Raw genomic sequence first — 233,844 nt, forward strand, 5'->3', positions numbered from 1 at the left:
CACAGATGTTTCTCTGTTAAACAGATATACCGTATACAGAAGTATCGTTAAACTGACAGTCAGAGAAATTCGTTTGCTTAAGGCTATAGATCGGTACCTTAATGAAACGATTCCGTGAATAATAGCAGGAGTGATGACGTATGCATTACGAATTTGCAGATAAAGCAACTACTACATGTTTTTTTTTTCGTAAACTACTACGGGTTTTTGTTTTCGTAAAGGTGACTACAGTGGTCTCAAGCAGTTTTTGAATTCGATACAGTGGGATCAACCGATGATGTAAAACACAGTGAATTCTAAATGGGAGGCCTTTAGGGAATTAATCTTGGAAGCTACTAGGCTTTTCATACCAACTAAGAAATACCGTTGAAGGTTTAAGCCTAAATGGATGTTAGATAATGAGGTTCGTGGCAGAGAAGAAAAATGTGTGGAATGCATATAAATTAGCAGGTGACACAAAAGCCTATGGCATATACAGGGTGTGTCTCAAAATTATTGGTACAAATGTTTAGGGGGGGGTAGGTAACATCTAAAGGAATGTGAATCGCATAGGAACCCATAACCGGAAACGTCACCGTAAGTCGGTAGACGGCGCTGTTCATCAGTTCGTGAGAGAGAAAATTTCTGGTTTACTCATTCAAGCAGTAGTCGCCGCACAAAGAGCATGCATCGATATACGAACTGTGAGCTGGCAGACATGCACCTAGTGTATGGATTAGCAGAGGGCCCACACGGTGTGCGTCCCCATGCGGCACAACATCGCTTCGCAATAAATGTGTGGGCAGGTATGGTCGGTGACTGTTTAGTCAGTCCATACCTGTTACCATCCCGCATGAACCCCGCTAAATATCGGATCTTTCTTGAACAAGTTCTACCAGGGCTACTTGACGATGTTCCAGCAAATGTGAGACGCAACATTTGGTTTCAACATGACGGGGCGCCTGCCCATTATGGAAGGTGTGTTTGTGACCATTTGAACAGGCGTTTTGGGCGTCGATGGATTGGCCGTGGTTGACCCGTTGCCTGGCCCCCACGCTCACCTGATTTTTGGAGCCTTGATTTCTTTCTGTGGGGGCCCCTCAAATCTATCGTGTATGAATCGCCTGTGGAGACGGAAATGGATCTCGTGGCGAGACTCGTCTGCGCTGCTGCTACTGTCAAAGAAACTCCAGGCGTGTTCGACCGTGTCCGCCAATCCATGCTGCGTCGGTGTCACGCATGCATCGCGTCTCATGGTGGAACCTTCGAGCATCTATTGTAACATCATGAAATGCATCCATCTCGTACTCCATTGTTAATATTATGTCAAATAAATGTTTTTTTATTTGACAAATAAAGGTTTTTTTTTTGGCTGACTGATGCTCTGTAAGCTTGCTTTTTTTCATCATATGCCTCATGCTGTGGGATGGACGAAGGAATTACTAATGCTTAGAAAACGGCATTCACCAATTCTCTCTCCTCTTTCTATTCATTACAACAGAACACACCACCCTATAAAAAGTATTCGAATACCATGACATTTGGAAAAACGCAAGTTTTAATGAAAAATTAAGGATTGAGCCATCAATCGAGGAACACTTTCGACTAGTTCCTTGTAGCACGCAGCAGGAATCTGTGTTCGCTCCTTCACTGCAGTAGCTAGTTCATCTGTAGAAGGGGGGGAGCGTATTGTTCATACCCTGATCCTACGTTCCAGTTCATTCCAAATGTGTTCGATCGGATTTAAATTTGTACTGTGGGCCAGCCAGAGTATAAATTAAACTCGTTTTCCTGAAATTGGATTTTTAAAACTATTCGCTGTATGGACCAGTATTGTGCTGCCTAATTCCATAAACTGCCGATTGTAGACGCCAAAATTGCCTAAAATGTCAGTGCTCGGCATTGATGATTTTTGGCAGTACAACCAGCGGTCTGACTGTGAATCCCAATCACGAGAAGTAGAGAATTCACCACGACCCCGCCTCCTCCAAACTTCATTGTAGATGTGACGTAGCCGAGTAGTCAGGAGCTTGAGTGCAGTAGCATTCGATCTTTGAATGGACTGGGGTTCAAGCCCGTGCTAATAAATACGATTACTGTTTGTAATGGTGATTTATTGTAAACTCCGCTGACCTGGTGGTCGTGCCGGAGTATAACCAAGAACATACAATACACTGCGGTAGATATTTTTCGAGAATTCTTTATAACTACAGTCGATCGTTTGATTTGAAAACTGTACAACGCAACCAGACTGTCACTCTCAATATAACTTGTTTCCGTTCTTCCACAATCCAAGTACTGTTGTTATTTGGTTTTTAGGAGCATTAGCAACTAAGGCCATATTGCTCCGGAGATATGCGGTGGTCATTTCCTGACCTTTTCGCATCTTCCGTATTTGGTGGTCACGGGCTCGAATCCCGGTCTGATCAAGAAGCGTGTGCTACGCACGGCTGCTCCTGCCCACCTGGCTACGGAGGCGCCGAATCCAAGTACTACCGTAAATAACGTTTGGCATTGATTGGTATAATGTGAATGCACTTATTGACAATCCAGTGGATATCAGTGGCTCCACAGTAACATATTCCAAGGACGTCCCTCGGCTTTTTTTTTTTTTGTCGTTTTTTTTTAGTCTTATCTGACTGTTTGTGCACACCTACATTGCCCTTCTCCCTCTTTTCACTACAGCGGCCATGATTGAATTTTCGAGGTTCAAACATGTAGCTGTCAGATGCAGTGGCAAATTGCTATTATTACATCTTACGATTAAGTCTCTCAAGCGCCTTGCCATAATTCATTCTGCTTGTGATATCCATGTATTTCTTGCACAAATTTAAATTTGTTCCTGCTTAGCATACACCTCGTTCGCACCGTTCACCGTCACTGTTTCCACCGCTCCTCTATGGATTTTGTCTCCCAGCATATGATCTGTTTCTCCAAGAATGGGGAAAAACTACTCCTCCTCAACAGAATATATAACGGCTTCATAAATCACAAATTGCAAAATATGAATCTTATATTCAGATATATATACAGATGGCTCCAAAACTGACAATCATGTCGGTGCTGCGGTAGTTCTTCCGTCCTCCATAATCTCCAGTCGGTTACCATTAGATTGTGGCATCTTTACTGCTGAACTGCATGCAGTAAAAATTTAAAAAAAATAGCATAGGAATCTATAAAATTGCATCGGTTTACTTATACTGTCATAGTCACTGACTCTCCCGGTGCCATTCTAACTTTACATCAACGAATGAAACAACAACTACTTAATTATATTCAGAACTTTCTGATCTGACTGACGAGGTATGCCAACATGATTAGGGAACCAACAACATTTTGTTGTTGGTTCCCTAATCATGTTGGCATACCTCGCAGTGAGACTGCTGACCATGCAGCCAAATTCAGTGTGCAACCAGTTGATGTTCTTTTAAAATTCCTTTCACTGACTAAAATAATCTTATAATAAGTCGAAGTATAAATCATTTGCAAAATCAAGACGGCAACAGACTCCTTTAGATCAAACCGAATCTTCAGTTTCCGAAGAAGACACAAGGATAAACGTGAGAAAGGTGTATCACAAACCTTACTTTTATCTTCTTTCTGCCTCAGATCCACTTTTTTTGCCGACTGTCATATTCAACTCACAACCAGCATATAACTGACTGTCCTCTCTAGAAATAGTACGACAAACCACATTCTTATCAAGGCATGCAGCCCAATACACTCCTACTTTGAATCGAATTTTAGACCCAGATCTGATATCAATGCAGTTTTCGGCCAAACTCCACTTAGCGGTACACCCTTCAAAATGGCGACGAGAAGCGGGGTAAAGCAGTGATTGATAAGTTGTGACTCTGCCCACTCGTCCCCCTCTTCGTTTCAGGCGGACGTCACGTGACAACGTCATTGCAGAGTAAATTCGTATCGTTTGTAGTCACATTTGCTCGGTGGGTTTGTTGGTTATGTTCGCTTGTTACCTCGTGTCGTCCTGAGTTAAAGAAAAGTGAAACTTGGAAATACTCATAAATTGTTCATATTTTTCCTTTAACATCTTTTTGATTACCGTAAGTGTCCAAAAATTAATATTGTCTTAGCTTGCCACGTGGTTCCTCGTGTCGTCCTGAGTTTGTCGTGTATCCTGTTCTATCCAGCAAGTAAACTGTTTTGTTATTTTTTTGCTGCCGCGAGCTCGCATGCCAGGACTGATGAGGTGAGTTTTCTTTCCCATCTCATTAACCTAGTATTGTGTCAGTTGTTACATTCTTTTAAAAAAGTAAATTCTATTGGCGTATTGTGCATATACAGATATGTTAATTGCACGTGTTAGTTTAGCGCAAAAAAGGTTAGGTTTTTTAGGTTATGTTTTTACGCGACTTCGGTAGGAATTCAAGCAAAAACCGGTCGTTGGAAAAAAAAAAAAAAATATTAAGAGGGGTCGTGTGTTTAATCGACTTTCATTTGTGTTTAGTGTTGTTGTTGTGGTGGTGGTCTTGTTTTCTGGCGCAAGAGCTACTTAGGCCATATTGCGCCTTTTGTGTTTAGTGAAAAAAAAGGTTATGTTTTTACGCGACTTCGGGAGGGATTCAAGCAAAAACCGTCGTTGGAAAAAAAAATGGCCTTACTCCAATATACGGTGCCCCCTTGTAATTGGCTGTCAGAACGGGGGAAAGCAGTGATTGACAGGTTTGTGACCCCGCCTACTCACTGCATCCCCTCTTCGTTTCACGCGGACGTCACGTGCCAGACGTCACTGGAGCGCTAAATGCGAAATTCTTTGCATATTCTTTTTTTCTGAATGCTGTTTCTGCTGCGTACGGTGCTCGGCTGCTACTCGTTGCTGATTTGTTACTAATTGTCTCGTGGCAATTAATCCCGTTCCATCCTGCGGGTAAACTGTTTCTTTGTTTTTTGCTGCTGTGTGCTGCTGTCATTTTCTTGTTTTTTTTTTTTATTTCTTTGTGTTTTTTTTTTTTTTTTTTTGCCTGTTTGGTCCCAATGGAGCGAGTGAGTGCGAGAATGTTGCATGGTTTGGAAAGGGACGGATGTAAGGCTGTGGTTGAATGGTGTATGAGTGTGAATTTGATTGCTTCTGAATATAAGTGTTTTCAATGTGGATGTGCGATGAGATTGGCCGAGCGAAAGGACATTAGGGATGGATTTGAGTGGGTGTGCAGAAAGAAAGGGGTTTGCTGAAAGTAAATTAAGAATGATCGAGGTCCTTCTTCTCACCCATTATTGGGCGGAGAAGGTACCATGTGAATATATGTTTTGAGTGAGATGGGTGTAAGTCAAACCACGGTGAGTGACTGGCGCAGTTTTTGTCGAGAGGTGTGTGTGCAGCTGTGCTTGAGCGAAAGGAGTATGATATGCTGCGAGGGTGTTGTGGTTGAAATTGATTAGAGCAAGTTTGGCAAGAGGAAGTATAATAGAGGAAAAAGAGTAAATGGGCACTGGGTGTTTGGTGGGATTGAACGAGGCACATCACGGTGTTTTTTCAGGGTTGTTGAAAATAGGAGTAAAGAAGTCCCCCTTGACATCATTAAGACTTCCATTTTGCCCGGAACAACTATTGTTTCGGACTGCTGGAAGTCTTATGATTGTCTGGAGGATGAAGGTTTTAAGCACATTGCAGTAAACCACTCGCTTCATTTTACCGACCCTGAAACTGGAGCGAACACCAACAGTATCGACAGAACGTGGAGTGCCATTAAACGGCAACTGCCATCTAGAACAGTGGATGGTCAGTTCGACTCGTACCTCGGAGAATATATGTGGCGGCGTATTCACTCTTGGCAGCGAAAATCGGACGATGGCTTTCCTGCAGGGGGTTCGGGAAGTATATAAGCCTACAGGCCAGGACTGATGAGGTGAGTTTAGTTTGATTTGTATTTCTGTGTTATTTTCACGTATCATTAACCTAGTAATGTGTCCGTTGCGTTCTTTACAAAAAAAAAAAAAATTCTATGTTGCCGTTTTGTTCTTATGCAAAGAACAATTTTATTGTTCGTTGCACGTGTTAATTGACTTTCGTTTCTGTTTAGCAAAAAAAGGTTAGGTTTTTACGCGACTTCGGGAAGGTTTCAAGCAAAAACCAGTCGTTGGACGAAAAAAAAAAAAAAAAAATAGAATGGGAGTTACTTTTTTAATCGACTTTCATTTGTGAATATTGGTCATGTTTTTACGCGACTTCGGGAAGGATTCAAGCAAAAACTAGTCATTGGACGAAAAAAAATACATAACGGGAGATACGTTTTTAATTGTCTTTCGTTTGTGTTTAATGAAAAATGGTTATGTTTTTAGGTTACCTTTTTACGAGACTTCGGCAGTTATTTGCCGAAAATTGGTCGTTTACTGCGTCTCATTATTTTTTTTTTCGTTTCGAAAAAGAAATTAGTGTTATTTTTATGTATAATTATTTCGGTTGCTGCTCCGAAAAAATTGCTGTTAATTTCGTTGTTTTTCAGCTACGCCATACTGTTATGTCGCGTGACATTCGCCACGTGCAGTTGTCGAGCAGAAGAGGGGGAACGCAGTGAGTGGTCGGAGTTACGAACCGTACGTCACTGCTCTCCCCCCTTCTTCTCTACGTGATTTTCAAAGGGGCACCGTGTTCTGGAGTTTTACCAAAAAAATAAGAGGAGTCATGTGTTTAATCGACTTTCATTTGTGTTTAGTGAAAAAAAAAAGTTAGGTTTTTAGGTTATGTTTTTACGCGACTTCGGGATGGATTCAAGCAAAAACCGGTCGTTGGCCGCAGGTGGTATTACTTTTTGTTTCTTGTTTTGAAAAATAAAAAAATATATATATATTGGTGTTTCGTGTTAATTTTTCTTCGTTCTAACTCTGAGATGTTATGTTACGTGACATTGTCTTCCCCGAATAAATTGCATTTCTGTTACTTGCTGCTCTGAAAAAAATTGCCGTTAATTTTGTTGTTTTTCAGCTCCGACATACTGTTATGTCACGTGACATCCGCCACGTGCAGTCGTCAAGAAGAGGAGGAACGCAGTGAGTGAGCTTAGTGTACCGTACGTCACTGCTTTTCCCCCCTCTTCTCGACGCCATTTTGTAAGGGATACCGTTCTCTGTAGTATTATCCAGTTTTCACTTTCCTGACTTTCCCTTTTCAGTACTTTACCGAATTCGATGCTAAATTCTGTATAACGCACATATATGAGTTTTAATGGCACTTGTTATTTTTCCAAATACTTTTAATATGATAATATACATGTTTCTTCAGTACTCCATTTACGTACCGCAATCTGAATTAGGAAAAAAAAAACAAAACATGTTTTATCGTGATCGAATTGGGCTTTCACATACAACACTTGCTAGCAAGTACGTGTGCAGGTAATCCTACCGACCTTATACGTTGTAACACCTGTATTAAAGGGTTGATTGCTTTGAACGAAGTTAAAGCCATAAGTCTTCAGAGTATGGTGTCTATAAAATGCATGGACTATACTATATTCTATGGCTGGGATGAGAGTTGAAATTCATTGACAATCAGGAGATTCCATAAGGGAGGGAAAATCACTCTCTAAAATAGTTGATAAATAATTCCTTTTACGCAACACAGTATCATGAAACTATACTACTGAATATTATCTGGATCAGACTCGTGATGAGAATGTCACGACCGAAGCACCTGTTTTGGTTGTTGTTGTTGATAGGAGCATAAGTATATCGTATGTAAGTCATAATTAGTTAGGCAGCTCTTCAATTCAGAAGAGCTGCCTCAGGCTCAAAAATACCTAGTCTCGGTTTTGATCGGAATAAATTAGTTCTATAGAGGAGTACTCGTGTAATTAAACCAAAGGCAGTTCTTAAAGGGGCTTAGTGGGTTCTCCAAATGTTCCATAAATTTTTTTCGTATTTTATTTAATTTGCTTATGTGTATTATTTTTAAAAGATATTACGACGATTTTACAACTGAGAGAGAGAGAGAAAAAAGAAATGCTTTACCATGACCAAACTGAGCTTTCATATGCAACACTTTCTAGCAAGAAAAGTTTGGTGGCTGAAGAAGGTTCAAAAGCATTGCTGTATGAGAGATATCCCTAAGCAACTCTACAGTTTTCAACGTCAACCCTGAAACCAACGTCACCATACAAAAGGAGGGAAAAAAAGCCGCAGCAATTTTTCTTTATAATAAGGGATTATTCTCAAAAGTTATCTCGAAATTATAATGCTTTCCATCTATAATTTCCATCCAAATTTCAAGAACCAGGTAATATGTCACGAGATGTCACCAGTCGCAGGTAAAACGTATCCACTCGTACTCGGGATCGTCTGTGTAAGCTTTATCAAAAAATGCTGGGATATCTGCTCAAACCGATTGCTGACAATCATGTGGCACGGGACCGAAGACGTATCGTTCTAGAAATATCCTCTTTTAACGAAAAAAGCACGCAAAGCTCAGTTGAAATAGGGCAAAGAACATGCCAGCTGGTTTAGCCATCAATAAGACAGTATTCTTTTCTCAGACGAATGAGACAATCTCCATGGCTCGGATGATGTCTCCCAACAAAGCGTCCAGTTATATCCTTTATTACCTTCAAGATACGGAAAAGTTCCAGTGTAGTCAGATGTTGCGTCGGTGCTTTTCTATTATGATTGAATGAATAAGTAAATGTTGGAAGACCTCACTTTTTGAAATCTTACTACACTGAATGCAGTTTTCATGCCAATAAATTTCAAATTTCTTAACAAATATTTAAAACTGTTTAAAATTATTTTATACTTCTGTTGCCAATAACTACTTCAGCACCCGTTATTTTCATTAAAAAAAAACAGAAACATGAACTCCAAACGTTATAGTTCAACGTTATAATAATACGTTTTAGACGTTTTTAGTCATAATAATAATTCCATATTATTAGTATCCCTACACAGGGCAATTTCTATTCACTTTTAGTGTAACCTGCTAATTATTTTATTCTGTAAACAAAGTGGAGATCAGCAACTCATTAAATGGTCCAACTTAAAGCAAGTGACAATAACTTATACATACAGACATCTATTCGCATGGATATGCTGCTAATTTGGTAACAGAGGGCTCGGATAATCTCCAAAAATTTAACACGGGGCTAGCGCGAGCCCCTTTGGCACTTCTCCTGTGTATATCCATACAACGAACGTTTACTGTGACAAATATAATATACAAATTAAAAGAAAAACACTGTCAATTTTTATTCTATTTTCTTTTACCTGTACGTGTACATTATGAATCGTTTTTATTACAGCGTTCTGGGATCCACTTGAATCAAAGACAAGTCGATCACAGAATCCGGCATACTTCTGGATAAAGTAAAATGACTAATCATAGTACTAATTCTTAACGTTTATAACACGTATTTTAAAATATCTTTTAATACAGTCGACTTTTCAAAAACAGTTGTTATCAAATGCAGTAGCGTAGGAACGGCTTGGCATTGGGACAGGTGCCAAGGGCGCCAGTATCAAAAGGGCGCCACTGAGAGGACATATCAGTTCTGTGCCAAGCTATTTCGACACCCGGGGCTATCTGACGAAATGGCGCCCCTAGATGATGTCGCATCAAGATGAGAGCAGAGGGCGGGGTGAAAATTAATTTTCGCCAAATGGCGTGTTTACAGAGAGCGATTCAAGTCTTTATGTCCATAAATCTGAGTACATACTGCATAGCAGCATTTGCAGCCCAGAACGTAGCTTTGAAGGGACCATTCAGGCGACCGCTTCATCAGCGCATGCACAGCAGTTCGCAATTCATGCATTGTGTCTGCGCTGTAGCACAGTGGTATCTTCACCGTCCTTCTCACACCGGGTGGAAAGGGCCCGGGTTCGAATCCTGTCGATGACGCGAGGAACTTTAATGGGCTTTTTTCATTCCGTGATTGAGTTAGCCGTGACTGAGTTAGGCATAGAGAGCAAGGTTTTTCCCCCAGAAACTGGGAGTTTTGCATCCAGAAAAACAGGCAAATCGACCAGAGAACACACGCAATTTACAGACACAAATACAGGTTTATGTAAGAAATTACGGGTGACCTTAATATAATAATTTGAATCTAAATTCATGCATCGTGTACGTTCTACGATACTGAAAAAGTTAGAAGTTATAAATAATGCGTGTGTAGCGTTTTGTGCTTTAAAAGAGGTTATCGTGAATACTGTATTTATAATTTAAATAAAACAACAAAAGCCCAACAAACCAGAGCCCACTGTCCGAATGTGGAATATGCCTTGATCTGCCCACTAGCTATGGATACATAGAAAGTAGTTAACCAGCTCTACTTCCTAGGGTGTTGAACAGGTAGTTGGATAGGTTTTACGGGTACCACTAAGTTGCAGCACTATTACCTAAATTTCTTGAAGGCCAGCAGTGCGACAATGCTACCCAGTTAAGTCTCTTATATTCGTTATATGAAAAATTTTCTTCGTTCTACGGAGACTATTTTAATTGTAATAACCAAGGGGATTGAAAAAAATAAAAAATCGCTAGAAAGAAGTTCGTTAAACAGAGGTCCCGACTGTACTTATTATTATTTATTATAATTTTACTAATTATCGAAAAAAAGATGCGTAGCCATGAATTTTCCAAGGGCGCCAAAAACCTAGCTACGCCTCTGATCAAATGACATCTTTACAAGGTAGTGCTTTAAATCCTACCGGCGACACGCCGGGCTGTTGTTACTGAGTTTTGAGTTCATCAGCTACCTAGTTCATGTTGAGCCCTATATGTCTGTAAATTGCGTGTGTTCTGTGGTGGATTTACCTGTTTGCAGGGGGAAACCTGAGACTGATCTACTAATCAGTCACGTTGTGATAAAGCCCAAAAAAATTTCTCATGTCATTGACAGGATTCAAACTCAAGCCTTTACCACTAGGTAGTGAGGGGATGACGGTGATAATATCAACTGTGATACCTACGAGGGCGATACCCTGGGTTAGGTAAATATTTTTTAATATTTGTTTAACAGAGAAATGAAATGCATTTTTCTTGTATTCTAGTGCAATTTAAAATATTATAGTGTAAATTCTTAGTAACGAGTACTTAATATTACTGTAAAACAACGGTTTTTTGGTGAAAAATTACAATAGAAAGAAAGGCTGTAGAATAATTTTACCATTCATTCATTTCCTTTTATTGCTTTTTTTCTGTTTCCGCAAACCACAGTAGTGGAAGAAAGAGTTATAAGACATATCATTCTGTGACGTGGCCATTATTTGGTAGTTTTATGTTGCACAGTCATTCTTAATTTCCTGTCTCATTTCGAACTGTAGACACCTTGTATGATACTAACTATTCAGCTGCAAAAGAGAAGACTGATCTAGCTTTGATATCAGTTGATCGATCCAGGTGTTGCAAATTTTGATACAAATAAACAAACCATTAATTAATCAATACCATCGTGATTTCACAAACTTAGTTATGTTGCTCGACATTTACATGCGTCATTCAAAAAGAAATCAATACAGAGAAGAGGAACAGTGCTCCATATTTATAAGCTAAAATTGGACTGTTTTCCTCATAAATAGCAAATGACGATACTAATAATCCAAGGATACCCTCCCTGTGATATCATTCTACAAGGAAATGAGTTATCGTGAATATTTGAAGCCAATACGCATTATTTTCGTACTCTTATTATAGGTCATAATCAATCTAGTGCAGATTTCATTAGGTTATCAGAAATATATTTTAGAACACACGGATAAAATAGAATAGTTAAATCAATTGTATAAACGATTTTGGTCTAAACGGACAATCAGCGTACTGGGGCATTATTGAGACTGATTGATGTATTTAGACCAATCCAGTTATTATTAAAAGTACACTTTTATTTTTATTACCGATGAATGTAGATTATATGAAACACATCTATTCTACACTTACTTTTATCTAAAGTGTTCAGCTTTTCCTACTGTTAAGAGAGCTATGTGGTCAATGCTTATAAAGCCTCTACAGTCAGGTGTTAAACAGAGGCTTTCATCTCAGATAGAGGGAGTTGCGTTTTTACTCCTAAGTTACTCCTAGTATTCGGCCCGCACACACACACACACACACACACACACTTAAACAGACATAATACATAACAAACCAATGAAATGCAGTATCACACGAACTGACGTAGTATAACCGAAGTAGTTAAGTTATGTTATTTGGTTTTTAGGAGCATTAGCAACTAAGGCCATATTGCTCCGGGATATGTGGTGGTCATTCCCTGACCTTTCCGCATCCTCCGTATTTGGTGGTGACGGGCTTGAACCGCGGTCTAATCAAGAAGCATGTGCAACGCACTGCTGCTCCTTCCCACCTGACTACGGAAGCGCCAACCGAAGTAGTGGAAGCGCCAAAGGTTCCCAACCAACCACCCTGTTGTTCTCCCTTCTGCTGTTAATTGTCTCATCGACATCGAGCTGGCCCACACTGCCTATTCCACGAGGGTTGTTGTTTGGTTTTTAGGAGCATTAGCAACTAATGCCATATTGCTCCGGAATATGCGGTGGTCATTCCCTGACCTTTCCGCATCCTCCGTATTTGATGGTGACGGGCTTGAACTCCGGTCTAATCAAGAAGCGTGTGCTACGCACTGCTGCTCCTTCCCACCTGGTTACGGGGGCGCCCTTTCGACGAGGGAATTTCTGACGGAAAAACAAATCCCATAGGTGGAATGTCCTTCCTATTCGTGATTTGCCTTTATCTGACTTCTAGCTTTATTTTCAAATATCAAAAGTTCTCTTATGACGTTCCCACATTAAATCCAAAGGTTTATTATTCACCTACTGTTATCTGTATAACCGTCGTTTGAAGACCATTAACTTGATAATCAGATCCAGAGACAGTAAATGCGCACTCGCAGTCATATTTCTTTAGAAGTCCATGGAATCCCGTCCGTTCTCCATTGCTCATGACCTACTTTGGACACAAGTTAGATCGAACAGGTTTATAGTGATTTCTTGCAATATTACACGCCATGTGATCACTTTGATTTACCTCCAAAAACAAATATACAGTTGTTTTTGGAGGCGAAAGCTTAAATATGTGGATTCGGAAAAAAGTTCTACAGTTGAAAAGCAGAAGAGTTTAACAGAGTCCTATGAGGTATCAATTATTAGCATTAGCATTAGTTGAGGCATATGATGCAAGAAAGCAATCTTAGCAATCATCAGCTATAGAAGCTTTCTTTATATAGCTAAAAAAAAAAAAAAAAAAAAAAAAAAAACTTTCCATTTCACCCATCCGGTCACTCCAAAGTTTTTTCTAGATCAGCCTTAAATTTATTTAAGCTATCAACTTCCACAACAACAAATGGAAGTCTGTTCCAGCAATCAACTACTCGCTGGCTAAAGGCAAACTTCCGCACATCTATTCTACAACTCTTTCCTCAATTTGAATCTCTGCCCCCTCAGGTTCTTAACCTGAGCAAGCGTAAGTATCCTAGCAGCATTGAGCCTGCTCAAACCATTGAAGACCTTATGCACCTCAATCGGATCATCTCGCTGGTGCCTCGTCTCCAAATGCTTCAACTTGCAGAACTTAAGCCTCTCTTGGTAAGAGCACACCTTTGTTCCCCTCACCAATCTTGCTGCTGTTTTCTGCACTCGTTCTAACAACTCTAGATCCTTCCTAAAATGAGGCCTCCAGACCTGTACGCAGTACTCAAGGTGTGGCCTGAACATTGCCTTATACAACGGGATAATCACGCCCTTGTCTCTGCTGGCAAAATTCCTATTTATCATTGACAAAACTCCATGACCTGCTCTGGCAGCCCGTCTGCACTACTCAGAGAATTTCACATCTTCACATTACCCCATTACCCCCAGGTATTTTTCATTCTCCACCTCCCTGTACCACAAAGTTGGTTTCTCATGGGTTACTGCTACCCATATACAGTACTTTGCATTTGTCAATGTTAAACTTTAGTTGCCACTTCTCAGCCCATCTGTCTAACTTTTCTATATGCTGCTTCAGTAGTATACTATCTTTACTGTCATTAACAACCCTTTAACCTTAGTATCATCTGCAAACTTAGACATTAAGCCTGATATACCTTCATCGATAAATACACAAAACAACAATGGTCACAGCACCGAACACTGGGGGACTCCACTAATAACATTAGTCCACGTTGAGCCGTTTCCATTTATTATCATTCTCTGTCACTGAACCATTAAATTAAAATTTCTGTTTATACTCCGGGACGACCAAACGGTCAGGGGAGTTCACAAGAATACAAGAAACAGCACCGTATTCAGCAGTCACGGTCTTGAACCCCGGTCACTCAAGGGACGTGTACTTATGCACCCGCGCGCCTGACTACTAGGCTACGGCGTTCCTTTATCCATTGCAGCAACTTGCCCTTAATGCCATTCCGCTCCAATTTGTACAGCAGTCTTCCATGTGCAACAGTATCAAAAGCTTTCCTGAAATCCAAGTATATGATATCAGTATTATATTTTGCATCCAGTTCCTTTGTGACCACATCATAGTATCCAGTCAAATTGGTCAGACCAGATTTCCCCTTAACAAACCCATGCTGTGTCTAAAATATTACTACAATCTTGTCTAGCTGATCCTGCATCACTTCTCAAACCAGTGACTCCATTATTTTCCCCGGAACAGAAGTTAAACTAACAGGTCTATAATTATTTGCATCACCCTTTGAACCCCCCTTTGTGAATTGGAGATACATTTGCACATCTGCACATCTAGGTCGACCTCCCATGAATCTAAGGATGCCCTCATAATTAGGGCCAAGGGTTTGCTTACTTCCCTCGTTGCCTCCTTCAATGTAACTGGATAGATTCCATCTGCCCCGGGTGCCTTTTTTATATTTAACTTCAACAATTTCTCCTCCACTTTACTCTCCGTTATTACAAAATCATTTAGTTCCCTATTGGAGTTTAGTAAACTTCAGTCCTGGCGTTTCCTTACAGAATTCCTCATGTGTGAATGTAGATGCAAAATATTCATTTATGATGATGAACAGTTGAACCATCGATATCAAGTGGACCAATCTGATTCATCCCCTTCCTTCTAGAGTTTACATAAGCAAAGAATTCTTTGTTTTGTTTTTCTTTGCATCCTTTGCCAAGGAATTTTCGCAATCAGGCTTCGCTTGCCTAACTTTCCGTGTGACTTGATTACAGACTAGCATATATTTTCCATAGGCTTCTGTGTAACTTGATACTTTATATGCATTCAACACATTTTTCTTCTCTGCTCCGAACCTCATTAGTTCATCTGACACCGATTTAGGTCTAAATCTTGAACAGTATTTCTTAGTTCGTATGAAAAGCCTAGTAGCTTCCAAGAATCATTCCTTGAAGGTTTCCCAATTAGAATTGGCTGTGTTAAACATCATCAGTTAATCCCACTGTATAGAATTTAAAAACTATCTGAGACCACTGTAGTCACCTTTACGAAAGCAAAACCCCTTCCCTTTACCCTTGATGGTACTTACATATTTAAGTAAATCCCACCTCAGTACACTGTCACCTAGTGGTTCCTTTATTTGCAAATTTTTAATGCATGAATAATCACTGTTGATAATCAGATCAAGAGTATTACTCCCTCTGGTTGACCCTCGAACATTTTGCTGTACAAAACAATCCTCCAATTAATCCGCAAAAGTCTTGCTAGCGTGCGAGTGACCAATTCACAAGAGCCAATCCGTAATGTAGCTACCCTTTTTCGGGCACGGAGGCAAAGAACATGTTCGTGCCCCTACTTAATTAATGAAAATTGCAAACCAGGAGACAGCCAAAGACGCCGGGCCCCTAAAGGGCCCGGGCCCGAAGGCAATTGCCTTGCCTGCCTACATGGTAGCTACGCCACTGGTGCCAGTCAATACCTGGAAAGTTAAAATCCCCCATTACAAGACATTCTGATTTTTTACAACCATATGAAATCATTTATTTTTCAAAAATGGACAATCAAGGAACTTTTACATAACCTGCCGTAAAATGTTATAATAATCAAAAATGCATCTTATTATTCAGCTGAACAAACCTCCAACATTACCAAAAAGAAAATGGGGAAATAATGGCTTGGTTGTAATAGTAACATAGTGCAAGGAAGCCACAGGCTTTTGCTGCACTAGCTGGAGAGGAGGGGGATGAGTAGATAAGAAAATACAAATTTTCTTATCTACTCATCCCAACTGGAATAGTTGACTAGTATAGTTGACCTTTGAATTTATTCAAATTGTCAGTCTCAACTACCCGTGGATGTAAACTGTTCCAGCTATCAATGACTTGCTGGCTAAAAGAAAACTTCCTGCAATCTAGGATTATTTATGCCATCCAAATTCTGGAATTCTCTATAACAATGAAAATTCTGCCTTTGTTCATTTCACTAACCCCTCTCAGAGCCTTATAAACCTCAATCAAGGCACCTCTGAGGTGCCTGGTTGCCAAGCTCTGTAGCCCACATATACTGAGTCTTTCCTCATATGGTCACCCATTTTCCAATTTTGCCATGCGAATTGCCCATCTCTGGACCCTTTCTAGAAGTTCAATGTCTTTTATCAGATGTGGTCTTAAAATTGCCTTATACAATGGGACTACGACCCCCCATATCTCTAAAGGATAATGTTCGATAAATCATCAATAAGACACTGTGGGCTTTCCTGGCTGTCTCTTTATACTTCTAAGAAAACTTCATATCTATCCGTATTATAACTCCCAGATCCTTTTACGTTGCCACTGATTTTAATTCAACCTCTACAAGTGTATAATTTATTTTGGGGTTGCTATTTCCCAAGTGTAAGACCTTGCATTTTGCTGCATTAAAACAAAGCTTCCACATTTCTGACTATTGCAGCCTGTTTAAGTCCACTGTATTTACTAGTCCACTGTATTTTTCTGCACAATTGTTCGTTCTCCTTATCAGAGTCATTAGGTCTATAACACACTCCTACTCTCATTTTCCCTTTCCCAGTGCTTATGTCACATCAAACTTTATTGCACTGTCCACTCATATCAACTGGATGCACTTCCTTAGATTCTTAACTAACAAGATACCCCCTCACCTCCCTTTCTACCCTGCCTATCCTTTCTGTACACATTGTAATCCCCAATTTCCAATTCTGCACTGCTTATGTCAGTGTGACACCATGTCTCTGATATCTCAACAATATCTGCCTTTGATGTCTTGATCAGCACTTCATATTCATCGAATTTATTTACTATACTTGTAGTATTGGTGTACATGCAAGTATACAGGCACATGTTCGTACTCTTAGTTACCCTAACACAGCCCATGTATTTATTTGTTCCATGATGACTCTAAGCAGGTCTTGAAATCCCTATCAACTTACTCTCCAGGCTGCTGCTCATTACAATAGAAGCAGTGCAAGAATCACTTTCGCATCTACCTATAGCTACTGTTAATTTTTCTGTCTCTGAATTCCCCCAAGCAGTTTTTCGACTCACCCAGCACTGCTTCGATAGCATCAGTAAATATATCTTGCACCCTTTCTATTTAAGTGTATCCCATCCCTGTAGAAGCAGTCTCTCCTGTTAGCAAGTACAGACCAAGCTGAAAAAAAATTCTACCCCATGAGCCTTGCACAATCTTTCCAGGGCTTAATTGATTGCAAAGGCTCTCATCATATACTCCCTTCTATTAGGAAGAGAAATAAGGTTACTGCATATTTAGACGATCCAGTGGTGGAAGCCTGCAGCTACGGTGAGCGAAAGTTGCAGCGCTTTGTACGGGCTAAACGGCAGGTCACTCTGCAACAGGTGACATCTCACTACAATATGGAGAATGCAAGAACAATATCCCAAATGATGATGCGCCGCTCACTCAGACGTATGGGGTTTCACAACAGACACCCTCTACTCACTACTGATTTTATCTGTTCGACACCATTCTTTGTACACCTTGACCACAGTGGGCTGTGAGTAACTGACAAGACATGCCGTTTCCGATATGGAAGCACACAACGCACGAACATCCACAATTATGCCGTTTTGAATCTCCATGATATCTTTACTACATCCCATAAGTGCTACATCATCACTTTGACTTGCACAACCAGGCGCAAATTACGACTACTCTAGCATTCGAAGCTGTTTGGCTTTTCATATGTACGCTATGCAGCATAGTACATTACAGATGGGGTGGTCCCAATTCAGTGATAACTGAGTGTACAGCGAATAGCCACATCGTTAGATACAACTACCTAATAGCAATTAGGTTCCCCCTTGGCCCTCAGAACAGCCTCAATTCGTCATGGCATGGACTTAATGAAGTGTCCCATGGACTTAATAAAGAGATTCTGGTCAGTGTTTATTCAATTGCTCTCCACAGTTGTTCCAAATTGGACCATTGAAATGTCTAATCCAAAGAACTTACAAATGTCTACTCTACTCCATAGGTGCTGAATTAGACAGATCTGGTGACCAGGGAGGTCGCTACTGTAAGCTGAATTCATTCTCATATAATTCTGGAAATAGTGCTATACAATTCTAGCTGTGACATGGCACATTATCTTATCAGAAGAACCAATTCCCAGATGTGCAGCCATGAAGGGATGCGCTGCTCAAAAACAATTGTATGGTACCTGCGGCAACCATACGTTGCTCAACGGGTATCAAGCGCCCCATTGTACTCCACTAAGACATTCTTCACACCATTACACTGCAATCAGCCTGCATTGGTGATATTCGGCAGGATAAATTCGTGGACTACTGTTATTTTTGCCATATTCCTCTCTTCCCATCAGCGTGAAACAGAAGGAATCAAGATTCGTCTGATGTAGACAATTTTTATAATCCATCTCTGTCCAGTACTGGTGTTTCTCAGCCCACTCTAACCATACCTTCTTGTTTTTTGCTGACAGGAGTAGAACCCGGTTCCGTTTTTTGAATGTGATATTCCATTCATGATACGGTACGAGATGTGCATTCTGAAATACCTTTTTGGTTATCACTGTTATACTGGGGTGTTGTTGTTTGATTGACTGTAGTTTTTCTGTTACCTTTCAGAAGTCTTGTTAGCCTTCATTGGCCTGTGACATTAACGAGCTGTTTCTAGCCATACTAACGCTACTGGCTGGATGTTATTTGGTTATCGCACCATAGCAGATGCAGTGTATTTGTCGAGCGGTTCCTTTGGTTTCCTATAAATCCGCGTTAAGTACACTGCGATGCTGCACAACTTTGCAAAATCAGTCGTCGGTGTTGGTAGTGGGGGAGGTTATGTGAGTAGTTTGTTGTTCGACCGGTCACTTAGTTACTGGGGGGCACGATCACTAAAAAGGGATCCTGGCATCCGTACACAGCACGGATGGTAGAAGAGTCGTCTGACGAGGCCGTTCCTCCAGAAGAGCAAGGAGAGGAAGGTCTAAAGAGTGAGGGGAATATAAAGAGTTGGACTGAGAGGGAAGACAAAGAGGGAACAGATAGGGATGATATTCCACAGGCGAGCTGGAGTATTGAAGGCCACTAGTGGATGAGGGCCCCCTAGAGAAGGGTAGACAGTGAAGTACATATAGCAATAAAGAAATTGCATGAGAACAGCAGCCTGTAGAGATCACTGGCATGTGCTCTACTCCAAGAAACAGGAATGTAGAAGGCCAGCTGCAGAAGTCAAGAGGAAGAGGGACTGAGCTGCCTATGTGACTCAAATGTAAACTACCCCATATGGCGTTAGCATTAGACATGGTTGTGGAACCAAAGTCAAAGTAAGATCCCACACCTAGCAGCAGAATTAGCGTGCCATCTTAACATATGTAATTGTAATGTCGCAATACATGTTTAGCTGCGACTGTCCTGTTAGGACCTGCAATTGTTGAGAGGTGGTGGCAACTAGAAGGTATCTTCTTTACTTAAATAGGTTTGTGGTGTAATTGAGGTGAACTTTGAATTTATCTTTGGTAGAAATAAGATCACTGAAAGACATGAGAGATGGGAGATTTGTTGTCTACAAAAAAAAAAAGACCTTCCACTTCATCCCTCCGTTCGTTCGAAATACCTGTCCAGCTGAGCCTTAAATTTATTTAGGCTATCAACTTCCACAACAAGGGATGGAAGTCTGTTCCACCAACGAACCACCCGCTGGCCAAAGGCAAATTTCCGCACATCTATCCGACATCCGTCCTTCTTCAATTTGAATTTATGCCCTCTGAGCTGATTATTCTGAGCAAGATGAAGAATCCCATTGGCATTGAGCATGCTCAAACCATTCAAAGCCTTATACACCTCTATCAGATCACCTCGCCGGTGCCTAGTCTCCAGACTCTGTAATTTGCAAAACTTAAGCCTTTCTTCGTAAGAGCAACCCTTTGTTCCATTCACTAACCTTGTTGCCCTTCTCTGTACTCGTTCCAGCAGCTCTACATTCTTCTTGAAACGAGGCCTCCAGACCTGTATACAGTACTCAAGGTGTGGCCTGACGATTGCCTTATACAAGGGAATAATCACCTCCTTATCCCTGCTAGAAAAATTCCTGTATATCATTGATAAGACACCATGAGCTACTCTTGCAGCCCGTCTGCACTGCTCAGAGAACTTCATATCTGCCTGTACAATAACCCCCAGGTCCTTTTCATTCTCTACCACTGTCGGTGTAGTACCACAGAGTTGATACGTTGCTCTGGGGTTACTGTTTCCCATATGTAATACTTTACATTTGTCAATGTTAAACTTCATTTGCCACCTCTCAGCCCATCTGCTCAACCTTTCCAGATCCTGTTGCAGCAGCATAGCATCAGTAGTGTCCTTACCAACCCTGCCAACTTTTGTATCGTCTGCAAACTTGGACATTAAGCTTGTTATACCATCATCAATATTATTTATAAATACAGAAAACAATAATGGACCCAACACTGAACCCTGAGGGACTCCACTAATAACATTAGTCCATGATGAGCAGTGTCCATTGATTACCACGCTCTGTCTTCTCCCCCTCCACCACCCCTTTATCCATAGCAGCAATTTGCTTCCAATGCCACACTGCTCCAATTTGTGCAGCAGTCTTCCATGTGCAACAGTATCAAAAGCCTTTCAATCTTCTAAGATCCAAGAATATAATATCAAAGTTATTCCCTGCATCCAGTTCTTTTGTGACTGCATCATAGTATCCAATCAAATTGGTCAGGCAAGACTTCCCCTTAACAAAACCGTGCTGTGTCCGAGCTATAACTGAAGTCTTGTCTAGATGATCCTGCAGTGCTTCTTTAACCAGTGCCTCCATTAATTTTCCTGGAACAGAAGTTAAACTCACAGGTCTACTTACGTTTGTCAGCCTTTGATCCTCCTTTGTGAATTGGGATCACATTTGCACATCTCCAGTCTATGGGTACCTCCCTGAGTCCAAGGAAGCTCTCATAATTATGGCTAAGGGTTTGCTTACTTCCTTTGCTGCCTCCTTTAATATAACTGGATAGATCCCATCCATCCCAGGTGCCTTTCTTGTGTTTATCTTCCACAATTTCTCCTCTACTTTATCTAACATGTAATATCCCCCAGGTTCTGGGGGGTATTACATGTTAAATGTTTTACAAAGAGTCTTCAATATCACAAATAGAGGCTTTTCAATTTATGAAAAACTACATATTCCTCAACGGTACCCTTTCGATCTTCTTTTCTATTCATGTTCCCTATTACTTTGGTTGTCCATCAACGTGCAATTTGCGGCCTCAAATTTCTCCATCATATTGTTTACAGCTTTAGTGGAAGATGGATTACAACGGAAGTTATGCACACGTTGAATTTCTGCAGCACAGCATTATCAATGCATCCTTGAATGCACCAATGCATCACTAGCTGAAATCATTGGGGGGGGGGGGCCCTCGGATAACCCATAAAAATTTAAGAATGGGATTGCGCGAGCCCTCCCACTTCTAGCAGAGCCCTGTCTTCGCCTGATCCAACAGATCCACTTCCGTCTGAAAATTAGGCCTCCAGACCCTTATGGAGTACTCAAGATGAGATCTAACCATTGTCTCTCACAACCATCTTGTATATCATTGATGGAACCCCATAGGCTGTCCAAGCAGCCTGTTCTCTACACTACTCAGGGAACTTATCCAGAAGTCAGTTTTCCACTACTTTGAGTGGTCCAACTCAGTTGGTATGTTATCCTGAGATTGCTGCTACCTAAATGTAGTTCAAGACAACTGCTACCTTGCAGTTGTCTTGAACTTCAGTTGCCACTTCGCAGCTCATTTGCCTAATTACTCAGTAGCATATCCTGATTCCTGACACAAGAAACGTAGATATTAAACTTGACATGCCTTCATCAGTATCGTTAATAACAATAAGGAACCCAAACTGAACCCTACGAGAGTGACAGGGATGTACAATTGTTCCAGAGCCTCAGAGCATGAGGCCCTGGAATAATTTTGGTTTTGGGCCTCCCTTTCTTTTGTTGTAGCTATATTATAACCATTTAAGAAACATTTTGGGGCACCTCTCCTGTGTGGGGCCCTGGTGCTTCGCTTCCAGCGAACCCCATTTTCATGGCTTTATCTACTAATAACATTATTCCAAGAAGAGAAATTCCCATTAATAACCGTTCTCCATCTCTCCACCCACACCAGTTGGAAAAGGCATTATTGAATCCATTATTGAATGACGGGAGGATTTTTATAGGCTTTTTTTTTTTTTTTTTCACAACGTAGCTGAAAGCAGTAGTGCTTTTATTTGACAAAAAATACTAATGCTTATCTCAACCGTCCCGTTATTAGCATCAATCCACGTTTATATTATATCTCAGTTGTCGTTTTAGGATTTTAGACATATCAACGACTCAAGACTATATTCTGTCGTATATGTTATGTCTGTAAACTGCACATATATTTTGTAGTCGATTTGCCTGGTTTGTTGGACTAAAAACCTGTTTCTTCCGTAGAATAAGCTGTGCTACCATTACCTGAGCCACTTTTTAAAAAAACACTTTGTGTACCCTGTACGCACGAAAGATGTTTCATTTTATGTGAAAACATCCTTGGCTTGGACGAATTAAAAGGGACTTCCTTGGCTTGGACGAGGTACGAAAAGAATCCGAACACGTTTAACATTTTAAAGCATTTATTTTTTTTTCGACAGTTTCATGAATTTGAGATTGCAATACATGTTCAATAGGTAATTTACTTACTGAGATTTACAATGGGTTTGTGATAGCTAAAATATGATACATACACTTGAGATTGTAAAGAAATAATCATTACCCTAATGCTGGAGTGTTTCATAATAGCTACTACAAAAATACCATAATTATGATGGGCAATCGCATTACACTCTGAAGAAACATGAACACATTAAATGCCAAAAAGTAACGGATATGGGCAGGACTGTGCAGTCGCATTTTGGGGCTCCTCCTTTCTTTTCATTATAACTATTTAAGAAACGTCTATGGGGCTCTCTTCTGTGTTGGAACCAGATGCGCCTGTCCAGTCCCCCCCCCCTTGTTGAATATTTTATTAATAGTATTAGCCATATGGTGCAAGGAAGCCACAGGCTTTTGCTGCACTGGCAAAAAAAAAAAAAAAAAAAAAAAACCCAACCAACCAACTTGATAAGAAAACACAAATTATATGCTTCCCTCCTCACACAGGTAACTATTATCCAGGAAGATACTATTTATCCAGATAGGTCAACTGGATATTTACAGAGGTAATTTATTCAAACTGTCAGCCTGAACTACCTGCGAGGGCTACTTGTTCCAGCTACCAACAACATCACTGGCTAAAAGAAAACTTTCTACAATCTAATCTAAACCTCAAGTCCTGTAATTTGAATTTATGACCCCTAGCTGTGGAATCGTTTAAAACAGTGAGAATTTCACCTTCATTCATTTTACTAATCCCTCTCAGAGCCTTATAAACCTCATTCAGATCACCTCTGAGATGCCTGGATGCCAAGCTCTGTAATCCACATAATCTGGAACAGTCGGCCTTCTGCCGATCTCACCATTCGAGTTACCGCCTTTGGACCTTTTCAAGGAGCTGGATGTCTTATTTCAGATGTCTCCATACTTGAACACAGTATTCCAAATGTGGTCTTATAATTTTCGCAAGGTTGAGCCCTGCAACAACATATTATGTAGTTATGTTTTTTTTTATTAACTTTGTCGTACTGAAATTTATTTCTTTTTTGTGCTCCTAGCAGAAATGATCCAGAACACACACACACACACACAATTTAAAGAGACATAACCCTAAAATCCACTACCTGGACTGAAGTCTAACGTAGATAGTAACTTGTACCAGTATAATTCAGAAGCTATTTTGAGAATATGAAGTGTGGGGGAAAAAGGCTGTGGGTGATATGTCACTTTACATGTTGATACGCTGGTATGTGCAAAACTTAAGAACTAACACTATTTCTAAAGGTTACAACCACAAAATCAAACGAAACAGCCTGTGGCCGCTCAGAAGAAAGCTGGTGCACATTTATGTGAGCCCTCTCATCACGATTCAAAAATTTGAATCGTGATGAGAGGGCTCACAGAAACTGATAAAAGCAACAGTTCAGCAGTTATGTGCAAATTACCGAATGATGAGCACGATTGTTGCAGACGTTCGATTGGTTTCATACAGTACTACAGACAACGAAATGGCTAGTAGACAACATCTGGATGACTTTACTCGAGGTCGAATAATTGGAAAGCTCGAGGAAGGTCGAAGTGCGAGGAGTGTAGCTGCAGAGTTCGGTATCGCCCATAGCATCATCTCACATGCGTGGTCGGCCTTCAGAACGACAGCTACAGCTGTTCGAAGGACCAGTGGTGGCCATCCACAAAAAACAACGCCCAATAATGACCGCTATATACTCCTACAGGCCAAGAGGGGCCAACACCAGAGAGCGGGATCCCTTGCAAATCAGCTGCACAGGACGCAGGATATCGCGGGTTACTGTGGCCAGGCGACTCTACAAAGGTAGACTGTTTGCCCGACGGCCAGTACGCTGTGTCCCTTTAACACCTGCTCATCGGCGCCACCGTCTACAGTGGTGGTGCATCGAACACAAGGACCGGACAGCAGCGCAATGGGGTAAGGTACTCTTTACTGATGAGAGTAGATTAAGTCTCAACAGCGATTCTGGACGTCAGCTAATCTTGGCACAGTAGCACCCCGCAAACTTCACTGAAAGGGATCGAAATGGCGGTAAAGGTGTTCTCGTCTGGGGAGCGTTATTTGGATGGACGCACACAACTCCAGATTCTGGAAGGCGGTACTGTAACCATTGCACGTTACTGTACTGAGGTAATCCTTCCCCATGTGCATCTGTTCCATTGGTCCCGAGTTCGTGTTTATGGATGATAACGCCACACCCCATCTCACTGCAGCTGTTGATATGCCTTTTGAAAGTCAGGATGTTGTTTGTATGGATTGGCCTGCCCGTTCATTCGATCTAAATGCCATCGAACACATATGGGACGGTCTCGGGAGACGCCTAGTGGCACGTCCACACCCATCAGAAAATGTTCACCAGCTGAAGATGGCGCTGACAGAGGAATGGACGATGTTTCCGCAAGAACTTATCAACAACATTGTTCTAAGGATGGACAGGCGGTGCAAAGCCTGCATCGACATTAGGGGTGGCCATATCTCCTACTGAGGACCACCTCTTCCTTTTGTTCGATCTTTGGCAGTAATGCATCTATATCATGGCAGCCAGTGCTATGTTGCCATTTTTGAATAAAGTGCCTCTGTACCGTTTTGTTTCCGTCGTTTCTTTCATAATTTCTGTACCTCACGAGGTTCCTTTGTTATGCTTTTCCCATATCCAGGCCACTCCTATGAGAAGCTACAGGTGAAAACCTGACTGGTCTTTAAGTTTTGCACACCAGTGTATATCAATCGTATTAAAAAAAAAAAGAAAAAAAAAGTGGTTGTAATACAGATGCCAGCCAAGACCGTTTTTACTTTACTTGCAGAATTCTCTTCCCCCGCTCCCCAACCAGCTATCAGTCAAACAAAATTTACAGTTATATCACACGAGTGTATGAGCTTTTGTTCCCATAAACCTAAAATCGAAAAAAAAAAAATAAATAATAAATAAATAAAATAATAGGTTTAAAATAAATAGGTTTAAAAAAGGATAATACTAAATTAAATAATATAATCATAACTCGAGGCCAAAAGACAGTTAGTTTTGGGTGCTCCTATGATTTATTATAACTATGTTATAGCAACTTTAAAAACTACTACTTTCCATTCTGTTCCGGTGAACGCGTGTTTGGCATCCTAGCCCAACCACCTCTCCCTCCTTTACATGGCTTCGACTGGAACTAGTCACCAGTAGCATAACCATGAATTAACCTGCATTTATAAAACTAAAACGATAAAAATAATAGTAATAGATAAAAGATATGCTTTTTTTTAGTTGTTGTTTAAATTTCATGCTCCTCCCTCATTTTTACCTGTTTTTTCTTTCTTTAATGTCTTCCTCCCTCCAAATTGTGCCTCATATGTAGAAAGTGAGTAATTATAACATATGCCTACAGAAAAATTTTGCTATTTGCGCACAGTATTCTCTTCTAATATAAAAATAAATTCTTAACGGTCATGGGTGTAAATTTTAATAAATACATATACAGTATTCTAAAAAATTTAGGGGCAGAAAAAAATTGCGGTTGTACTGTAATACAATTACACTCTCAAGAGGACGCTTTTCATTAATTTGCTTTGTTCTGCTTGACAGCCTCGAGCCGTTAAAGTATAACGTTCAGCAATCAGCCGGAATTTCTGTCATAAGATTACACATTACGAAAATTTTTAATTTTTTTATGCCCCAAAAGAAAGGGGCATAAAAATATTCTCAAACTTTTATTGTGGTTATAAATCGGATATAACTACTTTTCCAGCAATACCTGGTTCGTCGTCCCAACCGTCTCGTTTGACTGGCCTTTCATTTTACTAATTTTATTTATTTATTTTTTTTCCTGCCAGACAATTTTATGTAATAAGAATGCTTTATATCTCTGTAGTTATTTAGGAAGCAATTTTTATATAATATTGCATAAATATGTTAAGTAAACCGTTAATTTTTTCCGGTGCATTTCACATTTTGGGGGATAAAAAATAAAAAGAAAAAGAAATCCTTACCTTAAAACGAAGGTTAAAGGTAACCTGCCGTTATCATTCTTTAATTGTCGATTTACATCTCTCTCTCTTCTGTGCTTTTTATTCCATCTGTTTATTCGAAAACAAAATGCTGGTATTTTGTTTATCGTAAATGCATAATGTACGCAAATTCCACCGGCATGATAAAAGCGTGTTGGGAAATCTGCCAGTTTTGTTCGGCTTTTTAAAACTATCTTAAAATCATACCGAATTAGTAAAATTTCTCACATAAAGAGAGGAATATTTTTTACATCCAGATCACACTTTGTATTGCATTGTTTCACAGGGTATGTCTATAAAAATTACTTTGTATTGCCGAAAACACAGTTGCATGACTCATAATTAATATTGCGGTAACATGTATGAACGATAGAGGGCATGTCATTGCCATCTGAAACGGAAACTCAGGTTTGGTGGGAAGGTAGCTTGATGACGTGCTTTTTATGTTATTTTAGAACCCATTCTAATTAAATTGTTGACTATAAACGTGAAAAAAAAAAAAAAAAAAAAGCTTAGTTCAACGTATTATTATTACATTAATCGTGGCGTGTGCATTGAAGGATGACTAAATCGTGTTTAACTCGAAATTGGACTTGGTTACTCACCAAGCAATGCCATGCATCAGAAATGTGCACCATAGGTTTCTAAATAGCTGACACCTAATGTAAGATTTGGATATTAGACATTTTATGGCTGTATTACTTGCTTAATTGATAGGCAACTACTGTCTAATTGGTAAACGAGTAATATAATGATCTTACTTGCTTATCAGTACATTTACCAAGAGACTAACTAGAGGAATTTGATTGTGGAGCGATGTATAAAATTAATTTTTTTTTTTTTTTATCTCCCTGTGAGATGAACAGTAGCATGATACTCTTCCCGCTCATGGTTTTATTTCGGTATAAACCGTCGTCATATGTGTAACGACGTATTATACAGCATTTGTAAGTAGCAATATTTGGGACATTTAATTGTTTCCCATCATTACTCCTTAAGACTTCATTTGAATTATGAGGCACAATGTCTGAGAAACAGTGTGGCCCTGAGCTTTGAAGGATTGGGAAAAGTATTAAAAGGAATGGGTAAATAAAGTGGTAAAATTTATCTTATCCAATCCTTTTCATTGATTTTCTGAATTTTTCTCAACCCATTATTGTTAAAACGATCATTTAGAAACTATGTTTAAGAGAGTCATAGGTCGTAAAAGAGTCATAGCCAGTGTTGCATGACCTATTTCAATAACCAAGGGGAAAATAATCAGAATTTAAAATTACCCCTCACCTCCCCGGCTTTTCATATAAACTTGCATCATCAAAATATCGTGATATGCAATAGTAAGATATCGTGTGTCACCTTTCTATCCTTGCATGTGGGCAGGTTCCTTAGTTGTTATCCCCTCTTCTTGATATAAATTTAATGAAATTTTTCCTTTTATATAACTTTCGGTTATACTCCAGATTATGGGTACACCTCCATACTTAGGTGAGAAAGAAGGCAGTCCTAGCTGTGGCCAACAACTGGTTTTTTGCTTGAATCTCTCTCGAAGTTGGGTAAAAACGCAACCTTTTTCACTAAACAAAAATGACTACTTGAATACAACGGAGCAATATGGCCTTAGTTGCTAATGCTCCTAAAAACCAAATAACAAACAAAAAAACAAAAAAACTTGAATACAAAGAAAACACCTCAATCACAGAACTTGACTGGACAATCGCTCCATTCTTCGGCTACGCCTGCGACAAGGTGTACCCAAAAAATGAAATATGGCATCACTTTCCAAGATCCTTATTAATTTATATCTTTTTATATAATTTTTATTAATTTCTCACTTTCAGAGAAATCCCAAGTACAGGGCTGTGGCTCCACTAGCTTTTCATTCCTTCCTGTATATATGTCATAATTTTGAAGAATAGTTTGGTGGTTAGAAATCAAAAATAGATTTCTAATTTACTTTATTTATATTATACTTAAGTTATTAATAATTTACTGTTATTAATTTTATAAACTCTTCATTTACTAAGCCTAGAGTTTGCTGGCACTGGCAGTTTTTGTTTATGAATAAATTTATAAACTGTTTGTTCTCTGGCTGACTCTCCTCAACCATTCCAGTTATGCTTGTGTGATACTGCAGTTTGCTTTGGGGAGTGAATTTGTATTTTTTCATTTTATTTTATACCCCCATATTGTTTAGATATTCTATGAATGGTGATACTATCCAAGTATGGTACTACTACCCATTTAATGATTTGAATATTTTTTAATCTTTGTACAGTGGCAGTAATGGTTGAAGGAGGAGGGAGCCAAACAGAAATTGCAGGGAGTGGAAAAGTTGAGCTGATTAACATCTTCCAAAAATCTGCGTGCTGTTTTTCACTTAAATATTGAAAATGTGATACATATTGAATAAATGTCTATTGAATAATCAGTTAACCATTAAAATTAATTGATTAATTAACAGTACCATTTGTAAATTATAAAAAAAAAAAATACACTGCTAGAATTTTTAAAATACATTTATGAAAATATAATAGCATCACTGTTTTCAAGTTATGAAATTTATTGTCAGCATATGAATCATCCTCATTCTAGCTTAAGTAATGAAAGAACTTTCTCTACACTGAAATTATTTAAAATATACTAAAGATTGAATATAATTCAAGAATGTATAAACGGCATTATCTGAGTAGTTTACATAGATGAAATATATATTATCGACATAAATGCACCATAGTTTACCCATAAGTTTAACTACACACATAGTGTTATGGCATCGTTTAGATTTTATCTCATATTGTGGCTACCTTCACAACGAGATACCAGGTATTGCACTACTTCACATAAATAATGCTTCTCTAGTAGAGGAGACTACTGTTATTTATTCTCAGCGGGCACCACCACCCAAACATGTTTCGGAGCGTGTTGGTTCACTCAGTGGGCGGACAAGGTACCCTGGTAATGCAGACATGCCATCATGATTGCGAAGTTAATTCCACGATATGAGAGATGCCAAATGGTGAAGATAATGATAATATTTGAAGACTAAATGCTCAAGGCATAATACCAGGGTACCTGCCTGCCCACTGATGAGTGAGCCAACAAGCTCCGAAAAGCATCTGGTGGGTGGTGGTGCCCACTGAGAATAAATAACAGTAGTCTCCTCTACTAGAGAAGCATTATTTATTTGAAGTAGTGCAATACCTGGTATCTCGTTGTGAAGGTAGCCAAAATATGAGATAAAATCTAAATGATGCTGTTACATCATTAACATTACATATATAGTTAAACTTATGGGTAAACTATGGTGTATTTACACCATAGTTTACTGTTATTAACAACCCTGCCAATCTCTGTATCATCTGCAAACTTTGACATTAAGCTTGATATACCTTCATCAGTATCATTGATAAATATACAAAACAACAATGGGCCCAACACCGAACGCTGAGGGACACTACTAATAACATTAGTCCACGTAGAGCAGTACCCATTGATCACCACTCTGTCTTCTCCCACTCAACCATCCTTTTATCCATTGTACCAACTTGCCCTTAATGCCATACTGCTTCAATTTGTGCAGTAGCCTTCCATGTGCAATAGTATCAAAAGCTTTCCTGAAATCCAAGTACTGTATATGATATCAAAATTATTTTTTGCATCCGATTCCTTTGTGACCACATCATAGTATCCAATCAGATTGGTCAGACAAGACTTCCCCTTGACAAACCCATGCTGTGTCTGAATTATTACTGCTGTCTTGTCTAAATGATCTTGCAATGCTTCTTTAACCAGTGACGCCATTATTTTCCCTGGAACAGATGTCAAACTAACAGGTCTGTAATTACTCGTGTCACCCTTTGATCCTCCCTCTGTAAATTGGAGATACATTTGAACATCTCCAGTCCATGGGGACTTCCCCCAAGTCCAAGGATGTTCTCATAATTATGGCTAAGGGTTTGCTTACTTCCTTTGCTGGCGCCTCCGTAGCCAGGTGGGCAGGAGCAACAGTGCGTAGCACACACTTCTTGATTAGACCGGGGTTCGAGTCCGTGACCACCTAATACGGAGGATGCGGAAAGGTCGAGGAATGACTACCGCATATTTCTGGAGCAATATGGCCTTAGTTGCTAATGCTCCTAAAAAACAAAAAAACCAACAAAACTTCCTTTGCTGCCTCCTTTAATATAACTGGATAGATCCCATCCATCCCAGGTGCCTTTCTTATGTTTAACTTCAACAATTTCTCCTCCACTTTGCTCTGTTATTACAAAATCATTTAACTCCCTGTTAGTTTGATAAATATTTGGCCCTCTCCTTGAATAACTCCATGTGTGAATGCAGATGCAAAATACTCATTCAGTTTATCAGCTACTTGAACAGGATCATCAGTAGTCGAATCATCTGTGTTAAGTGGACCAATCTGATTCATCCCCTTCCTTTTAGAGTTTATATGAGTAAAGAAGTCTTTGCTACTTTTCTTTGCATCCTTTGCCAAAGATTTTTCATAATATGCCTTCACTGCCTAACCTCCTTTGTGACTTGATTACAGACTTATTGTATCTACCATAGGTGCCTCCGTAGCCAGGTGGGAAGGAGCAGTAGTGCGTAGCACACGCTTCTTGATTAGACCGGGGTTCGAGCCCGTCACCACCAAATACGGAGGATGAAAGAAAGGTCAGGGAATGACCACCGCATATCCTGGAGCATTAGCATTAGTAGAGGCATTTGATGCAAGAAAGCAAGCTTATGCAGCATCAGCCAAAAAAAAAAAAAAAACCCCACTTCCACTTCACCCCTCTGTTCGTTCAAAATACCTGTCCAGCTGAGCCTTAAACTTATTTAGGCTATCAACCTCCAAAATGATCCTTCCGCAGGTTCACCTACGGAAACCTTGTTACGACTTTTACTTCCTCTAAATGATCAAGTTTGGTCATCTTTCCAGCACGCCGGCGCAACACGGTGGCCGCTCCGAGCGCCAGTCCGAAGACCTCACTAAATCATTCAATCGGTAGTAGCGACGGGCGGTGTGTACAAAGGGCAGGGACGTAATCAACACGAGCTTATGACTCGTGCTTACTGGGAATTCCTCGTTCAAGGGGAACAATTACAAGCCCCTATCCCCATCACGAAGGAGGTTGATGGGGTTACGCAGTCCTTCCGGACAGCGATGAGCACGCTGATTCCTTCAGTGTAGCGCGCGTGCGGCCCCGGACATCTAAGGGCATCACAGACCTGTTATTGCTCTGTCTCGTGCGGCTAAACGCCGCTTGTCCCTCTAAGAAGACGGACCGACTTCAGTGATCGGTCCCCTATTTAGTAGGCTAGAGTCTCGTTCGTTATCGGAATTAACCAGACAAATCGCTCCACCAACTAAGAACGGCCATGCACCACCACCCACTATAAGCAATATGGCCTTAGTTGCTAATGCTCCTAAAAACCCAAAATAACAACAACACTATCTACCATAGGTTTCTGTGTCGCCTGACAATTTATGTGCATCCCATGCATTTTTCTTCTCTGCTACTAGTCTCATTAACAAAAAGCCTATTAACTTCCAAAATTACTTCCTTGAATGCTTCTCATTTAGAATTTGCTGTTGGTAACATCATCAGTTGGTCTCACTGTATAGAACCTAAAAAATCTCTGAGACCACTGTAGTTGCCTTTTACAAAAGCAAAAACCCTTCCCTTTACCCCTAATGGTAATTACATATTTAAGTAAATACCACATCAGTACACTGTGATCACTGCTACCTAGTGGTTTCTTTATCTGTAAATTCTTAATGCATGAATAATCACTGCTGATAATCAGATCAAGATTGTTATGCCTTGTTGCCTCTCTAACAGAGGCAACAAGGCTGTAGAAAACAATCATCCAATAAATCCACAAAAGCCTTGCTAGTGTGCGAGTGACCAACCCACAATTTCCAGTCTATATCTGGGAAGTTAAAATCCCCCATTATAAGACACTGATTTACTGGCCCACTCTATTCCTCTGTATAATTGTTCATTGTACTCATGAGAGACATTAGGCCTATAACAAACTCCTACCCTCATTTTTGCTTTCCCAGTGCTTATGTCACACCAAACTGACTCAACATTGCACTGTCCATCTATGTCAACTGGATGCACTTCCTTAGATTTTATGTGTTTCTTAACTAATTGCTTAACCCCTTCTCTCTTCCTATCCTTTCTGTACATGTACTCCCAAAATTTCAATTCTGCATCCCTTATATCTGAGCAGAAGATATAAAGGGATTTCACCACGTCTCTGATATCCCAACAATATCCACCTTGGATGTCTTAACCAGCACTTCAAATTCATCAAATTTATTTACTATACTCGTAAAATTGGTGTACATACAAGTATACATGCACTTGTTCTTACTCTTAGTTACTCACAGCCCATGTATTTACTTGTTTCATGACCCTCAGCAACTGTCTTCTGAGCTGCTGCTCATTCCAATAGAAGCAGTGCAAGAATCATTTCCACCTCTGCCTGTAGCTACTGTTAATCTATTAGTCTGTGAAAACCCCCAAGCGAGCAGTTTTCTGACCCAAGTTCCTGGACTGGTGTAATAAAAAGAACACAAAGTTTGAAGGAGCTCAAAAATGGTTTTATTTTTATTCAAAGTAATCACTACCTAATTGAATGCACTTATTGCATTGTTTTAAAAGCTTCTGAAAAGAGTCAGGAAGGTACCCAAAGAGAGTGTTCAGTTTAGACATTGTGTTTTTCTTTGTCCTCAACAACCTGAATCTCTTTCCTTTGATGGCAGTTTTCACCTTGAGAAAGAGGAAGAAGTCTGCTGGTGCTAGATTGGGAGAGTAGAATGGATGGTTGATCTTGATCTGTATAGTGCCACGTTTTGTTATAAATGCCTCAAGTGCAGAATAGGTGGGAGCATTGTCATGCAACAAAAACATCTGGGAAGCACATTTCCCAGATGTTTCATCATCTGGGAAATGTGCTTCAATAGTCTTTGAGGCAACTGTACATTGAATACAGCATTGACTCTTTCCCCCTTCAGGTACAAATTCCTTGTGAATCACACTGTTTGTCAAAAAACATGTCTGCATTGTCTTGATCCTGGACTTTGTAAACAAAACGTTTTTGGTCCTGATGATGGTTTTTAAGCCTACTGCATGCTCTGATGCTTAGTCTCATGGTCATACTCGAAACACCCAACACTCATCTCCAGTGACAGTTCAGTTGAAGAAATTAGAATTGTCTTGGTGAAGTCTTCACATGATGATACTCTTTGTTGCTTCTGCTCCTCTGTGAGGCACAAATTTTGCACAGACTTTCCTTTTCCATAAATCTTCATGCAGAATTTCTGCAACTCTGTCCTCACTTCGAGAGGTTGATGGATGGTTCTCGGGTCATTGTGAAAATTCTTACATCTGTCTTTAAACCACCTATATCATTCAAGTGCACTGTTATGACTTAATGTTTCATCACCAGAAACAGTTTTTAATATTTCATACATTTTTTTTTTTTATAGGTTTTTCCAGTTAAAGCAAAATTTGATATTCATTCATTGCTCATTGTAAAATTGTGACATGGAACATTAACGCTACTAACAAAACTGTTTGTTACTTGTAACCTTTAGCCTACTGGACAATCTCTGTACCACCATCTTTTGGACATAGTTTGAAGTGCAACGTATCTCTTCCCTTTATTTTTAAGCTCCTCAAATAACCTCAGTGACACCATTTCAGATACTTTTATTGCCACACCTTGTATTTGAGACCTGATGGTGACTAGGGTGTCCAAGGGAGCCTAGTCAGGTTAGATAAGGTTAGATAATTGTCTGCTGTCCATTTACCAGAGCCTATGACAGGTCCCTGTCTTGGTTCTGTTGCATTAATTACATTATCTGTTAAAATTCAGCTTATGTGAATGGCTTCTTTAGAACATGGTAAATGCTACATCCATTTTATTGTTTTTAAATAAAAAAAGAAAACCTTAGATCAGTGTTTAGAGTATCACAATGTGAAAATTTTTCTTTTTTTAATTCATTTGAAACTGTACACTTTAGCAGCAGAATATGCTGCAGGGAAAAAACCAATGGCAACTGCATAAGAGATTTTACTATGTACAGTATTCAGTACTAATGAAAATAAACAAAAAACAGTAATATGAAATAAATATATAAAAGTACAGTATAATATAAAAAATATCATGCTATAACAGTACATTAAGAAGAAAGTTTGTTCAGCATATCACAGTTCCATTGTCAAATTGGATTTAAGAATAGAGGAATTGGATTGCTGCTAGAGGTAGAGCACCAACTCAGTTTCTCTACTGATCATGAGGCAGCATGTTTGAGGAAGAAAAGTTTCTGGTATCAGTCTAGCAGTGCCTTATATGTGCCTTTCTCTACTTCATCACATAATACCAACTGGTGTGCAGTTTAGCAATATTTTGTACCAAGCAATGAACAGGCTAGTCAAGACTGATGCCATTGTTGGGAACACCTGCACATCTAAAATTAGACTTAGAGGATGAATGTGAGCTATGAGTGTGAGAGGATGGTCAGAAATACCCAACACATGCCAATCTGGTATAATTGCCACCTCTGCAGGATTGACCCAAAGGCTTTGGGTACCATGTTTGGATTGATATTAGTAAGGTAAAATGATGAAAGGAAGCAATCTTCTTTGGAATCAGCCAAAAAATAATAAAATGGAATATTCATATTATTCTCATTCATGTAAAGTAACCATCAAATTCTGCTTTGAACTTAGCCAAACCACATTGGTAGACAAATTATTTCAGTGTTCAATAACCTGCTGCCCAGTGCTTTTTTGTAAAAAAATAGGTGATGGTACTCATTCTTTACTATCAGGAAAAATTGGAAATTAAAAGGATATGAAAAGTACTCTAAAATGTTTTTTTCCTGATATTGTTACTTTAGTAGTAATGTTTTTAGAATAAGAACAACAAATTAAGTATATTAACACAGTTTATTAAGCATAAATTTATTATTCAAGTATATAAAAAAATGTGAGTAAAATAAGTAAAAAATAATAACATAAGTAAAAATAATTTCATATTAAAGTTTTTGTAGAATATTCCAAATTTTCATTAAGTTCTCATCGGACACCCTGTGCCGACTTCTTTTGTTCCTCTTTGTGCGTTGGTTGCTGAATGACGTTTCCGAAGCAGCCATGAATCGACTTATTTTGGTGGATTGAAGCGGGTTAGCGGTGGGCCTACAGTTTTAAGAAACAGTAGTGATGAAACTGTTTTTGTCATCAACGAAGTGCTGGCAATCGGATTCATTTGTGAAAATCCTCGTTCACATTCACTCGATGAAATTTGTATCGTGCTCAGAGCTTTCATCAAATGCTTCAATTCTTCTGAAACCTTCTTATCAATTAGGTATCTCCGAAATCCCCGAATTGCATTTAACTGTAACCTAATTGACAGTTTTCTAACTTCATTTTCACCAAATGCCAACAATCCACGTCTAGAAGAATTAATACCTTCATTGTCCTTGGTTTCCTTCTCTCGTCATTGGTATTGTCACTAGTTCTTAAATTTGAATTTTTTTTTTTTTTTTGAAACTGTCCAAAATGACGGTGCCTTTTGGATATTCAGGTACTGTGACCATGTAAACAGAGATAGGGAAAGTTTATTGAAAAATGTGGATAACGCACTTCTGCAAAACAACAGATGATTATTTGTAGGGGTAAAAGAAAATCATTTTTCTAATTCTCGAACGGGGTGCTTACAGTTGATTCACAGAGGTGTCCAACCTACTGCCCGCAAGGAAAGTGAACTAAAACAGCATTTTAAATTTTGTTAATTATCAAAAAAAATTTTCTCGTTAAATGTTTTGTTCAGTAAATGCAATTGTGTATTGTACTTAATAAAATTTTTGAATATTTTAAATTTTACTTTACATGCAACAAGATATGGAAAATGTAATGCACTAAAGAAATCTGAATTTCTTTTGAATATGGCCACTGTGTGGGAAAAGGTTGAACACCACTGCAGTAAAGGTGGACCAGAACCCATTGGGAATACCCCTTAAACTGCTCACTCTCCACCAGCGCAGCTTCTCCGTATGTGGGACAGGTGGTCGGATAGGTTTTACCAGGTACCACTAAGTTGTAGAATGGTAATCCCTTTAGTTAATTCGTTCGGCAGCACTAATTGCCTAAATTGCCTGAAGGCTGGAAATGCAAACAGTCCATACCGAGTTAATTCTCTCCCAATCCGTTCGCTATATAAAAATTTTCTTCGCTCAGTGGAAACTATTTAAATGTAACTTCAAGGGAAATTAAAAATAATTTGCTATAAAAGGACTTCGTTAAACAGCTGAGTAATTTAGAATTATAAAAATGGTTATACAGTTTTATATAGTAAATATCTTAACAATCGACAGTAAAAAATGCAAATTTAGTTAAATAATTTTAAGCTTATTTGAATAGTAGGTAAACACGTGAAAAAAATTTACGGAATATTACAAATTTCAGGGTGCCTTGCATCCAAATGTCACACATCACTGTTAATAAAGGTGACGGTACACCGTACCATTGCGTACCATCCCAAAAAGCACTGCTGCTGCCTATAGTTGAACACTATAAGCAGTTGTTCCCCGAGATTTTATAATTTGACATTTCTGGCTCTTGTTTCACATATGAGGGAGAACAAACCTTCCTCATTCATTTTACTCCACACTCAACCGCATAGTGCCTTATAAATTTCAATTTGATTTCCCTTTAGATGTCTAGTTGTCAAACTTTGGAGTCCACACCTAAGCCATTCTGTATATGTGCATCAATTTGCATTTATCACTAATCAAGTTGCCCTTCTTTGAACCCTCTACAGAAGTTCTGTGTCATTTGTTTTAGGTACTGTCTCCAGACCGCAACTGAAATATTGTATTGAAATACAATATTTCAGTTGCGGACTAACCACCATCTTGTATAGAGGGATAATGACATCCTTTTTCCTATTGCAAAGGTCTGATAAGTCATGGACAGGACACCACATGCTTTCTGTGTTGCCTGTTTGCATGGAAAATTTAATGTCAGATTGAATGAACACACAAGTATTTTTCATCTGAACCACTTTTAGCTCCTCTACCCCTAACATATAAGTGATTCCTGAACTAATAATATGTCTAATTCTTCTATAAATTTATTGAATCTACCCACTTTCACAGCACCAGATGGTAGTTTGTTCAACAATTCAGTAACTTGTTGAAAGTAAATTTTAGCATGTTTATCCTGCAGGCATCCTTTTTCAATTTAAGTTTGTCCCTTTGTGTGTGTGTGTGTTGTGTGAGAAAGAGTAAGAGTAAGAATACTATCATTAAGTTTACTCAATCCATTTGAAGCCTTAAACATTTCAAGCAGGTCTTCTCACAAGTGCTATAGTTTCTAAGCACTGCATTTTGCAGGACTTGAAGTTCTTTTGTAGTAAAAGTTCACAGCACCTATTCCAAGAGATCTGTATCTGTCTTAAAATGAGATTTCCAGACCTGTATTCAGTACTCAAGATGCAGCTTAATGATTTCCTCATACAATGGGGTAATCACTTCCTTTAGAAGTACATATTAAACTTTAGTTTACATTTTTCAGAAGATATATGCAACCAATTCTTTTTGAAGCAACATGGCCTGGCCTGAATTGCTAGTCGTCCTTCCCCTTTAAACCATCAGCAAACTTTGATAGCTTGGATACCCTTGTCAGTATCATTTATAAAAATTAGAAATAGGAGGGGTTCCCAACACTGAATCCTGAGGGGGGCTTTCAATTGTTACATTAGTCCACCCTGATGACTGACCAGTTATGACAGCCTTTTGTCTTTTAGCTAGCTTGTAACCAAGCACAGGATCTCACTGGTAATTTCAACTTCCACTTCATATAATAGCCTTTCATGAGGGACAAGGGGATAGCAGAGACATGGTGTCACACAGATATAAAGAATGCAGAACTGGAATTTGGGGAGTACAATGTGTACAGAAAAGATAGACAGGATAGGAAGGGAGGAGGTGTTATGCTGTTAATTAAGAAAAACATACAATCAAAAGAAGTGCATCCAGTTGATATAGATGAACGGTGCACTGTTGAATCAGTTTGGTGTGACATAAGCACTGCGAAAGCAAAAAATAAGAGTAGGAGTGTGTTATAGGCCTAATGACTCAAATGAGTACAATGAACAATTGTACAGAGAAATAGAGTGGGCTAGTAAATCAGAATGTTTTATAATGGGGGATTTTAACTTCCCAGATATAGACTGGAACTTATGGGTTGGTCATTTGCACACTACTAAGACTTTTGTCGATTTATTGGATTGTTTTCTGCAGTAGCATGTTCGAGAGGCAACCAGAGAGGGTAATACTCTTGATCTGGTTATCAGCAGTGATCATTCGTGTATTAAGAATTTGCAGATAAAGGAACCATTAGGTGGCAGTGATCACAGTGTACTGATGTGGATTTACTTAAAGATATAATTACCATCAGGGGTAAAGGAAGGGGATTTTGCTTCCGTAAAGGTAACTACATTGGTCTTGGACAGTTTTTAAATTCTGTACAGTGGGACCAAATGATGTCATTACCAACAGCAAATTCTGAGTGGGAAGCATTCAAGGAATTAATAGTGGAAACTACTAAACGTTTCATACCTATTAAGAAATATTGTTCAAAGTTTAGGCCTAAATGGTTGTCAAATGAACTAATGAGACTCGTGGCAGAGAAGAAAAATGCATGGGATGCATATAAATTATCAGGCGACACAGAAGCCTGTGATATATATATAAGCTAGTCTGTAATCAAGTCACAAAGGTTGATGATCCTGCTCAGATAGCAAACAAACTGAATGAGTAATTTGCATCTATATTCACACATGAGGAGTTATTAAGGTTTGAAAATGCCACAAGGTTATGAAATTGTAACAGGGTGCTTAATGATTTTGTAATAACTGAGAACAAAGTGGAGGAGAAATTGTTGAAGTTAAACATAAGAAAGGCACCTGGGGTGGATGGGATCTATCGTTATATTAAAGGAGGCGGCAAAGGAAGTAAGTAAACCCTTAGCCATAATTATGAGAGCATCCTTGGACTCAGTGAAGGTCCCCACGGACTGGAGATGTGCAAATGTTTCCCAATTCACAGAAGGGGGGGGATCAAAGGGTGACACGAGTAATTACAAACCAGTTAGTTTAACTTCTGTTCCAGGTAAAATAATGGAGTCACTGGTTAATGATGCATTGCAGGATCATCTAGACAAGACTGCAGCAATAATTCAGACACATCATGGGTTTGTTAAGGGAAAGTTTTGTCTGACAAATTTGATAGGATATTATGATGTGGTTACAAAGGAACTGGATGCAAAAAATAATTTTGATAACATATACTTGGATTTCAGGAAAGCTTTTGACACTGTTGTGCATGGAAGACTACTGTACAAATTGGAGCAGAATGGTATTAAGGGTAATTTGCTACAATGGATAAAAGGATGGTTGAGTGGGAGAAGACAGAGGGTGGTAATCAGTGGGTGATGCTCTTCGTGGACTAATGTTATTAGTGGAGTCCCACAGGGTTCAGTGTTGGATCCACTGTTGTTTTGTATATTTATCAATGATATTGATGAAGGTATATCAGGCTTAGTATCGAAGTTTGCAGATTATACAAAGGTTGGCAGGGTTGTTAATGACAGTAATGGCAGTCTGTTACTGCAACAGGATCTAGAAAATTTGGGCAGATGGGCAACTGAAGTTTAACATTGAAAAATGCAAAGTACTGCATATGGGTAGAAGTAACCCCAGAGAAACGTACCAACTGTGTGGTACTACACTTAAGGTGGTAGAAAATGAAAAAGATCTGGGAGTAATTGTGCAGTCAGATATGAAGTTTTCTGAACAGTGCAGACAGGCTGCCACGGCAAGTCATGGGGTGTTGTCAGTGATATACAGGAATTTTGCTATCAGGGAAAAGGAGGTGATTGTCCCTCTGTATAAGGCAATGGTCAGGCCACGCCTTGAGTATTGCGTGCCGATCTGAAGGCCTCATTTTAGGAAGGATGTAGATTTGCTTGAGCGTGTACAAAGAAGGCAACAAGATTGGTGAGGGGAATGAAGGGATCCTCTTACCAGGAGAGGCTTAAGTTCTGCAAATTGCAGCAGCTGGAGACCAGGCACCTGCAAGGTGATCTGGTTGAGGTGTATAAGGCCTTGAATGGGTTGAGCACGCTGAATTCCGATGGAATTCTTCCACTTTTTCAGATTACTAACCTAAGGGGGCATAAATTGAAATTGAGGAAGGACAGATGTAGAATAGATGTGCGGAAATTTGCCTTTAGACAGCTGGTGGTTAATTGCTGGAACAAAATTTCATCTGTTGTTGTGAAAGTTGATAGGTTAAATAAATTTAAGGAGGAACTGGACAAATATTTAGAGGGGATTGTTTTGTAATTTTTTTTTTTTTGGCTGATCCTGCATAAGCTCATACACTTGCTTTCTTGCATCACATGCCACTACTACTACTACTACAATATCAAAAGCTTTACAGAAGTCTAAATATACAGTACACTTTCAGAATAACCGCACTTTGGGGATTCTTTATCTCGAAAGTTTTATTTTTAATGAATTTAATGTAGAAATAATGAGGCTAAATAAGAAATAGAGATTAAGAATGCAATTTTATCAACTGCACATAAAAAAACATAAACATGTTGATGATCCAGTATTATATTCTACCATTAATGCACTCATGCTTACACCCCGTTCTATTTTCTTTATTATATCAAGTTTAGTCTGCATGGGTAGCACAGTGGTATCGTCACCATCCTCCCCAGACTGGTTGGAAAAGGTCTGGGCTCAAATCCTGTCGATGTTGCGAGGAACTTTTATGGGCTTTTTTCACTCCATGGCTGAGTTAGTTGGTTTCAGGCATAGATAGCAAGGTTTTTCCCCAGAAATTGGGAATTTTTGTCCAGCAAAGCAGGCAAATCGACCAGAGAACACACACAATTTACAGACACAGTACACATGGGTATATGAATTAAATTTCTGGGTGACCCTAATGTAATAGTTTGGATTATTGTTATTATTATTATTATTATTGCCATGTGGTGCAAGGTAGGCCGAGGCTTATGCTGCACCAGCCAAAAAAAAAAAAAAAAAATTTTCTGAATTACCCCGAGAGAGAGAGAGAGTCAGAAGTGGAAGGGAATCACCAAGAAAGAGAAGAATGATGATATCCAGCTCAGGGCCCTGGGTGTGCCAATCCCATACTCACCAGATGTGAGCCCTTTATATCAAGTTTGTCAATAAGCTTTAATGTTATTCTTCTTTTCTTCTCTGTATGAGGTTAATTAACTTTAGGAGCCATAGTGAGGGGTTTTTAATTTAAAATAAAATAAATGTAAAACAAGGGTATAATCTGTGATATCAGTACAGAATTCACTTCAAAATGGCGAACATAAACAAATACAGTAATCAGTTGTTGACTTGCTGTTTTCTTTTTTTGGCACTGCAAACCATCTGCACTGTATGTAAACAATTTTAAAACAATTTTTTTTTTGTTATGGAGGGTTGTTTTAAAATTAAATTTTTACACTGAAGAAGATCAGAGAATATAAACACTACCAAATATTGTCTGCATGAAAATGTTTTCTTTAACCAAGACTATGCAATGAAAACAGTTGGGAAATCTAAGATGCACAAATGTTAACGTGTAATTCTTCTCGAGTGTAATTCTAGAAGTTTCTGATCTTGTTTTTCCTTAGATAGTATTTGTTCAAGACAGATGGATGGCCAAAGAGCTTATGAGCATCGTACTCCTGATGTAACTGAGTGGCTAGCACATAATTATGGTAATTCACATGTCTGAGTTAACCGCAGTTCAAATTCATGTGATCACAAAATGTGATTATAATAATATTTTAAAATTTTATCAATTATGTGTTGTAAAATATTCTGGTCTTTGTGCCAAGTATAACGTGAACAGTTATCAGTAGTGATAAATGATGCAAGAAAGCAAGCTTATACAGCATCAGCCAAAAAAAAAACTTCCCACATTATCTGTCCATTCCCTCCAATAGTTTGTTTCGTTCTTCCTTGAATTTATTCGAACTACCTACTTCCACAATAACAGACGGAAGTTTGTTCCAAACAGTCAACTGCTTGCTGGCTGAAGCAAACTTTCACCCATCTGTTCTGCAAACATCTTTCCTAAATTTGAATTTATTCCCTTTGTGTGTTGTCTAAGCAAGAGGAACAAGAGGAAGAATGCCATCAGCATTGAGCTTGCCCAATCCATTCAAAATTATTATTTGTGTAAAGAATGCTTATACTTGTCATAATGTTTAGTATCTCTTGATTATTATAAGTATAGAGTTGATTAGAGAGTTTGATATACTAAAGAAGATGTGAAAAGACATGTAGAGAGCTAAGAATAACAATAAAAAGTTCTTCACAGAACACTACAGGAAGGGACCAAGCCATATTTGTCTGCTGAAAGATTTCTTGGGTAATATCATTTATGACCCTAAACAGATAGCAATAAACTAAATAAAATTTTCATTCATATATGAATTATGTTTTTGCACTTAATAGTTCTGCTGGTCCAGATAATAGCATTTGGGAATTAACAGTTGTCTGATTAATGAAAATGGATTGGAACAGAAGTTTAACTGTGAAGTTTTTGAATGGGCTATCAACTTTCTAACAACCATATTAGATCATGCCTTGGGGCATCCATGTAGTGGTGGTGGACCTGGTGACATCACTAGATTTGCTACCATGGACCAAACTTGTTTAGACCAGTTAGACAGTTGTCTAGAGCCCATTATTTAGTAGTGGTGCCTGTGACAACTCTCAGTCTGTTCTGTTACATCTGCATTTGCCACAGCATTAGCATTAGTAGAGGCATTTGATGCAAGAAAGCAAGCTTATGCAGCATCAGCCAAAAAAAAAAAAAAAAAGTAAAATAAATAAATAAAAAATAACCACTTCCACTTCACCCCTCTGTTCGTTCGAAATACCTGTCCAGCTGAGCCTTAAACTTATTTAGGCTATCAACTTCCACGACAAGGGATGGAAGTCTGCTCCACCTACCAACCACCCGCTTTTAAAATTAATATTTCTAGCATTGTTTTTTGAAAAGTACAGGTTCTCACTGGGGCATATACAGATGTTTTATCTAGGAGCCCATGTGTAGATATTTTTGTCTAGGCCCAGAAATTTATAAGATCACCCCCTAGGTGGAATAGCAATTTCATCATTGTACTACAGTGAAATTATCATGTGTAAATTTGAATTAGACACCAGGAGCTAAAGATAATTATCTGATTATATTAATAGTATTAAGAGGCATAGAAAGACAAATCAACAAACCTTTATCTATTATGATAGCATCACCAGGCTCGGGAAGTTTTCAAAGATCATAGGTGTATTTCTCCAATTTACAAGCGTAATCCTAAAGATGAAATAGGCAATAAAAAAAAAAAAAAAGTGCTTAAAATTACTGTTTCTAGCATTGTTATTTAAAAATTCTCCTCCAGATTTTCACTGTATGAGAGAGATTAAGTTATGTTAACTAGATAGTTCATAAACTAGAATGGCCTCCATAGCCGAGTGGTTAGGAGTGGGAGTGCAGTAGCACTTGCTCTTTGAGTACACCAGGGTTCAAGCCCCTGATTGCTAAATATGGCCAATTTTCCAACCCACACTGGATCGGCAGATTATGGTCCATTTCCCTCAACATGAATCGTTGAGAAGGCTTCCATCCTGAAGTTGATTGATAATGGCTGCAGTTTACCCTTTTTTTTTAAAAAGTAATTTCTGAGCATGAAACTCTTGTGTTGCAACTCATTTTAATTTATATCGAAAGCATACTTTACAGATTAGCTCTATTGTATTTAGTGTACTTGTAAAAAAAATTTTTAGTGTTATGTTAGTTTTTTTCTCTCTTAATAGGTAGTTTATATTTTACAAGATAGGAAGTGACAATTTTCTTCCAGATTTACTGTAAGGAGATTGAGTTAATTAGATCATTAATCATTGTATAATATATTTTTTGACAAATTAGCATTAGCATTAGCATTAGTAGAGGCATATGATGCAAGAAAGCAAGCTTATTCAGCATCAGCCAAAGAAAAAAAAAAAAAAACAACCACTACTCCCATTTCACCCCTCAATTCGTTCGAAATACCTGTCCAGCTGAGCCTTAAATTTGTTTAGGCTATCAACTTCAACAACAAGCGATGGAAGTCTATTCCACAAACCAACTGCCCGCTGGCTAAAGGCGAATTTCCGCACATCTATCCGACATCCGTCCTTCCTCAATTTGAATTTATGCCCTCTCAGGTGATTATTCTGAGCAAGAGGAAGAATTCCATCGGCATTGAGCATGCTCAAGCCATTCAAAGCCTTGTACACCTCTATCAGATCACCTCGGCGATGCCTAGTCTCCAGGCTCTGTAATTTGCAAAACTTAAGCCTTTCTTCGTAAGAGCAACCCTTTGTTCCATTCACTAATCTTGTTGCCCTTCTCTGTACTCGTTCCAGCAGCTCTACATCCTTCTTGAAATGAGGCCTCCAGACCTGTATACAGTACTCAAGGTGTGGCCTGACCAATGCCTTATACAAGGGAATAATCACATCCCTGTCCCTGCTAGAAAAATTCCTGTATATCATTGACAAGACACCATGAGCTACTCTTGCAGCTCGTCTGCACTGCTCAGAGAACTTCATATCTGCCTGCACAATTACCCCCAGGTCCTTTTCATTCTCTACCACTGTCAGCGTAGTACCACAGAGTTGATACGTTGATCTGGGGTTACTGTTTCCCATATGTAGTACTTTACATTTGTCAATGTTAAACTTCATTTGCCACCTCTCAGCCCATCTGCTCAACCTTTCCAGATCCTGTTGCAGCAGCATAGTATCAGTAGTGTCCTTAACAACCCTGCCAACCTTTGTATCGTCTGCAAACTTGGACATTAAGCCTGATACACCATCATCAATATCATTTATAAATACAGAAAACAACAATGGACCCAACACTGAACCCTGAGGAACTCCACTAATAACATTAGTCCACGTTGAGCAGTGTCCATTGATTACCACTCTCTGTCTTCTGCCACTCAACCATCCCTTTATCCATAGCAGCAATTTGCCTCGAATGCCACACTTCTCCAATTTGTGCAGCAGTCTTCCATGCGCAACAGTATCAAAAGCCTTTCTAAGATCCAAATATATAATATCAAAGTTATTCCCTGCATCCAGTTCTTTTGTGACTACATCATAGTATCCAATCAAATTGGTCAGACAAGACCTGCCCTTAACAAACCCATGCTGTGTCTGAGCTATAACTGAATTCTTGTCCAGATGATCCTGCAGTGCTTCTTTAACCAGTGCCTCCATTAATTTTCCTGGAACCGAAGTTAAACTAACAGGTCTATAATTACTTGTGTCAGCCTTTGATCCTCCTTTGTGAATTGGGGTTACATTTGCACATCTCCAGTCCATGGGTACCTCCCCTGAGTCCAAAGAAGCTCTCATAATTATGGCTAGGGGTTTGCTTACTTCCTTTGCTGCCTCCTTTAATATAACTGGATAGATCCCATCCACCCCGGGTGCCTTTTTTATGTTTATCCTCAACAATTTCTCCTCCACTTTCCTCTCAGTTATTAGAAAATCATCTAGCTCACTGCCAATGTTTACTTCACCTACGACATTCCCCTTCCTGAATAACTCCTCATGTGTGAATGTAGATGCAAAATACTCGTTTAGATTGTTAGCCACCTGAGCTGGATCCTCAACTGTTGAACCATCAACATCCAGTGGACCAATCTGATTCATCCCTTTCCTTCTTGAGTTTAAATAGGTAAAGAACTCTTTTCTGTTTTTCTTTGCATCCTTTGCCAAGGATTTCTCATAATCTGCCTTTGCCTGCCTAATCTCCTTTGTGACTTGGTTACAGACCAACTTATATCTATCATAAGCTTCCACGTCACCCATTAATTTGTATGTATCCCATGCATTTTTCTTCTCTGCCATATGTCTCATTAGTTCATCTGACAACCATTTAGGCCTGAACCTTGAACAATATTTCTTGGTTGGTATGTAAAGCCTGGTAGCTTCCAAGATTAGTTCCTTGAATGCTTCCCATTTTGAATTTGCTGTTGGTAACATCATCAGTTGGTCCCACTGTATAGAATTTAAATACTGTCTCAGACCAGCATAGTCTCCTTTACGAAAGCAAAAACCCTTCCCTTTACCTCTGATGGTAGTTACCTCCTTGAGTAAATCCCACTTCAGCACACTGTGATCACTGCCACCCAGTGGTTCAATTATCTGCAGATTCCTAATGCATGAAGAATCACTACTGATAATCTGATCAAGAGTATTACTCCCTCTAGTTGCCTCCCGAACATGCTGGTGTAGAAAACAATCATCCAATAAATCCACAAAAGCCTTGCTAGTGTGTGAGTGACCAACCCACAAATTCCAGTCAATATCTGGGAAATTAAAATCCCCCATTATAAGACTCTCTGATTTACTGGCCCACTCTATTTCCCTGTACAGTATCTTATTATACTCATCAGAGTCATTAGGCCTATAGCACATTCCTACTCTCAATTTTGATTTACCTATGCTTATGTCACACCAAACTGACTCAACACTGCACTGTCCAGCGATGTCAACTGGCTTCACTTCCTTGGATTTTATGTGTTTTTTAACTAATAGCATAACCCCTCCTCCCTTCCTATCCTGTCTATCCTTTCTGTAGACGTTGTACTCCCCAAATTCCATTTCTGCATTCCTTATATCTGTGTGACACCACGTCTCTGATATCCCAACAATATCTGCCTTTGATGTTTTGAGCAATACCTCAAATTCATCAAATTTATTTACCAAACTCCTAGCATTGGTGTACACGCAAGTATACATGCACCTGTTTCTATTCTTAGCTACCCTAACACAACCCATGTGTTTACTTGTACCGCAATGACTTCCAGCAGTCTCTGAAATATCCTGCATCTTGTTTTTCAGGCTTCTGCTCATTCCAATAGAAGCAGTGCAAGAATCTCTTTCACCTCTGCCCGTGGCTACTGTTAATCCATTAGTCTTTGTCTCCCCCCAAGCTAGCAGTTTTCCGACCCACCTAACACTGCCTCGATAGCATCAGCAAATATTCTTGCACCCTTTCTATTTAAGTGTATCCCATCCCTGTAGAAGCAATCTCTCCTGTTAACAAGTACAGTCCAGGCTGAAAAAAATTCTACCCCTTCAGCCTTGCACAATCTTTCCAGGGCCGAATTGATCGACAAGGCTCTCATCATATACTCCCTCCTATCGTGTCTGGGCAGAATTGCAGACACTTTCAAATTCAACCCTACATCACGGCTTTTTTTCAACGGTGACCTGTACTTGTTAAGTAATTCCGCTGGTCTCCTACTCTTAATACACTGATTACTTCTATCATTTGGGTTACTTATCATTTGGTTCAGAAATAACATTGTGAAAAGAAGCTCAATTTACAAATACATAGTATTATGTATTTCACTTTTATTTATTTTTTTGCTCTTTTTTTATATATATATATATATTATTTTAGTTATTATTTTTTGAATGTATCTTTTAGGCCTAAGTATGGTGTTTTCCCATGCATCTACTAGAAAAAATATTTTTCTACAGTAATATGTGCATTTTATGGGAATGATTCAAATATGTGATAAACCTCTCTTAAGATGCAGCAAGTAGATATAGAAACTTCTTACACGCCCTCTTCAAACCAGGAAGATATTAAAAAATTAATTCAGGTAGTCATTACTTTTAGTGATTTTGTACAAAAATAAAGAATTAATAATAAAGTGCTATAAAAACATGTAGATGTCATTATATTGAACTGTTTGCAGTTGTGTAATCATTTTGACCCTCACTTTTTTTTAGCTCTTGCATCAATAAAACCATACTATAACTCACACCACCTTAAAAAAAAAAAAAAAAAAGTCCTCCCTAGTTTTTTCCAATTTAAAATTCAAGAATGCTGTTTAGGGTCAAGATGACTCCTACATGCATATAAGTTTTTCCATAAGTACCATTGGACTAAGAAAAACATTCAGTAATTTGATATTTCTATAATGTATAAAAATTTAATTGATTAGAGAGCAAAATTGTGAGAATTTATTTTGTGATCACAAATTACCTAAATACCATAAATCTTCCCATAATTTTTGTGATAGGAGAAAATTTACCACTTGTTTAATAATTAATGGAATTGCACAAAATTGCTCCAGTAACTTATGGTATTGGAGAAGATAGTGAATTCCTTTGTCAAAATTATGAAAAGAAAATAAAAAGAAAGGATGATAGTAAAGAGCTCTTTTCAGAGCCAAAAAGGTAGCTCTTGTCAGCGACAGCACCGACACTTTCTGCTTCCCAAGTTAATCATAAATTATTGTTTTTTAATTTTTTGGAAAGTGGTGATGTAATATGAAAAAGAAACAAGAACATTTTAACGTATTAAATATTATTTGAAAAAGAAAGAATTTAGAAAAAATTATTTTTGCCATAAAGACATTGACCTGGGCCTTGTTATACACTATCAGTAGCTTTGATGTGGGATGCATTAAAGCAGTGTTTCTCAATCTTTTTACTCTCGTGGCACATTTTCCAAAGAAGAAAAATTTCGCGGCACACCTATGTAGTCATAGAAGAAGAAATTTCTAAATTTTGCGGCACACTAATGTGACGCGGCACACCCTTTGAGAAACACTGCATTAAAGTATCAAAAGAATGAGATAACAAATGGCACATGATAATTGTGGTAAAGCGAGATATAAAGAGGATACTAGAGAATATAGTGGGATGCTGGTCAGCGATGAAGATACTGATGGGACTAGTGACAGTAGTGAGAAGATGCGGGACTACTGACAAGATCAGGTTCTGCTTCCTTACGTGGATTATTATTATCATTAGCCATGCTGTTCAAGGAAGCCTGAAGCTTTTGCTGCACCAGTCAAAAAAAAAAAAAAAAAAATTCTGAGTTACCCTGAGAGAGAGAGAGAGAGAGAGAGAGAGAGAGAGAACAAGAGTCAGAAGTAGAAGGGAATCACCAAGGCAGAGAAGAATGATGATATCCAGCTCAGGACCCTGGGTGTGCCAAGCTGATACTCACCAGATGTGAGCCCCTGGGGTTATGTACTTGTGTATTCAGCTCTGTGATTGGCCCATTTTCAGTATCATTCTGGGGTTAAATGAAGTGAAGTGAAATTTCTAGGAGATAAGTTCAAGACAGTGGAGAGTGAGGAATAAATATTCATTTACTTACTAAGCCGTTAGTTGCTAATTCTCTTAGTCTAGTTGAAACTTATTTAAAAAGTGTAAAAATTATACTAGTAATTGGATCACTTTACAACACATATGATAGGTTCAAATATGGAAGACCATTTTAGGTAGGTAATAATAATAATGAAAAATGCAAAAACCTTAAGAAAATCCTTTTCTTGGGTTTCTGACTTAAAAGCCATTTTAAAAGACAATTTAATAGCCATTTTCATGTTACTTAGAACTAATATACAATGCACAAATAAGAGGCCTTGGTGATGGCAACTCTTGGCATTAATCCCTTTCTTTTCTATCTGCAGAAGAAAGAAAGGGTTTTAATACCAAGAGTTGCTCCAGAAAGAGGGAGAGATTGTCCTAAGTTAGACCATCAGAATCAGTAGAATTCTCACATCTCAGGTAGGTTAAACTGACTAGTTGTATAGAAATTGGGAGGACAAACTAACTTGATTCTACTAAAATCTGTTAGAATCACAGGTTAAAAATTATCCTTAAGTGTAAAGATTACGGGAGAAAATTAAAATATAGAAACAGAGGAAAGAATGGTTCAGCTCTAGTTCTACCATCCTTTCTTTCAATGTCATATATAACTGGCTGAATTTAGTTTTTTATAAACTAAAGAAAATTTTCTGAAGGTAGAAATTGAAATATGACAAGTTATGGAAACTTGTCATAACTTGGTAGCACTGTAAAGGCAGTCTTGGACATATACAGAGTGGTTCAAAAAGAAGTAAGCAGTTTCAGACACTCACGAAATAACAACCATGTGTGGCAGTAAATTCTCAAATACCAAACTACAGATAGCATTAGCAAGGGCACATGATGCAAGAAAGCAAGCTTATATTGCATCAGCCAAAAAAAAAAAAACCCACAGAGACCCTTCTCATTTCACCCATCCACTCACTCCAATTGTTTGTCTAGTTCTGCCTTGAATCTGTTTAAGCTATCAACTTCTATGACAGATGGAACTTTGTTCCAGCAATCACCCACCCGCTGGCTAAAGGCAAACTTCTGCACATCAATCATGTATTTAAATTTAGACAGTATTTAAATTCTATGCAGTAGGACTAACTGATGATGTTACCACCAGCAAACTCAAAATGGGAAGCATTCAAAGAAATTATCTTGGAAGCTACTAGGCTTTACATACCAACTAAGAAATATTGTTCAAGGTTCAGGCCTAAATGGATGTCAGATGAACTAATGAGACATATTTGGCAGAGAAGAAAAATGCATGGGATACATATAAATTAACATGTGACACAGAAGCCTATGATAGATATAAGTTGATCTGTAACCAAGTTACAAAGGAGGTTAGGCAGGCGAAGGCAGATTACGAGAAATCTTTGGCAAGGGATGCAAAGAAAATCAGCAAGGAGTTCTTTACTTATGTAAATTCTAGAAGGAAGGGGATGAATCAGATTGGTCCACTTGATATTGATGGTTCAACTGTTCATGATCCTGCTCAGGTAGCTAACAAACTAAATCAATATTTTGCATCTACATTCACACATGAGGAGTTATTCAGGAAGGGAAATGCCATATATGGAGTAAACACTGGCAGTGAGCTAGATGATCTTGTAATAATTGAGAGTAAAATGGAGGAGAAATTGTTGAAGATAAATACAAGAAAGGCACCTGGGGTGGATGGGATCTATCCAGTTATATTAAAGGAGGCAGCAAAGGAAGTAAGCAATCCATTAGCCATAATTATGAGAGCTTCCTTGGACTCAGGGGAGGTACCCACAGACTGGAGATGTGCAAATGTAACCCCAATTCACAAAGGAGGATCAAAGGCCGACACAAGTAATTATAGACCTGTGAGTTTAACTTCTGTTCCAGGAAAATTAATGGAAGCACTGGTTAAAGAAGCACTGCAGGATCATCTTGACAAGAATTCAGTTACAGCTCAGACACAGCATGATTTTGTTAAGGGAAGGTCTTGCCTGACCAATTTGATTGGATACTATGATATAGTCACAAAAGAATTGGATGCAGGGAATAACTTTGATATTATATATTTGGATCTTAGAAAGGCTTTTGATACTGTTGCACATGGAAGACTGCTGCACAAATTGGAGCAGTGTGGCATTGGTGGCAAATTATTGCTATGGATAAAGGGATGGTTGAGTGGCAGAAGACAGAGAGTGGTAATTAATGGACACTGCTCTTCGTGGACTAATGTTATTAGTGGAGTCCCTCAGGGTTCAGTGTTGGGTCCATTGTTATTTTATGTATTTATAAATAATATTGATGATGGTATATCAAGCTTAATGTCGAAGTTTGCAGACGATACAAAGGTTGGTAGGGTTGTTAAGGACGATACTGATGCTATGCTGCTGCAACAGGATGTGGAAAGGTTGAGCAGATGGGCTGAGAGGTGGCAAATGAAGTTTAACATTGACAAATGTAAAGTACTACATATGGGAAACAGCAATCCCAGAGCTTCCATTAATCCCAACTTTAACCAGTGCTTCCATTAATCCCAATTAATGGAAGCACTGGTTAAAGAAGCACTGCAGGATCATCTTGACTAGAATTCAGTTACAGCTCAGACACAGCATGATTTTGTTAAGGGAAGGTCTTGCCTGACCAATTTGATTGGATACTATGATATAGTCACAAAAGAATTGGATGCAGGGAATAACATTGATATTATATATTTGGATCTTAGAAAGGCTTTTGATACTGTTGCACATGGAAGACTGCTGCACAAATTGGAGCAGTGTGGCATTGGTGGCAAATTATTGCTATGGATAAAGGGATGGTTGAGTGGCAGAAGACAGAGAGTGGTAATTAATGGACACTGCTCATCGTGGACTAATGTTATTAGTGGAGTCCCTCAGGGTTCAGTGTTGGGTCCATTGTTATTTTATGTATTTATAAATAATATTGATGATGGTATATCAAGCTTAATGTCCAAGTTTGCAGACGATACAAAGGTTGGTAGGGTTGTTAAGGACGATACTGATGCTATGCTGCTGCAACAGGATGTGGAAAGGTTGAGCAGATGGGCTGAGAGGTGGCAAATGAAGTTTAACATTGACAAATGTAAAGTATTACATATGGGAAACAGCAATCCCAGAGCAACGTATCAACTCTGTGGTACTACACTGACAGTGGTAGAGAATGAAAAGGACCTGGGGGTAATTGTGCAGGCAGATATAAAGTTCTCTGAGCAGTGCAGACAGGCGGCAAGAGTAGCTCATGGTGTCTTATCAATAATATACAGGAATTTTTCTAGCAGGGATAGGGAGGTGATTATTCCCTTGTATAAGGCAATGGTCAGGCCACACCTTGAGTACTGTATACAGGTTTGGAGGCCTCATTTCAAGAAGGATGTAGAGCTGCTGGAACGAGTACAGAGAAGGGCAACAAGGTTAGTGAACGGAATGAAGGGTTGCTCTTACGAAGAAAGGCTTAAGTTTTGCAAATTACAGTGTCTGGAGACTAGTCACCGACGAGGTGATCTGATAGAGGTGTACAAAGCCTTGAATAGTTTGAGCATGCTCAATGCTGATGGAATACTGCCTCTTGCTCAGAATTATCACCTGAGAGGGCATAAATTCAAATTGAGGAAGGACGGATGTAGGATGGATGTGCGGAGGTTTGCCTTTAGCCGGCGGGTAGTTGGTTGGTGGAACAGACTTCCATCCGTTGTTGTGGAAGTTGATAGCCTAAATAAATTTAAGACTCAGCTGGGCAGGTATTTCGAACGAACGGAGGGGTGAAGTGAAAGGGTTTTTTTTTTTTTTTTTTGGCTGATGCTGCATAAGCTTGCTTTCTTGCATCATATGCCTCTACTAATGCTAATGCATCCTACAACTGTCTCTCCTCAATTTGAATTTATGCCCCCTCAGGCGATTATTCTGAGCAAGAGGAAGAATCTCATCAGCATTGAGCCTGCTCAAACCATTAAAGGTTTATACACCTCAATCAGATCACCTCGCAAGTGCCTTGTCTCCAGACACTGTAATTTGCAAAGCTTAAGCCTTTCTTCATAAGAGCAATCCTTTGTTCCATTCATTAATCTTGTTGCCCTTCTCTGTACTCGTTCCAACAGCTCTACATCCTTCTTAAAATGAGGCCTCCAGACCCATATACAGTACTCAAGGTGTGGCCATCCCATTGCCTTATACAAGGGGATAATCACCTTATCCCTGCTAGAAAAATTCTTGTATATCATTGACAAGACACCATGAGCTACTCTTGCAGACCATCCACACTGCTCAGAAAACTTCATATCTGCCCGCAAAAAATTACCCCCAGGTCCTTTTCACTCTCTACCACTGTCAGTAGTACCACACAGTTGATATGTTATTCTGGGGTTACTGCTTCCCATATGCAGTACTTCACATTTTTCAATGTTAAACTTCAGTTGCCACCTATCAGCCCATCTGCTCAACTTTTCTAGATCCTGTTGCAGCAGCGTACTGTCGTTAACAACCCTGCTGACCTTTGTGTCGTGTGCATACGTGGAGATTAAGCCTGATTATACCCTCATCAATATCATTGATGAATACAGAAAACAACAATGGACCCAACACTGAACCCTGGGGGACTCGACTAATAACATTAGTCCACGAAGAGCAGTGTCCATTGATTACCACTCTCTGTCTTCTGCCACTCAACCATCCCTTTATACATAGTAGTAATTTGTCTCCAATGCCACACTGCTCCAATTTGTGCAGCAGTCTTCCATGTGCAACAGTATCAAAAGCCTTTCTAAGATCCAAATATATGATATCAAAATTATTCTTTGCATCCAGTTCCTTTGTGACTACATCATAGTATCCAATCAAATTGGTCAGACAAGACTTCCCCTTGACAATCCCATGCTGTGTCTGAGCTGTAACTGAAGTCTTTGTTTAGATGATTCTGGAATGCTTCTTTAACCAGTGCCTCCATTAATTTCACTAGAACAGAAGTTAAACTAAAAGGTCTGTAATTACCTGTCTCTCTCCTTGATCCTCCTTTGTGGATTGGGATAACATTTGCACATCTCCAGTCCATGGGTACCTCCCCTGAGTCCAAGGAAGCTCTCATAATTATGGCTAATGGATTGTTTACTTCCTTTGCTGCCTCCTTTAATATAACTGGATAGATCCCATCCACCCCAGGTGCCTTTCTTGTATTTATCTTCAACAATTTCTCCTCCATTTTACTCTCAATTATTACAAGATCATCTAGCTCACTGCCAGTGTTTACTCCATATATGGCATTTCCCTTCCTGAATAACTCCTCATGTGTGAATGTAGATGCAAAATATTGATTTAGTTTGTTAGCTACCTGAGCAGGATCATGAACAGTTGAACCATCAATATCAAGTGGACCAATCTGATTCATCCCCTTCCTTCTAGAATTTACATAAGTAAAGAACTCCTTGCTGTTTTTCTTTGCATCCTTTGCCAAAGATTTCTTGTAACCTGCCTTCGCCTGCCTAACCTCCTTTGTAACTTGGTTACAGATCAACTTATATCTATCATAGGCTTCTGTGTCACATGTTAATTTATATGTATCCCATGCATTTTTCTTCTCTGCCAAATATGTCTCATTAGTTCATCTGACATCCATTTAGGCCTGAACCTTGAACAATATTTCTTAGTTGGTACGAAAAGCCTAGTAGCTTCCAAGATTAATTCTTTGAATGCTTCCCATTTTGAATTTGCTGTTGGTTCCACCGTATAGAATTTAAATACTGTCTCCGACCACTATAGTCACCTTTGCAAAACCAAAAACCCTTCCCTTTACCACTGATGGTAGTTACCTTTGAGGAAAGACAGATGTAGAATAGAAGTGCAGAAATTTGCCTTTAGCCAGTAGGTGTTTAATTGCTGAAACAAACTTCCATCTGTCATTGTGGAAGTTGATAGGTTAAATAAATTTAAGGAGGAACTGGACAATCATTTAGAGGAAATTGTTTTGTAAATTTTTTTTTTTTGGCTGATGCTGCATAAGCTTATACACTTGCTTTCTTGCATCTCATGCCAGTACTACCTCTTTGAGTAAATCCCACTTCAGCACACTGATCACTGCCACCTAGTGGTTCCTTTATCTGCAGTTTCTTAATGCATGAAGAATCACTACTGATAATCAGATCAAGAGTATTACTCCCTCTAGTTGCCTCTCGAACATGCTGCTGTAGAAAACAATCATCCAATAAATCCACAAAAGCCTTGCTAGTGTGTGAGTGACCAACCCACAAATTCGTCAATCTCTGGGAAATTAAAATCCTCATTATAAGACACTGATTTACTGGCTCACTCTATTTCTCTGCACAATTGCTCATTATACTCATCAGATTCATTATTCCTATAACATGTACCTACTCTCATTTTTCCTTTCCCAGTGCTTATGTTACACCAAACAGACTCAACATTGTGTTGTCCACCAACATCAGTTGGATGCATTTCCTTAGATTTTGTTTCTCTTGTCTATCAGCATAACCCATCCTCCCTTCCTGTCCTGTCTATCCTTTCTATACACATTGTACTCCCCAAATTCCAATTCTGCACTGCACTGGTTATGTCTGTGTGACACCAAGTCTCTGATATCCCAACAGTATCTGCCTTTGATGTCTTGACTAGCACTTCAAACTCATCAAATTTATTAACTATACTCCTAGCATTAGTGTGCATGCAAGTATACATGCACCTGTTTTTACTCTTAGTTACCCTAACACAGCCCATGTATTTATTTGTTCCACCATGATTCCCAGCCGTCCTGGAAATCCCCATTGCCTTGCTTTCCAGGCTGCTGCTCAATTGCATTTCAATAGAATGGACAGTGCAAGCAGTGCAAGAATCATTATCACCTCTTCCAGCAGCTACTCTTAATCTATTAGTCCATGTATCCCCCAAGCTTGCAGTTTTCTGACCCACCTAACTCTGTCTCAATAGCATCAGCAAATATTCTTGCACCCTTTCTATTTAAGAGTATCCCATCCCTGTAGAAGCAGTCTCTCCCGTTAACAAGCACAGACCAGGCTGAGAAAAATTCTACCCCTTGAGCCTTTCACAATCTCTATAGGGCCGAATTGATAAATTCTGAATTTTTTAAAATTCTCCACAGAAAATATAATTTGAATCACATCTCATCTGCAGGGGAACATATTAAAATGGCTTCTCGGCACAAAAATATATTTTCCAATTTGCAAAGACAAATTCACAGACCAGCATGGACTGTGATTCATATACACTACAAAAAAGGACCCACCACAAATGTAAGTCAATTTACAATCGATGTAAGTAGTTTTAAAGTGAAGACTACAAGGGACAGAGTCTGGGTCTCCTCCATGACACTGATTCAACAGTGCAAAGTGTATGAGTGGTCTTTCAGCGAAGCTCACAAAAGTCCAGTAGCAGATGTGAGTTGAATATGCTTCAAAAAACATTCTGGCATTCACCAAAAGCATTTACTTTTTAAGTGTATGGGTTTCAGTTAGTGTATGTATTAAAACTGAGTTGCATATACAAGCAGATGTATGGTAATTTTCTTGTAATTTATTGTAAGATTTATTAGTAAATTAATAAGAGGAGTTTACCTCAATATAGTACGTAGAACACTTCCCTATGATACCCTCCAGAAATTAAAATGGAAAAAACGAAAAAATCAACAACTTACCGGTACATTAAAGTAAAATATAAATAATCAATCAATTAATTTACTAATATTATTATCAACGTAGAACATATTGAGTATTACAGCTCTGATTCATACTATGTAAGATTTATTGTAATTTTCCCAAGAAAATGGAAGAGGATGCATGACTTGTTCTCAATGGTGAAGCCACTGTTCACCTGAATTGGAAAATCATCTCTTTCCACCACAACATTTGAGTGTGGGTCACTGAAAATCTTCACAAGGCCATCAGGCATAAATGGAACTCTTCAAAACTAATTGTGTGTTTTCTTTCATTTCACATAAGAAAATTTATTCTTTCTTTTCATGAAAAGATGAGCAATGGGAACATTTACATGAATATGCTGAATAATTGGCTTATGCCTCAACTTCATGAAAATTTTACTGATTTAAACTTTTACCATGATAGCATGCTTCCTCACTTTCCTGTGAACACACAAGAATATATTATAACATATCACAAGAATACACTATAACACACAACTTCAGCAGTGGATGAGACAAGGTATTAAAGAAAGATGATGATAATGAATATGACAGTGTGTGGTGCTCCTGGCTTCTCAGGTCTCCAGAATTAACACCATATGAATTTCTTTTTCCAGAGCTTGCGCTTGCATGTCAGTCAACACAGTGGTGACTCCTAATGCAGAATGTGCTGGTGCTACTAGAGGTAGCTGATGTCAGTGACTCAATTGTCAGAGAATTGAGAAATTGTGCAAAAAGGATAGGTGATAATAGGACCTGAGTATGTCTGCCAGGGACAAAAGTTGAACATGTAGGACATATTTTTTTAGGTTGATATTGTTGTACACATTTGCACTACTGGCATTGAGAGTAGGAGATCTGAGGACTTTCTTAACATGTACAGAGCAATGTTGAGAAAAAGTCATGAGTTAGGGTTAAATTTGAAAGAGTCTACAATTCTGTCCAGACATAAGAAGGCGTACATGATGAAAGCCTTGTCAATCATTTTGGCCCTGGAAAAATTGTGCAAGGCTTATGGGGTAAAATTTTTCTCAGTGTTGTCTGCACTTGTTAACAGGAAGGATGGGATACACACTTAAATAGAAAGAGTGCCAGAATATTTTCCGGTGCTATCAGTTCTCGTTCGCTTCCCTTTTCAGTTCTCCTCTGAGCCACTCCATTCCCAGTACTTTGAGCTCGTTGCTTTTCTGCTCTAGTCTGAGGCATGATTTCCATTTTAATTCAATTTAATTTGAGAATACTAACTAAACTAATAGATACCCAAATGCATAACTTGTGAACAAAGTAGTAATAATACTACTTTGTTTACAAGTTATGCAGTAATAATATGTATTGCACTATCAAGTTTGTTATACATATTACACTATACTGTTATGTTTGTCAAGTTTGAAACAAATCAGAGGTTGTAACTTTTATCCAAAAGTAGCAACCTTATATTTTGCTTTTCTTGAATGTTGCAGGTAATTCTAGTTCTTTCTTGAGAGTGGAGTCTTGGTACTACATGCAATGTGAAAGTTTCATTAAGCAGTTTCTTTCATATAATGTTTACAATTTTATTTTTAATGTATTATTTTTTATCTGTTATTAGCCACTTTATGAAGCAGTTCTAAATGAAAACCCTTTGTTTGTTAAGAAACTACTAGATGATGGATTACCATTCAACTTTATTGATCAGGTAAATTCAGTATTGCTCCTATTATTGCTTGTAATATTTAATATATATTTTGTTTCTTCTTGTAGAATTATTAGTGTCCTTTCTAAACTAGACTCAGTGTGTTATTCATGAAATAAATATAATTAATCATTGTTAATATCTGTAAAGTTTACTCTTAACACATAGGGTAGAAGTGTTGGCTAGTCTTTTGAAATAATTAAGTAGTTATTTTCACTCAAACTGCTTAACGTCTATTAATTTATTAACAGAAAAATGGGGAATTATTCTCATAGCAGTTCTGTTATTGTAAATTTTATAAATTTACAATAAGGATAAAATTTATAAATCTATAAATGTTATTCTTTTAATGTAGTTCTGCTGGCCCCCTTTTGATTTTATTTGACCTCCTTACTAATTTTAAAAACCTTTTTTCCTTCCATTGTTTGAGGCTATATGTATTGTGTTGATAATTTGTTTTAGCCCATTGTGATCCCTTGGGTGTGGAAGTGCTGGAAATGATAGTGTTCTAATGATTGAACCACTGTGCTAAAAGATTAGGTATACTACAATTTTGAAAAGCTCATCATTAAAACTAGCTAAATAGGTAAATTCCTACCTTTGCTCGTTCATCATTCCAATGTGAAAAGTCCCATTTACTATGGATAATGCAGTGATATTGCCATGAAAGATTGTATCCAATGCAGGCAGTATTCATTAGTGGGCAAGCTTGGTTGCGTTGTATGGTGTGGACTGCAGGGGCCATAGCAAGTGCTGGAATTTAAAGGATCTTGAAAGGGATATGGTTGTGTTCCCACAATTCCACACAGTTGTAGGAGAGGTTAACAAGATTTTGCAATTGACAAACGAATGTAACAATTACAATTCTGTGATAGAAATGGGTCACTTCATCAGTTCAGGCCAATAAGACGATAGTAGTAAAGGGAAGAACTCACTACATCATCATACAAGGTGTGGCTATTAAATAACAAGACTGTTAAAATAAAATTAATATAATGAAATATTTCATACCTTACAAGTTATTCCTTTAAAAATAATTGTCTTGGGCTTGCACATTGTGTTCCATACTGTTCTTCCAAGCGCAGAAACATTTTTGGAAGTCATCTTCTGTAAGCCCTTTTAACACCTGGTCATTTTTTTTCTGAATGTCTTCAATGGACTGAAAATGGATTCCCTTAAGTGCACTTTTCAGCTTAGGAAGAACACAAAAATCAGAGGGTGCATGTTTACACACATGGATTTGTTTTTTGGCCAGAAACTGGCAAAAAGAGAGCTGTGTGTTGGAGGATTATTTTGATGGAGCGTCCAACCATCCTTCTGCAGTTCAGGTCTCTTCCTTCAAATTTTTTTCATGCAGCCTTGTCAGAACTTCGGTGTAGATTGATTGACAGTCTGATTCACCAAATCAGAAGTGGGATGTATTCAGCCATAATAATTCCTTTGATTTCAAAGAAAACAAAAAGCATAGTTTTCATTTTTATTTTGATATTTTTGCTTTTTTTTGGTCTGGGGAATTGTTTTGTCTTCCATAGAATTGACTAATCAAGATGAGCTACTGCAACAAAATCTAGGAAAATTGGGTTGATCGGCAGTTGAAGTTTAACATTGACAAATGCAAGATACTGTATATGGGTAGCAGTAATCCCAGAGTAACTTATCAACTGTGTGGTACTACACTTAAGTTAGTGAAAAATGAAAAAGACTTGATGGGGATAGTTGTGCTGTCAGATATGAAATTCTCTGAGCAGTGCAGATGTGATGCCAGGACAGCCCATGTGGTTTTGTCAATGATATACAGAAACTTTGCTAGTAGGGATAAGGAGGCGATTATCCCTTTATACAAGGCCATGATAAGGCTGCATCTTGAGTATTGTATAGAGGTCTGGAGGCCTCACTTTAGGAAGCACGTAGATCTGCTGGAATGGGTGCAGAGAAGGGCAACCAGATTGGTGAAGGGAATAAAGGAGTGCTCTTACCTAGAAAGGCTTCAGTTCTGCAAATTGCAGCATCTGGAGATTAGGCACCTGTGAGTTGATCTGATTGAGGTGTGTAAGACCTTGAATGGATTGAGTAAGCTGAATGTGAATGACATTTTTCCTCTTGCTGAGACTACACACATAAGAGGGCATAAATTTAAGTTGAGGAAGGATGGTTGCAGGATAGATATGTGGAAGTTTGCCTTCAGCCAGCAGGTAGTTGATTGTTTGAACAGGCTTCTATCTGTTGTAGAAGTGGATGGTTTGAATAAATTCAAGGAAGAGCCAGACAAATTCTTGGATGGGTGAAGTGTGTGATTTTATTTATTTATTTTTTTTTGATGCTATATAAGCTTGCTTTTTTGCATCATTTGCCACTACTACTACTACTACCAGTTTCTGGGTCATACTGGAACAGCCAGCTTTCATCACAATTAATTATAGTACTCAGAAAGCTTGGATCTTCATTTTTTTTTTCAGAACATCTTCACAAACTTGGAACCCTCCCTCTTCCTTTGATCTTCATTCAAAATTTTTGCCACCATCTTGATGCACTTTTCTCATGCCTAAATTTTTAGTTAAAATTTGTCTGTTTCTTTGTCTATAATGAGTTCTGATGCAACAATTTTAATGCTTAAACAGTGATCACTTCTGATCAGTGTCCTTCTTAGTCTTTACCAGTCTACATTTTCATCAATTTTCATGGATAATGCTGGACTGCCTGGTTGTTCATCATTTTCCACATTCTGTCTTCCTTCTAAAAAATCTTTTATGCCATTCAAATGCACTTGACATGTTATCTTTCCCATAAAGTTAACATAACTCATAACTTTCAGTTGGTGTTTTTTTAGTTTTGCTAAAAAATTGAGGCAGATTCGTTTTCAATTCTTTTATCTGTTATGTTTCCAGAAAATTGTTCCAAATGTGGTCTCACAATTGCCTTGAACTGCAAAATCACAAGGTAATGAAAATCTGTCTCACTGTAAAGTGAATGAACACGTTGGAATGTGACTTGGCAGACAACTAGGCGAAAGGTTCGTGGTCCACTGCTGTGCCTTTGTTTCACAGGTGTTTGTGGTGTGGTGTAGTGGCTTCGTGCGCAGTCTATTTAATAGTCATACCTCTTACGAGTGCTGTTGGTATCCTGTCCATTTTCAGCAGTGCCGATTCTATGCACAGATGTCTATGTATATTGTTGCAGATCAGATGCATCCCTTAAGGGGCATTTTTGTTTCTTTTGAGGATTGGATTTTCCAACAAGTCATTGTATTGCAATACTGTACCACATATGTAATAGTAATAGCTATATAGTGCAAGGAAGCCACAGGCTTTTGCTGCACTGGCCAAAAAAATAAAAATAGTTAAGAAAATACAAATTATTTGCTTCCCTCCTCACATAGGTTACTATCCAGGCAACCAGTTCCAGCAAGCAATGACTTGCTGGCTAAAAGAAAACTTCCTGCAATCTAGTCTACTCTAGAGATGTTTGATAAATCATTGCACCATGGGCTTTCCTGGCTGCCTGTTTACACTGCTCAGGAAACATCATATCTGTTGGTATTGTAACTTCCAGATCCCTTTCTTCCTGTACTGATTTTAATTCAACGCCACCCAAGTGTATAATTTATAATTTATTTTGGGATTGCTATTCCCCAAGTATAAGACCTTGCATTTTGCTGTATTAAAACATAGCTTTAAGCATTCTTGAAGCCTGTTCAAGTCATCCTGAAGAAGTACTGCTTGGTCCTGATCATTAACGACTCTACCAACCTTTACGTCATCTGCAAATTTTGACATAATGCCTTCTATACCTTCTTCAATGACATTTATGAAAATCAGAAACAACAGTGGTCCAAGAACTGATCCTTGGGGGACCCCACTTCTGGCTTTACACTGAAATGAAGAATATCCATTAATGATAACCCTCTGCCTTCTGCCCTGCAGCCACCCAGCAGTCCATCTTAGAATCTTTCCAGTAATCCCAACATGTTCCAGCTTATACAGTAACCTCTCATGAGGGACAGTCATGAGGCTTGCTAAAATTGAAATATTCTGTTGAAATTGTTCTATACACCTAGTTCATGAGTAACTATGTCAAAATAGCTTATCAGGTTAGTTAAACATAATTTTCCCATAATCACATGAGTCCTTCAGAATGCCATTTCTATCTAAATTCACTGGATTGCACTCTTAATCATTGCCTCTAAGATTTTCCCTACCACTGAAGTCAGACTAATCAGTCTGTAGTTACCAACTTTGATCTTAGAACTGCCTTTATGTATTAGTGATATGTTGGCACTTCTCCAATCCAAAGGAATCTCTCCCAAGTTCAAAGATGTCCTCATAATTAACTTCAGTGGTTCAGTACACTCCCTGGTGGCTTCCCTCAAAATTACTGGATATATGCCATCAACTTCAGGAGCCTTACTTGTGTTTATGCTTGAAAGTTTTTCTAATAAACAGTCATTTATAATTTTGTAATCACTATTTTCATATGGCTCAGCCTCACTGTCGCAGCCTCTTCTCAGCATGAAGGGTCTTTCTTCAGTAAAGACAGATGCAAAATACCTGTTCAGTTCATCTTCAACATCAGCTGGGTTATCTAAGCCTTTCCTACACCCAATGCACAAGAGTCCGATCTAATTTGCTTTCTTCTTTTGTATTTGTATTCACATACATAAAAAATTGTATTCACATACATAAATTCCTTTGCCCCATTCTTTGCTCTCTTAGCCAGTGCTTTCTGATATGCAGCCTTGGTCTTCCTAACCTTATTTGTGTCCCTGTTACAGATCAACTTGTACCTGTTGTAGGATTCAGTACTTTTCATTGCTCTGTAACTATCCCATGCTATCTTTTTCTGCTCCATTTGACTGGCCATCTCCATATTCATTCATTCATTTCAGCATCTGCCTCCTACAATATTTTCTTAATGATATGTTTGTGGCTTCTGTGATTTTCGATGTTAAGGTATTCCATAATTCAAATGTATTTTCCCATACTCTGCAAGCTGCCTAATTAATAGATGCCATATAGCACCTTAAACTGTCAGTCTCCTCTTCTGAAATTAAAACCCTTAACTACTGCAACATCTTCCTTCATCTTCCAACTGACAACTGCATGATGGTTCTGTATTTTAAGTCCTGTGATTTCGTCTGATTTGTGAGTAATGATGAGGTCAAGAATATTCTCACTCTTAATATTTTCTTTTATCATGCTGGTACAAATAATAATTTAGTTTCTTTAAAAAAATTTTACCCCAAGGTGTTTTCCTCCCACTTATTCCAGTGAATCTGGGGAAGATTAATGTCCCTCATAACAAGACACTTACTCTTGTTTGTCCATTCCATTTTCATGTAGAGACTCTCATCATACTCTTGACCTTCCTCTGTTCTGTAGATTACTCCCATTCTCATTATACCTTTGCATCCAACTAACTCATCATTCGAGTGTTGGCATTCGAGGTGAGCGGACGCGCTTCGTCAGGGCTCCTCAGTTAAGTGGATTGGATTACTGTTGATTAGTGCTTTTAAATATTTGATTTATTTAGATATTGTTGGATTATTTTGTTATAGGTTTTCCTGTAACAGTTTGATTTTAATAATATTATAGATATAATTTTTTAAAGTTAATTTTCTTTGATATTTAGCTAATTTTATAATGGTAGTTACGAGATCTGCCTTAAACACATCACAGGGTATCGTGACTCACACAGAAATAGCCAATGGCTATTTACGGGTGAGTCATGATTTAATCCGTTGCGGAACCTGTGGAATGTTTTTCAAGGTCGACCTTGTGACTAATCATAGCTCACCTGGGGATTCTTTTCTTTGTGATCAATGTAAGGAGTGCACCGATCTTAAATTACAATTTGGTGCACTGATGGAACAATTTGAGTCCCTGAAAAAATAGGTGCTTGCCCTTGAGAATAATGCATCTGGGAGCTCGTCAGGGACTCAAGACTCCAGCAATCTACCAAGCGATGCACACCCAATTCGGGTCTCAAAACAGAAAAACCAAGTGCAAACTACTCTGGTTAAAAAGGACATTGTTTTTTTATGAGACTCCATTGCCAAGGAAACGGGGAATATTTTTTTGTAATAAGGAGAGGTGGAGTAGAACCAGAGTATGTCTGCCGGGAGCAACTATTAATGATGTCACCAACAGATTGTCAGATTTTAAGGGGGGTAAAGAGAATATTATTATTCATGTGGGGACTAATGACATTAAACATACATGATCTGACGATTTGTTGGAAAAATACAGGACCATGCTGAGAAAATGCCGCGAGCTAGGCCACAATGTCTATGTGTCTGCAATTCTGCCCAGACACGATAGGAGGGATTATATGTTAAAAGCCTTGTGGATTAACTCAAGACTTGAAGGACTCTGCAAGGCTTTAGGGGGAGGAAATTTCTATCAGCATGGCCCAAACTTGTAGGTAGAAGAAATTTGTTTGGTAGAGACGGGATACACTTAAACAAAGGTGGTGCAAAAGTTTTTGCCAGTATTATTGAGGATACCTTAAAGGTTCAAGGAAACTGCTAGTTAGGGGGGGATGTGGGTAATACTGACACGCGTTTATCTGATAATATTGGTCAAAATAACTCTTGCACATACCTCAAGGGTTCTTATCTGTTATCCCAACTGGACATATTATCTAGATGTTCTGGGGGCAGAAACGTTTCAAGTGAGTGGGTAGCTAATGCCAGGGAAGAGAGCCAAAAAACTTCAAGGGTTGTGTTAGGGTTGTTAAATATACAAGGACAGTAAGTCTTAATTGTTTATATAGTAATGTTAGAAGTGTCGTCAATAAAATGAGCGAATTCGAACTGCTGGTTAAAACAAGTAACGCGGACATAATAGGGCTTACGGAGACATGGTGCCATCCAGAAATTGAGGATGATGAGTTTCAGTATGGCTTGTATAATGTATTTAGGAAGGATAGGGTAGATAGAAGGGGTGATGGGGTAATGCTTCTTATCAGAAGCAGCCTGAGTGCGACGATAGCTTTCTCGGATTCAGACGTTTCACATGCTAGTATAGAATCTGTTGGAAACAAAGGTATAATGCGAGTAGGAGTAATCTACAGACCAGGTGATTGTGAAGATTATGAGGAAAGCCTCTACATGCAAATGGAATGGGCAAGTAAGCATCAATGTCTTATTATGGGTGATTTCAATTTTCCTCTAATTGATTGGAGTAAATGGGAAGGAAACTCGACATTTATTCTACAATATCTAATACCTTCAGTTATCTTTATTCTACATTATTTCACATGGATTAAGAAATCTCTTTCGGTACATGATTTTCTTCCACTGTTTTCATTTATATGGAATTTTGATGTTAACAAAATGATTTATTTGAATGGAATGTTGGAAGAAAATAAATTATTACAGTCCTTTATTCACAAATTCCTTTTAAAGTGGGATGGTCGTTTGATATGATCTGCATATCAAAGCTGCATATGATCGGACTACAAGCTGCATATGATCAGATGGACGGTACTTAAAATTAATGCTTTGCTGTATCTAACATTAAATACCAGTATCCTTGAATAGATTATGATATGAATAATCACTCTCATAAAAATCATGGGTATAATTTTGGTGTTGATCTTTAAATTTTTTTTCTATCTATTGACCTTTAGCTAGCAAAGTTATTGAATTTCATTGTGCAATTTAAAGAAGGTGTACCTTTTGAGGCTGCAATTTATTGATATAGGATGTTTAATTTCTTAATATGAGGGTTTATTAAAAAGTTGTGACAACAAGCTAATAACAGGGAATTGCAACTTATCACAGTTATTTACTGCATTCTTTCAGTACAATCTTTGCCTGCTATAATCCTTTTACATGACTGCAGTAAATGGGAAAGGCCATCTACATAGCAGTTTTTATCAATATGTACAAGAGATTAGCCTTTAGCATGTAAACTGTCCTGTTTGTTTTCAAAATGGGGGCCTAGAGTAGTTTTCATTTAGCGAACAGTTTGAAGTTTTTGTGATATGTTGGGAGTTCAACATAGCGGAGGATCCAGTATTGCTCATTTCCATGATTACACCGGATACTTGAGAAGTGCTACCATGTCTCATTAGTATAAAATTTAATTTTCCCTCAAACCTATATAAATTTATGCCAAATATTTAAGCTTTTTTTTTTTGATAAAAATATGTGATATATCTTTTTTTATTTAAAAATTACAAAAGAGTTGACCTCAGTACTTCTCCATAGGATGACTTCTATACTCTACTCTCCAAGTAAGACCAATTTAAAATGCATAAAAACTTCTTTAAAATTATTTAATGTGTTCATCACTCTTAGTACATGAATGATCCGCCGTGCCGGGATCACAGCCAAAAGCCCCAACCCAACCCCGGACTCATCAAACCCTCCATGAAACCTTGAGTGACTGAAGACATTATATCAAATATATAAAAATAGACACTGATAAAAAAAATATATCATGAAATAAAATTTGCTAAATAAAAACACGACGATGAAAATAATTTACAAAACTTTCCTTCTTTAAGGGGACAAAGCTTTTCGACTTCCGTCGTGTTCACAGGTTGGAATACTAATGCACAATATGTGTGTGTTCGCTACGATATTAATAGGAGATTACTTGTTAATATGCATGCTTGCAAAAGCCCATGAATTTGAAATAATGAAATGAATCTCCAAAGCCCATGAATCTGAAACGGATGCTGTATCTAATCAAGTTACTATGTAATTTCATTTCTAAGCTTTCTGCAATCAGTAATTTTGTATAATTGTTTTGTATGTTTAAAAATTTAGTTTCATTGAACAGGAAAGTCTGATTCTCATTGATGGCATGAAGGGACAATTCTGATGCCGTGGCTTGTAGCACTTTAACCAATGCAGCATGTTGTTTTAGTCTCATGTCCAAAAGACATCTTGTCGATCCTACATAAGAGGAATTACAATCATTGCATGAAATGCTATATACTAGGTCATGAGGTTCTGTGGGAGAAGAGGGAAGGATGGAACAATTTTTCAATATGGAGTGTAATTTTTGTGTTGGTTTTGCTATTATTTTGAATTCTGTATTCCTGAGAAGAATATTAAGTTGCCTGTACCATTGTTCAATATATGGAATTGTAATAAAGTGTTTTTTACTAATTCTGTTATTGTGTTCTGTGCTGTCTACTTTGTCTTTAGCCTCTAGTCGTATACGGTTAATAGTGGTAAGAGGTTATCCCCTGTTTAAAAATCTGCTCATTAGTTCCTCAATTTCTGTATGTAATGTGGTCTGTGTTGTAGTGTATTTTTAAGCATTAATAAACTGATTAAATATAATGGATCACTTGCAGGTAAATGGATGGTAACTGTTATGATGTAAGAACATTCTGGTATTAGTACGTTTAAGGTAGATCTTGAACTGTAAACCATCCCCCAGCCCTTGTGAACGTAAAATTTACAAAACCTATTCATTCATTTTCCAATGTAAATTTTAACCTCATATGTATGTTATTAAAAGTCAGTAAAACATTGTTTGTAGTGTGCTCATCTGTGATGATAAGGATATCATTCAGTTACCTCCCATAAAACGTAATCCTAGGTAGAAATGGTGTCAAGTGTATTTGTTCAATTTTATTTAGATAAATCTCGTCGATTAGGCCACTAAGACTTAGCCCCATTGGCAAACCAAAAATTTGTGTATAGATTTTATCTTGAAAGGAGATGTAATTTGCATGGATTAAAAGTTTAATAAAGTTAAAAATTTCTTTTTTCAGAAAATTGGTCTGATTAATACTAATCAGACCAATTGTAATTCATTGTTTTCTTTGTAAATTGTTTTTTTTGCAAAAAAGGGTTGAATTACAATTTACCCACATGCATACTTCCAAAGAAACAGGTAGTGGTAGAATAATTGGAATTTTGTCTGAGGGATATTCCACATAAAGAATTATTAATACAACAAGTTAACCGAGTAGTAAACAACAAAAAGGATCCACAATTACCCAGGTTAATCAAAAATGAAATCACAGCATTGGTAAAATTACGGGAAAACAAGCGCATTGTAATACAGAGAGCAGAGAAGATTGATACTGTAGTAATGCTAGACAAGACAGACTACACTAATAAATTTAAGAATATTATATTGGATAGCACTACCTATCAAGAAGTTGATACCACGGTATTTGAGAATCTAGTCAAACAATATAATAAATCCCTGACAGAATACAGGAAAATGGATTATATCTCCATGGCACAACTAAAACATCTTAAGGCAAGGACTAATAATGTACTCGTACGGTTTGGGCAAGTAAAACTTCACAAGATGGGTTATCCTACTAGACCTATAGTCTCATATAAAAACTTGGCATTTGCACCTTTCGCCACGCATTTATATTACATAATAAAACATTTTAGACAAATACTGAAATTCAATATAAAAAAATACAACACTTTATTTACTAACTTAAAGGATCATAGAATAGGGGACGGGGATAAACTATTTTCACTGGATGTCGTATCATTATATACTAACATTAACATAGAATAATATTCTATGTTAACATTCTTCTCAGGGATAGCAAAACCAACACAAAAATTACTCTCCATATTGAAAAATTGTTCCATCCTTCCCTTTTCTCCCATAGAAACTCATGACCTAGTATATAGCATTTCATGCGAAGATTGTGATTCCTCTTATGTAGGATCGACAAGATGTCTTTTGGACACGAGACTAAAACAACATGCTGCGTTGGTTAGAGCGTTACGAGCCATGCCGTCAGAATTGTCCCTCCATGCCATCAATGAGAATCACTTTCCTGTTCAGTGAAGCTAAGATTTTAAACGTGCAACACAATTATGCAAAATTACTGATTGCAGAAACCTTAGAAATGAGACTACATAATAACTTGATTAAAGGTGCCCGTTTCTCATTTCAGATTTATGGGCTTTTGCACGCATGCATATTAATGAGTAATCTCCTATTAATATCATAGTGAACACACACATATCGCACATTAGTATTCTGATGTGTGAACATGGCGGAAGTTGAAAAGCTTGGTCCCCTTAAGGAAGGAAATTTTCGTAAATTATTTTCATCATCACGTTTTTATTTAGCAAATTTTATTTTGTGATATATTTTTATTGGTGTCTATTTTTATATATTTGACATAATGTCATCAGTCATTCGAGGTTTCGTGGAGATGGAGAGTTTAATGGGTTTGGGGTTGGGATGGGGCTTTCTGCTGTGATCCCGGTGCGTCGGATCATTCATGTACTAAGAGTGATGAACATATTAAATAATTTTAAAGAAGTTTTTATGCATTTTAAATCAGTCTTATTTGAAGAGTAGATTATAGAAGTCATCCTATGAAGAAGTACTGAGGTAAACTCTTTTGTAATTTTTAAGTGTTAATAAAACATAGGATATATTGAGCCATAGTGGCTCAGGCTCATAGTAATATTTTTTTTATGTATGAGATGTGGTTAGAAAGTTCCAAGAATGGCTTTGAGTAATTAAAGTTTATTTTAACTCTTTCAACATAAGGAAGTCTGTTGAACTTCCTTAAAAAGTGCATTATCACTGAGGAAGTTTCTGATGTTTTATTCTCCCTGCTCTCTTCTCACCTTCCGGTTTGCTTGGCTATCAAAACTTTATTGAAAGGAACTTATTTTGCGTTTTGGGGAAGTCCAGTATGTTGAGAGCACCAAATTGGTATTGTGAACAAGTTTGTTCCAGAAATGTGTCTATCATGGCAGAGAAGAATGGCTTTCTTATACCAAGCTTATAAAGTCATCTCTTGAACTTTCAAACTCCACCATGTACTAATAGAATATAAAATAAAAAATGTTGAATTTCTCACTAATGATTTTTAGTTTGGGGATGGTATTATTTTAATATTTAACTATTTTTAATTTTCAGAATGGACAAAGTCTTTTACATATATTAGCTAATTCTTGGAATAATTCTAATTTCAAAACTAATCGGATATGTTCAAGAGAAAAATCAAGGAAACAAATTGTATATATTTTGCACAATGCAGGATTGGATTTAGAACTCAGAGAAAAGGTTAGTGTCTCTAATATGACTGTCAGTGATCCTAATTATGTAAGAAACAGTATAAAGTGCCATTATACTGCATGGAAATGATTTCTTATAGGAACACAAACTGCATGTTATGTAGAAGTACTGAGGCCGATCTCCCTGTAGGTTGTCTTCAGTACTTCTACAAAAAATGAAAGTTACATTATACACAGCGTAACTTCACAGTACTGCCATCCAGCAGTTAATAGATGCCACAACATTATAGTGTTCAGTGTTATCCTATCATATTTTTCTCTGCTGCAATTCACTGTTCTTTCAAAAATTCACCTGGTAGTTAATAACTTCCTGCATATAGTTCTCTGCTTTATTTCATGATTTTCTTTGTGTAATGTGTGTTATTTCATTTTCTGTGTGCATACAGTGAGGAATTATCATAATATATGATATTTTATCTTCCTGTAAGAATTAATCAGTTTCTTGCAGTAAAATGTCACTTGCACTTAAGGTTAATACATTATTCTGATGCCATTATATGATTCTTTTGGAATATTGAAAATTTGTAAAACTCATTCAATTTTAAAATATCACTTTGCTGAAGATTTAGAATTCTTTTAAAGTATCTTTCTGTCTTTCTCCGTGCATTTTAGAGGAAGAATTAATGGTTACAAGAGCATGGGAAGTAAAATTTAAGAAATGAAAAATGAGTATCTTTAAAGCTAATTTTTCCTGCTATTTTCATTTTTAGTCTCGTTCATATATATATATATATATATATATATATATATATATATTTTTTTTTTTATGAAAACCCCAAACACAAGAGGTATTGGAACCTATAGTACTTAGTACCGTGCATGGGTTGGAGGTTGAGAAGACAAAAGAAGGTATTTGTTGACATTAGACTTGAACTTCTGTAGACTGTAATTTTCAGGAAATTTGTATGAAGGAAGGTTGTTCCAGAAAAATGGCAGTTAAATGTATAAATGAGGAAGATGAAAAGTTGGTTCTGTGGGTTTGAAGTTGGACAGTAAATGGATGTTAGCTGATGGCGGCACGTGTTTGGACTGTTTTAAAAGAGAGAGTGGGAATTATAGAAGCCACTTGTAGAAAAGGCATGCAGCAGAATGTCTATGAGACAATCACATCCTTTATTAATTCCACCTTACATATATATGTAAGGTGGAATTAATAAGTCAGATAAGTGTGAAGATGAAAGAGTAAATTACACAAAATAACAGAAGCTAATTGCAAAAGGATAACAGAAATATAAGATAATGTAGATGTGAAAAAGAAAGAAAGTGAATATCCTATATGTTGTAATGAATTAAGCAAAATTATAGGCTGAGTTGAAAACCCAATTAGAGATGAGGGAGCTGCAAAGTAAAAAATTAAGTCAAAATGATTAAATTAATAAAAGGAATAGTAGCCAGCATCAGATATGGGTGGGTAATTTGGCAATAAGTCGAAAAAAAGGGGAGTAGAGCAAATATGCAATGAAATCTGCTGTTAGCAAAGAGTAAAAATTGATACATTAGCATTAGTAGAGGCATATGATGCTCTGTAAGCAAGCTTACAGAACATCAGCCAGCCAAAAAAAACCCCTTCCCATTTCACCCATCCATTCACTCCAAATGTTTTTCTAGTTCTGCCTTGAACTTATTTAAGTTGTTGACCCCCTCTAAAACAGATGGAAGTTTGTTACAGCTATCAACCACCCGCTGGCTAAAGGCAAATTTCTGCACATCTATTCTACAATTGTCTTTCCTCAATTTGAATTCTTGTCCCTCTAGGTAAGTAATCTGAGCAAGAGGAAGTATCCCATCAGCAGTTTGAGTCTGCTCAAACCATTCAAGTTCTGCAAATTGCAGCTTCTGGAGACTAGGCACCTGTGAGGTGCCTAGTCTCCAGAAGCTGCAATTTGTAGAACTTAAGCCTTTCTTGGTAACACCAACCCTTTGTTCCACTCATCAATCTCATTGCCCTTCTCTGTACTCATTCCAAAAGCTCTACATCTTTCCTAAAATGAGGCCTCCAGACATGTATTCCGTACTCAAGGTGTGGCCTGACCATTGCCTTATACACAGGGACAATCACCCCCTTATCCCTACTAAAAAAATTCCTGTATATCATTGACAAGAGACCATGAGCTACTCTTGCTGCCTGTCTGCACTGCTCAGAAAACTTCATATCTGACAGCACAATTACCCCAGGTCCTTTTCATTCTCCACTACCCTGAGTATAGTACCACCCAGTTGAGCCCATCAGCTCAACTTTTCCAGATCCTGTTACAGTAGCGTACTATCATTACTGTCATTAGCAACCCTGCCAACCTTTATATCATCTGCAAACTTAGACATTAACTCTGATATACCTTCATCAATATCATTGATAAATACAGAAAACAACAAGCCCAACACTGAGCCCTGGGAGACTTCACTAATAACATTAGTCCATGAAGAGCAGTGTCCATTGATTACCACTCTCTGTTTTCTCCCACTCAACCATTCTTTTATCCATTGGAGCAACTTGCCATACTGCTCCAGTTTGTACAGCAGTCTTCCACTTGTCACAGTATCAAAAGCTTTCCTAAAATCCAAGTATATGATATCAAATTTTTTTTTTTTTTTTTTTTTTGCATCCAGATCCTTTGTGACCACATCATAGTATCCATTCAAATTAGTCAGAAAAGACTATCCCTTAACATGCTGTGTCTGAACTGTAATTGTAGTCTTGTCTAGATAATCCTGCACTGCTTTCTTAACCAGTGCCTCCATTCATTTCCCTGGAACAGAAGTTAAACTAGCAGGTCTTTAATTACTCATGTCACTCTTTGATTCCCCCTTTGTGAATTGGATCACACATTTGCACATCTCCAGTGCATGGGGGGCCTCCCTTGAGTTCAAGGAAGCTTTCATATATTGTGACTAAGGATTTGCTAACTTCCTTTGCTGCACAAGCTACTAAACTTTACAACCCGCTTGGTCACTGGTGGAACCGCTCCTGCCTCCACGTGGCGGGGCCGGTAACCTGGGAGAAGAAAGCCACTCTCCCGGGGCGAAAAGGAGCAAACATGGAATTTGACAATTTCCCTCCAATTGAGCCTCGGCGCTCATGTCCTAAATCAAATGATAATGACCATGACACATCACAGTCGAAAAGACTGAGGACTGACACAGAGCAAAAGGAATGTCCATCTTTCCTTATCTTCCACTCCTTGTCAAACAAATGCATGAGTACACTCTCCCCGTTTCTGATACAGAAATGTTTGGAAAATATAGCAGGTTCACCTAAAATGGTGAAAAGACTTAGATCGGGTGATTTACTAATTGAAAGTGTGAGCCGTCAGCAATCAGAGACTCTGCTGAACCTCTCAGCCTTTGGTGGTATTCCCGTGCAAGTTACCCCACATGCGACACTAAATGCCTCCAAAGGGGTCATCACTGAGTGGGATTTGATTTGATTAATGTCACAGAAGACGAATTAGTCCAAGAATTAAAAGAAAAAAAGTCACACATGCTAAGCGCATCATGATCAAAAAAGATGGCCAGCTGGTTCCAATGCGGAACATCATCCTTACGTTTGGCACACCAAATTTACCATCTAGTGTTAAAGCCGGCTATCTCAATTGCCGTATAAGACCCTACATTCCTAATCCCATCAGATGTTATAAGTGCCAAAGGTTTGGACACTCTCAGACCGTCTGTCGAGGGGATGCTGTGTGTCCAAACTGTGGTTCAAAATCCCACGCACAAACGGAATGTGATGCGGAAACACCACATTGTTCAAACTGTCAAGGCCAGTAGTTTCAATCTACCTATCACCAAACAAAGAATATACTTATAATGACCTAGAAGTACTTCTACTACAGATCCCTCCTCCATTTTGTTTATTTGGAGATTTTAATGCACACCACCCGATCTGGGGCTCCCCACATACAGACAGACGAGGTAAAGTTCTGGAGTCGCTGCTTGACAAACACAATCTAACACTGTTGAATACTGGTGCTGATACTTACATCCATTTCTCTACTAGAACAACTACAGCTATAGACTTGACAATCTGCTCTCCAACATTGTATCCACTCATCCGCTGGACAATCCGCTAAACAGTAACCATTTTCCAATAATTTGCGAATTCCAAATAACTAGAATCCCTCAGGTAAATAATTCCTGCTTAAAATGGAAATTTTCCAAGGCCGATTGGAAGTTATTTGCTCTCAGTATCTCATTCAGTGATGAAATTATCAATTTCCAATCCATTGATGATGCCACACAGCAGCACATCACATCTCAGATTCTGAATGCCGCGACCAAGGCCATACCAAAAATGCGTACTGGTTCGTTTAAACATGCCAATATTTGGTGGAGTGAAGCGTGCCAACTTGCAAAAAAAGAGAAAAACAGGGCATGGAACCTGTTTCGTAAACATCCAACTACCGAGAACCTTATAAATTTCAAAAAACTGAAAGCAAAAGCGCGATTCGTAAGGAAAAAGGCAAAAAAAGATTCTTGGATCCAGTTTGCCTCTACTATAACGAAGAACACAAACAGCAGAATAATCTGGAATAAAATAAAACTAAATGGTAGATTTCTCCCAGCATCCTCTCCAATACTGAGATGGAATGGACAAGATTTATCATCTCCAGTTGAAATAGCTAATGCTCTAGCAGAAAACTTTGCCAATATCTCAGATACAGCTGCATATGAACCATCTTTTCAGCAACTTAAAAGAAGGAATGAGCAACGCAAATTAAATTTCAGTACAAGAATAGCGCTCCCATATAATCAACCCTTTACAATGTTGGAGCTGCAGGTTGCTCTAAACAAATCAAGAAATGGGGCATCAGGACCTGATGGTCTTTATTACGTCATGTTACAACACCTAGACAAAAAGGCTCTAAATTCCCTATTGCTTTTTCTGAATCGGGTCTTCTCCGAAAGCTATTATCCTCGCTCATGGTGTCATTCAACAGTGCTAGCTTTTCCCAAACCTGGGAAAGATCAGACGAATCCATGCAACTATAGACCAATATCCCTTACCAGCTGCTTGGGCAAGACATTGGAAAAGATGGTACACGATAGACTTGTATGGTACATAGAATCCCACTCAGTCATCAGTAGTAATCAATACGGCTTTCGCAAAAACCGATCCACATTAGACCTTATGTTGAAAGCTGAGTGTAACATACGGAACGCCTTTATTCGGAAAGAACATCTTGTCATGGTGTGCCTGGATATTGAAAAAGCCTTTGACACCACCTGGCGCTATGGTATTCTGCAAGACCTATATGCTATAGGACTCAGAGGTCGACTCCCAATGATCATAGAGAGTTACCTTAAAAATAGAACTTTTCAAGTGAGTTATCATAATGCTGTTTCGCAAGCTCTTATCCAAAGAGAAGGTGTACCACAGGGATCGGTACTCAGCGCTACCCTCTTTGCTCTTAGGATAAACAATTTAGCGCAGAACATCTTGAGTAACGTAGAAATCTATCTTTATGCTGATGATCTTGCGATATCTTGCCATTCACAGAATATGCGTTCCATTGAACGACATTTGCAGCTTGCAATAAACAAAATAGTGTCATGGACTTCACGTAATGGTTACCGTCTATCAGCAACCAAAACTGCAGCCATTCACTTTTGTAAAAAACGCCAACTACATCCAGAACCTGAATTATCACTGGAAAAACAACCGATACCAATTACCAGCAATATCCGATTCTTGGGCATAACTCTTGACACTAAACTGACATTGCAGAAACACATACTACAAACGCGAACTGTCTGTATGAAAAAGCTGAATATACTTAAAGTCATCTCATCTATGACATGGGGAGCTGATCGCTATACTCTACTCCACCTATACCGGGCCTTAATCAGATCTCGATTAGATTATGGTGCTCCTGTTTATGACTCTGCCCGAAAGACTCTGTTAGCCTGTCTCAACACAATACAACATAGTGCGCTCAGAATTGCTCTTGGGGCGTTCAGGACTTCGCCGGTGCAAAGCTTATATATAGAGGCCAATGAACCTCCACTCCACCTTCGGAGAAAGATGCTGCTCCTCAATTATGCAGTTAAAATATATAGCCTTCCATCTCATCCTATCTGGTCATACCTCTATGATCCACAATGGGTAAACCTTTTCAGAAATAAGCCTCTTGAAAACAAACCTACAGGAATCCGTCTACGAGAACTGATTCAGCAGTGGAATATGCAGTTGGCCAATTTACATCAAGACAGAGAAATTGTACAGTCTCCATGGAAAGTGTGTATACCTTCGTGTGATGACTATTTCCGACGTTGGGGGAAACACTCCCTGAACAATCCAACCATTCAGAAACTACATGCAGCTCACTCTTTGGCAAATGCAGACACTTTGCAAATTTATACTGATGGCTCTAAAAATGACACAGCTGTGGGAGCTGCTGTGGTGCTACCAACATCAACAGTGTCTGTTTCATTATCACAAGAATGCAGCATTTTCACTGCAGAACTCTATGCCATTAAGATGGGTTTGACCTTACTTGCTCATGTTTTCACTCCGAAGACTATTATCTATACAGACTCCTTGAGTGCAGTGACAGCCCTCCAAGGCAATTCTCGCTATCCACATCCACTAATAAATCAAATAAGAACTGAAATATCCGAATTTCATAACAATAGGCAGACTGTCACATTCTGTTGGATTCCAGGGCACACTGGAATACCAGGAAATGAGAGTGCAGATAAAGCAGCAAGAAACCCCACTGATAATAACCACATCCGGATTCCTTACACAGACTACAAATCAATCATACGCCGAATTTGCAATGAAAAATGGCGAGAAATTTGGCATAATCAGGTAAATAACAAGTTACGAAATATAAAACAGAATCCACAGCTATGGAAATCTAGTTTCCGTTCAAACAGACATGAAGAGGTTGTGCTTGCCAGAGCACGTATAGGTCATACCCAACTTACACATTACTATTTATTGCGAGGAAATAATCCACCTCTGTGCTTCCACTGTAATTCAACGCTAACCGTAAAACATATTCTTATAGAGTGCACTCACTATCAGTATGCCAGAAACACATCATTCCGATGCCTATCAAATTTAAATGAACCTCTTCAAATTAGACATATGATTGGAGACAACTCCAATTTACCTGAGTTTTTCCACTATCTAAAACAGATTAATATATTTATGCTCCTATAAACCCTTTTTATTAATCCTTACTGTGTCTCTCGACAAGAACAGGCGCAATATGGCCAAAGTAGCTCTTGCGCCAAAAAAAACCCAACAACAACAACAACTTCCTTTGCTGCTTCCTTTAATATAACTGGATAGATCCCAACCACCCAGGAGCCTTTCTTATGTTCAATTTCAACAATTTCTCCTCCTCTTTGCTCTCAGTTATTACAAAATCATTTAACTTCCTGGCAGAGTTTGATAAACTTCTGGCATTCACCTCCCTGAATAACTCCTCATGTGTGAATGTAGATGCAAAATACTCATTCAGTTTGTCAACTACCTCAGTGGGTGCATCACCAGTTGAACCATCGATGCCAAGTGGACCAATCCGATTCATCCCCTTCCTTCTAGAGTTTACATAAGTAAAGAAATCTTAACTGTTTTTCTTTGTATCATTTGCCAAAGATTTCTTGTAGTCTGCCTTTGCTTGCCTAAAGTCCTTTGTGACTTGATTACAGACTATCTTATATCTACCATAGGCATTTGTGTCTCCTGATAATTTATATGCATCCCATGCATTTTTCTTCTCTGCCACAAGTTTCACTAGGTCGTCCAACATCCATTTAGGCCTAAACCTTGAACAGTATTTCTTAATTGGTATGAAAAGGCTAGTTGCTTCCAAGATTAATTCCTTGAATGATTCCCATTTAGAATTTGCTGTTGGTAACATCATCAGTTGGTCCCACTGTATAGAATTTAAAAAATCCCTGAGACCACTGTAGCTACCTTTTACGAAAGCAAAAACCCTTCCCTTAACTCCTGATGGCAGTGACATCTTTAGGTAAACCCCACCTCAGTACATTGTGTTCACTGCCACCTAGTGGTTCCTTTATCTGCAGATTCTTAATGCAGGAAGAGTCACTGCTGATAATCAGATCAGGAGTATTACTCCTGGTTGCCTCTCGAACATGCTGCTGTAGAAAACAGTCATCCAATAAATCCACAAAAGCCTTTCTAGTGTGTGAGTGACCTACCCACAAGTTCCAGTCCATATCTGGGAAGTTAAAATCCCCATTATAAGACAGTCTGATTTACTGGCCCACTGTTTCTCTGTACAGTTGTTCATTGTACTCGTCAGATTCATCAGGCCTATAACTCACTCCTACTTTGTTTTCCGATAAGCACTGGGAAAATTTTGTTTTCCCAGTGCTTATCTGACATCAAACTGACTCAACACTTCGTTCTCCAGTAATGTCAACAGGATGCACTTCCTTAGATTTTGTTTCTTAACTAACAGCATCATCCCTCCTCCCCCTTCTATCCTTTCTGTACATATTGTACCCCCCAAATTCCAATTCTGCATACCTTATCTGTGTGACACCATGTCTCTGATATCCCAACAACACCAGCCTTTGATGTCTTCACCAGCACCTCAAATTCATGATCAGATATTTCATCAGGGGACTACCCTACAGGGGACTATCAAGGACTGCAGAAATGCAGTCATTGATACATCATGTATCAAGGACTGCATTTCTATACTTGTCTATACCTGATGAAGAGAAGCAAATTTAAGAATAAAACTAAAAGTGGGACAAAACTAAGTGAGGATAGCAGTATAACTTGCAAAAAATATAGAGAAGGTATTCCCAATGCAGTGTATGTTATGTGATAAAATAAATTAAGGTGAATTAAAATAGAAACAAAATTAAAAACTAGGTGCTTACAATGCAGCTAAGATGCAAAAAAAAATTAGAGTAGATTAAATGAGAATAAAATTTAGAAATTTGATTAATGTAAATAGAGGTTTGTTAAAAAGAATTTAGGTAGAATATGTAAGTAGAATCTGCAAGTAGAAATTAGTGCAAGCAAGCCAACCGGGCTAACCGGGTGGGTAAAGTGCCTGCCTGGCAACCCAAAGGTAACGGGTTCGAATCCTGCCTTGGGCTTGGAACGGAGTAAATTTAAAAACTTTGGGAGGTGCGTTATGGCCACAGAAGCTGATGCGCCAACAACTAACAAAAAAAAAAAAAAAAGTTCAAGAAAATGTATAAGACTAGGGAGAGAATTGAGAATAGGGAAGGGATAAAAGTGTAGCTAAATAGAGGTGAAGATAGTGAGAGATTAAGGATAGTAGGAACATTTTTTTTATCACCCTCGTATTGCACTAATAGCTTTACGAACTGGAAAAAAAATAGAAATAGAAAGTATAAAGATAAAAAGTTAAGAAAAAGATATTAAAAGTACTGGGTTAGCTGGGATTTTAAAGCCCGTCCTTTTAGTAAGGAACCTGACTGTGTGAGTGTTAGTAATCAGAAAGAGACTAATACCACATGCTTGTGTTGTAGGAAACTAAAAAATAAGAGCCGAAAAATAAAAAGTCAATAAAAGGCTGAAAACAAAAACCAAAAGTCTTATGAAAAAGTAGATAGGATAGAGTATAAAATCGATACCCGGAACTTTCAAATAATGCATACTAGTAAGAAGAGGTAGGAAATAACCGTGAGAACATATTCGATTGAATTGATGAATGTAGCTAAAGCAGTAACAGATTAGAAACAGTACTTCAGACTCATAATAACTTATAGTAAAAAAACGGACTTGAAAGAAAGCTGTGAAAAGAAATAATTAGTGACCTCTATAGTTGTTTTTGATAAAATATGTGCATAGAAATATACAAGTGGAGTGTTGGCAAGGAGAAAGTATATATACAGCTTAAATTATAATGCAAATAGGTGGCTGGAAGATATATTTGGAATAATTAAGTTCTATAGACAGAAAGTCAAAAGATAAATGGAAAGTAGGAATAGAACAGTCTAAAATGAAAGAAATATATATTTAATATAAGATATTGAAAACAGTAGTGACAAGTCCAGCATATAAAAAAGGAGCATATACAGGGTGTCTCAAAAATATTGGTACAAACGTTTAGGGGAGGTAGGTAACATCTAAAGGAATGTGAATCGAATAGGAACCCATAACTGCCGACCAGGCTAGCCGGATGGATAAAATGCTTGCCTGGCAACCCAAAGGTCACGGGTTCGAATCCCGTCTCGGGCTTGGATCAAAGTACTGCAAAAACCTTGGGAGGTGCATTATGGCCACAGAAGCCGATGCGCCGACAACTACCCAAAAAAAAAAAAAAAAAAACCCCATAACCGGAAACGTCATGGGAAAGTAGTAGCAGAGGCACAAGAAGCAGAAATGACACAAGACAGTAATTAGTGGCAAACATTTATTTGACATAATATTAACAATGGAGTATGAGATGGATGCATTTCATGATGTTACAACAGATGCTCGAAGGTTCCACCATGAGATGCAATGCATGCATGACATCGACGCAGCATGGATTGGTGGACATGGTCGACACAAGACCATGTCTGCCAATCCGACAGAAATGACACAAGACAGTAATTAGTGGCAAACATTTATTTGACATAATATTAACAATGGAGTATGAGATGGATGCATTTCATGATATTACAACAGATGCTCGAAGGTTCCACCATGAGATGCAATGCATGCATGACACCGACGCAGCATGGATTGGCGGACATGGTTGAACACACCTGGAATTTCTTTAACAGTAGCAGCAGCACAGACGAGTCTCGCCACGAGATCCATTTCCATCTCCACAGGCGATTCATACACGATAGATTTTAGGGCCCCCCCCCACAGAAATCAAGGCTCGATAAATCAGGTGAGCGTGGGGGCCAGGTAACGGGTCCACCACGGCCAATCCATCGACGCCCAAAATGCCTGTTCAAATGGTCACGAACACACCTTCCATAATGGGCAGACCCCCGCCCTGTCATGTTGAAACGAAATGTTGCGTCTCACATTTGCTGGAACATCGTCAAGTGACCCTGGTAGAACTTGTTCAAGAAAGATCCGATGTTTAGAGGAGTTCATGCGGGATGGTAACAGGTATGGGCCGACTAAGCAGTCACCGACCATACCTGCCCACACATTTATTGCAAAGCGATGTTGTGCCGTGCGTGTGGGCGTACACCGTGTGGGTTGTTGTGAGCCCACACATGAGCATTGTGCTGATTGAATAGGCCTTCCCGAGTGAAATAAGCCTCATCCGTGAACAAAACATAGGCTGGAAAATTCAAGTCTTGAACTCTCTCTTGGAGAAACCACTGCGCAAAAGCCACACGTGCAGGATGATCTTGGGGGAGTAGTAACTGAACCCTTTGGAGATGAAAGGGGTGTAAGAAATCGTCGTGCCAGACACGCTGTACACTGCAACGATCCACTCCTAAGGCAGAGGCAACAGCACATGTGCTGGTAGTGGGATTATTCTGGACGGCATTCAACACACTTTCTTCCATTCCAGGAGTTCGCGTCGAATGTGGTCTGCCCGCACTACTCCTGTTACCTCTAAATGACCCATAATTGCACAAATTTTGATGCACACGTGCAAACAAATGGTGGTCCAGTACATGTCTGTCTGTCTGGGAAGCGTTCTCCATAAATTTGTTGAGCGGCTCATCCATTTCCCTCTGCTAATCCATACACTAGGTGCATGTTTGCCAGCTCACAGTTCGTATATCGATGCATGCTCATGCGGTGACTACTGCTTGAATTAGTAAACCAGAAATTTTCCCTCTCGCAAATTGATGAACAGTGCCGTGTACCGACTTACGGTGACGTTTCCGGTTATGGGTTCTTATGCGATTCACATTCCTTTAGATGTTACCTACCTCCCCTAAATATTTGTACCAATATTTTTGAGACACCCTGTATAATGAATGTAGGCCAAAATTAATAGACTGGAAACCTAATGGTAGGACCGCTATGCATCAAAGACTATGGAGGCTGTATAAGTAGAGCCTTATTAAAGTATGCAAAATAATTTAAAAATCAAGTTAGAATTGTTCACATATCTCAAAGTGACTAGTTTGGTTTGTAACAGTAATGAGTAACATGAAATCCTTGGATGGAAAGGACAGAAATGATGTAAGGGTTAAATGTAGGTCAAGAATAATTGTCTGTAGTCTAAATGGTAGGGTTATATTGCAATAAGAGCTATGAAGACTGTATGAGGGAGACCTTACTGCAGTTTGCTGTTATCTTGTATGGGATGTGGTTTTGGTGCATTATAGCCCTAGTTGCTGATGTGCCAGTGAAACCCAAACAACCAACCAACAACCAACCTTACTACAGTAAATAAAAATCATATTGAAGATTACAAATAGAATTATTCAACTAATTGGAAGCGAACAGGAACAAAAGATAAATCCAGTAATAATAAATAAATCCAGTGGTGATATAGTGGTGAATAAATCCAAAGATGGCTCAATAATGAAATCCATTGTAAAAGTTGATTGAAGACCAAATGGCAGGGTTATTATGCATCAAAACTTTATAAAATACAAACATATTTTAAAATCCAAGTTAGAATTGTTCACATATATCGAAGTGAAAGTTTTATAAACTTTTGAAGGCTGTATAAGTAAAACCTTATTAAAGTACAGAAGCTTATTTAAAAAAAAAAAAAAATATATATATACAGTGGAACTTTCTATTATGAACTTCCATTTAAAGAATTTCTCTATATTATGAATTTTTTCTCAAAACATTGCACCTTGAAATGAAATTACATGTAAAATTAATATAAGGAAGTGTTAATCTCTATAACGAATTTTAAAAAAAATTAGCAAAATCATTTTTGAAGATTTTCAAGCATTTACTGCTAAACAGCCACTCAAATATGACCTTCTTCCCTCCGAAATTGCTCATTAACATCTGGAATTAATCATCCTTTTAGCGAACACTTGTGGCCATTGATGCCCATAGGAGGGTCTTTGTTTCATTTTTGTTTGTTATAAAACTAAATGGGTTTTCTTAAAAGTGGTCATAAAAGTTGCAATAAATAGGGTAGATATGAAATTGAGGTTGGCTAAGGGGAAAAACGAAATTTGTTGCAGGTAAATCTTTAGCGCACTGTGGTGTCAATACATAGAATGCTTCGGTAGTCGGTTTTTAGTAATGCCTGCTGTTCCTCCATGCTGTTCCTCCAACTGTTGCAATCTTCTTCTCTTACATTAACACTTTCTCCACAAATAACCCTTTTCATAATTCTGTGGTATTTCTTAAATTTATCCAGCCACCCAGTGCTCTGATTAGACCGAGGTTCAAGCCTGTCACCACCAAATACGAGGATGCGGAAAAGGTCAGGGAATGACCACCGCATATTCCCGGAGCAATATGGCCTTAGTTGCTAATGCTCCTAAAAATCAAAATAACAAACAAACAACAACCCAGTGCTCGCATTAAATTCTGTATGTCCAAGGGACTGTGCAAATTTCAGAGCTTGTTGCTTAATTATTGGACCTGATATTGGTATATTCTTTTCACGTATCATTTGCACCCATTTTAGAACAGCTTTATCAACATCTTTGTATATACACAACTTAATTTGCTTCTTGTCTGCTCCTCCTTCAATTGCATTTAAAATTGATTCTCAATTTTTTAAAATTGTAGATTAACTGCTTGCAGGTATGCCATATTTCTCTGCAATATCTTTTTTCTTAAAACCCTGGTCAATATCATGAAGAATCTTTACTTTATCATTAATACTTAAACACTTTCTCTTTGACATTGTTTCCACAACTAAAAATTACTCGACTGCAGCTTTTGCTGATACACACACCGCAAACTTCGCTGCGCTGGCCATATAGTGAATTGTTAGTACCACCTACTCGATGACGTTCGCTTGCCAATTCAACAGTATCACATGACCTTTCCTATCAATCACTTTGAAAAAATACAGTATACGACTTTGTGAATTTCTTTTATTCTGCTTTCATTCATATATACATGAAAGAAAATTTATGGTTAATGTATGCTGTATGTTACTTTTCAGAAAAAAAAAAAAAAATACAAGAGCATATAGCCTATGTGATAACAAATTGTTCTAAAAGAACGAAATTAAAAAAAAAAAAAAAAATTCACGAAAACCCTCTACGGGGAGTCCAGTTAGATGAGAACGGACATATCATATAATGATTGACAGGAAGGTCACATGGTACGGTTGAGGTGAGAAGTGAATGTCACTCAATAGGCATTACTAAAAACCAACTATGGTAGCATTCTATGTATTGTTGCCACAGCACGCTAAAGGTTTACCACAGCGAATTTCGTTTTCCCCTTAGCCAACATCAATTTACAAATCTACCCTATTTATTGTAAAGTTTATGACCACTTTTAAGAAAACCCATTTGGTTTTATAACTGTAACAAAAATGAAACAAGACCCTCCTACGGGCATCAATGGCCACAAGTGTTCACTAAAAGGATGATTAATTCCAGATGCTAATGTGCAATTTCGGAGGGAAGGAGGCCGTATATTTGAGTGTGCTGCTTAGCAGTAAATGCTTGAAAATCTTCAAAAATGCTTTTATTATTTTTTTTAAAAAATTCGTTATAGAGAAACTAACACTTAGCTATATGGAGTTAATTTTACATGTAATTTCGTTTCAAGGTGCAATGTTTTGCAAATAAATTTGTAATATAGAGAAATTCGTTTAATAGAAGTTTGTAATAGAGAAATTCCACTGTATATATTAATATATTTGATAGTATGAACAAGAGCTCTAATGCTGAATACATTCTACGTTGATATCAGTATTTGTATAAGAATAAGAGAAGTTTACCTCAATATGGTACGTAGAACACTTCCGTATGATACCCACCAGAAATTAAAAAGAAAACAATTAAAAAATTAAAAATTGTACATTACAGTAAAAAATAATTAAAAATCAATTTAACGCAATTCAAAAATAAGTAAAAAATTTATTTAACGAAAAAATAGCAAAACGATTTTCCTTCCTGAAGCTGACAACGCTATTCGACCATGTGTTGTGATCACAGGAATTAAAATTACTGAATAAGGGTGAGCCTGAACCTTAAACAGGGATTATTTGTCTTCGTGCATGCATGTAAAAGACCACGAATCGGAGATTAGATATGGCCGGTGAACATTAACAGAATTCTCATGTAATATAATTTCAACGGTTTCTGCAATTGATAGTCTTGTATAATTATGTTGTAAATACGAATAGGAAATCTTATGTAATTTTATGGTCAGGTAAAACCACTTTTCAGTTATCACTTTTCGGTCAGGTAAAATTACATAAGACCGGATTTCCTATTCGGCCTATTGTTTCCTACAGAAACTCAGCATTTTCATCCTTGGCCACACATATATATGGCATTATAAAACCCTTTAGACAGGTGATGCAATTTGGGATTAAGAACTACGATACATTATTTAATAACCTTAAGGACTGTAGATTTGGCGATAATGATAATTTATACTCACTAGATGTTACCTCGTTATATACAAATATAAACATTGAATACACATTAGATATTCTTTGGGATATGTTTAATAACTCGATACCAATTTAATTATAGAAAACTTACTATTAAAGAAATTTTTCAATTAATTAAACTCTTAGTTGAAGCCAACTATATTACCTTCCAAGGCAAAGTATACAAACAAATTTTTGGTTTGCCAATGGGATTAAACCTGAGCTGCTTAATATCAGAGATCTATATCTCAATGATTGAGCATATACAGTTGACGCCTTTTCTACCCCTTATCACATACTATGGGAGGTATTTAGACGATGTTCTAGTTATTACTGATAGTAGCACTATCCAAGACATTTTACATTAATTTAATAATATTCATTCTAGACTCAAATTTACACTTAAAAGGGAGAATACTGATACTAAGTCATTAAATTTTCTAAATTTCAGGCTTACTCGGGACTCAGAAGTCCAATTTCACATCTATCATAAATCTACAAACACTGGTTTGCTTCTGCATTATAACAGCTACCACCTGTTCATCTACAAGAGATAAATTATCTTTAATCAATTTCTCAATGCCTATAAATATTCAACGATGGAATATGCTTTGGGCTCAGAAATACAGATATTAACCAGCAGATTCTTAAACAGGGTTTAACCCCTTGCTACAATAAACCGAATTAGGGTGCAAGCTAAGGATAGGATACAAAAAAACTATACCACCCAACAATAGTAATATCAAAAAATACTTTATTTTTGTCCCATATGTTGAACAGTGGCACAAACAGCTTAACAGATTCTATAAGGATACCGAATTTAAAATTGTGGCCAGGCCAGTACAGAAATTACACACTATACTGAAGAATCACTCAATCGTTTCCTCGTTCGCAACACAAATAAATGACCTGGTATACAACATTTCTTGCGGCAATTGCGACTCATCATATCAAGGTTCTATACAGTTTTCTCTCAATTTTCATGTTAATCAACATGCGGCCTCAGTTCGTGCTTCTCGTTCAGCAGCGTCAGAATTAGCCTTTCATGCCGTTAACAAAAAACATACTTTTTTATTTAACGAGGCCAAAATACTTAGTGTGCAACGTAATTATACAAGACTATTAATTGCAGAAACCGTCGAAATTAAATTACATGAGAATTCTGTTAATGTTCGCCGGCCATATCCAATCTCCGATTTGTGGTCTTTTACGTGCATGCATGAAGACAAATAATAGTAGAGTGGCATGTGATGCAAGAAAGCAAGTGTATGAGCTTATGCAGCATCAGCCAAAAAAAAATCACACCATTCCCTCCAAATGCCTGTCCAGTTCCTCCTTAAATTTATTTAACCTATCAACTTCCGCAACGACAGATGGAAGTTTGTTCCAGCAATTAACCACCCGCTGGCTAAAGGCAAATTTCCGCACTTCTATTCTACATCTGTCTTTTCTTAATTTGAATTTATGCCCCCTTAGGTTCGTAATCTGAACAAGTGGAAGGATCCCATCAGAATTCAGCATGCTCAACCCATTCAAGGCCTTATACACCTCAGTCAGATCACCGTGCAGGTGCCTAGTCTCCAGCCACTGCAATTTGCAGAATTTAAGCCTTTCTTGGTAAGAGGATCCCTTCATTCCCCTATTTAAGGTTCAGGCTCACCCCTATTCTGTAAGTTTCATTCCTGTGATCGCAACATATGGTCAAAAAGCGTTGTCAGCTTCAGGAAGGAAAATTGTTTTATCATTTTTTCATTAAATTAATTTTTTACTTATTTTTGAATTGCGTTAAATTGATTTTTAATTGTGTTCAATTGATTTTTAATTATTTTTTACTATAATGTAAGATTTCCGATTTTTAATATGTATACAGTTAGTCACCGACTTACATAATCCCAAGTTACGTAACCTCAGACTTACGTAAATTTGTTTGGTAAAATCATAAAGATACTTTCTGTATAACTTTTCAAAGTGAAGTTGAATGAAGAAATAATAAGTATAAGTTTTTATTTTCATTATTGTATATAACTATTTATTTTCATTCTTCTGAGGATATGTGGTATTTGTAATTTTGGTATATCAGGAATATAGCAGCAATATTTTATTAGTCATTCCCGAGTTACATAAAAATTGACTTACGTAAGAAGTCCTGGAACATACTCTTACATATGTTGGGGACAGACTGTATGTATACATATGTGTCTATGTCTGTTGTCTTCACCATGTCTGTCCATATTGTTGAGTCTGTTTGGTGTGACATAAACACTGGGAAAGTGAAAATGAGAGTGGGAGTGTATTATAGGCCTAATGACTCTGATGAGTACAAAGAACAGTTGTGCAGAGAAATAAGAGTGGACCAGTAAATCAGAATGTCTTGTAATAAGGGGATTTTAACTTTCCAGATATTGACTGGAACTTGTGGGTTGGTCACTTGCATGCTAGCAAGACTTTTGTGGATTTTGTGTAGGATTATTTTCTACAGCAACATGTTCGAAGGGCAACCAGAGGGAGTAATACTCTTGTTCTGATTATCAGCAGTCATTATTCACGCATTAAGAATTTGCAGATAAAGGAACCACTAGGTGACAGTGATCACAGTATACTGATGTGGGATTTACTTAAAGATATAACTACCATCAAGGGTAAAGGGAAGGGTTTTTGTTTTCACAAAGGTCACTACACTGGCCTCAGACAGTTTTTAAATTCTATACAGTGGGATCATCTGATGATGTTACCAATGGTGAATTCTAAATGGGAATACGGACTTAATCTTAGAGGCTACTAGGCTTTTCATACCAACTAAGAAATACTCTTCAAGGTTTAGGCCTAAATGGATGTCAGATGAATTAATGAGGCTCGTGGCAAAGAAGAAAAATGCATGGGATGCATATAAATTAAGGCGACAAAGAAGCCTATGGCAGATATAAGCTAATCTGTAATCAAGTCATAAAGGAGGTTAGACAGGCAAAGGCAGATTACGAGAAATCTTTGGCAAAGGATGCAAAGAAAAATAGCAAAGAGTTCTTTACTTATTAGTAGTATTAGTATTAGTAACGGCCATATGGTGCAAGAAAGCCTACGGCTTATGCTGCACCAGCCAAAAAAAAAAAAAATCCGAACAAAACAATGATAAAAACAAAAAATAAATAAATAACTAAATAATAATAATTAATAAATAAAAAATAAATAATAAAATAAAAATAAATAAAAAGGAAATTAATAATATCATCCTATGCGCTTCCCTACCCTAAAGTACTATCCAGATGACCTTTGAATTTCCCCAAACTGTCGGCCTCTACCACCCATGAAGGCAACTTATTCCAGTAATTTATAACTCGCTGGCTAAAATAAAACTTCCTGCAGTCCAATCTAAACATTTCCCCCCGTAACTTGAATTTATGTCCCCTAGTTCTAGCATCATTTATAATCTTGAAAATTTTGTCCTCATTCATTTTACTGATGCCTCTCAGAGCCTTAAACACCTCAATCAAATCAAATTATGTAAACTAGAAGGAAGGGGATGAATCAGATTGGTCCACTTAACATAGATGGTTCAACCATTGATGATTCTGCTCAAGTAGCTGATAAACTGAATGAGTATTTTGCATCTACATTCACACACGAGGAGTTATTCAAGAAGGGGAATGGCAGAAAGTTTATCAAACTCTAAAAGGGAGGAGCTAAGTGATTTTGTAATAACTGAGAGCAAAGTGGAGGAGAAATTGTTGAAGTTAAACATAAAAAAGGCACCTGGGGCAGATGGAATCTATCCAGTTATATTGAAGGAGACAGCGAGGGAAATAAGCAAACTCTTAGCCATAATTATGAGAGCATCCTTAGATTCGGGGGAGGTCCCGATGGACTGGAGATGTGCAAATGTATTCCCAATTCACAAAGGGGGTTCAAAGGGTGATGCAAATAATTATAGACCTGTTAGTTTAACTTCTGTTCCTGGGGAAAATAATGGAGTCACTGGTTAAAAAAGTGATGCAGGATCACCTAGACAAGACTGCAGTAATAGTTCAGGCACAGCATGGGTTTGTTAAGGGGGAGTCTTGTCTGACCAATCAAATTGGTCAGACAAGTGTGACTACGATGTGGTCACAGAGGAACTGGATGCAAAAAATAATATTGATATCATATATTCGGATTTCAGGAAAACTTTTGATACTGTTGCACATGAAAGACAGCTGTACAAATTGGAGTGGTATGGCATTAAGGGCAAGTTGCTGCAATGGATAACGGGATGGTTGAGTGGGAGGTGGCAGAGAGGAGCAATAAATGGACACTGCTCTACATGAACTAATGTTACTAGTAGAGTCCCCCCATGGTTTGGTGCTGGACCCATTGTAGTTTTGTGTATTTATCAGTGATATTGATGGAGGTATATCAGGCTTAATGTCTAAGTTTGCAGATGATACAAATGACCCTGTCTTTACTTTACATTAACAACCCTGCCAACAAACGTTGGCAGGGTTGTTAATGACAGTAAAGACAGTATGCTACTGCAACAGGATCTAGAAAAGTTACGCAGATGGGCTGAGAAGTAGCAACTGAAGTTTAACCTTGAGAAATGCAAAGTACTGCATATGGATAGCAGTAATCCAAGAGGAACATAGCAACTATGAGTACTACACTCAGGGAGGTGGAGAATGAAAGGGACCTGGGGGTAATTGTGCAGTCAGATATGAAGTTCTCTGAGCAGTGCAGATGGGCTGCCAGAGAGGTCATCGAGTTTTGTCAATGATATATAGGAATTTTGCTAGCAGAGACAAGGAGGTGATTATCCCTTTGTATAAGACAATGGGCAGGCCACACCTTTAGTACTGTGTACAGGTCTGGAGGTCTCATTTAAGAATGATGTAGAGTTGCTAGAACGAGTAGAAAGAAGGGTGAGAGGAACAAAGGGGTGCACTTACAAAGAAAGGCTTAAGTTCTGCAAGTTGCAGCATCTGGAGACTAGGCACTTGTGAGATGGTCTAATTGAGGTGTATAAGGCCTTGAATGGTTTGAGCAGGCTCAGTGCTGACTGGATACTTCCACATGCTCAGATTAAGAACCTGAGGGGGCATAGATTCAAATTGAGGAAAGATAGTTATAGAATAGATGTGCAGAAGTTTGCCTTTAGCCAGCGGGTAGTTGATTGCTGGAACTGACTTCCATCTGTTGTTGTGCAAGTTGATAGCTTAAATAAATTTAAGACTGAACTAGACAAACATTTGGAGTGACCAGATGGGTGAAATGGGAAGGGGTTTTTTTGACTGATGCTGTATAAGCTTGCTTTCTTGCATTATATACCTCAAGTAATGCAAATAATAACTTGACTCCCATTTGATGGATTTTCATGAAATTTACACAGAAAATGAAAGCTACATTTAAAAATAATTTTTTTCTTCTTCTTCTTCTTCTTGATATATTTTTTTAAAGTCTCACTTTGTATGTAAAAAAGAAATTCATAGATTAAATTAAGTTTTAATGCAGTATTGTTAGCTTTAGACAACCTCTGCATACTTCATGTGTAATGGGATGCATACAAGTCTTACACAATATTCTTCACGTGTTGTGCAAGACTTGGCAACATGATGTCGCTTGTGAAGAGATGCATATATATCAAGAGAAAAGAGACTTTAAAAAAAGTATATGTGAGACGAGTAATAAATATTATGCAGTTTTAATTAAACCGAATGGCTAAGTTTAAAGAGTGTGGATGGCTTAATAAAACTATAATGTTTTATTAAGTGTTATGTAAAGTTTTAATCTTAGTAATTCATTGATAAGGAGATAATTTTATTTACTTTTCATTTCTATGAACTACAGTAAAAGAAAAAATTCAATGAAGAAAAAAAAATTAATGCACTTGAAATGTTACACACTGTACATTAACCTACTTGGTATTTTTACTTGTAATTATTTTGTCACTTTATACATGAAAATTTTTTTATACATGTAAGGGCAGTTTTGAATTCAGGGCAGTTAAAGCAAATGAATATAAAAAAGGCAGTTTTGAATTCAGGGCAGTTAAAGCAAATGAATATAAAAAAGGCAGTTTTGAATTCAGGGCAGTTAAAGCAAATGAATAGAAAAAAGGCAGTTTTGAATTCAGGGATAGGGGCAGTTCATTTTTAAAAATTGTTGTCTTGACAGCAGTGTACACACATATTAAAAAAAAAAATATATATATATATATTTTTTATAAATTTGAACAATTCACATAATAATAAAAAAAAAATTTTCTACCAGTTATGAGTTTTGGCGATATTGTAAAGTAATATGATACGAGTAGTTGAAATCGTAAGTACTTAAACTTAATAAAAATGTATCAAAGAATTATGAATTTTTCACATTTCATTTGATGCTAAAGCTAAGTTAAAACATTGGACCAACTTATATTATTAGTCACCTTACATGTTCTGATTCATGTTGTTTTTGGCTGATTCCCATGCAGGAAAATTCATTTGAGGCTCTGTGCAGCATCATATGGGGATGAAGTAACTAGGTTTTTCCTAAGAAAAGATATTTGCTTAGAAATTTGCTTCACTGTATAACGATATTTTATAAGAATTTTAGAATTGCAGTCTTTAAAAGCATTAAATAAATCGAATGTTATGGATTTACAGATTGAATATGAGTCACTTGACTACATAAATAAACAAGTTAAGTAATGTACACAGGATGTTTCATTTTTCTTAACTTAATTGAGTTTTTTCCCCCTTTTTTGTGATTAATAGAAGTGAAAAGTAAATATAGTTATCTTTTTTCAATTAATTACTAAGATTATAACTTTATGGAACACATAACAGAACTCTATAGTTTTAAATTCTCTAAACTTAGCTCCTTGGTTTAATTACAACCGTATAATATTTCTCTTTTCTCATATACTTTTTTTAAGTCTCTTCTTTCTCTCTTCACATGTGACACCACATTCTCCATAAGTCTTACATAATGATATATGTGAACCATGCACAGATTTTCTAAAGCTAATAATACTCCATTAAAATCATGCTATATCTACAAATTTATTTTTTCCATACAAACTGTATGGAAAAAAGATATAATGATTGCTGGATTTCTGTTTTTCCAATATTAATGAAATTTGGGATGACTTAACAAATCTTTCTAAAATAACTAAATATAAAATATCATGAAAATTTGTCTGCTGGAAATTAAGTTGTTATATGCGGATGGATTGATGTGTGGTGAAGACAATAGGTGCCTTTGAATATATATATATGTGTTACTTTTGCTTTTCTAGGCAATATTTGTTTAGACATGCTAGTGCTGCCTCATGTTTGCCATTATTTCTTTCTTAATTTTACTTTTAATTTGATTTATATTATGTTCCAGTTGATGGTTATGCTAAAGCTGCTTCTTATGTTTGCTGCTCTTTTCTTTCTTTATTTTTTTTGTCCCTTTTTATTTTTCTACAAGGTTGGTGTGAGCTGATTTGCTTCACACTGCTCATGCTGCCATTTATTTTCTGTTTACTTTGTTTTTTTATTTTAGACTTCACTTCACTCTCCTGTCAGGAGTTTGGATTTGGTGCTGTGTAAGTGCTTAAGCTTTCTTATCTTTATTTCTTTACTGCATGCAGGCCACCTTTCTGCAGGTCTATTGTATCAGCAAGCTGACATTAGCTTGTCAGTTACCATGCATTACATAGATTTGTATAATGTTTGAAATGCAGTAATTCTATATCCAACTTTGTCTTGTGCACTTCTGATAATAAGAGACTCAATGGTTGTCTGTTCTCTGTTTTTGGTTGTTTAATTTATTTGTTTTTTGTGGATAGTTTTTGTCATTGTGTTATTTCACATTATTTGGCCTCAGCTTTATCAAGCAGGCAACAGTCTAAACTTATTCTTTATTGGCTTTTAAATTTATGTATATTTGTCTTTTATTTAAATTATTCAAAAATTTTTGTATGTATTCTTTCCACATTATTCTTTTTTCTCAATTTTTTTCCCTTTCCTCTTTCCCCTTTTTTTTTCCAATTAGTTTTGGTTGTATTTGCTTTTTGAATCTCTTTTCCTTCTTACTGTCTTAACTTTAATTTCACACACACACACACACACACACACACACACACATGAACATGCCTAATAATAGATACTAATAATAATAAAGAAACTGCACAATGGTCACATTGTGTCAGTGGCACTCATTTTAACTTGCCACAGTTTTGATTCACTTTTTGTAATATGTTTTTATGTTTTTGTAATATACTCTGTATTTTGCCTTCACATAGAATGACTGCACTGCATTACAGCAAGCTGTTGCAAGTCGAGACATCTCACTGTGTGATGTTCTTCTTCAGTGTGGTGCTGATATGCATGCTGTAGATAAGGTAATAACTAGTGATAATTCATTTTATTTCTTAAATTTAACATTTAGTAGCTGGGGTTCTGAAATCAGTTGCTTGTAAATACAGTGAAATAAAATGTTTACTCTATTTATGCACATATTATTGGACACTTTAGCATGTTGGCATGCATGCTGAAAATAGGATGTCGTAAAAAAATTTGAATACATACATATTCAAAATTATGTAAATGTAATGCATGAAATAACAAGTATCCTACTTTTCAGCTAAATTAATATGAATCTTATAGCTCTATTTCCTAGATAAATGACAAAAAGACTGTTATCCAAGGTTCTGCTTAAGTCAAAAGCTTAATGCTAAGCTCTTTATGTTGATCTCTGGAGAGAAAAGAATGTTCCTTGCAATCGTACTTAATACAGTAATGCACTCTTAAAACCTGTTTTTTTTTTTTTTACTTCATTGATATGCCCTGCAATCCAATATATACCCTCCTTATATTTCTATATATACACACACACATACAGACATATATAATTTAAATATCATATAATAAAAGAACAATACGTCTGAACAAAAAAACTCCTGATATCAACGTTTGCTCAGATCGTGTCAGTGAAATTATTCTTGCAGGAATGGAATCCTTTATCCCACACTCCACTTTAAAATCTCATCCTCTATCTAAACCTTGGTTTTCCAATAAATGTGCTAAGGCTGTTCAAGAGAAGAATGTTGCATATCGTAATTGGCTTGTTTCTAATTCTTCAGTTTCATTTTCTGCCTACTCCAAAGCTCACAACAATTGTAAAGCAGTTATTAATCAGTCCAAACTAGAGTTTGAACAGGCTAAGAGTACAAAACTTGCTTCTTGCCCTAATGGTAGCCGAGCATTCTGGTCTCTTGCCGAAGCTATTGGCCGCAACTTTTGCCCATCTCTGCTCCCACCTCTGTCCAAACTGGATGGTTCTGTTATCACTTCGGCCAAGGATAAAGCTGACCTGCTAGCATCCCATTTTTCTTCCAACTCATGTATTAATGATCTTGGTAAAACACCTCCCACCATTCCCAACACGCTCCATTCAATGCCTCGTGTGGTCTTCCATCAAAAGGATGTCAGAAGGATTATTGACAAATCTTGATGCTAAGAAAGCTCCAGGTTCCGATGGTATTTCTCCACTTGTTCTCAAAACCTGTGCTCCTGAACTTACTCCTATTCTCTGCCACCTTTTTTCACTTTCTTATTCCAAAGGTGATTTTCCTTCTGCTTGGAAATTTGCTCATATCCAGCCAGTTCCTAAAAAGGGTGACAAATCCCTCCCATCCAATTATCATCCTATTGCAATTACTTCTACTCTTTCTAAAGTAATAGAGAAATCAATCAACCGCCAACTCTTAAACTACCTAGAAACCGTCTGATCAACGATCGCCAGTATGGATTCCGTCAGTGTCGATCCACTGGTGATATTCTGGCTTATGTTACCCATTTATGGACTAATTCAATGGAACGGTTCGGTGAAACGCAAGTAGTTGCTCTTGACATCTCATAGGATTTCGATCGTGTTTGGCATAAAGGTCTTCTAAACAAGCTTCCATCTTATGGTTTGCCAACTGTTTTTAGTAATTGGTTATCCAGTTTTCTCTCTGATTGCTCACTGAGGGTGATGGTAGGATGGCTCTCTGTCTTCTAACTTCTCCACTAATGCCGGTGTCCCCCAAGGTTCAGTTCTTTCCGCCACTCTTTTCCTCTTGTATATTAATGACCTTCTTCCATTGACTGGAAATCCTATCCATAGTTTTGCCGATGATAGCACATTGCATTCCACTTTCCATTTTGAGAAACCTTGTCCTGCTCAATCAGCTTCAACTTCTCGAAAATCTGCTACCAATTCCTTAAATGCCGATCTTCAGGTAATTCTCCAGTGGGGCAAAGACAACTTAGTTGATTTCAACCCTTTTAAAACTCAGTCTTGTCTTATATCTCGCAAAAAGGATTCTTCTGCTCCTATGCTTATCTTTAGTGACACTCCAATTTCTAGGCAAAATGATATATCTCTTTTGGGGATTACCCTGACTTCTACTCTCTCTTGGCACAAGTACATTACAAATATTGCTTCCTCTGCATCTAAAAAACTTGGTTTTCTCTTTTGCTCTCGGCATTACTTTTCTTCCAAACAGCTGCTCACTCTGTATAAATCGCAAATCCGCCCTGCCATGGAATATTGTTCCCACATCTGGAATGGTGCCCCTAAAACCTCTCTTAGGCTTCTTGATTCCATTCAGAAGAGGGCAGTTAGGTTAATTAATGATTCATCTCTAACAGAGTCTCTCCACTCGCTTTCTCATAGACGTACTGTTTCTGCTGCATGCCTTTTCTACAGATACTTCCATGGGCACTGTTCTTCTGAATTGGCTTCTATAATTCCCGCTCTCTCTTTCAAAACAGTCCGAACACGTGCAGCCACCAGCCAACATCCATTTACTGTCCAACTTCAAACTCACAGAACCAACTTTTCATCTTCCTCATTTATTCATTCAACTGCTTTTTTCTGTAACAGCCTTCCTTTGTACGTATTTCCTGAAAATTACAATCTACAGAAGTTCAAGTCCAATGCCAACAAATATCTTCTTTCGTCTTCTCAACCTCCAACCCAAGCATGGTACTAAGTACTATAGGTGGTTCACATAAATAAAAAAATAAATGGAAAGAAAAAAATCAGTATAGCATACATCAATGGATGCAAAGCAATACACAATGTATATTGTGAAAAAACAAAGCACAATTTTTGTCTGTGATGTTAGGATCCGGAGAGGTGCAAATTGAAGTTCTGATCACTTTTTTGGTGAAAGCTACGTTGTCGTTCTCATGGATGTGCCAAAAAAAGGAAGGAGAAAAGGAAGAAAGGCTTTTAGAGGAATGAACAATTTGTCACCGAAAGATTCAATGTGGACTCACTAAAAGATGAGAGCACTATGGGCTTGTATCAATGAAGATTAGACCAAGAATTAGATGAAACCTGTGGGAAGAGTGTAAAAGATATATATTAATACCCAAAGAAAAAACAGTGAAGAAAATTGCTGGAGAGGCAATAGGAAAATTTCAAAAGATGAAGCAAAATGATTGGTTGAACATGGAAACAAAGGAATTAATAAAGGAGAAAAAGGAAGCATGCCAAAGATGGCTGAGCTCAAAAAGTAAAGTTCATCGAAAATTATATAAAGAAAAAAATAAGGAAGTGAAAGCGGAAGTCATCAAGGCAAAGAACGAGTCCTGGGATAGAGCATGTGCCAAGGTGAACAGAAAACGAGGATGTACAAGTTCTGCAGAAGTGTGGAGAGTATTGAAGAGTTTAAGGAAACCTCATAAGCAAAATGCTAGACTGGAAATGATAGATCTGGAGCAATGGGTCAATTATTATGAACAGCTATTGAATGAAGGAAGAGAGGAATTTAGAGAAGCAGAGACAGTTTTCATGGAAAAAGGATTGAACATCCAAATTAAGGAAGTGGAACTGGAAATAAAAATGGCAAAAAATAGAAAAGCACCAGGCCCTGGTGGAATTAACATGTAGCTGCTTAAATATGGAGGTCGAAAAGTTATAAATTTACTAACTCGATTGTTCCACAAATTATGCAATGACAAAGAAATACCAGATGAGATGACAATTGGTACATTACATAAATTTTCAAGAAAGGTGACAGAAGAAGATGCTCCAACTATAGAGGAATTTGCATTATGAGCTCTATTGCTAAACTATTTGGAAAAGTGATAAAATCAAAACCGGAACAAGAGATTGTTATTTCTAAGGAACAGTGTGGCTTTTCGACTGGACGCTCATGTATAGACTGTTTATTCACTGTTAAGCAAATTCTGGAAAAATGTCAGGCTACAAACCAAGATGTAGGCATGCTGTTCATAGACTTAGAGAAAGCATATGATAATATGCCAAGAAATCTTCTGTGGAAGGCTATGGAAAAAATTGAGAGAAGACTGGGTGAAAGTAGAAAGGTCATAGGAATGCTCAATTCTGTGCTGTGGAATAAAAATATTATTAACAAAACTAAACATCAAATATATAATGCAATATTACAAAGTGTTTTATTATATGGATGTGAGACTTGCACCTTAATACTGAAAGACAAAAAAAAAAAAAAACTACTGGCTGTTGAGATGGATTTTTGGTGAAGATCAGCAATAAAGTCTAGGACTCAAAAAGTTAGAAATGACATGATAAGGAATACAGTAAACCCCCGCTATTCGCGGGGGTTACGTTCCTGAGAAATGTCGCGAATACCGAAAACGCGAATACTGAGTTATGGCTCCCATAGTAATAAAGGGGTTCCGTTCCAAAGTATGAAATATATAAGAAAAACTAGTCTAAAATTTTGCCTATGTATGTATTATATGTACCTTCATAATATGACTATGTACATAGACAGTACATAGTGAAATGCAAGCATACGGCATCGAAATGAAAATAAGAAACAATTTAATATTAAATGTAATATTTATTAGAAATTTCAAACCAGCGCCTTTGCTAGCAAAAAAAAAAAAAACATCCCGCCAGTGCTATCACCAGTTTCGCTAAAGTGTTGATAAAGGAGTTTTGCCTTTTCGCGAATGATGAGTGAACTTAACGGAATTTTATTTTGAGTTCGGTCTTCTATCCACAGATTTAAAGCTTTTTCCATTTTTTCTAATTTAACATCACGAGTTACAGAGCAAATTTTTGAAGCAATTAGCGCGTTTTCACGGACACTACGGCAGATTTTTTTCTTCCGATTTCTTGATTGATCATACCGTTCACTCATTGATTTTATAATGTTTTTCCACTGAGGAGACACTTTCACCATTAGAAATTTTGTCTAATAACTCAATTTTATTCGCTAATGTTATCACCTTCTTTGATATTTTCACATTTCTCTTTTTATTCGTAGCCATATTTTTGTAGGGGTTAGAAAGAACTTGTCCACAATAAAGTCACTTTCTTCCGTTAACACGCTCGAAAAACTCTGTTTTACACTGCAAAACGGTAGATTTATCACTTTTGGAAGCATATCAATTTATAAATTGATAAATTTATTGTTTATAAGCATATAAATTAAAAGCAAACGACGAAACCTTCCATGACTAACACATACTGAACAAGGATTACCGAGAAACATCCACGCTCGCGATTTTTTCACCCCTCTCCCCCACCCACTGAGCGCTGTTTTGACCGGGAAAGATAATTTTAGCCACGCCCATGTTTTTTATGGCGGAAAATATTCACGGCGCTTTAAAATTCACATTTTTTTTAGGTTTCATTTTATATTAAATCGGCGATCGCAAATACGCGAAACCGCGAATACAGATACCGCGAATAGCGGGGGTTTGCTGTACAATGAATATCCAAAAAACAATCATTGATAAAATAGAGGAGAATAAGTTTGGAGTGGTTTGGCCATGTGAAGAAAATGGAGGACAACAGATTGCCCAGAGGAGCCATGGAGAAGGAAAAAGAGAGTAAGACCAAGAAGGACGTGGATAGAGGGTTTGAGAGCAGCCATGAATAGAAGAGGACTGGTGAATGGAGATTGGAAAGATATAGAAGAAAATGGAAAAAAAAACTAAAGAAATGACTTTTCGATGTTAGGTTGAGGAGGATCATTGTAATAGTGGAATAAATCCTAAGAAAAGAAGATATTGTGAAAACATAATTTAGATATAAATGAAAAATATGTCAGCTGTGGGATAAGCTGAGTAAGTTAAGTGAAAAATAGAAAATAAACCAGTACATAACACAGCAACAAACCAAAGTAGGAGGAGGAATAAATCTAGATAAAGGGTGTTGCAGAAAGAAAATGCTCCTGATATAATTTGAAAAAAAATATCAATAATACAAATAATTTTGCAAAAAAAATGCCAATTAAATCAGATTTAGTGGTGCCCCTCAACAGCACCAGGTCTAAATTACGTGAAATATCACACCAAAAAACCAACCATAACAATGTGACCAACAGGGTGAAACAAACATAAAATAAATAAATAGGCCACCTGTTGTGTCCCAACTCATCAGAATTCCACAAGGCCAATAATGGCCTTGTGGAATTCTGATGAGTTGGGACACAATTGAACATTAAACAAATCAATGCATCTCTGAATTTACCAAAACACTAATAAACTTGCCAATGCAGTAGACTTGAATCATAAACTTGCCAATGCAATAGACTTGAATCATAAACTTGCCAATGCAATAGACTTGAATCATAAACTTGTCAATGCAATAGACTTGAATAATGTTGGCTCTTATGCAGTGAAAATTGTACTAGAACAGATCAGAGCACTCACATGGCAACACCAAACCACTGATACAAAGTGACAATTAAATAGGAATACATCCAGAAGAAAGTAAAGTATAGATGATAGTAATGAACAGCACATTAGCATCTCAACTCACTAGTAACTATATAAAATGGACAAAAGAAAGAAGAAAATCAGTATAGCAAACATTGAGCTATACTGAAAATCAGTATAGCAAACGTTTAAAACACAAGTTAAATATAAATGAAAAATATGCCAGTCGTGGTAAGCTGAATAAGTGACAAGTAGAAAGTAAACCAGTACATAACACAGCAACAAACCAAAGAAGGGTGGGGGGGGGAATAAATCAAAGTAAAAGGGTGTTGCAGAAGGAAAATGCTCCTGATATAATTTAGAAAAAATGTTAATAATACAAATAATTTTGCAAAAATGCTGATTAAATCAGATTTAGCAGTATCCCCTCGATTGCACCAGGTCCAACTTACGTGAAATATCACTGAAGAAGAGCCGAAAACCAATCACAACAATGTGACCAACAGAGTAAAACAAAGATAAATGTTGCATAGGGTTACACTTGCCCTGTATTAAATGGGGCAAGTGCAACCTAGTTATTGGGGGAATATATACATAATGGTTGCTAAGTGTTTAAGTGGAAGTTTTTCTTCCATAGACGTGGTTATTCACTTAGATTAAATACAGTTGTTCACATGTTCAGCATAGGTTTGCTAATAGACCATCATTTGCTAGTTGTAGTGATTAATCTTTGAAACAGCTGTCATGGCAGTGTTTCAGATTTTTGAATGTGTAGCAGATTTTCCTATTGAGTGATGCTATGCAATTTAAAAACATATTACCAACTTAGGCTGAACCATGGATAATAGCTTTTTTCTTTTTCTTTTTTTGGAATGTTCCCCATATCATACCTAACACAGTAACTCTTTAAAATCTATTTCAAGTTTCTATATTTTTTTAATAGCAGACAGCAGCAGAAATTACTAGGTGTTGTGCATGGTCAGTTGTACATTGCTATAAAAGACTGATTTTGCACTCACTGATGTCTATATCATTCCATTCCAAATAATGTCATTTTCAGTTCTGTTAAAGATTATGTTCTAATTTACTGTTTTTCTTATTTTTTTATTGGTATGTACTATTACTACTTATGCCATAAAAACCTAATTTCTTTATACCTCTTCATATATTCTTGTGTTATTCCAACTGAAAACAAGTAAAAGAGCTGCTGAAAGCAAGTCATGATTGCTTATAAAAGTGCACCATTTTTCTCGTGCTATTGAGGCATTGTTAGATAGATCAGAACACCTAGCTTAGTGAGGGGATACACAGACTAATAGATTAACAGTAGCCACAGGAAGAAGTGAAAGTGATTTTTGCATAGAGCAGCCTGGAAGGATCCTTGCAGAGAACATGGAGCAGCCTGGAAAGCAAGGTCTCAGTGATTTTAAGACCTGCTGGTTGTCCTTCTGGGATGAGCAAATACATGGGATGTGAAGCATTACTAAGATTAAAAACAGTTACAGTTATACTTCTACATACACTAATGCTAGGAGCATAGTAAATAAATTTGATGAATTTGAAGTATGGACCAAATCCTCAAATGCTGACATTGTGGGATATGGGGAATACAATGTGGGAATGAATATGGGGAATACAATGTGTACAGAAAGGACAGACAGAACAGGAGGGGGGGGGGATTATGCTCTTAGTTAAGAAGCACATAAAATCTAAGGGAGTGCAATTGACATGGGTGGCAAGTGCAATGTTGAGTCAGTTTGGTATGACATAAGCACTAGGAAAACAAAAGTGAGAGCAGGAGTATGCTATAGTCCTAATAACTGTGATGAGTATGATGAGCAACTATATGGAGAAATAGAGTGGGCCAGTAAATCAGAATGTCTTATAATGGGGCATTTTAAATTTCCAGATATTGACTGGAACTTGTGGGTTCGTCACTCAAACAATAGCAAGACCATTATGGATTTATTGATGACTGTTTTCTACAGCAGCATGTTAGGGAAACAACAAGAGGGAGTCGTACTCTTGATCTAATTATCAGCAGTGATCTGTTGTGCACTAAGAATCTGCAGATAAAAGACCAACTATGTGGTAGGGATCAATGTATTGATGTGAAATCTGCTTAAAGATGTAACTACTGTCAAAAGCAAGGGAAAGAAAGAGCTTTCTCTTGTAAAGATGACTACAGTGATCTTGAAGAGTTTTTAAATTCTGTTCAGTGGAGACAACTTATGAAGTTGCCAACGGCAGATTCTAAATGGGAAGTTTGTAGAGATGTTATAGCAGCTATTAGGCTTTTTATCCCCACTAAGAGATACAGTTCAAGGCATAGACCAAAATGGATGTCACATGAACTCATGAGACCTGTGGCAGTGAACAAAAATGCATGGGATGCATATAAATTAAAAGGTAATACAGAATGCCTATAGTAGATATAAACTAGTGAGCAATCAAGTCACACAGGAGGTTAGGTAAGCTAAGGCAGATTATGACAAGTCTTTGCAAAGGATGCAAAGAAAAACAGCAAAGACTTCTTTACATATATAAATTCTAGAAGGCAGGGGATGAATCAGATTGGTCCACTTGACATTGATGGTTCAATTGGTGATGCACCTGCTGAGGTAGCTGACAAACTGAATGAGTATTTAGCATCTACTTTTACGCATGAGGAATTTTTTAGGGATGGGAATGCTAGAAGTGAGTCACATTTTGGTGGGGGATGAATGAATTTGTGATAACTGAGAGCAAAGTGGAGGAGAAGTTGTTGAAGCTAAATGTAAAAAAAAAAAAAAAAAAAACACCTGGGCTGGATGAGATCTATACAGTTATATTAAAGGAGGCAGCAGAAGAGGCAAACATTTAGTTATGATTATTGGAGCATCTTTGGATTCAGGGGAGTTCCCTGAGGACTGGAGATGTGCAAATGTATTCACAAAGGGGATCAAAGAGAGTCATGAGTTACGGTAGCTGTCGAAATAGTGGCACTTCAAATAACGGAACATTCGAGCTAATGGCACATTGAGATTGGATGTTTACATATGTCTTGCAGTGCTGAAAAAAGAAAACAGCAAGTCACATAATTACTGTATTTGTTTACAATTTTTAAAGTGAATTCTGTACTGATACCACAGATTATACTGCTGTTTTACATTTATTTTAAATTAAAATCCCCTCACTATGGCTCCTAAAGTTAAACCTTATACAAAGAAAAAAAGGAGAACAGCCTTAAAGCTTAATGGCAAACTTGATATAATCCACACTATCACATTAGGGTCACCCAGAAAGTTAAATCATATGCCCATGCAGAGCCAGCCCATCATTAGACGCAACTAGGTCGCCTAGGGTGCAAAGGTCCTATAGGCGCATTCCAACAAAATTAAATTTTTTTAGTGGTTAAAAAAAATAATTATTCAAATTAAATAAGGTAATAATTATTTCTAAATAAAGAAATAACACTCTAAACATTATATCAAATATTAAAAATATATTTAAAAAAAAAAGATTGATTTATGGATGATACAGAATACAACTGGGGTGCCTAATTGTATTTTTTACGGTCTTGCCTAGGGTGCATGAAACCCTTGCACCGACTCTGTACCCATGTGTATTGTGTCTGTAATTTGCATGTGTTCTCTTGGCTTTCTTATTTAGCCACATTATTTTTGCATTATATTACAGGGTGTTTCAAAATTATGTATACACACTGTAAAAATTTATATTTAATGAACAATATCTGAAGACAAAAAACATTAATTTGTTTTATAACAATAAAACTTTACTTTAATTGTTCAAAATGCCCTCCATCAGTATTTATGCATGAGCGGCATCTATCTTCAACAGATCTCTATACTGAAATACATAAATCAGATGGATTGTTTTTGCTTCTTGTTGAATTTTCATCCACAATTCCTCCAATATTTGCAGTTTGTGACTATAAACCCAATTTTTAAAGTATTCCCAAGCAAAAAAATTTAAACGGGTGAGATCTGGAAACCTTTGAAGATATTCAAAAGCGTTCCCTCGATGACCTATTATCATACATCACACAGCTGTATGATAATGTGGAGGTGCACCATCTTGTTGAAAATATACCAATGTATTCTTTTATTTTATTTTTTTTATGAAAACCCCAAACACGACAGGTATTAGAATCTATAGTACTTAGTACCTTGCATGGGTTGGAGGTTCAGAAGACGAAAGAATATATTTGTTGACATTAGACTTGAACTTCTGTAGACTGTAATTTTCAGGAAATATATATGAAGGAAGGTTGTTCCAAAAAACGGCAGTTGAATGAATACACGAGGAAGACAAAAAGTTGGTTCTGTTGGACAGTAAATGGATGTTGGCTGGTGGCGGCATGTGTTCGGACTGTTTTGAAAGAGAGAGTGGGAATTATAGAAGCCAATTCAGAAGAACAGTGCCCATGGAAGTATCTGTAGAAAAGGCATGCAGAAGAAACAGAACGTCTGTGAAACAGCAAGTGGAGAGACTCTGTTAGAGATGAGTCATTAATTAACCTAATTGCCCTCTTCTGAATGGAATCTAGAAGCCCGAGAGAGGTTTTGGGTGCACCTCCCCAGATGTGGGAACAATATTCCCTGATAGGGCAGATTTGCGATTTGTACAGAGTGAACAGCTGTTTGAAAGAAAAGTAATGCCTAGAGCGAAAGAGAAAACCAAGTTTTTTACATTCAGAGGAAGCAATATTCGTAATGTGCTTGTGCCAAGAGTAATTAAAAGTCAGGGTAATCCCCAAAAGAGATATATCATCTTGCCTAGAAATTGGAGTGTCACCAAAGATAAGCATATGAGCAGAAGAATTCTTTATGCGAGATATTAGACAAGACTGAGTTTTCAAGGATTGAAATCAACTAAGTTTTCTTTGCCCCACTGGAGAATTACCTGGAGATTGGCATTTAAGGAATTGGTAGCAGATATTCAAGAAGTTGAAGCTGATTGAGCAGGGCAAGGTTTCTCAAACTGGAAAGTGGAATGCAATGTGCTATGATCGGCAAAACTATGGATAGGATTTGCAGTCAATGGAAGAAGGTCATTAATATACAAGAGGAAAAGAGTGGGGGAAAGAACTGAACCTTGGGAGACACCAGCATTAGTGGAGAAGTTAGAAGACAGACAGCCATCTACCATCACCCTCAGTGGTTGATCAGAGAGAAAACTAGATAACCAATTACAAAAAATAGTTGGCAAACCATAAGATGGAAGCTTTTTTTTTAGGAGACCTTTATGCCAAATATGATCAAAAGCCTTTGAGATGTCAAGAGCAACTGCTTGTGTTTCTGCTGGTATTTAATGAGGCACCGCAGTATAGAAGTACACTGTTGAGGAAGAAGGCAGAAGCCTTTGAAAGCTTCAGTTATTTTAGCGCTTTTAATCTAGTATATTTTATTGCATTTTAATTCAGTATTTTATTATCATTTTATTTGTACATTCACTGTAAATTACATTTTTTTTATCCTAATTCAGTATTTCATTATCAGTAACATTTTGTATAATCGTATTTTGTTGATCTACTGTAAATTTATTATAAATTTAAACATTAACTTTTTAAGATTTTGGTTTTCGTTTTTACTTCAATGGTTGGTGAGAAACACTAAAAATTATAGTATGAATATACCCAACCCCAGAGGCCTATTTGAAGTGCTTGTGTTTCACTGAACATTTCCATTGAATTTGTCCATAAATGGGTAACATAAGCCAGAATAACACCAGTCATTCGACACTGATGAAATTCATACTGGCGATCATTGGTCTGATGGAAGGTTTCTAGTTTAAGAGTTGGCGGTTAATTGATTTCTCCATTACTTTAGAAAGAGTACAAGTAATTGAGATGAGACGATAATTGGATGGGCGGGATTTGTTACCCTTTTTAGAAACTGGCTGGATATGAGCAAATTTCCAAGCAGAAGGAAAAACATCTTTGGAATAAGAAAGTGAAAAAAGATGACAAAGAACAGGAGTAAGTTCAACAGTGCAGGTTTTGAGAACAAGTGGAGAAATACCATTCGGACCTGGAGCTTTATTAGCATCAAGATTCGTCAAAATCCTTTTGACAGAAGACCACAGGAGGTATTGAGTGGAGCGTGTTGGGATTGGTGGGAGATGTTTTACCAAGATCATTAATACATGAGCTGGAAGAAAAATGGGATGCTAGCAGGTCGGCTTTATCCTTGGCTGAAGCGACAATGGAACCATCTGGTTTTGATAGAGGTGGGAGCAGAGATGGGCAAAAGTTGCGGCCAGTAGCTTTGGCAAGTGACACGAATATTCGGCTACCATTAGTGCAAGATGCAAATTTTCTACTCTTATCCTGTTCAAAATCTACTTTGGACTTATTGATAACTGCTTTACAATTGTTGCGAGCTTTTGTGTAGGCAGAAATTGAAACTGAAGATTTGGAAACAAGCTAATTACGATATATAACATTCTTCTCTTGAACAGCCGTAGTACATTTATTAGAAAACAAAGGTTTAGATAGAGGACGATATTTTAAAGTGGAGGACTGAATAAAGGATTCCATTTCTACAAGAATAATTTCACTGATACAATCTGAACAAACGTTGACATCAGAAGTTTTGAAACAGTAATCCGACCAAGGAAAAGAAGAAAAGAAATCTCGCAAGTCATCCCATTTTGTATTCTTGTAATGCCAAACAATACGAGGTTGGGAATAGCCATGAGATAAAGGTTGGAGAAGAGACAATCACCAAGTTGTGATCTGAGATGTTTGTGAGAAAAAGATCATGCGTGTTGGCTGTATGTTTAGGATTGTCCGATATTCTTGTAGGTAAATGAACAATCTGTGCAAGGTCATTAGTAATTTCAAAAGCCTCAGCATCTCGACCAGCAGGGTCGGTGTGACTAGCAAACGTAAGTCAGCTGGAGTTGTGAACATTAAAATCACCAAGGTAAATTACCTCACTATTAGGAAAGTTGGACTGGAGAAAAACAAGTTGCAAAGAGAGGAAGTCAAAGAGCTTGAAGTGATTAGTGGAGCTGAGAGAACAATAGAGACAACAGATGAATTTGAAACAATGAGGTAAAGAGATTTTAAGCTAGAGAAGATCGAAAAGAGGAGATTCCAAATTACCAACTCTCTGACAGGGAATATCAGAATGGACATATGCACATGTACCACCTTTGAGGCAAAAGGAATCATACAGCAAATAATTTGGGCAACTGAGATGAGCAGTAGTTGACTCAACCGATAACTCCATCCACACCGTAATGCCTGGTAGATTAAATCTTTCTGTAGAGACTGATGTGTGCATTTTCAGTGGACTGGTTTGCTTTTGATTTCCAAGCACACTGAACTTCGTTCATTGACATTTTCATATTTCCAATACCATTTTATAATCACCTTTCTTTCTTCAAAATTTAATTACGTACTCTCCATCCTTTTAGAGGAATCTATAAAATAAAACAAAAATTAAATTGTAAAAAAATTGTCTATTTTTTAGGTACATGAGTTTAACAAAATTAAATTGATGCATATTGTTCATTAAATATAAATTTTTTAAAGTGTGCATACATACATAATTTTGAAACACCCTGTATATTTAAAATAAAACTTTCTAGATAATGGAAAAATCGAAATAACGGCACCTTGAATCCCTGAAGGTGCCGTTATTCTGAAAGTCTACTGTATTATAGACCTATCAGCATGACTTATGTTTTAGGGAAAATAATAGAGTCACTGGTTAATGAAATAATGTATGACCATCTGGACAGAAATGCAGTTGTACTACAGTTGCAGCATGGATAATCTCGTGATCAACCTGATTGGATACTATAACACAGTCACAAATGTGCTGGATGCAGAAACTAATTTTGACATAATACACTTGGATTTCAGAAGAGTTTTTGATACTGTTGTACATAAAAGACTGCCGTACAAAATTGGAGCTGTGTGACATTAAGTGCAAGTTACTGCTATGGATAAAAGGATGGTTGAGTGGGAAATGATAAAGGGTCATTATGAGTGGGCACTGTTCTTTTTGGAGTGATGTTATTAGCAGAGTTCCTCATAGTTCATTTCTGGGCCCATTGTTGTTTTTTATATTTATTAATGATATTTATGAAGGCATATCAAGCTTTATGTCTATGATTCCTTCCCAGATATTGACTGGAACTTGTGGGTTGGTCACTCACACGCTAGTCAGACTTTTGTGGATTTATTGGATGATTGTTTTCTGCAGCAACATGTTCGAGAGGCAACCAGAGAAAGTAATACTCTTGATGTGGTTATCAGCAGTGATCATTCGTGCATTAAGAATTTGCAGATAAAGGAACCACTAGGTGGCAGTGATCACAGTGTACTGATGTGGGATTTACTTAAAGATTTAATTACCATCAGGGGTAAAGGAAAGGGTTTTTGCTTCCGTAAAGGTGAGTACAGTGGTCTCCAACAGTTTTTAAATTCTGTACAGTGGGATCAACTGACGATGTTACCAACAGTCAATTCTAAGTGGGAAGCATTCAAGGAATTAATCGTGGATGCTACTAAAAGTTTCATACCTATTAAGAAATATTGTTCAAGGTTTAGGCCTAAATGGTTATCTAATGAATTAATGAGACTCGTAACAGAGAAGAAAAATGCATGGGATGCATATAAATTATCAAGCGACTCAGAAGCCTATGGCAGATATAAGTTAGTCTGTAATCAGGTCACAAAGGAGGTTAGGCAGGCGAAGGCAGATTGCGAGAAATCCTTGGCAAAAAGATGCTAAGAAAAACAGCAAGGATTTCTTTACTTATATCTAAAAGGAAGGGGATGAATCTGATTGGTCCACTTGACATCGATGGTTCGAGTGTTGATGATCCTGCTCAGATAGCAAACAAACTGAATGAGTATTTTGCTTCTACATTCACACATGAGGAATTATTAAGGTTTGAAAATGGCAGAAGGTTATCAAATTGTAGCAGGATACTTAATGATTTTGTAATAACTGAAAGGTGATCTGATTGAGGTATATAAGGCCTTGAATGGGTTGAGCACGCTGAATTCTGATGGGATCCTTCCACTTGTTCAGATTACGAACCTAAGGGGGCATAAATTCAAATTAAGAAAAGACAGATGTAGAATAGATGTGTGGAAATTTGCCTTTAGCCAGCAGGTGGTTAATTGCTGGAACAAACTTCCATCTGTCGTTGTGGAAGTTGACAGGTTAAATAAATTTAAGGAGGAACTGGACAGGCATTTGGAGGGAATGGTGTGTTTTTTTTTTTTTTTTTTTTTTTGGCTGATGCTGCATAAGCTCATACACTTGCTTTCTTGCATCACATGCCACTATTACTATTACTATTCCAGATGATAACAAGGTTGGCAGGGTATTTAATCACAGTAATTAGGGTATGCTACTGAAATATGATCTATTAAATTAGGCAGATGGGCTGAGAATTGGCAATTGAAGTTTAATATTGAGTAATGCAAGGTATTTCATATGAGTAGCAGTAATCCCAAATTAATGTACCAGTTATGTGGTACCATGCTCATTGCAGTGAAGAATGATTCTTTGACAAAGACCTGGGAGTATTTGTGCGGTTAGATATGAAGTTCTCTGAGCAGTGCACAGGCTGCCAAGACAGCTCAAGGGGTTTTGTCAGTGATATACAGGAATTCTTTTTTGGCTGCTGCTGTATAAGCTTGTTTTTTTGCATCATTTGTCACTAGTAATAATAATAATTTTCAATGCAATCATAATGTATAAAGTGAAAGTTAATGAAACAGTGATACAACTTTTATGTAGGAAAATAAAAATCACCTATTTTAATTCTAATAAGTTTACAGAACTTATGTCCATATTTTATTTATGCTGCTACAAAAACAAAAGTTTGCATAAGAGAAGACTTTTTTTTTTTTTTGCTAATGGCATGTATCTTTTGTATTGTGCAGCCATAATTGTGAACTGTCTCAGATTTACACTACAGATACCTGTTTTGTATTATCTCCCTGACATATGTTTTTATTGTTGCCACCTCATCACTGGTAAGCAAGATATCCCTTCAGTACAACATCTGACAACCAGTGACAATTTAGCTCACAAGGTGAGAGGAGCCAAACGTGTTTATAGTCATGTTCAGATACAAGTCTTGAGTTAGTCACTGGATTGTCAGGTGCCATACTGGGGTGCATACCTCACGTGGCAGTAACCACTGAAATAGTCATCTTGTGGGGAGGAGCAAGGGCATCGAGGGCTAACCATCTATCAGTATGGAAAACTTTGCCATAAACCTCATGCCATTGGTCATGGGATGTATGCTGATTTTAGCACTTGTTTGCTTTCACTGACCATAACTGACAGGTATCTCCCATTCTGGCTGCTGATGTACAGTTACAACATGAACTCAAGATTCTTATACAGTAGAATCCCACTAACTCAGCTCAGTGGTATAGTGGTGCTCAAGAGTTTTTTTCTAGAGGCCGCAAAAATGGCCATGAGATTTAGCTGGTGGCCACACAAAACGTAATAAATCTGCAAAATGTAATAAATGCCGGTACTCTGGATGAGCAATCATGTCGCATACCATTGAATATCACTTTTATAAAAGTCCATATGATATTTTATTGTATATAAATTAATTTTTTTAATGTTGAAATTTAATAAATAAAAAATTTTGATATTTATAAAAATTGTCTGGTGGCTGCACAGAAATGTCTTGGTGGCTGCACAGAAATGTCTTGGTGGCTGCACAGAAATATCTTGGTGGCTGCACAGAAATGTCTTGGTGGCTGTTGAGAACCACTGACCCAAGCCAAGAATTGTAAGGAAATTTAAAAAAATTCATTAATTGATTTTGACAAGTATTGTAAAAGTGGGGGGGAGAGGGGGGGGAGTTCATTTTGTCTTTTAGAATATTTTCAATATTCACTACTCTTGTCAGAATGATACTCTAATATCAAAAAAATAACAATGCAAAAAAGCCAAACCCCGGCTGAAAATAAAGTTCTCTAATGGCAAGTTTATACAGGGTGTCTCAAAAATATTGGTACAAATGTTTAGGGGAGGTAGGTAACGTCTAAAGGAATGTGAATCGCATAGGAACCCATAACCGGAAACGTCACGGGAAAGTAGTAGCAGAGGTACAAGAAGCAGAAATGACACAAGACAGTAATTAGTGGCAAACATTTATTTGACATGATATTAACAATGGAGTACGAGATAGATGCATTTCATGATGTTACAATAGATGCTCGAAGGTTCCACCATGAGACGTGATGCATGCATGACACCGACGCAGCGTGGATTCGCGGACACGGTTGAACACACCTGGAGTTTCTTTGACAGTAGTAGCGCAGACTAGTCTTGTCACGAGATCCATTTCCGTCTCCACGGGTGATTCATACACGATAGATTTGAGGGCTCACAGAAAGAAATCAAGGCTCGATAAATCAGGTGAGTGTGGGGACCAGGCAATGGGCCCACCACGCCAATCCATGGATGCCCAAAATGCCTGTTCAAATGGTCACGAACACACCTTCCATAATGGGCAGGCGCCCCGTCATGTTGAAACCAAATGTTGCGCCTCACATTTGCTGGAATATCCTCAAGTAACCCTGGTAGAACTTGTTCAAGAAAGATCCAATATTTAGCCGAGTTCATGCGGGATGGTAACAGGTATGGGCCAACTAAGCATTCACCGACCATACCTGCCCACACATTTATTGCAAAGCGATGTTGTGCCGCATGGGGGCGCACACCGTGTGGGTTGTCGTGAGCCCACACATGAGCATTGTGCTGATTGAATAAGCCTTCCAGAGTAAAATAAGCCTCATCCACGAACAAAACATAGGCTGGAAAATTCAAGTCTTGAACACTTTCTTGGAGAAACCACTGCGCAAAAGCCACACGGGCAGGATGATCTTGGGGGAGCAGTAACTGAACCCTTTGGAGATGAAAGGGGTGTACGGAATCGTCGCGCCAGACACACTGTACACTGCAACGAGACACTCCTAAGGCAGAGGCAACGGCATGTGTGCTGATAGTAGGATTATTCTGGACGGCATTCAACACACTTTCTTCCATGGCGGAGGTTCGCGTCGAACGTGGTCTGCCCGCACTACTCCTGTTACCTCTAAATGACCCATAATTGCACAAATTTTGATGCATACATGCAAACAAATAGTGGTCCGGTACATGTCTGTCTGGGAAGTGTTCTCCATAAATTCGTTGAGCGGCTTGTCCATTGCCCTCTGCTAATCCATACACTAGGTGCATGTCTGTTAGCTCACAGTTTGTATATCGATACATGCTCTTCGTGCGGTGGCTACTGCTTGAATGATTAAACCAGAAATTTCCCCTCTCGCGAACTGATGAACAGCGCTGTCCTACCACCTTACGGTGACGTTTCCGGTTATGGGTTCCTATGTGATTCACATTCCTTTAGATGTTACCTACCTCCCCTAAGCATTTGTACCAATATTTTTGAGACACCCTGTATAGGTGTCAGTTGAAATTTACTTCTGCAAAGTAGTTGCCTGTTTAATCAGTTGCCCCAGGCTCAGAACCACCTGCTCAAATAGCATTGCAAACCCTTGTGGATACCGAGTGCAAATATGGGACCTCAAATTCTATTTTGGGCCCCCAGATTCATGACCCTTTGTTAAGTCAAAGCTTTGTTGCACCCATCTGGGCCATTCTTGAAGAAAGGCATTGTTTGAACTTTATTGTGCAGAATAAAGGTAATGAATTTCTGAGATTGAATATAGGGAAATCAATAATTAGCAAATATTGTGAAAACTGCTTGCAGTAATCTGCCAACTTGCGTTAAGTGCACATTTTAAAAGAATGCTGCCTTCTGAACAGCCACATTAGTTCAATATAAAAATGCTAGGATATTTAGGTGACCCCACTTTGCCTGGGTATTCCAATTTGCTACATGTTTGTTCTGCAGTTCATATGGCAACGGTTTTCCACTCTGGCGGTGCTGTCTTTCAGCAGGATAATGCGCCATGCCACACCACCTGGATTATTCGAGACTGGTTTGCGGAACATGAAGAAGATTTCCAGGTATTGCTCTGGCCTCGAAATTCCCCACACATCAATCCCATCGAGCATCTGTGGTTTTGGAACAACAATTCCAATCTGTGGTGTCTCAACCACACACCGTACAGGAGTTAAAGGATCTGCTGGTTACGTGTTGGTACCAGATACCACAAGACACATTTGGAAATCTTGTAGCATCCATGCCTCACCAGGTACGAGCTGTTTTGGCTGCACGTGGAGGACCAACATCATATTAAGTAGGTGGTCATAATACTTTGGCTCATTGGTGTATTTGGCTCATTGTATACATAACTTAGCAGAGATGAATTGATATAAATTTAGTTTCCTTTGAGTTTTATATAAAAATAAATAAATTCACAAATAAATTGTTAAAATCATATTGTGAATATGAACTTCTTTGATTATTAAACCTTACAAAGTTAGGAAATAATCTTTTTGTTTTTCAAAGACAGGTCAAAGTATTATTGAAAAAGTATCTGATATAGAGCAGTCTTGTGAAAATAAGGAACAAATTAATAACTTAATTTGCGCATTCCGTAAATACCAGGTAAGATTATTTTTATTAGTTAAATTTTCCCTACTTTTCCTTTACTTTTGAGTTATGAAAACCTTGTTAGAAGTCATTGACTAGAATTTGTCAAGTGATGTAGATTTGGCTTAGTTTAATTGGATAATAGTTATATTGGATTAAATTAAAATGTAGTCTAATTTATAATACATTTAAATTTAAAAAAAAATCAAAAATGAATACAGAATTTAAAAATTGTTCCAAAATGCCCTTGAAATTTTCACCTTGTATGTTTAGACATACATTCACTTAGTTTAGCGTATTTGATGCAACTCTATGAAGAATATGTACATCAGTTGACACAAATACAGTGCTCAGATATAAATAATAAATGCTATGCTGTTCTTCAAACACAACTTCAGTGAAACTGCCTTTTGCCACCTCTAAAAATCTCTCTCAATATTCATTGGCCTTTTGTAAGAGTATAGTGGTTTCCACTTGTTATTCATTTTGAGAGATGTGGGTTCAAGGCCTGTCACAGCCTGGAGGAATTTCTAAAGGCCTCTTCAATTAGAGCTGTAGTTAGCTGATCTCAAGTTGAGATTTGTACCTTGCACAGGTTTTCAGACTGCACAGGTTGCAAATTGGCATATGAATATGCACTTTTAGACGATATATGATGTTGCAATATGGCTTCAGTTGCTAATGCACCGAAAAACAATCAATGACCAGTATATTTATTGATGTGCCTTGTTTCCATGTTGGTACCTCATTACATATTGTTTGATAGTCTAGGACAGCATTTTCCAAGCTGGGGTTTGCGGACCCCTGGGGGTTCGTAGACCAGTTCCAGAGGGTCTGCAAAATGGACCCTCTGAAACTGGTCAAATTATTCGTTCTATGTATAGCAAATCGATGATAAATAAAGCTATTATTATATATCTATATAAAAATAAGAATAAAATCGAGATGTTTTAAACATAAAACTTGGAATTTTCTTTTCAGAAAATCCAGTGTTCATACACATATATATATATATATACACACAGAAACATATGCATATATACTGGTGTTCAAAGAAAGTACATCACCCCTTAAAATTTTAATTGTTGTCCGAATACCGTAAGTATATGGCAATATTTTTTAGAGATTGCATCAGATAAGATTGACATGTGTAGGTGATGACGTGATATTGCATCAGCTGTTATTGTCAGCTATATAAGCACTCTCTGCAAGAGTTGCAGTCATTCCTTGCTTGTGTCAGGATGGCGAGTTATGTGCAGTTGATGCCACAAAGAAAGAGTGCTATTGTTGCTTTATGCGAGGATGGATGTTCTTCTTCTCGTCATATTGCTTATAGAGTGTCTTCTAATCAGTCGACAATGAGTAGATTTCTTTCCAAACTCAAGAATGCTGGTTCTGCTGATAGGAAAAAAGGAATTGGATGCAAACGAGTCTCTATGCCAAATCAGGACCGCGTTTTGAAGCACTTATGCCTTAAAAACTGTAAAGCTTCTTCATCTGAGCTGAAAAGAGAATGGGAAGAACATACAGGAGTGGTAGCAAGTGCAGTAACAGTCAGAAGACACCTTTTCAAAAATGGACTTGTAGCCCGTCATCCTAAGAAGAAGCCCCTCCTTACACAAAAAAATGAAAAAGGCCCGATTAATTTGGTGTAAGGAGTATGTCAAATGGACCCCTGAGCAGTAGAAGTCAGTTATTTTCTTGGATGAGAAGAAATTCAACCTGCATGGCTCTGATGGGAGACAAACGATTTGCCATTGACATGGTGAAGAATGCCATCCAGACTGTATGGTGTCTAAAGTGAAATTCCCTACCAGCCAAATGATACGGGGTGCATTTTGTATGGCGGAGTAGGTCGCCTGCAGTTTATGAAAGGTTCTGTAAATGCCAGTGGATACCTGGCTATATTGGAAGGCAAATTGCTGCCAACCATTAGAGACCATTTCAACCTGCCAAGTAACTGCATCTTTCAGGACGACTCTGCTCCTTGTCATTGGGTGAATGGCACCTCCATAGCCTGGTGGGCAGGAGCAGCAGTGCATAGCACACAGTTTTTGATGAGACCGGGGTTCGAGCCCATGACTACCAAATACGGAGGATGTGGAAAGGTCAGGAAATGACCACCACATATCCCCCGAGCAATATGGCCTTAGTTGCTAATGCTCCTAAAAACCAAACAACAACAACAACATTGGGCGAAAAGTGTAAGAAGTAGGCACTTCTGTAGTTACTTTAGCTTAATTTCTGTATTAGAGGTTCAACAGTAATGTATTTACATTTGTTACAGGTGAAAAAATGGTTGGAAGAATGGTTCATTACAACTCTTAGCTGGCCAGGAAACAGCCCGGACCTGAATCCTATAGAGAACTGTTGGCATCGTGTGGAATTTGCAGTTGCCAGAAAGAAACCAAAGACCCTTCGTGGACTTCAGGAACCATAATTCATGTTTGGAACCATGAACTATCAGTTGATTATCTTTAGAAATTGATCTTGTTAGTGCCTCGATGGTGTGCTGCTGTCATCAGGACCGGAGGCGGTTCAACTAAATATTAGTTTGCACCTGGTGAACTTTTCATTTTGTTATCATTTTAAATAAAATGATAAACTGAAGCAATTTGAGGGCTTCTGTTAGCATTTCAGCCATAATTGTTGTGTTTACCAAACTGTTTTATAAAGGTTGCAAATGCTTGTTTTGGAATATTTTGAGAGCACCCGTCAAATATTACTTAGCTTTACCTTAACTATTAATAAATATTACGAATTATTAATATATATCATAAACCACTTTTATACCATGTGGAGTTACTAATATATTTTATTTAAGCATTAGCCTAAACTAATATACATTGGGTAACGTTTCAGGTATCTTGCTGATACTCATGATCAGACTGTACTGTCTGCTGACCGAATGTGAACCTGAAAAGAGGATTCAGTCAGTGGACAGCACAGTCTGATGATGGGTATTGGCAAGATACCTGAAACGTTACCCAATGTATATTAGTTTAGGCTAATGCTTAAATAAAATGTTAGTAACTCTGCATGGTATATGAGTAGTTTATGATATATATTAATAATTTGTAATGATAACAACCATGTAACGTTCTTCCCAAACTATATTAATAAATATCTTTTGTTTATATTTCTATTTGTGATGCTAGTCATTAATGTAACATACCATCGTGAAAAAGGGTTAGAAATGTGAAATTCATAGGTGATGCACTTTCTTTGAACACCAGTGTTGTGTGTGTGTGTGTGTGTATATATATATATATATATATATAGGGGTCTGCAAACTTTTTTGATTTTTGAAGGGGTCCATAGATGTCAGTAGTTTGGGAACAGCTGGTCTAGGACTCTGGTGTGTAACAAGTGTTGCATGATAAATGAATAATTCTGTATGAACTCATTCATTGCATTATGGCCTTACAAAGTGTAGTTAATTGAAACAGTGTGGTTTGTGAGATGTGTCCAAATGTGATTAATTAAAAAAAAAAAAAAATGTTAAGAAAATCTTTTTAAGTTTATCAAATGACATTTACTTTGTCTTTTTTAAGAGATTTATTCTGTATCTATTTTTTAAGCTTTTAAACAATAAAATTCCAATACAAGCATCCTAATCCTAAACTCTTTTTCCCCTCTTCTTTTTCTTCTTCTGCTTTGAAGAAGAAAAAGAGCCTATTTTTCTTTTGTCTCAGTTTAAACTCAGAAGTGTTTGTGAGCTACATAAAATAGTTCTTTGGAGGGGGAAGGGGGATTGCAGGCACACACTAGTGTGCACAGAATACACCCTAGTGACATTACAGAGAGAAATATTTTCACATATTTCTCTTTTATAAAATTATGCAATCTCATGACTGAAGGTTCATCTAAATTGTGAATTTTATTTAAAGCTTGTATTAGTATATTTCCTTTAAATATTACCATTTTCATATAAATCGACTCTTGTTAACCTATGAAAGATGACAACCACTTTTGGGGCTGCCAGTTTGACAAGCATAATTCAAATTAACAGTATATGAAAAATATGTGATGGCTTACTTTGAGTCCTCAGTTGTGTGTTTTACTCCATTTGGTTATTACTGAACATAGCATTTTATAGTAAGTTCAGACAGTTTTCTATGCCATAGCCATTATAAATAAATATCCAGATTCTTATTTTTAATTTGTCCCATTATAGCAATAAAATTGCTGGTTTGTTTAGAGATAATTCAAAATTTTGATAAGTAATGATAGAATAGGTGATGTAATATACATAATGTATGATTAAATGCATAACAGTGATTAAAAAATCTAATTAATTATCTGTTATTAGAAGAAGCTAAACGAAGTACAATTGCAGTTCATTGGAGTATTATATTATTCTTATTCTAGCCCGGTTTATGGAAAGCAGTAAAGTCTGCTTCTATTCAAGATGTTCGACGCCTCACTAATCTTTGGTGTTGTACTGACTTGCAAAAGGTAACCTAACAGAAAATAACTCTAGGGTATATACAGTATGAACCAAAAGTCAATATAAGTTAACCACTGTTGATCATAATGAACAGTTTCTGTAATGACTTCCTATTCCTTTAATGGATGCAAGGCAATGGATACCATTTTGTTCCTTAATGTTTGTATATTGCATAGATGGAAATAAATTTTGTTGTTGGTTTTTTTTAAAGTTTTCTGGACTTTTGATTCATAATGTATGTAATGTTGTTTTTAATAAAATAAAAGAATTACTTTTGTTTTTAATTCTGGACTTAGCTGTGTTGAGAATAAGCAGAAATTTATTTATTTTATATAATATATTTGGTAATGAAATATGGTAAAACTTTCATATAATAATATGAAAGGTTTACTATATTTCATTTATATCTGAAATAGGAAATTTGAAACTATTTTTGCTACATTATTATTATTTTTATTACTCTTATATTATTTCTCCATGATTGGTGGTTCCACCTCATGACGGGTATTGCTACCAAGTACACAGTGTGGTTGTTGTTATGTCTGGTGTTACTGTTGGTCGAGGAACTCTCTGACTATCCTACAGGTGTTCAGGATTGCGACTTTCTGGAGTTCCTTGTAGGTGTTGACTGGGAGATCTAGTGCTGCTAGGCTGTTATGTAGGATCATTGGCACCATACCTGTGGTTGACACGATGATCAGGATGGTTGTTACTTTTTGCATATGTCGCTGATCTCCTGTCTTAGGTTTGTATACTTCCTGATTTTTTTCCCCCCGTGGGTTTTCTGCAGGTTGCCAGTGTTGGGTACCGCTATGTCAATCAGATAGGTAGCCTTTTCTTTCTTGTTTGTCCACAAGGGTTATGTCCGGTCTGTTGTGCGGGATTGTCTTAACCGTTATTATGGCGCGGGCCCAGTACAGCTTGTGGGTTGGGGTCTCTAGGACTGCTTGGGGTTCGTACTTGTAGTACGGTACACTTTCTTCGATCAACTGGCATCTCCTTGCTAGCTTCTGATGTATTATCCTGGCTACCTGGTCGTGTTATGAGTGTACTCAGTCTGGGTGATCGCCTTGCATCCCGTAGTGATGTGTTGGATCGTTTCTGAGGCCAGGTGGCATTGTCGTCATTTGTCATCGGACACTCTGGGCTCCTTAGTGATGTATTTTGTGTAGTTTCTGGTGTTGATTACCTGGTCTTGGATGGCGAGCATGACTCCTTCAGTCTCAGGGAAGAGCGTCCTGCTTGTGAGCCATGCATTGGAAGCAATTTTATCTATGTGATCTTGATAGAGATCGTTGTAGTGTCTGCCATGGAGTATCTTCTCTGCCCATCTTTCTAGCTTCATTTGTACCTCCTAGTTGGGGGGGACTCCTCGCTTAGGTTGAGTGGGGTATACCGCTTGTCTATCTTATGGTTTGGTGGAGTGTGCTGTGTGTGTGTGTTTCTGGAAGTAATCCTTTAGGTTAACTATTGCTGTCTTCTGTTGCTCAATGAAGTCTCTCAGGCCCCTTCCTCTTTCTTCCTGGGCAATTGTCAGTCTCTCCCTGGCAGATTTCTGGTGGTGTTGGCGGCTCTTGGTCATCATTGTCCTTGTCTTTCTCATGATATCCTCCAGCTCGGTGTTAGTCCAGTCTATGACCCTGAAGGAGTATGTTAGCACTGGGACTGCATAGGTGTTTATTGCTTTAACTGTGTTCCCTCCGTTCAGCTTTGCTTTCGGCAGGCTTCTGAGTCTCTGATTGTATTTTTTGGTCAGGCAGGCCTTAATTTCCTTGTGCTGTAACTGCTGAGCCTGCATCATCCCCACGTATTTGTAGGTCTCTCCCTCTGCCATGGCTTCAATCTCTTTACCAGTCTGCAGCTGGTAGTTTCGGTTGAGTAATTTTACCTGGTGCAGTCCGTGGGTCTTGCATTTGTCTAGACCAAATTCCATCCTAATATCATTGCTGAATTCTTCGGTGATCTGGAGTAGTTGCTGGAGGTGCTTCTCAGTTCACGCGTAGAGCTTGATGTCATCCACGTACATCAGGTGGGTGAGAGTGTACAGGTTCTTCTTCCTTCTTGGAGGTTATATCTGTACTTGCTATTTTTGAGCATGGTGGATAGCGAGTTAAATGCTAGACAGAACCACAATGGGCTCAGGGCATCTCCCTGAAAGATTCCTCTCCTGATGGGGATTGGGCTGGTTGTGATGTTTTCGAACTTAATGGTGGTACTCCATTTCACCATCGTTTCTCCTAGGAAGTTCTAGGTTTCTCCTAGGAATCGCTATCGGATTGACTTTGTAGATGTTCAGCGTCTCTATTAGTCAGCTATGAAGCACCAAGTTGAAGGCCTTGTGGTAATCGATGCGGGCTGTGTACATGTTGCGGCACTTCTTGTGGGCTTGCTCCATAACCGCGGCATCTATGGTTAATTGCTCCTTACATCCTTTGCTCAGCCGTTTGCATCCTTTCTGCTGTTCGGCCATTATGTTCTGGCTATCCAAGTGGTCTGATATCTTCCTGGTTATGCAGCTGGTCAGGATCTTGTACATTGCTGGGAGGCAGGTGATTGGCCTATATTTCGCCGGGTTTCTTGTGTCTTTGTCTTTAGGCTTCAGATATGTGATTCCTTGAGTGAGAAACTTCGGGATTGTCTCTGGGTGCCTTATCATTCGGGCGAACTGCTCTGCCAGGTGCTTGTGTGTGCAAGTGAGCTTTTTGTACCAGTAGTTGTGGATGTTATCTATTCCTGGAGTTTGCCAGTTGTGAGAGTTCTTGGTTGTCTGTTTTACTTTTTCTTCCCGAATCTCCCACCCTCTCATTTCTTGTACATCCTTGGTTTTCTTGCTTTCTAGTTCTATCCAGGTGGCTTGGCTGTTATGTCTTACTTCCCTACTCCATATGTTTCCCCAGAACTCCTCAATAGTCTTCTTCTCGGGTGGTCCATTCCCTTCTTTCCCGTCTTCTCCAAGATTCCTGTAGAAGCCTATTTGGTCCTCATCGAAGATTCAGTTGTTTATTTTCTCTGGGAACTCTCTTTGTATCGGTGTAGTTTCTTGCTGAGTGCAAGGAGTTTCTGCTTCACTGTGTCCAAGTACTCTCCTATTCTCTGATTTTTTTTGTCTCATGTTTGCTGTGGACACTCTCTCTCTTGAGGGTGCTCTTCACTTTTCCAATTAATTTCTTACTCCTATTGCCCCATTGGTACTGGGTCAATTGGCCTACCTTGACTCTTAATTCTTCTATCTTCTGCTGAAGTCTTCTTTCACAAGCTGGTGGTTCCTTCTCTTTTCAGTTCTTCTGCTGCTGGTCTCTCATTTCTCTTCCGTTAATCCTCTTGGTTGCTACTGCAGCACAATACACAGCTGTGTGGATGACCTCCAGTGTTGCACCATTGCTGTTGAGGTAATGCAGTATTATGTGCCAATTCAGGTGGTCTGTGACTCTCCACAAGGTTCTATTCGGCCTCTGCTTCAGTATCACGAGTCTTTGTGGGGTCCATTCCTTCGAATTCTGTTAGGGTCTTCTTACAGTTGTCCTCTATTCTGGATATCATAACCTAGTCTCTTTACACTTCAGCTGCTGTGGGTTGTATTTCTTCTTGCTCTTCCTCCTGTGGTTCGGTGGTGGTATGTTCTTCCTCCTCTGGTTCTGTATTCTTTATCCTTTGTAGTTGATCGCTCACGTCCTGCTTGATCCATAATCTGCCTTAGCCGCCACTCTGACCTTGGGGTAGAGTCTCAGTTAGTGGTAGGTAGGTCCCTTGGAGCAACTTTCACGATGTTTATTTATTTATTAATTTTTATTACTATTCTAATTTATTACTTTTATTATACCTGTCTCCCAGCGTGATGGAGCTGTGTTCGCTTCCACCAAGGTGGTACTCGAACCCAGGTCCATCAGGCTGGTAGTCCAGTGTCCAGTGTTATTATTATGATTAGCCATCCAAAAAAATAAAAATTCCAGAATTACCTAGAGAGAGAGAGAGAGAGAGAGAGTCAGGAGTAGAAAGGAATCGCCAAGAAAGAGAAGAATGATGATATCCAGCTCAGGACCCTGGGTTTTCCAAGCCCATACTCACCAGATGTGAGCCCCTGGCTTGATACATTTAACTATTTAAGCATTAAATTTTTTCCCTGTAAGTGTAAGGACCAGTGTAGGATTTTTTTTTTTTTTTTTTAGATTTTATTGTTGCTTATTCCTTATGCTATAATTATAATCAAGTTAAAAATCTGAAATATAATCAAACACAGGAATTTTTTTTTTTATTTTGCTTTCAACTTGGATAGTTATAAATAAGTCATGATTTGTCAGAATAATGAAGAAATTTTGTCAGTAATGAAAGTGTGCATTCAAACATTTTTCTGGGGAAAACAGTGTCTGAATAATCTTCAGACACTCACTGTTTTTTTTTCTTCTCCCCCCCCCCCTCAGGTTTCTGTAGCATTCTTCAAAGCATCAATAAACTTAGAAATACTTTTGTCTGTGTTTCACCAGTTCCTTTATATCAATGCAATTTTATTTTCTAAAGCAATTTCCTTTTAGAGATCATCAGAACACTTTTTATTTCAAACACCCAAAATTGAAGCCATTTTTTTCATGAAGTAACTTTGGAGTAATTAGTTTCTCTCAGTTAGTGGTAACATAAGCCAAAACATGAAAATCATTACCATCTATTGGGGCGCACGCGCGCACACACACACACACACACACACACACACACACACACACACACACACACACACACACACACACACACACACACGCACGCACGCACGCATGCACACACACACACACACACACACACACACACAAATGCTTTGCACATCTTGTTCCTTATGCTATAATTTACTAACTGAAATTTACTAGGGGTGTAAAAACATTTTTAAGGACAATTAAAGGTATGCTGATTATAAATTATTGAAATTTAACTATTTTGCTATGGTTTTTTTTCTGAAGTTAAATGAGTTATAGAGAACATATAATATTTTTTTTTACACTTGTATTACAAAGTTGAATTATACATATATATCCCTTTATTATCATTAAATGTTAGTACATCTTTTGATATAGATGTGATAGAGACTTTTTATGGTGATTTTCGGGATCAGTGCATTTATTTCCTCCAGAATCACGTATTTTCATTTCATTGTATGACAAAAAATATTTTTTGTTGGCTAGTATAATTGTATTTCTATTATTTGGATGACTTTAATTTTTACTCTCCATTTAGTACTATATTTCCTATTTCTTTTCAAGGAAAACCTATAAAAGGAGGCAAAATTGATAATGTATAGGGTGATTGGTTCTGATTAATCCATGAGATTTTATGGTTGTCCTCCCTAGTTCTTGTTGCACCCATGAGGGAGAACAGACCTTCCTTGTTCATTTTACTCAACCTACTTCAGTACTTTATACACCTTAATTAATCTCCCTTTAGAGGTCCTGTTGTTAAACTTTGCAGTCCACACCATCTAAGCTGTTCTTTTTATTTGCATTGATTTACATTCATTGCTAATCCAGTTGCCCTTCTTTAAACTCTCTCCAGAAGTTATTTCTTTTTTTAGTAGTCACCACATCAGAATACAGTATTCCAGAAGTGATCTAACCATTGTCTTGTATAGAAGGATAATATGATATCCTTCTCCCTACTAGCAGAAGTTCTATAGACCCTGGACAGGACACCATATGCCTTCTCAGCTACTTATTTATATTGCATGACAAATTTAATGTCAAGTTGATTACCTAAGTCCTTTTTATCTTGAACCACTTTTATCTCCTCTTCTTCTAGCTTATACCCGACTCCAGTATTCCTGCTCCCCAAATGGCTTTCATTTAGAAGCATTAAACTTTAATTACTGTCTTTCAGACTATATATGCAACCAATCCATGAACTTTTTGTAAGAACATGGCGTGGTACAGCTCAAATGTTAATCACTCTTTCAACCATGATTCATCAGAAAACTTTGACAGCTTCCCTTGAATACCTTTTCAGTATTATTTATGAAAATTGAAAATAAGAAGGTTCCCAACAATGAAACTTGCCACTTGTTGTACTGGTCTATCCTGAAGACCCTCTTTCTTTTATCTTGTGACCCTGTGTAGTATTTTACTAGTAACCTCAATTTCTTCCAGTTTATAAAGCAGCCTTCCATGAGCGACAGAGATAAAAGCTTTACTAAAATCTAGATATATAATGTTGAAAGTATTACCTGCATCCAACTGTTTAACAAATGCATAGTAGTAATTTTCCATGTTAGTGACTTCCCATTAATGAATGTATGTGGGGATCTATTCAAGATGCCATTCTTGTTGAGATGGTTCTACATTTCATTCTTAACCATTGACTCCATGGTCTTCCCTACCACAAGTCAAACTCACCTGCGTACAGTTTCCAACTTCTCTTTGGCAGTTCCTTTGTGAATTTGGGGATGCATTAGCACTTCTGCAGTCTAGGTGGGGGGGGGGTAATGGAATCTGATGATGCTCTTATTAATGTTTTAATACACTTACATGCAATTATAACTGAATGTGTATATCATCCTCTCCTTCATCTTTATCCTCTAATCTCAATAGCATTTTCGAAGAAATGCTTCTCTAAGGTCATTATATCACATATTTCACAGCAGTCTGACTCTAACTTTTCCACAGAGATGTGAGATTGCTTTCAACTATAATTATCATTGAGAAGCATCTGTTAGACTCATCTGCCATTTCTTTTGCACTTTCTATGGACCTCTTTCTTCTTAGTTCTAGGAACCAAGCTATCTTAAGCAGTACAATGTTGCAGTTCATTATGCTTCTGCATAATAATGTCTCATTACATCTAATGGATTTCTGATTACAGCTGTAAAGTATATTTCCTCAAATGAGGCATGATTCAGAATCCTTAGTTTAATTCATTTAGGTCTCTTAAACAACAGTGAGTTTCTTTAAGGTACACCTTCCATTTTTTTCCCTATTATAATATTTTCAATCATTTTTACAAAAAAAAAATTATATAATTTTCGAGTTGAAAAACCATCTGTCTTTTTTCTTTGTCTACAAACAAGACACTCAGTGAGTTGTCATGATATATGTGGTAACCTTTCTTTCATCTTGAAAACTTTAGTCTGAGCAGTGCAGTTCCCTATTTTAAGTACTGGCTTATTCTTCATTTATTTATTTACTTTATTTTTATTTTTATTTACTTTATTTTTATTTCTTTTCTTTTTTTTTTTCATATTCAATATTATTTTATCATTTTTTATTATTTTATTTTTGTAGAATTCTTCAGAGTTGTCAGCACTAAAGGAATTCTCCATTATACTGGAAGCTTAAAAAGAAAAAAAATATGTATATACTAATGTGAATTGTTAGTTATTGCATATCACATGGAGTTGTTATGTTGTTGTTGTTGTTGTTTGGTTTTTAGGAGCATTAGCAACTAAGGCCATATTGCTCCAGGATATGCGGTGGTCATTCCCTGACCTTTCCGCATCCTCCGTATTTGGTGGTGACGGGCTCGAACCCCGGTCTAATCAAGAAGCGTGTGCTATGCACTGCTGCTCCTTCCCACCTGGCTACGGAGGCGCCTGGAGTTGTTATAGTGGAAATTTGGTGAAAATTGGCAATATTCATTGAGTTGGGTAAAGATTTCAGAAATGTTTGGAATCAGGCTGAAATAGATTGATAAGCAGTTATAGAAATTTTAAGGTGATTATTGATATCAAAATGACAGCCATACACAAGTTAAAATCTCCAAATAGGAAAAATGCAGGATATGATATTGACAGAATCTGATGAACTCAAGAAACAAAACATGTAAGTGTTACAGAAGTAAGACCATCTCATTAAATCTCTGTTTAGGCAGATCTCTCATTTTTAAGTATTTTTCATTAAATTTCTTTGTATTTTAATAAATATCTCTATTTAAAGTCAGAAATTTAAACTTGTTAAATAAAATTGACAATAGACAAAAAATGAATATGTAAAAGGTATTAAGTTGAGGTTAAAAATTAAGGCAGTTAATTAAAGTGTGTAATCATCAAGCTGTCATGGTAGCATTTTTTATTTACAGAATGTTTACTTTGTTATAAGAAGTTTATTTTAAGGTCTTGTAACCTGTGCTCTTGATCAACTGTGCATTGCTGGAAATTATCCATTTGTACACTAACTGGGTATGCTGTACAGACAAAAGTTTTTTTTTCTTTGTTCTTAAGGTGTTTTTACAAGATAAGTGAGATTTTAGTGGATGAGAAAAAAAAAATGTAAGAAATGTATATCAGAATTGATTTGAGCTCTCAGAATTTGCTTAAATAAAGAAGAAATTTAAAGAACTTTCGAATAAAATTTTTTGGTGGAGGAACCAAGAAATGGCACTGAAAACATTTGCTTGTGTAAACAGTGGATTTGTAGGTATAGATTTATCAAAACTGCCCTATGGTAAGGTATTGTAAACAACTGACAATATTGGTGTCAGTTGTTTATAGTATTTTCCTCATCAAAGTTCATTTCTCTTATTCTGTAAAAGCTACATCTCTTGGATTGTAAAATATATTTAGACAATTTTTTTTTTTTTTTTTTTTAATTAAAGTTCTCAAGTGCTATTTATTTTTAATGGAGAAAGCAGAAACATTATACTTGCACCTTGAATAAATGGCCAAGTCTTTCCTTATGGTAACCAGTATTCTATGAATTAAATTGGGAACCCCAGGAAAATAATGAAGTTTGTCATAAGATGAATTCAGATGATTTAAAAAAAAAAAAAATGTAAAATTTTCTGCGACTGAAGGTTCTCTTCTTACCTCCACTGCTCCTTCCATCCCTGGAAGTATGTGCTGGAATTCTTCTGTGAGGCCCTTCAGTCCATTGGTTACATCATTCTGGATATTGCTGATTACCTCAAAATGATATGTCCTTTCAGGTGATTCTTGATCTTTAGAAAAAGGGAAAAAAATGTTAAATGGCAACAGATCTGGGGAATATATGGTGGCTATGGAACACTAGAATGATTTTGGAGGTCAAAAACTCCATAATAGATATCATGTAGTGGTATGGTAGGGGTATAATCATGATGCAAAATCCATTCTTTGGTCTTTTCAGGTTGAATACACGGAACCCTTTGCTACAGCCATTCAAGGACTTCATGAAAGTAGAAAGTTTGGTTGACAGTTTTACCTCAAGGCATGAACTCTTCGTGCACCATGCCATGCTGATCAAAAGACAGATGAACATCAATTTGATTCTAGATTTGCTCATTTTCAGGTGTGAATTTGCAATGAGTCGGTCTTCACTCTCTTTTTGTTTCTGGATCATACTCAAAAATCCATGTTTTGTCATCTATCATCACTCACAGAAGGAACTCTGGTTCTGTTTCAACATGATTGAGAAGGTCAAGGCAGATGTTCTTTCGATTTTGCTTCTGTTTTTCAGTAAGATTTTTTGGAATCATTTTTGCACATGTTCAAATGCATGGTTAAAATCTCATGGCCCACTTGGTGACTCATGTTCAGCTTACTTGCCATCAATGTAGTAGTAGCAGTAGTGGCATGCAAGAAAGCAAGTGTATGAGCTTATGAGCATCAGCAAAAAAAAAAAAAAAAAAATCACATGTCATGGTAAGCTGTCAGTTAGACACAATCAGAGCCCTACCCTCTCCACATTCTCCTCTGTTGTTGTTGTTGAGACAGGTCTCCCTGTGCATGATTCAACTTCTATCCTTTCAAAAACTTGTATAGAGGGGATTAAACCTACATGCTGATGTGCAGTGCTGCAACATCATGTTTTATAAAATCAGTCTCATTAGTTTTGTGACATTCCTCATAAGTTTGTTCTTACACCTGGATCACAATTCAGATAGCTATTTAACCTTCTTGTAGGTTTAGGTCAAACAACCCATTTAGTCTCAAATACTTCAGTCAGATCTTGCAGATGCATAATCTCCAGATGCTGCAATTCACAGAACACGTCTTTCTTAGTAAGAGTACTTCTGTGTACTCTTACTGAAAGACTTGTGTTCTGTAAATCTGACTAATCTGATTGCTCTTCTCTGCACTCATTCTAATATATCTACATATTTTGTAAAATGAGGCTTCCAACCCTGTTATGTAGTACAGCCAGTGGTGAGCTGTGAATATTTTAACAAAGGGCTCGCTTTTTGATCGGTAAAGTAATTTGATCTGTCACGGAAGTGACATCATCCATGGTTTCCTAATAGGTTCCATTCCACGTTCCCCTGTTTTAGAAGAATCAACCAAGGCTTATGAGCATTTGACTGTGGTGTCTACCCTTGTGGGTGTAGCACAGGAGGTATTTTTGTGGGGTTTTTTTTCACACTGTGGGATGGGGATAACCCTGCATACCTCAATTAAAATTGAAGGTCACCCATCGTTAACTGAAGGTTTTTTGATTTTGTCCAAAAAACAGAAACAAATTGAAAATTCTGAACTACATAATTTTGCTATATAAGAATAAAAATATGCTTTGATGCATAGGCAAAACATTTAATTGCTTGTTTATCTGGAATGCAAAACATTTAATTTATAGCACTTCATACATTACATACTCCTATTTTGGAGACTTCTTCAGTAGCACATGGAAATTAAAATATAAAATATATTTATAGTAACATCTTGCTGGTTCAGATATATAATATAAATTGCCATAAACTGTCTTTCTTCTCTTAGGTTTTCTGATTCTGCTTCTGGCTTTTACTTCTCCATTTCTCTCCACATAAGCAAATACTCCATCTCTGAAGGTAGATTTCTGCCCGGATAGCAGAGAAAAGCATACTCCAGATGCAGGAAACAGACAAGCTCTTTGTAAATCTCCCTAGATCCGGAACTGTCAGCATTCATGTGATCATTTACAGCTTATCAGTGAACAGCCAATTTGCCTCCTCTAATGAACACTCCATTCAGATAGTACTATTGTCTCACAGCAGTTTCTTCTCATTCCTTTTTCTTTCCTTATATTAAGATGTAATTCTACAGTTATGCAAGGGCTTTAAACAATTTCATAGTTTAACTTATGAATTACATATCTGAAGCAGTAAGATTTAACTGTAAATCTATTTTAATTTCCATGGGCTACTAAAGAAATCCCCAAGATAGGGTATATAGCATATCTTTGTTAATATTTCAATTAGATAGGTCAGGTAATTAGAATATTTCAATTAGATAATTGAAATATTATCTTTGTTAATATTTCAATTAGATAATTTTGTCTCTATGCAACAAGGTATATTTTTTTGCCCCTCTGTTCCATCTGTGTCCTTTGTCAGCCACATCAGAATTTCAATAATTGTTGATATCCTTTTACTACATAAGATGGTAAATCTTATGTAGTGCAGCCAGCTTGCCACTCTTCTATAATTCTTCGATTGTGTAATTGTGTGAATTTGTGTCCCTGAGTTTTGTGGTCTGTTTTGTTTTTTTTTTTTCTGAGTGAAAAACTGGAATTTTCTTATGGGAAAACGCTCACTACCATTGCCTGAGCCAGACTGACTCAGTGCTAGATAAAAATGCTTAAAAATTCTTAGTTTTTTTTAATAGGCTTGTAAATATTTTCCATTGGCATGCATTTTGAGAAAACTTAGAGAAATGATTTTTTAAAAAATCATTTCTCTGACACTTGGACATCTTTTCTTTATAGTACTGTTAAATTATAAGAGGAAACCTCATACCATAATTTATAATATTGTGTAAAAATGAAGCCACAGATTCACTGTTTCTTATTTATGTAATATCAGTTTTCTGTCTTTATGTAGGAAGGCAAAACATTAAAAGAGTTGGCATTGGAAACAGGTCATGAGTATATAATTTCTCTAATTTTTGGTATTGAAACATCAATGGTGAGTTGTTGCAGTTAAATATTCTAATTAAATGAAATTATTCTTAGTAAATATTATAAAGGTATGAGTACATATGTGTTACTTTATCTGTAATAGCTTCATAAAGCTGTCATTTAACTATGTATATTGTGCACTTCATATTGACTTGTTAATTCAACATTGAATTCTATGCATAAAAAATCATTATGGTTATATCCATAGTGATATAATTATTGTGAAGCGGTTGTGCCGCATAGGGGCACACACCGTGTGGGTTGTCATGAGCCCACACATGAGCATTGTGCTGATTGAATAAGCCTTCCAGAGTAAAATAAGCCTCATCCGTGAACAAAACATATGCTGGAAAATTCAAATCTTGAACGCTTTCTTGAAGAAACCACTGCGAAAAAGCCACACGTGCAAGATAATCTTGGGGGAACAGTAACTAAACCCTTTGGAGATGAAAGGGGTGTAAGGAATCGTCATGCCAGATACACTGTACACTACAAGGTATAAGGTATGTTCGTGTCAGACGGCACCTGGGATTTCTCCCATCTCCGCGTGTGTTTCACTGTATCGAGGACAGTACACTGTCAAGCCAGAGACTTGAAAGTGTGTGGGTCGTGTCTGTGCAGTGTGATATGTTGTGCCCATTGTTTATCCGGCTAATTGGCCGCCAGGCCCCTAGTGGGGCCCGACGTTGCCCATACCCTGCCACGTGGAGGCTAGCCGGGTGTATCCAGTATCACAACAATTTGCTCTGGCAGGTCCTGCCACCTAGTTTCCTGGGATTTCAGTGGCTAGGGCCTATTTAAAAAAAAAAAAAAAAAAAAAATTTATGCATTTGACATTAATGCTTAATGGGATTGCTGTTAGGAAATCGCTGGTTAGGGTTGAACACTAAAGAGATGTGTTAAAGGCCAAATAGGTCGGGCAAAATTTTGATGTTATTAAATTTAGACATGTAACGCTAGATAAAAGCTGATAGTGTTAGATATCTTAGAGATTTGCACAAAACCGGTAGAATTTAGACGTTGGTTATAATTTGGCGGCATTGTTAAGGGGTGTACTAGGTCGATTTAGTGAGAGAGAGAGAGAGGGGGGGGAGATTGAAGACTGGGGAGGAAACAGATAGAAGAATAGGGACGGATAGAGTAGGCATCCCCAAAGAGGTCAGTGGAGACGAGCCCCACCAGGCGAAATATGGGGGGGTAGGCAGGGAGGAGAGGAGACAGAAGTCCGTCTCCTCCATTCCCTGCCTGGGGATGGGGTTTTAAAGGGAACCAGGTTAGAGTACCCAGTTCGGATCGCCAATGGCATGTTGGCAGCAAAGGCGCAGAATGTCTTCGTCGGTGTCTTGTCCAAGGAGTGTCGAATCCGGTATGAAGGTCCAGCTGCCCATCCCGCTCTGGGGGTGGGATATGTTAGCTGGCAGTGGGGAACCTACCAGGTGAAGGGGGGGGGGACACACACATTTACTTCATTCGTAATGTGCATTCTCACTCTACTTGCATTCTTTTTTTTTTTTTTTTATACTTTTTTCTTATTTTATAATTATTATTATTTTTTTTATTTTATTATTTTTTTTTATACTTTTTTCTTATTTTATAATTTTTTTTTATATATATATATATATATATATATATATTTTTTTTTTTTTTTTTTTATTTATTTATTTATTTTATTTATTTTTTTTTTTTTATTATTTCACTCAACTCATTCATCTTTTTCTCACACACCAGGAGGGGATGCAATGATGGGTAGCGTAAATTTAAATACTAATTAAAACCAGGGTTAGTGTGTACTTAACTTAGCATTTGTGGTTTGTGTTCTTTTCTCTCACGCTTGCACTTTTATTCATTCTTCTAGCTCTCATCTCATTTATTCAACTCTTTCTTTCTGCACTGCATTCTCTGGGCACCGCAACTTACTGTTATTCTTCAGTTGTGGTGCAGGCCTAGCTGCAAGGTTTTTTTTTTTTTTTTTTTTTTTTTGCAGGCCAGGGGAGAATGCAGTGATAGTGTTTATGTGGTTTGTAAATGTTTGTTGGTACAATATATATAAAGCAATGTAAGTTATTTTTAACTTTGTATTCTTTTGGCCAATTACATTTGCTCTTCTGCTCATTCCCATTCACATTCTCTGCATGCATTCCCATCCCCCTCCCCTACACTGGTTTGGGGCCCCAGGTTCCTACACATGGCATGGGGAATTTTGTTATGTCAAGTTTCTGTCAGGGTGCAGAATTCTGCTACCCTAACAGTTTTTAAGTCATCATCTGGGCGTGGTGGGAAACTTGGGCAATTTTACTATTGATTATTGTTTAATTGATTACTATTGATTACTGTACACTACAATGAGACACTCCTAAGGCAGAGGCAACGGCATGTGTGCTGATAGTAGGATTATTCTGGACGGCATTCAGCACACTTTCTTCCATGGCGGGAGTTCACGTTGAACGTGGTCTGCCCGCACTACTCCTGTTACCTCTAAATTACCCATAATCGCACAAATTTTGATGCACACGTGCAAACAAACAGTGGTCCGGTACATGTCTGTCTGAGAAGTGTTTTCCATAAATTTGTTGAGCGGCTCGTCCATTGCACTCTGCTAATCCATACACTAGGTACATGTCTGCCAGCTCACAGTTCATATATCGATGCATGCTCTTCATGCAGCGACTACTGCTTCAATGAGTAAACCAAAAATTTTCCCTCTTGTGAACTGATGAACAGCACCGTCTACCGATTTACGGTGACATTTCCGGTTACGGGTTCCTATGCGATTCACATTCCTTTAGATGTTACCTATCTCCCCTAAATGTTTGTACCAATATTTTTGAGACATCCTGTCTATATATATGCAAATGCACCTTTAAAACTGAAAAAAATTAGTAAATTTTATTTTCAGCTACAACACAGTCAGCTTATAACACAGGTATTAAATTTTTCTTCTAACACCTGCAATGTATAAAAATAGCACTATACTTATAGTTGCCTAACAACAAAAATAAAATGTGAAATATTTCAGGAATGCTTTTATTTCAGTGAGCTTGCACAAATTGCTATTATAATTTCACAGTGTCTTAGATTGTTTTGTACAACAATAATGTATATGAACCAAAAAGAGAAATATGACTATAAAATGGTGAAATTAATACCTAGCACCTCTATTAATTAATAAATTACAAAGATGGTGCTTCACATTGGGTGGGTCTACTGGTGCATTAGCACCTCTATTAATTAATAAATTACAAAGATAGTGGGTTGGGACTATGACTAGCATGTCAATAATTATGTAACTGTCCAAAAAGATATTAGCATAAGAGACTTTTACAAATGGAAACTGTTATCCCTCTGGTACAGCATTTATCGAACTTTTCTATTGCAACATGTGCAATGCATGATTCTCACAAGCATAATAAACAAATACATATTACAAATTTGTAGAACTTAAAAAAAAGTAATACCCTTGGTTGAAAACCACAGCTCCTTATGAATATGAAAATTAATCAAGTAATTAATCAAGCAGGTATAGTCGGTGACTGCTAGTCGGCCCATACCTGTTACCAACCCGCATGAACTCCACTGAATATCGGATCTTTCTTGAACAAGTTCTACCAGGTTTACTTGACGATGATCCAGAAAATGTGAGACGCAACATTTGGTTTCAACATGACGGGGCGCCTGCCCATTATGGAAGGTGTGTTCGTGATCATTTGAACAGGCGTTTTGGACGTCGATGGATTGGCTGTGGTGGACCCGTTGCCTGGCCCCCACGCTCACCTGATTTATTGAGCCTTGATTTCTTTCTGTGGGGCCCTCAAATCTATCGTGTATGAATCGCCTGTGGAGACAGAAATAGATCTCGTGGCGAGACTCGTCTGTGCTGCTGCTACTGTCAAAGAAACTCCAGGTGTGTTCGACCGTGTCCACCAATCCATGCTGTGTCAGTGTCATGCATGCATGCATCGCTTATCATGGTGGAACCTTCGACCATCTGTAACATCATGAAATGCATCCATCTCATACTCCATTGTTAATATTATGTCAAATAAATGTTTGCCACTAATTACTGTCTTGTGTCATTTCTGCCTCTGCTACTACTTTCCCGTGATGTTTCCGGTTATGGGTTCCTATGCGATTCACATTCCTTTAGGTGTTACCTACCTTCCCTAAATGTTTGTACCAATATTTTTGAGACACCCTGTATATATAATTCAAATCAAATTAAATCCAAATGAATCGAATATTAGACAGCGAAAATAAGTGCAAAATTAAGTGAAAATAAAAAATAAAGATAATAGAGCAGACATCACGGGTCACAATTATGCAAAAACCACAACATGTTGTCAGAGGCGGATTTAACGGCGGGCGCACCGGGCGCGCGCCCTGGGCCCCGACTTCTGAAGGGCCCACGCAAAACCCCAACTTTATACGCAAAACCCCAACAAATTAGTTGAACTAATATGTTCAACTATTAGTTCAAAACTTTGTGATTATTATTATGCTATTATTAATTATATTATACATATATTATATTCAAATTTTATTGGAAATAAAACATTAATAGTACATAATATTTTTTATTTATTTAAAAAAATGGTTAACATGTATTTTTATTTTCCCTGTCTCTCTCCTTTTTTTAAGAGGCCCAATATTTTCTTCTGCGCCCGGGGCCTCAACCGACCTTAATCCGCTACTGCATGTTGTGTGTATTTAACTTTAATAAAATGTAAAAATAAAATAAAAAGTATGCCAGTAGCGTGGCAAACCTATAAAGTGAAGAAGAATTTAACATATAAAATTGAGAATAGAGTACTAGAATAGAGAGAATAGAACTAGAACTGAGAATAGAATAGAGTTGGAGAAACATTCTTAGATAATTTAGAAATAAGAGTCCAAATTAAAAGAAAATTTAACAGCACACCCACTCAGATAGGCACCTGTTTCCGAATTGTGTGAAATATCACTATATGTAAATGTGATCTACCAACAATACAGAAATAAGTAAGAATAAAGAAATAAGTAAACATAAAACAAAAAATAGAACATACCACCATAATATTGAATAGAAAAGACTGACCATTATGCCCCATCTTGTCAGTGGACCATGAGGCTATAATAGTCAGGGAACCACTACATTTCGAATGCTAAACAAATCCATGCCATGACAGAATGATATTCTGTTGTGGCATGACCATTACAAGATTTCACACATATGTAAATATCACTATATATGAATGTAATCTACCAACAATACAAAAATAAGTAAAAATGAATCAAAAAATAATAGAACATACCACCATAATATCGAATTGAATAGAAAAGACTGACAATTATTCCCTATCTTGTCAGTGAGGCCATAATAGTCAGGGAACCACTACATTTTGAATGCTGAACAAATCCATGCCATGACAGAATATCATTCTGTCGTGGGAATAATAGTCAGTCTTTTCTATTCAATTTGATATTATGGTGGTATGTTCTACTATTTTTCATTTTATTTTTATTTATTTATGTATTTTTACTTATTTCTGTATTGTTGGTAGATTACATTTACATATAGTGATATTTCACATAATTCAGAAACAGGTGCCTATCCAAGTGGGCGCCATTAAATTTTCTTTTAATTTGGACTCTATTTCTAAATTATCTAAGAATGTTTTTCCAACAGTACTCTATTCTCAATTTTATATGTTAAATTCTTCTTCACTCTACTGGTTTGCCATTCTACTGGAATACTTTTATTTTATTTTAATTTTACATTTTATTAAAGTTATTTATATATATATATATATACATATATATATATGCTAGGTGCCTGTTGTCTTCACATAACAGGGGTTCTACCAGTGGATGGTTTTTCTCCAACAGTACTCTATTCTCAATTTTATGGTCCTTGGGGTTGTCACAGACATTTCCTCAGATATGCCAGACAAGCTGTACTTGCTACCTGGGAGTCTAAAACGCTGATAGAACTGATATTTGGGTAACATTCAAGTCAGGGGACCCAATTTTGGCAAAGTCTGGATGGTCTGTGACAGCCAAATCCTCTGCTTGCACATTCATGATGGTTGGACCGTTAGTAATCCTGGGTATAACCTCCATGCACATGCACACTGTGAGTGACCACCCAGGTGTGAACCAACGTAAGCAGTGGTCGAGGTGTGACGACCATACCACATGGAGGAATGCCGCCCCTCTTTGTTACCAAGCAGTGCTAGGTAGTAGTCCTTAATACACAGCAGGAATATTTTAAATTATTAATTGCTGAAACATTAGAAATGAGATTAAATGCCGACTTTATTAATATACGCAAACCTTATAATATTTTGGACTCATGGACTCTTACGTGCATATATGAACAGTAATTCATACATTGGTCTATATAAATAATCTCGTGTCAGGTTTTGATAATTTTATAGAAAACGGGGGATATCATTTGCGAATGGCTTTTGTACTTCTTGTGAACACTGTAACAATCCGAATAAGTTGGTCACTGAAAAGTTGTAAATGATTTTAAAGTTTAAATTGTTTGCGAATTGATGAATATTTATTTGTTTAATGGTTTTAAGATTTTTTTGCGACAATTGTTTTTCAATTCTCATGGTAGCATGCAATATTGGTTGGTTTTTTGGGGGGGTTGGTGGCTGCTGACTTTCCATCGCTCTTCTCGATGCGTTTAGTGTGATATGAGAATTGAATGCATGATGATTTTAATTCATAGCTATTTTAATTTGATTTATTTAAGACTAAGCACCACGTGGGGTGGGTTCATATAATAATATATTCATCTGCGATTGAGTGTCGAGAGAATTACAGTCCTACTAAAAAGGTATGAGGTTTCCTCTTATAATTTAAAATATATGTATATACAGGGTGTCTCAGAAATATTGATACAAATGTTTAGGGGAGGTAGGTAACATCTAAAGGAATGTGAATCGCATAGGAACCCATAATCGGAAACGTCACCGTAAGTCGGTAGATGGCTCTGTTCATCAGTTCACGAGAGGGAAAATTTCTAGTTTACTCATTCAAGCAGTAGTCGTAGCATGAAGAGCATGCATCGATATACGAACTGTGAGCTGGCAGACATGCACTTAGTGTATGGATTAGCAGAGGGCAATGGACGAGCCGCTCAACAAATTTATGGAGAACGCTTCCCAGACAGACAGACAGACAGACATGTACCGGACCACCATTTGTTTGCCCGTGTGCATCAAAATTTGTGCGATTATGGGTAATTTAGAGGTAACAGGAGTAGTTCGGGCAGACCACATTCGAAGCAAACTCCCGCCATGATAGAAAGTGTGTTGAATGCCATCCAGAATAATCCTACTACCAGCACATGTGCCTTTGCCTCTGCCTTAGGAGTGTCTTGTTGCAGTGTACAGCGTGTCTGGCATGACGATTTCTTACACCCCTTTCATCTCCAAAGGGTTCAGTTACTGCTCCTCCAAGATCATCCTGCATGTGTGGCTTTTGCGCAGTGGTTTCTCCAAGAAAGTGTTCAAGACTTGAATTTTCCAGCCTATGTTTTATTCACGGATCAGGCTTATTTCACTCTGGAAGGCTTATTCAATCAGCACAATGCTCAAGTGTGTGCAGGTATGGTCGGTGACTGCTTAGTCAGCCCATACCTGTTACCATCCTGCATGAACTCCGCTAAATATCGTATCTTTCTTGAACAAGTTCTACCAGGGTTACTTGACGATGTTCCAGCAAATGTGAAATGCAACATTTGGTTTCAACATGATGGGGTGCCTGCCCATTATGGAAGGTGTGTTTGTGACCATTTGAACAGGCATTTTGGGCGTTGATGGATTGACCCGTTGCCTGGCCCCCATGCTCACCTGATTTATTGAGCCTTGATTTCTTTCTGTGGGGGCCCTCAAATCTATCGTGTTTGAATCGCCTGTGGAGACGGAAATGGATCTCATGGCAAGACTCATCTGCACTGCTGCTACTGTCAAAGAAACTCCAGGTGTGTTCGACCGTGTCCGCCAATCCATGCTGCATCGGTGTCAACCATGCATCGCGTCTCATGATGGAACCTTCGAGCATCTGTTGTAACATCATGAAATGCATCCATCTCATACTCCATTGTTAATATTATGTCAAATAAATGTTTGCCACTAATTACTGTCTTGTTCCTCTGATACTACATTCCTGTGACGTTTCCGGTTATGGGTTCCTATGTGATTCACATTACTTTAGATGTTACCTACCTCCCCTAAACGTTTGTACCAATATTTTTGAGACATCCTATATATATGCTAGGTGCCTGTAGTCTTCACGTAACAGAGGTTCTACCAGTGGACGGTTTTCATGACTTGTACAGCAGGCCCCCATTATAATGCGGTCCGTGTTACGCTGATTCACTATAACAGGTTATATATTATAACCCATATCTAACTGTAACGCTGTGACAGATCACTATAACGCTCTTTTACAGATTGCATTTTTGGCATATTTAACGAAATCGTATCATTTGATGGAGTCGATAGCTTGAAAATGAATAGCAAAACTGCATTAAAATGTTTCCCATGCTGACTTGAGAAATTTTCCATCGCTCAGCAAAATTTTCTTGCACGCTAATTTAATTGCAGTACAGTGACTTGTTATGTAGTTCCAAGATCAACATTTTAAAAAGTGATCAAGTATATTGCTTGTAATATTTGCGTTATATGCATTTATCCGGTCTAGTCTCACTCAGTACAGTATTAGACATCGTGCGTAATGGACAGTTTACTTGAACATTGTATCGTAATTAATGCAAGCAACGCAGTTACATTTTCAGAGTTAATAATGGCCAATAAGAATGAAAAAGCAACAACGTCTGGGCACAGTACGAAGACTATAAATGTAAGAAAAAGGCTAAATTTGAAAATTAAATTAGACGTTTTGAAGCGAATCGATTCTGGTCAGCGACAAGCGGATGTGTGCCATAATTTAGGACTTGCAAGTTTAACTGTAAGAACAATTATAAAAAAATAAAGAATTAATTTTAACAGTGGGAAAGATAGCTGTTCCACTGCAAGCAACTAGGGCTAGGCTGGCTATTAGCATTGAAATGGAATGATTTCAACTAATTTTATTGAAGATAATATCCAATGCAGGATTCAGTTAAGTTAAATATTATAAAAAAAAAAAAAAGAGAGAGAGAGAGAGAGAGAGATTAGCCAATATGATGATCTGAAGAAAACTCACCTAAAAAAAAAAATGCCGAACCATTTAAAACTGGTAAGGGCTGGTTGAATAGATTTAAAATCCAGGGAGAAGCTGCAAGTGCAGATCAAGGAGCTGAAACTTTCAAAAAGGAGCTTGTTAAAATTATTGAAGAGGAGTATTTATGTGTTATACTTCTCAACAAGTTTTTAATATAGATGAAGCAGGACTTTTATGGAAATGAATGCCTAAAAGAAGTTTCATATTGAAAGAAGAAAAAAAACATCCCAGGTTTCAAAGTGGCAAAGGATCGGTTGACTTTATTGTTGGGTGGTAACGCTGCGGGGGATTTAAAATTAATACCCCTTTTAGATTATTTGGAAGAGGGCCAAAGTTCAACCCAAAATCGAGACATTTTTCATGATAAAATTCATCAATTAAAATCAGTTTAGATCAATTAAATTCATGATTTTAATTGGAATTTTAAGTTTAATTTTGATACGTAAGTAGTTACCACATAATTATATACGTATGTAATGCAGAATATTTTATATGTACAAATGTTTGAATATTAAATATTTTGACCGACATTTGTGCATCTTTTCACTACCGTTTATTATTGATGAGGAAATATCCTATGGCACCGACTGCAACTTACAAATACATATGTTACCTTATGGAAATGCGGCACTCATTTAGTGCGATTCACTTAGCATTCTGTTTTTCCGGAACAAATTATCAGCGTTAAGCAGGGGTCACCTGTATATGAACTTGTTAAAAATATTTGTCGAGCCAAATCAAATTTCATTAAAATTGGACAAATAGAAATCCAGAAATTATTATTTCTTTTTTTCTAAACAGTTTGTATGGTACGGAAAAAAGAAATTCACAGATTAAATGTATTTTTAATGCAGTATTGTTAGCATTACAACAATTTACCATCATATCAACTATATAATTATTTATTTATTTTTTTGTGTTTATGAGTTCATAATTTGTATTGTATACAATGTTTGGTAATTTCAGTTGTTTTTCAAATAAATCAATCATAATGTCCAATTTTACTGCTTTATATTTCATCTAATCCAACCTGATAGATTACAACGTAACTTATTCTGTGATAAAGTGAAATTTATCGTATTTTATGGTCAATATTTCCAGTTCTCCATTACAGAATAGTTCAGAGAAAAGAAGTTTAGCCCAAAAGAACAAGTAATACAGAAATAAAAAAAAAAATTTTTTTTTTTTTTTTTTTTTTCATTTCCTGAGAAATTTTAAAAAATGTATAAAATGTTTTGGAATGGGGTGCCTCAATTATGTCAGCTGGTTCCTCTCTCCCCTCTTTTCAGAGGATGGAGGAACCAGCTTACTTTTGGAAAACATGTCTGTTAAATAGATGTTACAGTAATTTCCTGACAGGAAAAGTAATCTTCCTGTTCATTTTTTTTTTACATCAGTGGAATTTCAAATTCTTTCCATATATTGCTGTTTGTTCTGTGTCATTTACATCTGTTGGTTGGTTGTTTTTTTGAGGATTGGGGACACATCAACTATATTGGTTATTCTGCAGTAATTTGTATAGAATGACAGGTTATATGGTCTTAATGTGTATTATGTCTGTACAAGAAGTGTGCATAGACCAATATAGTGGTTTGCATGTTATGTAGGCTGGAGAAAAAAAGAAAACAGTAAGTTATGAAGAATCCTATTCGCTGTTAATGGGATTGACATAAACCATTGAAAAAATGGAATATGTTTGAATACTTCATTTAAGAGATGAAGTCAGTTCACTCTAAATTTATTATCTTTTTCTATCCTTAATTTTTAATGGCAGTACACTTTTTCTCTAGAGCAGTGATTCTAAAACAGTGCGGCGTGCCACACTGGTGCAGTGCGAGAGGATGGCAGGTGTGGCAGAAAGATTCAAAGGCTATCGAGGATTTTGAGACATTTTCAAAAGATTTATATGCCAAAAATAAATATGAAGGCCATTTTCTTATTTATTTTATTACATGTGATTTAATATGGTAAATTTATGTATAGAAACCCGTAGAATTTTCCAGAAGTTTGCAGATTTTATTCAGTAATATAATTAATTTTATATCAAATAGATTTTAATAATAGTAAAAATAATGTAAATTATGAATATACTATTTGAAATGTGTTTAACCTTTTTAAAAAGAGAATTTGCTGATCTTTTCTAGAAATGTCTATGTATTTCATGAATATATTAAAATCATATATAAGGAGAGTGGTGAGCGCTTTCAGTCAATAAAAAATTCGGTGTGGCATGAGCAATTTCATTCCGAAAGTGTGGCCCAGAGAACAAAGTTTGGGAACCACTGCTCTAGAGTATAGTTTATAATATTGATAAATTAGAATTGAATCAGCTGCATCCATATGAGCTGCATTTACATTTGTTTCTATACAGAAAAATTATATTTTTAAGAGTAATCAATAAAAGTTATATAACATAGTTATGTGATTCAATAGAATCCCCAATTCTCATGAAACTTGCTGATATATATACTCTAAGTAATAGTTACTGATTAAAATGTTTTTAAGTTATTTCCCTTTGTGTCTATGTTATTTTCCTATGTTCATTATATCATATTTACTACTAGTATCATGAACCAAACTAAATCTTTATAATTTTTCTTGATTTAGAAGCTAGTACATCATGTATTAGCTTGGAATATTAAGGGGGTGCAGACATTACTTGAAACATCAAGAAATAGAATACAGCTAGAACTGAAAAATATGGTAATTTTAACCTATAATAAGTTTTATTATGTATTTAATTATAATTCTTAATTTTGGTGATTCATAAAATCAATTTTTATTTAACCATCAGATTGCATTGTCCTTTATTGAACCTGAAAGCACTGTTTTCTTTTTTTTTATAAGTTTAATTACTTGTATAATGTGGAATTTTATGAGTGTTTTTCAGATTATATAATTTATAATATAAAACATAAACCTGCGTAGTTAAATGATTATTAAGATAAAATATATATGTAATTAAAGATTATGAAATAATGGAATATTGGACCTAAAAAAACGTAAGGGATAGCAAGAAAAATATACAAAGATGAGTTGAAAGTTTAAAATAATAAAAAATAAATAACTATTATTTTTTATTTTCTCTTACCACATATTGGTAAAAGAAGTTGAAACTGTATAAAATTAATTTGTACAGTTTCAAGGCCAATTTTAATGTCTGATTTAATCAGTTAGATCTTCAAATAGGCCTCTGAGGTTGGGAATATTCATATTCATAATAATTGCACAATCATACACCAACCGTTATTAAAAATTATAGTGTTATGTTATATTAAAATAATGATGTAGATAAATGAAATAAATAGAATGATAAAATTCCACCGGATAAAACTGATAAAAAGGTAACTGTCTGTACAATAAAATATGAAATTTTAAACTGCAAAGAATTATTTACAGTAAAACAATGTAGATAAAACACAGGATGATAAAAGCGCTAAAACACCATATCAGAGGCATCTGCCTCCTTTTGGAACAGTGAGGTTTATCGTACAGCACATCCTTAAATATCAGCAGGCTCACAGTTCTCAGCACGTGGTTCTACAGGAGCATGAGCAGCATTCTCCTCATGTGCACCGGAACCAGAAATGGCTCGGGAGCGTGCCAAGCGGAACTGCTTATCCCGTCCAAGAACCACTGCCTCAAAGAGGGGATGAATGCGGATTTCCCTGTCTCTATTAATGGTATTGCTCTCAGAGGAAAAAATCTGCAAGCTCTCGAGCCATTTGTGGTCCCAAAATCTATGTGCCCGGTCGACGATAACAGCTTCGTCTGGGGAGATTTGATGGTGCTCCTCCCAAAAATGTTCTGCCACAGCACACTTCCCATAATCTGCCGTCTTTAATGCGTTCATATGCTCCCCCAGACGATCTTTGAACCTGCATTTCGTTTCACCAACATAACATTCCCAACAATCCGGGCACCTGATCTCATACACGACCCCACTTGTAAATTCCCTTGGTATGGGGTCCTTGACCTGTGACACAACTGTGTGCAACCTCCGCCCTGGAAGCTGCACACAGCGTGTCTGGGAATCACGCAATACCCGAGCTATACGCTCAGTTAGGCCTGGATAGTAGGGAATATGTGCGGTGGCAACTGGTGTAAACAGTTCTCTTTGTCCATGCTCCGCTCCTCAGATATATTTATCTATGACCTTCTGGGGGGTAGCCGCATTTTCTGAGATCCGCTGTGACACATTTAATTTCTTCTTTTCTATCCTTGGGGGTGCTGCAATGGGACCCAGCCCTATCCAACAATGCCCGAATAACACTATTCTTATGATGGTTGGTTTGTGCCGTATTGTAATGTGTATATTGGCCTCGACACATGGGTTTCCTATATATACTATATAGGAAATGTGGTCTATAACGCATATGAATGCGTTAAAGACCGCGGATTATGGGAAGTCTGCTGTGGCATAACATTTTTGGGAGGAGCACCATCAAATCTCCCCAGATGAAGCTGTTATCATCGACCCAAAAAAAAAAAAGATCCCACGAGCTTCTCTGCACTGCTCAGAAAACTTCATATAAGACAGCACAATTATCCCCAGGTCTTTTTCATTCTCCACTACCTGAGTGTAGTACTGCACAGTTGGTACGTTACTCTGGGCTTACTGCTTCCCACATGCAGTACTTTGCATTTGTCAATGTTAATCTTCAGTTTTTCGCTTCTCAGCCCATCTGCCTAACTTTTCTAGATCCTGTTGCAGTAGCATACTGTCATTAACAACCTTGCCAACCTTTGTATCGTCTGCAAACTTGGACATTAAGCCTGATATACATTCATCAATATCATTAATAAGTATAAAAGAACAACAATGGGCCAACCACCGAACCTTGGGGGGACTCCGCAAAGAGCAGTGTCCATTGATTACCACTCTGTCTTCTCCCATTCAGCCATCCCTTTATCCATAGCAGCAGCTTGCCCTTAAAGCCATACTGCTCCAATTTATACAGCAGTCTTCCATGTGCAACAGTATCAAAAGCTTTCCTGAAATTCAAGTTATGATATGAAGATTATTTTTTTGCATCCAGTTCCTTTGTGAATACATCGTAGTATCCAATCAAATTAGTCAGACAAGACTTCCTTCCCCCTTAACAAACATATGCTGTGTCTTAACTATAACTCCAGTCTTGTCTAGATTATCCTGCAATGCTTCTTTATCTAGTGACTCCATTATTTTCCCCAGAACAGAAGTTAAACCAACAGGTCTGTAATTATACTCGTGTTACCCTTTGGTACACGTTATGAATTGGGGATATGTGTGGACATCTCCAGTCAGTGGGCACCTGCCCTGAATCCAAGAATGCTATCATAATTATGGCTTAAGTGTTTGCTTACTTCCTTTGCTGCTTCCTTTAATATAATTGGATAGATCGTCCAGTTAACTCCATTCCCAATTTTTCCTCCACTTTGCTCTCAGTTATTACAAAATCATTTAGCTCTCTGTTAGAGTTTGATAAACTTCTGGCTTCCACTTCCCCACAGAATTACTTGTACGTGAATTTAGATGCAAAATACGCTTTCCGTTTGTCAGCTACCTGAGCAGGTTCATCAACAGTTGAACCGTCAATATCAAGTGGGCCAATCTGATTCAGAGTTTACATAATTAAAGAAGTCTTTGCATCCTTTGCCAAAGATTTCTCATAATCTGCTTTTCTCTTGCCTAACGTTTGTGACTTGATTACAGACTAGCTTTTAACTATCATAGGCTTCTGTGTTGCCTGATAATTTTTCTTTTCTGCCACGAGTCTCATTAGTTTATCTGTCATCCGTTTAGGCCCAAACCTTGATTGGTATTTCTTAGTTGCTATGAAAAGCCTAGTAGCTTCCAAGATTAATTCCTTGAATGCTTCCCATTTAAAAGTTGTTGTTGGTAATATCACGGTATATAATCTTATCATATCACCAAGGCAACCTATTCCACCCTGGCATGCTCAAGTCCCAGCATTTGACTCCTTCCTTAAGAACGTGGTGAAATCTGATTCTCCATCTTCTGTCTACCTGCATTTCTTTTCTGTTTATACTGATGGCTCAAAGTCAGAATTTTTCAATCTGCTGTGGTATTTTCAGATGACATTGTATGAGCAGGTTCCTCATGAGTGTAGATATATGCCGAAGAGCTGCACACTATAGAGTTGGCCTTGGATAACACAAGCTTTCACCAGTACCTATATATACAGGCTCGTTAAGTGTGTTGCCGGCTGTATCAGTGATGAGATGCACTACTCATCCAGTTCTGCCTCAGTCAGGTTCAGCAGAAGATACACTCTTTATGAATGTGAACTTGTTATCCACGTTTGCTGGGTCCTTAACCACATTGGGTTTAGGGGAAATGCTATATAGGTGATACCACAGCCAAATTAGCAGTTCCCACAAACATTCTTAGCCTGTCAGTCCCCTGTACAGACTGCCAGTGAATGATATGCAATAAGATACACTCCCAATGTCAAGACTCATGGAATGGACAGACTATAAATAAAATTACATGAGATAAAGCCTATAATATAATCAAACCATGAAAGTGTAATTTGTGCAGGAATCACAAAGAGGAAGTTGTTTTAGTTCAATTTTCCATAGGACCCAGTCATGGGATGCATTCTTTCCTTATGAAGCTGATGACCTGCCTATGTGTGAGTATTGTGTCATTTTAACCATTAGACAAGTTCTTATTGAACATACAGATTTTATTTGTGCCCAACATTTATGTTTTAGCACTTTTAACTATCTGACTGAACCTTATACACCCATTCAGATTTTATCTGACCATGACAATATTTCAGAATTTTTTAAAAACTCTACTGTATATATAGTTTCGATTTTTACATTATATATGTATGCATGTTTTACCTAGTTGTATATTTATTGATATTTACTGCTTTTGTTTATATATTTTTTGTTGTGGAATTATTTTTAGGTCACCTGTGACCTTTTACTGTCTTAAACTAAGATTTTTTGGGAGGCAATGGTGGTGGGAGGCTGATGCTGCATAACTTTGCTTCCTTGCATCATTTTGTCAGTACCAATCTCTGAAATATTTATACATTAATTACACTCATTAGTTTTTCTACAACAGCAATTCATCATTTGTTTATGAATTTTCTTTGGATTTTTCCCTTCCAGACATAGGCACCTCCATAGCCAGGTGGGCAGGAGCAGCAACACGCTTCTTGATTAGGCCGGGGTTCGAGCCCTTGACCACCAAATATGGAGGATGCGGAAAGGTCCGGGAATGACCACCCTAGCAAAATTCCATATAGGAATTTTGCTAGCAGGGAAAAGGAGGTGATTATCCCTCTGTATAAGGCAATGGCCAGGTCAAGCCACACCTTGAGTACTGTGTACAGGTCTGGAGGCCTCATTTTAGGAAGGACGTAGATTTACTTGAGCGTGAACAGAGAAGGGCAACAAGATTGGTGAGGGGAATGAAGGGATCCTCTTACCAAGAGAGGCTTAAGTTCTGCAAATTGCAGTGGCTGGAGACTAGACACCTGCGCAGTGATCTGATTGAGGTGTATAAGGCCTTGAATGGGTTGAGCACGCTGAATTCTGATGGGATCCTTCCACTTGTTCAGATTACGAACCTAAGAGGGCATAAATTCAAATTAAGAAAAGACAGATGTAGAATAGCTGTGCGGAAATTTGCCTTTAGCCAGCAGGTGGTTAATTGCTGGAACAAACTTCCATCTGTCGTTGTGGAAGTTGATAAGTTGAATAAATTTAAGGAGGAACTGGACAGGCATTTGGAGGGATTGGTGTGATTTTTTTTTTTTTTTTTGTTTTGCTATTGCTGCATAAGCTCATACACATGCTTTCTTGCATCACATGCCACTACTACTACTATATCCCCGGAGCAATATGGCCTTAATTGCTAATGCTCCTAAAAACCAAATAATAACAACAACAACACAAATTCTTTTTTGCATATATTGTGTACAGAAATGTAGGTGTGTTATTTATATAATGAAATGTTTGTAATTATCCTATTTATATCCAAGTTTTGAAATTTTTGAACACTCCTTATAGGTGCGAAATAGTTAACTATATTAAGTGTTCAATAGGAACTAGTGAAGTAGAATTCAAGTAGAGCTAAATGACTGTAGATGCTAAGGAATATGTGTATGTATTAGTATATAAGAATAATAATGGAAATGATAAATTTGGCCAAAATTTGTCTTTCATTTATAGCTGAACTAATTTGGTGATACCATACGCGGTTTATTATTTATGTAAAGATAAATTGTATAATTCTGTTTATTCTTTTTAGAGTGAAAATGGTGCTCCAATTTTATATTTCGTATTACAGCAGAGAAATGCTGTAATGATTGACCTTTTTATTAAGCATGGTTGTCGAATCTATACTATCATGAAAGATGAAGAAGGAGTATGTATAATTCTTAAATAATGTTTTATTCTATAAATGTCATAAATGCAAAAATTTTATACATTATTTTTGAAGTTGTGCAAATCTACTTTTTCTTTTCTTATTTTTTATTTTTATTTAAATTTTTTTGCATTCAATTTGTTAACGTACTGAAACATACTCAGTTTGTTAACATCAACTGAAAATCAACATTTTCAGTTCATAATTTTAATGAAAATATTGTTTTATTAAAATCATAGAATGGGTTACTATGTAAACTGCTGCAAGAATTTTTCCCAAGTAGGACTGAACAAACCCATTCTTCAACAATGGATAAATACATATCACAAACATTCTTTCAACCCTTTTTTTTTTTTTTAATCAGGATACAAAAGTTTGCTTTGGGAAAAAGTGAGCATAAATATGTTATTTTCACATCAATAGCTTTGATACAAATAAACCTATACTATTTATTACAAATACTAACAGAATTTTATTTCTTAGAAAGTAACCTGTTCAGTTTTCTGTCCAGTAACTCACCCAGTATAACTAAAATAGTAAGATTCCAGAAGGAATTACTTATAAGTCTACATTAATTGGAATGTTGTGTCTGTGTGTGTGTTTTTTATGAGGGCAGCTAGTTATTATGACTGATTTATTTATATATATATATATACCGTTCTTTTGTTAGTAGCTTAACCTGACTGGCTATGTTGATGATATCAAGATATTCACTGAGATGCCCCCCCCTTCACTCCACCATGAAAATCTTGATATGACAATGTTAATGGTTTTATCAAAAACCATGTAAAAAATAACTCAGCAATTATAATTATAGTTAATTTTATATTTAAAATTGCAGTGTATGATATTTTGGAAAATATTTCATTGCATTATAAATAACATTTATTAAGTTCATTACATTATAATGTAGTTATATAATATCGGTGTAAATACACCATAGTTTACCCATAAGTATAACTACATACGTAGCGTAATGGCATCTTTTAGATTTTATCTCATATTGTGGCTACCTTCACAATGAGATACCAGGTATTGCACTACTTAAAATAAATAACGCTTCTCTAGAAGAGGAGACTGCTGTTATTTATTCTCATTGGGCTCACCACCCAGATGTTTTTCGGAACTTGTTGACTCGCTCGTCAGTGGGAGGGCAGGTACCCTGGTATGGTAATGCAGACATGCCATCACGGTTGCGAAGTTAATTCCACAATATGAGAGATGCCAATTGGTGAAGATAATGATAATATTTTTAAGATTAAATGCTCAAGGCATAATACATTATGGGTTGAAATTAACTATACAGAGTGATTCGCTACCAGTGCGACAAACTTGCAGGAGGTGTAGGAGGCACAAAGACGAATCGGAATCACATAGCATTGCAGGGTCTGAAATGCCTTCGTCATGTGGTAGAGGACGTTGAACGGGAGGTCGCGTGAACAGTGATCCCCCTGGAAGTCAGCATTTGTGAACCGGTTCCTGAGGCAGTAGGATGGACGAGTATTGAAACGTTGAACTGGCCAACATGCACCTCGCGTATGGAGCTGCGGACTGTAATGGGCGTGCTGCTCTGCGCTTGTGCCGACCGGGCTAGCCGGGTGGGTAAAGTGCCTACCTGGCAACCCAAAGGTTGCGGGTTCGATTCCCGCCTCGGGCTTGGATCAAAGTACTGCAAAAACCTTGGGAGGTGTATTTTGGCCACAGAAGCCTATGCGCCAACAACTACCTAAAAAAAAAAAAAAAAACACTCTGCGCTTGTACCAGGAAGGTTTCCCGCACAGGCATGCTCCTAATTATACGATTTTTGCACGTGTGCACAGAAGGTTACGTGATACTTGTTGTTTCACGAGAGGTACCATGAATCGAGAGCGAACGATGAGGACGCCAGACAATGAGGAGAATGTCCTATGTCTTGCAGAAGGCAATCCGAGTAAGAGTACTCGAGCGATAGGCCAACGATTGGGTATTTCCCAATCCACTGTATGGAGGATACTGTCAACAAGCCAAATGAGTTCATACCATCTGCAACGCGTCCAGTCATTGGAGCCTGCGGATTATCCACTCCAGAGGACTTTTGCTACTTGGTTTCTTAAACAGAGTGCAGCAGACAGCGCATTTGCTGCGTCCGTATTGTTCACGGATGAGGCAAGTTTCACAACAGAGGGAACCTTCAATCAACATAATGCCCATTTGTGGGCTTTGGAGAACCCCCATGGTACGCAAACACGTGCAACTCAATGCCGTTTCTCTGTCAATGTTTGGGCCGGCATTGTTGAAGACCACCTCATTGGACCGTACCTTCTGCCCCCTCGTCTGGATGGTAGGGCATACTTGATCTTTCTACAGCAAGTCCTGCCCGAACTTATTGAAGAAGCACATGTTCCTCAGTCGTTGCGCTGCTCAATGTGGTTCCAGCGTGATGGGGCTCCCCCACATTACACCAATGACGTCCGCCAACACCTAAACATTTCATACGTTTAGGTGTTGGCATACGTCAACCCATACGCGGCTCCATACGCGGTTCCAGCATGATGGGGCTCCCCCACATTACACCAATGACGTCCGCCAACACCTAAACATTTGGACAGCATTGGATAGGTCGTGGTGGCATTGGATAGTATGATGTATTATAAATACTATGAAATAGTATGAAGGAGCAGCAGTGCGTAGCACACGCTTCTTGATTAGACCGGGGTTCATTGGCCTGCTAGATCGCCGGACCTATCATGCCTGGACGTCTTCTGCTGGGGTCAAATGAAGACATTGGTGTACGAGACCCCCGTTGATTCAGTTGAAGACCTCATCGCTCGCATCTCTGTAGCTGCCGGGGAGATTCGAGACACGCCAGGAATCTTCCAGAACGTTAGGGATTCCATGCAGCGGTGCTGTGAAGCCTGTGTGACTGCTTCTGGTTGAACTTTCGAACACCGTCTGTAGCATGGCTTTTTGCCAATGTAAAACTTGTCATTAAAATGATTTCTGTTACACTAACGAGTTGCTGTTTCTGTTCTTTTTCTTTGCTTCTTTGTTCACGCGACCTCCCACATGACGAAGCCATTTCGGACCTTGCGATGCTATGTGATTCCGATTCGTCTTTGTGCCCCCTACATCCCCTGCAAGTTTGTCGCACAGGTAGTGAATCACCCTGTATATTATCGATGTAAATACACCATAGTTTACCCCATAGAAGGTAGCCACAATATGAGATAAAATCTAAATGATACCGTTACACTACGTATGTAGTTATACTTATATAGTTACTGTCCTTCTTTGGTCCACTATTTATTGTTCAGCGACCCGAATATCCAGCAATCATTCCAACCACTCAGTATACAGTTTCGACCTGCACATTGTCATATCGGTCTCTAGCTTGGCTATTTCATAGTATTTATAGTATGATGTATTATAAATACTATGAAATAGTATGAAGGAGCAGCAGTGCGTAGCACACGCTTCTTGATTAGACCGGGGTTCGAGCCTGTCACCACCAAATACGGAGGATGCGGAAAGGTCAGGGAATAACCACCGCATATCCCCGGAGCAATATGGCCTTAGTTGCTAATGCTCCTAAAAACCAAACAACAACATTCATTCCGATGCTCCAATGCATTGCCGTTTTCTTTCTTCCTACGTGGTTACTAGCGCAGTTGTGCAAGAAGCACATCCAGTTGGTGGGGCTGGATGGTCTTGCCCTTTTCTTGTAGCCATACAGGGGACAGTGGCACTTGCTCCTCTGTCTTCCTCTGTCTCCGACTTTTCGAACCAGCCCGCTCCGTTTAAGTCGTGAATGCAAGTGACTTTATCCTGCTCCACACTCGATGCAGTATGATTATTATTATTTCTCTTCAACATCATCCATGGAGGTGGACCTGTTTAGCTTTGGCTTATGTCCAGTGGTAATGGTAGTACTTGGGAGTGTCACCAGATGGCACCACAATCCAGCTTCTTCGTCACTTTGACCTTGGGGAAAGTAGTTCCGCTGGAGCAACTTTTGTGAATTTTTTTTCTTATTTTATGTTATTTATTATTACTTTTATTTAGTTAGAATAATAAATTAGAATTTATCATTATTCTAATTTATTGCTATTATTATACTGGTCTCCCAGCGTGATGGAACAGCTTCCACCAAAGTGGGACACGAACACGGATCCATCAGGCTGGCAGTCCAGTGTCATAATCACCTCAGGATAGCCTGTTACTATTGCAACAGGCAGTAGTTGAATATGTTTGTACTTGTTTTCTGATAATGATGGTTATTTGCCAAAAATTTGTCTTCTTGGTGAGGGCATTATTTCATCTTAGTAGAAAGAGGAAACAAGCATAATATTTTTATACAGGGAAGTAAAAAATCTCCATACTAACATTGAACATAGTTTTAAAATTAACATTTTGTTCTGTTATGACTAAACTAAGGAAACAGATCACTTTTTCTGAATGAATATTCAGTATTAGCACACTGTATTCCACATTTGGAATACTGTGTTCAACTATGGAGACTTCATCTGAAAAAAAAAACATTTTGCTTCTTGAAAGGATCCAAAGATGGGCTACTCACTTGGTGAGATCAGCAAAAGGACGACCATATGAGGAAAGACTCCAAATATGTGGGCTACAGAACTTGGCAACCAGGCACCTCCGAGGTGACCTGATTAAGGTTTATAAGGCTTTGAGAGGGGTTAGTAAAATTAATGAAGGCAGAGTTTTCACTGTTCTAGAGAATTCCAGAACTCAGGAGAATAAATTCAAATTACAGGAGAAGAAGCTTAGATTAGATTGGTTGTAGGATGTTTTCTTTTAGCCAGCAAGTCATTGATTGCTGGAACTGGTTGGCTTCACAGGTAGTTGAGCCTGACAGTTTGAATAAATTCAGCAGGCAACTGGATAGTTACCTATATGAGGAAAGAAGCATATAATTTGTATTTTCTTAGCTACACTCTTTTTTTGGCCAGTGCAGCAAAAGCCTGGATCCTTGCATTCTATGGCTATTACTATTATTATTAAGCAGTTGTGACTGATACCTTAACTGCTAGAGGAAAAGCCAAAGGCAGTGTTTCATTACAATGGCAAGCTGCCACATTTTCACAGTGAAGTAACAATATTCTGAAATGAGCAATTGACAATTGTATGATTGTTGGATATATGTGGAAGGCCGGTTCATTGTTTAGTTGGCTTGGTCATCTTACAAAACCTTTATCTATCTGAAAATCATTTCTTCTACAATATTTTATATAGAATAATTGGTTTCCAATTAACTGAGGTTTGAAATTGGGATCTGTAAAGTAACTATAGCAAGTTATACTGAGAAAAACATGGCTCTTTATGTGTAAAATATGTTCAACAAACTGAAGTATTTTTCATATACTTGTGATCGGAATTGATGTAGTACTTTTTGTATTAAAATTATTACTGTATATTTCATATGCTTATGTGTGGTTTAATTTTGTTACTATGCAAAATATTTTTAATGGCTACTTCAACTGCATTGTTGAAGTGTCTCTACTTGTGAAATTTTGCTACTCTGAATGAAGTTCAGTGTTAATTGTTCATTTAATACATAAATGCCTCATTTATCTTGCTGTAGCTAATATGGCTGCTTTCCCAACTTTCAAACCATGTTTATTCAGCTTCATTCTATATAAAATATTCTTCAGATAGATTGAGAAAGTATCTGGATGATTTATGTGATTGTCATTTAAGCCATAATGATGATATATGAATTCTTACACTGGGTGTGAGGAGGTAATTGTCTGTCATTGGAAAGCAGCTGCTCAGCCTAATATATGACCTCAAACCATTGTCATTGTGATGATCATTGTTTAAATGTTAACTGAGTATAATTATAATAATCTTTAAAGAGCAATATACAAATTAATCATCATGCCTGACTTCAGTTTACAGAATATACTAAAGTACAAATAATAAGTTATTCATATTATATAGCATAATGAATGCCACATTTGAGTACCAAATTTTTAATAGATTAAAAATATTCCATATTCTTAAGAAAAAAGTCCAGCATCAAAATAATTCAAATATTCTTTAACCCTGCAGTAGTAGCCATAGAGAAAAAGTCACATGAGCAGGTATGCAATATTTTTGTTTAAAAAAAAAAAAAAGAAGAAGAAAAGCAAGTAATAGTTTAAAATGGTATACTTAAAAACAACTTATTGGATAATAAGAACAAATAATATATTTTTAAAGAGCATTCTTGTTATCCAAAAGGAGGTATTTCTCAAATAGCCACTTCAATTTCAGCATAATGGTGCAAATGAAATTTAAATGGGAACTAAAGCTCTGTGGGAAAATTACACACACACACACAGGCATGTAACAAATTTTGTACACCAAAGCAGGTTTTTTATGCATATACTTTTCCAATTAAACGATGCAGATCAAAATTCAAAGATTTTTGGGCATATATTAAAATTTATACTGACATAGTTTTAATAGATGTTTTGATATTTAAATTTTAAAGAAAATAGTTCACAGTATGCAACAGCATGCCCACTTCAGGGGTAGTGAAAACAAAAATCTTTTTGATTTATTTTTATTTTGGTATATAATTTGCATTTAGAATAATCATCTTATATATAGCCGACCGGGCTAGCCGGGTAGGTAAAGTGCCTGCCTAGCAACCTAAAGGTCGCGGGTTCGATTCCCGCCTCGGGCTGGATATCACGATGGTGCCGAACCAACTGGTTGGTTGGATATCCCGGCCACGATACATGAAGGAAGCAAGAAAAAACTGGTTCCTTCGTGTAGTGATCACATCATACGAAATAAATAAATAAATAAATCTTATATATACACTGTCTTGTCTTACAAAAATATTAGAGACTGCTGAATTGTATGTTGGTTTCTCTTTGATGGCTATGACAGCTGCATGGATTCAGCTAGATGTACATGTGAATCTCTGGTGATACTATTCCTTTACTCTTCCTGTTCAAGAAATGACCTTTAGATTAATCAGATTAGTGGGTTACTGAGGCATGTCTGAGGTGTGTTGTTCCAGGGTCCCACAGTTTCATAATAGGATGTGTCCAGCCCTTAATTTAAATTTTTTAGGTAAAATGTAGCTGTGAGAGAGAGAGAGACATTATCATCTTTATTGTAGATTTATTCTTCAAAACACCCCTTAATAGCCAGAGTGCTAAGGGTTCAAATCTAGTGAAATGAAATTGAGCATAGTAGATGGGAAAAGAAATCAAGAAAGATAAAAATTAAGTTAAAAAATTAGGCACCTTATGGAATTGATCGCAGCCCTTGGGAAACTGTTCAAGTCATTCCACAAAAAAAAATTAGTGAAGCCTCTGAATGATATTGTATTTGATGGATGCCATTGGGTATTTCAGTAGGATCCTGCTCACCAAGCAAAATCTGCTCAACAGTGACTCACAAACAAAACTTCTGTATTCATCAAGGCCTCAGTTGAATTTTTTTATCATATATCTGTTCCCTTAAATTACAAACTGTTTGAAGAGTTAAAATGCATGTTCTGCAGTAGGTAACACGCAAATATGGAGAACATGAGCTAATACATGCATGTGTCATTGGTGATTATACCTGCTCATTTGAAGACGTGTATAAAAGTGTGAGAACATTTTGAATGCTACTTGGATATTTGTTACTAATTATGTAAACAACAAAATACTGTATAGCAGTTAACTTTTCATTGATCATTCTTTGTAATTATTCAGTTACTTTTTGTATTTATAGTATGACAAGATATATTAGATCTTTTTTGTATACATATACAGTATTACACTTTCTAAATTGAATCATTACCTGTCTGATAAGATTTTTTTTTTTTTTTGTCAGCATGATATGCCTGTGTTCTTTGCTGCCCTTAAGCCAGACATCCCTGTAAATGTTATTGAAAGTTTATTATCTTCAAATCAGCTAAAGCAAGAAGAGCTACTCTACAGAATAATGTACAAAGTAGGATTTTAAAAAAAGTTTTCCTGATGTTATATATTGATAATTTTTAAAACAGATTTGAAGTCTAAACAACTGAATGCTTAAATTAGTGGTTCTAATAACATAGGATTGAAAAGCAATCTTTTTTGCAAGTGGGTAACATTTGTAAGTTTCTTAATTTGTTGTGGTACGCATATTGAATATATTTTGTAATCTTTCTCTGTGGTTCCTGATTGGACAATCTGTATACACACACACTGAGTTGCTGCTTGGTTAGGTACACCTGCCTAATAGTGGGTAAAGCTTCTTGTAGCCCGCAGAACAGCCTGGATGAATTCAACATGGCATGAATTCAACAAGGTGTCAAAATCAAGCCACAGGGATGCTTATCCAGGTTGATACATTTGTTCCCTACAGTTGTCATAAGTTGGATGGTAGTGTATCTTCAAGAGCTTATTCCACCTCATCCCACAGGTGCCTAATTAAAAACCTCGGGAGGAAGTAAGTAAAGTCATCATCAAACTCTAAAGGCTTTGCCTTGTCGCTGCAGCTATACATCTCTGTCTACTGCTGAATGTTTCATTTCCTCATATCTTCTAAAGTTCATTTTCCTCATTAGGTTTTCCAAAATTTTTTTCCTTGGTTGTCCCCTTCCTTTCTTTCCCAATATTTTTCCTTCTGAGATATTCACTAAAAATTTGTTATGTTTTAAGGTGTATCCTAAAAATTTAGATTGTCTTTTTGCCGCCGTCGTGAGTAGCTGCCACTTTTCTTGCATCTTGTTCAAGACAGATTCATTGGATCGTTGCTCGGTCCAGCTAATCCTCAACATCCTCCTCCAGATCCACATCTCCACTGCCTCCGGTCTCTTGATATCTTGCTTGCATAATGTCCAGGTTTCACTTCCATACAGCAGCACACTCCAAACGAATGACTTAGCAAACTTTTTCCTGGTCTCCCTGTCGATGTGTCTGCTGGTTAGAATATTTTGTTTGTTACTGAAAGCTTGCTTGGCAAGGGTGATTCTTCTTCTGATCTCTGTAACGCACCCGTTGTCCTGGGTAATGAAATTCCCCAAATAACAAAACTGTTTCACTTGTTCCACTTTGTTGTTCCCCATTTTGATGTTTATTTGAGGTTGTTCATCATTTTTGGTGACGACAAGTATTTTAGTCTTTTGTGCATTTATCTTTAGATGTGAATCTTGTAGCTGTAATGATAGCCTTTCCAACATCTTACACAGCTCCTGCTCTGAGTCAGCTAATAATGCTATGTCGTCCGCAAATCTGATGCAGTGAATCTGTTGTCCATTAATCTTGATACCCTTTGCTTCCTGCTTCGTTTTTGTTTTGGATTCCTCGATGAACATGTTGAAAAGGTATGGGGATACCCTGCCTCACACCTCTCCTGATCCTTGCTTCCTTTATGGTACCATTAATATCTATTTCAGTACGTTGTGTCTTGTACAGATGCAGGATAAGCCTTCTGTCTCTCCAGTCAAAGTTTTTCATGACTCTGAACAACTTCCAATTTACATTATCAAAGGCTTTTTGTATATCAACAAAAGCAATGTATGTTCTCCTATTCATTTCAGTCCTTTCAAGAATTTTTCTCATTGCTAGAAGCGCCTCCCTTGTCCCACCTCCAGTTCTGAAGCCAAACTGATCTTGATCGATGACCTTTTCTATTCTTTTCTTGATCCTGACTCTACATTCAAGATGTAGAGTCAGGATCAAGTTCTTCACTACATTCAAGATGATTTTGGATGCATGGGACAGTAGGGTTATAGTCCTATAATTGGCACAGTCATTAGCATTTCCTTTCTTTGGAAGAGTGATTGTTCTGCTTTTATTAAAGTCATCTGGGATTTCACCACTTTCATAGATTTTTTGTATCACTTGATAAAGCCTATCTTTCATGTCCCTCCCATATTCTTGAGTTGCTCTACCTGGACATTGTCTGGTCCTGCTGCTTTCTTGTTCCTTAATTGACTTAATGCTAACTCAAATTCACTCCTTGTAATTGTTGGGCCTTTAGCGTCCTCTTCCACCTTGTCTTCTGTTTCAATATAGTCATTCTCATCAATTGTTTCTTCTCCACAATAGTGTTCTTCTAGATATTCCTTCCAACTCTCACCAATTTCCTCTGGGTCCAACAGTAGGTTCCCTTGTTTGTCTTTAATCATCGTGTTCCTCGTTTTGGAATTATATTGTAACGGCTTAATCTTTCTGTATGCTTTGTCTGTTCTTCCCTTGTCAAGTCCTCATCAATGTCTTTTGCTATTTTATTCATCCAGTCTTGTTTTGCTTCCCGACATTTGGTTGTAATTAAGTTCTTTGTGTATCTATAGTTCTCCTGACCTTCCTCTGTGGGTGTTTTCCTATATTTGTTACATCTTTGTATGATTTCTAGTATTTCTTCCGTGATCCATGGTTTCCTTGGACCAAAGCTCCTCCTTCCTAATGTCACTTGCGTTACTTTTAATATAGCTTGCTTTATCAAATCCCAGTTGATTTCTCCTGTTATGTTAGTAAAGTACTTTACAAAAATGTTGCCTACATATGATCTGAAGTATGTGTTGCTGTTTGTTTAATTTATTAATCAGGAAGTTGTATGAAATGTGTTTTTTATTAAAATCCAGGAGAAAATAAGTATTACAAAAAGTGTAGTAATTATTAATGAGATATGCGCAGTGAAGTGAAAAGAATTACTTACATATATTATTAGTTAGTTAATTTTTAATTAATTGGTAACATTTCAATTAGTTATATACTTTTCATTTCTATTAATCAAAGAAAATGAAAAAGTTTGGTTAATAAGAAAAAAAAAAATTTAACATGCCTGAAAAGGTATGAACCACTTACATTACTATATTCTTGTTAATACCTGGGAATTATTTAACAAACTAAATGGAGTTTATTTCATTACATATTAATTCTTTAATAATAAAAATACAGTACAATGATAAAATTTTGCTAACTCCTACGTGTGTACAACGCGCGCACGCACACACACACGCACACACACACACACGCGCGCACACACACACACACACACACACACACACACACACACACACACACACACACACACACACACACACACACACACAGAGGAATGGTGCATGTGGAATTAGAATATGTGGATGTCATTATTTAAAACTGAATAAGATCAAAGTGACTAAACTCAATGTAGGTATTAAAAAAAAAAAAACCCTGCTAAAGAAACAAGGTGCAAACTGCTTTTTAAATTCAATTTTTTTTTTTTTTTTTAGAAATAAAACTATCCATGTTTAACTTAATAATCAGTTATGTAGAGTAAAATCAATTGCAAAGAGTAGGCTAGGAGAATAAACACTGCTGAGCAAAGAGAGCAGAGAGAGTAAAATGAAAATAAAAACTGAGGAACAAAAAAAAAAAAAGAAATAATAAGCGTTGAAGAATGTAATTTACTACATGGCCGAAAAGTTGTCCTATATCAGCATTCCCTTCTCTCGACATATTATGATCACTAAGGGAAAATAAATTAAATTGGTAATTCTGAGAATTATAATCATAATGAATAAAAGCAGTATGTCTGAAAATGCCAGTGAATAAATTTAATGTCAATGCACATGACTAATGAGAGACGGGGAGAATGCTGAGAAGAGAACTAAGAAATGTCAAAGTAATATAAATTGTTAGCAATGGTTTCTTGAAATATCCTCCAGTGTCCAATCAGTGCTTTTTGACACCACAGCAAATGCTGTGGTGTCAAAAATGCACTTATGGATGGGCTCTATCTATCGGCATGATCAGCAACAAGGAGAAGTGTCTTGTGAGTTGTCTGCTATGAAACCGTATACATCTGAGTGTGCTGCACATCATTATTTGGGATATTGTTTGTGCATTCCCCATATTGTATTGTGATCTCAGCTGTGGCACATTGACTCGCTGTTGAGCCCACACAATGCACTACACCCTTTGCTCACCATGAAGCTCCACCTTGTGTATTCTTTTACAGTTCTGTCAGCAGCAGGTGTTTGACCTGTTTGACACCATTCTTTGTACACCTTAGTCACAGTGGGCCATGAGCAAGTGATGAGATGTGCAGTTTCCAATATGGCAGCACCCAATGCACGAGCTTCTACAATCATGCCCTTTTGAAACACTGTGATAATATATTATGTCCCGTAATTTCTACTTTATTACTTTGACTTGCATAACCAGATTACCACTGGTTATGCAAGTCAGATTACCACTGCTCTATTGTGCAAAGCCTTTGGCTTTTTTATACTGCAAGTTATGTGACTTACTCCATTATGGATGTGGTGGTTATATTTCAGTGATCACTGAGTATATATCTTATTTGTACACAGTAGAAGCACTCTGATTTGAGATGATCAGGACCAGCATTAGTTGATTAATCGAAAAAGTCAGTTAAAACAGGAATCATAAAAGTTTATTTTATTTTAAAATGTGTATATGTATACATGCATATTCATTTACATAAAATCGGTAATTTTCATCTGTTTAGATGATGAGATGTGATGTTTCACAGCATAGTCCCTTTACTTTTTTATAAATGTCATATTGTTGACTGTTAAATCAGGCTGTTATTCAATATAACATAAAGCTGTATCTTAAGCACATAAAGCTTGCATATTCATTTATATAAAATTGGTAATTTTCATCTGTTTAGATGATGAGATGTGATGTTTCACAGCATAGTCCCTTTACTTTTTTATAAATGTCATATTGTTGACTGTTAAATCAGGCTGTTATTCAATATGACATAAAGCTGTATCTAGGACTTTTTTTGACTGCTGTATGAAAACTTTTTGGTTCTGCATTTCATCTATTCTCTTCTTCGTATTTAGATCCATTTATTTCTGTCAAGGACTGTGTTTTCTGCTGTTTTCAGTATAGTTTTGTTTTACATCACTTCTGGTTTATGTATTGTTTATGAGCATTTTGTATTTGCATGATTGATTTTAGTTTATCTTTTTTTTTTTTTTATGCTTACCTCAAAGCAATCAATTGAGCAGCAAGTGTTATTAATGCAAAGGTGACAAACCATTGGAAACACTTGTCATTAGAAACTAAATTGGACATTCTAAAAAGACTGGGTTTTGGGAGAGCACCAGACTAATTCTTGCAAAACTTTTGATTTTGTGTAGTTAACCATCAGAATCAAATAAAGACTAAGGAAAAAATCTTGGAAAGTAGCAACTCCTTTAAGTGCAATAAAATTAAATCAGTCTATACCTTCAGACATGATTGAAATGGAAATAATGTTAAATTTGTTTAGGGAGAATGATACACATGTATAGTTCTTGTCCATCTTCAAACTCTTGCATCATAGTAGTTTTGAGCAATCTGAAAATTAACAGTATCACAATCACAAGCTGTTATTGTAAATAATGTAGATACAGTATATAAAGTTCCATAATTTTTAGGTAAGTTTCTTGCATTTTCTTGAACTTTGCATTTTGTTTCACTGAATAATTTTTATATTTCAAGTTTGTTTAAAGGCTTAAATGTTTCTGATAAGCTTAATATTGGTATATATAGAGAAATTCTGCCTTAAAATCAGCCAGAAGTATTACTTATGACAATCAGTTAAACTTATTTACATTATTTCCATAATGTAAATAAGTTTATTTGCATTATGGAAATTTGGACCAATTTCTTCACTCAAGTGCATGAAACACTCTGTTTAATGGCCCCATTTGAGAGTACTAAGTGGGAGATGCCTGTATTTATTGATAGTAAGGTAAAAAAAATTCACTTCATATAAAAAAATACACAGAAATTTAATTAATTTCTTACAATTATTCAAAATTAAATTTGATTTTGAATAGTGAATTTGTTACTTACCTTATTCTTTTATATTATAAAAGAATAAGGTAAGTAACAAATGAATTAAAAGAAGTGAAAGAAAAAACAAGTTAAAATAGCATCCATTTGTTACCAAAATATTGTAGGTAGAGGAATTTTTTTTTTTTTTTTTTGAGAATAGCATTAAAGTATTCATCAGATAAATTAAATCTGTATATGTATTTAGATCCTATCTACTTCATTTTTGTTAATATTATTAAGCAGTATTATTGTGTATAAAAAAAAAGCACAAGTCAGTTGAATATTATTTCTGGAATTTTATATCAATTTTTTTAAAATATTGTGTATGCAAGTAAAAATGTTGTAGACCATGTCCAGCTATCAGAATATAACTTGGAGATATTTGCCTTAACAAGTACTTTGATGTTTTTTAATAGCTATAATTTATTAACTTCAAACAGCTTATCCTAATTTCCAAATAGTCTGCTAATTATAATTTTTATTATTTTTTAATTAGAATATGGGATTATCTATGTACCCAAGTTTAATATTTCCACTATAGGGTCAGAATGTACTTGAAGTTGCTCTCCAACAGTGTGTAAGTCCAGAAGTATTTGATATTCTTGTGCAAAGAGGAGGACCAGCATTACTAGCTGATAGAAATGAGGTATTTTATTCATTTTTTATTTATTTATTTTTTACACTTTACATTGAGATAAAAGTTTCCAATTTAATTTATTCAGTCAACTTCAGCTGTCCAGCCAGATTGACAAGGAATATTGAATTGCTTAGATATTTGAGAAGTTGAAGGTTTTTATGCATTCTGACATTCTGTGTTTTTCTCAAACTGGAAGGCAGAATGCAGTATTCTGCAAAACTATGGATTGGATTTCACTTTAGACACCCCTTCATATTTGCAAACATTACAGCTCATAAGGAAGGACAACCAGCTCATCCATCATAAGTTTTATAGGTTACCTAGGGCAGGCTGCTGAATCTGAATTGCTCTGAATATATTCACATCACAGTGCAAGAAAACATGCTGGAAACTTTGATTTTTCCCTGGAATACCCCCACCCTCCCCACAAAGCCAAAACAAGCCTGGCCAAATGTCTCAAAACACACACACACACACACACACACACACACACACACAAAACATGATCAACCTCCTCCCTTCCTTCTACTAGAAGCATTCATTTCTGATCAGAAAATTCATTTTCATCTTCAAATTTTGACAAACACATTATTCACATATCTTCCCAAAGTTTGGACTTCATTTTCAAGTACAAACTACTTTGGGGAAGATATGTGTGTAATGTGCTTGTCATATGGAACCATAGTCCTCTGTAACCTTTTCATCATTCATTAAATTCCCACGATGAAAATATCAGCTTATCTTTGATTTTAAATAAAAATAACCCCCGTATAAAAATAACCCCCGTTCATTATCATTTTTAGATGATTCCATCAGTATGGCAAACAATCAAATCTATATACTACTCTATACCAAAAACCAACTGATATCAGCATAGTATTAAATTACAAATCCAGCCACCATAGTAGTCTTTAGATATGAATAATAAGCCTTTGCCTATATAGCCTTCTGAATTGGAAATGGAACTAGCACTGGCAAAACAAACTTTTAACAATAACTATTCCATTCCTATAATGCACAAACCAATACAAAAAATGATCAACTTTTGGAATCCTCTATCCTCTCTAACTGTTAACTCCCATCAGCCATGTTTCATTTTGTCCCTTCTTGGAAGAAAAATTGACCAGAATATCCAGAGACTATAATATCAGAATCTGCTTCAAAGGAAATGCTTGGCTGTATGATACGTCATATCACGCTATTTTTCTATTTAAAAAAATAAATTAATTAAATAAAAAAAGTTTTGTCCAAAAGAAAAAGAAAAAAAAAAATCCTAAAAATTCACATAATGAGAAAATATTAGCATTAGTAGAGGCATATGATGCAAGAAAGCAAACTTATACAGCATGAGCTATATAAGCTTATTTGCTTATACAACAGCTGTATAAGCAAAAAAAAAAACCTTACCAAATTCACCCATCCATTCGCTCCAAATGTTTGTCTACTTCTGCCTTGAATTGATTTAAGCTGTCAACTTCTACGACAGATCGAAGTTTGTTTCAGCAATCAACCATCCGCTGACTAAAGGCAAATTTCTACATATCTATTCTACAACTGCCTTTCCTCAATTTGAATTTATGTCCCCTCAGGCAATTAATCTGGGCAAGAGGAAGAATACCATCAGCATTGAGCTTTCTCAAACCATTCAAGACCTTATACATCTCAATCAGATCACCTCGCAGGTGCCTAGTTTTCAGCACTGTAATTTGCAAAAATTAAGCCTTTCTTCATAAGAGCAACACTTTGTTCCATTCAGTAATCTTGTTGCCCTATTCTGTATTCATTCCAGGAGCTCTACATCCTTCCTAAAATGAGGCCTCCATACCTGTATACAGTACTCAAAGTGTGGCCTGACCATTGCCTTATACAAGAGTATAATCACCTCCTTATCCCTGCTAGAAAAATTCCTGTATATCATTAACAAGACACTATGAGCTACTCTTGCAGACCATCCTGCTAAGAAAACTTCATATCTGACTGCACAATTTGCCCCCAGGTCCTTTTCATTCTTTTTTTTTTTTTTTTATGTAAACCCCAAACACGAGAGGTATTAGAACCTATAGTACTTAGTACTGTGCATGGATTGGAGATTGAGAAGACGAAAGAAGATATTTGAAGACTTGAACTTCTGTAGACTGTAATTTTTCAGGAAATATGTATGAAGGAAGGTTGTTCCAAAAAAGGGCAGTTGAATAAATAAATGAGGAAGACGAAAAGTTGGTTCTCTGGGTTTGAAGTTGGACAGTAAATGGATGTTGGCTGGTGGCGCCATGTGTTCGGACTGTTTTGAAAGAGAAAGCGGGAATTATAGATGCCAATTCAGAAGAACAGTGCCCATGGAAGTATCTGTAGAAGAGGCATGCAGCAGAAACAGTACGTCTATGAGACAGCGAGTGGAGAGACTCTGTTAGAGATGAATCATTAATTAACCTAACTGCCCTCTTCTGAATGGAATCAAAAAGCTTGAGAGAGGTTTTGGGGGCACCACCCCAGATGTGGGAACATTATTCCATGGCAGGGCAGATTTGCGATTTATACAGAGTGAGCAGCTGTTTGGAAAAAAAGTAATGCCGAAAGAGAAAACCAAGTTTTTTAGATGCAGAGGAAGCAATATTTGTAATGTGCTTGTGCCAAGAGAGATTAGAAGTCGGGGTAATCCCCAAAAGAGATATATCATTTAGCCTAGAAATCGGAGTGTCACTAAAGAAAAGAATAAGAGCAGAAGAATCCTTTTTGCGAGATATAAGACAAGGCTGAGTTTTAGAAGGGTTGAAATCAACTAAGTTGTCTTTGCCCCACTGGAGAATTACCTGAAGATCGGCATTTAAGGAATTGGTAGCAGATTTTCGAGAAGTTGAAGCTGATTGAGCAGGACGAGGTTTCTCAAAATGGAAAGTGGAATGCAATGTGCTATCATTGGCAAAACTATGGATAGGATTTCCAGTCAATGGAAGAAGGTCATTATTATACAAGAGGAAAAGAGTGGCGGAAAGAACTGAACCTTGGGCTGATACCGTCATTGGTGGAGAAATTAGAAAACAGAGAGCCATCTACCATCACCCTCAGTGAGCGATCAGAGAGAAAACTGGATAACCAATTACTAAAAACAGTTGGTAAACCATAAGATGGAAGCTTGTTTAGAAGACCTTTATGCCAAACGCGATCGAAAGCCTTCGAGATGTCAAGAGCAACTACTTGTGTTTCACCGAACTTTTCCATTGAATTAGTCCATAAATGGGTAACATAGGCCAGAATATCACCAGTGGATCAACATTGACGGAATCCATACTGGCAATCGTTGATCAGACGGAAGGTTTCTAGGTGGTTTAAGAGTTTGCGGTTAATTGATTTCTCCATTACTTTAGAAAGAGTAGAAGTAATTGCAATGGGACGATAATTGGATGGGAGGGATTTGTCACCCTTTTTAGGAACTGGCTGGATATGAGCAAATTTCCAAGCAGAAGGAAAAACACCTTTGGAATAGGAAAGTGAAAAAAGGCGGCAAAGAATAGGAATAAGTTCAGGAGCACAGGTTTTGAGAACAATTGGAGAAATAGCATCGGGACCTGAAGCTTTCTTAGCATCAAGATTAGTCAAAATCCTTCTGACATCCTTTTGATGGAAGACCACAGGAGGCATTGAATGGAGCATGTTGGGAATGGGGGCGGTGTTTTACCAAGATCATTAATACATGAGTTGGAAGAAAAATGGATGCTAGCAGGTCAGCTTTATCCTTGGCTGAAGTGACAACAGAACCATCTGGTTTGGACAGAGGTGGGAGCAGAGATGGGCAAAAGTTGTGGCCAATAGCTTTGGCAAGAGACCAGAATGCTCGGCTACCATTAGGGCAAGAGGCAAGTTTTCTACTCTTAGCCTGTTCAAACTCTAGTTTGGACTGATTAATAACTGCTTTACAATTGTTGCGAGCTTTGGTGTAGGCAGAAAATGAAACTGGAAAATTAGAAACAAGCCAATTACGATATGCAACATTCTTCTCTTGAACAGCCTTAGCACATTTATTGGAAAAACCAAGGTTTAGACAAAGGACGAGATTTTAAAGTGGAGTGTGGGATAAAGGATTCCATTCCTGCAAGAATAATTTCACTGACACAATCTGAACAAACATTGACATCAGAAGTTTTGAAACAGTAATCCGACTAAGGAAAAGAAGTCTCGCAGATCATCTCATTTTGCATTTTTGTAATGCCAAACAATACTAGGTTGGGAATAGTTATGAGATAAAGGTTCCATTGGAGAAGAGACAATCACCAAGTTGTGATCTGAAGTGCCTAAAGAACCTCTCACTGCGACCGTGTACTTAGAAGGGTTGTTTGTGAGAAAAAGATCAAGCGTATTGGCTGTATGATTAGGATTGGCCGGTATTCTTGTAGGTAAATGAACAATCTGTGCAAGGTCATTAGTAATTGCAAAAGCCTCAGCATCTCGACCAGCTCGGTTGGTGTGACTAGAAAACGGAAGCCAGCTGGAGTTGTGAACATTAAAATCACCAAGGAAAATTACCTCATTGTTAGGAAAGTTGGACTGGAGAAAGTCAAGTTGCAAAGAGAGGAAGTCAAAGAGCTCCAAGTGATTAGTGGAGTTGGGAGAACAGTAGAGACAACAGATGAAATTGACACAATGAGGTACAGAGATTTTAAGCCAGAGAAGATCAAAGAGAGGAGATTCCAAATTGCCAAGTCTCTGACAGGGAATATCAGAACGGACATATGCTCAAGTACCACTTTGAAACGAAAGAAATCATACATCGAATAATTTGGGCATCTGAGATGAGCAGTAGTTGAATCAAGCAAAGTGGTGGTATTGCACCGATTGATGAGAGTCATGTACCACCTACTAGTGCCTGGTAACATAGAGGGGCGGCGTTCCTCAATGTGGTGTGGTGCCACACCTTGACCCCTGCTTACGTTGGTTCACACCTAGGTGGTCACTCACCATGTACTTGTGCATGGAGGTTATACGCAGGATTACTAACAGTCCCACCATTGTGAAGGTGCAAGCATCTCTCTACCACTGTCAGTGTGGTACTACAGAGTTGATACGTTACTCTGGGATTACTGCTTCCCATATGCAGTACTTTACATTTGTCAATGTTAAACTTCATTTGCCACCTCTCAGCCCATCTGCTCAACTTTTCTAGATCCTGTTGCAGCAGTGTACTGTCAATAGTGTCATTAACTACCCTGCCAACCTCCGTATCGTCTGCAAACTTGGACATTAAGCCTGATATACCATCATCAGTATCATTTATAAATACAGAAAACAACAATGGATCCAACACTGAACCCTGAGGGACTCCACTAATAACATTTGTCCACGAAGAGCAGTGTCCATTAATTACCACTCTCTGTCTTCTCCCCCTCAACCATCCCTTTATCCATAGCAGCAATTTGCCTACAATGCCACACTGCTCCAATTTGTGCAGCAGTCTTCCATGTGCAACAGTATCAAAAGCCTTTCTAAGATCCAAATATATGATATCCAAAGTTATTCTTTGCATCCAGTTCCTTTATGACTACATCATATTATCCAATCAGATTAGTCAGACAAGACTTCCCCTTAACAAACCCATGCTGTGTACGAGCTATAACTGAAGTCTTCTCTAGATAATCCTGCAATGCTTCTTTAACCAGTGCTTCCATTAATTTTCTTGGAACAGAAGTTAAACTAACAGGTCTGTAATTACCTGTCTCCCCCTTTGATCCTCCGTTGTGGATTGGAGTCACTTTTGCACATCTCCGGTCCATGGGTACCTCCCCTGAGTCCAGGGAAGCTCTCATAATTATGGCTAAGGGTTTGCTTACTTCCTTTGCCGCCTCCTTTAATATAACTGGATAGATTCCATTCACCCCAGGTGCTTTTCTTATGTTTATCTTCAACAATTTCTCCTCCACTTTACTCTCAGTTATTACAAGATTATCTAGTTTACTGCCAGAGTTGACACCTCTGGCACTCCCCTCCCTGAATAACTCTGCATGTGAATATAGATGCAAAATATTCATTTAGTTTGTTAGCTACCTGAGCAGGATCATCAACAGTGGAACCATCGATATCAAGTGGACCAATCTGATTCGTCCCCTTCCTTCTAGAGTTTCCATAAGTAAAGAACTCTTTGCTGTTTTTCTTTGCATCCGTTGCCAAAGATTTCTTGTAACCTGCCTTCGCCTGCCTAACCTCCTTTGTAACTTGGTTGCAGATCAACTTGTATCTATCATAGGCTTCTGTGTCACGTGTTAATTTGTATGTATCCCATGCATTTTTCTTCTCTGCTATAGGCCCCGGGTGCCAAGCGTTCCGTGACCAAGTGATTTTTGTGCGTTCCAAAAAGCGTTATATCCAAAGAGCCTTTGAACAAATTATATTTCGTTCCAACTACCGTTTTCTTTATTTATAAATTACTGCAGCACTTTTGCACTACAAGAAGTAGGCAAAGGCCCAGAAAGGGAAGCCACCTTTCTGTTTCTATTTCTAACAGTACTAACCAATTAACTCAGCCGCTTGGTCACCTAGTGGCACTGCTCCTGCCTCCCCGTGGCGGGGCCGGAAACCTGGGAGGTAAAGCAAACCCCCAGGGCCAAAAGGAGCAAAACATGGAATATGACAACTTCCCCCCGATTAAGACTGCAAATCTGAATAATACGGATTTGCATCAACCTGATATCGACTCTACCAATCCAAAGAGACTGAAAACGGATACTCATCGAATTGAACATCCGAGTTTTCTGATTCTCCATTCACTGACAAACCAACCCTTAGGCAATCTATCGCCATTTCTAATTCAAAAATGTCTTGAGAATGTAGCTGGTTCCCCGAAAATGGTGAGGCGACTAAAATCTGGCGACTTGCTTGTAGAGACCACAAGCTCTAAACACTCTGAGTCTCTACTTAGACTCAATTCATTTGGTGGAATTCAAGTCAAGGTGTCCCCACATGCCACACTAAATACATCCAAAGGCGTAATTTCAGAATGGGACCTAATGAATGTTTCAGAGGAGGAAATTGTACAGGAATTGCAGGAACAGAAAGTCACACAAGCCAAAAGAATCATGATGAAAAAAGATGGCGAGCTAACTCCAACTCGGAGCATCATACTAACATTCAGCTCACCAAACCTACCTTCGTCAGTGAAAGCAGGGTATTTGCATTGTCGCATACGGCCATACATTCCAAACCCAATAAGATGTTATAAGTGTCAGAAATTTGGACACTCACAAACAGTCTGTCGAGGTGACCCAGTCTGCCCAAACTGTGGATCGAAAGAGCATACCCAAACTGATTGTAATGCCCAGTCTTCTCTTTGTCCCAACTGTAAAGGCAACCATCCAGCCTTCTCCAAAAATTGTGAACAGTGGAAATACGAGAAAAAAATCCAGAAATATAAAATAGAAAACAAAGTCTCGTTCCCAGAAGCACGAAAGCAACTGCAAATACAGATGCCTAGACGTACATATGCCGAAGCCTCTAAAAAATTTCATTCAGTATCCATCCAAACTGACACATCAATTCCACCAAACATCTCTATTGCTGAATGGGCTCGATCCCTGCTCTCTTCTGCACCACAATCATCAAAGCAACATATATCAAGCAGGGCTAACAACACGCCAATCACCATACCACCTGCTGTCCATGCAGCCCCTGTAATATCCGTTCAAACAGAGAAACCAGATCCCGTTAGCAAACAGCCAGTTGACTCCATCCTTATGGATACCAATGAAATCCCCAGTCAGGAAGAAACAGAAACGATTCTGGAGATCCATCCGGAAGATGAAATAGACAAGAGACCAGTTTTCTCAAAAAGAGATAAAATCAAAATTGACCGCGGTAAACAGACTTTTAAAAAGCAGACAGACTCAGCTCCCTCATCTAAATCTAAACAATGAATAATATAGTCCAGTGGAATTGTAGAGGCTTGCGTAGCAATATTGATGACATCCAGGAAATAATTAAACGTCATAATCCAGTTGGCATCTGTTTACAGGAGACATATTTAACTCCTAAGGTATCTCTCTCGATCAAAAATTATTCTCTTTTCAGAGAAGATAGACCAGTTACAAATAAAGCTCACGGTGGGGTTGCTATTCTCATAGATTCACGAGTCCCTTGCAGGCGTATTCCTTTGCAAACCTCTATTGAAGCGGTTGCTGCGCGAATAGCAATTGGAGTCACTATAACAGTTGTCTCTATCTATCTACCACCCACTCAGCCTTGCACTATTCATGAACTTGAAGATCTAATACTGCAGTAGCCAACCCCTTTCTGTTTATTGGGCGACTTCAATGGACACCATCCATTGTGGGGCTCTCCCAATGCAGATGGACGGGGACAACTTATTGAAATGCTCATTGACAGGCAGAATTTATCCATCCTAAATACTGGTTCACCAACTTACATTCATCTCCAAACAGGAACTGTGTCCTCAATAGATCTATCTATATGCTCTCCAATCCTTTTTCCTTGTATTGAGTGGACAGCTTTGGATGATCCACTGAACAGTGATCACTATCCACTAATCTGTAAAATTCAAACTTCACACTCTGTGACTTCAGAAAACTGCATGAAATGGAAATTTTCCAAGGCTGATTGGGCAAAATATACTTATCACGTATCATTTGATAATCAGATAATTGAATCTTGTCCAATTGACATAGTCACCAGCCATATCACTAAACAAATCCTAGCAGCTGCGTCTATTGCCATTCCACAGTCACAGTCAAGCTCTCGTAGATCCATAAATTATTGGTGGAATGAAGACTGTAGAAGTGCCAAAAAAGAAAAAAACCGAGCCTGGAATATATTCCGCAAACATCCTACTACCAATAATCTTATAAATTATAAAAAAACTCAGAGCCAAGGCTCGCCATATCAGGAAAAAAGCAAAAAGAGACTCCTGGATCCGATTTGCAAATTCAATTAATAAAAATACAGATTCTAGAATAATATGGAGAAAAATAAAACAATTAAATGGCAAATTTCCTCCTCCATCCTCCCCAATTTTCAACTGGAATGGACAGGAGCTGTGTACTCCTGCAGAAATTGCAAATGCTTTAGGCTTTGTATTCTCACAGCTGTCTGCATCGACCGCATACGACCAGTCATTTCAGAAGATTAAAGCTTCAGCTGAAAAATCTCGATTGAACTTCAAAACCAAATCGTGTCTATCATATAATCGGCCCCTCACTATGATTGAACTTCAAGAAGCTATACATACCTCAAAGAACAGTGCTCCTGGTCCAGATGGAGTGTATTATACAATGCTTAAACACTTAGATAACAAAGCATTATCCTTGCTGTTAACTTTCTACAATCGTATTTTCACTGAACATTCATTCCCCACATGCTGGCATCACTCCTATGTACTGGCAATTCCCAAACCAGGGAAAGATCACTCTGTCCCTCACCACTATAGACCTATTTCTCTTACCAGCTGCTTGGGCAAAACCCTGGAAAAAATGATACACCGCCGACTAACCTGGTATCTTGACTCCAAACATTTAATATCTGATAGCCAATTTGGATTCAGGAAAAATCGATCATCCCTGGATCTCATGGTCAAAGCTGAAACAAACATCAGGAATGCGTTTATCCGAAACGAGCATCTCGTTATGGTATGTCTTGACATAGAAAAGGCCTTTGACACCACTTGGCGTTTTGGTATCTTGAAAGATCTACATTCCCTTGACCTCAGAGGCCACTTACCATATTTCATACAAAACTTCCTTCAGAATAGAACTTTTCAAGTCCGCTATCGGCAAGTCCTCTCGCAAATCTATATACAACAGGAAGGAGTCCCGCAAGGCTCAGTTCTGAGTTCTACCTTATTTGCAATAAGAATAAATAATATAACCAAATGCATACCAGTCCCTGTAAACACATATCTCTATGCCGATGACCTGACTGTTTCTTGCAGTTCACAGAATATGAACTTCATCGAAAGGCAACTACAAACCTCTCTTAACAATATTGAATTATGGATGACACAGAATGGATACCGACTATCACATCAGAAATCCAGTGTCATTCATTTTTGCAACAAACGAAAGATGCATCCTGAACCAGAGCTTCACTTAACGAATCATCCTATATTAGTCATGAAAAGTATTTGTCTCCTGGGCCTCATTTTTGATAGTAAGCTTAATTTCTTAGAACATATCAAATATCTGCGGACTACTTGCCAGAAAAAAATGAATATACTCAGAGTTCTTTCTTCGACAACATGGGGTGCAGATCGCTATACCCTGCTTCAATTGTATAGAACTCTAATTAGGTCTCGTCTTGATTATGGTGCCCCAGTTTATGACTCTGCCAGGGAAAGCGTACTTACACGCCTTGCACCTATTCAACATTCTGCCCTCAGGATTGCTACAGGAGCTTTTAGGACATCGCCAGTACAAAGCCTTTATATTGAAGCCAATGAAGTTCCACTCTGTCTCAGAAGAAAGGTGTTACTTCTGAATTATGCAGCTAAAATTCGAAGCATGCCTACCCATCCAATTTGGCCTATACTTAGTGATCCACAGTTTAAAATCTTTTATAGAAATAAACCCAGTGCTGTTCAGCCTACTGGTATCAGATTACAAGCACTATCAGAAACTTGGAATGTCCATCTCGAAAAAGTCCTCCAAGATCCAACCTGTCCAGTCGCCCCATGGGCCTATACTATACCATCCTGTGACAATTACTTCGTAAACTGGGGGAAGCATTCCCTGGCAAATATCAATATACAACAACTCCATACTGCTCACACAGAGAATTATCCTCTTTTTACAAAAATATATACCGATGGATCAAAGTCTGATAGCGCAGTAGGTGCTGCAGCAGTATTCCCTTTTAACACCATCTCTCTATCACTTCCCACAGAATGCAGCAGTTATACAGCTGAGTTATTTGCCATCAAGCTTGCCCTACAAAATATTCTCCATCTGTCCATCAAAAAGAGTATAATATATACGGACTCGCAGAGTGCACTTATAACCCTACAAAACACCTCCTCACCAAAGAATCCTTTAATAAAAACTATAAGAGATATGTTGATACACACTCAGGAACGCCAGCTTGTAGTTATCTTTTGCACATTCATTTCCAGGTATCCCAGGCCACACTGGGATACCTGGAAATGAATGTGCAGATTATGCAGCCAAACATCCTTCTAATTCAGAGTCATCATGTGCTCTCGTTCCATATGCTGACTACAAATCTAATATACAAAGAATATGTAAGGAACAATGGACACTTATATGGCAAAATAAACCAGATAATAAGCTCTTTCAAATAAAACCAGATCCACAATTATGGGCCTCTAGCTTCCGGGAAAACAGAAAGGAAGAAGTAAGAGGTAATGTGACTGTGTCCAATTCTAGCCAGAGCAAGAATTGGACACAGTCACATTACCCACCTATTCCTCCTCACAGGCAATGATCCTCCTCAGTGTACACACTGCAATTCTCAACTCACAATGAAGCACATTCTTGTTGAATGCACCTTATACTCGCATGCCCGGCAACTCTCATTCAGTTTTCTTCCTAATCTTAAAGAATCTTTAAACCTCTGTCATATCATAGGTAATAATGCCAATCTCACAGAATTTTTCTCATTTATCAAACGGATAAACTTATATGATCAGTTTTGATTGTTTGAAAAACAGTCATCATGAGTATCGTCCACATCGCTGATCGGCGCAATATGGCCTGAGCAGCCCTTGCGCCAAAAATAACAATAACAACAACAACAACAATCTCTGCTATATGCCTCATTAGTTCATCTGACATCCATTTAGGCCTAAATCTTGAACAATATTTCTTTGTTGGTATGAAAAGCCTAGTAGCTTCCAAGATTAATTCTTTGAATGCTTCCCATTTTGAATTTGCTGTTGGCAACATCATTAGTTGGTCCCACCGTATAGAATTTAAATACTGTCTCAGACCACTGTAGTCACTTTTACGAAAGCAAAAACCCTTCTCTTTACCCTTGATGGTAGTTACCTCTTTGAGTAAATTCCACTTCAGCACACTGTGATCACTGCCATCTAGTGGTTCCTTTATCTGCAGATTCTTGATGCATGAAGAATCACTACTGATAATCAGATCAAGAGTATTACTCCCTCTAGTTGCCTCCCGAACATGCTGATGTAGAAAACAATCATCCAATAAATCCACAAAAGCCTTGCTAGTGTGTGAGTGATCAACCCACAAATTCCAGTCAATATCCGGGAAATTAAAATCTCCCATTATAAGACACTCTAATTTACTGGCTCACTCTATTTCTCTGCACAATTGCTCATTATACTCATCAGATTCATTAGGCCTATAACACACACCTACTCTCATTTTTCCTTTCCCACTGCTTACTTTGTCACACCAAACAGACTCAACATTGCATTGTCTACCAACATCAATTGGATGCACTTTCTTAGATTTTGTTTCTTAACTAACAGCACAACCCCTCCTCCCTTTCTGTTCTGTCTATCCTTTCTGTACACATTGTACTCCCTAAATTCCTGTTCTGCACTGCTTATGTCTGTGTGACACCATGTCTCTGATATCCCAACAATATCTGCCTTTGATGTCTTGACTAGCACTTCAAGCTCATTGAATTTATTAACTATACTCCTAGCATTGGTGTAATGCAAGTATACATGCACCTGTTTCTACTCTTAGTTTCCCTAACTCAGCCCATGTATTTACTTGTTCCACTATGACTCCCAGCAGTCCTGGAAATCCCCATTGCCTTGCTTTCCAGGCTGCTGCTCAATTGCATTTCAAGTTTAAAACATATCTGGCAACGAGCTGACTGATTTTCTTTATCTTTCTTAAATACTTCCAACATTCTTCATATTCTTTACTCATTATTATGGATAACTAAAAAAAAAAAAATTTAATAAATAAGAAATATTAAGTTTCATAATATTTACAAAGAACTGTAGCCTATAGCAAATATTCAAACACTGGAAAATGCTAGCGAACATTATTGGGTGGAATTCGAATAACATAACATTCAGATTTCCCTAGCAATGTTAAAAGTACCACACAGAATCACGTGCCAAAATTGCCAATTTAAGGACTTATTTTGCTTCCAAAGCTTGTTTTGTTATTTCTTGGAACACCACTCATGGGATTTGTATAAAGTATACTATGCATATAAACTTATTAATATTTATTTTATTTGCAAGAATGAAAGCATTAGCAGCAGACAGGGTCACAAACACACACTTATAACATGGCAACAATTACAAGAAAGACTGACTGATTAGATCGTGACCACTTCTCTCCTACGTGCTTCTGTCTTGTTCCCGGAAACCTTGACCTTAACCTCAGGGCCATACTTAGGCGCATGAGGCACAAGCCTGAGGCCCACAGTTATAAGGGGCCCCAATAAAGTTAATTTTCAGGGGGGGGGGAAAACCACATCTTTATATTTCATAGTATTACAACTTTTGTGTTTAAACAGATTGGTAAAAATAATTTTTTTTTTTTTTTTTTTTTCTGATTATATTTATATATGCAAGTTTTTTTGTTTTTTTTTGAACTCTGGTATCTTTAAAGGTGGCCCTGCAAAAGTTTTGCACCTCAGGCCCCAAGAAGTGTAAGTATGGTCTTGCTTAACCTTTCACTCTGCATGTCAGCATTTCCTGCTCTTGCTTTCAACTTGATGTCAGTGGATTCCTTTGAATCAGTAACGTCTCTATGTTGACTGTTAAGCTTTAATTCTCGCAGGAGAATTATAATACTTTATCCTGATTTCTCAACTGATTTTTATCAGGATTCGGAAAAACACATAAATTCCCGAGAAATGCTGTGAAGGAATTCCTGCATGGAAACACTAATCACCATATCTCACCAGCCTCCAGTCTGCCAGTAATTCACCAAGCTATATAACTGAATACCAATTTAAGGTGGCATCATTCAACAATAAAATTTGTGAATTGATTGTTTCCCAATTGATTTGGAAGAATGAATTATGCATATTTTTCATGTACTTATCAGTTTTCACTATAAAAATTTGTAGAAACATATAGGATTTGCTGATATACAGTAACTATAATCAGAATTATGGTTTCCCAGAATTGTTTTGAGCAATATATTTTAGTAAGACTATTTCTTAAATTGCTGTTGCTATTTATGTCTTGAGTTTTATAAAACTGATATTTTTATTAGAAAATTCTCAGTCACAGTAAGAGTTTTCAAGTGATAATAAATTTTTTTTTAATGTAACCAAAGACGTTTAACTTTTTCAACAACTCTGCAATTCCTTTTTCCCTTTATATCAGTTCAATGAAACAGTAAGAGATGAAGCAGTGAAATTGGATAGAAAACAGTATGTTAGAATAATTGACAGGGTAAGTGTAAAAAGTCTAATATTAATTCTTAAGCTAACAGAATAGTTTATTTTGAAACCTATTATCAGTAAAATGTCTGCTTATTAGTTAAAGCAACTTTATATCCACTTTTTTTTTTTTTTTTTTTTGCTTTCTTTATTTTTGCATTGTATTTTGTTATTACTCTTTAGTACATTGCCAGTATAAGACACAGTGGTTTTAATGCAGTTCAAATTAAATATTATTTTTTGGTTAAATGCCCACTGGAAAGTAACCCTACAAACATTGTTGTCATGAGTTATTTTCGTTTTTGAAAGTTTCAGTCCCTCTTTAGTTATTGCATGGATTTCCAAAACTAAAAAGGCTGAGGTGGTCCTCACCTTGATCAAAGAAGCAGGTCAGACAAGTAATTTCATATTTTGAAGTAGTAGCTTTCATTTTTATGATAGTACTTATGACAATAAATTTACAATTTATGAGTGAACTATTTCATAAATTCATTTAATTTTATTTAAAAAACTAATTTTATTATATTTAATTTATAGAGCTTGTCTCATTTAAGACATTTTTTAAAGATAAAAGCGCTCCTTACATCAAAGTTTAAGACCAACTTTGATGTAAGGGGACTCCCCTTCAGCTTTAAAAATTATTTACATGTTCCCAAGCTTAACAGAATTTATTCCTATTATGTAAATTTTCTAAATTTTTAGATATAAAAAATTTTAGCCATCGTTCATAGATCTCTGTGGGTCAGGGAACTACAAATCTCCTACTCCCCCTAAAAAAAGAGATGCCATTGCACACAGTGACAAGGTGCACTAAGGCCATGAACTCAAGGATCAAAAAAGAAAAGAGAAAACTTACGTATATATTTACATTTTATCTTTATATTAATCTCTAATATAACTTCCTTTCTTTTTTATTTATATAAATATCATTTTATTGAGGAAGACTGCCAGAGAGCTGTTGCAGCAGTTGGTTCCTTTCTAAGTCAGTAAATAAAATTTTCAATACATTGTCTCATTTAAATATAAATGCATTGATGATCATGCATAATGGAATGTAAATTTTTAAGATTTATTTTTATTTATTTTTTTTTCCCATTCCTATTCAATATATTTTTATTGTATTTTGTTTTATTTTTATTTAATTATTTTCTATCCAAAACTACTATATTTTGGATAAACTAATGCTAAAGAAAACAAAAAAGTTGAGAGAAAATCTGTGATATTTTACTTCTCATATTTATCCATTATAATAAATGTATTGCAATCAGTTAATAGAATAATTAATTGATGTCTTGCAGGCAAATGAAATGTAAAGTCAACACCTTTCCATTTCTCTTCCATCCCAATAAGTTTCATCTTAAATTATACTTTACTTTTTCAGTTTTTCATGTCTGTCAATTACATCTTGTCTGACCAGTCTGATTAGATAGTGTGATGCAGTATCAAAAGAAGTCAATTGCAAAAAAATAATTTTGATACCATATACTTGAATTTCAAGGAAAGCTTTTATTACTGTTCCACATGCTGCTGTACAAATTGAAATGGTGTATCATTAGGGACAATACTGCTATCAATAAAGGGATGGTTGAGGGTAGAAGACAGATCAGTTATATCAATGGGAACCGCCCTTCTTGAAATAATGTTAGCAGTGGAGTCCCTCAGGGTTCAGTGCTGAGTCCATTGTTGTTTTCATGTTTATTAATGATATTGATGAAGGCATATCAGACTTAATGTCTTAAGTTTGGTTTGCAGATAATACAAAGGTTAGTAGGGTAGTTCTAGAAAAACATCTAGAAAAATTAAGCAGCTGGGCTGAGAAGTGCAATTGGTTTAACATTTACAAATTCAAGGTTCTCCACATGTGTTGCAGTAATCCCAGAAAAACATACCAACTGTGTTGTACCATACTCAATGTAGTATAAAATGAAAAAGACCTGGGGTAATTGTGCAGTTGGACATGAAATTCTCTGAGAAGTGCAGACAGGCTGCTAGGACAGCTCATAGAGTTTTGTCAGTGATAAAGAGGAATTTTGCCAGCAGCAGTTCTAACCCATTCTGAAGAGTATCTATTTAAATTCTTTGCCTTCTATAATGCAGCAGAGGATCTACTCCCAGTGATCTCAGTATGTTCTAGCTTATATAGCAGTCTCTCATGCAGGACTGGGCCAAATGTTTGCTGAAGTCTAAAAATTAACAGTGTCAGAATTACTTCCTGTGTGCAGCTCAAGACTGACATGATAGCTTATCAGATGATCATGATTATAATTTATCAGATTAGTTAAACAAGGCTTTTCCCTTTACGAAATTGTGCTATAGTGTGTAAGAACTGCTTTTGTGTCGATGATACTGTATTGCATTTTTTATCTTCGTGATTTTTCCTAAGTCAGACTGAAGATACCCACTTTATTCTTTACCCTTATGAATTAGCAGTAAATTCCCAATTCAAGGGAATTCACCTCTGAATCCCTTAAATCCTTGTAATCTTAATTCTATGATGTATCTCTCACTGATTGCTCTAAATTAACTGAGTCAAGATTTTTTAGGGAACACTTTTCATCTGTAAAGATCAGTGCAATCTATTCATCCATTTGGCAATATGACAGGACTTCCTTGGATTGGAGGAGTATTGATAATTTCTCATAATTAACCTTAACGGTGTGATGCATTCCCTTGCTGCTTCCCCCACAATAGCTTATGTGGGGGGAGAGAGAGAGAGAGGGAGAGAGAGAGAGAGAGAGAGAGAGAGAGAGAGAGTGTGAGAATTTGCATATTTCTTATATTAATATGCGGAAATAACATATATACATATATTTCCCCTTTTTTAATTTGTTTGAAATACTTTTTCTAAAAAGCCCTTAGTATCTATCCAGGATGATCCTTACACCAGGATCCAAACTGGAGATGCCACTGCTTCTACATGCATACATTGATCCATAGACTAAATCAGAAATGCTGTATATAGTTTAAATTGAATTTTATAATTTGGAATAAGTATTTAAGATATTTCTTAATATCTTTTTAAGAATTTTTTTTCATAATGTGATTATGGAGCACGGTACCATTGTATTTTGGATACATTACTCTTATTTTTATTTTTGTCACATTGTACAGAATGTGGAAAAATGGTTATTTTATCCAGAGAAATATCCAGCATACAGACAAATATTGGCACTCTATGGTTATGAGCCTATACTTAATGTCTTTCAAGTAAGTAAAAAGCACTTGCTATTTGAAAGTTAAGATATTACATTTTAGATGTAGTGCAATTAATTTGGCCTTGGCATGGTTTTTAATAATTTGACTGCTTCTATTAGAAATTTAAAACATTTATTTTAAACTAGGTTTAAATGTACCTCTGTGGTTTGCATGGCTTTTTATTCATGCACATCGCCATGCATATGAATAACTTGCTACATGTTGTATATACAGATATGCAGAGAGTTTCTTAATTGAGTACGCTTACCTTACCATTAATATTCAGACACCCCTCTGTTGATAGTTAGTGACATTTTTTTTTTAAATGAAAACCTCAAACACGAGAGGTATTAGAACCTCTAGTACTGAGTACCTTGCATGGGTTGAAGATTGAGAAGATGAAAGAAGGTATTTGTTGACATTAGACTTGAACTTCTGTAAATTGTAATTTTCAGGAAATACGTATGAAGGACGGTTTTTCCAGAAAACGGAAGTTGAAAGAATAAATGAGGAAGAAGAAAAGTTGGTTCTGTGAGTTAGAAGTTGGACAATAAAAGGATATTGACTAGTTACGGCACATGTTCGGACTGCTTTGGAAGAGAGCAGAATTATAGAAGCCAATTCAGTCCCCATGGAAGTATCTATAGAAAAGGCATGCAGCAGAAACAGAATGTCTATGAGACAGAGAGTGGAGAAACACTGTTGGAGATGAGTCATTAATTAATCTAACTGCCCTCTTTTGAATGGAATCTAGAAACCTGAGAGTGGTTTTAGAGTCACCTCCCCCAGTTGTGAGAACAATATTCCATGGTAGGGCAGATTTGCAACTTGTATAGAGTAAACAGCTGTTTGGGGAAAAGTAATGCTGAGAGTGAAAGAGAAAACCCAGTTTTTGCTTATGCCAAGAGAGATTAGAAGTCAGGGCAATCTCCAATAGAAATATATGATCTTGCCTAGAAATCAAAGTGTCATCGAAGATAAGCATAGGAGCAGAAGAATACTTTTTGTGTGATATAAGACAAGGCTGAGTTTTAGAAGGATTGAGATCAACTAAGTTATCTTTGCCCCACTGGAGAATTACCTGGAGATCAGCATTTAAGGAATTGGTAGTGGATATTTGAGAAGTTGAAGCTATTTTTTCAGGGCAAGGTTTCTCAAACTGGGAGATGGAATGCAATGTGCTATGATCAGCAAAGCTATGGATAGGATTTTCAGTCAATGGAAGAAGGTCATTAATATAACAAGAGAAAAAAAGTGGGAGAAAGAACTGAACATTGGGTAATACCAGCATTCGTGGAGAAGTTAGAAGACAGAGAGCCATCTACCATCACCCACAGTGAGCAGTCAGAGAGAAAACTAGATAACCAATTACAAAAAAAACAGTTTGCAAACCATAAGATGGAAGCTTTTTTTTAGAAGACCGTTATGCTAAACATGATCGAAAGCCTTTGAGATGTCAAGAGCAACTGCTTGTGTTTCACCAAACTTTTCCATTGAATTTGTCCATAGATGGGTAACCATACTGGAATCCATACTGGCAATTATTGATCAGATGGAAGGTTTTTAGACAGTTTAAGAATTTCTCCATTACTTTAGAAAGAGACAATAATTGGTTGGGAGGCATTTGTCACCCTTTTTAGGAACTGGCTAGATATATATGAGCAAATTTCCAAGCAGAAGGGGAAACACCTATGGAATAAGAAAGTGAAAAAATGTGACACAGAACAGGAGTAAGTACAGGAGCATAGGTTTTAAGAACAAGTGGAGAAATACCGTCAGGACCTGGAGCTTTCTTGTGCTTATCTTCGATGACACTTGGATTTCTAGGCAATATCTTGATTGATATCAAAATCCTTCTGATATCGTTTTGATGGAGGACCGCAGGAGGCATTGAATGGAGTGAGGTGTGGACTGGTGGGATTTGGTGTTTGATTTTAATATTTTATTTTACATTATTATTATTATTTTTTTGGCTGAAGAAAAACCCCATCTCCTTGCATCATATGGCCTTACAATACCAGTTTAAAAAAACAATTTAATTCTTAGATATTCCTTGGCATGGTGCACACACTTCAAGTGAGTTACTTGAAGATAATAAAGAACTCAAACCTTAGGTCTCAAGTACAAGTTCTTGTGACCTAAGTGACCTTTTGTGATAGTGATATTGCAAAGACAGTTGACACTGAAGAAGTGAAAAGAATATACCATAAAACATTTGACTCCATAATGTACATATTTACAAATTTGATATGAACATAATTGAACCAGTGTATGTTTGAGTGCTTTATTATCTTCAAATAGATTTAATTCCACACAACCAGAATAAAATTTCGCAAATATATTAAATTGCATACTGTAATGGCTGTATTCACAGCGTAATTTAATTTCTCTCTCTCTCTGTGCTTTTCTGAGGTGATGTAAACCTGATCACCAACTCGTGCAAATGGTATACAACCAGCTTACATAGTTGCAATTGACAAGAAATTCATACTAAGTGGGGAAGTTTAAACTGAATAAGTTAGTGTTAAAAAGACAGAAATGTCACCACGTTTACTAGAGATTACAAAAAGGAGTATTTAACAACAAATAATATCCCAAGATAGAGACTCTCTCTCTCTCTCTCTCTCTCTCTCTCTCTCTCTCAGGTATGAATAATAATAATAAAATTATAATGGTGGCAAAAATGAAACTTTAATGATCTTGTGATTAGTTGAATTTCTCTCCATAGTACAGGTTTTTATTTTTCTTTATATTGACAAAATTAATGTGTTAATTGTCTATTCACAAACATGATTCTTAATGTTTTAAATGAGAGAATTGTGGAAATCTCTACAATATATGATTTTAAAAATTTCTCTCTTGATTATTTTTCTTATTGGATACTTCAGCCCATTTAAATCAAAATGAATCTGTTTTGATCCCTTGCACATTGAATTTTACTTTAGTAATGTTTTTATCTCAAGGCTTCTTTTCAGTAAATTAACTTAAAATTTACATCTTACATCCAACTGAGCTCAAATTTTATTTGCTTAAGTTATCTGTGATTTAATTGTACTGAAACCTTTGAAATTTGCCCATAATAAGTTACTGAATGATATCTTAATGTTTTATTCCATGAGAATAGAATGGAATAAAATGTTGAAGTATTTTTATTATAATAATATATTTATTTTATGTATTTTTAATATTATTTTAGTAAAAACAAAATTTGGGTAAGGATAATATAAATTTGTTGAAAATTTAAATTTCTTTTTAATTCAGATTTTTTTAAATAGTTTTGAGTGCTTTGCTTGTTTTATTTTTCTAATTTCTTTCAATTTTTTTCAGGATAGTTCTAAATTATGTAGTCCTCAAGTGGAATCATTTGCTGTAATATTACCATTTTATCAGGTTGGTCTTGTTTTCCTTCTTAGACATTAGAAAAAAGAATAGCTACAACTCTAGAGGTATGGTCTATCCTCTGACCCAGGTTGTCTGTCTGACATAGACTGTTATACAGTATTGTTAGTTTTTGTTGCATTTCAATTTCATGTTTTTGTTTTTCTCTCTCATCTAACAGTTACAGTTTATTGATTTTTGAATAGCATATGGAATAAATTTGTATTCATCTGCCAATGGTAAAAAATCAGAAACTGTTAGCACTTTTATAGGTTATTGATTATTTTAGTTTTTGATCAATGATATATGGGAGATATTTCATGCTCCATCAGATCTCTTTAGCTTATAACCAAGAAAGTGCAGGATTCAAGTTTTCCAATTTTTATAACCAAATACTTATAGAAGGTGTTTCTTTTTATTCATAAAGTAAAAGCTTTACTGTCCATAAGTATGATGATTTATTGATTTAAATATATGCCATGGGTTGCCTAATTTTGCTTCAATATAAGATACTTATAATATACTATACTTATATTGTATTCTAAAATTGCTTCACTGCTTCTCTACAATCAACTTAGAATGTGCTATAACTAACTGATAAACGTAGCACTTGAGCAAAAGAGTAGATTACAGGTTTCTTATAGTTTAAACATGGTTAAAAATTTTCATTTTTAACCATGTTTAAAAATGAAAATTTTTAAACATGGTTAAAATTTTTAAAAATTTTTTAAAAAAATTTTTAAAAAATAAAAATTGCTTCTTTAAAAGTTTTACATTATTACTTATAATTTAGGTCTAGTTTCTTAAAGTTTTATGTGCAGTACATTTACTACAAAAAATTAAAGTCAGCCATAGTATATCTTTTAGGAAACTAGGATATTTGAAAACTGTCAGAAACCATTCCTCATGGATAATTTGATAACTGTCACCACTTATTTCTTAAAATATATAAAAAAAGAAAGTTTTTTGTGTATTTTGTTATACTCAATTGGTACCATGTCAAATAATACACGTCACATAGACCATAAAAGTCTGTTGTTAGGAAATTCCAACTCCCCAAGCCAATGTTTCTACAATGAGAAAGTATTATGATGGCAAAAAGTTTTGAAAATGCATTTAATGGGAAAGGAATATTTATTATATGAAAATAAGTAATTTCAAAATAATCAAAGTATTTATTTCAGCATCTAATAAACAAAATATTTCAGGAAGATTAATAATAACATAGGAGTTTTTCACTTATTAACAAGGACATTTTTCATTGTTGAGCTTTATAATGTTCATATAGGCAAACCTGTAAATCTGATCATTAGCATTAGTAGAGGCATTTGATGCAAGAAAGCAAGCTTATGCAGCATCAGCCAAAAAAAAAATAAAAATAAATAAATAAAAAATAACCACTTCCACTTTACCCCGCTGTTCGTTCGAAATACCTGTCCAGCTGAGCCTTAAACTTATTTAGGCTATCAACTTCCACGACAAGGGATGGCAGCAGGGCTCCCACTCACAAATTTTAAAAAAACTTAGATTGCAACTTAAATAAACCAAAAAAAAACCTAGTTTTCATCATATAGTATAGCAACACAAATAAGATAAAACTTACTATGCAAAAATATCTTTTATTTAATTGTAATCAGAATTTTCATCCCATTCAGTTCCCTCCACATTTATTTTTTGAAGTTCTTTCATTTTTTCAAACGTTCTTCGTATCTTTTATGACAAGTTCCTTGTATGACTTCTTTTACCAATTCTGATTTAGGTTTCCATGTATAGCAATTTTGATTAGATCTATTTATCGCCTGTTTTGCCATTAGTCGATTTTTCACAGTTTCTGGTTTAAGGGAGTTTGTGGCTTTTGTTTTTATATGGTTTATTTGGGAGAAGATTCTTTCTACGCTTGCCGAAGAGTGAGGTAAAATAGTTAGACTGGTCATAAAGTTAGATAAAATCTCATATTTAGAATTATTAAAGCCATCTTTTATATTACGTAACAGATACCAAAACTCAGGGATGGTTTTGTAAGAGAAATCTAAATCTTGATTTAAACGAAATGATCTCCATTCATCATCTAGAAGATCTAGTTTGTCTTCAGAAACAAGGTGAGGGAACTGCATTGCTAAATGGAAAATTGAGGATGGCGAATTGGCACGATCATGTATCACTGCTGGGTCAAGAACATTGAGACTGGCAATAATTCCATCATCATTTAGAGGAAATATTTTTCTGATTTCCATACAAAGTTCAACAAGAAATTTTAAACAATCATTTTTAAACCTGCTTTCACTGTCACCAAGTGGTGTTGAATTTAATAAGGCCATACAACGGCCTCCCAAATATATTTTATTTAGAGGCTTATGATTTATTGCATTGCTTGGATCAATTTCAACCAGCTTGCACGAAGTAATGACTTCTTTTATGAAAAAACTAAGAATATTTTTATACTCAATTGAAACCATTGAATGAATTAAGTGCAATCTGAAATGCTCAGATTGAAATTCAATATTCAGGCAGTTTATTTTCTCAGTACATATCCTAAAAACAACAACATATGCTTAGTTCCTTTGGTGATCATAGTATTGTAAATATTCACTGCACCATCGATTTTGTCAATTTTTGATTGAGACTGAAAATAAAGAACTAACGCATCCCACTGCTCACTAATAATTTTTATTACATTGCCACGGGATAACCAACGTGTTTGTGCTAATTTGGGGATTTCATGCTTAGCAGTATCTACAACATCTTGAATCATTTTGAACTCGTTTAATCTTTTACTACTACGTGAAAAATAACAAGAGATATCTTTTATAAATATTTCTAGATATGATGGTAGTACCTTGACTGAATGACTAGCACATAATGCAAAAGAATGGCAAACACATCCCATTATAAATACTGATGGTACATCCTTTTTTAGCAATGACTGGAACCCACTCTTAGTACCCATCATAGTGGCACAATTATCAAAGCCAACAAGATTACTTATTTGAATGTTTTTTTTTCTATGAAAAGATCTTTTACAGCTTGATAAAGCCCTTCTGAAGTACCATTTTCGACACAAACAGTGTCAAGTAACACATCTACAACATCAAATTTATGAATATCAAAATATCTAACAACAGCTAGGACTTGCGATAAAGATAAATCTGTACTTTCATCTATTATCATTGAAAACTTGTTGTTTCTGCATATGTTAGAAATGTATATTTTTTCATGATAGGCTATGCCATCTTGTATAAGATAAGAGACTTTAGTCGCCTTCATCTGAACTTGTTTTGCAATATTGCTATCATGAAATTCTTTCTTACATGCTTCTATATGGTGATCACATTGCGCAAATGGAATATTATGCTCAGAAATGAGTGCAGCAATTGTTACCTCTGCCTTTGCTACTTCTTCATTCTCCGTAGGTTTACGTTTTGTGAAGAACGTGTCTAACGTTGAACTTGTCTTAGCAATATTTGCACTTTTTTTATGTTTAACTGTATTTTTATGCGCTAGTAACATTGATTTATTGGCATTCTTTAATTTAATTTCACAACAAATGCAGTAAGACGCACCTTTTTCATTACTGTCTTCTTTCAACCGATCCTTTAATTCCGGATCTTTTAACCATTCATTTCTAAAATTTTGAGTATACCACCGTTTACTCATCTTTCTCTGTGGGGAACAAGTTTCAGACATTGTGGGCAATTTGTGGGTATGGCTAATTAGCAGTTATCTTATTTAAAATGTTCTATAAAATAAAAAATAAATCACTAATCCATTAACATAAAATAGAAATAGTCACTACAATTTAAATTTATTATATCACTGTATGTAGTACACGCATAAATGTAAAAATCACACCAAATAATGCAATAATACCACAAACGATCACGAAAGACTGTGCAGTAAAGACCGCCTTCCGCCTGCTCAATAGGCTGCGCATACATGTTAGTAACACGATCATGTATGCTTACATGTATGAACATGTAAGCGTAATTTCATAGTGTAGAACCCTGCGAAAACTTTGAAATCCTTTTACATTTGTAGTATTTTGTACAAGCACTTGAGATATTACAAATTATGATCAGTATTGTTAGAATATAAAATTAAGAGAATTGTAAACTGTTATTAAATGTATTAAATTTTATTGTATTTACAAGAAATAAAAATAAATTTTGACTTAAAATTAAAAATTACCGAAAAAACCCAGATAACGAGATATTTTTGTGAAAAAAACCTATCAACCCAGATGACAATCAAAAAACCCAGATCTGGGTGGAAAAACCCAGGAGTGGGAGCCCTGGATGGCAGTCTGTTCCACCAACCAACCACCCGCTGGCTAAAGGCAAATTTCCTCACGTCTATCCTACATCTGTCTTTCCTCGGTTTGAATTTATGCCCTCTCAGGTGATTATTCTGAGCAAGAGGAAGAATCCCATCAGCATTGAGCATGCTCAAACCATTCAAGGCTTTATACACCTCTATCAGATCACCTCGCTGGTGCCTAGTCTCCAGACACTGTAATTTGCAAAACTTAAGCCTTTCTTCGTAAGAGCACCCCTTTGTTCCATTCACTAATCTTGTTGCCCTTCTCTGTACTCATTCCAGCATCTCTACATCCTTCTTGAAATGAGGCCTCCAAACCTGTATACAGTACTCTAGGTGTGGCCTGACCATTGCCTTATACAAGGGAATAATCACCTCCTTATCCCTGCTAGAAAAATTCCTATATATCATCGACAATACACCATGAGCTATGATAAACAGCCATTTAAGATTACTTTTCAATGTTTTTGTGACTAACATAATTCAGTCATTGGAATTTTTTAATCGTAATTACTGATTTATTTTATTATTTATTTATTGTATTTGTAGAATCATATTTCCAAGGTTGCTAAAGCAGTAGAGGTTGGAGATTTAGCCACATTTAACAAATTATCTTTCTTCTCTAATTCTGCTGGTATATTTGAATCAAATTTGTCCTGGGATGGTAGACCTAAAGTAAGTAATCATATATAATAATTTATTGCAGTTCACTAACAAGAAATAAACAAAAGCAAATCCATAATGGAATTACATACTTGTATATGTAATTCCATTTCTTGTATATCTTGCCATTAAAAACAATCTAAGTCTTCTGATAAGTGTAATTTCCCCCCCCCCCATATAGAAGGAATTATTTGCATTCTATTGTGGAAAAATGTCTAAAATTTTTCCACAGTATACTTCACTATAATATTGTCCCATGGGTGAACAATGTTATAGTGAGTTTAGTTTCCTAGACAGTTCTCCACTCCTTAATAGACCAGACCTTGCCCCCTTATGACTTCTATTTCCCAAGCTGATTTGTAAATGGCAACATTTTAGCTTACCTGAAAGGTTTCCATTTTCCACTTGGTACCAAGCTAATAAACATCATTCTTACTTATTACTTATACCTGCTGTGACATTTGTTACCTGAGACTTTGACAGACTGCTTCCATTTCTCTTTATCCATTGCCAATTCTAGCTCTCCTCTCTTTTTTTCTGGAAATGAAGTTCATTAACAGACCAAGAATGGCAATCACTTATTCAGCTAACATTTATTGACAACCTCTGTCAGGTTGTCCTTGGTCTACCTTTTTTTGTTATCCCATCATTAGTTCTCCACTTCACTACTATTCTTATGTTACTGTTTTTATGGTATCTTAAAATGAATTGCAACCATCACCTTTTCTGTTTTATGGCATGTGAGATGTACTGTTGTCTTGTTGTCTGTCTTATTTCTTTGGTTAGTATTTTTTCTCTCCAGTGTACTCTCATTATTTTTCTTAAACTTCTGTTCTCCCCATCAGTCTAATCATCCTCTCTTGTTTTTCTGCTCATCCATGTTTCTCCCACATAGGTAAGTGTTATTTTAATTAAAATATTAAATAATTTTACTTTCATTTTTAGGCTTGTGTTTTGCTTTCCATATTTTGTTCCTTCTACTGAGGATTTCGGGTGTTTTTTTCCTTCTTCTTTTCCTCTATTTTTAATTCCCTCTGTATGCTCTCTATGTATAGCTTTGTAAAACTATTTGTGTTATTTCTCATTATTTTAGTTTTAATTGTGTTTATGTGAAGACCCACTTTCTGTATATTTTTCTTTATTATACTAAGTTTTTTTTTTTTTTTTTTTTGCTTGGCTTTTGTTGCTTGATAAGTAAGTCATTAACATATTTTAGGTCTCCTAATTTTCTATAGTTTCTGTTTGGTTTTTTTTTTTTTTTTTGCCCAATTTAATATTATAATAACCAGTTGTATGACTTCCTTTCTTAATAGGCATGTCAATTGTAGGCGTACACTCCTTCTTCAGTGTACTATTATATATAAATAATTACCGTATTTCCCCATGTATAAGATGCACCTTTTTTCGAAAAATTTGGGGTCTAAAAACTGGGTGCGTCTTATACAGTGGTTGTAGATTTTTTTTTTTTACTTGCATTTCCCGCTTTTTCACGCTTGTTGTCTTTGCGCTCATTGTTTCGCACTTGTTACCGGTACATTAGGTTACATTTTGCCACGTTCTGCCCAGAAATGGCTCAGAAAAGATTTTCGTACAGTGCTGAATTCAAGTTAAAAGTGATCCAGTTTGCAAAAGTGAATGGAAATCGTGCTGCTGAACGTAAGTTTGGTCCTCCTCCAACTGAGAAAACAATCCGAGACTGGCTACGGGAAGAAGAAACCCTACTGAAAACACCATGGCAGAAGAAGGCCACGAGAGGCAAGTCAGAAAAATGGCCTGATTTAGAGAAGGAATTGAAGATATGGATTGAGGAGCAAAGGGCAATTGGAATTCCTGTGTCCATGAGGCAAGAAGAATTGCTGATGAAAAAGAAGTTACTGATTTCAAAGGAGGACACAATTTTTATAATTGTAAAGTAATTGGTGCTTCAGGTTCATGAAACAGAATGGACTAAGCATGCGTACACGCACCAGACTTGCCCAAAAGATGCCTGAAAGCTATGAGCAGAAGGTCCTTGAATTTCATCGTTTTGTCATTCAATGTCGGAAGACACATCAGTTTGAGTTGGGACAGATTGCAAATATGGACAAAGTCCCCCTTCAATTTGATGTCCCAAGTAACAGAACTGTTGATAAGAAGGGGGTGAAAACTAACTGTGAAGACAAGTGGACACGAAAAGAGCCATTATACAGTTGTTCTAGCTTGTTGTGCCGACGGAACCAAGCTGCCTCCTATGCTGATTTTCAAATGCAAAACGATGCAAAAGAAGACATTCCTCGAGGAGTGATTGTCCACGTTCATGACAAGGGTTGGATGGATCAGGATGGGATGAAGATCTGGTTTGAGAAAGTTTGGAGCAGGAGACCAGGTGGGCTCTTACGCAAACCTGCCCTATTGGTGCTTGATCAGTTCAGGGCACACATAACAAAAAATACAAAGAAGATTGCTGCAGAGCAAAAAACAAAACGCCGTCATACCTGGAGGCTTGCCATCCCAGCTCCAACCACTTGATGTCAGCATTAACAAACCCTTCAAAGCTGCCATGAGAGACAAATGGAACCAATGGATGAAGTCTTCTGGGGACAATTTGACACTAGCAGGAAGAGTGAAGAAACCAACTATAGGAGAAATTTCAAATGCCATAGATGGAACTGAGAACGAGGCAATATATGAAGACAGTGATTCGTCATCAGACACAGATGAGGACAAGCTAATGGATGGGAGTTTTGACAGTGATGAGTTGTATGAATTTTATGATGACTAAAATTTGAGTTCAATAACTCTATGTAATACATTTTTTTTTCAAATTTCGGGCCCCAAAATTAAGGTGCGTCTTATACATGGGAGCGTCTTACATGGGGAAATATGGTAGTTACTTATTTATACACAATTTTTTTCATCTACATTAATTTTATCTGGTAACTACAAGTTATCCTGGGGCCTCTGAATGCGTTAACAAAATTCCAGGCAATTTATTTATTTAGCTAGAAAATTTAGCATGACTTAAATACATACAAAATTTATCACAAGAAAACTTTTCCATATTACAGATGTTCCCCCACTGGGATAGACAATTTCAACAAGTCCGTTCTATATCTCATTCTAAATTGAATTATATATAGTTCTTTACGACATCCAATTTGATTATCCAGCTACCTCCTAGGCTAGTCAAATTTATCACAGTTAGGATTTCAGAATGCCTTTCTCCCTTTTTTTGGATTATTTCCTTGACCAGGAATAATAATACGAAACAGTACTTAAAATAACTTTCATTTCTCCGAGTTTTTGGGCCAGCTCCTTGATCTTCCGGCACTTTCTTTAATAGCTTCCACATCAGATTCCTTGTTATTATCCAAGATTCTCCTCGACCAAACTCACTTTAATGTGACCTATTCATACTAAACGGCCCACTTACTATAAATTTATCTACTCTCTTTGAACTATTGGTTACATATTTGCAACTAACTACAACTCCCAACCACGACTTCTCTCGACTACTAACTTACTCACTGCTTTCCAACTTGCTAACTCCGAAAAACTCCACTTACTTGCCCACATATTTGCAACTAACTACAACTCCCAACCACGACTTCTCTCGACTACTAACTTACTCACTGCTTTCCAACTTGCTAACTCCGAAAAACTCCACTTACTTGCCCACATATTTGCAACTAACTACAACTCCCAACCACGACTTCTCTCGACTACTAACTTACTCACTGCTTTCCAACTTGCTAACTCCGAAAAACTCCACTTATTTGAACTAATGGCATTGTCCATTGAATGCCAGTTAAGCAAAATTCAGTTAACTGAAATGTATCAGCAGCTGTCTGCTGAAAGCTTATTTTGATCTGCTGATATGTTGTTAGTAATAGATTAACAGTAGCCACTGGCAGAGGTGAAAGTGATTCTTGCACTGCTTCTATTGGAATGAGCCGCAGCCTGGAAAATAAGATGGAGGATATTTCAGAGACTGCTGGGAATCATTGGGGTACAAGTAAACACATGGGTTGTGTTAGGGTAGCTAAGAAAAAGAACAGGTGCATGTATACTTGTGTGTACACCAATGCTAGGAGTTTAGTAAATAAATTTGATGAATTTGAGGTATTGCTCAAAACATCAAAGGCAGATATTGTGGGGATTTCAGAGACGTGGTGTCACACAGATATAAGAAATGCAGAACTGGAATTTGGGGAGTACAATGTCTACAGAAAGGATAGACAGGATAGGAAGGGAGGAGGGGTTATGCTATTAGTTAAAAAACACATAAAATCCAAGGAAGTGAAGCCAGTCGACATCGCTGGACAGTGCACTGTCGAGTCAGTTTGGTGTGACATAAGCATTGGGAGATCAAAATTGAGAGTAGGAGTGTGCTATAGGCCTAATGACTCTGATGAGTATAATAAGAAACTGTTCGGAGAAATAGTGGGCCAGTAAATCAGAGAGTCTTATAATGGGGGATTTTAATTTCCCAGATATTGACTGGAATTTGGGGGCTGGTCACTCACACAGTAGCAAGGCTTTTGTGGATTTATTGGATGATTGTTTTCTACATCAGCATGTTCGGGAGGCAACTAGAGGGAGTAATACTCTTGATTTGATTATCAGTAGTGATTCTTCATGCATTAAGAATCTGCAGATAAATGACCCACTTGGTGGCAGTGATCACAGTGTGCTGAAGTGGGAGTTACTCAAAGAGGTAACTACCATTAGGGGTAAAGGGAAGGGGTATTGCTTTCGTAAAGGCGACTACAATGGACTGAGACAGTATTTAAATTCTATACAGTGGGATCAACTGATGATATTGCCAACAGCAAATTCAAAATGGGAAGCATTCAAAGAACTTATCGTGGAAGCTACTAGGCTTTACATACCAACTAAGAAATATTGTTCAAGGTTTAGGCCTAAATGGTTGTCAGATGAACTAATGAGGCATATGGCAGAGAAGAAAAATGCATGGGATACATACAAATTAACACGTGACACGGACGCCTATGATAGATACAAGTTGATCTGTAACCAAGTTACAAAGGAGGTTAGGCAGGCGAAGGCAGATTACGAGAGATCCTTGGCAAGGGATGCGAAGAAAAACAGCAAAGAGTTCTTTACTTATGTAAACTCTAGAAGGAAGGGGATGAATCAGATTGGTCCACTTGAGATCGATGGGTCAACTGTTGATGACCCTGCTCGGGTAGCTAATAAACTAAATGAATATTTTGCATCGACATTCACACATGAGGAGTTATTCAGCGAGGGGAATGCCAGAGGTGTATTCAACTCTAGCAGTAAGCTAGAGAATCTTGTAATAACTGAGAGCAAAGTGGAGGAGAAATTGTTGAAGATAAACACAAGAAAGGCACCTGGGGTGGATGGGATCTATCCAGTTATATTAAAGGAGGCAGCAAAGGAGGTAAGCAAACCCTTAGCCATAATTATGAGAGCTTCCTTGGACTCAGGGGAGGTACCCATTGACTGGAGATGTGCAAATGTGACCCCAATTCACAAAGGGGGATCAAAGGCTGACACAAGTAATTATAGACCTGTGAGTTTAACTTCTGTTCCCGGAAAATTAATGGAGGCACTGGTGAAAGAAGCACTGCAGGATCATCTAGACAAGACTTCAGTTATAGCTAGGACACAGCATGGTTTTGTTAAGGGGAAGTCTTGCCTGACCAATTTGATTGGATACTATGATGCAGTCACAAAAGAACTGGATGCAGGGAATAACTTTGATATTATATACTTGGATCTTAGAAAGGCTTTTGATACTGTTGCACATGGAAGACTGCTGCACAAATTGGAGCAGTGTGGCATTGGAGGCAAGTTGCTGCTATGGATAAAGGGGTGGTTGAGGGGGAGAAGACAGAGAGTGGTAATCAATGGACACTGCTCATCGTGGACTAATGTTATTAGTGGAGTCCCTCAGGGTTCAGTATTGGGGCCTTTATTGTTTTCTGTATTTATAAATGATATTGATGATGGTATATCAGGCTTAATGTCCAAGTTTGCAGACGATACGAAGGTTGGCAGGGTTGTCAAGGACACTACTGACACTATGCTGCTGCAACAGGATTTGGAAAGGTTGAGCAGATGGGCTTCGAGGTGGCAAATGAAGTTTAACATTGACAAATGTAAAGTACTACATATGGGAAACAGCAACCCCAGAGCAACGTATCAACTCTGTGGTACTACACTGACAGTGGTAGAGAATGAAAGGGACCTGGAGGTGGTGGTGCAGGCAGATATGAAGTTCTCTGAGCAGTGCAGACGAGCTGCAAGAGTAGCTCATGGTGTATTGTCAATGATATATAGGAATTTTTCTAGCAGGGATAAGGAGGTGATTATTCCCTTGTATAAGGCAATGGTCAGGCCACACCTAGAGTACTGTATACAGGCCTGGAGGCCTCATTTCAGGAAGGATGTAGAGCTGCTGGAACGAGTACAGAGAAGGGCAACTAGATTGGTGAATGGGACAAAGGGGTTCTCTTACGAAGAAAGGCTTAAGTTTTGCAAATTACAGTGTCTGGAAACTAGGCACCAGCGGGGTGATCTGATAGAGGTGTACAAAGCCTTGAATGGTTTGAGCATGCTCAATGCTGATGGGATTCTTCCTCTAGCTCAGAAAAATCACCTGAGAGGGCATAAATTCAAATTGAGGAAAGACAGATGTAGGATAGATGTGCGGAAATTTGCCTTTAGCCAGCGGGTGGTTGGTGGGTGGAACAGACTTCCATCCCTTGTCGTGGAAGTTGATAGCCTAAATAAGTTTAAGGCTCAGCTGGACAGGTATTTCGAACGAACAGAGGGGTGAAGTGGAAGTGGTTATTTTTATTTATTTATGTTACTTTTTTTTTTTTTTTTTTTTGGCTGATGCTGCATAAGCTTGCTTTCTTGCATCAAATGCCTCTACTAATGCTAATGCTAATGCTAGTACATATGCCCTTTTCATATAGCACATTACTATCTAAGGCTGTATTGTGCTGCTGAATTTTATGGAGGGTGATTGGAAATTATGTTAACCACTTTATAGGGGAGAGTATTCTATTATAGGAAAATGGTTACATAATATAATACTATCCTCCCATAATTTATAATCACATAATTTATAATAACATACTTTTATTTAATGTTAATAACATAACATTTATAATAATAATATACTTTATAATCACTCTGTATATTAGTATTAAAATGACATAGTGATTCAAGGAAGCAAACTTATTCTGCATCTGCTGGTGGGGAACCTCCCATCAAAAAGTGCTGTCCAATTCTTTCTTAAATTTTGCCAAACTCTATCATGGCCACACTTGCAGACAATCTATTTCAACATTCCACAACACACTACCTGAAAAGTCCTCCATAAGGACTTTTTTTTGTTGTTCTGCCTTAAGATTTTGTAGTTGTGTTGTAGTCCATTTTACTAATCCCTCAGGACCTTATACATCTCAATGAACACCCCTTGCCAAGGTGCTAAGTTCTTCAGATCATATCTTCTAAGCCATTCTGTAGGGATAATGCTTAACATCCTTCTCCGATCTATTTGCCTTTCTTTGCACCTCAAGAAATTCTATATCATTCTTTAGATATGGAATTGTTGTTCTGCCTTAAGATTTTGTAGTTGTGTTGTAGTCCATTTTACTAATCCCTCAGGACCTTATACATCTCAATGAACACCCCTTGCCAAGGTGTCTGATTGCTAAGCTCTTCAGATCATATCTTCTAAGCCATTCTGTAGGGATAATGCTTAACATCCTTCTCCGATCTATTTGCCTTTCTTTGCACCTCAAGAAATTCTATATCATTCTTTAGATATGGCTTCCAGATGTTGGGTACCAAGTGTGATTACAACATCATCTTATAGAGAAGGATAATGACCTCCTACTCTTTACTTTCAAAATTTTGATAAATAGCAGATAGACATGTGCTTTTCTTGCTGCTTGTTTACATTGCATGTTGAACTTCATCTTTATCTCATAATCTCCAAGCTTTTCTCATTCAGTACATCCTTTAATTTCTTTTTCCCTAATCTATAAATTACTCCTGGATTTCTGTTCTCTAAGTGCAGTACAGTGGACTCCCGCTAATCCGAACATCCGCCTAATCCGAACACGTTTCAGTCGGCGGAGAGGAAATTTTTTAGTTCGCAAAATATACGTTTTTTGTATTTTCCAGTTAAATTTAAATGGCATTAATGGTACAAAAACATTTAGAATTCCACAAAACAATTGTATTTTATTGTAGTACTGTACTAATACAAAATTAATAAATCAGTGTTTGACATGGCCTATTAAAATTACAGATCTATACTTACACACCAAAACAGGAGTCATTTTTCAGAAGTAACAAACTCTGTTAGTTTCTTTTGACGTAACGATGAAAATCGGCTAGATGATGCTATGTTTCACCACCGCTTCATAAACATGTAGTCTGCCGGTGTAGCGCTGGGATGTTGTTCTAAGTAGCATAAAGTGAGGTCAAGGGCCGCTGTCGCGTATGTGTGCGACACAAGTTGTTCCGCAGAAACACCGGGCTCGTCATCACTCCCGTCATCATTCTGCTTGGAGTCTTCTTGGGTGACAGCTGCCACGATGTCCTCATCCCACAGGTTTTCATGACCTATTCCATCCGCTGCAATCCACTCGTAAACGTCAGATTCTATTGCTTCCTCGCACCCGGGAATTTCCTGTACGAGCTGAATTAATTGTTCTATGTCATTGTTTTCGTCAGAGCTATCGACAAAGCTGAGAGAGGGCCATAATTTCTTCCATGATCTTTGTATGGACTGCTCGGTTACACCCTCCCACCAGCAACCCAATATACAACATCTTTTAAGTTCACTTGTTTCATTTTCTCATGTAAAGAAAGTGAATTGGTGTTATCTTCTATCAAGGACCTAAGATATTTCTTTCTGTATGCAAGATTGATAGACTGTAACACCCCTGGTCCATGGGCTGTAATAACGGTGTTACATTAGGTGGTAAAAAAGCTGCCTTTATATCCCCTGATGTCAACTCGTAAACGTCTGGGTGGGACGGCGCATTGTCTATGAGGAGAATGGCACGAGGTGGCAAATCATTTTCATTGCTGAAACGTTTCACTGCTGGGACAAATTGATTATGAAACCACTCAATGAAAAGCTGTCTATTCATCCAAGCTTTTTTTTGACTTTTATAATGAACTGGAAGATTGTTAATGTTCATATTTTTAAAAGCTCTCAGCTTCGCTGATTTACCGATCATCATCAAAGGTAGCTTGTGATTTCCTGAAGCATTACTACAAGCTATCAACGTCACTCGCTCCTTATTCATTTTAAAACCTGGGGCACGCATTTCTTGTTGAGATGCTAGATTTTTTGTGGGCAAAGCCTTAAAATTTAAACTTGTCTCATCAGCGTTATATATCTGCTGAGGTGAATAATGTGATACCAAATCAGCGAACTCGCCCAAATATTTCTCTGCTGCAGCATGATCAGCTGATAATTGCTCCCCGGTGATCGTTAGCTGGTGAATCCCATGGCGCTTCTTCCAGCGATCAAACCAACCGGTACTCGCACTAAATGATTCATCACCTTTCATTAGTTTGTTGAGATGAATGGCCTTTTCTGTAACAAGAGGTTCACTTAGGGGTGTTCCCCTTCCTCTTTCCTGAGTGAACCACTTGAATAAGGCTTCATCAAGCTTGTCAAACGTTGAGGGCCTTACTGTTTGTCGATTTTCAACTGATTTTTCTGAAGTAGAGGTACAAAACTGCTCGATCTTTGCGCGGTTTTTTTTCCAGTCAGTTACTGTGGCCTTGCCCACTCCAAACTCTATTGCTAATTTCGTTGCACTTTCCCCCTTGTCCAGCCTTTTCGAAACTTCCAGCTTATCTTTCAGCGTACACGTTGTGTGTTTCCATTTCATGGCCATTGTGGCAGCAGACTGAACTAAACTAAACTATAAAATGTAATGTAGAGCGAAGATATAAACATTCACGTTTAATGCACAATGTCGCGTGCAATTAGTCATAGCGTGGAGGGGGGGTTTACTTCCGGTGTGTTACGCTCGCATACAAACACTAGTAGGATTACTATACATTCATTCCTTAATAAACCAGACCTGTTTTACTGCTTGCTTCTGCATTATTGCAGTTATTCGGCTAATCCGAAATTCTGCTAATCCGAACAGGGCTCGGTCCCAATTAGTTCGGACTAGCGGGAGTCTAGTGTACTTTGAATTTAATAGCATTAAACTTCAGCTGCCATTTTTCAGACCATACTTGCATTTGGTCGAAATCCTTTTGAAGAAGGTTCTGATCATTAACCACCCTTCCAACCTTGAAGTTGTCAGTAAACTTTGACAGCTTTCCCTCATCAGTATCATTTAGGAAGATAAAAAAGAGAGAGGGGGAGGGAGGTCCAAGCAACCCCACTTGCTATTACAATCTCTTTTGAAGAATACCCATTTATGATTACACTGTTGTCTCCCGTCCTTTAATCAAGCTATTGCCTGAATAATATAAGACAAGGTCCATTGATAGATCTTCCCGTTAAAATCAATTTTTATATATTTTCCTGTTTTTTCCCTTGTTGATTGTTTTTTTTTTTAATTTAGGGAGATGGACTTCCATTACTTCACAGAGCTGTACTGTTTAATCAGCCACAGATAGTAGAAGCCATTCTTCATCAGAAACCTGTAGGGCAATCAATAGATACATTATTTGATCAGGTAATCAACGTTCATTAATGTGTATTATGAAATAGCACATGTGAAATTTAGAATATTTTTATTTTTGATATTTCATTCTTTTCTGCTTTTTTATAATTATTCCTGTGATACCCAGAATTTTAAGATTATTCTACAACCCTGCTGAACTGAACAAATTAGTGATGGTATGAGTTTCGTCACTTAAGTTTTATTGAACATTTTCAAGTGAGGTCTATTAAGTCTGATCTAGAGCCAGCAACCCTTCAATGCCAAGAGGTTGTTACCAGAAGAAGAGAATACATCAGAGCCAGTGGAAGCAGTAACTAACTAAATTTAATAAGTTTTTTAATACGACAAGTAGCTTTTGGAGTAACAAACTCCTTCAGCAAGTACATACAGAAATGTAAACATGATATACGTTAGAAATTGGAATAAATCGTACTAAATATGCTGTACTTGAGAAGATGACTTGGAGAGCGTGTACATGAGCGAGTGCTCAGTCATTCACTAGGCCAGATGAGGCGAATGTTATTGGTGCATGGCATGCATATGGGATTGCTGCCAGCATTTGTCATGTTTCAACACTACTGACTCCAAAATTGGGTGTAGTCTTATTATTATTAGCCATATGGTGCAAGGAAGCCTGAGCTTATGCTGCACCAGTCAAAAAAATTCCTGAGTTACCCTGAGAGAGAGAGAGAGAGAGAGAGTCAAAAGGAATCATCAAGAAAGAGAAAAATGATGATATCCAGCTCAGGACCCTGGGTGTGTGCCAAGCCCATACTCACCAGATGTCAGCCCTGGTCTTGTACCTCTACTGCGATTTAAAGCTTTGTGACAGCTGGATATATTTAGAGATTAACCACAGGCGGTGATAGCAGTGTCGAGATTGATCGATCACCTCACTATCACGCCTGGGGTTGAGGTCATGATGAATTGACCAAAAATGTTCTGCAATTGCAGTGTTCAGAGTCACCCAGGCAGATGGATCTGTCATGTTTTACAAGGCAGTCTTGAAGATGTCTGGAGCTTTCCCCTACATAGCAGCTACCACAATTGTGGCAAGTAATTCGGTATACAATACTGCTGCATAAGAGGGGGGCAATGGGCATTTTTAATCTGAAGACCAGAGATCGTAGATTCCTGCCAGGAAGTTGTATGCATTTCATGCAGTACTCACACAGAATCTTAGAAATCTGGTCTGAGACGCCTGGATAATATGGAATATAAGCAGTAGGTACACTGTCACTGTTGCGAGGGGACAAGGGCCTCTGATGAGTGGCAAGCTTTTGTGCTTGAAGTAAGCACCTGTCTAACACATAGGCTGGGTATCCACAGTTGGTGAGGTCAGCTTTTACTCTAGAACCCTTAGTTTGCCTGGCTTCCTCTGAGCTAGATGACAAGAGGCATGGGCTGACCTGTAGTTTGTGAATTGCCCGCAGCACATTGGTTTCCGGTATACTGAGGCTTCCAGACGAGAGCCCACTCGTCTCACCAAAACATCTAGGAAAATAAGTGTCCCGTTCACTTCCAATTCCAAAATGAACTGTATGAACGGTGATAGGGAGGTGAGGTATTCTAACAGCGGCGCACCTGAACCTCGGGATAACAATGAAAATATCATCTACATACCTGCACCACATGGCGATTGGTACCAGAGGGTTCAGGAATATGTGTTCCTCTAACTCCTCCATTGCGATGTTGGCAATGACAGAGCTGACAGGGGCACCCATAGTTGTACCGTGTATCTGATTGTAGAGAGAATCGCCAAATGTGATGACACTACCAGACAAACACAGGTTAAGGGCTGCACAGATATCTTCCGTAGATAGTGATGTTCTATCTGATAGGCTGCAGTCATTCTCTAAAAGCTGTCTGGCATATACAACGCGCCTGTTGGACTGGAATGGAGGTAAATAGGGAGACAACATCAAAGGACATTATAGCCACAGCAGCTTATGCGCCATTAAACCTCCATAACAACAACATCAAAGGACGCCATGATCTCGTCATCAGGAAATGTAAGGTGTTTGATGAGGTGAAGGGACTCCTCGCTGTTGGAGACAGTGTGGACAGTATTTCCCACTAGGGGCATTAGGAGACGGGCGACGTGTTTTGATAGCTCATAGGTTGGCGAATTGCAACAGGAGACGATGGGCTGGAGAGGGATGCCAGGCTTATGCATCTTTGGCAGGCCATGAAATTGCAGGAGCTAGCAGCCCGTGGCATGCAACTGCCAACGCATCGACCTTGAGATCTTCCCCAACTTGTTAACCTTTGACTCTAGTCGTCCCCAGACTTTGATGGGTGGGTCATGTACAGGTTCATAGACATTATGATCGAGCAGGAGGGCGAGAACCTTGTTCAAATACTCTGAACGATCAAATACAATTGTGCGGCATCCCTTGTCAGCGGGATGGTGTTATCTTTCTTGATGGAGTTAACAGCAGCTTGCTGTCGGTGGCTGAGGTTGGGGCAGCAGGCCGTGCACGCTGAAGGATAGAAGCCATCCTGAAGTGGATGTTGTTAGCAGTCTCTTCAGGGAGGTGGGCTAAGGTTGCCTCCACTCCCATGGCAATTTGTGTGATTGGCGGTCTCAACAGTAGAATGGTGAACTTCGTACCGGAGGTGAGAAGATCGGTCTGATCGGGGGGTCAATTGTTTGCTGCTAAGATTCAGGACAAAATTAGCATTGTCAGTAGGATGCATGTGGGCTATTATGAAATGCACCTGCTTCAACTTTGGTCTCCAAACCTTGAAAGTGTGGATTGGCTACCTGCACCTTGAACCACAGAGAGCCTTCTTCAACAAATCCGACTCATGCAGGAGCTAAGAGGTTTGATCTCCCCATCAGCATTCTCAATGCTAATTCACACTCTGCTGCCAGGCCAACTGTGTGTCTGATGCTTACCATTCCTGCACCTAATCAGAGAGACTCGCTCTTTAAGAGTGCACATGCATCCTACTGACAACACCAATTTTTATCTATTTTGCAAGACAGGATGAACATTTCAACAAAGCTGGCTAAAGGTTTTTGCAAACATCCTTGATACCTTAAGGGTTCAAGCAAACTAAGTTGAGTGAGGGAAATGATGGATAATATAGATGCTTTTTTGTCTGATGATATAGGCCAAAGTAATGCTTGCATATATCTCAAGAGTTTTTTTGTTGCTGCAACAGCCGTTATTAGCAAGTTGTTCTGAAGGCCTTTTAATGAAAAGTAAGCTTAAATACTTCAAGGATATATCAGGATAGTAAACTATACAAGAACACTTAGTTTTTAAGTGTCTTTAGTAATGTCTGGAGTATCATTGATAAAATGAGTGAATTTCAACTCCTAGTTAGGATAAATAACACTGACATAATAGTACTAATGGAAATGTAGTGCCATCCACAAATAGGAAACATAGAAGGGGGTAGTGGAGTCATGCTTTTTATCAAAAGCAGCATGAGCACAACAAAAGCTTTCAGATTCAGAAGTTACACATCTAGTATAGAATCTGTATGGTGCAAGTTAGTCGGTATTCATATTCTCTTCTGTGTACAGGTAGCCCTCGATTTACGTCGGGGTTAGATTCCTGGGGGAACAGGTGCAAATGGAACCCTTTATATAATGGAGTTAATCAGAAATTACAGGGTTAGGTTCCGGGCACCAAAAATTTTACCTATCACTTTGCATCGATTATTTTATTTGCATTCTTCATAGTTGTTGTAATAGTTGATGGAGGCATATTCATAGCCCTACACACATTAGGGCAGCTTTCACCAAATTCCATCCTCCGAATATTATACTAGGGTTCAATGAACTACTTTTACCAGACATGGCGTCTATCATTCTATTAAATTAAAAACTTTATAACACAATTGGCAAAAACCGTACACAGCTTATTATTTAATTCATTAATAGCACAATTAATAAAAAAACAGCGTAATAAATTTCCAACACGTGTAATAGCGTAAAAAAACAACCAACTGAATGCTTCACCGCATGGACCTTTACCACAAGTGGCTACTTTTAGGGCAGGAATCTTTCTCATACCTGATACGAATGCACTAATTGCTGGTTGGCTCAGATTGTCTTAAATCACATGAACAGTGCATGATACATAGCACAGCATTATGCCAATAAATTTTGTCTGACGATTTTAAACTTGAAATTTATAAAAAAAAAAAAAAAAAAAAAAAAAAAAAAAAAAAGTAAAAAAAATAAATAAATAAATAAAAATGGCATTGTGGTTAGTGATTGGCACTATTGCAAATCAGTGCAAATTGGACCAGCGCAAAATAAGGGCTACCTGTATGTTATATATGTGGTGTGGCAACATAGTTCCCAGGCTGGTGCAATAAAAAGAATATAAAGTGAAAGAGCTCAAAAATGGTTTTATTTTTATTCAAAGTAATCGCCACCTGATTGAATGCACTTATGACACCATTCTAAAAGTTTCTGAAAAGAATCAGTGAAGTCAGCCAAAGAAATGATGTTCAGTTACATTTTTCTTTATGTCCTCAACATTATGCAGTCCCTTTCCTTTGAGGACAATTTTTATCTATCTTGGGAAACAAGTTACCCACTGGTGCTAGATTGGAATAGTAGGGTGGATGGTTGATCTGTACACTACCATGTTTCGTCAAAAATGTCTTCACAACACGTGCAGAATGGGTAGGGACATAATCACATACAACAAGAACTGCCATTCTCTCAAAATTGTGGCTTTGCCTGGAAAATGCATTTCAGTAGTCTTTGAAAGCACCTGTGTGTAGAATGCAGAATTGATACACTTCGTTCAGGTTCAAATTCCTTGTGAATCACACCATCTGTTGAAAAACTTGATTAAGATTGTCTTGATTGTGGACTTCTGTAAATGAAACTTTTTGGGCCTTAATGATGATTTTGAAGTCCACTGAATGCTCTGATGTTTTGTTTCTGGGTCATACTGTAATACCCAACACTCATCTCCAGTGAAAATGAGAGAGAAAGAAATGTCTTCACAAGTGTGGAATGGGTAGGGGCATTGTTGTGCAACAAGGACTTCCATTCTTTTGAAATTGCGACCTCACCTAGGAAATGCACTTCAGTAGTCTTTGAAACACTTGTATGTAGAACACGGCATTGACTCTCTCCCCTTTGGGTACAAATTCTTTGTGAATCACACCGTTTGTTGAAAACACGATCAGCATCATCTTAATCTTGGATTTCTGTAAACAAAACTTTTTAGCCTTTGTGATGCTTTTGAAGTCCACTGATGTGCTGATACTTCATCTCTAGGTCATACTAAAACATCCAACTCTTATCTCCAGTGATAGTCAAGGAAATTAGGATTGTCTTGACAAATCATTGTATGTTAATACTACACAGCACAAATTTTGCGCAGGCTTTCTTTTTCCTAAATCTTCACCAGACGAAACACCTTATTTGTATCCAACTCGTCATCCATCATTCTTGACGGTCAAATGACAATCACATGCCACAATTTCTGAAACTTCTGCAGCTCTGTCCTCATTTTGAGGTTGCTGGATGCCCACTTCTTGGGTCATCGTGAACAACCTCACATCCATCTTTGAGCCATTTATACCATTCAAACACATTGGTTCGATTTAAAATTTTATCACCGTAAACAGTTTTTAACATTTCACATGTTTATGTTGCAGATTTTTCCAGTTTAAAGCAAAATTTTATATTTGTTCGTTCCTCCATTGCAAAATCATGACACAGAAATGTTACAGCTACTAACAAAACTGGTCAGCCTACTGGACCATCATCTGTTGGAGTAAGTTTGAACTACCACATACTACTTCCATTTATTTCAAACTCATTACTTTCATTGAACCTGACCGAAACAGCACTAGTCTTGGAACTTTGCCACACCTTGTATATTAATTGCTTAAATATCTATCCCACAGATTGAATTATATTGTATAAGCATATCATTAAAATGAATGACCATATGTGAATATACTGTTCTGAAATCAGATATGTTGTTGTTGTTGCCTGTGCTATAACATGTTATAGTTTTTGATAAATTTTTATTATAAAATTCTGATTATTGTACTTAATTGCTGATGTGCTTGGGTTCTTGAAAATTCATAGTCTATCACAAATTGTACGAAATCCATTTTAAAACTGCTTTGTTTTGCTAAAAAAGAATCTCTGTACTTAATTACTTAACCTGTGACATGCATTTTGCTTGTCTGAGAATTAAAATGGGTGCCACTGACCAGAAGAATCATTTTATATGTAAACATGACAGAGTTCTGAATGTTTCATAGCAACTTAATGCATCTGACAGTTGTAAGTAATGAAGCACAAAAGGAGTGTTCCACATGTTTTTCTCATTGGAGTCAAATTTGTATTATAAATATTGATTGAAGTATTGATTGATTTGACTTTAGTTCTAACCCTTATTTTTCTTTCCAGAATCGCCGAACTGCCCTTCATTATGCTTATGCCATTCCAGAAGCAACGTTCATAAGAAAATTATTGTTGGATAATGGATGCTCAGAACATGTCTTAGACAGGGTCAGTTTTTATTCTGCTTAAAATGTTGTTAAACTTTAAATAACATTAAGCATTGCAAATAGTAATAGTTTTTGTGTGAACATAAATTAACTGATTATTATATGCTGCCCTGTAAGTGGCAGTATTTTTGTAATATTGAAAATTTTCATCTGAAGACTTTCTGGAGTTTGTGTATTATTTAACTTTTGTTTTGTAAACTGATTGGATATGGACTGAAAGAGCTGGCAAGTTATTAATACTTTTACAGTTGGTTCACTAGTTCGTTACAGGGGAAAAAAAGTATCTCTAGACAGGAAGGCAGAGAAAAATATAGAGAAGCATACTAATGCAATTATTTTAACACCTTTGTTGAATTATAATCCTGTTCCTTATTTAATGCAGCCTGCTACTTTAATATTCACATAACTTTGATTACATCTTCAGTTGAAAGTTTTCTCCTTGCACTGTATGGCTGCTCATTTATATTTGATACATTATTCACTGTTCGACACAGAGTTCTGATTCAGACTATCTATCGTCTGCTGAAAGACCAGTAAGTCTCAAAACATGTCATTGTCATGTCTCTCAATTTATTAATGAATAGTAGATTTGCCTCTTTTGGTGATGCTACTTCATTAAAAAACAAAATTAGTTATTTTAGGGTCAACTTGTGGATAACTCTGTTGTTTTCAAAGTGAGCATAGGCTGAAGTCTTGTTGCTATCATGGAGGTTTATCTACCATTTGGCCTGACTATGGGTGCGAGAGTACACATGAACAGGCAAAGTTTTTTACGGCTCCAGCTAATAGTTTTCTTAAATTTTTGCTTTTTTATTGACTTAAATTGGCATATTGATTTATTTTCTAGAGTTGCTTTATATTCCTAGTAACAATACTTTAGTTTAATTTGAACTTAGAGATTTTGTAGGTTATTACTTAGTATCGGTAATGGTATCTAATCTATGTGTTGGACAAGTTTTGCAGCTCCCACAAACACTAAGTTTTTAATTATATTTAACCGGTTTATTTACTTAATTGTTAGATTAAATTATTTTCTATAAGTAGTTTATAGACCTAGTCAAGCTCTGTGGTTTATTTTGAATTTAGATAGCACGATTTTGAAAGTAATTAATACCTCTTGTCCGTAGATTTACCATTCGTAACTTGCCACCATTGTTATACGATACATTGCACATGTATACACTGAACTAGATGCAGAAAGGTCAAGAAATGACCACTGCATATCCCCGGAGCAATATGGCCTTAGTTGCTAATGACCAAATAACAAAAAAACCAAAACCAAATAACAAACAAACAAACAAAAAATTAAAAACCAAATAACAAACAATGAAATAGATAACATAAGGTTTAACAGAAAACTAGATAACAAGTATAGTAGTATCAAATAATCAGTAAAATTTACTAATCTTATTAAATTTCATTGTCAAATAAATTGTACTTTTTTAACTAAATAAATATAACAACCTAGTTTTTACAAACGTAACATTATAAATTAATACATATAACTTGACAGGAGATAAGAAAGTCATATAACGTAACTCGGAGATAATATTCAATATTGAAATACATATATATATATATATATTATATATATATATATATATATAGTGTTATAAGTTTAAGGTTATATTTTGTATTGGAATTTTATTTTAAATTGAATAGAAATCATGACTCATCCAGAGCAGCAAAGCAAAAGGCTCAAACTAATAGGAGTGCTGTGGCTCAGGGGAGAACTGAGGAGGGGGCGGTTGCCCTCTGAATCAGTCTTTTGAAATGCACTGCTTGTTTGATGTTTGTGGAGCAATCAGGAATGGGACATGGTATTGCCAATGGCTTTGTGTGTACATGTAACGAGTGTGAGGAAATCAGGTGCCAACTCAGCGTTGTTATGGGCCTATATGAGAGCTTGAAGGATAGGGTGGATGCCCTCGAAGGATTTAAATTGAGGGCCCATCAAGCTCTCAGCTGCCCACATCAATGCCAGAGCTTGCATTTGAACATCACGCAACACAGAGGCAACCCCCAAGGCAGATGCGCTGGTCCCAAAGGAACTAGTTGTTGTCAGTGACTCTATTGTCAGGGAAACGGGGAACATATAGGGCAAAACAGATAGGTGGAACAGGACCAGGGTATGTCTGCCAGTGGCAAAGGTTGATGATGTTGTAGAGCAGATATCATCTTTTAAGGGCACAAAGGGTGATATTGTTGTACACATTGGCATTAATGATATAGAGTAGGAGACTGGCAGAATTACTTAACAAGTACAGGTCAATGCTCAAAAAAACCTGTGAGTTAGGGTTGAATTTGAAAGTGTCTGCAATTCTGCCCAGACACGATAGGAAGGAGTATGTGATGAGAGCCTTGTCGATCAATTCAGCCCTGGAGAGATTTGTGCAAGGCTAAAGGGGTAGAATTTTTCTCAGCCTGGTCTGTGCTTGTTAACAGGAGTGACTGCTTCTACGGGGATGAGATACACTAAAATAGAAAGAGTGCAAGAATATTTTCTGATGCTATCAAGGCAGTTAGGTGGGGGGGGAAACACGGGCTAATAGATTAACAGTATCTGCTGGCAGATGTCAAAAAGATTCTTGCACTGCTTCTATTGAAATGAGCAGCAGCCTGGAAAACAAGACAATGGGGATTTCCGGGACTGCTGGGAGTCACAGTGGAACAAGTAATTTTTAAGGTATACCATGTACACCAATGCTAGGAGTATAGTTAATAAATTTGATGAGCTTGAAATACTAGTTGGGATATCAGAGACATGGTGTCACACAGACATAAGCAGTGCAGAATTGGAATTTGAGGAGTACAATGTGTATTGGAAGGAGAGACATGACAGGAAGGGAGGAGGGGTTATACTGTTAGTTAAGAAACACAAAATCTAAGGAAGTGCACCCAATTGATGTTGGTGGACAATGAAATGTTGAGTCTGTTTGGTGTGACATAAGCACTGGGAAAGGGAAAATGAGAGTAGGTGTGTATTATAGGCCTGATGAGTATAATGTGCAATTGGGCAGAGAAATAGAGTGAGCCAGTAAATCAGATTGTCTTATAATGGAGGATTTTAATTTCCAAGAGATTCACTGGAATTTGTGGGTTGGTCACTCAAACACTAGCAAGGCTTTTGCAGATTTATTGGATGACTGTTTTTTACAGCAGCATGTTCAGGAGACAACTAGGGGGAGTAATACTCTTGACCTGATTATCAATAGTGATATTTCATGCATTAAAAATCTGCAGATAAAGGAACCACTAGCATTAGATAGCAATGATCACAGTGTGCTTTACTCAAAGAGGTAACTACCATCAAGAATAAAGGGAAGTGTTTTTGCTGTCGTAAAGGCGACTACGGTGATCTGAGACAGTATTTAAATTCTATATGGTGAGACCAGCTGATGATGTTACAAATAGCAAATTCAAAATGGGAAGAATTCAAAGAATTAATCTTGGAAGCTAGTAGGCTTATCATACTGGTCCTTGAAGTTGTCACAGACATTCTCTCAGATATGCCAGAAAGCTGTACTTGCTACCTGGGAGTCTAAAACACTGATGGAACTGATATTTGGGTGACACTCAAGTCAAGTGGACCCAATTTCGGTGAAGTCCAGACGGTCTGCGACAGCCAAATCCTCTGCTTGCACCTTCACGATGGTGGGACTGTTAGTAATCCTGGGATAACCTCCATGCACAAGTACATGGTGGTTGACCACCCAGGTGTGGCACCCACACCACATGGAGGAACGCCGCCCCTCTATGTTACCAGGCAGTACTAGGTGGTAGATGACTCTCATCAACCGGTGAAATACCACCACTTTGCTTATTGGAGGCTTGAAGTGGTGGAACCCATGTTTAGTCTCTAGAGCTAAGTTCCGGTCAACCCTTCCGTATCTCTTCCATCATGCAGTATGATTGATGACTTTTGAGGTTATGATGAACGTCGTGGCGAGATCCAATATTCCTTATATTTCGAGGGTACAGCTCTAAAACGGTGTTTGCAGGCCGGCCGCTAGTTAGTACACCGGACCAAACCTATTGGTAACTCTCTAGGAGGCTTCCGGATCAGCTAGTGTATAATCTTGCTACATCTACTCTGCCAGATAGTGACTGGAGGGAGTCCGAGTAGTGTGTATGCGGGGAGCATTGTCGAGGCCACGTTATGTCAAGGATCTGGGTATATTCTTACAATATGTACGCCATATCCAAATATTTCATTACTTCATACAGCATGTCCCACCCACTTTTTCTTACTATTGAATACGCCATGAATTGTCAAACTAATAGAGCAAGCTTATCTGCGTAAAGATCTAAACCTCCCAAGGACTTCCTAGTTCATTTCACAAATATACGTGGTCTCAATTCTAATCTCAACGATGTCCATTTCCACTTGCAGTCTACCAAACCCCATGTACTTTTTCTGACAGAATCTCAGTTATCGGTTGATTCAACTACTGCTCATCTCAGATGCCCAAATTATTCGCTGTATGATTCCTTTCGCCTCAGAGGTGGTACTTGTGCATATGTCTGTTTTGATATTCCCTGTCAGAGACGTGGCAATTTGGAATCTCCTCTCTTTGCTCTTCTCTGGCTTAAAATCTCTCTACCTCATTGTGTCAAATTCATCTGTTGTCTCTACCATTCTCCCAGTTTCACTAATCACTTGGAGCTCTTTGACTTCCTCTCTTTGCAACTTGACTTTCTCCAGTCCAACTTTCCTAACAGTGAGGTAATTTTCATTGGTGATTTTAATGTTCAAAACTCCAGCTGGCTTCCGTTTTCTAGTCACACCGACCCAGCAGGTCGAGATGCTGAGGCTTTTGCAATTACTAATGACCTAGCACAGATTGTTCATTTACTTACAAGAATACCGGCCAATCCTAATCATACAGCCAATATGCTTGATCTTTTTCTCACAAACAACCTTTCTAAGTACACGGTCAAAGTGAGAGGTCCTTTAGTCACTTCAGATCACAACTTGGTGATTGTCTCTTCTCCAATGGAACCTTTATCTCATGGCTATTCCCAACCTCATGTTGTTTGGCATTACAAGAATGCAAAATGGGATGACCTGCGAGACTTCTTTTCCTTGGTCGGATTACTGTTTCAAAACTTCTGATGTCAACGTTTGCTCAGATCGTGTCAGTGAAATTATTCTTGCAGGAATGGAATCCTTTATCCCACACTCCACTTTAAAATCTCATCCTTTATCTAAACCTTGGTTTTCCAATAAATGCGCTAAGGCTGTCCAAGAGAAGAATGTTGCATATCGTAATTGGCTTGTTTCCAATTCTTCAGTTTCATTTTCTGCCTACTCCAAAGCTCGCAACAATTGTAAAGCAGTTGTAAGACACAAAGTCTTACAAGTTAAATTAAATATCAATATAATTAAAGAAAGAACGTTAGATAGAGTGATATTGTAAACCTTACAAGAAAACACTTAAAGTCACAAATATTTAAGATAGTGGATCTCACGTTAATGGAATTAAATTAAGTGGAAGCTATAGTTAATGTAAGAGCTAGAGTTAATGTAAATATACCGTGAAAATAAACATTAGAAAGAGATATACGATCAGCGCCCACTACCTGAAGCAGCAAGTGACAATATCGAGACGGAACAGTGGGGGGTCAATTGATAGTATGGGAAGGGACTGAGTGCTCCAGAGATTACAATAGGGGTACCAGCGGGGAGCGGCCTGGTTTACCGTTAACAGAGCAGGCGTGGTCATTTCATAATAAGGCGAGACGAACCAAGTAAATGGACGCAGGTGTTTTCTGGAAAACGGAAGTCTCCTTTCTACACCGGAAGGAGCTCGACCTTCCTGTCATGGGTCGAGGCAAATGAGAATGGAGATGATGGTGGTCAGATAGAAATGGCTGGTTGAGGAAAGGAGGGGTGTTGCGAAATTTTGGGAAATAAAAGGGGAAGAGCACGCGCAAAGAGAGCGATAAAGTTTTTTCGGAGTGATGAAAGTTTTTTCGGAGAGGTATACTTTAGAAGGGGTGATGAAAGTTTTTTTTCCGAGAGGTAGGCTCAGGAAACAGTCCCCGGAAGTGATCCACCAGTAGAACCAGTTATGGTGAGTTGACTAAGTTCTGATAGCTTTAGTAAAGTATAGATAAGTTACAGTAAAGGGAACTTTCTCAAGATGGGACATAGAAGTCCGAAAGCGTCCACCAAGAGATATATTTAGGAGGACAGCGAGATAATGCTTACAGAAGAACACCGGACCGTCCTGCAGCCTACAGAGAGAAATAAAGTAAAGGGAAGCGACTCCTGCTGAATGATCTGGCACAGCGAAGAAAGATCTGAACGCTGAATGATCTGGCACAGATTGGCGAAGCGAATAGTATCTCTGGCAGATGGTAGCAGTTCCGAAGCTGAGGAAAAGCGATCTCAGACTGTTGGTGGACCCCGATGCAGAGCAGAAAGTCAAAGACCAATCCTAGTATTGGCTGAGGAATTCAGCTTCACCAGAAGTAAGTGCTGAGCGGCCTTGGTACCATTAGGTAGTACAAAAGACTAGCTAAAGATAGATAATAGTTAAAGGGAATTCTTTTGGGATGCATATAGTTGATTCAATACTTATTCTATAGATAAGTGCAGAAATGTCATAAGGATTGTTTAATAAGAGGGTAGTTCATAGTTACGTTTCATCTGCCTAACTTTAATGAATGTAGAATAAAAACCTTTTGGAAGGGTTAATCAATAGAGCTGTTAGAGTTGTATGTTAACTTATATAATGTTACTGAAGTAGAGAAGTGGTGCAATTAGTCGCTAAATGCTGAAATTTACCTGAGAGAATCAAGAAATAAACCAATCTATATTTCATTAACGGGTAATTTGGTTGTGTTAGGGTGAGACTAGCCTAGAATAATTTGTAAAGTGGACATTTAATTCCAGAAGAAGAATTGTATTAACCATGAAGAAGAATGTATGATTGTGCTAGATAAGTATGAATAATAAATAAAATGTAAATTGTATTTAAGAAAGAGTTAAGTTAAACTGATCGTAGGAGAGTGTTAGTGGCCCAATAGTAAGAAGAAGATGGATAGGAGAGTCTAATGACCAGGAACGTAATCCATGCTATGTACTTATATCAAGTGAATAATGTGTAATGATTTGCTAGATTTTTTTATTTGTGAATGTATAATAAACTAATTGTATTTAACGTAATGAAAATGGAGTTTGGTCATTTCTGAACACACAGCAAAACCCAAAGGAGGAGTGCACTAATATAGAAACTTCCTCAGAACCGGAATTCTTCTGTGAGATAACAAGTCAGATGCAAAGTGGGGTATAGTAAATATATAAATAATAATAAATAAATAAAATTAATAAAGACAAAGAAAAAAAAATATAATAAAACAACCCCACCCCCACACAGTTATTAATCAGTCCAAACTAGAGTTTGAACAGGCTAAGAGTAGAAAACTTGCTTCTTGCCCTAATGGTAGCCAAGCATTCTGGTCTCTTGCCAAAGCTATTGGCTGCAACTTTTGCCCATCTCTGCTCCCACCTCTGTCCAAACCAGATGGTTCTGTTGTCACTTCAGCCAAGGATAAAGCTGACCTGCTAGCATCCCATTTTTCCTCCAGCTCATGTATTAATGATCTTGGTAAAACACCTCCCACCACTCCCAACACTATCCATTCAATGCCTCCTGTGGTCTTCCGTCAAAAGGATATCAGAAGGATTTTGATATTTGAATATATTTCTCAAAACCTGCGCTCCTGAACTTACTCCTATTCTTTGCTGCCTTTTCTCACTTTCTTATTCCAAAGGTGTTTTCCTTCTGCTTGGAAATTTGCTGATATCCAGCCAATTCCTAAAAAGCGTGACAAATCCCTCCCATCCAATTATCGTCCCATTGCAATTACTTCTACTCTTTCTAAAGTAATGGAGAAATCAATTAACCGCCAACTCTTAATCTACCTAGAAACCTTCCGTCTGATCAACGATCGCCAGTATGGATTCCGTCAGTGTTGATCCACTGGTGATATTCTGGCTTATGTTACCCATTTATGGACTAATTCAATGGAAAGGTTCGGTGAAACACAAGTAGTTGCTCTTGACATCTCAAAGGCTTTTGATCATGTTTGGCATAAAGGTCTTCTAAACAAGCTTCCATCTTATGGTTTGCCAACTGTTTTTAGTAATTGGTTATCCAGTTTTCTCTGTGATCGCTCACTGATGGTGATGGTAGATGGTTCTCTGTCTTCTAACTTCTCCACTAATGCCGGTGTCCCCCAAGGTTCAGTTCTTTCCCACACTCTTTTCCTCTTGTATATCAATGACCTTCTTCCATTGACTGGAAATCCTATCCATAGTTTTGCCGATGATAGCACATTGCATTCAACTTTCCATTTTGAGAAAACTTCTCGAAAATCTGCTACCAATTCCTTAAATGCCTATCTTCAGGTAATTCTCCAGTGGGGCAAAGACAACTTAGTTGATTTCAACCCTTCTAAAACTCAGCCTTGTCTTATATCTTGCAAAAAGGATTCTTCTGCTCCTATGCTTATGTTTAGTGACACTCCGATTTCTAGGCAAAATGATATATCTCTTTTGGGGATTACCCTGACTTCTAATCTCTCTTGGCACAAGAACATTACAAATATTGCTTCCTCTGCATCTAAAAAACTTGGTTTTCTCTTTCGCTCTCGGCGTTACTTTTCTTCCAAACAGCTGCTCACTCTGTATAAATCTCAAATCCTCCCTGCCATGGAATATTGTTCCCACATATGGGGTGGTGCCCCCAAAACCTCTCTCAGGCTTCTTGATTCCATTCAGAAGAGGGCAGTTAGGTTAATTAATGATTCATCTCTAACAGAGTCTCTCCACTCGCTTTCTCATAGATGCACTGTTTCTGCTGCATGCCTCTTCTACAGATACTTTCATAATTCCCGCTCTCTCTTTCAAAACAGTCCGAACATGTTCCGCCAACATCCATTTACTGTCCAACTTCAAACCCACAGAATTAACTTTTCATCTTCCTCATTTATTCATTCAACTGCCGTTTTCTGGAACAACCTTCCGTCATATGTATTTCTTGAAAATTACAATCTACAGAAGTTCAAGTCCAATGTCAACAAATATCTTCTTTCGTCTTCTCCAACCCAAGCACTATAGGTTCTAATACCTCTCGTGTTTGGGATTCACATAAAAAAAAAAAAAAAAAAATACCAACTAAGAAATATTGTTCAAGATTTAGGCCTAAATGGATATCAGATGAACTAGGCATGGGATGCATATAAATTAACAGGTGCCACGGAAGCTTATGATAGATATAAGCTGGTCTGTAACGAAGTCACAAAGGCGGTTAGGCAGGCAAAGGCAGATTAGGAGAAATCTTTGGCAAAGGATGCAAAGAAAAACAGCAATGAGTTCTTTACTTATGTAAACTCTAGAAGGAATGGGATGAATCAGATTGGTCCACTTAATATCGATGGTTGAACTGTTGATGATCCTGCTCAGGTAGCTAACAAACTAAATGAATATTTTGCATCGACATTCACAGATGAGAAGTTATTCAGAGAGGGGAATGCCAGAGGTGTATTAAACTCTGGCAGCAAGCTAGATAATCTTGTAATAACTGAGAGTAAAGTGAAGGAGAAATTGTTGAAGATAAACATAAGAAAGGCACCTGGGATGGATGGAATCTATCCAGTTATATTAAAGGAGGTACCCATGGACTGGAGATGTGCAAATGTGACCCCAATCGACAAAGGGAGACACAGGTAATTACAGACCTGTTAGTTTAACTTCTGTTCCAGGGAAATTAATGGAGGCACTGGTTAAAGATGCATTCCAGCATCGTCTAGACAGGACTTCAGTTATAGCTCGTACACAGCGTGGGTTTAAGGGGAAGTCTTGTCTGACCAATTTGATTGGATACTATGATGTAGTCACAAAGGAACTGGATGCAAAGGATAATTTTGATATCATATATTTGGATCTTAGAAAGGCTTTTGATAGTGCTGCACAAATTGGAGCAGTGTGGGATTGGAGGCAAATTGCTACTATGGATCAAGGGATGGTTGAGTGGGAGAAGATAGAGTGGTAATCAGTGAACACTGCTCTTTGGGGACTAATGTTATTAGTCCATTGTTGTTTTCTGTATTTATTGATGATGGTATATCAGGCTTAATGTCCAAGTTTTCAGCTGATACGAAGGTCAGCAGGGTTGTTAATGACACTAATGACAGTACACTGCTGCAACAGGATGTAGAGAAGTTGAGCAGGTGGCAACCGAAGTTTCACATCGACAAATGTAAAGTACTGCATATGGAAGCAGTAACCCCAGGATAACATATCAACTGTGTGGTACTACTACACTTACAGTGGTAGAGAGTGAAAAGGACCTGGGGGTAATTGTGCAGGCATATATGAAGTTTCTGAGCAATGCAGATGGTCTGAAAGAGTAGCTCATGGTGTTTTGTCAATGATATACAGGAATTTTTCTGGTAGGGATTAAGGACGTGATCATACCCTTGAATAAGGCAAAGGCAAAAAAAAAAATTAGATTTTTTTTTTGACTGATGCCATATAAGCTTGCTTTCTTGCATCATGTGCCTTTGCTAATGCTAATTTTAATGATAGATAGCAAGTTTTCCCAGAGAGTAAAACAAAAAAAATAACATACTGTGGTTAAGCTAACTTTACGTTGTATATTTCCTCAATCTCTCTTCTGATTGGTCTGTCAGAATCTGGATTTAGTGGCTGAAATGTAATGGATAAACACTTAAATTAAACTAAACTCTGTTTCGTGTAGACTTTGAGAGTAACTGAGTGATGCATAACTTCTTTACTATAGCTTTATTTATTATTGTTTGTTTTTTAATACTTAGTTTTATTTCAAGCTGTAGTCAGGAAGTAGTAGTAAAGGTGTGTGATGCAAGAAAGCAAGCTTATGTAGCATCAGCCAAAAAAAAAAAAAAAAAATCTAATTTCATCCATCCACTCACTCCAAATGTTTGTCTAGTTCTGCCTTGAATATATTTAAGCTATCAACTTCCACAATGACAGATGGAAGTTTGTTCCAGCAATCAACTACTCACTGGCTATAGGGAAATTTCCGCACATCTATTCTACGACTGCCTTTCCTCAATTTGAGTTTATGCACCTCCAGGTTCGTAATCTGAGTAATCCCATCAGAATTGAGCCTGCTCAACCCATTCAAGACCTTATTACACTTCAGTGAGATCGTAGGTGCCTAGTCTCCAGATGTTGCAATTTGCAGAACTTAAGCCTTTCTTGGTAACAGTAACCTTTTGTTTCACTCACTAATCTTACCTTTGTCTGTACTCATTCTAGCAGCCCTACATCTTTCCTAAAATGAGGCCTGCAATGGTCAGGTCAAGGAGATATTCACCTCTACGACTGCCTTTCCTCAATTTGAGTTTATGCACCCCCAGGTTCGTAATCTGAGTAATCCCATCAGAATTGATAAATATACAAAACAACAGTGGGCTCAATGCCAAACCCGAGGGGACTCCACTAGTAGAAGTCTTTCTCTTAATGCTGTTACACATTTATACTAAACACTGCTGAAAATTTATTCATCGAAACTTGTTATATTAGATTCAGTCTTATTAAAAGGTATGATTGTTTTAGTATCATATATGCATGTAATGGTGTGTTTAATAAATATCTTATTTCTGTTTTAGAAAGGAAGAGAACCACTTGACTTCAGAGATAAACAGGAGTCAGACATTATGAAGGAGTTGCTGAATAGGCTTAAAACTAAAGTATGTATAAACATTTTGTACTTCTCTGGTCAGGTCAAGGGGATATTCACCTCCTTATCTCTGGTAGCAAAATTCCTAAATATCATTGACAAACCCATGAGCTACTTTTGCAGAATGTCTGCACCGCTCAGAAAACTTCATATCTGACTGGCCAATTACCCGCAGGTCTTTTTCTTTCTCCAGTATCCTGAGTGTAGTGCTATCTGCTGTAATAAATTAAAGTAATTTAGTGTCCATTTGCCAATGTGATGGAAAAAAAGTTTTTGTCAAGCAGCATATTCTTGTGAGTGGCCATAGAAGTTCTTGTGAGTGGCCACGTAAGTCAGTGAACCTTCTTTTAACATTGGAAGGATGTTTTAGAGTAATAAACAATGCAAAAAATACTTAGTCTGAACTGTGTTTGCAGTGGTATTGCTGGTGAAATGAGTGAGTGTGAACTGTTGGTTAGGATAACTAATGCCAGCATGTTAATGGAAACTTAATGTCAAATTATGCTCAATTTCTGAGATCATTCAGAAATAGTAGATGTGACTTTCACTATGTACAATGTATTTAGGAAGGATAGACAGGAGAAGATGAAGTGGGGATCATGCTGCTTGTCAAAGATGAATGACACAAGTATTCTGGCACTGAGTCTGTGAGTTAGTAGGAATCAGAAAGGATGATGAGAGCCTCGACGAGGGGGTATCAAAATGTTCGTACCCTTACCTAAAAATAACAGCCCTAGAAAGGTGAAACTTTACAGGAACTTTAATCCTTTTCTATGTACTCTACATGTATAGTAACACATTTCTCCCATCTATGGATCAGTTGTTTAATGCCTCGATCATAGAAGTCTGTACTTTTTGCCTGAAATCAAAATTCCACTTTATTGATGATTTCCTCAGATGAATTAAAGCAGCATCCATGCAATGGTTTCTTCAGTAGTTCGAAGCTGCACTGGGCAACAAAGTTGGCGGTGGCAACGGCTGTGTGAGTCGGTGCATTGTCTGACAGAAGACGGACACCTTTGGTTAACATCCCACACTTTTTCAAAAGATTTCTGTAGTATTTTCCAGTGAGTGTGGAACCATAATGCACTTACTATGTCAGGATAACCCCTTTTCTGTCCCAAAACACAGACTTCACCTTCTTTGCCTTTTTTGGGAGGTGTGCTTCCATTGCTTTGACATGTCTTTAGTCTCTGGATCATACTGGTACACCAGCATTCATCATTGTCACCAACTGATCAAAAAAATTCTCAACATCCGCAATTCACAAATCCAACAGTTGGCGAGAACATTGCATTTGACATTGTGTCAGCAATTTAGAACCCATTAGAGCGGAAACCTTAGACATGTGCAGATGGTCATGTTAAAATGCTGTAGGCAGACCCATAACTAATTGTCACGCATCTGTCACTCAACACCAGCTGCTCAACCATCTCACTGTCCTGTGGATGTTGATGGCCTTCCTCCTCTTGGCTTTTTAAAGACACACTGGAACTCCTGTTTCCACTTTTTTAGTGTCATAGGATGGACAATTCTACCCATACACAGCTTTCATTTCTTCATCAATTTCCCGAGCTTTCTTGCCCTGCAAATGCAGGAATTTGATCACTGCTCGGTACTCCATAGTGTCCTTCCTCAGATTCCAGCCTCCACCTCTAGTATACGATCATCTATGGATGATCGTATACTAGAGGTGGAGGCTGACAATCTATGATGATATATGGCTTCTATCACTTGGGAAGAGAAGCATGAAGGACAAATACAAGAGAATTATGGAGAACTTTAAACAAGAACCAGGGGAGCATGAATTCAAACTATGGGAAAAGAATTAGCATTATTAGAGGCATATGATGCAAGAAAGCAAGCTTATATAGCATCAGCCAAAAAAAAAAAAAAAAAAGCCATTTTGCCCATCCATTCACTTTGTCTAGTTCTACCTTGAACTTATTTAAGTTGTTGACCTATGCAAATTTCCACACATATATTCTACAATTGTCTTTCCTCAATTTGAATTTGTCCCCTCAGGTGAGTAATCTGAGCAAGAGGAAGAATCCCATCAGCATTGAGCTTGCTAAAACCATTCAAGGCCTTATATACCTCAATTAGATCACCTCGCAGGTGCCTAATCTCCAGATGCTGCAATTTGCAGAACTTAAGCCTTTCTTGGTAACAGCAACCAATCTTGTTGCCCTTCTGCGTACTCATTCCAGCAACTCTACATCCTTCTAAATTTAATAAGCCTCCAGACCTGTATGCAGTACTCAAAGAGGAGTGGCCTCACCATTGCCTTATACAAGGGGACAATCACCATCAAGACATGAGCTATTGAAGCTTGTCTGCACTGCTCAGAAAACTTCATATTCTCATTCTCCATTACTCTGACAATAATACCACCCAGTTGGTATGTTACTCTGGGGTTACTGCTATCCATATGCAGTACTTTACATTTGTGAACGTTAAACTTCAGTTGCCACCTCTCAGCTCAACTGTTCCAGATCCTGTTGCAGTAGTGTACTACCATTACTGTCATTAACAACCCTGTCACTCTTTGTATCGTCTGAAAACTTAGACATTAACCCTGATATACATTGATAAATACAGAAAAGAACAATGGGCCCAACACCGAACCCTGGGGGACTCCAGTAATAAAATTAGTCCACGAAGAGCAGTGTCCATTGATTATCACTCTGTCTTCTCCCATTTAACCATTCTTTTATCCATTGTAGCAGTTTGCCCTTAATGCCACTCCAATTTGTATAGTAGTCTTCCATGTGCCCCGGTATCAAAAGATTTCTTAAAATCCAAGTAAAATATATCAAAATTATTTTTTGCATCCAGTTCCTTTGTGACCACATTACAGTATCCAATTAAATTGGTCAGACAAGACTTACCCTTAACAAACCCATGCTGTGTCTGAATTATTACTCCATTTTGTCTAGATGATCCTACAGTGTTTCTTTAACCAGTGACTCCATTATCTTGCCTGGAACAGAAGTTAAACAGTTCTGTAATTACTCATATCACCCTTTGATCCCCCTTTTGTGAATTTCAGACACATTTGCACATCTCCAGTTCACGGGGACCTTTCATAATTATGCTTAAGGGTTTGCTTACTTCCTTTAATGTAACTCAGAGATTCGCAAACTTTCTCGGTTCACGGTGCCCAGTCATTTTTCAATGCGCCCCTAGGCCAAAAAAAATACCTAACACAGTGGTTTTCGACTTTTTAATATATACCTATATAAAAATTTTATTCTTTATACAAAGGTATTAAATAAAGATCAATTATAGATCACCACAAAATTAGAAAGATACGGTACAATGGATACCATACACCTTTTTATAATGAAATAAATGTATAAATTTAAGTAACTTAAACCGAAATTACACAGCATTTCAAGAATGTTGTTGCGGCACCCCGGTTGAAAACCACTGATATAACTGGATAGATCCCATTCACCACAAGTGTGTTATGTTCAATTTCAACAGTTTCTCCTCACTTTGCTCTCAGTTATTAAAAATCATTTAGCTCCCTGCCTGAGTTTGATAAGCTTCTGGTCTCCAATTTCCCTATAGACATTCATGTGCAAAATACTCATTCAGTTTGTTAACTACCTCAGCAGGTTTATCAACAATCGAACCATTGATGTCAAGTGAAGTGGACCAATCTGATTCATCCCCTTCCTTCTAGAGGTTACATAAGTAAAGAAGTGTTTACTGTTTTTCTTTGCATCTTTTGCCCGAGATTTCTCAGAAACCACCTTTGCTTGATTACAGGCTATCTTATATCTGTCTCCTGATAATTTATATGCATCCCATGCATTTTTCTTCTCTGCCCTGAGTCTCATTAGTTCATCTGACATTCTTTTAGGCCTAAACCTTGAACAGTATTTCTTAGTAGGTATGAAAAACCTAGTAGCTTCCAAGATTAATTCCTTGAATGCTTCCCATTTAGAATTTGCTGTTGGTAACTTTTTTTTTTTTTTTGGTAGTTGTTGGCACATCGGCTTCTGTGGCCATAATGCACCTCCTAAGGTTTTTGCAGTACTTTGATCCAAGCCCGAGGCGGGATTCAAAACCGCAGCCTTTGGGTTGCTAGGCAGGCACTTGACCCGCCCGGCTATCATCAGTTGGTCCCACTATAGAATTTAAAAACTGTGTCAGACCACTGTAGTCACCTTTATGAAAGCAAAAACTATTCCCTTTACCTCTGATGTTAGTTACACCTTTGAGTAAATCCCACATCAGTACACGGTGATCACTGCCCCCTAGCGGTTTCCTTATCTGCAGATTCTTAATGGATGAAGAATCACTGTTGATAATTGGGTCAAGAATATTATCCTCTCTGGTTGCTTCTCAAACATCCTGTATCCTTGTAGGAGAAAGTTTTCCTTTAGACAGTGAATTTTTAATAATTGGAATGAGTCCTCCATTGGTATTTGAGACAGACAGTTTGAGGATATTCAAAGGCTAGTTGAAGTGGAAACAGTTTTCTTTTTGGCAGGTGCTTCAGCAACCTGGCTTCTTTGTGCCATATGGCTAATATTAAAACAAATATTAATTGCATAGAAATATAATATTCGATTATATTCTTAACTGTTTATTTATATAAGCTAAAATAATAAAAAATTCGTTAATTGAAATAAGTGAATGGGGCTGCTAATAGAATTGCTTATTTCTTGTATTTCCAAAACTTAGCTTCACAGCATGCTGTTGTGGTTTCTGATATATCTACTGTTTATCTTAATAAAGAGTCAATTGTTTACATCTATACACAAATTCTTTCTTAATAGAGTGATGAACAGTGTGGAAATTCTTATTTCCAGTGAGCTGAATAAGTTAACTGGGAATAAGAATTTCCTAGTGAACTTATTCAGTTCAGATTGAATAAGGTTTGCAGTATATGTTGGTCAATAAAGATCCAAGTTAAATTAATATATAAAATTTTATTGTAAGTTTACCCATTATGTTTTATACTCATTCAGTGTAATATCCTTGTGAATACAAGTATGCTTACTAGTGTTGCTACAGTGCATTATTTAGCTCTGTCTCTGAACTGTTGCTCTTGATTTACACTTCTTCTCCTGTTGATATTTTCAGTTAATTTCTCTCTAAACTTAATCTCAGCATTTCAGGTCAAGTTCACTTATTTTTATTAAGGATTGCCCTGACTTCTAAAATCTTTCTTGGCATAAGCACATCCCAAATATTACTTCCTTTGCATCATAAAGTTAGGGTTTCTTTTTCACCCTTGGTATTATTTTTCTTGATTTAAAATATAAATACTTTATCAAATGAATTTTTTGTTATTTCTTCTGCTTCATGATTTTTCTGTATACTTATTTACATTTTCTTAAAGGGGAACAGGCTTCCACTTATTACTATAAACAAACATGTCAACTAATTTTTAGATTTATGAAATATTTACATTTCATTTGAGTTTTTTTCAAATACTGAATATATCAATATGGGCTCAAGATTGTCATTAGGCAGATGCGATTTTGCTCGTATTGCAGAATCACATCCACCAGGTTTTCTCCGTATGGTGATGGCAGTCTGTAATTATCTCTGCAGCTGTGCCAAAAAGGAAAGTGGCACTCACCAGTTGAGAAGTGACTTCTAAATATGGTAGTGCAGCATATAAGTCTAGGCAAGAAAGTCAATTTGTGAAGGCCACAATGCAGTGTTATCATTTCTTAAGGAATTAATTTCTATTTCTAAAATTTCTGTATCATTTCTAAAATCTCTTGATAGATCTGCAGTTCCTATTTTTAGCAGCAGAGTGAATCTTACAAGTTAGGTATTACATTTGAGGCATTTTCAGTTATCAAATTACTCAAGGGTTAAAAAACTTCTGTACCGTATTCAAAAAGTGTACCTCACTTTACCGTAGCATGAGATGATACTGCATGGTTCTGTTGGGGGGGGGGGGGGCTCAGAGGTCAACAAAACATACTGAAAGTTTGGTGGGGATTTTGAAGTGATCCTGAAGCATTATGAGGACCAAAAGAACATATGCTGAAAATTAAAAGGTTAATTTCTTATTTTCTATTCCTGTATATGTTAGAACATGACACTTTTGTGATGACAGTGGAGCCATGTGGTACAAAGTTATTCATTACATTCAAAGTTCATGTCTTAGGCTTAATAATTTCACCCACATTCTACTTAAGAAGACTAATCAAAATCTAAGCGCTGATTTTTTTTTATTCCATATCATTACCTTGAAAAAATAAATACTAAGGAGATAGAAGGCATGATTTATCGTTTACTGATAGAGCATGCATTCTGTTTCCTTTGTACAGCAGGCCCCCGTTATAACGCGGTTCGCTTTACGCTGATTCGCTATAACGCTGTTCTTATATTATAACCCGTATCTGACTATAACGCTGTCACAGATCACTATAACGCTCTTTTACAGATTACATTTTTGACATATTTAACGAAATCGTTTCATTTGATGGAGTCGATAGCTTGAAAATGAATAGCAAAACAGCATTAAAAAGTTTCCCACGCCGACTTGAGCAATTTTCCCACGCTCAGTGAAATTTTCTCTCACGCTAATTTAAGTACAGTCACTTGTTACGTAGTTCCGAGATCAACATTTTAAAAAATGATCAAATATATTGCTTGTAATATTTGCGTTATATGCATTTATCCGAAGTTTAGTTAGTCATCACTCAGTACAGTATTAGACATCGTGCGTAACGGACAGTTTACTTGAACATTGTATCATAATTAATTCAACCACCGCAGTTATATTTTCGAAGAGCTAATAATGACCGACAGGAATGAAAATGCAACAACGTCTGGGCGCAGTACGAAGACTATAAATGTAAGAAAAAGACTGAATTTGAAAATTAAATTAGACGTTTTGAAGCGAATCGATTCCGGTCAACGACAAGCAGATGTGTGCCATAATTTAGGACTCGCAAATTTAACTGTAAGAACAATTATGAAAAAATAAAGAATTAATTTTAGCAGCGGGAAAGATAGCTGTTCCACTGCAAGCAACTAGATCTAGGCCGGCTATTAGGATTGAAATGGAAAGACTAATTTTTTTGAAGATAATATTCCAATGCAGAATTCAATTAAGTTAAATATTAAAAAAAGAGAGAGAAAGAGATTAGCCAATACGATGATCTGAAGAAAACTCGCCTAAAAAAAAAAAAGTGGAACCATTTAAAACTGGTAGAATAGATTTAAAATCCCGGGAGAAGCCGCTAGTGCAGATTAAGGAGCCAAAACTTTCAAAAAAGAACTTGTTAAAATTATTGAAGAGGGGTATTATGTGTTATACTTCTCAACAAGTTTTTAACATAGATGAAGCAGGACTTTTGTGGAAACGAATGCCTAAAAGAAGTTTCATATTGAAAGAACAAAAAACATGCCAAGTTTCAAAGCGGCGAAGGATCGGTTGACTTTATTGTTGGGTGGTAACGCTGCGGGCCATTTAAAATTAATACCCCTTTTAGTTTATTTGGAAGAGGGCCAAAGTTCAACTCAAAATCCACACATTTTTCATGATTAAATTCATCCATTAAATTAAATCAATAAAATTCATTATTTTAATTGGAATTTTGTTTACTTTTGAGACGCAAGTAGTTACCACATAATTATACGTATGTAATGCAGAATATTTTATATGTGAAAATATTTGAATATTAAATATTTTGACCGACATTTGTGCATCTTTTCATTACCGTTTATTATTAATTAGGAAATATCCTATGGCACCGACCGCAGCTCACAAATACATATGTTACCTTATGGGAAAGCGGCGCTCGCTTAGCGCGGATTCACTTAGCGCTCTGTTTTTCCGGAACGAATGATCAGCGTTAAGCGGGGGTCACCTGTATTTTGTTTTGAAATAATAAAATGAACATATTTGAGGAGTTGTATACCCTTTCTTTAGTAAGATTGAACTACAGATGCTATTTATTTTTCAAAAATAAAATAAATTAAATAAATACACACACACACATAATATATATATATATATATATATATATATATTTTTTTTTTTTTTTTAACTTTGGTTAATTAGAATACATCACTTTGGATGAAATTTGGAATAGACAGTGGAAATAAAAAAAAATTCCAAAAAAATCAAACTTTGCTACAGTTTTAGTGTACAAAACAAATCTAACATCACAGATACAACAATAATAACAAACATACATGGTATGTTTGTTGTTGTTGAAAATGAAAGATCATTTGCTGTTGAGAAAGCCAAAATAACAGTATTGTCTTGGCTGCACTACAAGGTCATCACCATTTAACCCGAGCCTGGTCCGCCCTGTTTTTGTCTAATTTTTAACCCTAACTCGAAAGTTGCTCCCCCCGAAGAAAACTAATAATTTTCATAATTTCTACTCAATTTTCCAAATTGAAACTCTCAATATACATAAACAGAAGTATATTCTTTGATTTCCTACCTTTAGCGCTCAGCAAAAACTATTAATTCACTCTAAAACAGCAAAAATGTACGATCACATTTCAATTTATTAAATTTTGATGTCGGCAAAACAAGATCCAAGCTTTGAAAATAAAACGCGTTACTTCATTAGTTCAAAAATTCGCATGTCAGCTCAGCGCCTCTGGCTAAAACGAATCAACGCACGCAGAGAGATAATTGACTGGTCAAGCTTACGTCATTAACGTTACCAAGGTGATCCAAGGAGAAAATGAAACTGTAAACAACTTTCGTGGAAAACAAACAGTTGAGCATCATTACTTGCGAACACTAATTTGCATGGCTCACTCACAACAGTAGCTTTATTGCTTTTCGTAATTGTTGTACGAAAGAATTGCAACGAATTGGTTTTGAAAAACTAAAATATTGCATTTCCTTTCTTCAATATGTATTATCTACTAAAAAAAAAATCAAGGAAATTCATCTACTGGAAACGGAAAGAAAAAACTGTCGTAAAACTGATCACTACAATGCGCATTTCATAAAAAAAAAAAAAGTTCGCTTTATTGTAATTGTTTCTAGAGGACTAAATCGGAACAGCAGTTTCATGGATGTATATTTGATCTTCTTACGAAATTTCTATTCATAGCTGCGTTATAAACTTCGAAAACTGATATCGAAGGAACTTCAAATGCATCTCACCTGGTGTACAAACGAAAAAAAAAAAAAAAAAAATGCGCAGCTAGTAACAGATTGTGAGAACAATCCATTACTCGTAGTGAGGGATTGGGAAATTGTAAGTAATTGTTATTGAATACTTCAATATTTCCTTGATATGCATTTGATATCATCAAAAAATTTCCAGAGAAAAATTTGAATTTTCATTATCACACAACGCCCGAAAAATTCACCATAAAATGTCATGTGTTTCAATGTTTGAATTCCGTTCTGAGCTGCAAATGTAATTTCACTTCTCTTGCGCTGACAGAGTAGCCGTTCACCGAATGAAGAAAAACAGGGTTCATTTTCATGAAATTTCCAATTCCCTTCTTTCACTTGAGGGAAAAAAACTCCTTAGGGGAGGGAGTCCACCCTTTCTAGTCCGACCGTAGAGAGAGAGAAAGAAATAAAAAATACCCTTTTGGTGGGGAGAAGGCCAAGAGATTTTCAAACATCCAGAGCGCTAACTTTCATTTATTTTATTTATTATTATTTATTTATTTTCTTATATTATTATTATTATTTTTTTTTTTTCTTGTGTGTTCCCTGGGCCGGGATAGTGCTTCTCCTCTTTTCTCCTTCCCTCTCTTCATCTTATACAAGTTTTTCTTTCCTCCCTGGGAAACTTTTTTTTTTGGCTGATGCTGCATAAGCTCATACACTTGCTTTCTTGCATCACATGCCACTACTACTACTACTTCCCCAGGGAGGAGGGCGTACAGTTAGTAGGGGAGATCTTGCCCTCCTGCTAGGGACGAGTACCTGGAGGCAGTCGTCCAGGTGATCGCTGCTTTCAGGTAGCCAGAATGCCCAAATACAACATCACAATACAGAACACACACATAAGCTCACAAACAGTTTTTCTTTCCTGTCACTTTCTCCTGTGTGGGATGAAAAATTTTTTTCTCTCTCTCTTGCCTTCCTTTTCATCTGTCTTCATCCAACATGGGATATTCCTAAGCGGGATGATTTTTTTTTTTCTTTCTTTTGATGCACCAGTTTCGAAGTTTATAACGCAGCTATAAATAGAAATATTTTCTCGAAATTTGGTTAGAAGATCAAACCCAGGAAACTGCTGTTCTGATATTGTTTACTAAAAACAATTACAATAAAGCAAACTTTTTTTTTTTTTTTTTTTTTTTTATCAAATGCGCATTGCAGTGTTATCAGTTTTACACCAGTTTTTCCCGTTTCCAACAGATGAATTTCCTTGATCTTCTGTTCTTAGGAGCAATACACGTTGAAGATAGGATATACGATCTGTTCACCTTCCATAAACTGTTATTGGTACTGTATGGCTTTATTGCTTCTTATGTCAAAAACAGTAGCTCCTGTTCGTCTTTTGTTTATTTACACTTCTCCCTTACCGTCTTGATGTAGCTGTACTGGTGACATGATATATACCTCCCACGCTCGTATTCACGCGGAGTTGTTTATCAGAACTGCTCCTCTCCGTAAAAAGAAATTCGCGCGCTTTACACCAAGAAACGAATCAAGTGTCCGGTTTCATAAGCTCTAGGCTGGTTAGGGCGGGGGTAAAAAAATTAATTGAAAAAGCCTAAAAAATTGCATACTTGATGTCACATTTTTGTCATTTGCGTGAAATTCAATAGAAGGTTTTGAAAATTTAAGTGGGAAAATTCAAAAAAAACAGTTCTGGCTCCAACTATAGTGAGTTTCAGCTCTGTAATTAGAGTAAAAATTATAGAATTAACTTGCTGAACCCAGATAGGCTGGTACGTACCCCAGCGGACGGGGATACGGTTAAATAAAAATTAAGAAAAGGGCTCCTTTTGCAAAATGGTGAGAAAAGTCGAAGAAACCAGTGTTTTGTTTCTTGATAGATGTTGCTCTTAGTTGATGGGGCCACACAAAATGCTCACTAGCTGCTATTGCAATTGTTGTCTTGACAATTCCATGGGTAACAGCCTGCAAAGCACTTCAATCCTTGCTGCAAAGGTTTCTTTACAAGATCCACATACTGTACCAGTTAACTCCATATGTTCACCAACAACACAGACTTGACTATAGTTTCTGCTTGGGAGGGAGGTGGATAACATATAGACTGATTAGGCCCATTTTTGGCTAATTGGCAGTGTTCATACCCCTAAGGGGAACTATGTCTCTACATTATTAACAATGTATACACAGCATATTACTGATATTCCCTGTGACATGCCTTTAAGCAATAACAGACTATGCTATACTGTGGCTTCCAGTACTTTTGCAGTACAAATGTCCTCTTGCATTGAGCAGTTTTATCTTTATAACCTGTAGCTTCTTCTTACTGTACTATTTTTTTTTTTTTTTTTTATGAAAATCCCAAACACGAAAGGTATCAAAACCTATAGTACTTAGTACCGTGCATGGGTTGAAACAGAAGTATGGGGGGAGGGGGATGCCGGAAACTTTGCTCTAGAGACTAAACATGGTTTTCACCACTTCAGGCCTCCAATAAGCAAAGTGGTGGTATTTCACCGGTTGATGAAAGTCATCTACCACCTAAAATTTATACTTGATAAAATAAATTCTCATTTTTTGGAACTTTTTGTGTGTTTGCATGCACACACACAAGCAGCCATTGCCTTCACCGTGTCCATGAACATACTTTCATGAAATTTTATATTTAGGTCTCTCAGAATGATTTCTTGAGTAATCCTGAAGTTCATTAAAATCAGACTAACAGAAATCCAACAATTATTTTCCCCCCTTACACACATAGGCTATTCATATACTATCATACAGTAGACTTGATATTACTTGCCATGCGCTTATTGAAATAATGAATGGGAAATGTGGCAGAAAGTCTTGCTCTTGTCATTCTGCTAAATACATAAATTGCAAATCTATTTGCTTATATTAATCCAACAGAAATGTTAAATACATGTTACATTTCAATTATTATTAAAATCCAGAAAGAAATAGGCAAGCTATGTTATGAAAGCATTCACAGCACTCTGATTGTTTATTTTATTAAATTAGAGCCCGAAATACGTGTACCATTTCATGTGCCGTAATGAAAAGCACATGAAATGGTACACGTGTGCTGTAATGAAAAGTATTACAAAACAAGTGAATAACACGCTGTGGGTTATGTGCAGTTAAAACAATTACTTTTATATATATTATTAGTTAATCAATTAGTAACAAGATAATTTGTTTAGTTTTCATTTCTGTTAGACAAAGAAAAAAAAATTCATTTAAAAAATAAAAATCAAGTTAATTAACGTACTAGTATGCATTAAGTAAATTTTTTTTTTTTTTTTTTATGCCTTTAATTTCTGTATGGTATAGATGTCTGTTCCGAATTTCATTTCTGGGTGATTGTTTGCTGAGCCAAAGTGATACACTTTAATTATAACAACCATGTACTCTTAACATTCCCCGAATGGCATGAACTTTACTGATTATAAAGCCAGCTCTTGCAGGGAGCACAGTTAGAATATTAGCAAAGCTGAGTGGAAAAGACCTATATACAGTGCAATATGGTCAAAGTCACTGATGTGTCTAAACAGACAAACATGCAAGCAGCTCCTGATTGTATTATTACTTATATTGGAGCTTATGTTAATAAAATATTTTTGTTTAGGTATTAAAATTTTTAAAGATGCAGAATACTGTTTAAGGCTCCTGAATTTTATTTTATTTTAGACATACAGTACTTGTGAACCTGATCCCTGGGATAACTTTGATGATGTGAATAATCTGAATCATGAAGAATATGAAAGTAAATATCAAACATATCATTACAGTGATGGTGCATATGGGTATAATGATTCCACGCATGCCTATACCATGTCCTCTAATGGAGATTGTTTTGTGGAAGATGAAGATGATGATTATTATTATGAGGACTCAATATATAATTTGTGCACTGTATTCTGAGTTTGTGAAATTTTATATTTAACAAGTTTTGGTCTCAAAATAATTTGCATTAAGCAATGTACAGTAGACTTGTGGATTATATTTAAAGTTGTGGTAAAATTAATTGTACTACTTATGAGTTATCTCTTCTTACATCATGAAATTTGTAGTGTTAGTGGTTATGAAATATATATAAATAAAGGTATTTTATAGATTCCGAAATGCTTTTTAAAAAAGTGCTGTATTTCCTGATATAAAAGATCCCCCCCCCCTTTCAAAAACCTTTACCTACCTACATTTTTATAAGCATACATAGTCATCCACTGCAGAGACAGAGTTAGGAAAAAAGTCATTCACCAAAGTGTATTCAGTTGAGGCAGCCAAATCCGGCACCTTTATAAAATGGGCAAGTCCAGAAAACCACTGAGAATCATAAAATTTAGTTCTTGGACTGGCCATTTGACAGTCCAAGAACTTAAGCTAATTGTGTAGGGGAGGATTACCACAGAGAAATAAGTCTTGACCACACTCCAATGATGCCAGGGAATTGTCTAACTGCTATTCATAAACAAGACTAATGACTCATTAGTAATAAGCAACGGATTACCCAGTTTCTGAGTTTCAAAATTTATACACAAAGTTAGACTGAGGTAATGATTTACTGAACCTGTTTATTGTAGTCAGTGTTTTTAGAACATTGACCCAGCAGCATCCATCAACTTGTATTTGCTCAAGGTTGCAACAAAATTTAAGTAATTGAGGAGTGTGGCCTTTCAAAACAAACACAGGTCCTTATCTACTGTGGAAAAGAAAAGATTACATTGTCAAAGAAGCCCAGAATTGTGATGTCAGTGAAGCAATTGTGTGAAGAAAACGTTTGCTTTTCCCCTTCCATTGCAATCTTTTCTGCTTTCCATTTCCAAAATATACCATACACATTATGATATATTCTAGAAGGGAAAATAATGTATTTTATTTTTTACTGTACTGTGTACAGTCACAGTTAGCATATAGAAATTCAGTTTTTTTTTTTTTTTTTTTTTAATGGTTTTGATATGATATGACCTTTTGAAAAATTCCAAGATTGGGCAAGGATCAAGTACCAAGGCTGCCAGATTTGAGAGGTTTAACTGTACTGGTAGGTGGATTAACAGAAGTTCCCAATTTAAAAACAGATTGTGTTCCATGGATTTATCTGTGTTAAAACAAAAATTTTAAAATAGACATATCTTAATTCTAAAACAATATAGTTGTTTTAGAATTTAGACATTTGCATAGTTGTAATTATGTCATAGGGAATTTTGTTAGGTGATTGGATTGTCTCTTTCTACTCACGAGCAAGATAAGACTTAAAAATAAGCAGAGAATTGCCTGTTAGAAGCACATGCACAGCTGTCAAAGTGGAGAGTACAAATGTAGTTGTATATAAGATAAAATGTCCAGATTGAATGGGGGAGGCTTATGTAGGAAAATATGTTCAAACACTTTGGAATGTGGATTATGGGAAATGCTGTAGCAGAGCACTTTGAGAATAAAATCACCAAATTTATTCACAAGGTTCCATTATTTTTTGATCATATACCTAGGTATTAGCACTGGGAATGACTCAAGCGTATATGCAGATATGTTCTTCATAATGTAATACTATTAATGTTGATGGAGAGTATGTATTCATCGCATATTAGCTGGTGCACCTAAGGGACTGTTTCTATATGGAAGATAATTTCCACGATACTTTAGTTGCAGGTAATGAGTCATGATCCTGCCGTGATATTTAAAAATGTGCCATTGCAGTAGATTTTGAAGCTGTTGAAAGGAGATAGTCACTTTTTATAAATCCAGGGTAATAACTTTGTAATTTTAGCACTTAATTTTTTTGTTTAATCCAATATACTGATAAAACAATAAGAGAGTTAAGTGCTAAAATTACAGCGTTGATATATATCAATGCAGTTATGGGTATGGATAATTTATTATTCTGTTTCACAGACTGCACTTCTCGTAATGATAAATTATCATTGCTTATGATAGCAATTTCTGTATTTGATTTTTATTTCAGTGAGAATGAAGGAAGAACGTCTTTAAAAAACTTCAGTTATAGCTTTGTATCCTACTTTATCTATATTAAACTGATGTCAGATTAGGTGATACAAAACCATAGTTTTTTTGGAGAAAGTGCAATTTGACTATTAGTGCTTCTAAATTTGCTAATTTGAGGAATGAGTATTAACTGTAACATATAGAAAAGAATATATTCACTATATTCTATTATTTTGAAATACCAAATTTTTCCAAAAAAATTGGTACAGGCACTCCCCAACTTACTTAAATTCAACTTTGTTTTTGCCAGTCAGTGCAAACTGGAAAAAAAAAAATATATATATATATATATATA

The 233,844-nt window shown here is 37.2% G+C and overlaps 1 protein-coding gene across 3 annotated transcripts; it reads left to right on the forward strand.

Annotated features, from left to right (window-relative positions):
• Window positions 1-27,548: 27,548 nt before the first annotated feature.
• LOC150078876 (uncharacterized) lies at window positions 27,549-231,521 on the forward strand. 3 transcript variants are annotated; one of them, XM_090382404.1, is made up of 20 exons: window positions 27,549-27,708; window positions 48,655-48,832; window positions 59,572-59,658; window positions 71,532-71,678; window positions 95,402-95,500; window positions 115,284-115,382; window positions 119,739-119,825; window positions 131,551-131,634; window positions 143,451-143,546; window positions 149,116-149,232; window positions 157,051-157,170; window positions 163,531-163,635; window positions 177,908-177,976; window positions 181,075-181,170; window positions 184,486-184,548; window positions 189,400-189,525; window positions 200,103-200,216; window positions 206,611-206,712; window positions 218,379-218,459; window positions 231,237-231,521. In XM_090382404.1, exons 2-20 carry the CDS (start codon window positions 48,761-48,763, stop codon window positions 231,468-231,470), a joined length of 1,998 nt encoding a protein of 665 aa, XP_090238530.1. In that variant the 5' UTR covers window positions 27,549-27,708; window positions 48,655-48,760; the 3' UTR covers window positions 231,471-231,521. The 3 variants fall into 3 exon arrangements, with proteins under 3 accessions (XP_090238530.1, XP_090238532.1, XP_090238531.1); XM_090382406.1 differs by lacking the exon at window positions 189,400-189,525; XM_090382405.1 differs by lacking the exon at window positions 143,451-143,546.
• Window positions 231,522-233,844: the final 2,323 nt, after the last annotated feature.

This window comes from Mastigoproctus giganteus, chromosome 10 (assembly GCF_048544385.1).
Source record: "Mastigoproctus giganteus isolate SK-2022 chromosome 10, ASM4854438v1, whole genome shotgun sequence".
NCBI classification, from domain to species: Eukaryota; Metazoa; Arthropoda; class Arachnida; order Uropygi; family Thelyphonidae; genus Mastigoproctus; species Mastigoproctus giganteus.

Bases quoted from the DNA above. Each gene is read 5' to 3' on its own strand.
- LOC150078876 (XM_090382404.1), top strand. From the start codon at position 48,761: ATGCAGCAAGTAGATATAGAAACTTCTTACACGCCCTCTTCAAACCAG. The intron at 143,547-149,115 runs GTAATTTTAACC...TATTCTTTTTAG, and splicing joins AGCTAGAACTGAAAAATATG to AGTGAAAATGGTGCTCCAAT. The intron at 200,217-206,610 runs GTAATCAACGTT...TTTTCTTTCCAG, and splicing joins TAGATACATTATTTGATCAG to AATCGCCGAACTGCCCTTCA.